This window comes from Bombyx mandarina, chromosome 21 (assembly GCF_030267445.1).
Source record: "Bombyx mandarina strain Sakado chromosome 21, ASM3026744v2".
Taxonomy (NCBI): domain Eukaryota; kingdom Metazoa; phylum Arthropoda; class Insecta; order Lepidoptera; family Bombycidae; genus Bombyx; species Bombyx mandarina.
In genome coordinates, this window is record NC_143227.1 from 2,067,532 (window position 1) to 2,345,899 (window position 278,368).

Below are 278,368 nucleotides of genomic sequence, written 5' to 3' on the forward strand. Positions count from 1 at the left end.
TATCAAAATTAGACCTTAAATAAGAGACTGTATTTACTGACACCGAATGAACTCAGCGGTTCCCGTTGCGTCATCAATACGAGTGCTGATTTACAACAAACACGCTTCTTATTCGTATTAAACGGTGCGACAATTATTATTATAGTTATGTAGGTTTTGCTACGGTAGTTCTTTTCCCTACCTATTCGCTGGTAGACTAAAGGGCTATGCCAACTACGCCCAGACGTGTGGGTGAGCTCACGGGCTCAACTTGGAAGGAATTGATAACACTAGCCCTAGTAGGGAGCAGTTTATGTCGATGCTTTTGTTTGAAAAGAGGTTAGGTTTTTTTTTCTACCTAAGCTGGTAGCCTTGGGAGTCTATGCCAGCGTAACCTAACGAGTAGGTGAGCTCACGGGGCTCGAACAGTGCGTCGCAGAATCTACCACAGGTACTGTACGGTAATGCCGCACGTGTGCTATGGGAGTTATTTTTGTTCTAATCACTCTTGTCACTCTTCTTCTTGTCTTTATCCCATATTATGTAGGTTCCACGCAGTATGTAGTCATTTTCCATTCAGGCCTTCCACACAGTCCGTCAAAGTCTTTTTATGACGCCCCCTCCTCATTAAGCTCACGTCAGAATTTGTGACCATCTTTTCTGATACACCTACTGGGATATGGCAATTTCGGATCTAGTAACAGAACACACAGCTATAGCTTTATGTTTTAATAATTTAAAATAGAACGTCGTGATTTTAAAATTTGAGAAGCGTTTACCTACTAAGATAGTAAAATAGTACAGAAATAGATGAGAGACGCGTCCTCGTCCAAATATAATATTATGATGTTTCGGTCGTCACGAACGTCCTCCTGGATTTACGATCGACTAAGGTGACCACGATATTTTATAATTGTTGGACAAATTACATTTTCATTAGTTTAAAGTTTAAGGATGAATCAAATTTACTGTTCTTCAATCCACTATGAACCTTCCATCACTTTCGGACTACCAATTTCTGTTATATCCTACCGTAAAAATCATAACTTATTTACTTTATATGGGCAATGCATAATGTCGGAGATATCTTATAATCTGAGCCGGCAAAGTCGGTACATAAGTGAGTTAGTTGGGTCGGCAGTATCGTTAATAATATTAATATGTAGTACATCCTTAATAAGCCCACCGCATGGTACTGGTGAGCACTTTCCAACTTTATTTTATTTTCATTGTTTAGATGGGTGGACGAGCTCACAGCTTTGATTTTTCTTTATTAAGTGGCACTTTATGGATACCCTAATGAGTACCGAACCACAAGACACCGAGAGCACAGAAGTCAAACTTCATACGAGCACATTCGGCCAACGCACACATAGACGTTGCTGACGTGACGTGTACATAATTTTGGAACGCGCTGGAATTGTAAAATGAACCAACGGAAAAATAAAAAAAAAAGGAGTATAGATTCAGTTTTAAATTCACTTGAGGAATTTTTTAGATCGGGTATCTGGCATGATTTAATAAGGCACAGAGCAATTTACGTTCTGTGTGCTTAGTGCGAGTTTTGTAACGCTCTCGATAGCGAGCCAGTTTGCTCAAATTTGTATGCAATTGGAACAGCGCCCCTACCGGCAAACGTACCCGGTGTTATTTTGTGAGTGCGAGTTCATATTAACGTTGTGATCTCGTAACCGAGTAATTTTACCGAAATGAGTACCACGAATGACATTTGTGCGAGTGCGTGTTACAAATTAGTGGGTTTTAACGTTTCGATCGAGTATTTCTTTAGTAGTTCTATTTTTCCAACTAGAGAGGCAAAAGTATCATGCCATAAAGCCTAATCTTTTTTTATGAAAAATGATAATATGGAGTGAAATGGATTTGATTAATTTGAAGCATTAATCAATTGGCATGGAATGAAATGAAATGAGATCAGATAATATGGGATAAAATATAATCTCTGCAAAATGCTGATTATATACTGAGATTTTTTTCAGTGGACCTTTTCGAAGACTTCGAGAAGCTACCTCCAGCGGTTTTGTTTAATTTTTTAAAATTTTCGCACTTTCACAGATACTAAACAGTTAATAAACCCACGTTACTTTGTTATTGCACAGATGGGTGGACGATCTCCCGGCCCACCTAATCTTAAGTGGTTACCGGAGCCCATAGACATCTACAACGCAAATGCCGCCTCCCACCTTGAGATATTAGTTCTAAGGTCTCAGTATAGTTACAACGGTTGTCCCACCCTTCAAACCGAAACGCATTACTGCTTCACGGCAAAAATAGGCAGGTTGGTGATACCTACCCGTGCGGACTCACAAGACGTCCTACCACCAGTAATTACAAAAATTAATTTTGCGGGTTTGATTTTTATTACATGATGCTATTCCTTTACAGTGAAAGTCAATCGTAAACATTTGATAAGTACGTATTTCATTAGAAAAATTTATACCCGCCGGCGGGATTAGAACACCGGAGCATTGCAAGATACGAATACACCGGACGCCTTAACCTTTAGGCCAGGACGGTCTCAAAATTACACTTATACACGAAGAAATATTAAATACGCATTAACTAAGAAACATTAAATAGACAAAATAAAACAATTCACACAATTTAGCTCCTCGCGGTCCCTCCAAAATGTCTTTTCATCTTTTTTTCCTAGTTGTTCAATTGTAAATGAATAAATCAAAATCAAATCGAGTTTACGTTCTATACGGTGAAAAATGAAGAATTGTGAGTGTGAGTTGAGATATGCTACTCGCTTCGCAGGGCGTTTATTCACCGAGAGCAGCAATAATATTATTTCTCGTATATTGGTAGCACGTGATGTTTTGGCATTAGACCGTCTAAATGAAATACAACGTATTTTAACAGCATTTTAATGGGAACCGACTACTTTCAAAATTATTCGGGTAATGTCACGTGTTCAATACTATTTTGTACCTTTAGAATTAAAGTGGCTCAACCCAAAATTCTTAGTTTCTGGTAAACTTCAATATTGTAATACAATAATTGTATTTTTTTAGTTTTTCGGTTTAAACACTATAAGGCATGCCATTTTATTTGAAAAAGACAGAAAGAGTACTTTGTCCTTTTCTAGACTAAAAGAGACTGTTTAATTTTATAAGCTGATAGAATAATATAGAAAAGAATAATAGGATACCCTCTAATCGTCACATTGGAAAAAGGTATGGCTTTATCATTTTATCATTTAAATTATTTTTTATTGCACTTATAAAACTAATTTAATTTACAATATGTAACTACATATATCTATAACTAATCCGTACTTGTCAAATTCCTCATAAATTGTCAATATTCTTAATAAAATTCCTATTAATAATATACAAGTGCAAATGTTGAGCTGCTTGCCAGAAATGTTATAATAGTGTTTTGTTTTTTTGTTGTTTCCTTGTAGGCTGCCTGTAATAATCTAAATCTGTGTGAAAGGCAATAAATGATTTTATTATTATCTACTAATGGTAGTCCAGTGGTCGAAATTTGACCATAATTTATTTAAATTTTAAGTTTGAACATTATTATAGTTCTATTGTCACCTTTCTATTATCATCATTTCTATAATAATCATTGCTCTATGTCGCCAAGGCTACATTATAGAAAAATAATATTAAAGACAAAAAATATTAATCTATTCTCAATTTGACCACAGATTGATAAATCAATAAACAAAAAAGTATAAATGCATGTGTGTGTGTGTGTGTCAAATACATGGTAATGTGTGTAAGGTTTTTTTATTCATTTAGTTTATTTTTTTATTGTTTATGCACAATTAAAAAAAAAAAAATAGCAATCTGCACTACTTCTCTATATTCTCTATGAGTGTGGGAAATATCATACTTCTCCGTCCGCGCAATTTTCGTAAAAAGGAGTCCAACATTTTTGCTGCACGTATTACCTACTTAAAATGTAGGTTCTTAATAATAATACATAAGTGTTTTGAAATATAAAACTAATCTTAAATTTTTTAGTTATACCACTTCCATTCTAAGGGTGCAATTTCGTAAACAAACTTTGCCGTAATGGCGTAACCTTTAAAATACACGAAAACTGCCCAGCATAAACATATTTTTTTAGTAACTTTAATAGAAGTATTAGAATTAGAAGTTTATTATAGAATTTATTTAATTGTAATTACATATTTAGACATACTTAACATAATTAATCTTGGAATAGGTAATTATTGCAGCTTTTTTTAATTAAAGAAATTATGTTTTACATAGGTTTAATCTTTTACCCGTTGAACGTTTATAAAATGATTGTATTTACGGTAATAGTGTTGATGATCTTCATTAGGTGGCCCAAATATACTAAAATTATTACGAGCATCCATCCTTATTTATAAATGTGTAAAGAAGCAAAATTATTATTACATTGTTCAAATTTCTATATAATTTATAAATATAAATCTGTACGTATGTATCTGTAAATATGTATATTGAGCGCGTGTGTGTGTGTGTGTGTGTGTGCGCGTATGTATGTGCGTGTGTGTATATATTTCTATAATAGATAGATACACAGTGTGCAATTCATTTCGAAATTATTCTTGCCCATCTAATGGTTGTCTGGAAGAGATCACTCTTAGCGATAAGACCAAGAAAAAATGTTTCACAATATTTATTCATTTTGTGTACAATAAAGAATACTCTTTCACTGGTGGTAGGACCTCTTGGGAGTCCACACGGGTAGGTACCACCACCCCGCCTATTTCCGCCGTGAAGCAATAATGCGTTTCGGTTCGAAGGGTGGGGTAGCCGTTGTAACTATACTGAGACCTTAGAACTTATATCTCGAGGTGGGTGGCGCATTTACGTTGTAGATGTCTATGGGCTCCAGTAACCACTTAACATCAGGTGGGCTGTGAGCTCGTCCATCCATCTAAGCAATAAAAAAAAGCAACTCTATCTCGCTCTCTCTCTCTCATCAAACAACTCTTTAAAAAAAAGCAATGATTTAATAAGAATTAAATGAAAAAGCAAAGAATTAATATGTATTTACAACTAGCTAGACGTCTATAAAATTTTCTAACCGAAAAAATATATGTGTATAAACCATTAGAATAGATAAAACCTTAAAAAACAACATTATTATTAAAAACGAAAGAAAAAATCTTGATATTGTATTGGTTTCACGGCAAAATTTTTAGTGACTACTTAACTTGCTTGAAAGTGAAGAAATACTCTCAAAATCCATTAATTTGCAACTCGCACTCGCGCATACAATAATCGAGAGCCTCACTTCGGTAAAGCTATTCGATACATGAGACAGCAACATAAACAAACCTTCTCTCTCCCACAAAATGAGATTCATAAGCTTACCACTAGGTGGCACTGATACAAACTCACACAAATTAAACATAACATTAACATCGACTGAGTAATTAAAAAAACTCGCACTAAGCACAGGTACATTACCCATTACCCGACTAATTATAAATATCGTTAGAAAGCTTGGCATTTCAATTAAACGCCTTAAAAAAAACCTTGCGTGCTACCAATATAAAAGAAAAAATTATTGCTTCTCAAGATGAATAAACGTCCTGCAAATCGAGTAACTCGCACTCAGAGCTCCGCATGTTTCACCGTGAAGAGCGTACACTCGATGCGAGTCATTCGATTCGATTTTTGAAACTCGCACTAAGCCTACTGATGACTCTTATGTCGTTTTAAAAGTAAAAATATTAGCCCTTTACAAGGCAAAAAAAGGCACATTTTATTTATAAAAGATTACAGATGGAATGATTGATTTCAGATGGTCACGATACCTGGACGACGACAAGATATCCACTATCGTTTTTTTTCTCATCTGTCCACAGAATTGTTAACCTATTTTAAGCTCAAAATTCTTGAAATGTTTCATAAAATTCGCTTTTAATTATTTTCAAATTGACAAGTCACTTTGTTTCATAGGAAAGTATTTGCTATAAAACACATTTAAGGCGCATATGTTTCAAAGCAAAATCGAAAGAAATTACAAATGGAATTTTCCTAATCGTTCGAATACAATTAATTGAGCGTATCCTTAAACAATGATATTGACATTGCCAATGTCCAAAGCCGAGGATAGCTACCTCAGTAACAATTATAACGGTAAATATAGTGTTCGACGATTGTGTTTAAAATGGATTAACTCAATTCTCAGATATAATGGTTAATGTAAACCAAAACTCCTAATAAATTCAGTGTTTAGTTAAAAATGGAAGGCAAAAAAATATATTGAGAGAATACCTAATAACGTGAATCTTATTAAACAAAGGATCAATATTAATCTAAGTTTTGTAAACAAATTTTTACGTTGAGTTTTTTGTTCAATTTAAATAATGCTTCATTGAGGCTCCGTCAATTTTGTAGAAAACACAGCGTTAGACAGTAGATAAAGTAGACAGAAAGAAAAACAATGGGATATTAAGGGCATATTAATATACAAACTAATGAATATTATTGTAAGTCTTAGAGAGAGAGAGAATACACTTTATTGCACACTAAAACACAATTTACATTTATAAACAGTCAACAAGCGGATACATTTGTACAATAGGCGGTCTTATCATTAACCGTTTAATTTACAGAAATTCTGGAAAAGACAAAGATATAGCGGGTATGTTGCGGTGTACTATTGGCAATACATTATTATAGAAAACATATACATACATACAATAAATAGATATAAGTCTTAAATATTTCATATCGGAAAGTCTTGAAGTTAGACCAGTGATAGTGAAAATAAAGATTGGAAGGTAATTTGTGTGCCCAAAAAGAACTGTATGAAAGTAGATGGTAATGTGGGGAGGAGGCGTTCGAAAAATACTTGGATTGACGGTGTAAAAGAAGATATGTGAGAGAAGAGTGTCAATGCAAAAATCACGTATTATAGGCCTAAATGGAAAACAGGACATGCTGACACCACATACGGACGAGATACGGACGGATAAGGACGAGAAGACTTATTATCCTTAGGGAATACGATTATGCACCAACATCCTGCCTATTTCTATCTAAATTGCTGTTATGCAATAGAATTGAGACTCTGCCTCGTGTTTCAACCAGGGTAGCGGCATTCGCGTTGTGATGTCTGTAGACTACGGTAACCAACTACAGATAGACAGTGCGATCGTGCAAATATGTACGAAAAAAAAATTAACCAATTCTATTGTGCAATGGATAAGCCTGCATGTGCGATGTTACAATTTTCTTGTCAATATCTGCGGCGAAAAATAACAAATCTTCTTGTTTGAAGGACTATAACTGTTATCACAATGAAACTGAGATTTACCGAAGACCCGTTTCATATAAGAGTTCTGTCGCAAATCTTTTTTTTAGATTTATTATTGCACAGACACCAACATCAACACCAATGCATATGCTGTTGCCTACTTTGAGAAACGAGTTCTAGATTCTCAGTTTGTACAATATCACAGCTGCCCCGCCCTTTAAAATGAAAAATAGGCAGGGCCACCTTTTCCATCGATGCGGACTCACAAAACTCACAAGAAGTTCTACATCACTAATTACGCAAATTATAATATGGCGGATTTAATTTATATTCTTCTTCTTTGTCGTTTCCTCATTACTGAGGGTCGTGCCCACCTTGGTCCAGTTTTTGCACCAGCGCGCCCGGGACGCTGGTGTTTGTGGCCTCCTTGACAATGTCCGTCCAACTGGTTGGCAATCTTCCTCGACTTCTCTTTCCTTCTACGTGACCTTTTTATATTAATTTATATTAGACGATGTTATTCCTTCACCCTCGAAAAATAGCTAACATCTGTTAAGTACGTATTTAATTAGAAAAAAATTGTGTCTGCCTGCGGGATTCGAACATCGGCTCAGTTGCATGTTTGATACTAAGGCGTCTTAAATTTTAGGCCACAGCGACTGCACTCCCTGAAAATAAAAACACATCACATATTTATTGCTAAATACATATTGTTAATGGCAGCGAGGTCATAAAAAGTGCACCAGATCTGCCGCGAGTTAACAAAAACAGGCACCCGGATGTTTTTGTAAACAAAAAAAACCCTAGAACGAAGCAACCATACTAAAACTAGTTTATAATTACTTACTTAATTGGTTACGCGCTTGTTTTGCGTTGATGATTTTAGAACCGTAATAATGCATATTTCGACTGATATGTTTTTATTTTTACTTCAAGAGTTTTTTTTTTTTTTTTTTTATTTATTGCCTTTGTAGGCAGACGAGCATACGGCCCACCTGATGGTGAGTGGTCACCGTCGCTCATGGACGTCAGCAATGCCAGGGGCAGAGCCAAGCCGCTGCCTACCATAAAGAACTCTCCGCAAGCCTCGTTTGAAGAAGGACATGTCATAGCGCTCGGAAAACACCGTGGAGGGGAGTTCATTCCAAAGCCGGATGGTACGTGGCAAAAAAGATCTTTGGAAACGCACTGTCGATGAACGCAGCGGTTCCAGATAATATGGATGAACTTTGCTCCGATGGCGGGAGGTGCGATGATAAAAAGGAGATGAGGGAATCATCTCGAATAATTCCTCAGAGCATTCCCCATGGACCATGCGGTATAAAACACAGAGAGAACCGAAGTCCCTCCGTAGACCCAGAGGTTCCAAGCGATCCGCGAGAGCAGGACTATCGACCATCCGAACAGCCCGTTTCTGTATGGAGTCAAATGGAAGTAGCTGGTATTTGGGAGCCCCGGCCCAGAGGTGAGAGCAGTACTCCACGCGAGGTCGGACCTGCGCTTTATAAAGCGCAAGTCTCTGTCCAGGCGTGAAATACCGCTTCGCTCTGTTGAGAACTCCCAACATTTTAGAGGCCAATTTGGCTTTACCTTCCAAATGACTCCGAAACTGGACATCGCTCGAAATATCGACCCCCAGAATCCCGATACTCGCGGAAAGCTGCAGGGATACTCCTTGAAATTCCGGCGCCATGACAAAAGGGTCCTTCTTCGCAGTGAACGCGCAAACCTGTGTCTTCAATGGGTTGAACTGAACTGAATTCAGTTCACCCCACTTGGAGACCCGCCCCAGAGAGTTCTCCACTTCAGACACAAGTTTTAATCGCCTCTCGTGTACAACGCTTCGAGAGAGACTCTGATGGCCGATATATCGCGCATCCCCCGTGCTGTCATCCGCATAGCAATGCATGCCATCAATAGATAGCATGTCATTGATATGCAGTATGAAAAGCGTGGGGGAGAGCACCGAACCTTGTGGAACACCAGCGTTGATGGTCATGGTATCGGAGCAGCAGCCGTCGACGACAACTGCGATGCTCCGCCCATCCAAAAAGCTAGCGATCCACTTGCAGAGTCCCTCAGGGATCCCGTATGCTGGAAGCTTCGATAGAAGTGCCCTATGCCAGACCCTGTCGAAGGCCTTCGCGATGTCAAGGCTCACAGCGAGAGCCTCGCCCCTGCTTTCCAAGGCTTCAGCCCATTTATGTGTGAGGTATACAAGAAGATCGCCAGCTGAGCGACCATGACGGAAACCGTACTGCCGGTCACTGATCAGCTGGCGATCCTCAAGATACTTAAGAAGTTGGATGTTAATGATTCGCTCCATCACCTTGGAAAGCAAGGAAGTTATCGCGATAGGTCTGTAATTCGAGGGGTCCGACCGGTCACCCTTCTTGGGGATAGGGTGGACATGAGCAGTCTTCCATGAAGACGGAACCCTGTTGGTATTGTACGAGAGGCGATATAGACGCGTTAGCGCGGGTGTCAATTCAGGGGCGCATGTTTTTAGAACCACTGCGGGGATGCAATCTGGCCCACTCGACTTATGAACATCAAGAAGCCGAAGCTCCTGCCTGACCGCACGCTGTGTGATGCGAATCTCAGGCATGGAGCTGTCACACCGGGAGATGTTGGGCGGCGTGGCTCCTCCGTCATCCAAAGTCGAGCATGAAGCAAAGAGCTTGACCAGAAGGTCAGCCTTCTCCTTCGCACTATGAGCCAGACTGTCATTGGACTTACGCAGTGGTGGAAGGCTAGACCTGCAGAAGTTACCTTCTGCAGCCTTAGCTAGCGACCAGAAAGCACGGCTCCCAGAGGGATAGCTATTCAGTCGCTCGCCAATTCTGGCAACGTGTTCCGACTTCGCCTTGGCAATAGCCCTCTTATAGGACCTAGAGGCGGCGTTAAATTTCCGCCTTTTCTCCGAGATATCAGGATCCCGGCATCTCCTAGCAACATTAAATGCGACGTATGCAGACCGCTTGAGGCGTGCAACATCCCTACTGGCTTTATTATACCAGGGTTTGCTGCGACCCCCAACGGGCACCTCAGAAGAAGGAATGAATAATTCCATTCCCTGAAGCACCACGTCTTTAAGTCGGTCCGCACAGACGTCAGGATCATCGGAGGAAAAGCAGAGCCGCCCCCATGGGTAGGATGCGTAAAATTCACGCAATCCATCCCAGTCTGCTGACCTGTACCGCCAAACTCTTCGAAACCCGGTCGTCGTTCGACGACTAGGACGAGAGAGTGGTATGGCAGCACGGATAAGGCAGTGATCAGACGATCCAAGTGGAGCGTCGACCACCACACTGTATCCAGCTGGGTGAGTGGTCAGCAGAAGGTCCAACAAAGAAGGCTCGTGCCCCTCAATGTCTGGGACACGGGTGGGCTGTGTCACCAGTTGTGAGAGGCCGTAGGACAAGGCGAAATCGTAGGCAGCCCGACCCGGGAGGTCAGTGGTTCTGGACCCCAACCACTCCTGGTGATGAGCGTTAAAGTCACCAAGGACCACCACCTCCGCAGATGGGTACTGCTCAAGCACGCGGTCAGTCCCCTCTTGTACATGCTCAAACAGAGCTGACCCCGCATCACTGCTGTGAGACCTGTACAGGCAAGCGTAGACTCTGGTACAGCCCCCATAGTCCACGCGTAGCCACAAGAGGGACAGGTCCCGTTGCTCGAGGCCCCGAAGCCGACGACAGCAGACATCCTCCCGGATAAACACGCACACCCCGGCTTTACGCAGGAAGGTGTGCTCCAATGCGTAGCCGGGGTATCCGAGGTACGACGTATCGTCCGGGGCAGATATCTGCGTCTCAGTCAGGAAAAAGAGGGCAGGCTGCGCCGTCTCAAGGTGGTGATGTACGGCGTCAAGGTTACTGTGTAGGCCCCTGACATTGCTGAAATCCACATTAAACGTGGAATGGGGATCCGCCGAAAAAACTCTTTTTCTTTTGTCGACTTTCATGATAATTTTAGTTGGAGAGTAAGGATTTGGAGAGATAGGATGCTAGAGGTGAGATCAAGGCAATACCTGAATAAAGCGCAGGGCACAATGAACACTCGATCCGGGGTTGCGCGAGAAGCTGACGCAGGGCATGGAAGGGCCCCCAGTCCACCCTGCATACGATCGCCGGGACCCACTCCGGTCTCCGACTCCGGCACGACGACCGCATGACAGGATTTTGCACCGGTTGGCGGGACAGCTTCCTGGGGCGGAGTTTAGTTGTGACACCCAGGTTCAGGTCCCCTACTGACCGGCGGGCGGCGGCAGGCATCGTTTCACTGGGTCTCCCTATACCCCCGTCAGCAACCCACGCCCCGCGGACTTGCGCGCACGTTTGCTCTGCATGTTCCAAGTATCACCAAGACTCACCCCCAACAAGGAGGAGGAAAGGAAAGGAATAGAACTGGCTCTCCAACCCACATGCCGGAACACAGCTAGGCTATTTGGCGGCAGACTCTAGTTGGAGGGTGGTCGCCAGCCAGTCGGACTAGGTCCTACCACCGATTGTGTTTTCGGCTCCCGTTTAGCACCACCCAGGGGTTACTTGTAGGGAATCGCGGGTTAAACCTACGGAAGCGGGAAGCATCAACCCCGTATACCCCCGAGTACATGGGACTGGTCTTTTTTTTTTCCTACCTAAGCTGAGAGCCTTGAGAGGCTATATCAGCGTAACCTTAACTAGTAAGTGAGCTCACGGGGCTCAAATCTGACGACATTGCTAACACGAACCCTAGCAAGAGCCGTGCTTCGCAGAATCTACCACCGGAAACGTGACCCCCTGAGAAGAACCGGCGAGAAACTCAGTGGGCTGTGTCTGAGGGTTGATTTAATTTTAAGTTAGTTAGTAAGTTAATTTACTCGTCGAACCCTTCGTCATCAACCCTGACGATTCTCAAAGTGGGAAGTAGACAAAATAAGTTTGGGAGCCCCTGTGTTAGACCCTACTGGTAGCAGCGACTAAAGCACTTAGGCGAAGCGAATTAGGTCAAGTGAAGCCCATAGCACCAGCTCGCTGAGTTTCCCGCCGAATATTCCCAGTGACTCGCCATTCTGACCCGGTGCTTTTAGGTACCACAACCACCGATCACCGTCCTCGTCGAACCCGTTGCTCGCGACGAAGGGCTCGACGAGCGAATTAACCCACAGACACAGCCCACTGAGTTTCTCGCCGGATCTTCTCAGTGGGTCGCGTTTCCGATCCGGTGGTAGATTCTGCTAAGCACTGCTTGCTAGGGTCAGTGTTAGCACCACTTCGGTTTGAGCCCCGTGAGCTCACCTACTAACTAAGGTTACGCTGAAATAGCCTCTCAAGGCTATCAGCTTAGGTAAGGGAAAAAAAAGTCCACTAGTTCCGGTCAAGTGATCATCTATATTAAGTGTATAATCTATGGATCATCTTTCCATCACAATAAAAATGAAATCTATTAGATAAGCAGGTTTTATGATCACAATAATGCTTTTAGAACAATGATGTCGAAAACGTCAATGAATCTGAATATTAATTAATTCAAATAATCCTGACAGCATGAGGCGGACGCGATGCTCTCTCAAAAGCCTACGCTGTTGCTACACTGTTTGCGTTCCGTCTGCCCTCGAAATTAGTCCTAAAATAGAACAAAACCAAATTCAAGAGTTCTATGATAAATAATGTAATTTTTTTTCTAATGAATATTCAAGTTATTCGGTAAGCCAGCCAAGTTTATTTTTTACTAATCGGTAATCAATATCTTTTTTTTCCTACCTAAGCTGATAGCCTTGAGAGGGTATTTCAGCGTAACCTTAGGTAGTAGGTGAGCTCATGGGGCTCAAACCGAAGTGATGCTAACACTGACCCACCTGAGAAACCACCAAAACTTACAAAATTGTGCACAAAGAGAGGACTACTACGCTCTCTAAATAAAATACCCTGAACTTTTATGTGAGAAATTACATGTAAGAGAGAGACCCCGTTCATTCATATACAGTTTAAAGACTGTTAGAAAGAGTAAGATCTATATTACTCGTTAAAACAAGTGACAGATATACCTATTAACCCCATCCAAATTTTGGACGTTTAACACTTAAGTTACGTCGTTTCTCTTCAACTTCTACCAGGAATACATGAAAGAAAGGAGAGTTGTTATTACACTATTTGGAAACTATTTGTTTTTCTCTTTACTTACCGTTTCGACACCTTTCTTGAATGCCTCCATCGCCAAATGACCAGGTCCTTCAACGATTCTTCCGTCGTCATTAGGTCCCCGTCCCCACGAGGCACTGTAAATATCGACCTTATCAACAGCATATCTTGTGAACAAAAAAATAAAAGTTTTGAAGTGATTTCAATGAACTTTTTTTTAAATCATATATTAAGCATAAGAAAAATCAAGGTCGGCTCACAAGTACATTTTAAGAAAAATGAAAAAAGCATAAATTGTAAAAATCGAAATAGGCGTAAACATTTTTTTACTTTTTTTCCATCTATTCGCTGATAGCATATGGAGCTATTCCAGCTACGCACAGACGGTTATTAGGTGAGTTCCCGGGCTCTACCTACGAGAATTTGCTAATACTTTCTTATTAAGAGCAGCAGTGCTTCGCAGAATCTACCACCGGATCGGAATCGCGACCCGCTCAGAAGATCCGAGGAGAAATTTAGCGGGTTGCCGTGATTACTTTGACCTTTTTTTTTTAAATAAAACTTTTTTTCTTAAACAACAGCTGTCAGCTTAACAAGCTATAGTCCACTAACTTTGAAACTACTAGGACTACATAGAATAGGAAGATCTCGCTGAAATACCAAATAACAAGTCTTTATTATTTACTATGCGAGAAACTCAGTAGGCTGTGAATCACTATCGATCGAGACCTTATGAATTGCAAAGACACCGCGTTCTTCTTCAGCACGTGCGTGCATGGAAGCCGCTGGGTGTCAAGAGAGCCATTGACCGAACATAGATGGAACATAGTCTTAATACTTTACGCTGACATGGCTACGGCTTGGAATCGGTGCAGAGGGAAGTTTTGTTACGTGTGGCGTCATTCAGGGTCACGTCGTTGAATTAAACGTCGCTGTAATGAAAGTATTGTAATGATAAGGTAAGCAACTTTAATATCGACACCTACCAGTTAAAAGGTTTTTACTCTCATATATTTATTTCTGTATTTGCAAAAATAATTTACCTGAAATTAGCATTCGAAATTGGACCATAATGTAATGAATTTTAAGTTTGAATGTCATTGAAGATCTACATTTTGAGTCTCTCGTGCGTAGTCATTGATTTAATTATATAGTTATATTTCAACTCTCTGTGCGTAGTATCGTAGAATGATGTCGATGGATTTCACGGTGATTTGGACAGTCTACTATTGTCGATCGATGGTTGATTGCGTAATCCACAGGCAAATTACGGAATATACACAATTATTAGCCACATTTTAACTGTAATAACATACCTTATATTCCAGTTCATTTCGTAAACAAATGGTACGTAGCAACAGCCCACTGAGTTTCTCACCGGATCTTCTCAGTGGATGGCGTTTCCGATCCGGTGGTAGATTTTTTTTTTATTGCTTATATGGGTGGACAGCCTACTTGGTGTTAAGTGATTACTGGAGCCCATAGACATTTATAACGCATTACTGCTTCACGGCAGAAACAGGCAGGGCGGTGGCACCTACCCGCGCGGACTCACAAGAGGTCCTACCACCAGTAAAGCATTCTGCGAAGCACTACTTTTGCTAGGACCAGTGTTAGCAACACTCCCGGTTTGAGCCTAGTGAGCTCACCTACACGTCAAGGAGAAGCTGAAATAGCCTCTCGAACCTATCAACATAGGAAGGAAAAAAAAGGTGAGTGCGTATACCATTTAGAGCCCTTCGTCGCAAGGGATGGGTTCGACGAGGACGGTGACCGGTACTTGTGGTACCTAAAAGCAGCGTTAATGGATCGGGAGGATCCGTAATTACGTGCTTAGGGCGACGTCGACTGTTTACCATTCGGTCTACAGGACCGGGTATGGCACTCAGCAAACCCATATTAACGTACGTAACTTTGGCTATTGAAAACAAAATTACAAATTACGAATAAAAATAAAATGAAGAGTTACAGGAAAAAAAAAACGATATCCACATTAGTAGACAACAATACAACACTTGAAACATTATACATATTGATAACTAGCCATTGTTAAATATCCTTTCGCATCTGACAAATTCCCTTAGTCTAGGTTCAAAGATATCAAGGTCACCGTGACATTTAGCCAAATCATTATCTAATATCTTAAAGTCGGCATAACGGCAACTTCGTTATAGTATAGTAATATAATAATATTCTCGGGTAGCCGCTTATCAAGTGAACTGTAAGCAGGTCCACCACTAAAAAGCTTTTCATTGGTAAAAATGAAATTAATCAGCATAATATCTCATAAGTGGATGCAGAGAAACTTTTATAACATAACTAGCTTTGGCATAACGCTAAATTTTACACCCCACTTCATTTACGTAGAAAGTGAAATTATTTTAAAAACATTTTTTATTGGTGCTCCACTTGTATCAGTCTTACCGTGATGTTATATAGCCTATAGCCTTCCTCAATAAATTGGCTATCTAACACTGAAATACTTTTTCAAATCGGACCAGTAGTTCCTGAGATTAGCGCGTTCAAACAAACAAACTCTTCAGCTTTATAATATTATTAGTATAAATTTATGTTTAGTAGTCAATTTCTTAATGTTTCAACTAAGTTTAAGTTTAGTTTTTCTTCTGTTTCTATGGGGGTCATCTATAAAACTGAACAGATTCCGGAGCATTGGTTATCAGTCGATCCGCCCGATGCCGCGATGCCGGTAAACGAACTCCACGCTGTCGGGGGAAAAAAAAAACTCGGGTTTCCTCTCATTTGTTTTCGGACCGGCCGTTAGTGTTTGTTTGGACACCGTCTGCTAAAGTACTCCCATTAAAACAATTAAACAAACTTTAGTTGCAAAAAAAGAAGAACAAACTTTTGTTTGAGCGTAACAATCGAAAAACAATTGTTTGAACAAAATGTTCTCGGAAGTAATGTTCTTAAATTTAATCGTTTTGGTCGTGTCGTGGTATCCGTATGAGAACGGTTTTATTGTACCAGGCGAGCATAGGTATCGTGGAGTTCACGATGGCTCGAAGCACGCGAAGAGCTACCTCAATGAGTGGACGGTCGAAGTGGACGGCGGTGAAGAGGTCGCGCAACTGGTGGCTTTGGAGCTTGGATACGTCTATGGTGGCCTGGTGAGAGAGACAGTTCTTACTTTTAGATTTAGACAGCACACGAATAATATATAGACCCGTGAGACATACTTTTTTTTTGCGTCAAACTAATTACCTTTTTAATAATGTAGGAAGTAAATTGCTTATCGCTGATTTTAAAAAAAACAACGTATAGATAATTCTTTGTTTGCGCTCAAGGATGAATTTGTCTTAGTTTTTAGAAACGCATTAATGATGTCTTCGCTTTATAATTCCGTGTAATGAAAAGAAACATAATGATAGGGTAAACCGCACTATTATTAGCACATACTAGTGCAACATGGGTGCTGACAACAAAAAACAAAAAATATTTGTCCCTATTTATTCCTAAAGTTGAAATTCGACCATAATGTCGCCAGGTTTGGCCCCGTGAGCTCACCTACTTGTTAGGGTTACGCTGAAATGGCCTCTCAAGACCTATCAAGACTCTCAAGATTAGGTAGGAAAAAAATATCGACCATAATTCGTTAAATTAACACGGTTTTATAGCTTCATACGTATCTTAGTGTGTAACAGAAACTTCGAATATGTATTTGACCCCCTTCAAAACATTTTTTTTTATTGCTTAGATGACGAGCTCACAGCCCACCTGGTGTTAAGTGGTTACTGAAGCCCCGAACATCAAATTAACTCGAAATTTGGCATACCCACTTATTAAGGACCGATTATAATAGCTAACTCTAAATATTTATAATATATTTTTTAATTTAATGTTTAGGATGCGTATTTTAAATCTGTTGTGCATATTTTTAAAGTAGGTGCCTACAACGCTTGGGAAATGCATACTTAACTACGTCAAAGACCAAACTCGTGCATGAAAGAATTACAAATATTTGTTTTCACATGTAAATACTCGTATATAATATAATTATTATCATTTTGCAAGTTTATATAAAGCTTAACAAAATTAAATTCCAAGCTCCTTTGTTCCTGGGATCAACTCATTGAGTTTCTCAGCGGATCTTGTTAGCTCTCCGGGATTTCGATCTGGTATTTACTGCAGAAAACAACAAAAAAGGCTAAAAGACGACTTGTACTGACTTGTAAGAATGAGTTAGACAGGAAATTACTTAGCGCGCTAATTAATACACAAAATTTTAATTACTAATGGTTATTTTGCTTGTAATAGGACGTATTACATACGCATGTATAAGCACCTTCACCGCTATCATCTTCATTCATTCTCTTCATACCTGCCGCGGCGCTATCACGCGCTTCGATTTAAAGGGTAACACAACTGTTCAATAATAAAATATAATTGATATACACAAAAAAATTAAAATTTCGAACGCTCAAGTGTCAATAATCGTACAGTTGAACCTAACTTTGTCGTCAGCAAAATATATCTAGGTATTCCTAACCTAAGCATCAGCTCCAATTCCTCAGAGTACATTCCGTGGTGCATATGGTACAAGCAACGGAGAAAATATACTGTTGATCTAGAGGTTCCATACGATCTGTGAGGTATAGCGGCCACTATATTATTGGAGATTATAGACCACAATATTGATGTTCCCTGATCTCTAACCTCCTCCAGGTTAGAGATTGTAAACAATGGAGGTCGCTCTAAACACGTCATTTCGGATCCTTCCGATCCACTAACCGTGATTTTAGGTACCACAAGCACCGGTAATCGTTCTCGTCGAACCCTTTGCTTGCGACGAAGGGTTTGACGAGTAAATTAATCCATAGACACAGCCCACTGAGTTTCTCGCTCGTTTCTGATCCGGTGGTAGATTCTGCGACGCACTGTTCTTGCTAGGACTAGTGTTAGCAACGTCCTCTAGTTAGAGTTCCGTGGGCCCACCTACTCGTTAGCTTACGCTGCCATAGCCTTTTAAGGCTTAGGTAGGAAAAAAGAAACTAGCCTCCCTTAAAACAAAAGCTTCTTCATAAATAATATAGACAATTAAGTTTCAATTTAAATTACCCAGCCAGAGCTGGCCAGGGATTAATGTGAAATGAAAATTTTAATTGGTTCGGGAACGTATAACGCTGGCGCCGCACCTAATTTCGTGAAACTTGGCATAAACCGCTCCGGTAATTTGGTATTTTGTTTATTTAAAACAAAATAGACTTTCTAAATAGAGCTCTGGGCTGCTTTTTGAGCGTATCGTGAATCCGCACGGGTATAGACGTCCATCCTACCTATTACTGCTGAGAGGCAGTCGTGAGCTCCGGTTGGAAGGGTAGGATAGGCGTTCCACATTGGAAGACATCAATGGATGAAGGGGTTAAGTACTATTTTTAAGATTTTTGAGTTTTTACATTGAATGAAGGTGTTATGTAAACCATATTAGACTTTAAAACTCCGGGTTTTATCCTATTACCAGTAATTACGCAAATACTACGCAAATATATGGATCAATTATAACATGCATTCATATGGAGGGGCTTTTTCTGTGCCTTCATTTGGTGTTTCTTTTAGTTCATGCATTTTTTAGTCCTCTGATCTGCATTTTATCATTATAAACATTTACACTAAAATTTAGATTTTCAGTCGCGGGTTCGAATCCCGCCAAGGGAAGATATTTGTATGATAAATATAAAATGTATTTTCCAGGGTGCTATGAATGTATATTAAATATATGTATACACATATATATAATAAAAATCTTACATTTATTTCCGTTATCTGGTACCTGTAACACAAGCTTTTTACGAACTTAAGACGGGACTAGTTAACGTGGCGTGATTGTTTGAAAAAAAAAAAACGTTTCTCTGTATTTTCATAAATTCCCAACCTTGATTATAAAAGTTAATAAAACACCGCATTCAAATAAATCTTATCAATATTATCGGGCCGATAAAACCTTAAACAAAATGAACTCAGGCTCGAATCAAAGCGATGACGCGAGCGATATCTCAAGTGGCCACTTATGATAGAACGACCAGTTTATTGGACGAGATATTAGAGGTATGCGACAGTATTGTGGACAGGGATATGTTATTAATTTTTTGGTTTCAATCACAGAAACAACGAATACATATTTGGATAGTACAGATTGTAGAGTTATGGATAGCCCACTGAGTTTTTTGCTAGATCTTCTCAGTGGGTCCGATCCGGTGGTAGATTCAGCGAAGCACTGCTCTTGCTAGGGCTAGTGTTTGTAAATTCGTCAGGCTGAGCCCTGTGAGCGCGCCTACACGTTCGGCGAATCTATAACGCCTTGAGGTTACAGGAATAGGTAAAAAAACACGCGTGGCACTCGGGGACTGCCGCGGTAAAGCTATTGCATACCATTTTTTATCAACTTATGCAATTATAATTAGACAATGATAATTTAATATTAAAACAATAATAACAAAATAAGACCACGCTATGTTTATAAACATTAACAAAAGCAAAACATTCACTGTCCCCTCCACACTCATAAGCTAGACCGGGTGAAAGAGAGATGGGCAGACTTTTCATGATGCACATGCAGAGCGACGTCACGCCGCGCACTTATTCACAAACGCTACACAAGCGCAACGTGTGAATGTGTTGAATGCGAGCTACACGGTAGGCGGAGTGAGGGGTGTTAGGTTTTATTTTCGTTACGGAATTTCATAATTCGGTCGCTGCGCTCAAAGCCCGCGATAAAAGCTATGCAAATACGCTTAGACAAATAAATAAATTTACATCAGTGGAGCTAAATAAAACAAATTGATAATCTAAATGATATATGCAGTTGTAATAGCTTAAAAAGAAACACAAATCTAAATACGAGTCATTAATTTTACCCCTTTTTGTCCTTTTGTTACCGGTCAGGAAATTAGAGTGAAGTTATAAAATTACTGTAGGTATTATCATAAGTCCTTGATGCGCGTGCAAATTTTTAAGTGTATCCGACGTTTTGAAGTCATCGAGAATGACCTTCAAATTCATTTACGTACGAACAAACATACACACATAGCAAGCTAATAACATTAAAAGCGCGTTAAAAAAGATTACATGTGTTGTCTAACAAACAATTAGTCTCGCAAACTGAGATAAACGACGTGCGTTAATTCCTGACTATTTGTCACTGTTAGCGACCGACAACAGTGGACGGCCCGTGTGTCGTACAATAGGTACTGATTTTTTTTTTCCTGCCTTGCTGAGAGCCTTGAGAGGCTATGTCAGCGTAACCTTAACTAGTAGGTGAGCTCACGGGGCCAGCGAGAAACTTAGTGGGCTGTGTCTGAGGGTTAATTTAGAACGATGACCGATGCTTGAGGTACCTAAAAGCACCGTTAGTGGATCGGGAGGATCCGAAATGACGTGTTTGGGGCGACGTCGACTGCTTTCCATTCTGTTCGCAGGATCGGGAATGACAATACTGAACGTTATTTCTATGCACAAGTAGTGCACGAGCGACATAGAGAAAACACAAGCCCATTGAGTTTCTCGCCGGACCTTCTCAGTGGGTCGCGTTTCCGATCCGGTGGTAGATTCTGCGAAGCACGGCTATTCCTAGGGTCAGTGTTAGCACCACTCCGGTTTGAGCCCCGTGAGCTCACCTACTAATTAACGTTACGCTGAAATAGCCTCTCAAGGCTATCAGCTTAGGTAGGGAAAAAAATAGGGTTCGTGTTAGCAACGTCGTCAGGTTTGAGCCCCATGAACTCACCAACTAGTTCAGGTTATGCTGAAATAGCCTCTCAAGGCTATCTATCAGCTTAGGTAAAAATAATAATTGAGAAAACAGTTCTCAAGTTTTCTTTGAGGATTTACTGTTGGCCCGAAGGCCTTTCCAGTTTCACAAGGACAGGTAGGCGAGCAAAGGCTCAGCCAGAAGGGGCGGTATTTGCTAACAGCTGCCCGAGCGCCTCCAAGAGAGACCTAACAACTCAAGAGTAGCTGCTTCGCGATTGAATCTGCCACCGCATCGGAGCTCTCAAGTCTCGGTCCAATATTACTGTGTGCTTAGTGCGAGTCTTTTTAACGTTCTCGATAGCGTAAAAGTTAACTCAATTTTCTATGGAGTTGGAACAGCGCCCTTAGCGGCAAACGTAGGCAAACGATCCCGTTCCACAAAAATATGAGTTAACTTTTACGCTATCGAGAACGTTAAAAAACTTGCACTAAGCACACTGTTCTGTTTTGGGCGAATAACTCTCATATTTCAAAATTCCCACGCTAACGAAACTCTACTATGACGCGATTTGTAGCCCAATCAAAGGAAGAGCTAGTCACTAGATAAAAGAAGTTATAATATGTGTTTTTTTTTATTGCTTAGATGGATGGACGAGCTCACAGCCCACCTGGTGTTAAGTGGTTACTGGAGCCCATAGACATTAGACATCTACAACGTAAATGCGCCACCCACCTCGAGATATACCTAAGTTCTAAGGTCTCAGTATAGTTACAACGGCTACCCCACCCTTCGAACCGAAACGCATTACTGCTTCACGGCGGAAATAGGCGGAGTGGTGGTACCTACCCGTGCGGACTCACAAGAGGTCCTACCACCAGTGATTACGCAAATTATAATTTCTTCTATAATTTTTCTTCATTGCTTTTCATAGACAGACGAGAGCATACATTCCACTTAATAGTGAGTGGTCATAGTCGCTTATAAACAAACCTCAGTAATGCCAGTGGTATAGCCAGGCCATTGCTTACCGAAATTATTTTTATAGATCGAATGATAAAAATGATGTATATTAATTATCATATTTCACGATTTAGAAACGTTAACCAATTAATTAGTGAGATTTTCTATCCATGTCCATTTTTAAGAAAAATATCGTACATTTTCTAAATTTGAAGTCTAAACATGTCTGACCTTGCAAAATTATTTACGGGTTAAATCAATAAAACGCTCTGCAATGTGAAAATTAAATAAAAGGATAATTATAGCGTGAAAACTTTAATGGACGTTTCGGTTTTTCGTTTCCGTCACAAAGAGTCCACGAAGTCGGCCATTACGTGATGTATAATCGATTAGAACTATGACTACACTAAACAAATGTTTTTCTTTTAAATATTGCTAATATGTTTTTTGTTTTTTGTTCCGTATGTAGTGTAGTAATATTAGAAGGAGTACGCAGTAAAACTTTATGTCCTTAAATAGTGCTTTTATTTTTCACCGTTTCCCGCCTCGCTATCCTGCCAAAAGGTCAACACTTTTGTCTATTGTCCATTTTTTTTTCTAACGGTCGGAATCAGTTTACTTGTAGGTACTTATTAACTCCATGGTTTACGCATACCCGGTTGAGCTGGGGCATAGAGTTATAAATTTAAAAGAATAAAACCACTGCGTGTAGAAATGCGTTGTCAAAGTTTCACATCCCAAACACTGCCATCTATCGCGTAATGAAGAAACCACAATAAACAATCTAGTTTATACAATTGTTAACAAAATTAAAAGAACGTACGGTATATTTTAAATTGCGTTTACATAGACAATTGGAAAATGTGTTCAGATATTATTGAAGCATACGTGACTTTGACAATCGATGGACATATTCAATTTTATTGTGTTTATTTTACGATCATGATGGCATTTAAACGATATGGTGGAATCAAGTGGAAATGTCTACTTAGTTTTAAACATTATCGCTAGATGGCGCTGTCAACGTAATACTAAAATTATTGCTGAAAACAATATTTTCAGGTGGGCACGACGACGCTGACTACTGTTTCAGCGTCGCTATTACCAGGCGAACAGAAATAAAAGGAAATGTTATTACAGCGTTTCAGAATTTCACGCTTCAGAATGAAGGAATGACTAGATAACGGAACATTTCTATTTGAAGTTGAATTAATGCAGAAATTAATATTGAACCTTCGTCGGTGATTGCGTAAACTGTAAATAATTCGACACGTCGCAACTAATAAATGCTTAATTAAACAGAAAAGTACTATCTTAAATAACAGTCGAAAGAAAGATAGAAAAAGTTACATTTGATAGTGTAATTAATTCATAACGTGTAATATTCATATCGGACAACTTATCGTGATAGGTATGTGACAATCGGGAAATTTGAAAATCACGTACATACATAAAAACGATTATTCCAGAAGTACGTATTGTGAGATTTGGCTAGACTTGGATAGACTTTTACTGGTTGTAAAACTTGTGGTAGGACCTCTTGTGAGTCCGCACGGGTAGGTACCACCACCCTGCCTATTTCTGCCGTGAAAGTTGTCGAAACGGTAATTAAAAAGAAAAAAAAATAGTTATCAAATAGTGTAATAACAACTCTCCTTTCTTTCATGTATTCCTGGTAGAAATTGAAGAGAAACGACGTAGCTTAAGTGTTAAACGTCCAAATTTTGGCTGGGGTGAATAGGTATATCTGTCACTTGTTTTATATAACGAGTAATATAGATCTTATTCTTTCTAACATATGTTAAACCGTATAAGAATGAACGGGTTCTCTCTCTCACATGTAATTTCTCACAAAAAAGTTGAAGGTTTTTATTTAGGGAGCGTATTAGTCCTCTGTTTGTGCACAATTTTGGAAGTTTTGGTAGTTTCTCAAAAAATCATGAAATAATGAGTAATATTTGATTTTATTTACTAACACGGATACCTACCTATATTCTTTACATTTTAAGTCAAAAACAACCTTTGAAGAAGCAACAGCCTAGTTAGTAGACCCTGCCTATTTCTGACGTGAAGCAGTAATGCGTTTCGGTTTGAAGGGTGGGGCAGCCGTTGTAACTATACTCGAGACTTTAGAACTTATATCTCAAGGTGGGTGGCGCATTTTCGTTGTAGATTTCTATGGGCTCCAGTAACCACTTAACATCAGGTGGGCTGTGAGGTCGTCCAGCCACATAAGAAAGAAAAAAAACTTTGGTTTTTATGTTCACTATCTAATATTTCGATTTTTAAAATATTATAATATGTATAATAATTAGTAAAAGTTATTTCGCTCGATTCAAGGTCAGTGGAGAACGAGAAAATAACAAAGGATATAATTTCCAAATATAACTCTACGGCTGTACCCGTCCGCTTCGCTGGGCATTTAAAATTAACATTATTGTTTCTCACCCCCACAAAGATTCTCATCATTAACGCCCCCGCAACTGGTGTAGGGAGTCCAACACTCATATAAATATTAGCCTATCCATTAAGTACATGTATTTTCTACATGGATACCAAGTTTCGATTCAATCGGATGCATGGTTCAGTAGTTATAACCGAACATCCGTAAAAACCACTGTAGATTTATATATTAGTATAGATATAGATTATTATTTATGTATTTAATTTTGTTATAAAATAAATCTGATGCCTTCGTTTGCGTTGGATCAAGCTTTTTTTCCTACTTAAGCTGGTAGCCTTAGAGGGGTATGCCAGCATAGCCAAATGAGTAGATGAGCTCACGGGGCTCTAACCTGAGGACGTTGATAACACTAGTCTTAGCAAGAGCAGTGCTTCGCAGAATCTACCACCGGATCGAAAACGCGACTCACTGAGAAGATCTTTCGAGAAACTCAGTGTGCTGTGCCTGTGGGTTAATTTACTCGCCGAGCCCTTCGTCGCAAACAAAGGGTTCGACGAGAATGATGACCGATGCTTGAGGTTCCCAGAAGCACCGTTAGTGGATCGGGAGGATCCGAAATAACGTGCTTAGGGCGACCTCGCTGTTTACCATTCGGTCCGCAGGATCAGGAATGATTGATCAACCGTGAGACTGTAGCCGTTTTTGCAAAAATTTTAAGTAGCATTTTTACTGACGCCCTGCAAATGCGAAGCGTTCCAGTTTGAAGAGGCGGTTGATATATAAAATATAATTGAGACAATTTCATGTTTCAAGGTTAGTGAAGGCATCTTGTTAACCTATTGTCTCTGGTATCCACTTAACTCCAGGTCAGGTATGATCTCGGTCCGTTAGTAAGTATACTTAAGAAATGGTTCAAAAATGGAATGGAACAAATTCAATGAAAAAAATTAACATAAATGAGTTGTCTAAAATATTCGTAGCAAATCTTCAAATTAATGAATATTGTTTTAATGAAGCATTCAGGCGTTTTATCCACATTTGTGACAATTTTGTGGCGAATTATTAAATATATAATTAAGATTTTAATAATAATAAAATATTTTAAAAACACAAAAATTCCAATAAAAACGCTGCAAGTATTAGGTTGACATAAACGTTGAGGGGTTAATCGAAGTCAGACGCCACGAGGTCGCACGCGATGTTATGTAACTCATTCGTATTCGGACCTGAAATATTAGCATGTCCATTGATAACGCGACATCTGCATATTATTTTAACATACTAATAGGTACGCCATGAAACTGTGCGTCTGTTATAAAAAACTCTAGTGACACTGTTGTCTAAACATGCTCGTGATTCTGAGCGCCTGTTACACCGTGAGAGAACTGACCCAGAATATTCTGTTTTTTTTCTTTCCTATCTATGCTGATAGCCTTGAGAGGCTATTTCAGCTTCACTCTAACGTTTGTAGGTGAGCTCACGGGGCTCAAACTTGATGACGTTGCTAACACGAACCCTAGCAAGAGCCGTGCTTCGCAGAATCTACCACCGGATCGGAAACGCGACCCACTGAGAAGATCCGGCGAGAAACTCAGTGGGCTGTGTCTGAGAGTTAATTTACTCGTCGAGCCCTTCGTCGCAAGCGACGGGTTCGACGAGGACGGTGACCGGTGCTTGAAGTACCTGGAACACCGTTAGTGGATCGGGAGGATCCGAGATGACGTGTAATATTCTGTGCAAATACGGGAGGAAAAAATAGATAATTAAATAATTAGGAAGGAGAAGAAGGATCCTGGAATCGAAACTGTATTAAAAAACTACAAAGTAAAAACTTTTTTTGCTGTTTCATTGCGCGGTGTGTCTCTATATTATATACTAGCGACCCGCCCTCGCTTCGCTTCGGAAACATTAAAACACACATGAAGCCAAAAAAAATAAAAAAAAAAATAAAAAAAGTAGCCTATGTTCATCAGGGACAATGTCGGCTTCTAATGGAAAAAGAATTTTTCAAATCGGTCCAGTAGTTTCGGAGCCTATTCGAAACAAACAAACAAACAAATCATTCCTCTTTATAATATTAGTATAGAAAAATGAATTGCTGTTCGTTAGTCTCGCTAAAACTCGAGAACGGCTGGACCGATTTGGCTAATTTTTGTCTTGAATTATTCGTGGAAGTCCAGGGAAGGTTTAAAAGGTGAGAAAATATAAAAAAGCTCGGAATTATATAAAAACAAACAATGTTGTTTTTCCTTTGATGTGTCCCCTTGATGTGTCTTTTATTTATCGATTGAGGCACTACGAAGTCTGCCGGGTCAGCTAGTATGCAATAAATATTATTGTAAGAAGGACACCTTTATTAAGATTTTTTATAAATGTAGGTACTTCAAGCATCTCTTTACTGACAGACGAACATACGACTCTGATTGTGAGCGGTCACTGCCGTTTTGGGACGTCAGCGGATGACCACAGCAGTTCCGTTGCCTAACCCTGAAGATCCACCTCAAAGTTCGTTGAATTATAAATATGACCGGAGAAATACCCCTACGTTCTCTAGAAAACGTTAAATTCCATTTCATGTTTGTTTTTAAGCTTAATATTTTGTGTTTGTATTCGGCACCAGTAATACGTCAATATAAGTACATATACATATACATAAATATATACCTATTATACAAATATTATTTGAAATGAATTTATTTTTACTTAAATAAAAAGGTGATTAACATTATAATATATTACTTCACAAGCCAACAAATTAGGTATTCAAATTCAAATAGTCAAACATCTCTTAAAGCTTTTATTATTTTTAATAAAATATTATTTCCGATATCTCCAATACTTTATGAATAGTTTTCGTCAGTATAAATTATATTATATTAACATCTATCTATACTAATATTATAAAGAGGAATGATTTGTTTGTTTGTTTGTTTCGAATAGGCTCCGAAACTACTGGACCGATTTGAAAAATTATTTTTCCATTAGAAGCCGACATTGTCCCTGATGAACATAGGCTACTTTTTTTTATTTATTTTTTATTTTATTTTTTTGGTTTCATGTGTGTTTTAATGTTTCCGAAGCGAAGCGAGGGCGGGTCGCTAGTTATCTATATATTAATACGTGAAGCAAAAACTTTGTATCCCTTTTTACGAAAATTGCGCGGACGGAGGAGTATGAAATTTTCCACACTTATAGAGAATATAGAGAAGAAGTGCACAATGCTAATATTTTTTTTAAAATAATGCATAAAAGATACATTAAATCAATAAAGAAAACATTACACACACTACATACCGTGTATTTGACGCACACACGCATGCATACTATTTATTGTTAAACTTTTTTTCTTGACGTCTGTTGTCAAATTGAGAATAGATTAAATATTGTTTGTCTTTGTTAATATTTTTTATAGTGTAGTCTTGGCGAAATTTGTGATTATAGAAGTATAAAATACAATCATAATAGTGTACAAACTTACAATTCCAATTAATTATAGTCGAATTTCGACTACTGCGGGACCTCTAGTAATAATAAAATGACAATTAAAAAAAGCCCGTAAAAGTAATTTTAAATTGATATATATTATTATGATAAACGTATATTTTTATAATATACATTTCGCGAAAACCAATGAAAATAACTGTGAGATGTATTCATCTTTGTGATTAAATTAATTAGTTAATTATTAATTAATTGCTACCTTCTTAAGAGATGACCATTTATATATTTGCGACAGAAGTTTTAATACTACAGAGTATGGGCAAACACACTTTCTTTAAACAAATTTCATTTCCTAGTTGAAAATTGTCATAACTGTGAATAATGGGAATAATGGTATGGTCAGTTTTAGATTAACGTATAGTTTCTAATAAACGTGAATGTAATATTCGTAATGCATCGCGGCAGAAATGGGATAGTAGTTCGCGAATACATCCACAAAAAACTGGAAGAATCATCTCCAAACTAATTTATATATATATTTACTTTTAGCCATTCTTAACTATAATACTAAATTGTGTATTTTCATGTGTATTTATATATTATTACTTTACATGTATATTATTGTGTGTAATTATGTGTATGTATGTATTTTACTATTTTATACATAGGTATATTAAATTGTAGTATCTGTATTCTATAATACTGAGATGTTATTTTAAGGAAGATTTTTGTTTTGAGTTTGTTCTTTTTTTTTGTTTTGTTGTTGTTTGTTATCTCTGCACCACCTTATGGTCGACTGGAAGAGAATACCCGTGGCATTAAGTCCGCCTGTGTACAAGTTTTGTTTTGTGCATAAAGTATAAATAAATAAATAAATACTATCGAGTACTATTATCCGTACGTGCTTAATCCACCCAAAGACCAGTTCGGTTAGGTTTAATGTAAAAGCTACATCAATCTGTTCATTTTACACAACCCTTCCTACTAAGGCCCGCCTATCACGAGTTCACCCTCGTTCCCAACATACACATCTATTATAGCCATATGTGCGTTCGATCTCCTCGTCGGTTCTAAAGTCCTGGTACACATGTGACTCGGGAAACTCACATGTCCGCACAGATTGACACGTGCTGAGCTAGTGTGGTGTCCATATTACGTGTCCATACATTCCTCGTCGCTTGTGTCGACTATGTACTACTACTACTACTATGTTTCGTCTTGTATTTTCTTTCTATATGTGTGAATATTTCACGTAAACATATTATGAAAGTTGTGGACGTGTTGAGATGTACAAGATTGTGTGCGATAGTAACCAACAAAACAACGGTGATAAAAATTTAAGCATTGTAAAATGAACATGCACAATCATCAAATTAAAAAAATATATGTATTAATGTGTTATCTAAATAAAATGAAAGCGACTCAATATCTGATTTTGAAATTCACTTAGTTGTTTCAACTATTATTTTAATAACATTTCACTGTAAACATTGTGGTTTAGTTATTTAAACGCACACGAATCTAAATTTGAAACAGATGTGGCCAAGCCTACACACGCGCTGCGCATGCGTGATCATGTACACACGTGTTAACGAAACAACTCTTTCGTTTTATACCGCCCTGGTACATATGTGTGTTTGAGACACCGTATGACGGCATCATTTACTAAATTGACACATGTGTGACATTCGTGATAACGTTCCGCAATATATGCTATGCGGTCGTCGACTCGGAACGTCAACTCCGAGCCATTTTATCAGCAGGGTTTTACGATAACAGCATTAACTAATATGACGTGTTGTTGTTTATGTTTAAATATTATTTTGTTGTACGTGTGTGCTTACATTTAATTACAATTGTTTATTCAAATAAAATATTTTCAAATGAATGAAGGAAATGTTTGAGAAAGCTTACGATTGGAAGAACGGAACGTCACACACGCACACAAATGTACCGTTTCCTTCACAAAATATTTTAATCAGTGGGATTTCAAGAATTAAGACTAGAGATTTGGCCTAGGTTGCTCTTCACTTAGCAATTTGGAACATCCATAACAAAATCGTTGGCTTAACGGCTGTGATAGAAACCCGTACTGTCGGACATCTGGTACAATCCAAGATATGTAAAGAGGTGAGCGCTGAGGTAACTAAGAGTAGCACACATTACGGCAGTTTTGAGCATACCCGAATGGAAGAGGTGGAATAGATTTTTCTTGATTGACAGCAACGAGCTATGCTACCTGACTCTGCAAATCCGCCAGTGTTGGTTTGGGGTCAGATGGTAATTTTTTTCCTATCTCTTCCCTTCTCTATCCCCAGATTGTACGAATTACCTTCGAATTATAAAGTGATGACACACTAGCCGAATATTTAGTTCTGACTTGGCGAGGTGTAGCGGATATATGAATATATAGTAGTGACGCATATAAGGACTTCGCTTCGGAAGTTTGTTGAAGACGTTCAGACGAATTTCTCACAAATTAAAATAGAGAATGAGTAAAATACTAAAAGTGAAGAATGGTTTTATAAGATTACTCGTAATCCCCTTGGTGACATATGAATACGTCATATTATCACAATGTAAACAATAGGAGATTATTCTAGATTTGTGTGATTTTGTTTGATAAAGCGTGAAAATGTACTTCTGAACTAAACTTCAAGTCGTCCATTTTAAGATTTGCACACGTATCAACGAAATGGAATATGGATACAATAAATTTGTTAATTCGGATTAATATGAAATAAGAAAAAACACATAAATAAGTTTGATTTCGATCTGTGATCTTACGCAAGATTTTTTTCGTTTAAAAACCACATTACTAACTTTATACTACTTAGTAATTTATTTTTAATAATTTTATTCAGACAGTATTTAAATCAATGATTTTATTGCAATTTTTGGGTACACATGCCCACGGCGCGGCGCGGCGTCGTGGCCTGTGGTCATCAAAACTAATAAAATAATAATGACGGAGCTATATTTTTATTTACATTTGAGTTGTTTGTTTCGGATAAGTTAAAAAAATCACAGTTATCTTCTACTTTGTGAATGTTACACACACTATTGAAGTTAATTTTTATATTCATACTCCATATTCATCCTTAAATCGACATTATTGAAATGAATAGAATTTTCTCGTCGACGGACGATTATGACGAAGAATTCGACGAGCGAACTAATCCATAGATACAGAGTTTTTCGCCGGAATTACCCAGTGGGTTGCGATTCCGATCTAGTGATAGATTCTCCCAGGTTAAGTTTGTGACCGTAGATTGAATAGCCCTTATATTCTACCAGCGAATAGCTAGGGGAAAACAAAGAATGGAATTTCTCTTATTTCACTTACATGAGGGTTTGAAATATCTGCCAGCTTCAGCCATCTTAAGACCATCAAATCTAAAATCATAATACTATAGTAATTGCTACGGAGAAACATGCACAACCGTGTACCCTATCATTAACAATGCTACGGACCTCGGAATGAGTCTATAAAACGAGAAGAAAAAACGTTTTTGGGCGCCGCCTACATCCCATTGTTTCAGGCGTCATGTACCAGGGCTTAATAAGGGAGCAGAAGTTAATTTTGACAAGCAAAGGGCTCTCTGGTTTACAGAGTATTGTTAATCTGCCGTCTAGGTTCTCAATTTGACAATAAATTTTTTAACAATTTTTCACAAATTAAAAATTATTATTAAATAAGTAAAATACATTAAGATCTAATTAAATTTCGTTATTGTCTATAAAGAAGTATAAATATGATTATACTTTAATAGTTCTAAATAAATAAGTTGAATTTTCATTGTCTACTTGCGCTTTCAGTTCAACCTACCTACACGTAATTATTATATTTAGATATTCTCACAAACAGGTACAGGGTTTCCCGAACACATACGTATTTTTGAAATACGAACACGTGAAGCAACGCCGTACCCCTAGCTCGCATCACACGTCGACGCTAGTACAAGATCGAAGGGTGGGTAAGCTAAACTTTCATTCACCTATGTTTGCCTGGTAGCTTCGTACTGAGAATACACGTGGTCGGCGAATTTGCAAGGTTTTTTATTTTTTGGCCAAAGATGAGTGAGAAAAACTAGGTCAATAAACTCACTGAAATAAATTATTCCACTTGTATTTTATTGTGATTTGCCACATGCATAAATAAATCATAATCAACATAAATTGCTCATCAAAAAAGTTACATCATATATTATCATTTTAACAAAAATATATTTTATTTAATTTAAAAAATTAATAATTTATCATAAAAATAACAATCGATTTCCGGAATAGTGCTAGAGCCATTAGACAAATTAAAAGATTTTTTCTTAATAAGGCATATATTTTACAGGTACGATGGGCCGAACAATTGTTTAGTAAGTCTCGTGTCAAAAGGCTCGCTTCACCCGGACCTGATCAAACTCTACACAGAGTCAAGAGAATTCAAAAGAATAACAACAAACTTATGGAGAAGAGAAATGGCCCATATTCATATTCTAAATATGAGTTCAATGACGAACTATGGAGTAATCAGTGGTATTTGGTAAGAAACTTTAAAATAATCACTTTTAAGTTTATTTTTAATTGCTATTGAAAATATTAAACGTTCTAGCAAGATACCCGCACGTCGTCTAAACTGCCTCGTTTAGATTTAAATGTGTTGCCAGTCTACAAATCGGGATTCAATGGAAAAGGTGTTCGTGTTTCTGTACTTGATGATGGCATTGAACACAATCACACGGATCTCCGAGCCAACTACGTGAGTTTATGTTATCCTAATAAAACCAGTCTCTTGTTTGAAACGAAAGAGATACACAAACCTAGATTCCGTCTTTCTGAACTAGAACTCTCTCTCTCTCTCTCTCTCTCAATCACTCACAGAATGATCAGTGTATAATTAAAACTTCTTGCACGATCTGCCTCCTTGGTAGATTCCAAGAACAATTTGACTTACAGAAGTAAAAAATCGTATCTGCTAAAAAGTATGTTGTTTTTTTAGCAGATACGATTTTAGTCTAGCTTAGTTTAAAAATTTTAATTTAAAATACAGTTTCTGTTTGGAACTTTCAGGTTGGTTTATTGATTATATTGTATAATAAGTAAGTAGCACTGAGTTCAACGGAAAACCTAAAAATCAAAGTTCTCAAGGATTAAAAAAATTACGACTAATTAAAACTAAAAATAAATTGTTTTTCCACAAAACCTACATAATGCTATTGAAAGTATTGAAAAAATTATCCCGCACGGGTCTATTGAATTATTATCATAAATAAAGTTTGTTTACCACATTAGGGAACAAAGCAAAAATTTTAATAGAAACAAGTAACTATAAATCATGTAACTTTTATTTTTCTAACCGCTATTTTGCAAAATTTAAATTCAAGTTATTACCAGTGTTTTATTGTTCACATATCCGTATTATTAATTAATACGTGAAGCAAAAACTTTACGCCTTTTTACAAAAATTACACGGACGGCGCGGCGGAGTATGAAATTTCCCACAATTAAAGAGAATATAAATAAATAGAAGTGCAGAATGCTAATTTAGTTTTTTAATTATGCATAAAAAATAAATTAAATCATGTGTTTGACACACACACGCATATATACTCTTTTGTATCAAACTTTTGTTAATGTTTAAAGTCTATGGTCAAATTGAGATTAAATTAATATTGTTTGTCTTTAATATTAAATAACTACAGTGTAAGTCTCGGCGAAATCTGTGATTATAGAAATAAAGCCTTTGACAATAGAATCATAATAATGTTTAAACTTATAATTTAAATTAATAATTATGGTAGAATTTCGACCGCTGGCTGACCACTAGTTTCGATAAAAATGTCGGAAATTATATCACATTAACCACATACATAATAAGCCAATCTACAATCTAATCTGCTCTACAGCAGCCGTTGGCAACTCCTGTTGTTTATGAGATCCTAGTAACTTCGCGGCCGATATGACGCACATCTTTATAATGCGTCTGAAGACTTGCTGCAAAAGTAGTTAGTTAGTAGGTGTAGGTAGTTAGTTAATTTAGTTAGTAAGATGTTAGTTAAGTTAGCTTATGTGAATTAACTTGTTTACATTTTTAATTATTTTCTAGGATCCAGAAATAAGTTGGGACTGCAATGATAGAGATTCGGACCCTTTCCCGAGGTACCAGAAAGTTATGAAAAATTCTCACGGCACACGTTGCGCTGGCGAAGTATGTTCTTGTCACATTGAGATTCTGTTATCCATTTTTGATCATATTATATGTATAATGAATGACTATAGACAATAATTTAGATAATGCTAAATTAAACAACGATATTGTTTTCTCTTCATTCGTCAGATAGCAATGACCGCGAACAATGTGAAATGTGGAGTGGGCGTGGCGTGGGGGGCGAAAGTGGGCGGTGTACGTATGCTCGATGGAGCTATCACCGACCGGATTGAGGGGGAGGCAATAGGTAAGTATAACTCTATGGGTTTATGCGTTCCTGGTATTTACGGTCGCCATGTTGAGCTTAAAATGTCGCGGTTTTATTTCTCAAATCTATGAGCTTTTTACTTCTAGTCTCTAAAGATGGCGCTGGCAGAAGATGCCAAAGATTCAAGATAATATTATTATTAGTATTAAATACATACATATGCATAAGTACACGTATTTAGAGTACCTATAGTAGATTTGATATTTATATACAATTCAATATAAGAATACAAATCCTCATTTTTATTTATTGTCAATAAAAACCATTATTTTTGATAAATGTTTTGTAATACATATTACAGATTGTACAATTCACACCAATACAAAGCCGCTTAAAATTTATAACAGCGCCATCTATAGTAAATAATAAAACTTTTTATTTGGTGTTTCAGCGAGATCTTCCTATTCTATGTAGTCCTAGTGGTTTCAAAGTTAATGGACTATAGCTTGTTAAACTGACAGCTGTTGTTTAAGAAAAAGCGTTTTGATTTATTTGTCTATCTTATCCTAAGGTTAAAAAATGGTCAAAGTCACGGCAACCCGCTAAATTTCTGCCGGGATCTTCTCGCGGATCGCGATTCCGATCCGGTGATAGATTCTGCAAAGCACTGCTCTTACTAAGACTAGTATTAGCAAATTCTCGTAGGTAGAGCCCGTGAACTCACTCACTTACTGTCCGCGCGTGGCTGGAATAGCTTCATAAATAGTCTATAATAAATATGCTTGCTATCAGCGAATAGATGGGGAAAAAAAGTAAAAAAAATTGTTTACGCCTATTTCGATTTTTTCATTTTTCTTAAAATGTACTTGTGAGCCGACCTTGATTTTTCTTATGCTTAGTATGTTTTTAAAAAAAAGTTCATTGAAATCACTTCAAAACTTTTATTTTTTTCTTCACAGGATATGCTGTTGATAAGGTCGATATTTACAGTGCCTCGTGGGGACCTAATGACGACGGAAGAACCGTTGAAGGACCTGGTCATTTGGCGATGGAGGCATTCAAGAAAGGTGTCGAAACGGTAAGTAAAGAGAAAAAAACAAATAGTTTCCAAATAGTGTAATAACAACTCTCCTTTCTTTCATGTAGTCCTGGTAGAAATTGAAGAGAAACGACGTAACTTAAGTCCAAAATTTGGATGGGGTTAATAGGTATATCTGTCACTTGTTTTAATATAGATCTTACTCTTTCTAACAGTCTTTAAAGTGTATAACAAAGAACAGGTTCTCTCTCTCATATGTAATTTCTCACAAAAAAAATGATTGTATTTTATTTAGGGAGTGTATTAGTCCTCTGTTTGTGCACAATTTTGAAAGTTTTGGTGGTTTCTCGAAAAATCATGGAAATAGTAAGTAATATTTGATTTTATTTACTAACACGGATACCTATATTCTTTACATTTTAAGTCAAAAACAAGCTTTGAAGAAGCAACGGCCTAGTTATTCATTCTATATTTGTAAGTGGATTTTGGTTTTTTAATGTTTTTTTAATAATTTCTTATTTGTTGTTTTAGTTATTTGATTTTTATAGCAGTGATTGAATTATTTGCATAAGCCAATGTCTACGTTGAACTAATTTATATATATTTAAAAAAAACGATATAGGACATATTTAGTTAGATTTTTTAATGTTTCCTCAAATATTATTTTTTGTCTCTTCAAGCACAAAATCAGTAAAACGATTGTTTATTTGACTTATAAATAGTTAAAAAAAATAGGTGTCAAAAAAAGACAAAGGATTTTTAATTAAATAAGTCGCATCCATACTTACTTGTATTTTTTTTATGCTTAGAAGGATGGACGAACTCACGACCCACCTGGTGTTAAGTAGTTATCGGAGCCCATGGACATCACGGCTGGCCCCACCCTTCAAACCGAAACGCATTACTGCTTCACGACAGAAATAGGCAGGGTGGTGGTACCTACTCGCGCGGACTCACAAGACGTCTTACTACCGGTAGCATGGAGCATACGTGTTCATTTATGAATATCGTTTTCGATATTTTTCTTCCAAATATCTAACTTTTTTTTATTGGAACGAATGCCTAGTTCCTTCTAAAATTACAACACTTCCGAGTACATATTCTGTAAAATCTTAGTTAAACATAATTTTTTGTACCAATTTCGAGCCTCATATTTGATACATTCATACTAAAGATCTGTAGAATAAAACAACGTGCCAATGCTTAAACTAGCTTGGAGATATGCTTAAATTATTGTAAGCAATCAATTCAATTACTTATGACACATAAGACTTAAGAGGGAGGGGGTCGTTTTTTTTAAAAAACACGTGCAATATATATTTTTTATATTACATTATAATTTTATTGTATTTTATATTTGGATATATTGATAAATCTAATTGGAGTTTTACATATTTATAATTAAGTAGATTTACAGAAAATCAGGTTTAAAATCAAAATTTATATTATAACTAGCTGACCCGGCAAACGTTGTATGAAAAATATGCATGTGTATGCATGTATGCTAGGAGTATAAAAAATAAATAGTAGCCGATTCTCAGACCTACTTAACACGCATATAAAATTTCATAAAAATCGGTCAAACCGTTTCAGAGGAGTATGGTAACTAACATTGTGACACGAGAATTTTATATAGAAGATAATCAAAAAAATATTTAAAATACTTACAGTAGCCTGAGTTAGTTGAGAAAAAAAACAACATTTTAACGACATTACGCACGAGTTTCACATAGCAAAATCGTATCAACAGCGTTGAATGTGTAATGTATGTAGGCGTTTGTAGCGACCGCGGTTGTTTGGTTCGCGATATTATCACTTCCATGCGCCTATGTTGTCCTGTAGGCTTAGTGCGAGTTTCAAAAATCGAATCGAATGACTCGCATCGAGTGTACGCTCTTCACGGTGAAACGTGCGGAGCTCTGAGTGCGAGTTAGTCGATTTGCAGGACGTTTATTCATCTTGAAAAGCGATATTTTTTTCTTTTATATTGGTAGCACGCAAGGTTTGTTTTTAAGGCGTTTAATTGAAATGCCAAGCTTTCTAACGATATTTATAATTAGTCGGGTAATGGGTAATGTACCTGTACTTAGTGAGAGTTTTTTTAATTACTCAATCGATGTTAATGTTATGTTTAATTTGTGTGAGGTTGTATCAGTGCCACCTAGTGGTAAACTTATGAATCCCATTTTGTGGGAGAGAGAAAGTTTGTTTATGTTGCTGTCTCATGTATCGAATAGCTTTACCAAAGTGAGCCTCTCGATTATTGTATGTGCGAGTGCGAGTTACAAATTAATGGATTTTGAGAGTATTTCTTCACTTTCAAGCAAGTTAAGTAGTCACTAAAAATTTTGCCGTGAAACCAATACAATATCAAGATTTTTTCTTTCGTTTTTAATAATAATGTTGTTTTTTAAGGTTTTATCTATTCTAATCGTTTATACACATATATTTTTTCGGTTACAAAATTTTATAGACGTCTAGCTAGTTGTAAATACATATTAATTCTTTGCTTTTTCATTTAATTCTTATTAAATCATTGCTTTTTTTTAAAGAGTTCTTTGATGAGAGAGAGAGAGCGAGATAGAGTTGTTTTTTTTTTATTGCTTAGATGGATGGACGAGCTCACAGCCCACCTGATGTTAAGTGGTTACTGGAGCCCATAGACATCTACAACGTAAATGCGCCACCCACCTCGAGATATAAGTTCTAAGGTCTCAGTATAGTTACAACGGCTACCCCACCCTTCGAACCGAAACGCATTATTGCTTCACGGCGGAAATAGGCGGGGTGGTGGTACCTACCCGTGTGGACTCCCAAGAGGTCCTACCACCAGTGAAAGAGTATTCTTTATTGTACACAAAATGAATAAATATTTTGAAACATTTTTTCTTGGTCTTATCGCTAAGAGTGATCTCTTCCAGACAACCATTAGATGGGCAAGAATAATTTCGAAATGAATTGCACACTGTGTATCTATCTATTATAGAAATATATACACACACGCACATACACACGCGTACACACACACACACACACGCGCGCGCAATATACATATTTACAGGTACATACGTACAGATTTATATTTATAAATTATATAGAAATTTGAACAATGTAATAATAATTTTGCTTCTTTACACATTTATAAATAAGGATGGATGCTCGTAATAATTTTAGTATATTTGGGCCACCTAATGAAGATCATCAACACTATTACCGTAAATACAATCATTTTATAAACGTTCAACGGGTAAAAGATTAAACCTATGTAAAACATAATTTCTTTAATTAAAAAAAGCTGAAATAATTACCTATTCCAAGATTAATTATGTTAAGTATGTCTAAATATGTAATTACAATTAAATAAATTCTATAATAAACTTCTAATTCTAATACTTCTATTAAAGTTACTAAAAAAATATGTTTATGCTGGGCAGTTTTCGTGTATTTTAAAGGTTACGCCATTACGGCAAAGTTTGTTTACGAAATTGCACCCTTAGAATGGAAGTGGTATAACTAAAAAATTTAAGATTAGTTTTATATTTCAAAACACTTATGTATTATTATTAAGAACCTACATTTTAAGTAGGTAATACGTGCAGCAAAAATGTTGGACTCCTTTTCACGAAAATTGCGCGGACGGAGAAGTATGAAATTTCCCACACTCATAGAGAATATAGAGAAGTAGTGCAGATTGCTATTTTTTTTTTTATTGTGCATAAACAATATAAAAATAAACTAAATGAATAAAAAAACCTTACACACATTACCATGTATTTGACACACACACACGCACACACACATGCATTTATACTTTTTTTGTTTATTGATTTATCAATCTGTGGTCAAATTGAGAATAGATTAATATTTTTTGTCTTTAATATTATTTTTCTATAATGTAGCCTTGGCGACATAGAGCAATGATTATTATAGAAATGATGATAATAGAAAGGTGACAATAGAACTATAATAATGTTCAAACTTAAAAATTTAAATAAATTATGGTCAAATTTCGACCACTGGACTACCATTAGTAGATAATAATAAAATCATTTATTGCCTTTCACACAGATTTAGATTATTACAGGCAGCCTACAAGGAAACAACAAAAAAACAAAACACTATTATATCATTTCTGGCAAGCAGCTCAACATTTGCACTTGTATATTATTAATAGGAATTTTATTAAGAATATTGACAATTTATGAGGAATTTGACAAGTACGGATTAGTTATAGATATATGTAGTTACATATTGTAAATTAAATTAGTTTTATAAGTGCAATAAAAAATAATTTAAATGATAAAGCCATACCTTTTTCCAATGTGACGATTAGAGGGTATCCTATTATTCTTTTCTATATTATTCTATCAGCTTATAAAATTAAACAGTCTCTTTTAGTCTAGAAAAGGACAAAGTACTCTTTCTGTCTTTTTCAAATAAAATGGCATGCCTTAAAGTGTTTAAACCGAAAAACTAAAAAAATACAATTATTGTATTACAATATTGAAGTTTACCAGAAACTACGAATTTTAGGTTGAGCCGCTTTAATTCTAAAGGTACAAAATAGTATTGAACACGTGACATTACCCGAATAATTTTGAAAGTAGTGGTTCCCATTAAAATGCTGTTAAAATGCGTTGTATTTCATTTAGACGGTCTAATGCCAAAACATCACGTGCTACCAATATACGAGAAATGATATTATTGCTGCTCTCGGTGAATAAACGCCCTGCGAAGCGAGTAGCATATCTCAACTCACACTCACAATTCTTCATTTTTCACCGTATAGAACGTAAACTCGATTTGATTTTGATTTATTCATTTACAATTGAACAACTAGGAAAAAAAGATGAAAAGACATTTTGGAGGGACCGCGAGGAGCTAAATTGTGTGAATTGTTTTATTTTGTCTATTTAATGTTTCTTAGTTAATGCGTATTTAATATTTCTTCGTGTATAAGTGTAATTTTGAGACCGTCCTGGCCTAAAGGTTAAGGCGTCCGGTGTATTCGTATCTTGCAATGCACCGGTGTTCTAATCCCGCCGGCGGGTATCAATTTTTCTAATGAAATACGTACTTATCAAATGTTTACGATTGACTTTCACTGTAAAGGAATAGCATCATGTAAAAAAAATCAAACCCGCAAAATTAATTTGCGTAATTACTGGTGGTAGGACGTCTTGTGAGTCCGCACGGGTAGGTATCACCACCCTGCCTATTTTTGCCGTGAAGCAGTAATGCGTTTCGGTTTGAAGGGTGGGACAACCGTTGTAACTATACTGAGACCTTAGAACTAATATTTCAAGGTGGGAGGCGGCATTTGCGTTGTAGATGTCTATGGGCTCCGGTAACCACTTAAGATTAGGTGGGCCGGGAGCTCGTCCACCCATCTATACAATAACAAAGTAACGTGGGTTTATTAACTGTTTAGTATCTGCGAAAGTGCGAAAATTTAAAAAATTAAACAAAACCGCTGGACGTAGCTTCTCGAAGTCTTCGAAAAGGTCCACTGAAAAAAATCTCAGTATATAATCAGCATTTTGCAGAGATTATATTTTATCCCATATTATCTGATCTCATTTCATTTCATTCCATGCCAATTGATTAATACTTCAAATTAATCAAATCCATTTCACTCCATATTATCATTTTTCATAAAAAAAGATTAGGCTTTATGGCATGATACTTTTGCCTCTCTAGTTGGAAAAATAGAACTACTAAAGAAATACTCGATCGAAACGTTAAAACCCACTAATTTGTAACACGCACTCGCACAAATGTCATTCGTGGTACTAATTTCGGTAAAATTACTCGGTTACGAGATCACAACGTTAATATGAACTCGCACTCACAAAATAACACCGGGTACGTTTGCCGGTAGGGGCGCTGTTCCAATTGCATACAAATTTGAGCAAACTGGCTCGCTATCGAGAGCGTTACAAAACTCGCACTAAGCACACTGGTAGCATTGGGAAACTATGACGTAAGACGTAACGTGGACAGACACCGGGACGGCCGGATATGAGGCAAAGCAAACAAATTCAAATGAGGAGAACGAAATGTTTGCCGTCACCAAAATAAATTCTCATCATCCGCTATTTTTGTGTGATTAAATATTTAATTGATTATGTCCGATCGCTATAAAATTTATTCGTCTGATGAATTGTAGGGTATATAACATAGATAATACACATAAATTAGGTGTATAATTCTAAAATATTCGTCATTTTTGCAGGGTCGAGGCGGCAAAGGCGCCATCTATGTTTGGGCGAACGGTAATGGCGGCGGACATAGCGATAATTGCAACTGCGACGGGTATTCAAAGAATTTATGTAGATGACAGTTAATTATGTCGTTGAGAAACTAAAATAGCGTTTTAGATAGCAATCTAAGATCAAATATTATATTATTACAGTTATTCATCCAGTATTTATACCGTATCAATTGGAAGCGCCTCCCAGCACGGACTATTTCCCTGGTACGGGGAGATCTGTTCTTCTACTCTCGCTGCCGCTTATTCGTCTGGTGCATACAAAGATCAGAAAATCGTAAGAGTTTTATTTGATTTTTATTGTGAGTAATAACGTAGTAGATAAATCAGTGTTTTTAAAATACTTTTAGGTTGCAATCTCGTGTTTGCATTCATTATAATTAATAAATGTAGAGTATGTGATTCAAAGGTTATAATCATAAATCTTAATTAATTTTGTTATAGGCCACTACGGACACAGGAGACTCATGCACGCTTAGTCACACCGGGACATCCGCAGCTGCACCTTTAGCGGCTGGTATTATCGCACTCGCCCTAGAAGCTAAGTATGAAACTCTTCATTATTTATGCGAGCCTAGTACTTCGAAAAACGGAATTCCGTGGTTTTCAGATTCCTCGGAAACAAAAAACATCTTCTTTGGACAATTAATTGAACACAAAACGCTTTTATCGTGGCCAAAGAATCGGATTGAATTTGAAAATGTTACAACAATGCACATATTTTTAATTTAATTGTTAATTTCACAGTCCAAATCTCACGTGGCGAGACGTTCAGCACTTGATAGTCTGGACCTCGGAATATGCACCGTTGTCAGCGAATCCTGGATGGCAATTGAATCGGTAAAAATAAATTCATCTATTTATGCAGAAAAGCTAACAGAAAAAAACGTTGTAAGTTTGAGCATCCCCATAGTCTAAACAATATCCGTTTCGGGAGCCCATAGATAATAAAATGTGAATATGTATGGCAGATTGTGGCAAATAGGAATGTATTATGAGATAAGAGCACATTAATGTTTCGGATTGTTATATGCCCTTTCACCAATTTACAAAACGGTAATAGGGCGATAACTTTTTTTTCCTACCTAAGCTGAGAGCCTTGAGAGGCTATGTCAGCGTAACCCTAACTTTAGTAGGTGAGCTCACGGGGCTCAACCTGACGATGTTGCTAACACGAACCCTAGCAAGAGCCGTGCTTCGCAGAATCTACCACCGGATCGGAAACGCGACCCACTGAGAAGATCCGGCGAGAAACTCATTGGGCTGTGTCTGAGAGTTAATTTACTCGTCGAGCCCTTCGTCGCAAGCGACGGGTTCGATGAGAACGGTGACCGGTGCTTGAAGTACCTAAAAGCACCGTTAGTGGATCGGGAGGATCCGAGATGACGTGTTTTGGGCGACGTCGACTGCTTTCCATTCTGTCCGCAGGATCGGGAATGAGGGCGATAACAAACAATATTGATTTATAGAGAACGGTCCGTTCGTCTTTTTCATGTAGATATTATTATTTCTCCTAAGCGGAGCAATGAATATTGATTACATTTGAATAACAATTTTGTGTTTATAAAATCTTAAGTCAAGTAGGTATATGTTTATTTCCTTCTTTGCTTTAGAGTTGGACTTCGTTTTGATATTCGATTTGGATTTGGATTAATGAATGCAGGAGGACTTGTCAAAGCAGCTTTGAATTGGACTAATGTCCCAGAAAAATCGATTTGTCGAGTGAAAGCATCTCCGTGAGTTTTTTTTTTTCAGAATTTTTGTAGAGTATTTTTCTCTTTTATTAAAGAATCACAGCAGATTTAATACGTCGTTTTAGTCTATTTCCGTTTGCTCGGAAAACAGTCTAGGCGTTGCTTTGAAAATAAATTTGAGCGCAGACGATTCCGACCAAGCTCTACCGTGTGTATGTTTACCTGGTAAAAAATTCGTTAAGTTTTGCTAAACGGAATGAACTTTATGAGAATGCACTAACCTTACTATGTATTTATTTTATTGACCAGAAGACCATCCATATTTCTACAATTCTGTTCTTTTGTTAAATAGGTACCTTATTATTTAATCATAATATGATATTAAGTTGAAATTTTTAGTTCGGAGTACGAAAATAAATTGACCACAGGGGAAGGCGTTGATATTTTGTTGGACGTCAAAAATTGCGTTGTTAACTATTTGGAACATGTTGAAGTTATTTCAAATATAAAATATACTCGTCGTGGGGCGTTACAAATTTCATTGATTTCACCGCAAGGTAGGTAATGTTTTCTCTCTGTTCTGCTTATCTACTTTTGGTATGATCAAGTGAAATCGCTATATATCCGTTCTTTCGTGTAAGCATTTGACACACTTTTTATGTGACAAACGCTTTTGAGTTATGCCAGCCTAGTACAAATTTGTAAGATTTTCTGCCTGCTACGGAAAACTTTTTGTTACCCATCAAAGTTTTTTGTATTTTTTTGGGCATTTGGGATAAAAAAACACACACGATTTGTAATTTTTATAGGAACCAAAATACAGCTTTTGAGCCCACGTCCTCTTGATATATCCAATGAAGGTTTTTTCAATTGGCCACTAATGTCTGTGGGTACTTGGGGTGAAAACCCTAATGGAATTTGGAAAATTGTCATAGAAGATAAGGTAAAATATATTTTTATTTATATTTATGTAATTTATTTCATTTAATCTTTATAAACTAATGAGAAATTTCACGTTTTTATTTTTCTCATTTCACAGACAAACGAACGTAATTCCGGGGAAATTGGTACATTCAGTTTGATAGTACACGGAACTAATGAAATGCCAGAGCACATGAGAAACGGTCCAAGGAAATACAATAAAGAGTACAACAACAACAGCTACGGGGACGTATTCGAATACTTCGATAGCGTGCGTAACAGCGATTTGAACACGGTTACGGACGATATTGCAGCTGCCGTACCAGGGTCGCATGAGGCCGAGGAGTTTGACGCAAATGAAATCGACCCAGAAGTACTCGCGGCAGTTGAAAAAGAATTACAAAGAATTCATCACCGAAAAAACTATCTGCCTAGTTTCGGACTTTAAATAAAAAATTATTTTTTACTCCACAATGATCTCGAAAAAAAAGCGTACCTAATGTTATCTCGTGCTGTATGTAAATTTTATGACATATCATAATTATTGTCGATGATAAAAATAATTTAAGTTACATATTTATTATTATATATAAATAAAGTATGATTGTAGCTTGTTGTATTATGTTTTTTATTGTATACTTTTGGACGAATCTTTAAGAATTAGCACAATTTATTGCCAGTACTCTTTCTGTGATCAAAGCAGTCGTGGGATCCGTAGCTTATGTCCAAAAACGTTTGCGATTAGATCGTAAAAAATCGATGGTTTAATCGGTTTTCAACAAATAACCGATTCAGCGAAGGTCGCTCAGATAGTAGAAAATTGAGATTCGATTTTTTCTCTTACGCTAAGGACGCAATTTTTGCAAAAAAGAAATTCCTATTTTTCGTCGTGCATCAGGTTATAAATTTCTAGGTACATTTTAATTTTATTAAAAAAAATGATCGCTTATATATATCTATAATGAAGTGATTACAATTTCTCACGTTCAATTCGAAGTTTAAATAGTAAATCGATATCTTTATTCAACCGATAACATTAAATAATATATTAAGTCAGTCTCTAATATCTAGAGTAGGCGCAAAGACGGAAGTACCTACATAATAATATATTTTAAAATGAATATTTGTCGAGATATCAAAGTGGTACATTAGTCGAATTCTTACTTGTGTACATACCTATCTTATCTCAAAGATAGTAAATAAAAGACTTGTTATAAATACAATTATGAACAAACCAAAATAACCAATCTATATTTTATAGAAAATTACAAATTCAGTCTTTAAGAGATGCTTAAAAAGATTTTTTACATGTTTAATAAAATCTATTCTATATAACGTAAAAACTTAAATCTCTTAATTCTTCTATCAGGAAATCATCTTTGTATGTATAGATCTTAGCGATCCATTCTTCAGTCGAGATGATGTGTCTGCAACTGCCCCCATACTCGGGTGGCAAGTACTGGGGCTGTATGAACTTGTGGAGTGATTCCATGTTCGAGCCGTGAAAATGCAGACGGCTCCATACTGCAGCCGGTATGAATTGTTTAAACAAATAAAACACAGAATTCAAGATCCAGTTGTAGTTTATGATGTGGAGGCCGTGCATCGCCAACGGGAATGAAACCTTAAAAAGAAATGCATCTGTCTCAAAATGTTTTGATAGTTTTAAAATTTGCAAATGAAACACTCGCAATTGGAACGCAATCGGTTGCACATTAATCGATACTACTAATCACATGTGTAATTGACAATCTTGCAATTAATCACTTCCGGGGCACTTCTCAACTTGGTCAATTGATATAGAGACCATGGATACTAGGATAGTAGGACTTGCTTAATGCAAAGAGGTATTTACATATTGTATAAAATTCTGTTTTGAATATTTTATACTAACTCCCATAAGACTGACAATCTGGTACGCAACTGTCGGGGTCAGATGCCTCACGTGTCTGATGCTCAACCCATCGAGGTCTACGATGATGGTCACGCCCAGGATCTGTAGTTTTGGCTGCATCACAGCAATTTCATCCATGAACAGGGCGCAACGAACCACGTCTTCGATCGGCACAGCACTGGGATCCCAGCGTCCTGAGGAGGTTACACATATAAACACAATTATTACTAATACAATTCATCTGACCTATCCCTTTACGGGTACTAATCAATATAGTCTTTATGTTTCAATAAATTGGACTGTAAATATAATATGCAATGTTTAAATGTTTTACCTACCGAACCTCATAAGAACTATTCTTCCATTTTCCGGACTTTCGGGTAAAGTTGCTCCGTAGACATTTTTAACTCGTTGTAGTCCAAATGGGTCACAGTTGTACAGGTACGCGTTGTTTTGGCGAAAGTCTTCGTAACGCACCATCTGATACAATTATTTTTTTAAGTGTGATGTGGTAAGTAAGCTACAGTAACGTTTATACACCTCAGTTCTTTAATTCACAGGGAATTTATGAAATGAACATAAGTCAGTTAATGTAAACTAAATGGCGTTGGTAGTTATCTCATGTCAATTTCATAATGCAATAATTTATTGATGCACAATCACATGCCAACAAACGCTTCTGCAGTATCTGCAGTCCACTGTGCATCTTTATCGAATCAAAACTTAAATTCGTCTTTGCAATAAGTCTTACTTGGTTAGTCGGCTCGCTTAGTGATAACTGGCTACCGCTACCATAGACGACACACATTTGTGTAATCATAATTTTTCATACTAATTAAGAAGATAGCTCAACGTGAATGTTAAATTTTCTCATTATTTGTGTTTTATCAATAATTTTCGTGACATAGCCGGCAGACGCAACAGCAAAAACAGCATGTTTTCAAACAATTATTTTTAATGATATAAAATTATCTAGAAAGGAAATCGTTTATTTAGTTCGACAATGTTTGAACGTGATCCATTAAAATCTATAAATAGACTGAATGTAATATCTTGCTTACACTTTCAAGTGATTTTGCTTACAAACTGGTTCAGAGCGGTAATGAGATCATTGACCTTGTGAATAAGCCCGCGAATTTTGCTTCGAAGGAAAAGTAACGGAAATCTTTGGTAAACAAGTAAACAAAAAACATTGGCCCGAAAAAATTTACGGCGCTGCGGTTTTGAAAGTTTTATTGGTATTATTATTTTCAAACGTCGCGCTAGGTACCTATAATAAAATAGTTAAATTCACTAAGCGCGTGAAGTGTTCACTTGGTCACGGTCATAAACGAAATGAATTTCTTGTATTGTATTAAATATCAAAGAAATTTATTTTAGAAGGCTATAGCGATATCTATTGCCGACTACGAGCGAATAATTGAAACCTTGTTTTAGCAAAGCGGCGTTTATCGACCAGTCCGAACCCAAAAATGCACTAGCCATTTTTTTAAGCAATCCCCGACAGATACGTAATGCCACCCGGACTATTTCTGCCGTAAACAAATTTGACCTTCCCTGATCCTTTTTTAAATTTATTTAGTAAATCTTTGCCGGTCTTGTAAGCCCTTACGGGTCGGTACCAACACCCTGCCCATTTTGGCTGCGAAGCATTAAAGCGTAATGGTTTGAAGGGTGAGACAGTCGTTATATAACACAAATAAGACTTTATTTGTCATATAGTTCATACCTCAAAGTGAGCGGTGGCATTCACCTAAGATGTTTATGGGTTCCATAAATGATGATGATGATGATGATTATAATACAGAACAGCCGTGAGTTTGTTCACCTATCTATGCAAGAAAAAGTGCCTTTTCGCACCTGCCATACCGACTTATACATTTCAGACGTGCAACGCTTTTTGTTTGAGACATGAGCTGTTAAAATATGTAGCCTAATTCGGATATCTATGTTTTTAACCAACTGATTAGTATACTAACCAATTTGTGAGCTAACGCAGGAATAAATCGCCGACACCGAAGAAATCTGAGACAGTATGCGTCGTCCACGCGCCGAGGGATACATTCACCTCGTTCTGTGAAATTTCGATGGAAATACGAAATTTACAAAACCATATTTAATTTTATATATTCTCAGAAATACTACTTTTATGCAAAAAAAAAACATCGTCTCTTTTAAATCCAAGTCTATACACATGAATCATTGATTCACGTGCATTTTCTATAGTTGTAACAAAATAACAAACATTAGGGGGGGGGGGGGGGGGGGGGCGACAAACAAAACAATATTTTTGTTCGATGTCATCCAATTTTCATCAAATATGGCGTTATAACAAATTGTTACGTCACATTACAACAATGTACCAGGTTTGCATAAAAGCAAAGAGGTTGGAAGTACCTCTCTATGTAACGTCTCAAAACTTACCTTGTCGATTGTATTACGTTTCTGTTTTGTCGTTACATCGAGCTACTAGGCGCTTATGAATGTAAAGAAGTTAATGTGTTACAAACCGCGGACCATGCGGCGTAGCTCCTCGATTACTTTATGCCTAGTGTCAGGGAATTCGTTACAATTCCTCTTGGCGTACTCTTCAAAGTCCGGGTCTTCGTATCGGCTCAGTTCGGCTTGGAAGGCGATGTCAATGAACGGCATGGCCGCTTCAGTACACTGATCGCTATATTCCTATAGAATGAATAACAATTTGAAATGTTCAATTATGTTGAAGTTTTGGTGCCTGACTTTATTCGCATTAAATTTGCATAATAACGTTTATGGACGAGATTTATGAAGATAACGATCAATTATACTCCATTCCACATGTAAAACTTCACTAGAAATCACAGAAGAAAGTATGCACCTATGTGTATTGAATTAGTATCTTAAAAAGGTCAGCTTATATTTATTTAAATTTTAATTAAAATCCCGTAGAAAAGAAAAATAGCCTCTTGCCGTCTCATGAATTCCTAGTTGTTACTAGCTTTTTTCGATGGTCGTTCATTCATCGTTTATTGTTTCGGCGGTATTTGGTGTGATTTGGCTATGTCCCTGGCATTGCTGGTGTCCATGACTAACAGTGACCACTTACCATCAGCTGGGCCATATGGTAAAAACAAGGTAACCCAAATTCTGTGTTACATTTGGAGTGACGTGGAATCTGTAGTTGAATAAAATATAGAAAAGCATCTACAATTTTTATTACGAAAATAAAAATAAAAACTTCAATAATTATCACGTGCTTCGTTTGTCGTAGTAAGTTTGAGCCTAAGCCAAATCTTAATTTATATTATTCAGCTAAATAACATCTCAACGCTACAAGTGTTGATGTATTTGACTTTACTAGGCGGCACTGAAAATTTCGGGAATTAACGAAGTGATACAAAATTACTATTTCAAATGTATTTATTGCTTTTCGAAGTATTCTCCGCGAAATTTGACACATTTTCCATACGATGGAACCAATCATTGAAGCAACCATTCCATTCGGAAGTTGGGGTCTCCAAAATGGCCGTTTTGTAGGCGTCCACAGCTTCTTCAGGTGATGAAAATCTCTGTCCACGCAATTTATTCTTTATTTTAGGGAAAGTATAGAAATCATTAGGGCTTAGGTCGGGGCTGTACGGCGGATGGTCTAATAATTCTATGTTTTCTTGCTCTAAAAACTCTTTTGTTCTGTGCGCGGTGTGAGAACTCGCATTGTCGTGAAGGAAGATGATGCGGCGGTTGCAGTTCTCTTTACGGAGTTCAGAAACGACCTGTGGCAAACAAATGCTAGCATACCATTCTGCATTAACCATTCTTTGTCCCTCAAGAGGAATAGTCGTAACATGGCCGGTTTTGGAGACAAACGTAGCCACCATTTTTTTTGCAACACTCCGTGAACGAACAATTTTTGTTGGCTTTAACTCATTTTCGAACACCCAAACTCGTGACTGGTTTTTTGTTTCGGGTTCGTACGCGTATATCCAGGATTCGTCACCTGATACAATGTTGTATACAGCATTTGAGGATCCTGCGTGGAATCTTTCGAGAGTTCTGACGCACCAAGTAACGCGAGCCGCTTTTTGCTCTTCACAGAGCGAATGCGGTATCCATCGGGAAAACAACTTTTTTACACCTAATTGTTCATGCAAGATTATTTGTATTTGACTCATGCCAATGTCTAAAGTTGCCTGAATTTCGCGGTATGTCACATGTCAATCAGCTTACGCACAGCATCAACGTTTTCTTGGGTGACTGCAGTTTTTGGACGACCTTGACGGGGATCATCACTGAGCTTGACACGTCCACGTTGAAACTCAGCAAACCAGCGATAAATTGTGGTTTTGGATGGGGCTTCATCACCAAATGCAGAAATCATCCGGTCAGCACACTGTTTTTGGGTTAAACCACTTCGAAAGTCATAATAAATCATCGCTCTTGAATTTTCTCGAGTCAATTCCATTTTCTCAACGACTAAACAAGTTTGACAAAACCTCGTGACAAGACCGATAATATTTTTTTAATAAATAAATGGTATTCGATTTTTAAAACCAAGGAGTTTTCAATTAAAAAGATTTTAATATGACAGGAACAGTGGAAATATCCCATTCCCGATACTTTTAGTGCAGCCCTGGTATATATTTCTATTTAGAAGTTGGTTGTTATGGTAACAGCGAAGGTTGAATAAAGATAAAAAGTTTAATCTTGGTGGAACGCGAGAACAAAGTTGCGTTAATTAATTTATTTTGTAAATTTAGAGCTACTTCAAGCTTAAACTTGTAACAACAGTGGTTTATTAACTGTAGATAAGCATCGGTGAAAGTGCACAAATGTCCGAAAATGAAACTAAGCCGCTAGTCGTGGCTTCTCCAATTCTTTGCAAAAAATATCACGGAAATTTCAACCATAAACCGTATTTCAACCGTAAACAACCATAATCTTATTATACTTAGTCTGACCATAAATACTGTTACAAAGGAAAACAAAAAAAAAACTATGGCAAATAACATTTATTACTTTTACAGGGTGTTAGTTTAATACATAAACATAAAACAATTTAAAGTATAAAAAGCTCATTCGAAGTGGTCTCCATTGGCTGCAATACAGTCCTTTAAACGTTGAGGTCAGATATCAATAGAAGCACGCACTCTTGCCATGGGAAAATTTTTCACTGCCAATCGTACGGATTGTTTTAGGGACTCCAAATTATCATGGCGTTTAGAGCAAGCCGTACTCTCTAAAACTGACCATAAATCATAATCCAGCAGATTAAGATCGGGACTAGACGACGGCCAGTCTTCAGCTCTGATGAAGTCCGAAACGTTCGTTTCCAACCAAGACTGCGTAGACTGAACTTTATGACCTGGCGCCGAGTCTTGCTGGAAGGACCATTCTTGATTATTGAACATGGTGTTGTTAAGGGGCTTCACTACCTTCTCAAGAATGGTATCTTGATACACTTGTGCCGATATTTTGATACCTTTTTCACAAAAGTAAGGCCCAGTCACTCCTTCATAGCTAATACCCCACCAACCAATCACTGAAGTCGGATAGTGCCCACGTTGCACTCTATCGACTAATTGGGAAGCTTCCTTAGAGCTTTGAACATAAATACGGTCATTTTGATTGTTAAAATGTTGCTCAATTGTAAAAAATATCTCATCCGTAAACAAAATTTTTCTATGACCTCCCTTTGCGTACCGCTTCAGTAGTTGTTTCGATTTTACCACCCTATTCTCTTTTAAATTATCAGTTAAAAAATGACCAGTACGTCTCTTATAGGCTGCAAGTCCTAAGTCATCTTTTAAAATACGCGACATGGTTCTAGGTGCCATCTTCATCTCCCGAGATAAAATCTTTTGCTTTCGGACAGGATTTCTTCGAATTCTTTCCCTTATGTACTGCTTTGACCACCTTTTTCGTACGAACATTACGTGGACGGCCAGATCTTTTTCTGTCACAAACAGAGGAGGTCTCATTGCAACTATTAATAGCCCGGTACACAAACATTTTACTAATACTAAGCGTATGGAGAGTTTTAAAAATTGCATTTGGCTCCATACCTACTTTGTGTAATGCAAACACAGCGATTCTATTCTCTTTATCACCCCACTCCATTTTAATATCGCAAAATATTGTACAATGTATTGGCGCCAAAATGAGAAAACTCAATGAACAATCATATAAAAATGACAGATTCCAAATTCAAATGTAATATTTTGTTTATTTTTAATTGTAACAGTATTTATGGCCAGACCCTAGTCAGGTCATAAATTCTGTCACATGTTTAATTTAAATAATTGAAACAAGTTTATTCATTATGCAACCATTCATATACCAAAATGAACTTAACAAAACATAGATTCTTATGACACTAAAGTTTATTCAAAATGACCTCCGTGATTTTGAATACAGGCCTTCAATCTGCGCGGCCAGTCGTCTATCGCAGCACGAACGAGGTCCATGTCAATATCGGCGGCTACCTTAATCAAGGATGTCTTGAGTGACTCCAAATTGGGATGAGGCTTTGAGCACGCCTTTTCCTCCAAGTGTTGCCATATCTTGTAATCTAACGGATTCAAATCTGGACTGGAGGAGGGCCAGTCTTCGTGCCGGATGAAGTCGATTTCACGCGCCGCCAGCCAGTCTTGTGTGCTCTTCGCTCTATGAGCTGGCGCCGAATCTTGTTGGAATACCCAGTGCCTGTTATTGAACATAGTATGAGAAACAGGTTCCACAAGGTTCGTCAGGACTGTATTTTGATACACAACTGCATTCGTTTTTACACCTTTCTCACAAAATTGTACCTCTGTTAAGCCCCAATAAGAAACTCCCAACCATACCATGAGCGAGTATGGAAAATGACCTCGTTTGACACGCAGAATATGGTTGCTCGCTTCTTCACTAATGTGTACGTACACCTTATCATTTTGTTTGTTGTAGCTCTCTTCTACGGTAAAAATTTTTTCATCCGAAAAAAGTATTTCCCGATATTTTTTTCCCGCGTACCGCTTCAACAAAGCGCGGCATCTCTTCAGTCTCAGGTCCATTAGACGAGCATTCAAACGATGTCCTGTTTTTCTTCGATATGCCCGAAGCCCTAAGTCTTCATTTAACACCCTTTTCACCGTGGTTCTGCTTAACCCCATCTGAAGGGCCAACAGTTTCTGCTTACGTTTGGGATTTCTTTGAATTCGCGCCTTCACAGCTTTTATCACTGCTGGAGTCCTAACAGACCGAGGGCGACCACTTCTTGACCTGTTATCTACACTAGAGTCTTCATTGTATCGTTTGATGGTACGATAAACGAATCTTTTGGTTATATTCAAATTTTTCAGTATGTTAAAAATTTGAATTGGCGCGTAACCGCAACGATGCAACGCAATAACTGCAACACGGTCTTCTTTAAGCGTCCACTCTATATTTAAAAATGAGTAAAATTCTAAAAGTATACATTTTTATTTCCATGAACAATTCGAAATTCGAATTCAATAAACTTTATTGTGGCCAGCATTCTAAAAGAAAAGTTTTTACTGTGTGACACTACTTATGACCTGACTAGTTATCGACAACAAGATGCTAGTGCACATTTACTGGACTGAGAACGGAAATGAGTACAAATTTCACTCACCTTAAAATGGATAACCTATAACGTATCGAAATTAATCGTTTTATTTATGTATTGTTTTATGCAATTTACTTTCACTGAATTCGCGGCGCGTGCGCTCTGGACGCTTACACAAACAGACTACCCGTAACCGTAACTCGTGAATACTCGTGATTGCGGTAGCTAATCATAAATCACTGTAGCTTATAGATGTGTGGGGAATTAATGTAATTTTTCGAACCGGGACGATTAATCTCCCGAGTATGCCTACCCACGCATCGAAGATATGGGATACCATGTGTTAATCGAACCAAATAGTCCTAGTTGCAGCCAAGGGTCCAATTGCCGACACAGACTGTCGGGTCGGCGGGATTGGCAACTAGACCGTTTTTGTTTACCTATCTGCTAGTAGCCAGTCTATTCTGGCCTCACTTTGACTTTGCCAAACATTTGCTCCAACAAGCGTTTAATTGAATCTATATACGCATGGAAAACGTGACCCTTTGAGAAGATCCCGCGAGAAACTCAGTGGATTGTGTCTATGGGAAGACTATCGGTTCGTTGATGGTCGGGTTGTAGGAAGTCTTGTGTCACATTTATCCCCTAAACACCCCACTGGATCCTTACTTATGTGGTACATTATCGGACATTGGTACAGAGCGACCACCAGAGCCCAAATACGAGACCCCAGCTTTATTTTTTACTGGTCGTAGGATCTCTTGTGAGTCCACACGGGTAGGTACCACCACCCTGCCTATTTCTGCCGTGAAGCAGTAATGCGTTTCGGTTTGAAGGGTGGGGCAGCCATTGTAACTAAACTTGAGACCTTAAAACTGATATCTCAAGATGGGTGGCGCCATTTACGTTATAGATGTCTATGGGCTCAGGTAACCACTTAACACCAGGTGGGCTGTGAGCTCGTGCGCCCATCTACGCAATAAAAAGAAAATAAATCTACACTAACAATTATTATTGTGTATGAGCGATTAATCTAGCCAACTGAACGTCTTGAGTTTTCTTCTAATTGATTGGTCTAGTGGACAGCGAGCGTATCCCTGTTTGATCCCTGGGGTACTAGACAAGCTACATTTAGACTTTGGATAACTTTGCGATAGCTTTTTTTGGGTTTTTTCCCTACCTATGCTGATAGCCTTGAGAGGCTCTTTCAGCTTCGCCTTGACGTGTAAGTGAACTCACGGGGCTGAAACTGGGAGTGTTGCTAAAACGAACCCTAGCAAGAGCAGTGCTTCGTTGAATCTACCACCGGATCGAAAACGCGACCCACTGAGAAGATCCGGCGAGAAACTCAGTGGGCTGTGTCTGTGGGTTAATTTACTCGTCGAGGGTTCGAGGGTTCGACGAGAACGTTGACCGGTGCTTGGGGTACCTAAAAGCACCGTTAGTGGATCGGGAGGATCCGAAATGACATGCTCAGGGCGACTTCGACTGTTTACCATCGTATCAACGAATGTTATTAGTGGATTTTATAAAAAAAAAACATTAGGCCAAGAGCTAATTTTTACATTATCTTACGTTGAGTCTTTCATTGAGTCCTGTTTAATCGTGAATTTATCGTAAGTCAGTGCGCGCAAACCACTTTCCAAGTGAAAACTGTGCAAGTGAACTCGCGTTCGACGAATTATGTGACCTTTAATAATTTTTTTACTTACACATGTCCACGCGACCATTCCGACTGTGTCACTGTGTGTGTGTGTGCATCGTAGGTCGTAATCACTTTAACATATCGTATTAAAACAATACGTGAAGCAAAAACTTTGTACCCCCTTTTAAGAAAATTGCGCGACGGAGAAGTAAGTTTCCCACACTTATAATCTATATATAGGTGTGTAGAATGCTATTTTTTTTTTCAAATTATGGATATAAAAAATTAAATCAATAAAAAAACACGACACACACTACCATGTATTTGACACACATACGCATAAATACTCTTTTGTTTATTGTTAAACTCTGTAGTCAAATTCAGAAATATATTAATATTGTTTGTCTTTAATATTATACGTCTAAAGTATAGTCTGGGCGAAAACTGTGATTATAGAAGTATAGTCTTTGACAATAGAATCATAATAATGTTTAAAATTATAATTTAAATTAATTAAGGTCGAATTTCGACCGCTGGGCGACCTTTTTTTTTCCTACCTAAGCTGGTAGCCTTGAGAGGCTATTCCAGCGTAATCTTAACTAGTAGGTGAGCTCAAGGGGCTCAAACCTGACGACGTTGCTAACACGAACCCTAGCGCGAGAAACTCACTGGGCTGTGTGTGTGGGTTAATTTACTCGTTGAGCCCTTCGTCGCAAGCGACGATTCCGACGTGTATGATGACCGGGGGGCGACCACTAGTTATTGGAATTTAGCCGATAGGGTTACGTCTAACTGGCACTAGATGACGCTGTTCAGTTTCCATAGCAATCGCGTCTGACAGACACCAATATGTACAGCTCTTTCCAAAACAAATGTCCGAAGAGAAAAGGCATTGCCAATGGCAAATTAGCGTGTACTCTTTATTCTAGGACATTTACAACGTAGCCACATGCTATTTACAAGGTATAATTATAAAGCAGTCGCCGAGCCAAGATTGACTGTTTAGAATCGTACAAGAACACAGCTTGTTTTTTATAAGGATGGGGAAAAAGTTGCTTCGCATTTTTGAAGAATTTTTTTTAATATAATTTATGTACATTTAACTAAAGTATGTAGGTACCATTTTGTTCGTTAATTTTTGCCATCTTGTAGGTAGGGACATGATCCCATTGCCATAGAAATTTTGGGGCTTTTGATCAAAATACTGCGACAATTGGTTTTGGCAGTCCTATCGTGATGTTAACTTGGCACTGCCAAAGGAATTCTGAAGAGACCGAAACAGGTGGAAATCTGAAGGTGCAAGGTCAGGACTATACGGCGGTTGCATTAACACCTCCCAGCCAAGCTCTCTTAATTTTTGCTGAATGGCTAAAGATGTGTGAGGTCTAGCGTTATCATTATGAAAAACCACACTCCTTCTGTTCTGATTAATTCCGACTGCTTTCTCTCAACTTCTTGCTTTAAGAGTAGAGTTGTGAAGTTTGTGCTTGTAGAGTTCAGAATCGATGGTCTTGCCTGGTGGTAACAGCTCATAATGAATAATGCCCTTCCAATCCTACCACACGCACAGCATCACCTTGTTGCGAGTTAACCCGGGTTTCGCCACAGTCTGTGAAGCCTGACCACGGCCTTTTTCGCACGTTCTTGTCGTACGTGATCCACTTTTCATCACCAGTTATCAGCTTCTTCAAAAATAGTTCGGTTTCATTACGTAATAAAGAATCACAAATGAGTACACGATTCATTAGGTTTGTTTCAGTGAGCTCATGAGATACCCAAATATCGAGCTTTTTTGTGTACCCAGTTTTTTTCAAATGCACCAAAACTGTTTTATGGTCAATTTCCAGTTCTTTAGCTACGTCGCGTCGTAGCTACCGATGCCGATCTTGCTCCACTTTTTCAAAAATGGCATCCATTTTATCTGTAATAGGGCGACCAGAGCGACGTGCATCTTTGACATCAAAATTTCCGGATTGAGAACGCTTAAACATAATTTGTGCTACTCTTACAGACACTGCACTAGATCCATAAACATCGCCAATTTTTTTCGCGGCTTGCGTTGCTTTTTTACCTTTTTTGTAGAAAATTTTTAAAATGTATCGAATTTCTTCATTAGATTTACTCATCTTGACAGTACGAAAAATAATTAAAAATCACACATTTTCCTAATTTGAATTTGGAATTATCTTCTTTAAAATTTAAACTTTTAATGACACCAAAACCAACCAGATACAAATAGTATAGCCAAAGAGATTTTATTACAAGTTCATACATACTATAATGCGAAAAGACTTTTTCCCCAACTTACTATGTATAAAATGGTATAAAATACCTGGTCATTTGGCGATGAAGGCATTCAAGAAAGGTGTCGAAACGGTAAGTAAAGAGAAAAAAACAAATAGTTACCAAATAGTGTAATAACAACTCTCCTTTCTTTCATGTATTCCTGGTAGAAATTGAAGAGAAACGACGTAACTTAAGTGTTAAACGTCCAAAATTTGGATGGGGTTAATAGGTATATCTGTCACTTGTTTTGACGATTAATATAGATCTTACTCTTTCTAACAGACTTTAAACTGTATATGAATGAGCGCGTTCTCTCTCTCACATGTACCATAAGGCTTTGCGAGGCACGCTGTCAAAAGCCTTCTCCAGGTCAACAAAACAGAGGTACAACTGGCGACCTTGTTCTCTGCTCTTTTCTTGAAGTTAACGCACTGAGAAGATCGCTTCGCATGTACCTCGATCCGGTCGGAAGCCAAACTGGGTTTCGGGCAAGATCTTTTCAGATAAGTCCTTTAGACGGTTTAGGAGTACCCTAGCAAAGACCTTTCCGGGGGCCGATAGGAGCGAAATATCGCGGTAGGAGCTGCAGTCAGATCGGTCGCCCTTGTTCTTATAGAGAGCAGTTATGCGCGATACTTTAAAGCTTAAAACAGTTCCCACACCAACGTGTGCAACTTCTCTCCACCGTACTTAATCAGCTCTTCTGGTATAAGGTCAGTGCCAGCTGCCCTTTTATTTTGTTACTGTCTTTTTTTTTTTTTTATTGCTGAGGTGGGTGGACGAGCTCACAGCCCACCTGGTGTTAAGGGGTTACTGGAGCCCATAGACATCTACAACGTAAATGCGCCACCCACCTTGAGATACGAGTTCTAAGGTCTCAAGTATAGTTAAAACGGCTGCCCCACCCTTCAAACCGAAACGCATTACTGCTTCACGGCAGAAATAGGCAGGGTGGTGGTACCTACCCGAGCGGACTCACAAGAGGTCCTACCACCAGTAAAAATGTCTGATGGCAGTAACAACCTCGTCACGCAATAGAGGCTCGTCCAGCTCAAGGGCAAGAGGCAAGGAGTTGAGGCATTAAACCGATGCTTTGCAGATTGCTGATCGATCCACATTCAGCAGAGTATTGAAGTGCTCTGCCCAGCGCTGTAGTACATCCTCCTTGTTTGTTAAGAGGTGCCTACTATCTAGAGACCTTAAAGGAACCTTTGCATGGTAGGATGTACCCATCAGCTTACGCACCTCGCTGTAGAACTGACCGAGCTGGTTTGTGTCAGTGAGCCATTGCATATGACTACCGTTTTTTTTTTCTAAATATATATAAATTAGTTCAGCCTAGAAATTGGCTACTGCAAAGAATTTAATCACTGGTATATCAAATCTAAAAACAACAAATCAGAAATCATTAAAAAACATTAAAAAAACAAAATCCACCTACAAATATAGAATGACTAACTATGTAGGCTGTTGCATCAAAGGTTGTTTTTGACTTAAAATGTAAAGAATATAGGTATCCAAGTTAGTAAATAAAATCAAATATTACTTACTCTATACCATGATTTTTCGAGAAACCACCAAAACTTACAAAATTGTGCACAGAGGACTAATACACTCCCTAAATAAAATACAATCAAATTTTTTGTGAGAAATTACATGTGAGAGAGAGAACGCGCTCATTCATATACAGTTTAAAGACTGTTAGAAAGAGTAAGATCTATAATACTCGTTAAACAAGTGACAGATATACCTATTAACCCCATCCAAATTTTGGACGTTTAACACTTAAGTTACGTCGTTTCTCTTCAATTTCTACCAGGAATACATGAAAGAAAGGAGAGTTGTTATTACACTATTTGGAAACTATTTGTTTTTTTCTCTTTACTTACCGTTTCGACACCTTTCTTGAATGCCTCCATCGCCAAATGACCAGGTATATTATACCATTATATACATAATAAGTTGGGGAAAAAGTCTTTTCGCATTATAGTATGTATGAACTTGTAATAAAATCTCTTTGGCTATACTATTTGTATCTGGTTGGTTTTGGTGTCATTAAAAGTTTAAATTTTAAAGAAGATAATTCCAAATTCAAATTAGGAAAATGTGTGATTTTTAATTATTTTTCGTACTGTCAAGATGAGTAAATCTAATGAAGAAATTCGATACATTTTAAAAAATTTCTACAAAAAAGGTAAAACAGCAACGCAAGCCGCGAAAAAAATTGGCGATGTTTATGGATCTAGTGCAGTGTCTGTAAGAGTAGCACAAATTATGTTTAAGCGTTCTCAATCCGGAAATTTTGATGTCAAAGATGCACGTCGCTCTGGTCGCCCTATTACAGATAAAATGGATGCCATTTTTGAAAAAGTGGAGCAAGATCGGCGTATTGGTAATTACGACGTAGCTAAAGAACTGGAAATTGACCACAAAACAGTTTTGGCGCATTTGAAAAAAAACTGGGTACACAAAAAAGATCAATATTTGGGTACCTCACGAGCTCACTGAAAGAAACCTAATGAACCGTGTACTCATTTGATTCTTTATTATGACGTAATGAAACCGAACTATTTTTGAAGAAGCTGATAACTGGTGATGAAAAGTGGATCACGTACGACAAGAACGTGCGAAAAAGGCCGTGGTCAAAGGCCGGTCAGGCTTCACAGACTGTGGCGAAACCCGGGTTAACTCGCAACAAGGTGATGCTGTGCGTGTGGTGGGATTGGAAGGGCATTATTCATTATGAGCTGTTACCACCAGGCAAGACCATTGATTCTGAACTCTACAAGCACAAACTTCACAACTCTACTCTTAAAGCAAGAAGTTGAGAGAAAGCAGTCGGAATTAATCAACAGAAGGAGTGTGGTTTTTCATAATGATAACGCTAGACTAGACCTCACACATCTTTAGCCACTCAGCAAAAATTAAGAGAGCTTGTCTGGGAGGTGTTCATGCATCCGCCGTATAGTCCTGACCTTGCACCTTCAGATTTCCACCTGTTTCGGTCTCTTCAGAATTTTGTAGGTAATGTCAGGCTAACATAACGAGAGGACTGCTAAAACCAATTGTCGCGGTATTTTGATCAGAAGCCCCAAAATTTCTATAGCAATAGGATCATGTCCCTACCTTCAAGATTGCAAAAAGTTATCGAACAAAATGGTACCGATATACTTTAGTTAAATGTAAATAAACTATTATAAAAATGTTGTGAATTTTCTTAAAAAATGCGAAGAATTTTTTTCCTCCCTACCTAAGCTGATAGCCCTAGCGGCTATGTCAGCGTAACCCTAACTTTAGTAGGTGAGCTCACGGGGCTCAAACCTGACGATGTTGCTAACACGAACCCTAGCAAGAGTCGTGCTTCGCAGAATCTACCACCGGATCGGAAACGCGACCCACTGAGAAGATCCGGCGAGAAACTCAGTGGGCTGTGTCTGAGAGTTAATTTACTCGTCGAGCCCTTCGTCGCAAGCGACGGGTTCGACGAGAACGGTGACCGGTGCTTGAAGTACCTAAAAGCACCGTTAGTGGATCGGGAGGATCCGAGATGACGTGTTTTGGGCGACGTCGACTGCTTTCCATTCTGTCCGCAGGATCGGGAATGTAGTTACCGGCGGCCACGATGAGAGGGTTCTCGTGTCGTGCCGCTTTATCGAAGTGGCGCATGGATGCCGACTGCAGATACTTACTGATGGACTCTAAGTCCAGGTCGTCATGGAGGTCGACGTTCCTGACGAACCACGGGGCTCCGACGGCTATCCTGCAAAAACGGGATTGAATAATTTGGAAGGATTTTAAGTGTATGCGGGCCGCGTGAGCGAACACTACACTTGCATAAGTCATAACGGGGCGTATGCAAGTTTTGTAGAGTGTCACCTTATTTCTAAGGGACATTTTACTTCGCCTACATATCATCGGGTAGAGACGTCCTAGAATGAAGGCGGCACGGTCGCGTACCGTCTTAATGTGGGGGCGGAATGTCATCCTGCTGTCGAGGGTGACGCCTAAGTATTTGACCTTCGGGGCCCACGGTATGGGCTGGTCGAACATCGTGATCGGGCGAACGGCGGGGGCGGGGGTATTGACGCGCCTAGTCGGGAGAGGGATGCTCAGCGTGGTGTTCGGAGGGCGACCCCTTTTGAAGAGCACCGCTGTGCTTTTCGTGGGGTTAATGTCGATGCGCCACTTCCGGAACCACTGTCCCATGGTGGTAGCTGCGGTCTGAAGTCGTCGATGAAGCAACGCCTTCTTCCTACACGAGTAGTAGATGGCGGTGTCATCGGCGAAGAGCGCCAGATGGGTCTCCGGAGACCGGGGTATATCATTAATATACAAACTAAATAGTAACGGGGAGAGGGCGGAGCCTTGCGGGACTCCGGCTGTGACGTGACGGGGCCGGGAACGCGTTCCCTCGACTCGATATCGGAACGAATGCGAAGAATTTTTTTTTTTTTTTTTTTTTTTTAAGTAACCTAAGCTGAGAGCCTTGAGAGGCTATGTCAGCGTAACCCTAACTTTTGTAGGTGAGCTCACGGGGCTCTAACCTGATGACGTTGCTAACACGAACCCTAGCAAGAGTCGTGCTTCGCAGAATCTACCACCGGATCGGAAACGCGACCCACTGAGAAGATCCGGCGAGAAACTCAGTGGGCTGTGTCTGAGAGTTAATTTACTCGTCGAGCCCTTCGTCGCAAGCGACGGGTTCGACGAGAACGGTGACCGGTGCTTGAAGTACCTAGAAGCACCGTTAGTGGATCGGGCGGATCCGAGATGACGTGTTTTGGGCGACGTCGACTGCTTTCCATTCTGTCCGCAGGATCGGGAATGTAGTTACCGGCGGCCACGATGAGAGGGTTCTCGTGTCGTGCCGCTTTATCGAAGTGGCGCATGGACGCCGACTGCAGATACTTACTGATGGACTCTAAGTCCAGGTCGTCATGGAGGTCGACGTTCCTGACGAACCACGGGGCTCCGACGGCTATCCTGCAAAAACGGGATTGAATAATTTGGAATGATTTCAAGTGTATGCGGGCCGCGTGAGCGAACACTACACTTGCATAGGTCATGACGGGGCGTATGCAAGTTTTGTAGAGTGTCACCTTATTTCTAAGGGACATTTTACTTCGCCTACATATCATCGGGTAGAGACGTCCTAGAATGAAGGCGGCACGATCGCGTACCGTCTTGATGTGGGGGCGGAATGTCATCCTACTGTCGAGGGTGACGCCTAAATATTTGACCTTCGGGGCCCACGGTATGGGCTGGTCGAACATCGTGATCGGGCGAACGGCGGGGGCGGGGGTATTGACGCGCCTAGTCGGGAGGGGGATGCTCAGCGTGGTGTTCGGAGGGCGACCCCTTTTGAAGAGCACCGCTGTGCTTTTCGTGGGGTTAATGTCGATGCGCCACTTCCGGAACCACTGTCCCATGGTGGTAGCTGCGGTCTGAAGTCGTCGATGAAGCAACGCCTTCTTCCTACACGAGTAGTAGATGGCGGTGTCATCGGCGAAGAGCGCCAGATGGGTCTCCGGAGACCGGGGTATATCGTTGATATACAAACTGAATAGTAACGGGGAGAGGGCGGAGCCTTGCGGGACTCCGGCTGTGACGCGTGCGAAGAAACTTTTTCCCCAACCTTATATATACTAGCGGACCCGTCAGACGTTGTCCTGTGAATGCACACACAAAAATTCATTCAAGTCGATCCAGCCGTTTAGTTGTAGTATAGATAAGTAATCTATACCCACTGCAGCGCCATCTGCCGGGCTGATTTGTGAATCTAAACTATCCACGTCGCCACCCAAACGCATACAAAAAAAAATCATTCAAATCGGTCCAGCCGTTTAGGATTTCAGTGACATACCCACGTACAGTAGAATAATATAAAAATAAAGTGGTTACTGGAGCCTATGGACATAGCTTACTGCTTTTCCTACCTATGCCAATAGCCTTTAGAGGCTATTTCAGCTTCGCCCTAACATTATTGTTTCTTTTCTAACACAATGCAATCACCCGTATAAGCCCATCTAAATGGCGCTACCAATAAAATTTTAATAAAAATCAAGTACATAATTATTGCATTTAGCATATTTTTTAGATTTTATTTATTAATCTTCGCAAAATCGTTACTAGATGTTTTATAAAGACGGTTCAAATGAGGCGAATAAAATTGTTCTCTCAAAAATTTATTAAGTATTTCATTTATTGATCACTTGTTTATAACATTAATTCGTCAAAACTTTATTCCGAATACAGCCATAAAATACAGTGTTAGAAATTTTATTCGTATAAATCGTTAATCTTAGAAATACTTCATGTTTTACTTTATTTAATCAAAGATGTTTTACATGATTTTATTAGACTTTACGCAAAGCTACTTAAACTATATCTCAAGATTAAATTATTTGTCAAGCCTTAAGCAAGACTGTAAGGACGTTAAAACATAACTTGAACTTGTTACTTTGAACCATAGAGTAAAATTATATATAACCTCTTGGAACTTGTTATTTTAAATAATTAAGAAAACACTTAAAATCGAGATCATTGAAACACTGATCGGTACGTATTGTAACCAAAACCTAAATACTTACACAGATCATTTCAAACGATTAGGTAATTAACTAATAATTGTTTTTGTATCCGAGATTCTTCATTTCGTTATCGAATTCCGTGCTTCCGTATTGTTTAATCTTGGTCAGCCATAATTCCAAAGAAACGGGGTCGCGATATCCGCCATATTTCTTTGGCAAGCATTCTGGGTCCACGTGTCTTGAAAAAAAAAAAAACAAGTAATGTAGAAACGTGTAGTCAGCCACCTTAAATAGATTTTGCCCCTTTTGTACTTTTTAGATTAGTTATTCATGCTCACGATGGAGATCCAAGAGTTATCTACGTTAAAATATAATGTAACTAAAATAAAAATATTTCAATAACGTTTTGTATTTTTTCTCAAACTTGATACTTAACTCTTACGATAGATGTCGTCTAAAATTCCAGAAATTAGTGTATGCTGCTGTCAACAGATGGCACTATTAGCAATTTGCCCAAATAATTATAAATTTTACAATAAGTTAGCAAATCACAAATATGCCAAAATGCTTACATCATCGATTTACGTAGATTAAATAGGTGTTGTCTACATCACACATTGATTTTCCTTGAAAGGTATTTACATAAATTTTAAATTTATTATTATTTTTTTATTTTCACACACCTGTGTAATGAGCTAATATCATATCCGTGCATGTACACTTTCTGCCATAGGTCGTCGGCCGGTGCGAACCGTCGGAACAAGGGAAATATTGTCTCGAAGAACCTCGAGCAGTTGACGATGTGGATCCCACGTTGATGGAGGGGGAAAGAATACTGAAAATTTTATTTTAGGATTAAGAATTTTTTTCCCCCTAATTGTTCACTGGTAGCCTAAGGGGCTACTCAATTTACGCGCGGACGGTTAGGTGATCTCACGGGCTCAACCTGTGTTAATTTGTAAACAATAGCCCTAGCGAGAGCAGTACTTCGAGAATCTACCACCAGATCGGAATCGTAGCCCACTGAGAAGATCCGGCGAGAAACTCGGAGGGTTAGTTAGTTCGCTCGACGAAATCTCGTCGGATCGACGACCAGTGTGCTTAGTGCGAGTTTTTAACGTTCACGATAGCGTAAAAGTTAACTCAAATTTGTTTGGAGTTGGAATGTTTGCCTACGTTTGCCGCTAGGGGCGCTGTTCCAACTGCATACAAATTAGAGTTAACTTTTAGGCTATCGAGAACATTAAAAAACTCGCACTAAGCACACAGTGCTTCAGGAGCCTAAAACCGAGACTGGATCCGCGGTATCCGAAAAACATATTTCGGGCGAAGGCGGCTTTGCGTTGCCCCGTCGCGGTAGGATATGTTACCGGCGGCCATGATAAGAGGGTTGCATTATGAGGTTACTTAAGCTATACATCACAATATTATTGTTCTTTTTCAATCGTTTCACTCCTGAAAGAGTGGTCGTTATCGTCAATCGCAAGAAAAAAATGGGGAAGAAAATTTTAGATGATTTTTTTAAGCCATTAGTTCTTTGAAAATCAACTAAGTATGTTAGCGCCATCTATTAGTAACTATAGAAAACTAACGCAGCAGCTCACTGCTGTTACAGTTGTGGTAACAGGAGGATAGCGGTGCTAACCCGCACGGTCTCACAATACACCACAACGTAGGTACTCACGACCATAATATTCATAATCTGCATGGCGACTGAAGGCGAGAATTGCCGCATGTGCTTCATAGTGAGCCCCTCGCAGTCCAGGAGTCCCGTGCCACCCACTATCTGTAGCTTAGGTTGCATGATGCCAATCTCCAAGAGCAGCAGACAGGCGCGGACTAGGTCTTCCACAGGTATCTCGTCTGGGTCCCAGAGACCTTCCAAATAGCAGCAATATAAGCCCAACATTAGGCAGGTAAACACAGCCCAGCCTATCTAGTGTTAAGTGATTACCGGAACCCAAAAATATAATGGTGATACGGCGCGTCAAAAAACCCGCACGAGCAGTGATGCGTTCCGGCTTGAAAGATATATGGCTATCGTTTCTCCAATGTAACTTCAGTCTTGTTTCTCAAGAACAATACTCTGAATTCACATGGCGGTTTCAATGGGCTCATATGACGTTTTTGCACAAAATTTGTCACTAGGCCACCTGCCTATTTCGTAAAATAAATAAAGCCTAAAGTATTTAAAAATAATCGTTCCCTTCGATTATGAAATACATTTGTCATCTTGTGGGGACGGTTAGCGTGGAATGTGCATGTTATGCGAAGATAATTATGTGCCAAAAAGACCATGTGTGTGTGTTTTTTTTATTGCTTAGATTGATGGATGAGCTCACAGCCCCCCTGGTGTTAAATGGTTACTGGAGCCCATAGACATCTACGACGTAAATGCGCCACCCACCGTGAGATATAAGTTCTAAGGTTCCAAGTATAGTTACAAATAGTGTGTTAAAGAAGGCAGTAAGGTGAGGAAGAGGCGTCCTAAGAAGACTTAGATGGACTGTGTCAAAGAGGATATGTGAAAGAAGAGAGACGACGTATGATAGGCCTGAATTGAAAAAGGACATGTTGCGCCGATACCACAGTGTGGGAGGAGAACAAAGAGTAGAAGTAGATCTGTCATATTATGTACTTAGGGTCTTACCCATCCTACAGATGATGAGTCTGCCCACGTCAGGCCGGTCGTACAACACTCCTTCGAAGATGTGGCCGAGCTTCCTCAGACTAAACCAGTCCAAGTCACGCCATAAATGTGGATTCTGCTCCCGGAAATCACAGTACCGTGTTAACTGAAAAATTTAACTCTTCCTTAGTTTTCTTCTCAAGAAAACATAAAATATGTACATGTTCTTTTTTTTTTTATTGCTTAGGTGGGTGGAGGAGCTCACAGCCCACCTGATGTTAAGTGGTTACTGGAGCTCATAGACATCTACAATGTAAATGCGCCACCCACCTTGAGATAGAAGTTCTAAGGTCTCAAGTATAGTTACAACGGCTGCCCCACCCTTCAAACCGAAACGCATTACTGCTTCACGGTGGAAATAGGCAGGGTGGTGGTACCTACCCGCGCGGACTCACAAGAGGTCATACCACCAGTAAAGAATATCCGTGGAGATTATTGTTTGGGTAATGTAAATAGATACCTAGAATTTGTGTTCAGACATGAAGGTGTACCATCATTTACTATCTAATGAAATCAATGAAATAAATATGTATCTGAAATAATAAAGCTAAAAACTATGATTTCAGTTTTTATGCTGCGCATCAAGTGTACTTACTGCCTTCAATAATGACGTCATTGTTTATAAGCGTTATACAGATTCTACATCACAAAAACTGTGACTGCCTCCGGGATTCGAACACTGTTATACCTATAATTGCATCTGGTTACTGAGCGTCTTATCTTTTAGGCCACAACAACTTTACTTGGTTAATGTCGAATTTTTATGAAATTTTTTCTTTTTGAATAAGCTTGATGTACCCTAATCGTAGTCGTAATTAAAAAATAATTATTAATATCATTAAAAACAAACAAAAGTTGTTTTATGACGAACCACCACCCTGCTTATTTCTGCCGTGAAGCAGTAATGCGTTTCGGTTTGAAGGGTGGGGCAGCCGTTGTAACTATACTGAGACCTTAGAACTTATATCTCAAGGTGGTTGGCGCATTTACGTCGTCTATGGGCTCCAGTAACCACTTAATACCAGGTGGCCTTGAAGTGTGCATACTTATATATTATAGCATAGCATAGTATTAGCATAGGATTTAGTATATAACATAATTAATAGGTGTAATCTCGTATGCCCCCTAATAAGGCGGACCACCCAGAAACATAGGCTTCTTCATAATTGTAAACTAAGGTACAACATTACAGCCTGTGAGAGTTCGTTCACCAATCTAAGCAATGAAAAAAAGAATCAAAGGTACGTAAACGCACTGAAGCTACAACTATTGTAACCCGGACTATTTGATAGCATATATGTACTTCATTTCTAAATTCTAATAATAATATATAATAGGTACTGACCAATCGATGAGCTCGTGCTGGAATTGACTGCCTTGCTCTAAGGAATCGCAGCAGATAGGCGTCGTCTGTTCGGTGGGGATGGGCCTCTCCCCTTTCTGTAAAATACGAAGGTAAATTACAGTAGGTCATTCACTAATCACTTTTGGTGAACATTATAATACACGAACAGTGTACCTTCTAGTTCTGTGCTCCATCTTTGGTGCACTCTGTAATTTCAATAGTATTATAAGCCTGCGCAAGGTACCAACGTACACCCGACTCTGCGGACCTAATGGTAAAACACGTCATTTCGGATTCTCCCGATCCATTATCGGTGCTCTTAGGTACCTTAAGCACCGGTCACCGTCCTCGTCAAACCCATCGCTTGCGACGAAGGGTTCGGCAAGCAAATTAACCCTCAGACTCAGCCTACTGAGTTTCTCGTCAGATCTTCAGGTCGCGTTTCCGATCCGGTGGTAGATTCTGTGAAGCACTGCTCTTGCTAGGGCTAGTGTTAGCAGCGTCCTCAGGTTTGAGCCCCGTGAGCTTTTTATGCTTTTTTTAAAAGTGGAGGATACTTTAATGCGACATTCGACCAATTGTTTCATTCACAAAAGATAAAAATAGTTAATTTAATACTAAATTCTTAATATACACACAAAAGTACGCAAGACAGAATTCACAAAAGTGCGTTAAAATGTAAAATTAACAAAGTTAATAATAATAATTTTGTGTGTGTGTGTGTGTGTTTGTTTGTTTTATTGGTTAATTTTATGTTTCCATATGTCACGGACTCGTGTGAGTACCAGGTAAACATAAAGTACAGAAGTTTGTTTTGTGTTCCGCGCAAACTTGTAAGCGACCTTCAGTTATTTATATTTGCCTAGTATTTTAGAAGACGTTGTTGTTCAAATTCAAGACGAAATTTAGGAGGAGCATTTTTTGTCGTTTCTTCCTTCCGTTATTTATTTACGAAACATCGGAAAAAAATTAACGGAAATAATAAACTGTAAAAGTAGTTTTAGTTAGAGAAAACAAATATATTATTATCACTATCAACTATAAATAAGTCTAAAGAAAAAAACATATAATGTGTCAATATTGTTCTCCTCTGTTTCTCAACCGATTTACATATTTTTCGTTAGTAAATAATGTTATCGTTTACTCAGTATAAATGAAAGTTGTCAATTTTTTCCATAAAATGATAAGAACAAAATAAAAGAGAAAATATAATAGGTACTTAGATGAATTTAAATCTTGAGGTATCCGTTGATCAAATTCGTATTTCAATTATCCGTCACTACTTCATATTTTTACCAGTTTCCACCAACGTGTGACATGGTATTTGAAAATGTTAGTCGGCGTAGCATCGTGAGGCGCATAACACCTGCCCACCGCATGACGACCACAACCGCAATAGTGATACGACAAAAGAAAAAAATCGGCAAATATTCAACAATTTTTTTATTGCCCTTGTAGACAGTCGAGCATACGACACCTGATGATGAGTGGTTACCGTCGTTCATGGACGTCAGGAATACCAGGGGCAGAGCCAAACCAATTTTTACTTTTCATATTAAGCATCTCTCATATTGCATTCAGAGCTGCTACAATTGGTTTTTTTTTATTTTTTTTTATTGCTTAGATGTGTGGACGAGCTCACAGCCCACCTGGTGTTAAGTGATTACTGGAGCCCATAGACATCTGCAACGTAAATGCGCCACCCAACTTGAGATATAAGTTCTAAAATCTCAGTATACTTACAACGGCTGCTCTAACCTTCAGACCGAAACGCATTACTGCTTCATGGCAGAAATAGGCAGGGCGGTGGTACTTACCTGCGCGGACTCACAAGAGGTCCTACCGTCAGTAATATTTTCACGCTATATCTTTAATCAAACTTGCAAACATGATAAAAGCAATTTGTCTTACTAGTTAAGTTGTGCAAACTTTAGGAAATAAATGTTTATTTTTGTTTAGTTTTAACGTAGGTATGTGATGAATTTTTTAAACGACAGGTAGCGTCCGTCTTATGCGGTTCGATTCGATACCATAGGTGGTTCATTGTACTGAATCATTAGGACAAAAATATATGTATATAGGACTGGGCAAAACAAGCACTGTTTGTGAATGTATTTAGCACGCGACAAAAAACTTTGTCCGGTCTTTCAGTTGACGAAGGATTAAATGCGCAATACTTGAAATAAATATACAGGTCATCTATATTCCTAAATTGTATACCTTTAATCATATTCCTTAGCTCATCGATTCTCCTCTCTCTGGTGTCGGGGTCCTCACCGCACAGCAAGAATGCATCTTCCTCGGATTCTGAAGCGTCATCTCGGTTCAGCTCGGCTTGAAACGCGATCTCAGCGAAGGACCATATCTTTAAATCGCTCTGTGAATTAAAATGTTATTCGGTAATTATTATTTTACAATCGACAGAAACGTTTGCGAGTAATTACAAAGTAAATGATCAATTAAAAAACCTACACCGCAACACACGGCGCTTACTTGTTTATCTAAGACTAGCTAACCCGGCAGATTTCGTAGTGCCTCAATCGATAAATAAATGATCTAAGCTTTTGTATAAAATAAACTTAAAATAAACAAAAGGAATCCGTCCGACGGGGTACACATCAAAGGGAAAACAAAATTGTTATTTTTATTTAATTCCGAGTATTTTCATATTTATCTATCTCCCTTTTAAACCTCTGGACTTCCACAAATAATTCAAAACCAAAATTAGCCAAATCGGTCCAGCCGTTCTCGAGTTTTAGCGAGACTAACGAACAGCAATTCATTTTTATATATATAGATAGATAGATAGATAGATAAACAAATTCAATCACATTTAAATTTCTGTTTTCGTTAGCATCACATAGTTTCCACCTAGGACTATTAGCGTCTGCTCACCTTGAAATATATAATATACTTCCTTATTTTTTGTAAACAAAACAGATGATGTCAGAAGAATGACGTTAAAGTGTTCTTTTTTGTCTAATCAATTATCGGTAGCCTAAGGGACTATTCCAATTACGCCCGGTTTGGTAAGTGAGCTCACGGGGATCTACTTAGGAAGAGTTGCTAAGAGACTGGCTTTAGCTTTCCGCAAAATAATAAAAGGCTTCGTGTAATAAAAGTGAAACCCGCAAAATTATAATTTGCGTAATTACTGGTGGTAGGACCTGTTGTGAGTCCGCGCGGGTAGGTACCACCGCCCTGTCTACTTCTGCCGTGAAACAGTAATGCGTTTCGGTTTGAAGGGTGGGGCAGCCGTTGTAACTATACAGAGACCTTACAACTTATATCTCAAGGTGGGTGGCGCATTTACGTTGTAGATGTCTATGGGCTCCAGTAACCACTTAACATCAGGTGGGCTGTGAGCTCGTCCACCCATTTAAGCAATAAAAAAAAAAGCAGCGCTTTGTTGAATCTACCACCAGGTCGAAATCGCGACCCACTGCGAATATCCGCTGAGAAACTCAGTGGATTGCGTCTATGGGAGAGTGTTTTCACAAGTGGAGCGCTATTGACTCGCTACCCGTAAGTTCACGTAACCGCGTGCCGCTAATTACCGTAATCACAGCGACGTTTTCCTCAGAGTTTGAATAGTAGGAATTGAGATGTTTAAATGTGGCTGCGTAGTTATATCAATCAAGGCTGAATTGGGGCCGTTGAGGATTAGTCAAGGACATAGACATTGCATTATGGTTAATGTCGGGCTTGATTATTAAACTCGTTCCTTATAAAAGAAACATTATTCTAATGAACGGGGAATCGTCTATGAACCAATTTTTTTTCCCTACCTATTCTAGTAACCTTGAGGGGTTATACTAGATTCACCGAACTAGTAGGTAAGCTTACGGGAATCTAACCTGACGACGTTGCTAACACTAGCCCTAGCAAGAGCAGCCTAGTACCGGTTTGGAATCGCGACCCGCTGAGAAGGTCCGGCCAGAAATTCAGCGGGCTGATGCATGGGTTACTAGATTTATTCGCGAAGCAGCTGCTCTTGAGTTGTTAGGCCTTCTTCGGAGGCGCTCGGCCAGCAAATCCCACCCCTTCCAGCTGAGCCTTTGCTCGCCCACCTGTCCTGGTGAAACTGAAAACGCTTCCGAGCCACCAGTAAATCTTCAATCATAACAAAAGCCATTTGAAGGTCTCCGCCGATATCCGAGTAAGGAAAGTGTGAAACGACCAAGGCCATAACATTTACTGTGCAACGTTTCACTATTTCCCGTTCTAATATCTACATTACGTAAATAATAAAAGTAAGCGTACAGAGACAATGTTTGTCCTTCACGCAATGTTAAAATTATATTTTATGGTTCTGTTAAGACAAAGCGCCTATGTACCTTTAAGACTGCGCGTCGCTAATGATTCATTCGAGATCTTAGTTTATTACGTACAATTTTCGTTTTATACCTAAGCTGATAGCCTTGAGAGGCTATACGCACACTAGTTAGTTAACGGTAGGCAGCGACTTGGCTCTGCCCCTGGTATTGCTGACGTCCATGAGCGATGGTAACCACTCACCATCAGGTGGGTCGTATGTTCGTCTGCTTATACGGCAATAAAAAAAAAGATTTTCTCCGACCGCTCGGTTGCGCCTTGTTGTCGATCAGCGCGAGAAAGAAACTTCGGGATTTTTCTTAAGACCCTAAAACCTTGTAACATTGTGTTAAAGTCCACTTTACTGTGTAACGGCAGTCCCACTGCTAAAAACCCACTCATGACAGCGTTGCGGTAGAAATAAGCAGGATACTGGTAAGTATCCGTGCTGGATCATATTACGCTTTTCCAGCATAGTTTCAGAATAATGGAACTTGCGAAACAAACTAACATAAAGAGCCAAAGTCCCTCTGTTGTTTTTTTTTACCTTTTTCCCCATTTTTCCCTTCCCAGATCGGAATCGCAACTTACTGAGAAGATCCGGATAGAAACTCAGTGGGTTATGTCTATGGGCTAGTTCGCACGAGGGCCCCGGAAGTTCCAAACGATACGTCAGAACAGGATTACCGATAATAAATTTATATCATTTTCATCATTTATATTATAGGTACTAATAGGAAGTAAATTAGTAATCAAGTCGCATACTCGAAGTCACCTCATATATTCGAGTAGCACCATGTAAATATTTACTAGTTCACATCTTGTCAAGTCGTTTATTGTGTCAAGACTCGTTTGATAAAGTTTTAGAAAGCTCTACGAAGCGGGGTCGCGGCAGAAGCTAATAAAGCTCGTAAACTCTCATATAGACAACTTTACATTTCAAAATTCCACTATATCTGCGACTTATGATAATGTGTGAAAAGTTTCTATTTGATTTTGTTTTCTCTGTGTTTCTATCAATACCCTATATTTTATTAGCTTTGTTACGATTGTCTAATTTTTTATCGACTTCAAAAATATAAAAAAGTTGTTAGATTCGACTAGATTTTTTTTTTTGAAACCCGGTGCATCTCATGTATCTGACCAGTACTTTTGGAGTTAACCTTTATAATTAACTAGCGGCCCGCTCCGCTCAGGTTTTTAACAAAAATGGCAACGATATTTGACGTTGTTTTATTTTTTAAAATAAAAGAACACTTATTGCGGTATAACTATAATAGTTAGATATATGCTGTCGTAACACTTTTTGTAAATAATAATGTGTTCTACAAAGTCGTAGTACATTATTTTATTCTATCATCAATAGTTTTCGCAGGGCACGCGATATAAAGAATATTTTAGGTAATTTTTTTACGCCTTGGTTTACATTATTGGAGTTTTAGTAAGGGTCCCTAATTTTTTTCAAAAAAGACTATAGCCTATGTCACTCGGGAATAGTGAAGCTTTCAAACAGTGAAAAAAATTAATTAATTAAATAATTATTAAGTAATCTATATATATAAAAATGAATTGCTGTTCGTTAGTCTCGCTAAAACTCGAGAACGGCTGGACCGATTTGGCTAATTTTGGTCTTGAATTATTCGTGGAAGTCCAGGGAAGGTTTCAAAGGTGAGAAAATATAAAAAATAGCTCGGAATTATATAAAAACAAACAATTTTGTTTTTCCTTTGATGTGTCCCCTTTGATGTGTCTTTTATTTATCGATTGAGGCACTACGAAGTCTGCCGAGTCAGCTAGTAAATAATAAGTATAAGTACAGATTCGCTTCGACTACAATGATGATATACTTTTGTGTTAAAATTTCGTTATTTAATTGGCCAATATCGATGAAGTAAGGATTCGTCTACTGCATTAATCGCACAATATTCAAATGAATTTCGATGCAGCTGCAATTTCAAAACCGTGTTATAACCACGAGTCGAGGACAAGCTTGCGTTTTGACTAACGAAATACATGTCGAAAAGTAAACCGCGATTTGTAATTACCGAACTTGGGCGCGGATGAAGACACTTCAAGTATTATCGAGTACCGAGAGGTCTGGTGGTTGCGACGCCGACGATAGTGCGTGCGGGGTCCCGCGGGGGGCAGGCCGCGACTAGACATGTGCCTCGGACAGGGGCGGATTTAGGATTTACACTAGGGGCAGTCGGGGCAAGTGCCCAGGGCGGTAAAATTTTTTTTTTTTTTTATTCTTATCAAGATTGCTCAATCGAATTAATTAATTCTATCAATTAGTAATTTTCTGTTTAAATGTTAATTAAAGAAATTCAATTCATCCATTATTTGTGAATTCTTATTTTGGCATTTTTCGTTAAAAATTAATAATCAAAATTATTTAATCAATTTATTAGCTTGGAGGTTGAAAATGATAATCGATTTTTCTATTTTCTAGAATTAAAGAAATTTATAACGCGCACATCCCTATTTGTTCTCCTCGTGGTTGTTTGGGGGGCAGGCATGCGGGGAAGTGGCAGACACCGCCGGCCGACCATGAAGCGAGAAAGGAGTCAGCCCTACAGTCGATATAGCACCATCGAACTATACCTTACCATATTTCTGCCGTGAAGCAGTAATGCGTTTCGGTTTGAAGGGCGGGGCAGCCGTTCTAACTATACTGAGACCTTAGAACTTATGTCTCAAGGTGGGTGGCGCATTTACGTTGTAGATGTCTATGGGCTCCAGTAACCACTTAACACCAGGTGGGCTGTGAGCTCGTCCAACCATCTAAGCAATAAAATAAAAATAAAATAATTATTAATTATGGATAGCAGTAGCCTATTTAAGTAATATTCTGGCAAATAATCAAATGAGTTTGACGACAGTCTAATTTGGCTTCACGAATCCCACTTTCCAATCATTAGCGCCTGGTCTTTATCGGAATGATCCTTAAGTGGCACTAAGTTGTCTTTAGGAATCAAGAACAGAACAACATGATAAATTCAGAAAATAGACTGAGGCAAATAAAGATAAAATTAGAAGATAAAAAAAAAGATCTGTGAATTTCTCTTGGTGAATTGGAAAGTGGTACAATTCACGAGTGGTCACAGTTTGCTGTAGGCTATAGTTGCCGATGGCGATCGATGACAAGCAATTCGCTTGATAAACAGATTAATGAAGGTCAAACGAAATAAGTGGTGTAGAGTCGGAAAACGATGTTTCAATATTTAAAATAAAAAAAAAAAACATTACATATATTTGTAAATTTGTATTTGTCTACGGTAGGTAACGGCTTGGCTCTGCCTCTGACTTTGCTGAAGTCCATGGGCGACGCACTCACCATCAGGTGGGTCGTCTCTCTATAAAGGCAAAAAAAACGTATTTTTTGTCTAAAATACCTTAATTTTCTAAAAAGGATTTTTCTTAAATCTCATTCAGTGAAGTCTGTCATGCAGTAAAAAGAAAGTTTAATTTGTTTAAAATATTAATCTTATTATATCTATAAGGTCTTTAAATGTTTTATTTATTTTTATATATATATATTTTTTTTTTTTTATTACTTAGATGGGTGGACGAGCTCACAGCCCACCTGGTGTTAAGTGGTTACTGGAACCCATAGACATCTACAACGTAAATGCGCCACTCACCTTGAGAAATAAGTTGTAAGGTCTCAGTATAGTTACAGCGGCTGCCCCACCCTTCAAACCGAAACGCATTACTGCTTCACGGCAGTAATAGGCAGGTCGGTGGTACCTACCCGCGCGGACTCACAACAGGTCCTACCACCAGTAATACCAGTTTATATATTTTTTATATTTTACTTATTTTTCTTTAGTTTACCTACTTAATTGCATAGAATAAATAGATCAATTTTTCACCACAACCGACGCAGAATTGCTTCTTAATACGCGCTTTTGCAAAGATATTTTACCCCAATTAACTCTCATCTTCAATACTTGGCACTGATGATTTCCCGTTTATGAATGACGGTATCCACTCACTGTCGGAAAGGGCGTTCGCTCGTTTCCTTAAATAGGTAATGAAATTTACTAAAGCTATTTACATTAAGGGATATATAATACTAAAACAGCGAAAGACAGCGTTTTGATTATCCCATCGTAACATCAATGTCTATATGCGGCTTAAAGGAATTCCGAGGAATGTTTACGCCAAATACTAAAAAGCGCTTAAACAGCTAACAATTTAGTTTTGCGTATAGCATGTCAAAAATAATTAGCACTGTCGTAAATGACCCAATTTTACCCGATACCATATAACAATAGTTTTTCACACGACTCACTTTCATTGTAGATGCAACACTGCTTTTGATTATGCACTTCTGGTAGTGAAAGCGAACAAAAACCACTATATATTCCTCACGAAATACAACACATAATAAAACAATTTTTCAGATGGACACAAAATTAATACACAGTGTAAACAAATACACGTAATATTATCATACGATAAATAAAAAAATAAACATGGCTGTACGTACGCTACCGCGTCGCCATAAGAAATGGGAATGGAATAGACACGAAAATTCGTTCACAGCTTAGTTCACAAAGTTTAAATAAGGCTCCCCGCATACATCGTTGACCTCAAAATATTTACCTATAGACTCGTCTATTGGACTTTATTCAACCTGTTCCCAACTGTTATTTTTGAATGCTGCTACTGCTGCTGCGTTTCATTTGAAGAACTAGATAAATTCGGAATGTATTGATGTACATCGCGCCTAACGGTTAGGGTTCATCGACACTTGAATTTTTAGTGAGGTCCGAGATGCAAGCTGTAGCGATTCTTCGCTTATTTTTATTCCTGGCTGACATTTTAAAATCGTAAATAAAGCGGCAATGGGGCCATAAGTAGTACCCTCACCACCATTATCACTTCCGAATTCGTACACTTACGAACTATGTATCATTAAATAAATATATACAAAAAAAATCATAATATCAATACAAAAGCAAGTTTGTTTGTTACACTTTCACGACTTAACTATGCAGTCGATCATTGTGAGATTGCATAGTTGAGTCAGGGAGAAAAATCCATAGGGTGCCAGACATCCAAAAAATATATATTCCTAAATTCTACTAACTAGTACTAAGATAAAACGAATTAAATGAATTGAAAAAAAAACATGATCTTTATTTTAGTATTTTATTATCATTATTCATATTTCAATTAAAGATTACGTTGATACCAACCCTGGGCACGGTTTCTTAACCATAACATGCTCGCTCTCAGGCAAAGAAATAATCTACTTTGTCTAGCAAGAAACGCTAAAGATGTTCAATCTTACGTAATTGTTGCTACATCTAAAACTACTGACAAAACCAGGTCACACACAGACTTGAGCTATTGAAAATAAAAATAAAAACGACATTTATTTATCATCTGCAGTATTCACGCGGTACTTTCACTGCAAAATGTAAATGAGAATGTAGAGATATACGACAAAGGGAAGATTTTCCACCGAGCGGGTGATATTGCTCGGTAGACGGACGGCCCGAATGTTTTTGTTCGAAACTCAAGCAAGCCTATGTGCAAGCCTATCTTGAAAATGTCGTAAGCGCGATTCAGGCATCTGTCAAATATCTTGTGTTTGTATGATAGTTACCCGCTACAGAGAAAACAAAATTGACGATCAAATCGTTGTATTTCATAAATTAGGGCACAATAAAAGTTGAACTTTCAAGTCGCCAATACTTTAATCACGTTTTAATCAAATCGTATTTCCGTGATTTTTTTTTTATTGCTTAAATGGGTGGACGAGCTCACAGCCCACCTGGTGTTAAGTGGTTACTGAAGCTCATAGACATCTACAACGTAAATGCGCCACCTATCTTGAGATAACAGTTCTATAAGGTCTCAGTATAATTACAACGACTGCCCGCCCTTCAAACCGAAACGCATTACTGCTTCACGGCAGAAACAGGCAGGGTGGTGGTACCTACCCGCGCGGACTCACAAGAGGTCCTGCCACCAGTAATAGGCTAGATTAGTAGTAGTCGTTCATAAGGCTAGATGATTGGACGAGGTTACGGCCGATCCGATGTTAAGTGGTTATAGTTATTCATGTCTCGTATGGGCTCCCGTCGCCGTCACACAGGAGAAAACCTCCGCTGCATAGTGTTCGTATAGTTATTAAAAAAATAGCTTCTCAAGTAACGGAACAAGAAACGCTCGCCACAGGAGTAAAGTTCAGCCGTATTACCTGAAGCCAACAACCCAGACAACCTTGAAAAATTTACTGTGGTGGGCAAGGTAGAAAGGAAAAGACCCGTCGGCCGGCCACCAAACCGTTGGTCAGATCAGATAACTGCGCTCACTGGACTCTCTGTTGCGAACGCCCTGAGAGAAGCCGAAAACCGAAGGAAATGGAAGCTGATGGTACAAAGAGCCACGAAGGGCTTTCAGGGACACGACCTTCAGCAATGAAGTATGCGACTAAGAAGAAGACCTAAAGCCACTGCGTTCTTCCACAGTGCGTTTCCAGAGATCTTTTCTGCCACGTGCCATCCGGATTTGGAACGAGCTTCCCCTCCACGGTATTTCCCGAATGATATGTCTAGGCAGCGGCTTGGCTCTGCCCTGACATTGTTGAAGTCCATGGACGACGGTAACCACTCACCATCAGGTGGACTGTATGCTTGTCTGCTTACAAGGGCAATAAAAAGATGTGTGGTCTCGTGGGACACCAAATAGGAACGAAGTTCCTTATTATAAAAATATTAATTTTAAGTTCTATTAGAGGTATAAAGAAAATAATTATTCGGGTATACATTTTTTATTATGATTTTTTTATTGATAAAAACAAACAAAAAAACTACTTTACAAAGTTATTAACTTTATTTTATTCACAATGATTTATAAAAATATATAATAATAATATGCAAAGAAACAGCTATTTATATGAATAATAATAATAATCGTCATCACGTAGACTATACATTAGACTCTGTATAGCCATCATACTAAGACTATACATAAATAATAAAAATCTTACGTTACGGACGTTTTTCCCGGTTAGGGTACCCCTCCGCATGAGACCGACGTCGTTGGTCGTCGACTATCGCCTCGACGACCCGTCGGTCGGGCGTCCTCGGGGTGGCGCCGCGTGTCTGGTTGTAGTGTTGACCGCGGGAACCCCCCTACTCTGAACGGGTTCTGACCCCGGACGGAGATCGGACGTCGGGTGTAAGAGTGCAGGGGAGTCGTTTAGTGGGTGGGCCCTAAAATCCTTGGGCCCGCGATCTGCTCTCAACACCTGCAGATCGTTGAGTCTCACATACCCCGCGCGCCCCCTAGGCGCGGGGACCTCGTAGGAGGTTCGGCCCCCGGCCCGAAAAAAAAAAAAAAAAAAAAAAAAAAAACCCCTCCGCATAGTCCCATAAGGAACTTCTTTCCAAAAATAACGTAGCTAACGTACGACACGACTAGTTAACTCTCGCTGTGTTCATATCTAGTTTCAAACACTATCGAAGTACACATAACGCGTTTCTAACAAGTTTCACTGGTGGTAGGACCTCTTGGGAGTCCGCGCGGGTAGGTACCACCACCCCGCCTATTTCCGCCGTGAAGCAGTAATGCGTTTCGGTTCGAAGGGTGGGGTAGCCGTTGTAACTATACTGAGACCTTAGAACTTATATCTCGAGGTGGGTGGCGAATTTACGTGGTAGATGTCTATGGGCCCCAGTAACCACTTAACATCAGGTGGGCTGTGAGCTCGTCCATCCATCTAAGCAATAAATAAAAAAAGAACTATTATACTTTCACTGTACTTTTAACATGGCCATTCGTGTTTCCGTATCATGCAGGCATCCATCACCATGACGAACATTGTTTCCCTTCACAATGGCGGGAGGTGGAAATTTAATTAACAGTCATTGGCTCACAAGCAAAGAAATATTATGCTGACTTATGCTAAGTTGAACTTGCTTTTTTACCTATCGATTGGTGAAAAGTTATTTGGTTTAACCGACAGCTCCTCTTAATACGCGACATTTATCTTTGTAATCAAAGGTGCTTTTTATTTGGTACTAACTTTTGCCCGCGACTTCGTCGGCGTGGAATGGTTAGTTTGACATAACGCTAACTTGTACCCGCCTCTTCATTTACGTAGAATATCATCTTTATAATGCTTTATTTTAGAACAAATTTGGTTAGCATAAAAAAACGTTACAGAGAGCCAACCTTAACATATAGACATATGCTGTCGCGGACTTTTTTTGAGATCTTTTAAAGGGGAACAATTCTCTCATACAATATTTTAGCGAAACTTTAACGGTTTCGGCAGCGCACGCAGTGGAAGCTCTCAAAAGGGAAAAATACCCTGATTTTGAAACATTCTTTATTGGTGCTCCGCTTGCATTGGTCTTAGAGTGATGTTATATAGCCTCGATAAATGGGCTGAAAGAATTCTTCAAATCGGACCAGTAGTTCCTGAGATTAGCGTGTTCAAACAAAAAAACTCTTCAGCTTTATAATATTAGTATAGATTAGCAACAACAGTTCGATGTTTTTAATGGAACTTCAATTAAATTTTCTCCATTCAAACAGCTGAAGAAGGGTTTTTTGTTATAATATTTTTTCTACATTTTAAACTTTAAATGGCTCTCGGGTAAAGTTGCAAAAATGTCGCTTAAACCAAATAGGCTTTCATTGTTTAAATCTTGTTTTTTTTGGGATTGGTTTTGGGAGTGTTGATTTTGCGTAGACTTTTCCAGCTTCGAGGTGGACGAGCACGGACTCAGCCGGCAGTAGTGGGATTTGGTAGCAGCTGCACCACTGAGGGAGATCAGCTCAAAGGCAGCTGGTTCGTTAATCAATCTACTACTGGATCAGGTATTTAGATGAGCATATCATAGACGTACAGTAAGTAACAATTAATGTCGAAGTCGAAGTCGTCGTGGCCTAAGGGATATAAGACGTCGCATTCGTGTTGAGCGATGCACCGGTGTTCGAATCCCGCAGGCGGGTACCAATATTTCTAATGAAATACGTACTCAACAAATGTTCACGATTGACTTCCACTATGAAGGAATAACATCGTGTAATAAAAAATGAAACCCGCAAAACTATAATTTAAGTAATTACTGGTGGTAGGACCTCTTGTGAGTCCGCGCGGGTAGGTACCACCGCCCTGCCTGTTTCTGCCGTGAAGCAGTATTGCGTTTCGGTTTGAAGGATGGGCCAGCCATTGAGATCTTAGAACTTATATCTCAAGGTGGGTGTTTGCATGTGGGCGCATTTACGTTGTAGATGTCTATGGGCTCCAGTAACCACTTACACCAGGAGAGCTGTGAGCTCGTCCACCCATCTAAGCAATAAAAACAAAACAAAAAAAATGATTATTTTTAGGATTGTGGTTTGGGAGGCTTAAACGACGAAAGGAAAATCTTCCACCGAGCGGGTGATATTGCCCGGTAGACCGACGGTCCGAATGTTGTTGTTCGGAACTTGTATATATGCGCCTTATCTTGAAAAAGTCGTAAGCGAGATTCAGGCATCTGTCAGTTATCTTGCGTTATATGATGGCTACCCGCCACATCACTCCCCTCCGAGACCGGAGGTCGTGTCATTTTTTAGTTAGAGTTGTCCGTGCTGAAATTAGCTTGCAAGGGCCAGTGCTGCTCGAAGTTTGCGGTGAGTCGAAACTGAGCTTAAATGCTGCGTGATGAGGCAGTGTAGGTGCGTGCCGTAGGACCAGGAAGCGCGGTGAGTCGGCTGCGATGGTCCTGTTGAGACTGCGATGCTGGCTTGCTGTGGGACGACTGTCGATGACTTGCTTTTATCTGCGAGAATGCGGGGATTGTGGTAGCCGAAGTCCTTGATGCGCTGATGATGAATCAGAAGGTTGCGTGTTCACATCACGTCGGTTTCACCAGTTTCTAGGTATACGACAAAGGGAAGATCTTCCACTGAGCGGGTGATATTTGCTCGGTAGACCGACGGTCCAAATGTTGTTGTTCGGAACTTGTATATACATATTATGTGCTTTATCTTGAAAATGTCGTAAGCGAGATTCAGGCATCTGTCAATTATCTTGCGTTGTATGATGGCTACCCGCCACAGAGGCATTACTGTTGGCCCGGAGGCCTTTCCAGTTTCACAAGGACAGATGGGCGAGCAAAGGCTCAGCCAGGAGGGGCAGGATTTGCCAACAGCTACCTGAGCGCCTAACAGCTCAAGAGCATCTGCTTCGCGAATGAATCTACTACCGGATCGGAATCGCAATCCGTCGAGAAGATCCGGCGAGAAACTCAACGGGCTGGTGTTTAGGTTAGATTGCACGTCGAACTCTTTGCCGAGTTCGACGAGTACGGTTACCGGGGTCCCTACTCCTAGTGCTAGACCTGAAGGCGTCTAATGCAAGGGTAACTAATCTGATGGATCCGTAAGGACTTGTCTAGAACGACGACGGAGACTGGCTCCTGCGTGATCAGGATTCGGAATAATTAATGTATTGACTCTCCCGCCCTTCAAATCCGATAGCCTGAAGGCTTTACTTTCAAAAGGCAAGATTAAAGACCCTATCCGTTCGAGCCTACAAAGCCACCAGGAATTACACAAACTCATATTATTTTGTGGTTTTCATTGCACCCAAGGGCGGATTCAGCTTTGGCGCCAGGAGGGGGTCACTTAGTCGTGGTCAAGTCAAGAAGTATAAAACAAAGTCTTTCTCTGTCCCTATATCCCTATGTATGCTTAAATCTTTAAAACTACGCAACGGATTTTGATTCGGTTTTTTTTAATAGATAGAGTGATTGAAAAGGAAGTTTTATATGTATAATAACATCTATTAAATAGTGGAGAAATCAATAATAAATTACAGTTTCCGAAGCGAAGCGAGGGCCGGTCGCTAGTAATTTATATAAAACTAGCTGACCCGGCAGACTACGTAGTGCCTCAATCGATAAATAAAAGACCTAAACTTTTGTATAAAATAAACTTAAAACAAACAAAAGGAATCCGTCCGACGGGGGACACATCAAAGGAAAAACAAAGTTGTTATTTTTGAAGTGAAAACTTCTTTAGAATCGTTGTGATTTCAAACCGGATGCAACGGAAAAAACGACAGGTAAGAGACACAAATACAAAAATGTGTAGGATGAATGAGACAGAAATATACATACTATTTAATACAGCGCCATCTGTGAGATTTTTTAATACTAACGTGTGTATGAAAGCTCTTGTAGTGAATTTTAATTTAGGATTATACGTGAAATTAAAATATCAATTCACAGAGGGCGCTACCTTACAATTATTTACTAATGACAAAATTTTACATATACTTAAGACGTTTAGGATAATTGTATTTTAATTTTGGAAGGTTTCACTTCTACCACGTGTGAATTGCACACATGTTTTTTTTTTATTTAATTCCGAGCATTTTTATATTTATTTACCTTTTAAACCTTAACTGGACTTCCACAAATAATTCAAGACCAAAATCAGCCAAATCGGTCCAGCCGTTCTCGAGTTTTAGCGAGACTAACGAACAGCAATTCATTTTTATATATAAGAAGAAGAAGATAGAATATAGAAAGTAATTTTAGTTTTTTAACTTAGAACAATGTTATGATATATTATGTTGAAGCTTAGTCGTTCGGATTCCGATTGAGGTTACGTCTAGCCAGACGTTACGTAGGTATAATAGTCGACAAGCGCGCGCAAGTGTGGCGCGGTAAAATTCAAATTTTCGATGCGTTCGTTCCCAAACGTTTGCCATCATACAAAGTTATTATATTACATTAAATTAATTAAATATTGAAGGTAGTGTATGTAGTTACGTAAAATCTGTATAGTGACAAAATATATAAATAAAATTCTTATGTTCAATTAGTGGTATAATTAAAAAAAACCTAAAATAAAACGTATAATTTAAATTTCTATGTAGTAAAAGCAACATTATTAGTACGCAGTTATGCACCTACAAAGTTCGATTGTCTCCTGTTTCAAAATAATTAGCAAACATTACAAAAAGTTTAGCTTCTTACAATCAGGCGTTCAATTTTCTTTTTATATTGAATATTGTACTACACAGAGTGACCTTCTGAGGTACTTATGTCAACTAGCTGTGTGTATTTTCGTTTATTTTCTTCCGAATTACATTTTAAATATCAAATAAATTTTATTTAAAACTTAAGCGTTCTCTTAAAATGTTCGGATTCGTATTGTTGAGAGGTACTATGTATTTAGAAAAAAAAAAAAATTGGCCTACAGTTTTGTTCTTACATTTAAATAGTATAACATGCCATGGTTGACTATTGCAACTTAAGTTGTATGATAGGAGCTAATGAACTTCACAGATATATGACAATATGAATTTCAACATACCATAATCTTTATACAGAACTAGCGACCCGCCCTCGCTTCGCTTCGGAAACATTAAAACACACATGAAACAAACATAAAAAAAAAGTAGCCTATGTTCATCAGGGACAATGTCGGCTTCTAATGGAAAAAGAATTTTTCAAATCGGTCCAGTAGTTTCGGAGCCTATTCGAAACAAACAAACAAACAAATCTTTCCTCTTTATAATATTAGTATAGATTAATCGAAGAAATTAATATTAGCGAGACTTTAACTAATTTTTAACTTTAATTGATTAAACAGAATTACCATACTGTCTTCTATTGTTGTAAATCAATTTTATCATTACACATCATTACACTACGTCAACAACAAACACATTCGTCACTGCACTAAATTTGCCCTTATTCCAAGTTATTTAATAAGTCCATTTCAACGAGCTTAATGTGTCCAAGCCAACTCACCGACCTCGACCGGACCTAGTAATTGATACCGAGCTAATTATCAAGCCAACGCGTTCTAATCACATATCGATTTACGAAATATATGTATACAAGACATTATAATGAGATAAGAATTGAGTATTTTGAACTGTTTGTGCAGGAACTATATCAGAGGAAGTGTGAAAGTAGCCCCGGTAATTAACAAAGTAAAGAGCGGACGGTTAGCGTGGTATGGACATGTGTTGCGTAGAGAGGAAATGCATGTGACTAGGTGATGTATGAAAATGGTAGTGCAAGGTAGAGGGGGAAGAGGTCAACCGAAGAAGACATGGATGGAGTGTGTGAATGACGATATGAGAGAGAGAGAGGAGTGAGTATTGAGATGACAGCTGATAGAAGAGAATGGAATAGAAAAATTCGCTGTGCCAACCCACCTAGTGGAATAAGGTGGAGAAAAAGAAGAATCTTCCCCGTTGGTCCCGCAGTACTGCTCTTATTAGAGCAGATGTTAGCATAGTCTCTCAGGCTGAGCCCCGTCAATTCGCCTACCAGTGCTGTGAAGCTGAAATAGTCCAATGGGGCGACCGGCGATTAATTAGTGAAATAAAAAACAAACAGGAGAAGGACAGGAATTGTTTTTAATCTTTCGGTATTCGTATTCATTCCTCATACCATAAGGCTCATCTGTATATATCTAGTAAATAATGTAGTCAATTTTGGGCTTGATTTGGAGTACAGCTTGGTTGAGCCCGCACGGGTAGGTACACCACCCCCCCTAATTCGGCCGGAAAGCTGTAATGCGCTTAAAAAAGGGGGGCAGCCATTGGACTATAGAACGGACACTTAGAACTTATGTCTTAAGGTGGGTGACCATATTTACTCTATTGATGTCTGTCGGCTTTAGTAACAACCTACGAGTATAACAGGTGTACCGTGAGCTCGTTCACCCGTCTGAGCAATATAAAAAATCTTTACAACCGTCAGGGAATTGTGTTTGTGCAATTGAGAAATCTAATATAAGTTAGGATCAGGATAGAAATTACGCAAAAAGTGCCTTTAAATTGCAAGGTGCGCCAGTTTTGGATTTCAAAATTGGATATTTATAACTACTAAGGGTCGGTTGAGGAGCAGCACTAGTGATCCGTGGCGAGTTAAAGAGGACCGCACTGTTTCTCCCATTTTCAATCCGAATAGATTCTGGGTAAAAAAAAACATTTTAGCAGGAAGCTTTTTTTAATGGTCACTCTTCAAATTATCTTTATTGAATACGTACATATACAACATTTCTTAACTGTATTGCTAACGCAGTTTTGAATCCAACAAGTATATTATGGTGAACTTAAAAGCGACTATTATACTTAAATAGGCAACAAATTCGTATCTGTGCTGCTGCCCATTTAAGAGTTTCTTTATCAGAAGCTAATCCTAGATTCAGGTCCATCCATTCAGGTCACGTTTACAATAAAAATGGATCTCTCATTCAATTCCATATAACAAGAGGAATTGGAATATAGCTTAGAAGACTGGAGTAAGTAAACCCTGTATAAAACGTGGTACTTTTCAAAAAAAATTACATTACACTAACTATACCGAGTCCAGCCATAAGTTCTGTTACAAATGAAAATGCAATTTTTTTTAATGAAGTAAGGTAATATTATTAAAATTTAAACCTACATATTAATTAAAGTCTCAGCAAAAAATAAAAAAAATAATCTATTCGAAATGACCTTTGGCTTTTACACAGGCCTTTAATCTGTTTGGCCACGAATCTATAGTTTTTAAAAGGATTAGGTATATTCAAAATAATCAAGAAGTTGAAAAAAAAAGAAAAGTTTTTATATAGCAGTACATATTTGTGGCCTAGTTAGAATATGTGAAACTACACTAGTGTAAAACTATAATGGATTTCGTGGCTGGCCTTGAAGCGAGGTCCAAGTAAAAGGCAGCCGGCAATCAGTGACGCAAGTCGATCTGCAACTTCTGCGCTGACGGGCTAACACCGTGACCGGCTTGCGAACTTATGTTGCGTCTAAACGTGTATACTCTTTTTTTTTTCCACCTATTCTAGTATCCTCGAGGGGTTATTCTAGATTCACCGAGCTAGTAGGTGAGCTCACGGGAGTCAAACCGGGAGTGTTGCTAACACTGGCCCTAGCAAGAGCAGTGCTTCGCAGAATCTACTATCGGATCGGAAACGCAATCCACTGAGAAAATCCGGCGATAGTGGACTGGGTCTATGGATTAATTTACTCGTCGAGCCCTTCGTCGCAAGTGACGGGTTCGACGAGAACGATGACCGGTGCTTGAGGTACCTAAAAGCACCGTTAGTGGATCGGGAGGATCCGAAATGACGTGTTTGGGGCGACGTCGCCTGTTTTCCGATCGGGAATGATCAGTGATGGATTTAGGCTTGATGCCGCCCTAGGCCCTGTTTATCTGTTAATGTTAGAATAAATTTTAGTAATTTTGATCCAATATTTTTATTTTAAATTTAAAATTATTATGTAATATTTTTTTTAATAATCTGATCTCATTTTCAAAGGAGTCTTTACTATTTTTGCCACTGAAATTTTGGCATTTAATTTTTTTTGCCTAAAATCATGCCCCACTCACTAGAGGTCCTACCACCAGTAATTACGTGGAAGTCAATCGTGAACATTTGTTAAGTACGTATTTTATTAGAAAAAATGGTAGTTGCCTGTGGGATTAGAGCACCGGTGCATCGCTAGACGCGAATATACCGGACGTCTTATCCTTTAGGCCACGACGACCTCATACCTTCAGTAATAAGGTCGGAGACTAAATCGTATTCCTGGCCCACTCTTTAAACTAGAAAACATAAAAAAAAACGTATCTACCTGTGGGATTTGAACACTGGCATAGTAGCATCGATCGTCCGACTGTCTTATCGTTTAGGCCACGGCGATTGAGGTTTTTGTTTCTATTGAAAACTATGCCAACGTGATTTGTGTGGTGTTGTTTAATTGAGCATTTTAGACACAACAATAAGTTTGATAAAAATAAGGTCGATCAAATAAAAATATCTTGTTTTGTATTCTGTATAGTTAACCGCAATTACAAACATGAAAACATCAATATCTAATTAATTATTCAGTTACGTATTTCCAATCAATAACGCCAATATTCCCTGATATAAGTACTAGGCGCACATAAACTCGTGAAGGTATAATCGCGCCCAGAGGTCCGAGTCAAGGCGAAACAACGTGAACCTTGAAGCGAGACTGTTATAAAATGCATTGCACAACATCGGTCGATCGCTTTTACGAAGGCAATCCCGCTACGGTACTTCCAATCCGAAAATGTTTATTTTTAAAAGACACGTCATGCGTCATAGCAGTTTCAACAACCAAAATTCTTTGATAATGAACATTATTGTGGAGACTATTGTGCTTATCTGTTTAACATAGAATTACATAGAACTTCCTTATTTCTGAACAGATTTTAATTTTGTTTTCATTAACTTACACAGTTTATCAGGAAGTCTAATGATCGTTAGAAAGTGAATCTGTCAAATTTGACAATTTTGAGTATCATCTATACTAATATATAAATCTACAGTGGTTTTTACGGATGTTCCGTTATAACTACTGAACCATGCATCCGATTGACTTGAAACTTGGAATTCATGTAGAAAATACATATTATGGTAAATATATAGGCTAATATTTATATGAGTATGCGACTCCCTAATAATAATGACAATAAATAATAATGTTAATTTTAAACGCCCAGCGAAGCGGGTGAGTACGGCTAGTATTTTATACAAATACAATTCGGATGTACCGTATTGAGTGTTTGTATTTTTCATAAATCATAAACCGCGCGGGTGGGTACCGCCACCTTGCCTATTTCTGCCGTGAAGCAGTAATGCGTTTCGGTTTGAAGGGTGGGGCAGCCGTTGTAACTATACTGAGATCTTAGAACTTATATCTCAAGGTGGGTGGCGTATTTACGCTGTAGATGTCTATGGGCTCCAGTAACCACTTAACACCGGGTGGGTTGCGAGCTCGTTCACCCATTTAAGCAATAAAAAAAAAACAAACAGAATAGTTGTTACCGTCAAACAAGACTGCTAATTTACTTCAACAGCTTTGAATAATGTTGTTTTTTCTGCGTGCTTAGTGCGAGTTTCTTAACGTTCTCGATAGCGCAAAAGTTAAGCCATTTTTGTATGCAGTTGGAACAGCGCCCCTAGCGACAAACGTAGGCAAACCATCCCATTCCATACAAATATGAGCTAACTTTTACGCTATCGAGAACGTTAAAAAGCTCGCACTAAGCACACTGGTGTGTTCCTCGTGACGCATTCATCTATTAAAAATGCATTAACTTGCTATTAAAGGCTCGTTAAAATAGCTTTAACAAGAATTTAAACGGCCCACTGAATATTTTAAACAATTATTGGTTACCGCTCAAAAAATTTGTAATCTGTCTAAGCAGGCGTGAGATCAGTGGCGTTTGCTATCCGGGGCAAATGGTTAGGGTGTTGTAGAAATCATAATTTAATTTTAATAAATCACTAAAAGTAATTATAAAAAAGTATTACTAATATTTTGCGTATTTTAGTTAAATGGAAGCATTATAAAATGGAGTTTTTTCTATATTAATACTATTAAATTTAATAAGTATTACGATTTGTAATCGTATGTAACTTAACTTTAAATCCTTGTACAAAATCTATAATAACTAGTCAAATTTATTAAAAAAAATACATTAATTTGAGTTTGCGGCCTTCCATGCCCGGGGTTCCGTGGTATTTTGCCAGCCCTGCCAACCCACCGTTACGCCACTATCTGGGACAGCTGCTACAAAATAAAATTGAGTCTTCCAATTCATGTGTCAATATGGATGACAGCATTCACGTAGAGATCTCGTGGGTTTGGGTGTGGATTTCCGTAATCACAGAACACCAGGATGGTAAACCAGCTCTTTATTTACATCGCTAAAGTGACACTCCCGAAAGATGACAATGTTAAAGTCTGTTAAAGTGTTATCAGAATACATCACTACTAAGATACTAAAATTGAACATCAACATTGCATTTAAAGTAGGTACGTTTAAAATTGTATAAACCAGGAAAATAGTTTTTCCATTGAATGTAAGTTCATGCTGTAAGTATATGGTAAGTTTATTCAAGGCTGATTTAAGGTAAAATCAGTTTTATTGCTAACACGACAAAGTAGGATTGTAAAAGGCGATCCATGTGAATGTAATGTGCATGTAAATACTAGGTTTGCATCTGAGCTAAGTTCAAGGTGTCATAACAGAGATAATTTATTCTTTTGTTCAGAGCTAATGGTCCTTCAGACAGAATCGCTTTTGTCTGCAAAATGAATACGATTCATTACATGGTATCACTAAGCAGTTAATCAATTCTTTGCATTTTTCGAATGTTTTTGCAAAAATAAAAAGTCACGCGGGGCGCGTCTCCCAACTACCTACGCGTTGTACGTTTTGCCACTAATTATGAACTCACCGAAAGAACAAGAATATTTTGTGTAGTAGTACGTAGTTTTTTACGTACGTACGTAGTTACGTATTTTCAAAGTACGTAGCTAATTTTCCGTGTAGGGTAGTTTAATCGCCTAAGGTTAATTAAGGTTCGACACTGCATAAGGAAATAATTAAGGAGCGTGGGGCGTCCTCCAACCAGGTGGACTGACGACTTAGTGCGCACAGCGGGAAGTCGTTGGATGCGGAAGGCGGAGGACCGCATTATGTGGAAGGCATTGGAGAAGGCCTATGTGCAGCAGTGGGCAGATAAAGGCTGATGATGATGATGATGACTGCATAAACGGAGTAAATCTTCAATAACCTTCCTTTTCGAGAATACACCATGTGAAACTTTATCAAAAACTTTGTTCATGGGAGATATTTACTATAAAATATAGAATACTCTTTAAAAGAAAATTAGAATAACGTTTTTTAATCGCTTTTAATTGAGTAAAACTATAAACTAACTGATTAATGCGATAAATAAAGATATGAAGCATAGTTTTTTATAACTTCGTGTTACAGGCCAAGAAGACGAGTACCCATTTGTTTGATTGTGTGCCTACATGGTTGTATTTATCTTTGTGTAAGTATTGTTTTAAGTTAAGATAAATGTAAAATTCATTAGACGTAAATAACCTATTACTTATTCAATCATTTTTCACACATAATTTCAACAGATGGCGCTAGTTTCGTTGTTAGTATAAAGTGACCAAATGAACGATAACCGATGGAGGACGCTCGTTTCGAGGTATAATTACAAAATAGAACTGACAAATTTATTTAATTTTATTTATTTGTGCCCGCGCTCGTGGAGTGATGTGACGTGTGTAGTGGCGGAGTGTTGTTATTTGTTTCAAACAATGAAGTGATTGTGATTGTTCGCAGTTTTTTGTTTGATTTTGTTTTAGTTTTTTGTTTTTCAACGGTAAGCTGTCTTATGGTTCCTTTATATATTAAGTGTATAATCTATGGTTCCTTTGTTAATACTGTCATTATTTTCCTTGAATAACTTTAATGCGAATATTAATCTAAAAGCTGTTTTATTTTAAAATACGTCGTACGAAAAGGTCCTTGTTGGTGAATTTGTGATTCATGTGATGACATGTTTTAATTTTATGACAACGAACTCTAAACTAGATCTAGTATTTAATCAAATCGACATTCTCCGTAATCGTTTGCCCTTGATATATTTTTTAAAGCACTTATAACGTTACGACATTCGTGGCACACAGTGTTTTCTGTTTGTAGTTAGTTTAATCGCGATTGAAAAAGAGTTTGCACCCGCTTATCGGCGAACGAACTTAAGGTTGAAAATCGCATACCACGTTTCATTAGTGTAAAATTAAAAATAAATCTCGAAAAATTTGATTTAAATAATAATTGGTGGTAGGACCTCTTCACTGGTGGTAGGACTTCTTGTGAGTCCGCGCGGGTAGGTACCACCACCTTGCCTATTTCTGCCGTGAAGCGTTAATGCGTTTCGGTTTGAAGGGTAGGGCAGCCGTTGTTACTATACTGAGACCTCAGAACTTATGTCTCAAGGTGGGTGGGGCATTTAGGTTGTAGATGTCTATGAGCTCCAGGAATTGTAGTATGAGCTCCAGTATTGTCAATATTTTTAATTTAAATTTTTTTATTTTATTTTTTTATTGCTTAAACGGTTGGACGTGCTCACAGCCCACCCGGTGTTAAGTGGTTACTGGAGCCCATAGACGTCTGCAACGTAAATACAACCCACCTTGAGATATGAGTTCTAAGGTCTCAGTATAGCACAACAGCAGCTAGGGCCCTGTAACTGCGATACTTTGACATTTTTTAATGGAAACTAGCGACATCTTGTAGCTGATGTCCCTAAACTTATACATTGTTGAAGCTAAGGCGTTTAATTATTGTATAAAATCACACAGAAAATAAAAAAAATGTAAATCATACAAGTCTTTATTTGTTATAGACAAATTGATAAAATTTTATCAATTTATGGTTTCTGAAAATTTACAAAACCCTTCATTAAAAATAAAATAGAGAATAGGTAATACTGTACTGTACTGCAGTATTAGCAACACTCCGTTTTGAGCCCCGTGAGCTCACCTACACGTTAGGGTGAAGCTGAAATAGCCTCTCAAGGTTATCAGCATAGGTAGGCCAAAAAAAAAATTCATTTTCGTTTGCTGACGTCAAGAGAAGATTTCTGAATTGTTCTGGGACAACAAACGTGATTGGTGTACTCAATTTTTCTCTTAGCTCGATCACCCTATTCGCCCCTGCGATGTGTGACGGTGGTGTTAATACAATCCACACACGAGAACCCTCTCATCGTGGCCGCCGGCAACTACATTCCCGATGCTGCGGACAGAATGGAAAGCAGTCGACGTCGCCCAAAACACGTCATCTGGGATCCTCCCGATCCACTAACGGTGCTTTTAGGTACTTCAAGCACCGGTCACCGTTCTCGTCGAACCCGTCGCTTGTGACGAAGGGCTCGACGAGTAAATTAACTCTCAGACACAGCCCACTGAGTTTCTCGCCGGATCTTCTCAGTGGGTCGCGTTTCGGATCCGGTGGTAGATTCTGCGAGGCACGGCTCTTGCTAGGGTTCGTGGTAGCAACGTCATCAGGTTTGAGCCCCGTGAGCTCACCTACAAACGTTAGGGTTACGCTGAAATAGCCCCGAAGGCTATCAGCTTAGGAAGGAAAAAAAAAAAAAAAAGGTGTTAATAGTTGTGGCTTCTCCAAAATATATATGTACACGTCTCCTTTTCTTCCAGTCAGCCCAGGCTCGTCCTCATCTGAACGCAGGCCTCCCCCAGACTCGCCACAATAACCGGTCTTGTGCAGCCTTTACGAGTATTCGTTATAATTGTTGGTCATTTTTTCGTTTAAGTTCAAAGTTGAGTTGCGGGAGGCCGCTAAGTAAACGCACTTCACATTAAGTACAATTAGATTCTTCAAGCTGAAGCATCTTAATCTAAAACGCTTATAGTACTTCAGTTTGGTATAGGTACATATACCGAACGATTAATATATTTTCAAAGATAATACGTATATATTATAATCACACTTACATGTCTTTGAATATTGGGTACCTGAACAAATTATTTGTTAGTAGCAGTAATTATTTGTCGTTCAAATAGTATATAGCTATATATGAGAGGGGGTGAGGAGTGGTGATTAAATTAAAACTATCTCACAGCAATAATTTGTGATAAATTATTAAAATTTTAAATCTTTTTTGAAATCTATTAATTCCAAAAATTTATATCCGTATTTTCCTAATGTTGTTAATCGTGGTATATTAATGTATGCATATATATAATCTATGCTTAACACACACAAGTTGCTTTCAAATCATACAGTCGTGTTTAGTAAAGTTTGGGCTGCAATTAAAAAACATCTGTCTGATGTTTTCAATAGAGATATTCGCGAAATTCGCATAATGTAATCACATCATGCCTTAGATGATTTGACGATTGAGCCGTCCTTGGTCTAATAGGACGCGGCGTACTCAGAAAATGCGTTTAATCTGTGGTTTAATCTTGAGAATTTTTTTTAAAATTCTAAGCAATTAGGGGCCATCCATAAAGTACGTCACACGAATTTTAGGACTTTTGAACCCCTCCCCCCCTCCTTGTCACAGGTTGTCACATTTTTATAACCCCCACTCCTGATGTGACGTCACACATTTTTTAAATTTATGTATGTATTTAAAAATAATCGAGAGAAAACAGCTATTTTCATTTTTTACTTATTTTTATTAAATAATAATCTAATAAAATCAACATAAAGTCCAACATTTCATAAAACCGAAAAAACAAACGACTAGTTAGAAAATAATAAACGATTAATTATATTAATTAAAGATAAAAAACTTAATTATCGAGTGTCCATGGACTTTGGATCCACTCTTTTATATCAGCTATTACTGGTAAATCAGGCACTTCATTTTCGTTCTGAATTTGAACGTCAGGAACATCCTTAGTGTCGACATCATTCTCTTCCATCCATAAAGCATCGTCATCTTTCATTAAACAGAGAATTTCTCGGGCACGTCTAGCCGCAATTCTTTGAGGACGAATTTTCGCTAAATTATTAATAAATATAGATCAATAAATATATATCAAAAAATTATTAATAAATATAGATCAAGTTTGTAAATTTTTAAAATTTTTAATTCACATACAAACTTTGCGTTTTAGTATTTTAAATTTTAACATGTGACGTCACAAAAGTATTGCACCCCCCATGCCCCTTGTCACACGATGTCACACTTCGGTGATACCCCCCCTCCCCATTAACGTGTGACGTACTTTATGGATGGCCCCTTACGAGGTGAACGAACACGCCGATTCCAGAAAGAACTGTGTCCCGGTATCCTAATCCAATGGTAAAAATGAGATTACAAGATCAGTTCAGACAATCCCTTAACAGCTTCCCGTGGAAGGGACTTTAAATAAAAAACACAGAGTTCCAAAGTGCAAATCGACTTTGCAAGTCACTGGAAAACGCTTCAAAGATATTAGCCGAATCCATTATTACCAAAATATCACAGACTAGCGACCCGCCCTCGCTTCGCTTCGGAAACATTAAAACACACATGAAACCAAAAAAATAAAATAAAATAAAAAGTAAAAAAAAGTAGCCTATGTTCATCATGGACAATGTCGGCTTCTAATGGAAAAAGAATTTTTCAAATCGGTCCAGTAGTTTCGGAGCCTATTCGAAACAAACAAACAAACAAATCTTTCCTCTTTATAATATTAGTATTAGTATAGACCACGGTAATCTTGTTACGTTAACTATTAGTTCGAAGTACTGTGACGGCTTGTACGCAACATGGCTGTTACACAAAAGCTTTGTAAAAAAAAAAAAGCGTTGCGTTATTTACATTGCGACAGTAACACCCGTTTTTCGAGACACCGTATCGTAGAAAAGCTCGCTGGTCAAAGACCTCTTCGCTAATGAGCGGCTGATGGCGCAGCTTAGATCCATTGCTCTGCACGTTTGTAATCAGATTCGCCTGTACATTGTACAGAGCAACGTATATTGCACAAAATTAAACAAACACAAGCTTGATGTGCCGATGAGTAGGTTACATAAGATACGAAATTCATTCGGGTGTTTGTATGTGCGCCTGTACAACAAAATCCCACAAGATATTCAGAACCTACATATACGTAGGTTTAAGAAAACTATTAAAGAACATCTGTGCAATAAAGCTTAATATAAAGTCTATGATTAGCTAGAAGATTGCACAAAGTAGGAATGAGTTGCTCGCTCCGGGCATTTCAATATTGCAATAATTGTTACGTTATAATACCTCTTGTAAAAATGAATATTTAAAAAAAATCTAATATTTAAAAAAAAATACATGCCCGCTGAGTTTCTTGCCAGTTCTTCTCAAGACGGAGGCTAGTTTTTATGAATTGGCGGTAGTTCTTTTTGACGTTCAAAAAGTCTGTATTTTAATAAATGTTGAATAAAAAAAATATGATTTTATTTGATTTAAAAGAGACGTTAAGAAAAGGTATTGTTTTCTACTCCTTAAGACCTTCGAACTTGCCCAGAAGTATATTATTTTTAAAAGACAAATTCTCCTCGTTTCCATCTCCAAAAATAGAACGAAATTAATGTTAATTTAAAAAATTATATACAAAACTGTTCGCTATGCCTGTGCGTATTTTCTTTCTTTTCTCTTTCAATCATAAAATGCGCGGGGAAGTTATAAGGCTTTTAATTAAAATATGGCACACGAACAAGGCAGCAGATTAAAAATGAATTTGTTCTAGTGTTTAAAAAAAACTGATTACGTGTGAATAAGACGCAACCCGTGTCCTCTCTTAATTAAATCAATATACTTACATACTAAAGAATGTGAACTGATAAACATATAATTGTAGGAATGTTGGTTGCGTCTTTAAAAAAATTCGTTGTTTTCTAGTCCTTCTGGAATGTTTTTTGTTATAGGACTATAACCCTGGTACGTTATATGAGCTCGCGAGGGTAAAGCATTAATAAGTTATGGTTTGAAAGATTTTCCTGAGCTAATACACCGTATCAGCGGCTTGGCCGTGCTCCGGGCATTGCTGATGTCCATGGTCGACGGAGCCTAATAACCGGTGGCAGTAAGCTCGCCTACCTGCAAAGGCAATCTATCTATCTCTCAAACCACATACGTCCACTGCTGGTCATTAATTGCAAAGGCAATAAAAAAAATATTCAATTTTAATCGAGATTAAGAAAGTGTCAGCAATTTGAAAGAATGAAGAGTGATGATTTGGTAATGAAATACGAAAGGAAAATAAATGCCTAAGGATATTTTTCGACAGATTATGAAACAACGTGATGTTAAGGTTTATTGCTTATTTATTAGAAGACTAATTAAAGGCTATTAGAAATATGCATACTCTAAAATAAATTCAATCAGATGCCCTTGCTGATTACGATGAGGTCATTAAAGTTTTTGCATCCAATTAAAACTGAGCAACGAAATTAAATTGTAATTCTGTAAATTCATTTGCGTTTTTTTTCTATTTGAGAATTTTTTATTTGTCGTCACAATTCAGAAGTACTTAAATCGTGCAAATTATTATTTCAAAGTATAAGACGTCCGGTGCATTCGTATAGAGCGATACGACCATAGATTCGAATCCCGCAGGCAGCTACCAATTTTTCTGATGAAATATATACTTAGCATATGTTCACGAATGACTTCCACGTGTCTGATAAAAAATAAAACCGCAAAAAAAACGTATTTAATACACAATTGAGATATAATTTAGGTCGTGATATCTGTGATCTCCGGTAACCACTGAGAATCAGTGTGTTTAAATCCACAGACGCAGCCTAATGAATTTCTCACTGGATTTTTTCAGTGGGTCGCGTTTCCAATCCGGTGGTAGATTCTGGGAAGCACTGCTCTTGCTAGGGTTCGTGTTAGCAACGTCGTCAGGTTTGAGCCGCGTGAGCTCACCTACTACTTAGGTTACGCTGATATAGCCTCTCAAGGCTATCAGCTTAGGTAGAGGGTAAAAAAGTGTGTTAAGTGCGAGGTTTTGCCCGTGTTTGCCGCTAGGGGCGCTGTTCCAACTCCATATAAAATTGAGTTAACTTTTACGCTATCGAGAACGTTAAAACCTCGCACTTAGCACACTGACGGACCTCGAACTCGTTCACCAGTTTACGCCAACAAAAAAAACCGTTCAGATTTCAATAAATTTTGGTTTCCATATTACAAAGATTGATAAAAAAAAGGCGCTCATACGGCGAACCATCAACTTCAAGTACAAAAGTACTTTTCTACAATAGCATTATGTATTCAACGTGGGAATGTACATCTACTGTGACTAAGACTTGGCCACGAATAACAATTACTTCTTAAATTATTCATCAGTTGCAAGAGCTAAGGACAAATGCATACAATACTGTAGTACATTTGTACATACATACGTATGTCATCATTAACGTGACCATTTTTTTTTCGTGTCAAAGCGGGACGTCTACCGAGTTTCGTATATAAACAAATACACATACGTCACGTCAAACACACATAGGGTACGTCGGAGTAAGATGTTATATTTAAGTGCAAAATAAAAAATATGGTCTAAAAAATGACTTGAAATAATTTTATTATGGTATCTCACCCTCACTGACATCTTAATTATTCTTACACCAACTTGCCCTTAAAATAATATTTATAAATAATTTCGCAACAAAAAACTACTTTTCTACAGCAAAATTAGAGTTGCTTTAGTGGGTATTCTGTAATACAATAAGGATTTGGGATAAATAAGTATTCGGTAAGTTTCTAATGGACAACAGATAAATGAAAGCGGGACATTTTTGTTCTCGTTGGGGAAAAGGAAGCCTGAAAGCGGGACAATCCCACCCAAAGAAGGACGTATGGTCATGTTAGTCATCATAGTCATAGTTCCTTTTGGCAGAGCAGTCGTGGTCATGTGGAATACTTGTTTATTAAAGCCTTGACAGCTGTTCTCCATAGTTCGTGAACTGAGGCTTAGCGCACGCTCTCGTTAAGTGGGGCTTTAGCAAGGATTTTCATCTGATTAATCCAGCGAATAGGTTTCGTCTACCAGATCATTTACCAATGACCCTACCCTGAAGAAGTGTCTCGATAGATATGTATGTGTAAGGAATTCTCATGATTTTGAGTTTTTCTCAAAACGCCCGTGGCTAGAACATTAAGTGTACACTGGACTCGTATCATTTCTATTTTTTTTCCCCTATCATATCAGCGTAACCTTAACTAGTAGGTGAGCTCTCCGGGGCTCAAACCGGACGATGTTGCTAACACGAACCTTAGCAAGAGCCGTGCTTCTCAGGATCTACCACCGGATCGGAAACGCGACCCACTGAGAAGATCTGGCGAGAAACTCAGTGGGCTATGTCTGTGCGTTGCAATGCGAATGGCGAGGTTCAAATTCCGTATATTTTATTAAGAAATACCTATCTAACAGTCATTGACGACTTCCATAAGGAATCGTGTATTAATTCGCGTAATTAGTGGTAGGTCGTCTTTTGAGCCCGCACGGGAAGATACCACCGTTCTGCCTATTTCTGCAGTGGAAGTTTTAGAATACAATAGAGAGTTTGTCTTCAGGCCTTGTGTGGGTCAACTCGAAGGTACGCTGTGGTCAGCATGAGCTGTGTGGAGATTCCACTACCTTCGTTGTTCTGTATAGACTTTTTTATAGACTCTTTAAAATTATTAACTTAAAGTATATTAATTGTATTACTACTACTAATACTGGTTAAAATATTGAAAAATTAAAATTACAGACTGGAGCTACCAGGACATCATAATGTTCGAGTGCTTTCAAGAGATCGCCTTCGAGGCCGAGGTGAACACGGAAGAAAACCCCGAACTGCTGGAGATGGCTCGGGAGCTCTGCAACGAGAACCCAGCTACCAGGGCGACAGCGATCACGGAGCTACGACAGATGATATTCAGTAAGTATATTTTCTAAAAAATAAGTTTATTTTTTTATTTTTTTTTATTGCTTAGTTGGGTGGACGAGCTCACAGCCCACCTGGTGTTACGTAGTTACTGGAGCCCATAGACATCTACAACGTAAATGCGCTACCCACCTTGAGATATAAGTTCTAAGGTCTCAGTACAGTTACAACGGCTGTCCCACCCTTCAAACCGAAACGCATTACTGCTTCACGGCAAAAATAGGCGGGGCGGTGGTTAACTAAGGTCTTGCCTTTACATCTTTTTAACTAAGGACCTGGATCTCTTTGCACTGCCACTACTAATTCTCTGTCATCCATAAAAGCGATTTTTGTGATTTTATTTTTGTGTAAATTTCCGTTGTTTTTATATTGTTTAGCTATTAATTGCTATGCTATTTTAATTACAGCTTATCTACACTATAAAAAAATACCTTGAATTTAGTAGGACGGTGATAGTAACTGTCATTTCGCAAAAGTAGGTTTTCTAAACAAGTCCGTGGAGAAAATTTATATTGTTTCTTTAATAAATAAATAATAATGTGAGTCCCATTTATGAAAAGAGAAGGATGAAGGCGGAGTCTTTAAAAGTTTTTGTATATATTTTAGTGATAATTATTGGCATTAGATAGATTTGCCACGGCTTTTTTCCCTACCTATTCGCTGGTAGCCTAAGGGGCTGTTTCAGCTAAGCCTGGAAGGTTAGGCGAGCTCACGGGCTCAACCTGAGATAATTTACTAATACCAGCCCTAGCAAGAGCAGTGCTTTGCAGAATCTACCACCGGATCGGAATCTCGCCCCACTGAGAAGATCCGGCGAGAAACCTCTTAATGATTTTGTTAAGGATCAAATGTAATCTAAAAACTTTGTTCACTTAATATGAATACCACCAGTACACACGTAGTTACCATGTAATCGAATATATAGTTATAGTATTTTTTAAGTTTTTATATAAAGTATTTATAAAAAGTGACCAACCACAAAAAACCCAATTAGATTCGTTTGTACAGTTGTTTTGAAATTCAACCGGTTTTGTATGTATATATATATATGTATATATATATGCATTTTATTATAAAAACCGCACTGACTTGTTCTATACAATGTGTAACATCGATCATAGTTAATCATTAATTAGTAAAGACTTTGTAGTCGTCGTGGCCTAACGGATAAGACGTCCGGTGCATTCGTGTTGAAGCGATGCACCGGTGTTTCTTTTTATTTTTTATTGCCTTTGTAGGCAGACGAGCATACGGCCCACCTGATGATGAGTGGTTACCGTCGCCCATGGACTTCAGCAATGCCTAAGTCGCTGCCTACCGCTTAATACTCTCCACAAGCCTCGTTTGAAGAAGGACATGTCATAGCGCTCGGGAAACACCGTGGAGGGGAGCTCATTCCATAGCCGGATGGTACGTGGCAAAAAATATCTCTGGAAACGCACTGTGGATGACCGCAATGGCTCCAGGTAGTATGGATGAACTCTACTCCGGTGGCGGGCGGTGCGATGGTAAAAACGAGATGCCGGTATCATCTCGAACAATTCCTCAGAGCACTCCCCATGGAACATACGGTACAAAATACAGAGGGAACCGAAGTCCCTCCGCAGACCCAGAGGCTCCAAACGATACCAATTTTTCTAATGAAATACGTGCTCAACAAATGTTCACGATTGACTTCCACGGTGAAGGAATAACATCGAGTAATAAAAATGAAACCCGCAAAATTATAATTTGCGTAATTACTGGTGGTATGACCTCTTGTGAGTCCGCGCGGGTGGGTACCACCACCCTGCCTATTTCTGCCGTGAAGCAGTAATGCGTTTCGGCTTGAAGAGTGGGGTAGCCGTTGTAACTATACTTGAGATCTTAGAACTTGTATCTCAAGGTGGGTGGCGCATTTACGTTGTGGATGTCTATGGGCTCCAGTAACCACTTAACACCAGGTGGGCTGTGAGCTCGTCCACCCATCTAAGCAATAAAAAAAAAGACTACTCAGCTGATTACAGATTGAATATCTTTGATTAAAGTATAATAGTAAACAAATTTTAAGCGAATTTTATTTTGCACACTTATTTACGAAGCAATTTTGAATTTGAATATCATTTTTTTTATTTGTTTGACCAACAGTGTAATAATATTTCAAAAAACAGCTAAAACAATAACCAAACAAAATTTCCACCATCAAAATCACATATAGGTACAAAGTGAAGTTTGGTTGTGAAGTGAATGAAAGTTAGTTTCGTTTTATATTTTCAATAAACGGAAACAATGCTACTGTGTTGAATACGATTTGTTATTAAAAAAATAAAATTATAAAAAAAACACAATTCAGTAAACAGAATTAATTATCTGTAGTTTGTGAGCCGAGAAAAAAACCGCTATTTTTTTGAGATACCCACAAATGTAAGATTGGACACGATTCAAAATTACAACTTACTTAATCTATTTTGCATTACGTTATTAAGGTAACGGAACACAATACAGAACAATTAAGTTGAAAATCCTTCAGAAATTATTTTTGACACGATTTTATTAGCTTGGCATTTATGTATGTAACATGACATGTTTAAAAAAGTAACCCTGAAAAACGAAATAATATTCTAGTTAGCTTCAAAGCCTATTTTACAGAGCTAATATTTTCTAAGCGAAGGCAGTCAGATCGCTCCTCGCCTCAGACGAAACTCCGGAGATGGCACAAAAAATAGAAATTAGACAATATTTAATGAAATAGAATACTCGTACTCCAGAATGAATTAACAATCAAAGGCTTCTGTAATTTAACAGCTTTAAGTTTTAAGAAAACAGCATTTAAAGCCCTTAATCTCTTTTAAAATTAATATTTTAAGTAGCATTACAATCTATACTAATATATAAATCTACAGTGGTTTTTGCGGATGTTCCGTTATAACTACTGAACCATGCATCCGATTGACTTGAAACTTGGTATTCATGTGGAAAATACATGTACTTAATGGATAGGCTAATATTTATATGAGTGTTGGACTCTCTAATCATAATGACAATAATAATGTTAATTTTAAATGCCCAGCAAAGCGTGCGAGTACGGCCAGTAGAACTCTCTTTTCACTGAATGACAGACAGTTGAGTGATTCTGTCTAAGATTTTTCAATCTCGTTACGCGGAAAAACTGAACAGGACCTTATATCGGAACCGTTTTCAAAAACGAAGACTAATAATTTTGGCTTTAAGAGTTTTTTTTTAATTTGTAAAGAAGAAATATTTATTAAATAAATTAAATTAACATTGTACAGAACCCGTTTGCGTTCGACCCTTAAAGAGTGCTTTCAACAGGTCGCGGAGAGTGTCGCCCTCTAAGGACCGACGATGAGTACCTCCTGCGGTACCTTCGAGCGAGGAACTTTGTTGTACCCAGAGCACATAAACTGGTGAGTTGTTTTTTACCTCGTAAAAATTATAACATGCGTTATTACTGGTAGTAGGGCGTCGTGTGAGCCTGCCTGGGTAGGTGCCACCTGTTTCTGCCGTGAAGCAGTAATGCGTTTCGATTTGGAGGCTGTGGCAGCCGTTTTATTGAAAAACTGAGACTTAGATCTCGTCTCTAGAAGCATAGATAATACACAAAAATTAGTTATAGATAAGCAACTCAAGCACTCAACAAAAATGTTTAGGGGCGTCGGCCACTAGATGGCTTCGCTTCGATTAGTTTCTCATTGCTCCTGTAGATGGCAGTAACATTCCTTATCCTATATTTTATTCATAATGAAGGATTTTGTAAATTTTACGAAACACAAATTGATAAAATTTAATCTATTTCTCTATAACAAATAAAGACTTGTATGATTTATAATTTTTTTATTTTCTGTGTTTAGTTATACAATAATTAAATGTAACTCTTCACGTTTTGCATAATTTGAAATAATAATCATTTTTTGTTCATCATCGTAAACATCATTTAAAAAATACACAATCAATCTAAATTATTATACAATTAATTCACACACACAAAAAATATAATAATAACATCTGTCTCATGAGACTTTGTAATTGGAATAGAGTATAGTAACGCCATCTATCGATTAATTATAGTGTAACCATTGCTCTACTTATTTCTGCCGTGAAGCAGTAATGCGTTTTGGTTTGAAGGATGGGACAGCCGTTGTACTGTAAAACCGGGACACTTAGACCTTGTATCTCAAGGTGACTGATCACTTAACACCTGGTAGGCCATGACCTCATCTACCCATCTAAACAATAATAATTAAATTTACGAGTAAAATCTTGAGTCATAAAAAAATGTAGTCATTTTATCTTCACAGCTAGTCCGTTATTGCACTTTCCGCAAACAACAGAGGTCCTTGTATGAAGGCGTAGACCTATGGGGCTTGGTGAAAGTGCAAGACGCATACGAAGGCTCCATGTTTGACAGGCCTGATGTCGGAAGACTGTCTATATTTCGATTTGGTAAGCCATTTCCTTCCGGAGCCTTTGGGTTGTCTGGTAGTGGAGCGTCTTGTGAAGCCGCCGCACGGATAGGTACCACGACTCTGTCTATTTATGCCGCGAAGCACTAACGCGTTCCAGTTTAAAGGGTGGGGCAGCCGTTTTAGTACACAATTTATACTAAGACCTCATGTCTTAAAGAGGATGGTGGAATTCACGTTTTAAAGTCTATGGGCTTCGTTAATCATTTATTATTGGTATTCTTCTTAGGTTTGAAGATTACGTTATCTACCCTTTTTTTTCCGGGCCGGGGTCCAAACCTCCTCCGAGGTCCCCGCGCCTAGTAGGCCCGCGGGGTATGTGGGACTAGTCCGCGACTGCGAGACCGCGGGCCCAAGGATGTTTTCAGGGCCCTAACCACTAAACGACTCACGTTATCTACCCCTAGCTAAACCCATTTCAGTATTGGCAGACCAAATGAGGAACGGAATCTAAATAGTGCTGTAAGGTGTGCACGGCGTGATACTTGGAAAATTTCCCCCAGTGTCATAAGTGAGAGCAGCAGCGCGACCCACACAATCATGTTGCGTCTACAGACTAAAGGAAATTCAATTATAGACGTAATTAAAGCCCGGTTTTTAAGGTATAACTTTACATCATTCTGTTTGTTATTTTAGGTATGTGGGACCCAAACGAGTTCCCGGTGGAGGACTTGGTTCGGGCTGGGATGGCGATGGTTGAGATTGGGATACGACAGCCCAAGCTTCAAGTCCTCGGAGGGACGGTTATTGTCGATCTAGAAGGCATTACATTGCGACACGTGGCGACCTTGACGCCCACCGTTGCTTATCAGATTGTCTCTTTAATGGGGGTAAGTGCAAATAGTGCTTAAATATTTTTTATTGCCTAGATGGGTGAAAGAGCTCACGGCCGATCTGCTCTTAAGTGGTAACCGGAATCCATATGCATAGACAACGTAAATGTCGACACACTTTCTGAGACATAAGTTCTGTATCCCAATTTTATCAACAGCTACCCCACCCTTAAAACCGAAACGCATTACTGCTTCACGGCAGAAATAGGATAGGTGATACTACCCACCAAAAACTTCAATTTGCTTAGCTTTGAATATCTCGTTTACTTTTTTGTGACTAGCTTCATGGCACAAACAGTTTTTTTCTCTCATAGTTTTAATGTGTTATTATTTCATCTAGGAAGTCGTGCCTAAATACATTTTTTTTATTACCGTGGATACGTAAATGTACGTCTAATAAAAATCAAACCCGCAGAATTATAATTAATAATAACTATTAGTAGTCTTTCTTAGTAAATGGTAATGGTAAATTACCGGTGGTAGGACCTCTTGTGAGTCCGCACGGGTAGGTACCACCACCCCACCTATTGCTGCCGTGAAGCAGTAATGCGTTTCAATTTTAAAGGTGGGGCAGCCGTTGTAACTATACTGAGACCTTAGAACTTATATGTCAAGGTAGGTAGTGCATTTACGTTGCAGATGTCCATGGGCTCCAGTAACCTCTAAACACCAGGTGAGCTGTGGGCTCGTCCACCCGTCTAAGCTATAAAAAAAAACTAAATAACTGAAACATTAGTATATATAATAGTATTTATATGCGAATATCTTTTATCTATCTAAAGCAAATATCAATGTTTTCATTGTATTTTCAGCTCGCGAACCCGACTCGAGTGAAAGGAGCACACTTGATCAATTACTCATGGATATTGAACACGTTTTTTTACTTATTCAAAAAATTCATACCGCGTCGCGCCTGGGACACGATATACTTCCACGGAAACGACCTGAAGTCTTTACAGCAACATATACCTGTGGAGTGTCTGCCGGCGAGATATGGAGGCTCGTGCAGGAGCCATTGCTCGTTTGCCGTGTGGCTGAACAAAATCAAGAAATACCGCGACGATAAATTCGACAGAGAGATGAAGGAATTAGGTTATGTCATTAAAGAATAACTATAGTTGGCTGTTAAATATTTACTTGTCTCCTATTATGAGCTCCTGGTACCTCAATCGTAAATATGATTAAATTTTAAATTAAAATTCAATTTAATTATATTAAATAATAAATAGAATTGGTGTAATATTTTTTATATACAGTTAAACAAAAGAAAAACAATGATGCTCTCTATTCACAAATGACACACAATTTGAGCATACGTACATCTATCTATATATTAATACGTGAAGCAAAAACTTAGTATTCCTTTTTACGAAAATTGCGCGGACGGAGGAGTATGAAATTTTCCACACTTATAGAGAATATAGAGAAGAAGTGCACAATGCTAATATTTTTTAAAAGAATGCATAAAAGATAAATTAAATCAATAAAGAAAACATTACACACACTACATACCATGTATTTGACGTACACACGCATGCATACTATTTATTGTCAAACTTTTGTTCTTGACGTCTGTGGTCAAATTGAGAATAGATTAAATATTGTTTGTCTTTATTAATATTTCTTTATAGTGTAGTCTTGGCGAAATTTGTGATTATAGAAGTATAAAATACAATCATAATAATGTACAAACTTACAATTCCAATTAATTATAGTCGAATTTCGACTACTGCGGGACCTCTAGTATGTATTATTGAGAGTAGATCATTTTAAGCTATTGTTTAAGTACGAAACCATACACTGTGTTCCTACTAGAACAATAATTTTGATCTTATTAAATGTAATTTTAATTAAAAGCCATAACCAACTAATTCGGGCTGTAATCAAAACTGATTTTACGGGTAAATCACACCATTATTACTTTTGATTCACGAATCGCTCGTGACCAAGAAAACTAGTTACTATTTCAAACGTTTGAAACAATAAAAAGAAAGTAATGATCGCGAAATTTAATAGCAGACGTTGACTTAATTATTTTTAATTCACTGTTATATAATATACTGTTATTATTTTATACCATTATTACTATAATAATATGATAAATGCTATTAACTGTTCAAGCATTTTTGAGGTTCGTTGACCCCTGACAAAATTAGTATTTAATAAACTAAAAATAAGTTTTATTCTTTAATGTCTACTTGGTACTTCGTTTTAAATCTATAGATTAAGGATTAAAACGGAAAGGTGTCACATGAATCCTTTTGTTTTTGAAGCGTTACTAACACTACAGCAACATCTATCGTAGAAAAAAAGAAATCGACTGGTGACCGTAGTAGTTAGTTGATGTAGAAATAAGCACATATATTTCTCTAAACAATTTATAAAATAATATATTATTTAGTTTTAAAACTAAAAAAACTCACGCTTAGATATCAAACGGAACTAACAATTTATTTCATCTTTTTTTTAAATCCGGTTAATACCGCTCAGGACATGAGAGCGAAGTTATAAAATTATTGTAATATAATCGATCCTTGATGCGTATGGAAACGTTCAAATACTTGGTTACACAAAACATACATATCAAGCTAAAAAACAAAAGATATCTTTTAAAAAGTAGGTACCTATAATTACATGATAATACCTATTTTGTTCATTAAAACTAAATTCTATTTTTATAATTTCTAAAGTTTTGCAGACTTAGCCCGGATCTACAGACGGTAATATAACGTCAACCTAGCGCTCTCGGGACGCGTAACTTTATGATATAAGTACTGTGATTTTGTCTACATATAAATAATATACATTAGATATATACGTAGGTGATTATTCTAAATGTCTACGAATTATTTTGGAACTCAATAAAGCTATATTTGGTAACATGTTAAACTGTTTTATTTTGTTTTGACACCTCTACACACAACATCACTTATGTATATCACTGGGTGGACGAGCTCACAGCCCACCTGGTGTTAAGTGGTTACTGGAACCCAAAGACATATACGACGTTAATGCGCCACCCACCTTGAGATATAAGTTCTAAGGTCTTAAGTATAGTTACAACGGCTGCCCCACCCTTGAAACCGAAACGCATTACTGCTTCACGGCAAATTTATATATTAGTATAGATTTGTAAGATTCATTGACATTAATTTGTCCCCAATCGGAGGTATTCCACCAATCTCATAATAATTTAATTAAGCCATGTCAATGAACCCTTGCAAGAAATATTGTATGTATGGCTAAAATAAAAAATATAAATTTTTTTTTTTTTTTTTTTTTTTCTGGCTTATGTTATGATCCTCGGAGGATACGAGTGTTGGCAAGCAGCCAGCATAGGTGGGTTCTATTTTCGTAAATTGTCCGTTCAATGTTGACCCGACCTCGGTTGATCTAAATGCGGCATTAATGAACCTTAACACGCGATACACACGGTCTCTGTTCGTGACACACAGACGCGGCGGAAGGCGGGGTCGCCAGCAACTTTTACATTACGTTGGAAAGAAAACTTTTTTCATTACATTGATGGGTAAACTTAATGAGGATGAGTTACTAATGTTTATTTCAAAATGCAAACGCGTCACATTTTTTATTCGTCAGCCGCTGACTGTAAGTTCTAAGCCCGGAGAACAAGGACCGAGGTCACCGAACCCGTGTGTGTTTGCGCCGTACCGTATTTCTGAGCACCCACAAACAATATATTTATTTGAATTACCCCGCGGTATAGCTAGTTGTAAGGCTACCTAATGTTGAGCGATGCACCGGTTTTCGAATCCCAGGTGGGTATCAATTTTTCTAATGAAATACGTACTCAACATATGTTCACGATTGACTTCCACGGTGAAGGAATAACATCGTGTAATAAAAATCGAACCCGCAAAATTATAATTTGCGTAATTACTGGTGGTAGGACCTCTTGTGAGTCCGCACGGGTAGGCACCACCGCCCTGCCTATTTCTGCCGTGAAGCAGTAATGCGTTTCGGTTTGAAGGGTTGGGCAGCAGTCGTAAGTATACTGAGACCTTAGAACTAATATCTCAAGGTGGGTGGCACATTTACGTTGTAGATGTCTATGGGCTCCAGTAACCACCTAACACCGGGTGGGCTGTGAACTCGTCCACCAATCTAAGCAATAAAATCTATACTAATATTATAAAGAGGAAAGATTTGTTTGTTTGTTTGTTTCGAATAGGCTCCGAAACTACTGGACCGATTTGAAAAATTCTTTTTCCATTAGAAGCCGACATTGTCCCTGATGAACATAGGCTACTTTTTTTTATTATTTTTTTTATTTTATTTTTTTGGTTTCATGTGTGTTTTAATGTTTCCGAAGCGAAGCGAGGGCGGGTCGCTAGTAATAAAATAAAAAGATTAATTCCCTCTCTAAGGCACGTAGAAATTGATATATGGTGATATAACCCAAGGAGGATTGACAGGTAGGCCCAATCGAAAAACTCATGACAAATCCCTATGCAGCACAATAAGAAAACATTCAGCGCTGACCCCGCACCATGAGGGATAAGGGCAAGAGGAAGGCTGTCCCATCAGTTCTGAATTTATGTGTAAAGCAAAAAAGCAAAACACACAGCCGCTACAATATTTTTAAACTTAATTATGTGTTTTATACGGTCTAGCTTTGGACAAGGTAATGCGGCAATGCGACGCTACGTCGATTTCTAATTTTTTACAAAGGTATTTTCAGTCTAACTTTTCCAAAACCACTTTCATGAGTTCCTCAGGAAGGATTGCTAGAGAAGATAAATAAAGATGGAAAAGAGTTTGCACCCGCTTATCGGCGAACGAACTTAAGGTTGAAAATCGCATACCACGTTTCATTAGTGTAAAATTAAAAATAAATCTCGAAAAATTTGATTTAAATAATAATTGGGGGTAGGACCTCTTCACTGGTGGTAGGACTTCTTGTGAGTCCGCGCGGGTTGGTACCACCACCCTGCCTATTTCTGCCGTGAAGCGGTAATGCATTTCGGTTTGAAGAGTGGGGCAGCCGTCCTAACTATACTGAGACCTTAGAACTTATATCTCAATATGGATGGCGCATTTACGTTATAGATGTCTATGGGCTCAGGTAGCCACTTAACACCAGGTGGGCTGTGAGCTCGTCCACACATCTAAGAAACAAAAAAAAAACAAAAAATTGCAATCCGTTACCTTGTTTTGCCGATTATTATCCTCATTCTTGAAAGTTGGAAACGGAATTTCTAAATTTTATCTCTTTGGTAACCCCAAAAGCACGTCCCAAAATCAAGTCAATATAAACACAAACAAACAAACAAAATAATATGTAACAAAGAAAAACCGTTTGACAACAACAGAGGGGAACAAATATACTGAAATATTTTATCTCTTTATATTAAGCAAACAAAAATAACACGACGTTGTATATTGTGAATTACTTTGATCCGCCTTCACTATATTTACTTTGGTACACGTGTCGGATACACTTGAGACTATCGTTATACAATAAGGAACCAACCTAATATCCCCAGGTGGGTGGCGCCTTAGATGTGGGTATCAGTGTGCTTAGTGCGAGTTTTTTAACTTTCTCGATAGCGTAAAAGTTAACTCAAATTTGTATACAGTTGGAATAGCGTCCCTAGCGGAAAACGAAGGCAAACGTTCCAACGCCACACAAATTTGAGTTAACTTTTACGCTATCGAGAACGTTAAAAAACTCGCATAAGCATACTGTAACACCTCACAATGGGCTCTGAAATCGTCCACACAACTAGTGCAAAGAAAAAGATATAACATAAAAGGTAGATGACTGGTAGTAGGACGTCTTGTGTGTCCGTACGGGTAGGTACCACCAACCTTCCTATTTCTGCCGTGAAGCAGTAATGCGTATCGGTTTGAAGGTTGAGGCAACTGTTTTACTATAAAAATTTCGGACCTTAGAACCCATATCTCAAAGTGGGTGGCGGCATTTACGTTGTAGATGTCTATGGGCTCCGGTGACCATTTAACATCAGGCCGTGAGTTCGTCCACCCATCTAAGGAATAAAAACAAAAACCCAGTTTAAAAAAAAGTCGTTTTTTTGTTACCTAAGCTGATGGTCTTGAGAGACCATTTCAGCGTAGCCTTAACTAGTAGGTAAGCTCACGGGGCTCAAACCTGATAACGTTGCTAACACTAACCCTAGCGTAGTGTTTCGTAGAATTTACCATCAGATCGGAAGCGCGACCCTCTGAGAAGATCCGGCGAGAAACTCAGTGGGCCGTATCTATGGGTTAATTTACTCGCCGAGCCCTTCGTCGCAAGTCGACGAGTTCGACGAGAAGGGTGACCGGCTCGAAGTTTGTTAAAATAGGCAGCGGCTTGGCTCTGCCCCTGACATTGCTGACGTCGATGAGCAACGGTAACCACTTTCCATCGGGTGAGTCAATGATAGTTTGTTTAAAAAAAACATATTAAATAAGGCAGCACGCACTACGGTATGTATGATTGTGCTACGAAAATGTGTACTTCGCCTAATTCACTGGCGGTATGTACTGGTATGTAGCTCAGTGAGGAAGCGACGGATCTACAGGTTTTCAGTCTACGGGCGACTACGTGACCGGCTCGAAGTTTGTTAAAATAGGCAGCGGCTTGGCTCTGCCCCTGACATTGCTGACGTCCATGAGCAACGGTAACCACTTTCCATCAGGTGAGTCAATTATAGTTTGCCTAAAAAAAAACATAAGGCAGCATGCACTACAGTATGTATGATTGTGCTACGAAAATGTGTACTTCGCCTAATTGACTGGCGATATGTACTGGTATGTAGCTCGGTGAGGAAGCGGCAGATCTACAGGTTTTCAGTCTGCGGGCGACTACGGCGTAGAGCGCGCGTTTAGTTCGCATCTCAGTTAACAGCGCTTTTGTTTTTATTTGACATTCGATTTGTTTGCGGTGTTGTTTTTTTGTTTAAATATCCGTACAGGAAACCCGATCGTATCGATTCGTTTTTCGGTAAAATTTACACAGTAAGGGTGAGTTCAATTTGATTTTTTATTAGTGTCTGTTCTTTTAAAAACAAGTTAAAACGAATTCCACAAAGTCGCAAAAATAACACGGTAGGTACGGCTCGTGTTTAAAAAGAAAATTATATATCTCATCGTCTTCTATAGCCTTTTCTTTTGCAATGTATTATCCTTACTAAATTTATTATACCACAGATCAAAATATTTTCATTCATAAAATTTTAATAATAATAAAATATTTCAATAATTTAATAGAAGTGAGATTTTCCTCATCCAGTTTCTGGCAACCAGCTTAGTTACTTTTTGTATCATTTAATTATCAGAATTGAGAAAATTTAATTTTATTCAGTCGAATTATCTCGAATAACTAAAAGATGATACGCTTGTAAAAACAATTTAACCTAAACATCAGCCCGTTGAGTTTTTCGCAGGATCTTCTCAGCGGGTCGCAATACCGATCCGGTAGTAAATTTATTTGCGAAGCAGCTGCCCTTGAGTTGTTAGGTCTCCTTCGAAGGCGCTCAGGCAGTTGTTAGCAAATCCCACTCCTCCTGGCTGAGCCTCTGCTTGCCCACCTGTCCTGGTGAAACTAGAGCAGCCTCCAGGCCACCTGTAACTCCTCATTCATAAAAAAAACATTAAGTAAACATCCGTGACCGATTCACTAACAGAACTTCAAATCCTTGAGGTACCAAGTTTTATAACACGGGTGCATGAGGAGCTTTCACAATGAAAGTAGAACACCGAGCTATGACATTGAAACCGTGGATTATCAAATCAAATCAAATCAAATCAAAAAAAGTTTTATTCAACATAAATGAAAGTACATACTTGTTGAACGTCAAAAGAACTACCGCCAATTCACAAGAACTAGCCTCCGTCCTGAGAAGAATTGGCAAGAAACTCAGCGGGCATGTCTTTTTTTTTTTTTTAAATATTAGATAATTTTTTTTAATATTAGATTTTTTTAAATATTCATTTTTACAATAAGTAATTATAACATAACAATTATTACAATATTGAAATGCCCGGAGCGAGCAACTCATTCCCACTTTGTGCAATCTTCTAGATAATCATTGACTTTATAGTAAGCTTTATTGCACAGATGTTCTTTAATAGTTTTCTTAAACCTATGTGTATGTAGGTTCTGAACATCTTGTGGGATTTTGTTGTACAGGCGCACAGACAAACACCCGAATGAATTTCGTATCTTATGTAACCTACTCATTGGCATAACAAGCTTGTGTTTGTTCCTAGTATTTCTAATAAGTATGTCCGACATTTTAGGAAACTCCTCAATATGTTTACGAACATACATCAAATTTTCAAAGATATACTGGGATGGCATAGTGAGAACTTTAATTTCTTTAAATTTTTCCCTCAGGGATTCCCTTGAGTGCATGTTATAAATAGCACGTATAGCTCTTTTCTGCAGAATAAATATCATTTCTACATCGGCCGCATTTCCCCATAGCAAAATGCCATAGGACATGACACTGTGGAAGTAACTAAAGTAAACTAAACGAGCCGTGTCCGCATTTGTTAACATTCTAATTTTTTTTACTGTGTATGCTGCAGAGCTGAGCTTACTCGCCAATTTATGAATATGAGGTCCCCACTGCAGTTTGGAGTCCACTGTTATACCAAGAAATACGGTTGACTCAACAAGCTCTAATGATTCCTCAGAAACGATTACATTACTATCTAGTTGTCTCACATTTAAAGATGATTTAATACATTTTAAAGTAAAAATACATTTAGTTTTCTTACTATTCAATAATAGGTTATTGATACGGAACCAATGAACCACACACGAGATCGCATCATTCACTTCGTCATAGACTTTACGACCTCGTGTCGGGACTCAATAAAACTAGGCAAATCGTTTACATATATTAGAAATAAAAAGGACCCAAAATGGAACCTTGAGGTACACCCATTTTCAACGTGGTGCCTGAAGATCTATTACCTTTCACATCTACTGTTTGTATCCTTCCTGATAAATAGGAAGTAATAAGTTCCAATGCACCATCCCTAATACCATAGTGATGTAGTTTCCTCACCAATGTTTCATGTTCAACACAGTCAAATGCTTTGGATAAGTCACAGAAAATTCCAAGACAATCATGCGATTCCTCCCAAGATTGAAAGATATTTCTGATTAGATAAGCACCTGCATCAGTTGTAGAGATTACATTTATGTTATTGTCTGATTGCCCCTAAATCCTAAATCTTGCAGTAGAGTAGGACACCGGCATGATGATACTATAGTAATTACTACTGTTAAGAGGTAATCATGTATTCGTATTCAAAAGTGGGACGGTGGACAACACACTGGAACGAAGACTGTAGAGACTTTAAAATAAGTATGAGCTATGGTATATTATAGCTCTGGACATCTTTTTTTTTTCGTTTCTTTTGGTCAGACGAAAATTGTAGGTCTTTTGCTTACGTGTTGGACGCAATGTTAAACCGACTATGAGCACTTGAGGTTCAATAACTCGCGTCCAAATCTCGAATCAGATAGGACTCAACCGAGACACGCGCTCGTCAGCGACGTGTTTATGATATTCTAGTTAGGAGCTACCAGTCGGCGGAGATAAGGAGGCGATCTCTATATCACGGAACAGGTCGTGACCACGACTGCCTCCTCAGAAGCCGCAGTGCTCCTGCAACGTAGTCGGAATAACTTCGAAATGTAGGATTTTGTTTCATTGTTGTGACATGATGTTTTAGTTCCAATTATGTTAGGAAAATTAAATCACATCATAAATAAAAAAAAAAAAAATCCGCACTAAAAAAAAAAACAACGATGTTTCCCAAGAAATTTCCGCAAATTACTCCCGCCTCGCGCTGGAAAGCTGCGAAGTTGGAAAACAAAAAGTTTAATTTTTCAAAGCTCTCAAAGACAGCGAAGCCGGGATCCCTTCATAGCAGCTCTGTGTGTTCACGTCTCTGTAAAGTTGCTCCATTTTCCACTTTTCCTACTTGCGAACTCATCGTAGTGCTTATGTGTCCTACATAAGTATTTCGTTAATCGATTATGACAGATTGGTATCGATGTATTTCTTGTACGAAACCTTTTTAGAATGTAATTTACTGGTGGTAGGACCTCTTGTGAGTTCGCGCAGGTAGGTACCAACACCCTGTCTATTTCTGCCGTGAAGCAGTAACTGTAACTATACTAAGACCTTGGAACTTATATCTCAGGGTAGGTGGCGCATTTACGTTGTGGATGTCTATGGGCTCCAGTAACCACTTAACACCGGGTGGGCTGTGGGTTCGTCCATCCATTTAAGCAATAAAATAAAAAAGTAACCGTTTAATATTTGAAATTCCCTTACCATCTAAACCTCAAGTGAAACTGTCAGACCTCATAATACTTTTAGCTCTTTCTGAGTGCAAAGAAACGTAAATGACAATAAATATTTTATAAAATCCGGTAATTAGTACCTGTATTCCAATCTACACTGTTACAATCTAATATCGATCGACCTTAGTCGTCCATTACCACGAAAACTATAGAAACGTTCGGAAATAATAAGTTTTTTAAATTTTATTTCCTACCTTTTCGCTTGCACCATATGGGGCTATTTTATCTGCGCCCTAACGGGAAAAATAATAAGATGAAAACAATTAAAACAAGACTCGAAGAATTAAATCTAGCAAATGCGGAAGTGAAAAAAAGTGGCCTAACTTGTTCTGAAGAGAACGAATTTACATCTTCAATTCTCAAGTCTCATTCCCGGGACTAAAACGAAGAACTACAATTTTTTATTGTCTTTATAGGCAAACGAGCATACGGCTCACCCGACGGTAAGTGGTTACGTCGCTCATGGACGTCAGCAATGCCAGGAGCAGAGCCATACCGCTGTCTACCGTTAAGTAATCTCCACAAGCCTCGTTCGAAGAAGGATATGTCATGATAAGTAAAAGTAATAATTACACACAGTGACAAATTTGATATAGTAAGCAAACCTTAAATAGGATTAGCTATTCTGTTGTGTGTGTGAGAAACACACATTCGATCAGTGATAACAAAAATATCCGATAAAGGAGCTATAAAGGAGGATACCTCCGTCTGGCGATCAATGTTGGACCACGAGAATTACGGTGACTAACTAATCTGATTTTCTTTGTTATTGATTTATTAATTCAATTGAAACGTTGTATAGTTTTTATTGGCATTCGCTGTTAGTACCGCCATCGTACGATGACGAATTAGGATTTTCTAAAAATCTTCGCGTACAGTACCCGACAATAAACATTGCACATCGACATGAAGAATGAGATAGTCCACTAATTTCGCCTGTCGCATACTACCGCATACTACCTGTGTGATCTTTGTCAGTCGTTGTTCAAGTACGGCCCTCATACATAACAAACTGGTAGTGTCTTGTTTTTTTTCTTATTGGAACGAAGTTCCTTATTTTTTATTTATTGCTTAGGTGGGTGGACGAGCTCACAGCCCACCTGGTGTTAAGTGATTACTGGAGCCCATAGACATCTACAACGTAAATGCGCCACCCGCCTTGAGATATACGTTCTATGATTTCAGTATAGTTACCACGGCTGCCCCACCCTTCAAACCGAAACGCATTACTGCTTCACGGCAGAAAGAGGCAGTGTGGTGGTACCCATCCGCGCGGACTCACAAGAGGTCCTACCACTAGTAAAAATGTTCTAAAAATCTGCGTACAGTACCCGGCAATAAACATTGCACATCGACATATAGAATGAGAGAGTCGACTGATTTCGTAGAGCATTATACGCTTGTCGCATACTACCGTATATTACCTATGTGATGTTTGTCAGTCGTTGTTCAAGTACGGCCCTCATACATAACAAACTGCTAGTGTCATGTCAAATCGATGTGTATTATTTATTGTCAGGTACTGTAACATAGAGGCGAAATCTAGCTACGTTAATAATAATATAAAATCACCTTTCAAACAACACCGACCTCGAATTACGGTACAGGGCCCTTCGTTGCGAACTCGAAACGATTCGAACGTCTCCCACTAGACGGTAAGTGGGCCCCTTGTTATTGTGCGGCTAATGACACCTCGTTATTCGGACCGCCCTTTTACCGCGTAATGGGGTCAGAGTAATGATTTTTTTTATTGTTTCACATTCATTTCGGAGACGTCCGTCGTCTGGGTTCGGAATTCGGAATTTGGTCATTAAAAATATAAGGTTGTTCAATTGTGAAGGAAACAATGAACACAGGGATTAATTAATTGAAAACAGTCGTCATACTAAACAATGAATGCTTCTACTCTCTTATGAGTGAAGTCGTCGTGGCCTAAAGGATAAGACGTCCGGTGCATTCGTGTTGAGCGATGCACCGGTGTTCGAATCTGAGGCGGGTACCAATTTTTCTAATGAAATACGTACTCAACAATTGTTCACGATTGACTTCCACGGTAATAAAAATAATAAAAATCAAACCCGCAAAATTATGATTTGCGTAATTACTGGTGGTAGGACCTCTTGTGAGTCCGCGCGGGTAGGTAGCACCACCCTGCCTATTTCTGCCGACAAGCAGTAATGCGTTTCGATTTGAAGGGCGGGGCAGCCGTTGTAACTATACTGAGACTTTAGAACTTATATCTCAAGGTGGGTGGCGCATTTACGTCGTAGATGTTTATGGGCTCCAGTAACCACTTCACACCAGGTGGGCTGTGAGCTCGTCCATCCATCTAAGCAATAAAATATAAAATCTACGTTGTAAAGTTTGTGGGTTCTCAATAGCTATCAAATAAAATATCAGAATCGGCTCACCTTGAAAACAATTCTGGGGTAAAAAGCATAAAAAATACCGTCGAATTGAAAATTTCCTTTTTCAAAGTCGCTTAAAAATGAGTCAAAATGTCAGATTGAACGTAATACTCGTAAACACAGTTCATGTGTCATCGTAGCATTGAGGAACGCACTGCTCTGATCAATAAAATCTTATTGAACCAATGCAATTGCATTGTTAAAACCGATTTTAATTTTTAGTGTATTAGTTTATTGTGCCGATGTAGAATAACAATTTCCTTTGTCAGATTTTACTAAATGACAGAAATATTTAGCTTAAATAAATGTGTTTCCAAATTAATTCGCTTATGTATGTTTTCATACAGTTCAAACTCTAAGCTATTCACCGTAAGATCTAATTTATTTATGTTTATATTCACTTTGATCATTTCAAAGTTCAAAGTAAGTAAATTAGATATTCGACATCTCCGCAATCTCCGGTACGCGCGGAAGAAAAATATGTTTTGTTATAAAAAAAATTTTTTTTACTTTATAAATAAATAAGTGCTTCTGTCTTCATTGAATTGTATGCGGCAGTTATCGCATCGATATAGAAAAAAAAGTAGCCACATCTAGATGCCCTAAAAATAGTGTCAGTCATTCCCACCGATCTTTATCTAAATTACACCTAAAGATTTTAGATATTGTTTGAGATCACGGGTGGTCATTTTTACAATCACACCACCCGTCGGTGGTTAGTGAGCAATGACGTGTCTGATATTGTCGATGTCCATAATCTGTAATATCTGCCTTAGACACACAAGCACTGGTAGCTTTTAACAAATTTCACAAGGTACAAAGTTATAAAAGACCCTACCTAATAAAACAATACGACTGAGTCATAACACAGCCTGATGTACCAGGTCACCATAAATATGTAGGCATCTGTAACCGCAAGCCCACTTCGCATCAAAGGATTCACTTATACGACTAGCAATGTCTGCTAAGTATTTTGAAAAACGTTTTATTTTTGTTTCGTTCTTAAACAGATTTTATTATGAGTTACATAATTGAGCACAAAATATAATGGTAATAGTAATTTAAGATTACGGATTTAGTTTGTTAATAGGCAAATTCTTATGAGATTGGTGGAATACCTCCGATTTGGGACGAATTAATGTCAATGAATCTTACAAATCTCTATATATAAAAATGAATTGCTGTTCGTTAGTCTCGCTAAAACTCGAGAACGACTGAACCGATTTGGCTAATTTTGGTCTAGAATTATTTGTGGAAGTCCAGAGAAGGTTTAAAAGGTAGATAAATATGAAATTGTTTGGAATTAAATAAAAATAACAATTTTGTTTTTCCTTTGATGTGCCCCCCGTCGGACGGATTCCTTTTGTTTGTTTTAAGTTTATTTATACAAAAGCTTAGGTCTTTTATTTATCGATTGACGCACTTCGAAGTCTGCCGGGTCAGCTAGTGATATTATAATAATTGCAACTCAGTCACAATATAATAAGTCTCGTGGGCTGGCTATTATTATATTTTACTTTGTTTGTTTTATGTTTGTAAATGATAGCCCACGTAGTGATGATCGGGTGATCGGCTTATTATAATACGAGGTCAAAATGCCAACTGTAATATGCATATTAAATAGGCAGGGTGGTGATACAAGATTAATTTGCTACTTGTACAAAATACCTACAATTAAAACTCTTTACAAGTCGGTATTCAAGTCGCTTATCAAGTATCAAAAATGTTCATTGAATTTATTTTGTGAATTCAGCCGTTCAAAGAAGAAAATTGAAAAGTCCTTGAAGCGCGCTTTGAGTGAAAATTTCGAATTTTAATAATAACTATAGGTACGATAAAGAAGTGCCTTTCATTTTCATAATAGAAATTGTTTTTTATACTCAGCAAGACGGCAACTCGTTCGTAACATAAAAAAATAATTACTACACTTTTTTAATTTATTTGTGGGTTTATCTATTAACTTCGCGGTCCACCTAGTGGTTGCCGGAGTCCATAGACATCACGACTCATGACCCACCTTGTGACATGAGGTCAAACTCTCGATTGAAACATGCGAGCTTAAAATACGCCATATTTCGGTAATTTACGGGTACGAGTACGCTGGGCGTCTTATCCTTTATGCCACGATGACCTTAGAGAATTTTGAATTTTTACCCCATAACAATACTCAAAACGAACTTTTGTCTTTTGGTAGGGTAATCAAAAAGAATGAAAACTCTTCGCTTCTGGCTTCAATGTGAAGAGCATTCGCGTTCTGGTGTTCACTATTCTCAGTGGGTCGCGTTTCCGGCCCGGTGGTAGATTCTGCGAAGCACTGCTCTTGCTAGGGCCAGTGTTAGCAACACTCCCGGTTTGAGCCCCGTGAGCACACCTACACGTCAAGGAGAAGCTGAAATAGCCTCTCAAAGCTAGCAGCATAGGTAGGAAAAAAGAAAAAGAAAAAAAAAGTTATTCATTCGCACTAAGCAATATCTGTGTTAAACTTGTATGGAGTTGGAACCTTTGCCGCTAGGGGCGTTGTTCCAACTGCACACAAATTTGAGTTAACTTTTACGCTATCGAGAACGTTAAAAAAACTCGCACTAAGCACACTGAACACAGTGCCACTCATCTCTCCATCTTATACAAATTATAATAATACAAAAAAATATATCTATTCTATTCTATTTCTTCTTCTATTCTATATTCTATACTATTTCTGCAAAACTCCACAAATATTGTTTTTCAATGCGGATCCAATTATTTTCGGAATAGTTGTACGTGGAACCAAATTGAATTTTCGTTTAGATCGGCAAATGATATCAAACTAATCGGATATTCATGGGAAAATGTTTCACATTTATAATAACATTGTTCGAGCTTCTTACTGAAGTGATATTTCGCGGGCCTCTTAACACCCACAGACTACGCCGGATCTTCTCAGTGGCTCGCGATTCCGATACGATGGTAGATTCAGCGAAACATTGCTCTTGCTACGACATATGTTGGCTAATTCTCTCAGGCTGATCTTCGTGAGCTCGCCCGCCTAACGATGTGAAATCAGAATAGCCCCTTGAAGCTAAAAAAGGTGCTTTTAGGTACCACGAGCACCGGTCACCGTGCTCGTCAAACCCGTCGCTTGCGACGAAGGGCTCGACGAGCGAATTAGCCCACAGACACAGCCCACTGAGTGTCACACCAGATTTTCTCAGTGAGTCGCGTTTCCGATCCGGTGGTAGATTCTGCAAATCACTGCTCTTGCTAGGAACAGTGTTAGCATCACTCCCGGTTTGAACCCCGTGCGCTCACCTACTAGCTAAGGTTACGCTGAAATAGCCTTTCAAGGCTATCAGCTTAGATAGGACAAAAAAAAATCCACCTGAAAAGTCGAATTCTCAATTGTATTGTTTAATTAATTACTTAACCTTCGAACCGGAACGTATGATCCCATGACATTAATAGTACTCACCTGTGGGAGCTCGACCATTCCAACAGTAATTACGTAAAGTTTTTGAACAATTCTTAGAATAAGCTTCTCTCATGGATAAAAATCAGGAATGAGGTTAAATGACAGAAAACTAAATTCGACGACATACCTCAGAGAGTCGGCAAACTGAAGTGGCAGTGAGTTGGATATAAATGCTATAGAACCAACGATCATCAAAGCAGACTGTTTCTTTATCGGCAAACGTAACGTGGGATGCAGCCTGACTAGGTGGTGCGATGACCTTCGATGGATGGCCGGCTGGAAATGGATGGGGACAGTGGAAGACCGGCCTCAATGGAGTAGACAGGCCTTTCTTTAGCAGTGGATGACTGTAGGCTGATGATGATGGCGAAACTTTCTCCGGCACAGTTCCCCTTTCTAACCCGACTGTAAGAGGAAGTTCTCAATTCCATTTGTTTTTACAAGAAGCTAACTACATTTGGATACAGTAATCTAATCCTCTTCGTCCATTAAATATTTAATGGGAACCACTGACGCGGGTACGGACCAGTCAACAAATTGTTGTACGATTAGGGATCCGTGAGCTGAATATTCAAGTATGACAGCGAATCACTTCGAATTATTAACTAGGCTTAACCGACTTCAAAAAAGGAGGAGATTCTCAATTCGACTGTATGTTGTTTTTTTTATGTTTGTTACCTCATAACTTTTGACTGGGTGAATCGATTTTGATGATTATATTTTTATTAGAAAGCTGACGCTTCCCGTGTGGTCCCATTTCAATAGTCTAGTTCTCATAATGGCATCCATGAGAAAACCATATGAGTCTTAAATTTGCATTAAGTACGGGTGCGACAAATAGTTGAATAACTCAATATCACGCCAACCCATTTCGATGATCATTGTTTGTAGTGTATTAAATTTAATTTATTAAGTATTCAAGTATTAAATTAAATTAATATTAAATTTGTTTTGGAATATCTTTTTTTTTCTATTTAAAGTCGGTTTTTGTTGAAGCAAGTCTATTTACAATTATACTATTTATTTTTATCCTTAATAGAGAAGATGGATTTGAACATCTCATCTTCGTATTGTAAAAGGAGACGGAAAATCGTGGGCCAAAAATATAATAGCTTGGAATGTAGTCTAAAAAATTTGTCATATTTTTTTATATAAGAATATAAAAAATCACCTCAATCCTCTTTCTGCGACCGAAGAAAAATGAGAAAGTTAGTTTATGTCGGTATAAAGGTGTGATCGATTTAATTAATCGATTACAGGATTATAAAAAGAAAAACATTGCACTAGGTAATTAATGCAAAGTAATTAAATGAGCGATTTATACTTGTTGTATACAAGTGCGGTATAAGCCGGATTTAATTGCGATTATATACATAAATGAAGAAAAAGTCTATTATTACTTAACAAAGTAATATGATTATAGATTTCAAATCGATTAAAATCGATTGTATTTTTGATGGCAGCTTTGACAATAAGCTGACATGACGTTTATTCATAGATTATACAATTATTTTTTGGCGCTTGTTGGTTTTTTCTGCTCTACTACTCGTTTTGTATCTTCGACGCATTTTGAGTGTGTATCTATCGGGCTGTTTTTAGGGGTAGGCAGCGGCTTGGCTCTGCCCCTGGCATTGCTGAAGTCCATGGGCGACGGTAACCACTCACCATCAGGTGGACCGTATGCTCGTCTGCCTACAGAGGCAATAAAAAAAAAAAAAAAAAAAAATTTCAACGATCACTGCTTTATTATTATGGATTCCAACTCTGCCAGCCTTGTACGACAATTGCTTCTACACTGGACACCGAAGATCGCTCACACGTTTGACTTGAAATTGTTGCATTGGATACTGTTGAAATTATGGATCGCTGTGTGAATTGTGGGATAGCAATTCCATATTCCATACCTGATATATATCATTGATATTCATTCATAATATGACATTTAAAAGATTATCCAATGGATATAATAAACATTTACTTATGCTTAAATAAGTTATTATTCAGCTCTTTTAAAGAGATTGTAACATAACCTAACTTTTACTAAATCTTTATTAACTCGTCTCTCAGATTGAGAAAACTTTTATAATTTTCAGCAAGGTTTCAGCATTCATAAATCTGAATCTATTAATTCATATTAGTTTCATCACGTTACATTCGGGCCCAAAAATGTATGTAATCGTTTCAGTCTCCTTTCAGCATTCGGCTTTTAGTTCCTTAGCTTTTAGTTTGGGTTTCCTCTCCCCTCTCCCTTGCGTCAATAATCCTCAATGCTGAGGATCGTCGCGTCCTTTAATAACTTTATCCTGGATTATCATGCGTCAGCTCTACATTTTTTGTTTTTTTTATTGCTTAGATGGGTGAACGATTTCAGAACCCACCTGGTGTTAAGTGGTTACTGGAGCCCATAGACATCTACAACGTAAATGCGCCAACCACCATAAGTTCTAAGGTCTCAGTATAGTTACTACGGCTGCCCCAGCCTTCAAACCGAAACGCATTACTGCTTCACGGCAGAAATAGGCAGGGTGGTGGTACCTACCCGTGCGGACTCACAAGAGGTTCTACCGCCAGTAGAAGTAAGAAGAGTCTTCTTCTGCATACCTTGCCTTTTACCAGCAGCTTTTCTAAATTGTCACCTCTCTTTCTAGCAATATGGCCAAAGAACTCGAAATTCCTCCGCGCGTGGGTTCCTCTCATGGCAAGATAAAGCTCAAGACAAACAAGCGGTCATAAACGAAATTGATAGATACTGTTAGCTTTTCGGTGTATCAAGAACACCTTAGTCATGCGGTCATCAAGAAAACTGTCAAATATTCAAAATATCGGAAATAATATAATGATAACATTATTAAACCCAAGATTAGACCGTAAAAGTGGGTAGGTAATTATATCTGCGACTCGAGAAAGCCGTAGAGAATACTATCGAATAATAAATGTTTAACTACATTATCGCTAATGAGGTTATGCTAAAGTTAACAAAATAAAGATAGTCTATGAATTCGTTTATAATGTTTCCCGTACATGTCCTTCTTCAAAAAAGATATGGAAGGAGTCTTATGGAGGAGGAGCGGTAAAACGGTTTGGCCATATTCTTTTCATCACCACTGGCATTGACCAACACAAATTCACACATGTTTAATCAATTGGAAACACTCCGATAAAGCGGCACGACACGAGAACCCTCTCATCGTGGCCGCCGGTAACTACATACCCGATCCTGCGGACAGAATGGAAAGCAGTCGACGTCGCCCCAAACACGGAGCTACATTTCGGATCCTCCAGATCTACTAACGGTGCTTTTAGGTACCTCAAGCACCCGTCATCGTACTCGTCGAAACCGTCGCTTGCGACGAAGGGTTGATTGATGACGGGTAAATTAACCCACAGACACAGCCCACTGAGTTTCTCGTCTCTCGTAGATTCTGCGAAGCACGGCTCTTGCTAGGGTTCGTGTTAGCAACGTCGTCAGGTTTGAGCCCCGTGAGCTCACCTCAGCAGCCCGGCCTCGGTAAACTATTAGTAGTATTTCTTAGTAAGTGCTAATGGTAAATTATTGGTGGTAGGTGTGAGTCCGCGCGGGTAGGTACCACCACCTAGGTATTTCTACTGCGAAGCAGTGATGCGTTTCGGTTTGAAGGATTGCCGTTGTAACTATATTGAGACCTTACAACTTATATCTTTTTTTTTTTTATTGCCGTTGTAGGCATACGGGCATACGGCCCACCTGATGGTGAGTGGTTACCGTCGCCCATGGACTTCAGCAATGCCAGGGGCAGAGCCAAGCCGCTGCCTACCGCTTAATACTCTCCACAAGCCTCGTGGTATTGTATATCCATATCTCAAGGTAAGTAGCGGAATATACGTTGTAGATGTCTATGGGCTCCAGTAACCACTTAATACCAGGTGGGCCGTGAGCTCGTCCACCCATCTAAGCAATAAAAAATAAAAATAAATGGTTCAGTAGACTTTAGGCTGTTAGTTAAATTTCGTTTCGGCACTGGGAACGGTCTCTTTAAGTCCTGTTGGAAGTACCTAATACAGCCATTACCAGTGCTTATTGTGAACCACACGCCAAAAATAAGAAATAACTCATTAATCACTGGATTAGATACATACTTTTTTGAACGCAGATCTGTGGAACCTTTGAACAAATTTACAAAATTGCTAACCTTATACTTAATTAAGAACAAAACAAGATAAATTTCAGTCCAACGTTAATAATACAGTGTTCTGTTTGGCCTCGTGCGTATGTCAAAGGTTCAAAAGGGGTCGGCTTATGTAAATACAGCCTCTGGGCTCGGAAAGCCACCCTCTCAATGTAAGACGGCCTCCTTCGAGCCCCTCAACTTCGCAAAGCTACGACGAATTACATCTCTAAAATTATGATTGCCTAGTAGGATTTTTGTGTTGAAACTAAAAAAAAATATTTTTTGAGTTTGTTACACATAAATGCTTTATACATTGTTTAAATATAAACATAAATCACCGAGAATACTTTTTAGTATTTAAATTTCAATCGAATTCCATTTTCACTTAAAAAACATGTTAATGAATACTCCTACAATATCATGTAGCCCTGGTATCAGACAATCCGAACAGATGTATCGGCCAGCTTGTGCATTTCAAATCTTTTTTGTTCTGCTTTCCTGGTACTTAAAATGCCTTCTACAGGCTCAGTTCTCTTTCAAATTATTTTACCGTCAGGGTTCTGTTTGTTTGCTAAAAAACCTATTATTCTAGAGTTCCAGTTAAGGGTTATTCCAAAACAACTTCAACTAAATAAATCAGCAAAAAAAGGAAGGTTTTCCAGTAAAAAGGTCATGAACTCCATCTCTAATATGAACACAAATGTAGATGAAATTACCAAGAGTTCATAGCTTGTTGGGGAAATCTTAATAATTATCCCGTACAATAGATACAGAACAATGAATAATGGAACAATAACATCGACGGACTCGGGTCTCCCCTGTTTCCGACAATAGGCAGATTAGAACACTGACAGGGCTGACAACTTAGAATATCTCCAACGGCAACAATTGAACGCAATTGTGTTATATATAAGATTTGAAAAAAAAAAAAAACAATTTAATTGTTCTGTAGTATGTGCGCTTTATAGTTTCAGACCAAAGTAAACAATTCCATAATATGTGGAAATGTGTAATTGTTTTTAAATATATCAACGTTACATGAACATAAAACAGTCTAGAGAATAATATTAAAAAGTGAACTATTTACAATTTAACCATGGCATAATGTAACAATATCTACCTTTGCTATCTCTGGAAGAAAAATAAGCAAAAACATTTAGCGGGAAATTTTGTAAAAACATAACCTATTTTCACGGATTGTGAACTTGGATTTGAAATTAATTTCTATGATAGAATATAAATTTAATTTCATATATTTTCAACTTTACATTGTGAATATAAATGAACGATGAGTGAATAAGTGCTTCAGGGATGCGATTTAAATAATGGCAATGCTATTGTGATACAATTGTAACGCCCAGTCCGAAGTCAATTGTTGGTAGAAATGATTATATATATGCACTAGCGACCCGCCCTCGCTTCGCTTCGGAAACATTAAAACACACATGAAACCAAAAAATAAAATAAAAATAAAATAAAAAAGTAGCCTATGTTCATCAGGGACAATGTCGGCTTCTAATGAAAAAGAATTTTTCAAATCGGTCCAGTAGTTTCGGAGCCTATTCGAAACAAACAAACAAACAAATCTTTCCTCTTTATAATATTAGTATAGATATAATGATATTGGGTACTCCAGAATAAATAAACAATAAAAGACTTAATTGCGTTTTCCGTTATGTGTATGATGAGAAAACAACATTTAAAGCCCTTAATCTAATAAAATTAATATTTTTAAACAAATTAAACTTTCATTTTACTGAATATAATATTTACTGACATACCTATTATAAGAAAAATCCTTTTTATAAAACTAAAAGAGTCTTAGACTATGAAGGTTTTTCTTTACATGTATGTATGTATTCTTTCGATATCTGTAAGCGTGTAGTTGTTCACGTGTGTTATCTACACACATAACATCAGGGAAACCCTTAGCTTGAGGCCAATGAACCCGGAGCGCTTAACATAACATTAACATTTTAGACAATTTCGTGTACCATTTAATTTTCTTTATTTAAATTTTCAAGTTATCTTTGACTAATAAAGACGCAAGTACTTCTTTTTGTTGTTGAAATTTTGCGTTTCACCGGCTTTCTGATTACATATTAGCTTTAGATACAAAATAACTTATATAATAACTTAGTATTTTAATTTAAAAAAATACAATATTTTGATCGGTTTTCTTAGACAACATTAATAGTATTTTATGGTTTGATCTTGAGTTTTTTATTATCGTTCTATTATTTCCACCGTTAATAATTTTCTGATAGAAGAGAATGAGATAGAAAGATAAATTGGAGAAAAAGAAGAAGATATTATTCCCACTGTTTCGAATACTGCAGGATGGTCGTGGTCTACCTACGGACGACTAAAGTGTTATTCGTCGACATTTGAATATTGTTCTAACTACCGTCTACTTTTCTATAAAAAATATTGCTAAATTTTTATGTTTCGTTTCACACAGAACGGAAAGAGTACCTTGAAGTTTGGCTGTTTGCTTGATTTGGGTTTTCATCTTCACGATAAGAAGATTCCAAGCGTTAGGAAAGAGCAAACCGTCTACTTTATTAAATTTAGGGTGATTTTTTTAATTCATTGCTTATATTAGAAAATCTCTTTTAACATATTTTTAATGACTCTCTTAATTCTTTATTATCTGTTCAGGTGGAATATTGTAATTGATTTTACTAGCTTCCGGATATATAGCTGATAGACATTAAATTTCAATGTAAGAAAATGCAGATTCTCGAGTTGACCTCATCTATTACAAATATTCTGAACATTAAGGACTAACAACACGCTAAATTCGAAAATCCGCGAAATATATTAAATTGCTGCTAGTCGCGAAGAAATAAAGGCAAATGCATGCTCGTAGCGCATTACTCTCCTTTGAGTAAGTCGGTTAAAAAGGTAAAGTTCACACGCGCAACGTATGAATAAAAGATTAGTGAAGCGAAGAAAATAGGACACACGTTCGAAACGATACACGCTACGGAGGATCGTAATATTAGAAAAGCTTAATGATAGATATATATTGAGAAATATAGTGTAAGCAACCGGGCTAAGAATATACAGCCTTTAAACTTTTGTTTTTGTTTTTTATTAGATGGGTGGACGAGCTCACATCCTACCTGGTGTTAAGTGGTTACTGAAGCCCATAGACATCGAGAACGTAAATGCGCCACCCACATTGAGATTTTTTTTTATTGCCTATTAGTTTTAAGGTCTCAAGTATAGTTACAATGGCTGCTCCACCCTTCAAACCGAAACGCATTACTGCTTCATGGCAGAAACAGGCAGGGTGGTGATACCTCCCCGGGCGGACTCACAAGAGGTCCTACCACCAGTAAAAAATCTTAGCAAAAATATGTTATGTAAATTGTCCATAACGACTATATGATTGAATAGAGTAGAGCAGAAGGTCTTAAAACTGTTCAAATCCATCTACTGCTGGTGGCTCGCTTCCTTTTTTGATCCAGGTCTATGTGAAATACAAGACGTAAATTCATTTAATTTGAATTAGCTCAATATAATTTGTAACCACAGGTCATTATGACCCTGAAAGGCTTTTTTTTTTGTTTTTTTGTATTAGGGTGCGCGGGATATATGGGTTTTGTCGGTCCGCTGACAAACCCGAGTAGGGGGGTCCCCGCGGTCAATTATCAATTCGACTTTTTTTAAGTGAAATAATTTTGATGATTATTTTTATTTGAAAGGTGGAGCTTCTCATGAGGTTCAATTTCAATTTTATCATAATCTCACCATTAGTTATCCTCGATAATCCATAATAAACTTCGACTACATATAATATGATATTCTCATTTTATTTAGTCGAAGTCGGTTTTCTGTTTTGTTAAAATGTATTCTTATTATATTGCAGGACGCATACCGCGAATTTGGTGAAGCAGACTGAAGCAGTACTGCTAATCCGACCGCAAATTAAGCCATAGACACAGCCCACTGAGTTTCTCGCCGGATCTTCTCAGTGGGTCGCGATTCCGATCCGGTGGTAGATTCTGCGACTCTTGCTAGGGCTAGTGTTAGTGCAAGTGCAGTGCTAATTCTCTCAGGTTGAGTCCGTGAGCTCATCTACCCGTCCGGGCATATCTGGAATAGCCTACCAGCGAATAGGTAGGATAAAAAAAAAACAGTACCTACTAAAAGCGCTTCACTACATAGTATAAAACAAAGTCGCTTTCTCTGTCCCTATATCTGTCTGTCCCTATGTTTGCTTAAATCTTTCAAACTACGCAGCGGATTTTGATGCGGTTTTATTTAATAGATAGAGTGATCGAAGAGGAAGCTTTATATGTATAATAACATCCATTAAATAGTGGAGAAATCAATAACAAATTACAGTTTTCGAAGCGAAGCGAGGGCGGGTCGCTAAAACTGTATATAGTTTTACCAAACACGACCCTACGTACAATTACGTTCTGAACCTCAAAAATTACAAGAAATATCCTTCCTCAGTATAAATATCGAGTAGGATTTCAAGCTTATTTATTTTTCTCGCAGCAGAAACAGTTATTAACTCGAGCTGCCGCACGGTCGCAGTCAATTGTAGAACTAATTGCAAAACATTCCAGCCTCTATACAACTCGTATGTTTCTGTACATTCCAATTTAGTCGGTATCCCGGGCGGCTAGGAGCAAATTTGCAATTAAAAACACCGTTGTCTAGTCTAGCCTTTGTTTTATTAATTTCATTACTAGTTCTCTTATTTGTATGAATCACTATATATTTTCGCCTATCTAATTATTATGTTGCTTTTTTAATTTATGAAAATGAAGAGATTAATTAATTAAAATTAATGATTAGGATTTCATTTCTTAACAGTATAAAAAAGTTCAGAATACGCTGAAATTCGTACTTTGTACTATTTGAATAATTGAGTATCCGACATAATGTTGTCGTCGTCGTGGCCTAACGGATAAGACGTCCGGTGCATTCGTGTTGAAGCGATGCACCGGTGTTCGAATCCCGCAGGCGGGTACCAATTTTTCTAATGAAATACGTACTCAACAAATGTTCACGATTGACTTCCACGGTGAAGGAATAACATCGTGTAATAAAAATGAAACCCGCAAAATTATAATTTGCGTAATTACTGGTGGTAGGACCTCTTGTGAGTCCGCGCGGGTGGGTACCACCACCCTGCCTATTTCTGCCGTGAAGCAGTAATGCGTTTCGGTTTGAAGGGTGGGGCAGCCGTTGTAACTATACTCGAGACCTTAGAACTTATATCTCAAAGATGGGTGGCGCATTTCCGTTGTGGATGTCTATGGGCTCCAGTAACCACTTAACACCAGGTGGGCTGTGAGCTCGTTCACCCATCTAAGCAATAAAAAAAAAACAAAAAAAAGTTCTTATTATCTGTCTCTCTTGTCTTTCAGATGTCTTCGGAAACCAGAACCCGTGTGCAACAAAACGATTTGCTTCTTCACGAAGCCGTGATCAAGAATGAGCCGACGGCTGTGAGAGAAGCGCTGAAGAGACCGACGGACGTCAACTGTAGGAACAACGTGAGTCCGGTGTGCTTAGTGAGAGTTTTTTAACCTTCTCGATAGCGTAAAAGTTAACCCAAATTTGTATGCAGTTGGAACAGCGCCCCTAGCGGCAAACGTAGTGAAACTTTCCAACTCAAGTTTGAGTTAACTTTTACGTTACCGAGAACGTTAAAAAACTCGCACTAAGCACACTGATTTACAAAATGGAAATAATGTTTGTTAACAAATGGGAATTAGATTTGCCAATTGAACAGAATTAAAAAGCTTTATGTGAACTTAGCGATCCTCTTCCACGACATGTAAACTCTGATATTAACTCCGAAAATCACAATAATAGCAGCTATAGGTGCGAGCGTCGCTCTGCTGATATCTACAGATCGATAAGTTTTTCATAAGGTTGCAACGAAAAAAATCTTAAATAAATAATATTTGACGCAGCAGTAGGCGTCTCCACATATTGTTCCCGATGTAATAGGCTTTCGATGAACCGAATTGATTACAAAGGCTTATTGACTGAATAAAACTCAAAATTGTTTTCTCTTGAATGCCGTCTACAATGCTAACACGCATGGTTGTACACTCCGCTTCTGTACACACTGGAAACAACAAACTAGTTTTGTCCGTAACCGTAACGTTTAATATTGTACCACGTTTAGCAGTTTATAAACCAAACTTAATTTCACAATAGCGCGCCTAGTTTACCAACAAACTGCATATTTACACGGGAAGGTAAATTAATTTTGCAAAAGCCTTTGTTTATAGGCTTTTGTTCATATAAAGGTGTTTTCTTCTCTTAGTTCTCTTATTTCTTCTTTATTTGACCAATTTAATTGCTATGCCGGTAAAAGAATGCATGAAAAATATTTTAATCGTCCTCTTAGAATCGACCGCGCAATGTAAAACAAACAATTGTCACGAGGTCAGCGCTCTCGTAAGACGCGGGGGCCGGGAGGCGGGCAACATGTATGAATATGTCTAAAATGAAGTCAGGTGAAGTCAATGATTTAAAAAAAAACACAAAACCGTTGTTGACCTTATTCTGGTCTTCGATTCTGCTGTAGCTTACAAGCCTTACAATGTCGTCTTTTTTTTTTCCTACTTAAGCTGATAGCCTTAGAGGCTATTTCAGCGTAACCGTGGCTAGTAGGTGAGCTCACGGGGCTCAAACCTGATGACGTTGCTAACACGAACCCTAGCAAGAGCCGTGCTTCGCAGAATCTACCACCGGATCGGAAACGCGACCCAATGAGAAGATCCGGCGAAAAACTCAGTGGGCTGTGTCTGAGAGTTAATTTACTCGTCGAGCCCTTCGTCGCAAGCGACGGGTTCGACGAGAACGGTGACCGGTGCTTGAAGTACCTAGAAGCACCGTTAGTGGATCGGGAGGATCCGAGATGACGTGTTTTGGGCGACGTCGACTGCTTTCCATTCTGTCCGCAGGATCGGGAATGCAATGTCGTCAATTATACCACAAAGCGAACTCTAAGAGTGTATTCATTTTTAAACTGAGAAACTTGGCAAAATGAAAGCAATAAAACAGAACAGTAATCACTTTTTAATTTTTAAACGACCAACCATGGTTGTTACGGATGTTCCGTTATAACTATTGAACCATGCATCCGATTGACTTGAAACTTGGCATCCACGTAGAAGATACATGTACTTAATGGATAGGCTAATATTTATATGAGTGTTGGACTTTCTACACCAGTTGCGGGGGCGTGAATGATGAGAATTTTTGTGGGGGTGAGAAATAATAATGTTAACTTTAAATGCCCAGCGAAGCGGACGGGTACAGCTAGTTACTTATATTTATTTCGCCGAAAATCGGTAGCTAAAAGTGCTCCGTGCTCGAGTTACGCCTTTTAAAATGTTTGTTCGCCACACCGAGGGCAAATGTCAACCAACAAAAGCACTTTACCACAGATTAATCAGATGACGGTAGGATTACAAATTTTTAAATAAATTATAAGTACCAATGTTGAAAAAACCTGTTTTATAAGTCTAATCCTAATTAAGTCTAAGACTCGGGTAAATCACAATAAGAATTAAAACTATTGATCAATAATAATAATTAGTCATGTCTGAATGAACTAGTACCGCGGCGATATATATACTCGCAAATAAAATTATTAGTTACCTAATTTCGTTAAGTTAGTTAACAAACTCACAAATATACATTAATATTATTATTGTCTATAATGTTAACTTAATGTATGTATGTCTTGTAAATCAAAAACTATTGTTACGCCGATAAGAGTAACGCCATCTATTGTCGAATATTCAAACGAATATAGAAGGATCTAGTAGCGCTTAGAACGCTCGAGAAGTAGAACGCTATCTATTGTCAGATAGCGGAAACACAATACTCGAAATGTGTGGAATATTCTCGATAATTCTAGGGATGTGATATCGGCTATAAAAGCGTTGCAGAGATGACACGCAGTCAATTAGTAATCGGAACTACTCGAAGCGAAACAGCGAACGGATCACCTGAAGCGAAGTGGAAGAAACGAATTTAGAATTTTAAAGTGTTTGTGAAGTGTTTTAAGTGTTGAATACAGTGTTAACTTGTAATTCGGTAGAATTTTATTTATCCCAAATCCCAGCGCGCAACACTATGACAGCTACAGAAATGTGAGTGAGACAGAAATAAAGAGATTGGAACGTTGATTCGTATCATGAATTAAAAAAGAAATACATATACTTAGTACATAACTCTACTTAGTTCATTTTCGCTCTATGGAAACTATATAGGTAATTTTTCGATGTATATTCCCTATATGTATAGGCTCTGAAATGACTGGACCATTTTCGGTAAAATTTTCGAACTATTTTCTAGCGGGTGATTCTGTGAAGCGATCGAACTAAAGTCAAATCAATTCGACCAACAAAGTGAGCTAGCTGGGTTTGACTAGTACTTACTAAATCAACAACCATTCATGTTTAGGTTAATATAATAATGTTATCCCTTCATATTAGCGTAGAGATTTTCCCCTTTCGGCTTTAGGATCTGTGCCTTAATTTCGTTTCCAATGCTAGTAATGCGGGTCCCAAAAGGATATAGGAGTGACGAGCCCTAAATGAGAATGAAACGATGCGGCTTATAGAAGCTTACAATGTTTTACGTTTCCTATTTTTTATTTCTTATGCATGATTGAGTTCGCGAACCTAGATTGCAAAGTGCAAATAACTGCGGTAGAAATAGGCAATGTGAACCCGCAAAATTATAATTTGCGTAATTACTGGTGGTAGGTCTTCTTGTGAGTCCGCACCGGTAGGTACCACCGCCCTGCCTATTTTTCAGCCGTAAGGCAGTAATGCGTTTCGGTTTAAAGGGTGGGGGCAGCCATTGTAACTATACTTGAGACCTTAGAACTCATGTTTCAAGGTAGGTGGCGGCATTTACTTTGTAGATGTTTATGGACTCCGGAAACCACTTAACATCAGATGGGCCGTGAGCTCGTCCACCAAGCTAAGCAATAAAAAAAATTTTAAAAATCGCCTTGTATTTTGATTTATGACACATTCGATATTAGCTGGAGTTAAATTCATTTATGCTGCCCAGATCCACTGCGTTCATCCGCAGTGCGTTTCCAGAGGTCTTTTTGTCTGCTTTAGATTGAACTCTTCTCCACGGTGTTTTCCGAGCGCAACGACAGGCTCTTCAAACTAGACTAGTGGAGAGTACTGAGAGGTAGACAGCGACTTGACTATCCCCTGGCATTGCATATGTCCATTAGCAACGATAACCACTCACCATCAGGTGGGCCGTATGCTCGTCTGCCTACAAGGGCAATAAGAAAACCGAATATATATTTAATTAGGCCATATTTTACAAAAGTTGTTCTAGAAAAACTATTGTGGAAATATTTAAGTAGATAAACCTTAATTTGCTCAAAATATAGTTAAAATGAAATTGAAAATAACTCACAAATCTAAGAGATTATGCAAATCTTTGTTTCATAAAAATAATTCTAAATTAAAATGTAAGCGAAGGTTTTTCGTCATTAAACGAAAAATGTTTATACTTGTCTGTTGTTAGTACGGGAGGGCGCCAATACACTGGGCCGCCAGCCGTGGGAACGTTGAAATAATCAACTTACTTATCGAAGCCAAGTGCGATATAGAAGCTGCTGATAAGGTAACAAACAACATTTTACACCGTAATTACCTTCCGAAAGCTTTCTGTTGTCGCTGATTTTCCTTGTTTACTCTCTGAAATTTACTTTGTTATTTTTGTTATAAAAAAAAAACTTCTAAACTAAAAAAAAAGTACCAGGGCGACATAAACGAATGGAGGTAACGATACTTGTTTTGTTCTTCAGTTCGGGATGCGCCCGTTGCTGATGGCGGCTTGGCATGGCCATCTAGACGCCGTGAAATCTCTAGTCAAGGCAGGCGCCTGTCTCGCAGCTACTAACAAAGTATGTTATCCTAGTACCATGAACCCAAAACAGACCGTGTGTATTTCAAATTAACAAAACAAAAATTATATTTGCAAATTAATAAACAAAATTATGTATAGTTAAGTAAAACAGTAAATAAATTTAGCTTCCATTATGTTTGAGAACAAATAAACAAAATTACGTATGCCCTTTACACACAGACGCCTTCCTCGAAAGTAAGAGATGAAATATTCACATACAATTCAAACGGGGGAGGAGTCTTATTACTGTTCTTCTGTTTTCCTAATCACCGTGTGAATTCGTTAAATTAACCTTTGCTTGGATTTTCGGAAATATCGTTAACTGGAATTTTAATTAAACTTTATTCCAGAAATTCCGTATTAAAATAGACTCGAATTTCTCAAAGGCTTCTTAATAACACAGTTCTAAGCTTATCTCCTCACAATATATCGTCCAATTATTTCCATGGATGTATGACTTGACTTGATATATTTATGAAACGATAGGCGGCGGCTTGGCTCTGCCCCTAGCATTGCTGACATCCATGGGCGACGGTAACCACTCACCATCAGGTGAGCCGTATGCTCGTCTGCATACAAGGGCATTTTTTTAACCCTCAAATTGATCTAAGAGTCAAATTAGACCAGATTCAACACGGTAGCGATCATGCTTTTAGGTCAGAAGGGTACCACACTCAATTCCTTTAAAAATATATGTGTTTAGTAATATTTCGTCTAGGCTCCTAGTAATGACATAGATCAGATAAGATCTAGAGAGGGTAACGACAAAAGGAAGATCTTCCAAAGAGCGATTGAAATATTTTGGTAGACTGACAGTCCAAGTGTTAATGTTCTGAACTTGTTTATTTACAAGCTTATCTTGAAAATGTCGTATCTATCAAATGAAGACTTGAGTGGATGAATTGGATATGATACAATTTGTTAACTCTGGGAAATTGGAAAACGAAACTTTTGTTCCTTGTACTTTTCTTCGCAAAAAACTCCATCATATGCAATTTTAAAAAATAGCCTTTAAAATCGAAGTTTTAAGGTCTAATATGGTTTATAGGCACATAGCACCTTCATTCAATGTAAAAACTCAAAAATCATAAAAATGGTACTTAACCGGATGGTCCACTCATGTCTTCAAATATCTCCTATTATATAATAGCTACTCCTTACAGATCTTAGCTATATTTCGTGACATTAATATAAATATTATGAGACTTTTTGGCGGGAACGCGAGGAGTAAAGTTGTGTGATTTTGTTTTATTTTGTCTATTTAGTGTTTCTTGGGGTTTAAATGTGTAATAACGGTGGTTTATTAACTGCTTAATATCTGTGAAAGTGCACAATTGTGGGAAAATGTAACAAAGCCGCTGGACGTAACTTCTCGGGATCCTCCAAAAAGTCCACTGAAAAAATCCCCAGTAAATGACCACAATTTTACTGAGATTATATATTTCATCCCATATCATCTCATCTCATTTTATTTTATTTAATCCCAGTTGATTAATGTCCCAAATTAATCATTTTCATTTCATTTCATTTCACTCCATATTAACATTTTTCATAAAATTAATAATTATATTAAAATAAGACATGACTTAAAGGTCTTAGTTACCAGGTCATAAAATCCCTAATTTTACGAAAGACGAGGCTGTAAGGACTCAGTCAATTGCCTGATTGCAAGAGCAAAACATTAAAAAAAAAAAAAAGAAAAATAATATATTATTACTAAGCTTCTAATGTGATCAAAAGTGACAAAACAAGATAAGGTATCTGTCACAGCGCGGTATTTGGTTCTATTCTCTTCTTCTTCGTTCTTCTTCTGTACCCAGAAGCACAATGATCTCCTGCAATGTGCGTGTGCTCGCGGCGCCCGCGATGTGGCGGAATACGCCCTGTCCCTCGGAGCGCGCGTGCAGACTGCAGACGTCGCTGGAGACGCCCCCCTCGCACAAGCTGCAAGAGCTGGACACGCGGCTGTCGTAGAACTACTCCTGGACAAGGGGGCTGATATCGATGCAGTCAATAAGGTAACCGATTTTATTATTAAGTAGCTATACCCGGCCGCTTCGCTGGGCATTTAAAATTAACATTATTATTTCTCACCTCGCACAAAGATTCTCATCATTAACGCCCCCGCAACTGGTGTAGGGAGTCCAACACTCATAAAAATATTAGCCTATCCATTAAGTACATGTATTTTCTGTTCAGTAGTTATAACGATACATCCGTAAAAACCACTGTAGATTTATATATTAGTATAGATATAATTTCACCAGGACGGATGAGCGAGCAAAGGCTCAGCCAGGAGGGGTGGGATTAGCTAACGGCTCAAGAGCAATCTGCTTTGCGAATGAATCCGGCGAGAATCTCAGCGCACATTGGTTTACTGGTGGTAGGTCCTCTTGTGAGTCCGCACGGGTAGATACCACCACCACACCTATTTCTGCCATAAAGGAGTAATGCGTTTCGGTTTGAAGGGTGGGGCAGCCGTTGTAACTATACTGAGACCTTAGAACTTATATCTCAAGGTGGGTGGCGCATTTACGTTGTAGACGTCTATGGGCTCCAGTAACCACTTAACACCAGGTGGGCTGTGAGCTCGTCCACCCATCAAAACAACAAAAAAAACTTTTATAATACCGTTGCTTAAATGTTGTGAAAAATAGTTATGATTCGAAAAATTATGCCGCATTCGCCTTGCATTATAGATGTGTGCGAATGTACTCTCTTTGAAATATTTATTACCACATTAATTTACATATCACAAATCATTTTTTCAAATCATTCGTAACTCAGTTTCACTATTACGACCTTTGGAACAGAACGAGAGAAATTCAATCACGTAATGACTATTATTTCTACCTTTTTGGGAAATTTTATAACATTTCCGTGGAATGTGTTAGCTATCGGACACAGGGTCGCTTAGGAATGTAACGAGATTGTTTTTGACAATTGGGTTCAACTATCTACAAGTGTGTGTCCGATAAAATAAAGTCTTAAGGACATATCTGTAAGGTATGAATTCGCTCGTCGAGCTCACATTGAATATACGAAATGGTCGTTGGATGTAGTTTCATTACGAGGAAGGAAGAACTTGTCTGTGTATGATGTTATACAAAATGAATTTTATTTATAATATTCACGAAACACATTATATTATTTGTTCTTTTTGAATATGACATTATTTTAAATATAGCTTATAGAGTTGCAGAGTAAATTCAGAACTGTTGAAACTCATATAGGATCTACTTATTTCGTGATTTATTGAAACTAAAAGTCAACCAGTCCCTTTGTTCAATGATAGATTTTCTTCTTGTCTTAAATATATTAGCACAAGACCCTGCTACAGAAAACACCATGAAAACCACAGCTATACTATTACCGACCGTAGATTTTGTGAATGACTATACCTTTAAAGTAATTAGTCTTTCCATAAATATTGTTAGAGGAAACCTCTTTTTTTGTTGCTTAATTAAAACATGTTGCGCATCCCTTGGACGGCTTTCCGGACGAACGCTTCCATCCTCAATGAGCTGAAAGTTGACCAGAGGCTATCCACCAAATGTCTATATAGAGTGCTCCAATACTTTGGTCATATAGCAAGAAAACCCTCTGACAGCCTAGAGAGGCTCATAGTGACAGGTAAAGTGGATGAAAACGATCCAGAGGTCGGAGCCTCGTGGCGAAGGACGTCTCACCTTTCGTCTGGTGCAGGTGCTGACCGGGCACGGATGCTTCGGGAAGTACCTGCGCCGGATAGGGGCTGAGCCGACGACGAGGTGTCACCATTGTGGACACGACCTGGACACGGCGAAGCATACGCTCGCTGTCTGCCCCGCTTGGGAGGTGCAGCGCCGTGTCCTGGTCGCAAAGATAGGACCTGACTTGTCGCTGCCTGGCGTCGTGGCGTCGATGCTTGGCAGCGATGAGTCATGGAAGGCTATGCTCGACTTCTGCGAGTGCACCATCTCGCAGAAGGAGGCGGCGGGGCGAGTGAGGGAAAGCTCTCCTCACTACGCAGAAACCCGCCGCCGCCGAGCAGGGGGTCGGGACCGGGGTCGTATCCGTGACCTGGCCCCCTAAGAGCTAGGGGTCCCACCCGTTTTGTGCGGGGAGAGACCCAGACGTGGGGTGGCGTGCTTTGCACGCTCACCCGCAATAGGAAGCCGGGTGATGGTGGACCGCGTTCCCCCGACCGCTCTGGGGGAAGGTGTAACGCGGCGCCATCAAAGCGGGCTCTCGGCCCGCTGAACGAGGGAACCGGTGGTCGTGTCGCTGGCGGCCACCTGTCCGGCGTCCGTGGGACGGTGGGATGGATGTAATGTGCTCTGCGTCAACCCTGTCCCGCCGTTTCAATAGCCCCGACTGGGCTCCGGCCCCGTCCGAGGTAGGGCGCCGGTTGTGAGCGGCAGGAGTTTTTAGTGAGGTTCAACTCCCACATACCCCACCTGTCGCGCGGGTGGGGATCCGGCGATTTTCTCCTGTGGAGAAAAAAAAAAAAAAAAAAGAGGTCGGAGCCGAAAAAGATGGAGTGACTAAGTGTCCGAATATCTGGACATTTCTATGGGCTCCAATAACCACTTAACAACCAGGTAAGCTGTGAGATCGTCCACCAATCTAAGCAATAAAAAAATAATTAAAAATAAACATAAGAATGAATCGCGAGTCCAAAACCAATCTACCGCTTTCATGAAATCTGAGAAGTTCCATTCCGACCATACTTGTGTGGACTAAGCCCTACGAACCGACCCGAGTTTTGCTAAAAGGAACATTCTTGATTACCAAACACAAGGCTGTTAAAACCTTAATCATCTTCATAGGTATCTTCTTCTTCATATTTTGAAGCCGGCCCGATATTTATACGATACATTTATCATCAAAATATAGTTAACACCCCACCAAACAACCACTAAAGCCGGATAACACCTACGTTATACTGTACAGACTAATCGAAAACTTCTTGTTTGGCTTTAAGCATATTTTGTTTATCAAAATGTAGCTTCATACTAAAAAAATCTTATTAGTAAATCAAAGTTGTCAGTCAGCCCTTTTGCATGGATTATTAAAAAATTGCTTTAAATTTACCACCCTATTGAATTTTATTTGTAGCTCAAGTCGTATATGTACATTTTTTATTGCTTAGACGCGTGAACGAGTTCACGGGCCACCTGGTGTTAAGTGGTTACTGGAGCCCATAGACATCTACAACGTAAATGCCGCCGCCCTCCTTGAGAAATGAGTTCTAAAGTCTCAGTACAGTTATAGTTTGGTAGGCAGCGGCTTGGCTCTGCCCCTGGCATTGCTGACGTCCATGAGCGACGGTGACCACTTACCATCAGGTGGGCCGTACGCTCGTCTGCCTACAATGGCAATAAAAAAAAAAACAACGGCTTGCCCCACCCTTCAAACCGAAACGCATTGCTGCTTCACGGCAGAAACAGGCAGGGTGTTGGTACTGACTCGTACGGACTCACAAGAGGTCTTACCGCCAGTAATTAAGCAAATTATAATTTTGCGGGTTTGATTTTTATTACACGATGCTATTCCTTCATTGTGGAAGTCAATCGTGAGTATTTGCTAAGTACGTATTTCATTAGAAAAATTACATTAATATGCTACAAGCCTTAAGTCATCTTTTAAAATACGCGACACACTCAATTCCCAAGATAACCATACAATTTGCTTTCGTATAAGATTCTTTCTTTCACTGCTTTAGTAGGCTTTTTAGTAGGAGTACTACGTGACCCACCAGATATTTATATGTCAGGAACAGAGGACGTTTCACCTCGCCCGTTGAATCTTGTATAACCCCTCGAGACAACTAGAATAGGCAGAAAAAAAAAAAAAAAAAGACGTTTCACTGTCTTTAACCTATAGCGCGGTACAGAGACATTCGACTAAGACCAAGCGGATGAAAAATTTTAAATATTGCATTTCGATCCGTATTTTCTTTGTGTAATGCATCGATTCAGTTCTCTTCATCACTCCACCGTATTTTTTAATATTATAACAATGTCAAGAATTCAAAAAATACTATCGTAAGAATAGGCATTACATTTTCCAAATTGAAACATAGTGTACCTTATTTATGGATAGACTGTTATATTAACAAAAACAAACACAATATATTTTCAATATGTATATTAATACGTGAAGCAAAAACTTTGTATTTTGTATTTTTACGAAAATTTCGCAGACGCAGTACTTAATACGAAATTTCCTACACTTGTAGAAAATAAAGAGAAGGAGTGCAGAATATTAATAATATATATAATAAAATAATATTAATTTTTTTAAATTATGCATAAAAATACATTAAATCAGTAAATAAAAAACATAACACACATATTTGACACACAGACGAATTTATACTCTTTTGCTTAATGTTACTGTCCTGTGGTCAAATTGAGAATATATTAATATTGTTTGTCTTTAATATTATTTGTCTATAGTGTAGTCTTGACGAACTCTGTGATTATATAAGTATTATAGTCTTTAACTATAGAACCTTAATAATGTTCAAACTTATAGTTTCAATTAATTATAGTCGAATTTTGATTACTGGTTGCCACTGCTTATTACAAATATGGGGTGTATCATAGTATTTGTAGTTTGTCCCGAGAAGCCAAAAAAGATATAAGACCATTAAAAATTATAAAACTACTAATTTTAAAAGTTTATCATTGAAGTCATAATTCTACTGAGACTTTACTGAGATATTTTGGTGCGGCCCTAGGGGAAAATATGCCGTGGACGCATGGTGTCTTCATAGCGTTCAACGTGTTAAGGAAAGCATCTAAAACCTTTACGTATTTAATATCCATAATAATACATTTGCTTACTGGTGGTAGGACCTCTTGTGAGTCCCCGCGGGTAGGTACCACCACCCTGCCTATTTCTGCCGTGAAGCAGTAATGCGTCTCAGTTTCAAGGGGCAGCCGTTGTAACTATACTGAGATCTTAGAACTTATATCTCAAGGTGGATGGCGCATTTACGTTGTAGATGTCCATGGGCTCCAGTAACCACTTTACACCATGGGCTATGAGCTCGTTAACCCATCTAAGCAATAAAAAAAAAATTAAAAAAAAAATATTTTCTTAAACATAACAACTAAACAATGCATGGCAGCGTGGACACAATTTACTCTTTACCTGATCGTCAGATAAGTTTAAACATGAAACGGTAACCACAAAATGTTCACGTAATTAGATATTAATAACAAACCGACCACAACGATTCATTCCAGTGTCATTAGCAAATTCATTATGAAACGCTTTGATATGAATTCAAAGAGAAACGTGCCAAAGACAATTCGTTCCAAATGATCAAATTTTCCAACAAATAGAAAAATACATAAACTTTTAATTATTTAATACTAAAATAGTACAGAAAAGAAACTACAAGTGACAATTGTTTTTTTTTATTTTTTTTATTGCTTAAATGAGTAGACGAGCTCACAGCCCACCTGGTGTTAAGTGGCTACTGGAGCTCATAGACATCTACAACGTAAATGACGCCACCCACCTTGATATAAGAGTTCTAAGGTCTCAGTATAGTTACTACGGCTGCCCCACCCTTCAAGCCGAAACGCATTACTGCTTCACAGCAGAAATAGGCAACGTGGTGGTACCTACCCGTGTGGACTGACAAGAGGTCCTACCACCAGTTCATTCACCATATTTCTATAAAACTATAACCCTACGTTACTATAAAAAACGTGACCTATTTGGCAATGAGCATTATTGTCACGAATTCCACTCTGGTTCTTTCTAATGATATGTTAAATGTTTTATATGTTTCTACAAAAGCTAATATTTATTTACAATTATTGGTCTCTCTATTTTATACCTTGTCTGTCAGGTCTAAGCAATGGTTAAATACGAATATGCTCGATTAAAATTATTACCCACAACAAATATAACGATTCTGTTAATTTTCCCGATATTTGTGAGAACATAGCCTATTTGCGTGTTAGTGACATTTGCGGAGGTCGCTACTGGGAGGTTAAACGCTCACACTGAATAATATAAACTAGTGGTCCCGCAGTAGTCGAAATTCGACTATAATTAATTGGAATTGTAAGTTTGTACACTATTATGATTGTATTTTATACTTCTATAATCACAAATTTCGCCAAAACTACACTATAAAAAATATTAACAAAGACAAACAATATTTAATCTATTCTCAATTTGACAACAGACGTCAAGAACAAAAGTTTGACAATAAATAGTATGCATGCATGTGTGCGTCAAATACATGGTATGTAGTGTATGTAACGTTTTCTTTATTGATTTAATGTGTCTTTTATGCATTATTTAAAAAAAATATTAGCATTGTGCACTTCTACTCTATATTCTCTATAAGTGTGGAAAATTTCATACTCCTCCGTCCGCGCAATATTCGTAAAAAGGGATACAAAGTTTTTGCTTCACGTATTAATATATAGATAATTTCATTTTATGGAAAATATAATTTCTATCGCTGAGAAATGAAGTCATCGTGGTCTGCGGGATAAGACGCCCGGTGCATTCGTATCTCTAGCGATGCGACTGGGTCGGTGTTCGAATCCCGTAGACAGGTACCAATTTTTCTAATGAAACACATACTTAATACATGTTCACGAAGTACTTTCACTGTAAAGGAATAACATTGTGTAATAAAAATGAAACTCGCAAAAATTATAATTTGCGTAATTACTGGTGGTAGGACGTCTTGTGCACACGCACGGGTAAGTTCCACCAGCCTGCATATTGAAGAATGGGGCAACCCTTGTACTGTAAAAGCCCACGTCATTTCGGATCCTCCCGATCCACTAACGGTGCTTTTAGATACCCCAAGTACCGGTCATCGTTCTCGTCGAACCCGTCGCTTACGACGAAGGGCTCGGCGAGTAATATAACCCACAGACACAGCCCACTGAGTTTCTCGCTGGATCTTCTCAGTGGGTCGCGTTTCCGATCTGGTGGTAGATTCTGCGAAGCACGGCTTTTGCTAGGATTCGTGTTAGCAACATCTTCAGGTTTGAGCTCCGTGAGCTCACCTACTAGTTAAGCTTACGCTGATATGGTCTCTGTAGACCATCAGCTTAGGTAGGAAAAAAAACTAATTATGTGGTGTCGTGGGACACCAGGTAGGAACGAAGTTCCTTCGGCTAATGTAGAATCGACACAAATTGCAAACAAAATCGTGCTCAATTTTATGTAGGTTTTCTTGATTTTTCTCTTAAAATTTGCTGATTAGTTTTTATTTAAGTACAAGAAAGTATTTAGGAATTTCAGTATTTTAGGAAATAATAAATTACTTAAAATAAAAAAACATCGTAATTCAAATTATCAACTAAAATAACAAAATATGTCTGAGAGAACGAAAAGAAAGAGGGAGAAAGAGAAAGGTATTATACACTACTCGCTTGTGTATGCAACTGTCGCGCCTGCGCACGTCTCATTTAACGGTTTTATTCCACGCACTTTTTTCCACGGATTTTTTCTTACGGTTTTACTATCACATTTTTTTCAGTTCGGTCGCGCAGCAAAATCCCTATCCCCTCCAAGCCTGCCGTAAGGAACTTCGTTCGAAAAATATCTGTAAAAACTGAGATATAGAACTCATGTTTCAGGGTGGGTGGCTGCATTTAAGTTGTTAATGTCTATGGGCACCAGTGATACACAAAACGCTGCTCCCACCGATGTTTTCTGTTGAGAAGAATACCTCTTGCTTGTCATGGATTAAATTATTGACGGGTTCGTGAATAATCAAAACGATATTATGGGCTTGTTTCTTTACTATCTTCTACTAAATAGAGTTGTGAATATTTTTGATGTGTGATCTAATGGAACACAAAGGAAAGTGTCGCTAGTTATTTACATACCTAATTACTTCACGCATCTCATTCAAGCTATGGTATAAAATAAATCGAACAATTCTTTGTTCTTGGTACAGCTCTATCCAACACTGATGTCTTCATCTTGGTACCGCGAGGGCTGATAGTGATGGTAGGACGAATTATATGCCCGCACGAGTTATCTCCTCAGTCCTGTCTATAGCAGCCGTGAAGCAATCGTGCGCTCTAAATCAATAAAGCCAAGGTTTAATATTCCAATTATATTTACGAAGCTTTTCCCGTATTTATATTATTCTTTCCTCAGCCCTGTCATCTGGGTCGCGGAGCAAATGCAATATTCTCGCGTTATTGAGTTATTCGCGAGGATATGATCGCCTTTATTCAATTCGTTCCGTAATTTCATCACTTGTACAGGATTTACAAGGTTTTTTTCTGTAAAGTACGCATAAGTTACTCTAGTCTTTATTACCAAAAGTTTAAACAAGCAGCGTGAAGGTATCGATATTTTTTACAATAGACGCAAGAAGACGACGATGTCACTCGGATAGACCTTCCATTATTGTGGTCTTTTAGTTTCGCCTATCTTGCCAAATACGAAACCACCGTGTTACGTAAAATTCGAGTAGAATATACTTTATTGTATACCAATATAAATACAAAGGTACTTACAATGGGCGGTCGTCTTACTTAGAGCGAACCACGGTAAGATGGTCTTAAATAACGTGAATTTAGTTGAACCTCTTATATTTGGTTCGTCTAAAGTTAAAGCAAATTAACGTGAGTAATTGAATACGCCTTTATGGATTCATATCGTGTTTGGTATATTAATATCAAACCTTATTAGCAACCCGAGCGCTACAAATAGACATAAAAGAGCCAGGAAAGAAATTTGAAGATATTTTCGTTAATACAAAATCATCAATCGTTCCTTTGTTGGAATATTCACGATTTAAATTTTAAATCACACAAATAATGTACGTCCTAACAATTTTAACTGGTGTTAGGGCGATTTGAAGCCAGGTAGGGACCATCTGCCTGGTTCTGCCGCGAAGTACTCGATATACTCTCGTTTTACGACTCGACCTCATTTTTTTTTCTATTGCTTAGACGGGTCGACGAGCTCACTGCCCACCTGGTGTTAAGTGGTTAGTGGAGCCCATAGACATCTACGACGTAAGTGCGCCACCCACCTTGAAGGTCTCAAGTATATGGACGGGCAGGGCCTCAAAGTGGGCGCAGTCCACTTTATGACCGTCTGTGGGCTCCGGTGGCCAGTCCAACATCAGATGTTGACGCGAGCAACGTAAGCTCGTTCATCTTAATGTAAACTTGCTCTCAGGTGATTCCATCATCTCATTTTTACCATCGCACCGCCCGCCACCGGAATAGAGTTCATCCACACAATCTGGAGCCTCTGCATTCATCCACAGAGGATTTCCAAAGATATTTTTGCCACGTACCAACCGGCTTTAGAACGAGCTCCCCTCCACGGTTTTCCAGAGCGCTATGACATGTCCTTCTTCAAACGAGGCTTTTGGAGAGTACTTAATTGCTAAAGTCCATGGGCGACGGTAACCACTCACCATCAGGTGGGCCCTATGCTCGACTGCCTACAAGAGCAATAAAAAAACCAAATAATTAAAATAAATAATTATTTGATAAGGATCATAAGGCTAATGAATTAATAATGAATTTCCCTTATTTTTATTTTCATTGTCCACTACGCATTCAATGTGCCGAAGCTAAATTACACCGCTCTCTATCTGAGAGAGAGAGAGAGAGAGAGAATACACTTTATTGCACACCAAAACACAATTTACATTCAAAAAACAATCAAAAAAAGCAGATACATTCGTACAATAGGCGGTCTTATCGCTAAAAGCGATCTCTTCCAGACAACCGTTTAATTTATAGAAATTCTGGAAAATATAAAAAAATATAGCAGGTATGTTGCGGTGTACTATAGATAATACATTATAGAAAATACCTAGTCAGGTCATAAATTCTGTCACATGTTTAATGTAAAATAATTGAATCAAGTTTATTCATTATGTAACCATTCATATACCAAAATGAACTTAACAAAACATAGATTCTTATGACACTAAAGCTTATTCAAAATGACCTCCGTGATTTTGAATACAGGCCTTCAATCTGCGCGGCCAGTCGTCTATCGCAGCACGAACGAGGTCCATGTCAATATCGGCGGCTGCCTTAATCAAGGATGTCTTGAGTGACTCCAAATTGGGATGAGGCTTTGAGCACGCCTTTTTCCTCCAAGTGTTGCCATATCTTGTAATCTAACGGATTCAAATCTGGACTGGAGGAGGGCCAGTCTTCGTGCCGGATGAAGTCGATTTCACGCGCCGCCAGCCAGTCTTGTGTGCTCTTCGCTCTATGAGCTGGCGCCGAATCTTGTTGGAATACCCAGTGCCTGTTATTGAACATGATATGAGAAACAGGTTCCACAAGGTTCGTCAGGACTGTATTTTGATACACAGCTACATTCGTTTTTACACCTTTCTCACAAAAATGTACCTCTGTTAAGCCCCAATAAGAAAATCCCAACCATACCATGAGCGAGGATGGAAAATTACCTCGTTGGACACGCGGAATACGGTTGCTCGCTTCTTCACTACTGTGTGCGTACACCTTATGATTTTGTTTGTTGTAGCTCTCTTCTACGGTAAAAATTTTTTCATCCGAAAAAAGAATTTCTCGATATTTTTTTCCCGCGTACCACTTCAACAAAGCGCGGCATCTCTTCAGTCTCAGGTCCATTAGGCGAGCATTCAAACGATGTCCTGTTTTTCTTCGATATGCCCGAAGCCCTAAGTCTTCATTTAACACCCTTTTCACCGTGGTTCTGCTTAAACCCATCTGAAGGGCCAACAGTTTCTGCTTACGTTTGGGATTTCTTTGAATTCGCGCCTTCACAGCTTTTATCACTGCTGGAGTCCTAACAGACCGAGGGCGACCACTTCTTGACCTGTCATCTACACTAGAGTCTTCATTGTATCGTTTGATGGTACGATAAACGAATCTTTTGGCTATATTCAAAATTTTCAGTATGTTAAAAATTTGAATTGGCGCGTAACCGCAACGATGCAACGCAATAACTGCAACACAGTCTTCTTTAAGCGTCCACTCCATATTTAAAAATGAGTAAAATTCTAAAAGTATACATTTTTATTATCATGAACAATTCGAAATTCGAATTCAATAAACTTTTTTGTGGCCAGCATTCTAAAAGAAAAGTTTTTACTGTGTGACAATACTTATGACCTGACTAGTTATATACATACAATAAACAAAATATATACCGTTTACATATAATATGAAATATATACCAATATTTATATACCAATATACATACTAATTTACTTACATACACATAATACATCAACAGTATGGAAATAATAAATGATGATGCAAACAAACAGCACTAAGAAGATAAGTAGTGTTCCTTCACCATTCTTTTAAAACAGTTTAAAGTTTGAGCACTTCTCACTGCATCCGGCAGAGCATTCCACAATCGAACCGCCTGGACGGTGAATGAATGATCAAATAATGATGATGAATGCGCCGGCATTTTCAGTCTCAGACTATCCGATGATCTCAGGGAAAAATTATGCGTATCACGTAGGAACTCGAAACGTTCCTTGAGATATGTGGGGGCATGGGGGTTAAAGAGAGTACAGTATAGTAATGAAAGGACTTGAGTATTGCGGCAAAGGCGCAAGTCTGACCCAGGCGACGGGGCAATGCAACGCTGCCGTTGCGGGAAACATGTCTTCAGATCCAATCTCCGTGCTTTAAGCTCTTCATGCACCGATCAGTGCCCTCGTTGAACTAACCCATACAACCCACTGAGTTTCTGACCGGATATACTCAGTGGGTCGCGATTCCAATACGATTTTGGATTCTGTGAAGCACTGCTCTTGTTACTGCTAGTGTTAGTAAGTTCTTTCATGTTGAGCTTGTGAGCTACGACCGTCCGGGCGAAGTTGAAATAGTCCCCTAAGTTACTAGCGAATAGATAGAGGAAAACAAAACACCGCTTAACTTGTGTTCCGAACTAAGAGTGATCGAGCAATATAGAATTAAAGATCAGTGACTGATTAATAATGTGTTTGCGGAGAGAGTGATAAATAGGGATGGGGCCTTTTCGACTAAATCTAACTTTTGTTGCCATATTTTTATTTAATACTAGCTGACCCGGCAGACCTCGTAGTGCCTCAATCGACAAATAAAAGACCTAAACTTTTGTATAAAACATACTTAAAACAAACAAAGGAACCCGTCCAACGGGGGACACATCAAATCAAAAACAAAACTGTTATTTTTATTTAATTCCGAGGATTTTCATATTTATCTACCTTTTAAACCTTCTCTGGACTTCGACAAATAATTCAAGGCCAAAATTAGCCAAATCGGTCCAGCCGTTCTCGAGTTTTAGCGAGTTTTTTTTTTTCCTACCTATGCTGATAGCCTTGAGAGGCTATTTCAGCTTCACCCTAACGTGTGTAGGTGAGCTCACGGGGCTCAAACCGGAGAGTTGCTAACACTGACCCTAGCAAGAGCAGTGCTTCGCAGAATCTACCACCGGATCGGAAACGCGACCCACTGAGAAGATCCGGCGAGAAACTCAGTGGGCTGTGTCTAGGGGTTAATTCGCTCGTCGAGCCCTTCGTCGCAAGCGACGGGTTCGACGAGGACGGTGACCGGTGCTTGTGGTGCCTAAAAGCACCGTTAATGGATCGGGAGGATCCGTAATGACGTGCTTTGGGCGACGTCGACTGTTTACCATTCGGTCTACAGGATCGGGTATGTAGTTTCCAGCGGCCACGACAAGAGGGTTCTCATGTCGTGCCGCCTTCTCGAAATGGCGCAATGATGCCGACTGTAGATACTTACTGACAGAGTCGAGCTCCAGGTCATCGTGGAGATCCACGTTCCTCAGGAACCATGGTGCTCCGACGGCTATCCTGCAGAATCGGGATTGAATAACCTGAAGGGGCTTCAAGTTGGTGCGGGCTGCGTGAGCGAACACTACGCTTGCATACGTCATAACGGGGCGTATGCAAGTTTTGTAGAGAGTTACCTTATTACGGAGGGACAGTTTGCTTCGCTTGCAAAGCATAGGGTAGAGACGTCCTAATATGAAGGCGGCACGGTCGCGTACCGTTTTAATATGGGGACGGAATGTCATCCCTCTGTCGAGGGTGACGCCTAGGTATTTGACCTGCGAGGCCCACGGTATGGGCTGGCCAAAGAGAGTGACGGGGCTAACGGCGGAGGTGTTTGCGCGCCTATTAGGGAGTGGGATGCTCGAAGTGGTATTCGGAGGGCGACCCCTTTTGAAGAGCACCGCTGTGCTTTTCGTGGGGTTGATGTCGATGCGCCACTTCCGGAACCACTGTCCCATGGTGGCTACTGCGATCTGGAGTCGCCGATGAAGCAGCGACATCTTCCTACACGAGTAGTAGATAGCCGTGTCATTGGCGAAGAGCGCTAGATGGGTCTCCGGAGACCGGGGTATATCATTACCCTCCGGAGACCGGGGGATATACAAACTAAATAATAACGGGGAGAGCGCGGAGCCTTGCGGGACTCCGGCAGTCAGATGACGGGGGCGAGAGCGAGTTCCCTCTACTCGATATCGAAACAAACGGTTCGACAAGAAGTCTCGTATGATGAGCACGAGTCTGTCTGGCACTCCCATGTTGTACAGTTTGTAGATCAAACCGTTATGCCAGACTTTGTCGAACGCCTTCGCGATATCGAAGAAGAGGGCGCCGGTCGGGATTTGTTTACGCCTATTTAGCCCTATTAAGATGTGCTCCGTGAGGCGGTGCACTTGTTGTACGCACGAGTGCTTAGCGCGGAATCCAAACTGCTCGTCTATTAGAATTTTATTCGCGGTAACGAAGTCCCAGAGGCGTTTCCGAAGGAGCCGTTCGTAAATTTTGCCTATAATCGGGAGGAGACTAATCGGACGGTAACTAGCGGTTTCGTTTTTCGGTTTGCCTGGCTTATGTATACCGATAACGTCCGCTTCCTTCCACACCGCGGGAAAGATGCAGTGCGTCATAGCGGCATTTAAAATGGTAGCCAACATTGCTATCAGTTGGACTGGTAAGAGTTTAAGCGCGCGGTTACGGATGCCGTCGGAGCCGGGTGCCTTCTTAGGTTGGAAGTTGTGGATCGCTTCTCTAACTTCGTCAGTGGTAATGGGGGGTAACGCGTCCGAGGGCGGTAGGAATGCTCTGCGCTCGACCTCCCTGTCGACTAACTCGGTGTGTTCGGGGTCCGCGTATTGAGCGCTGGTGGTGCACTGCTCTTGCAGTGCATCGACCAGCAGCTCAGCCTTGTCATCGTCATCGAAAGCCGGTGGTTGGCCTGAAGGGCGTACGAGGGGAGGCATAGTAGCGGTAGTTTCGGATTTGAGAGTCCTAGCTAGTCGCCAGTATGCTTGGTGGGAGGGCGCGAGTTGTTCTAAATAACTATGCCAATTTTCGTTACGAGCGTCGCTTAGGCGGGAGTGGACTTCGCGTTGTAGACGACGCATCCGAATCCGGTTTGAATGCGTGGGAAGACGATCGTAGGCCCGGATTGCCGCGTTCCTAACTCTTAAGAGGTTCCTAAGTTCGGGGGACAGTCTGATGCGGTGGAAGCTATCCTCCACATCGACTTCTTTAGTAGATCTAATGATCGCGGAAGAGATGTGATCGGTAATGATGTTTATGGATTCGACGGTGTCCTCGGGGGATAGATTCGAATCCGGGGCGTAAGGGAGGATTGGCGGAGCGGCTTCGGCTAAGCACGTGCCCAGCTTATTCCAATCCACCATGGTCCTCGTAACAGTGACTGGGTTGTGAGGGCGACCGAGCTGCATAACGACAGGTCGGTGGTCTGAGTCGAGCTCTGACAGTGCTTCGATGGAATGCAAGCGCAGAGTTATGTTCCTAAGCAATGCCAGGTCTATAGTGCTCGGACGGAGCGCGATGTTATACGGATAACATGTTGGAGTTGGGGGGCCGACTGCTTCGAAGGTGAGGTCGTCTATAAACGCGTCGAGACGCCTACCGTTGACGTTAGTACGATGGCAGTTCCACCTAGTGTGGTGGCAATTTAAATCGCCTGCCAGGATGACAGAGTCTCCCATGCCGAACAGTGACTCGATGTCACTGCTCAGGAGGGGCTTGTCCGGGGGGAGATAAACGGATGCGATGACGATCGGCTGGTGTCCCGTCAGCGAGATACGGCACACTGACGCCTCGATATGTAAGAGCGAGGGAGTATCGAGAAGGACAACGTGCAGGGCCCGCCTATAGTAAATGGCAGTCCCGCCTTTGGAGGCGGTGAGTCTGTCATTCCTAACCATGACGTAATTCGCGACTTTCGGGTCACGACGCGAAGGCTTCAGGCAGGTCTCCTGCACTAAAAGAATATCTATTAGGTTGTCGCGGAGGAATTTGTATATTTGATCGCGTTGCCGCGCGAGTCCGTTAGCATTGTAGAATGCCAACTTAAGGGAATAAAGTTTTTCTCTACCGTTTCGCGCCATTGATAACCGGTAAAGATTTAAAGCGTACGGGATACGGACTCATAGACGTCCATGTGATCGAAAGCGGCCGCAAGCCGCTGTTCGGGGGTTACCGACCTACGAATAGCATCTGCGAACGATCGCAGACGGTCAAAGTTTACCGCGGTGACGAAGTCGCGCACGAGCGCGAAGTCGTTGACGGCTGAGGGTTGCGGGGGGCGGTACGCGGGCGCGGGGCGAGGTGCGAGCAGGGGCTGAGGCGCGGGACGTGTCACAGGCGGGGGCTGGGGTACGTTTTGTGTTCCCTCCTTCGTATACGGCAGCGGTTTTTTCCACGCCGAGACGGTGGGAACCGCAGCCGGTACGAAGGCTGGTTTCGGCACTGAAGACGCCGAAGTCTTTGGGTCGACGGTTCGGGGGGCTGGATGGTTCGGGCGTTTACGCGGAGCCCTAGGACATCCGCGGTAGTTTGCCGGGTGCCCTTGCTTAAGGCATAGGACACAGCTTGGGGGTTCCGTCGCGGTTTCCCTAACACGCGAACATTCTGTGGTTGCGTGATCGCCGAGGCATTTCACGCAGCGGGGGCGTGCGTGGCAATTACGCGCTGAGTGGCCATAGAGCTGGCACCTGTGGCACTGCCCGGGAGTACCACGTTTATGGGGAGCTTCGATGGTGACCCCGGAGAGGCCGCATATCGTTTTGAGACATGAGATTCTTTTCTTTGCCTCCGGGGTTGATTCTAGCGCGACGAGAATCATATTGTACGGCTGTCTGCCGCGTCTGCTGTGCATCCGGTGCACACTAACTATTGGGAGGGACTGACCGATCAGATCCTCCTTTACGTAATCTATGTCGAGTTCCTTGGGGACTCCGCGTATCACTACGCGGAGTTCGCGGTCCTCCTGAAGAGCATAGGTGTGATAACCTATGTTCTCCTTTCGGAGGTAAGCAGAGAGGGCCCTATGGTCGCCCGGCGTTGCGACCTTAATCTGAATCCCATGCGCGACGTTACGCGCATGGGTATAATTAATTTTGTTGGCCTGAAGGGCCTGGGATACGCGATTCCACGCTGACTTCTCCCGGAGTATCAGCGGGGGCGGGACAACTGTTTTAGGCGCGGGCGCGGTTTTTGGGCGCGGCGGTGGGGTTACGCGGCGGGCGGAGTCCGACTCCGGCGTCACGACTACCTGCGGTCGGGAGGTGGTCGCGGACTTGGTTTGCTTCGTCATGGAGCTCCGGGACTCCACGACGCGAGTACGCTTTTTACCGCGCGTTACAGTTTGGAACCCATCCGAGGTTCCGGGTTGAGGGCTAGTCGCGGACTCGAAGTCCATCTCCGATTCGGTATCGGAGCCTGAACTAGACGCTATTGAGGTCGCAACGGACGAAACTAACGTGATTGACGCGGGCGCGGGGGTAGCGGGGGCGGGGGCGTTAGACGCTACGGCGGCGGCGTGCGTACGTGCGCTTGAACACGGACCGGCGGCGGGGCACGCGAGGCATGCCTGCGAGGCATGTTTGGCGACGGCGGCGAGAGATGCAGGGGGAGAATATTTAACAAATGAGGCCCTATAGGCTTCGAATTCGGGCGCGATTGACGGATATTTTTCCTGAATGAAGTCGATGAAAATTTTTTCGTCCATCTTCACGTGATTTTCGCCCGAGGGGGGCGGCCCCGGGACTTTTGTTCAACTCGCCGAAAGGCGAGTCCCCTGGTTTGGGAGAACCCCCCTGTGCTGTAAAGACAGCAAGGAGCAGGGGGGGGGAGTGCCTATGCCGTGAAAACGGCAGTCAGCGGGGGTAAGAGAGGGTTTGGGAAGATCGCTAGCCTGTGAGAGTGCCACAGAAAGCCTGATCGTAGCGATCCATTTTGCCTTGAAAAAGACAGTTGGTATGGGGTATTCACGGTCACTACACTGTCGCGCACAACTATGAGTTCCGAGACGTAGATTACAAGCGAGCAACGGATCGGAAAGCACGTCCGCACACGACCGAGTCGTGAGCGAGAATGTTTTAGCGAGACTAACGAACAGCAATTCATTTTTATATATAGACTAGCGACCCGCCCTCGCTTCGCTTCGGAAACATTAAAACACACATGAAACCAAAAAAATAAAATAATTTTTTTTTTTTAAAAAGTAGCCTATGTTCATCAGGGACAATGTCGGCTTCTAATGGAAAAAGAATTTTTCAAATCGGTCCAGTAGTTTCGGAGCCTATTCGAAACAAACAAACAAACAAATCTTTCCTCTTTATAATTCATTTTTATATATAGATAATTCTTTGTTTTTTTTTTTTTTTTTGTGAGACATTTGAGCTATTTTTCAGTTTAATCCCCTTTTTTTAATAACTCGAAACCATTAAAACGTTGAAACGGTCCAATTTGTTCTGATTGAATTTATATGTCGGCATTTTCTTGAGACACATATGTAAACGGCCTTTTATATAAAAGTATATTGTTGTGTTTATAATATCTATATTTCATAATTGATTTAGCTTGTTGTGTCTCCAGAGCTGTTCTGGGTGGGTGTCACAATTTGCCACTAAGAGATCTTTAGTTCCCCGTTCAAGAGACTTAAGCTTGTGAGAATCAGCCCACTGAGTTTCTCGCCGGATCTTCGCAGTGGGTCGCGTTTTCGATCCGGTGGTAGATTCTGTGAAGCACTGCTCTTGCTAGGGTCGGTGTTAGCATCACTCCGGTTTGAGCCCCTTGAGCTCACCTACTAGCTAAGGTGACGCGGAAATAGCCTCTCAAGGCTATCAGCTTAGGTAGGAAAAAAAAGTGAGAATCTCGATTTTTACGCTCTAACTGTCCAAAATGTTTTCAACCTACATGCAGAGTCGCTCCTTTTTAAGAGAGATTTCCAATGATGTTTGCTGTTCACCTCCTTGCTCTGGACCTTCGTTGGACTGGACAAGATACACAGACTCCTTTCACATCCCATAGTACCTTGCTCGGTTTTATTAAATGTAAATGAGGAAACCATGAGCCCTGCCGGTGCCAAGCCAATGCGCCCTTAAAAGAGTGACTAGTCAATTAGAACTATGTAAATATGAATTTAATGTATCGAAATACGGAAACCGATTATCACGGTAGAGCTGACATTGATTCGGACACGCATTGAAATTCGTTGAACTGTATATTTTGATTAGGATGATCGATCGCTACACCCGGACTTGAAAAGGTTTGTTCATTTCAAGCTGGAACATCCATGTCAGCCTGAGGGTCACCGCCTATCAAGTCGACAGATATGTGTCTTAATTGAATTATTTATTAAGAATGATTGAATGTTAGTTGAGTATTATAATAGTTTGTTACTTCGAACCTCAATCATTTTATATCGGGTTCTATCGATCTTATAAAAACACATATTAATAAACTGTTTTAGCACCAATTAGGTATAACCGATGAGTATTTTCTAAAGTTTTTATTTTTCGCATAGTTAAAAAACGACATAACAACGTGTTCAATGATCAAGACGCTTGTGCGATTTATTCTCATGTTTGTTATATTCATTACGATCATCATTATCATTATTACGATCTTCATTGTCGGTACCATCGTTATCATTATCATCATTCAGATAATCAGACTGCCATCGTGTATTCAAAGCGAGTCATAAAATCAGCATGTTATTGTTTTTCATTCCTTCAATAAATGAGAGATAAAGAAAGAGAGGCTCTGTTAGCAAACTTAAGCAATTCATTACGCACTAACAAAGTACCTAATAAGCCTTTTACGTCTGATGAAGAAAAAAAAGGAAATACAAGTCAATAAAAGTTGACGTCGTCTTGTGTACACGTAAAAGTGATATCATAATAAACACAAATGAGAGGACTCGTTCGCCGACAGGACCGTCGTCAACAAACATTGTCCGAATTGGGTCAACACACGACGCAACCCCGTAATATTTAGACTGCTGTTTCACTACGCCATGAACGAATTCAATTATAACGGCCGTCTGGTGTAGTGGTATGTGACATGGTCACTACACAAGGGGGTCGCGGGTTCGAATCCCGCCAAGGGAAGATATTTGTATGATAAACATAAAATGTCTTTTCCAGAGTTATGGATGTATATTATCTAAATGTATGTGTATAATAAAAATCTTACATTTATTTCCGTTATCTGGTACCTGTAACACAAGTTCTTTACGAACTTAGCACGGGACCAGTTAACGTAGCTTGATCTTTAGTAAATATATATTTATTTAATTATTTACAAAAAAAAAATTTTAATCGATATTATCTCATTATTGTGATTCGCATGGCCAATTTAAACCACTAATCATGGTTAATGAGGTCAACGGTAAATTACAAACGTCTTATTTACTTTTATCATCTTGGATGACAGATACAGACAAAATTCTTTATAGCAATAATCAATGGACTTTAGGCCTCTCCCAAGCTTAGAAAGAAGTTGTTAGTCTGCATGCGATTTCAGCTAAATTCTACTTGATTTTTTCATAAAAATATAGTCATTAAAATATCCCACAGCAATATAAATACAGAAATATTATTACAACATACTGGTGGTAGGACTCTTGTGAGTCCGCACGGGTAGGTACCACCAACTCGCCTATTTCTGTCGTGAAGCAGTAATGCGTTTCGGTTTCAAGGGTGGGGCCGGCGTTGTAACTATACTTGAGACTTTAGAACTTATATCTCAAGGTGGGTGGCGCATTTACGTTGAGGATGCCTATAGGCTCCAGTAAGCACTTAACACCAGGTGGGCTGTGAGCTCGTCCACCCATCTAATCAATAAAAAAAAACAGTAAAATACGAATAGGCAGGGTCATAACACTTTATTCCCATTGTAACCGTAATACATAATATGTATTATACTTTGTAGCACAAACTTCAACAACGTTTTTTTTAAATATATGGACGGAAATAAACTGAAAACTCTTATGAAAAGTTTAATACAAGCCTTGAAAGAATCGCAAGATGTTTTCCCGGTAACCGTACTCGTCGAACTCGACAAAGAGGTCGGCGTGCAACTTAACCCATGCATCAGCCTGCTGAGCTTCTCGCCGCATATTCTCAGCGGGTCGCGATTCCGATCCGGTAGTAGATTCATTCACGAAGCAGTTGCTCCTGAGTTGTTAGGTCTCCTTCCGAGGCGCTCGGGCAGCTGTTAGCAAATCCCACCCCTCCTTGCTCGCCCACCTGTTCTGGTAAAACTGGAAAGGCCTCCGGGCCACCAGTAATCTTTGAATCATAGCAAAATATATATGTTTTCTTAATTCGTGATTAAATTAACTTGCTATATGCAAGTTAATTGCATTGTGGTAAATGAGAGTGGACTGTATTTATTGGTTTTGATATATTTATTAGTCCTTATGTGACAAATTAAAGATATATGAATATATGAAATCAGTGCGTCGCCCTTGGCGGTTGGAATTGAAAGGGGATAAAGTGTTATAGCGGACGTCGCTCGTTGACACTTTTGACGTTCCGAAATCCAACATAACTGGCTCATATGGACCTCTTGCAGCGAGTGTATCTATATATTAATACGTGAAGCAAAAACTTTGTATCCCTTTTTACGAAAATTTCGCGGACGGAGGAGTATGAAATTTTCCACACTTATAGAGAATATAGAAAAGAAGTGCACAATGCTAATTTTTTTTTTAAAATAATGCATAAAAGATACATAAAATCAATAAAGAAAACATTACACATACTACATACCATGTATTTGACGCACACACGCATGCATACTATTTATTGTCAAACTTTTGATCTTGACGTCTGTTGTCAAATTGAGAATAGATTAAATATTGTTTGTCTTTATTAATATTTTTCTATAGTGTAGTCTTGGCGAAATTTGTGATTATAGAAGTATAAAATACAATCATAATAGTGTACAAACTTACAATTCCAATTAATTATAGTCGAATGAATAGCACGACTCATACATATCGAAACGTAAACACCGCTTCCCGCTTTGAGATATGAGATCGAAGAAAATTGTAGCGCAATGTACTGCCTCTGCTTCGATCTGTCCCTTTGATGCCTTTGTCCTTGTTCTTTATTCAACACGTGGGTGATAGTTCAATACTTATATACCTACTCGCGGTTTCAAATATATTTTTTCAATATAGTACCGAATATAGCTCCGAATTTGAATATAGTAATGTACCTTTTGTTATTTTAGTGAAAACAGGGCTTAAGGTACGAAATGAAATATGAACGACCATTTTCAAATGACCATTAAAACATATTTCGTGACCAAATTCCAAGGAGTTTTTCTTGAAAAGCCTCCTTACTATGACCAAAACAATGTGTACATTTAAGTCTATTTATTTTGGAAACAAAATTGAAAAATTCATACGTATATTGAAACTTCAATCACGCACTTTTAACATTCTTGACGCATAGATTACATAACCGTATTAACATTTTTGACGTCGCGTTGCGTTTTTAATTTAATTAAAATCACTTTACTTTTTACTTAGCTACGAGTATGTATGTACTATGTATGTCGTTAAATATCGACTTAGGCCGTAATCCATCTCTCTATTCGATACCCAATTAAATTACGAAAATTCTGGAATGATGATTGTAGCACAATTTGAGCAGTGCATGCGGTTGTACGTCTCGTCGCAATCGCAATATACTTAGTAAAATAGGAACTAGCTACACATCGTCAGATTACAGATATAGAGTTATTAGCAACATGCTTCGTCAAAAAGTAAAATACTTACTTTCAGATACAAGCGTCGTCATAAGTAACTTAAGTTAAATTACCTCCGACTGTAATATCTTTTTATTTTTCTATAATCTACAATGTAAATGCCGCCACCTACATGAGATATGAGTTCTAAGTATAGTTCTCAGTATAGTTACAACAGCTGTCCCACCCTTCAAGCCGAAACGTATTATTGCTTCACGGCAGAAATAGGCAGGGTGGTGGTACCTACCCGTGCTGACTCACAAGAGGTCCTACCACCAGTAAAGTTGTTAAAAAAGATTTTTTTTAAGTAAGCCTGGTCCACAGAACGGTCGTACGGCTCTACACATGGCTTGCGAAGGCGGATACTCCTCAACTGCTAGTCTCCTGGTATCACGAGGTGCGTCTAAGGAAGCCAGGGACAACTCCGGCAGGACTCCAATACACATAGCTGCAGTTCACAGACACACGGAGCTCGTTAGGGTCCTTTTGCAGGCGGAATGCTTCGTCGATGCGGTTGATGATGTAAGTATTTAACTAAAAGTATCAGTTACAGTACTTTGTGATTAAGTATTATCTACGTGTCACTTCTTCGAATTCATGATGCCCTGTTAGATATGTAGGCGAGCTCATGGGGCTGAGCATGAGACTTTGCTAACATTTGACCTAGCAAGAGCAGTGCTTCTCAGAATCTACCATCGGATCGGAATCGCGATCCCCTGAGAATAGATTCGACAAGAATCTCTGCGTCTGTGGTTTAAGTTGCATGACGAACCTTCGTCGCCTTTCAAAGAGTTTGACGAGAATAGTGACCGGTACTTGGAATGCCTAGAAGCACCAAGAGTGGACCGGTAGGATCCGAAATGACGTGTTTGAACGTGCTTATGGATGTGACCTACCCGTGCGCGCTCATAAAATGCCCTCATTGCGTTGAAAGATAGAAAAAAAAATATTAAGAAAGGTAGTTTTCCAATTACAGCACAAGAGCGCATTATGCGGCATAATGCTCAACGTGGAATGTTCCAACTACAGCAACTCTTCGCACAATCGAGCACTCTCAAAAGTAACTGCTCTCGCGTGATACTCGCAATCGATATCGACTCAGTGACAGAAAATTGACAAGTGTTTTTTCTTTAAGTTGGCATTAATCCAAATTTTGTTTATATTGATCGAAATTTTGTTTATATCGTTAGTAATATTATTTAATGTTAAAAAAAATTGTAAGGCTTTCGTTTCGTCGTAGTTTCTTAGAAATAATCAATGTTAATTAAAACTATGCTAACTTAGCGCACTCTGCTGATGCATTTGAAAACTAATTCACGTTCCAATTAAGCTTCAGCATAATTCGGCATTGTGCGTCACTGAGTCGCATTATGCTCTGTAATTGGAAAACTACCAAAGACTCCAACCTCCTAGTGTTTATATTAGCCTGCTAATTTACTCCTATATCTTGATCGTGTCTAAGATGTAGAAAATGATCCCCCTCGGTAAAAAAATATAATGAATCCTTATACGAACGTAATAAAAAGCCTGAAAAAGAAATTAAACAAAAAATCCTTAACCAGCCACATCATCTTGTCTGTTTGTTTGTTTGTTGTAGCCGAACTTGGAAATAGAAGATCAGTTTCTTAACAGACTTTCATTGTGTGTGTAGTGAAGAAATCCACAATTATTTACTATTAGGCTAGATGTATGCGAGAAAAATTTACGATTCTGACTTTGAAATTTGATAAACTATAAAACGCAAAACCAAAAGTCAGTCACCTCAATAAAATTTCGATGCGATAGCTTTGTTGTCATTACAGTGAGCAGTAAAATGGAATTGCAAATCACGATAAATATTTCAAACATATTAAACGACAAGCGTAATCGTAAACTGCACACTAAACAAATTATTTAAATTATTTTCTTTATATTATATTTTAAATTAATACTTCTATACATTTTTATTATATCTATCTTAACCCATCTAGTGCTAAACTTATTTTCACATATTTACCCATAATCATAATTACCCATAACTACAGATTAATACATTACTTATGCCTATAATCAAACTGCGCAACAGTCGGTGTTTCAACGCTTCGCACTGTGTACGCATTAATAGAGTCGATTTATCGACGGTTCACACTCTGAAGGTTAAGACCATAATTAAATCTACTTTTACACGAAAATCTGAAAGTATACGATGAAAAGCCGGAAAGAATGTGATGACAATAAAAAACACAAGATTAAATTGTAAAATTAGTTTTAGTTATGTCTGGATGCTTTATACATTAGTCAGAACAACGTATAGTCATTTAAATAGCAATTAAGTCAATGTATCAATCAATATTACTGACTTCTATTACTTAATATCTAATAATGGTTATCAACCACATATCTGGGTAAAGTTTTTTTTTTATCCCTTAGATGGGTGGACGAGCTTACAGCCCACCGGTATTAAGTGGTTACTGGAGCCCATAGACATCTACAACGTAAATGCGCCACCCACCTTGAGATATAAGTTCTAAGGTCTCAAGTATAGTAACAACGCCTGCCCCACCCTTCAAACCGAAATGCATTACTGCTTCACGGCAGAAATAGGCAGGGTGGTGGTACCTACCCGCGCGGACTCACAAGAGGTCACCACCAGTGAAAACGTAGATTCATAGTACGAAGTTCAAGTAAGGGATGGGTGAAGTAATGTTATAGTGCTGCATATCTTGCAGAGCGGTGTGACCGCGCTACAACTGGCATGTGCACAAGGCTGCCGGGGCATCGCGGAGCACCTGCTTGAGTTTGGGGCAAATGTTCACTTACAGAATAACGTGAGTTTTTTTCCCTACCTATTCGCTGACCTAAAGGGCTATACTAATTACGCGCGGACGAGTAGGTGTGCTCACGGGCTCAACCTACGAGAATTTTCTAACACTAACCTTAGCAAGAGCAGTGTTTCGCAGAATCTACCACCGAATCGGAATCGCGATCCAATGAGAAGATCCGGTGAGAAGTTCTGTGGGTTGTGTCGACAACAGGTTTCGACTTATTTCTGTATTATTGTTTTTGTATATTGACAATCTTAGAGAGAGAGGGAACATAGTTTATTGCACACTAAAACGCAATTAACATTAAAAAACAGTCTACAAGCCGATACGTTTGCACAATAGGCGCTCTTATCGCCAAAGGCGATCTCTTCCAGACTACCGTTTTAATTTACAGAAATTCTGGAAAAGATAAAGATATAGCAGGTATGTTCCGGTTTACTGTTAGAAATACATTATTTTAGAAAATATATACATACAATAAATAGATATATACTGTTTACATCTAATATAAAATAACTATTGGATTTATGTACTAATAGGCATATATACTTATATAAACATAATAAATCAACAATATAGAAATAAGTAGCAGAAGAAGAAAGAAATAAAATGCAGATAAGTAATGTTCCTTTACCATTCTTTTAAAGCAGTTTAAAGTTGTATCACCTCTCACTGCATCCGCCAGAGCATTCCATTCTCTTGCAGGCTTAATCGTATACGCTTTTTTGTTAGGTACATCGTATTCCAAATCACAACGGTGCCAAAGAAATTATCAATTTCAATTTTTTCGAAACAATATTTTCCCTTGAACATATTATATAACTACTAGCTGACCCGGCAAACGTTGTTTTGCCATCTATAAGATTTCTAGGAAATTTATAATGTAGAAAAAAAAACGAACTTATTATAAGTGTGTAAGGATGTGGTATATGAGTGAAAGAGGCATGTAGCGCTGTGAACGATGAGGGAATATAAAAATAACAAAACCTCAACAAAGTTTTCTTTGTTATGTTGAAACAGGTAGGTTCCTCGGCTTTGCACGCCGCGTGCGCCGCCGACGCAAATGACATTGTGGAGCTGCTATTAGCCAACGGAGCAGATCCCAGCCTCACCGACCAGGTAACTCCTCGTCAGCTATGTGCGCCTGGTACTCGATATTTGTGAGATTTCTTCCATACTTATTATTATACACATGTATTCATGTGGAATGTAGTGGGCGGAGTTTTAGAAGTTATCACATTATACTCCTCCCATCTATGCTGCCCTGGTAATTGAATATCATTTGTAAGACTTTCTTGTATCCAATCTCTAAAGGCTTTTTGTTTGTAGTGACATTTTGAATCGTATTAAGGCTTAATTTAAATATTTATATATAAAAAACAATGTGTGTGTGGGTAGGTTCACCTAAAACTCGAGAGGCGGTTGTCCGAATTGATATGAAGCTTTGCACACATTTAAATGATACTATGACCACTCGAAGCCACTCGACTAACATAGTTACTTACGCTAGTGCCGGATAGGTGGCGTTGGTGGCAGTAATTTTTATCTTTTGAACCATAAGTCGAATTGATACGAAATCTATAAATATAAAAGAGAATGTTTGTGTGTATGTAAATTCACCTAAAATTATCTTAGGTAGTAGTTAGCTTTCTAAATCGAATGGTTTTTATGTTTTAATATAATACTGTATTTTGTAGCGGGCGAAGCTGCGAGCACAGCTAGTTTATTATAAATATGTTTAATACGTACATTTGTAAATAAATAGGCAAACAGATAACACAGCTTAGTACAGTTTTCTCATCTCTTTATCAACTGATTGTCTTTCTTTGTTTGTTAAGTATCGGTTTTTATAAAAAAAAAAATTTCATTTTCTTAACGTCAATCATAAAATATATAATATTATAAAGAGGAAAGATTTGTTTGTTTGTTTGTTTCGAATAGGCTCCGAAACTACTGGACCGATTTGAAAAATTATTTTTCCATTAGAAGCCGACATTGTCCCTGATGAACATAGGCTACTTTTTTTATTTTTTTTTTATTTTTTTTTTTTGGTTTCATGTGTGTTTTAATGTTTCCGAAGCGAAGCGAGGGCGGGTCGCTAGTCATAAAATAAATGTGAAAATAATTCATGATAAAATAAATCTAAGTCAGTCATTATAGTTGAAAATTGATTACTGGACGAACAATACTATCATTAATGTTGTCATGTAATTTGTTTTTAATGAATGGAGAGGTTTATGGACAAAGCTACTTCTTTCCGTTTCTATTAGCCTGGTATACGAGCGTCATTCATTTGTACATTGTAAAAAAGCATTTGATGGGCGGCGGTGAGAAGTATATAAAGGACCTTTTTGAAGCCGTTCAGGCAGTTGATGGTAGACTAGATTGCTCTTAGATGAGCTCGTGATCCCCTAATGTATCTAAAAAGGCCTCGAGCAACCGGAAATCCTTCTTGCTTGTATTATTTAAAAATGAAAATTAAAAAAGAAATCTAGGGGACACCCGGGTTTGAACCGGGGACCTCTCGATCTGCAGTCGAATGCTCTACCACTGAGCTATATCCCCACAGTTTGATGGTTTCAAATTAGTAATTGTATCTTTTAAATAACAAGACTAATTTCAATTTAATGGTTTTTCGAAATCAATTCTTATGCACGCGACTTAAAAATCAAAACTGTCTTTCACACGCTCATCCTACACAGCCTATATTGCGTTGTGAAATAACTTAATCGCCCACTGAAAATGCAAATGGTTCGTGTGCATACATTTCAACTGTGGCTTATCTTTTATTACTTTAAATGTCGACGCTATTATCGTTTTGAATAAAAAAGGTTAGGAGTTTATGCAAATATGTTTATAGCCGTCGAAGTTAATCGCATTCATAATGGTAGGCATTTTTGGTAGGCGGCGGCTTGGCTCTGCCCCTGGCATTGCTGAAGTCCATGGGCGACGGTAACCACTCACCATCAGGTGGGCCGTATGCTCGTCTGCCTACAAGGGCAATAAAAAAAAAAAAATATAATTCTTCGAAAATAAATAAAAATTTATAGGGACGTTTGTGATTTCGAGCCCTTTAGCACGCTATTGTTAGCATGAGCCGTATCTATCTGTGTAAGGCAATCTTTCAACTGAATTAGAAGACGTCCGATTAACTTGAAAATTTGCGCGCGTATCATGGACAATACCTACAGTGATGTTATTATTTTTGATAAAAAAAAAAATATTACGCTCGGAGGATAATATCCGGGTTTGGATCACCCGAATGGGAAAAATAATTATATAAATTATATTTCAATCCGGTTTGCCTTTTTTATGTATAAAAAATGTTTTTTTTTTAAATGATTAACTTTTTAACTATCTCGCTCGGATGGTCTGGCGGTACTTCTACATAAATAATCAAGTTACAATCAAAACGTCGTTCAAGTAGGTAGTGTCCCAAAATTAGTTAGGCTCCTGGGGATGTTAAAGAGATCCGACAAAAACGTTACAGCTATTCAAAATATTTGTTTTCCTTGAATTCCCCTCAAAGGATCCTCAATTCCTTTCTTGGATTATGCCACGTATGGGAGACAGTTTTGATCTTCTCATATTACAACTTTATCAAGTTTTGTTCTCTATATTAATGCGAAGAAGCTACGCATGACTCCCAGTCGCTCTAAATATTTTGTAGGTCTTACTTCAATATTTCTTCTTATTCGGGAAATTCAAAACTGAATTGTATTTTAAAAAATGTATCTTGCGTGAACCAACACGACATTGTCTCAATAAGTCTGTTCTCTCAAGCTACCTTAAGTAATGAAGTAAAAACCTCACGTCATTCTTTCTTAGAACAAAATTACCGTGAAAATTAAATGTAATTTCGTACATACCCGGCTCCCAGAATCAGGCAGCAGGTTTTCGTTACTGAATTATTGAAACGGATCGACCTCCGTGCCAGCTCTGTGCTCCTGATACACAATCTGTTGCATAATACAACTTAGTATCGAAAATATGTTGTTTTTTTTCTGGAAAATTTCTGCACTTACGTGGTGATTCATAATTAGGTACATACCTAATTGATTTAAATAATTAATAGCTTTGATAAATATCGGGGATGTACAATTTAGGAGTCATCTCCGCCACTATTTGATACAGTCGGGATCACTGTCATCACAACGGACATGCCACCACCCAACTTTGTCTCGGCTTTAGTCTATAATGTCTGACTGACTCAGTGGTGCAGTAGTTGGCGACCATGTCAGTTGCGGCGAGAATCGTGGGTTCGATTCCCACATCGGACTAACATTTGTGTAGTGTAAACAATAGGTTTGTTCGTTCTTTGTCCAGGTGCTTATTACCTACGTATATTATTAAATGCATACCCATTGTCACGGATTGTTTCGAACCTCTGGATCTATGAAGAGACTTCGGATCTCTCTGGGCTTTGTACCTTATGTTCCATGGGGCACAACTGTTACCGGGACAGAGTTCATCTAAATTACGTAGAATCACTGCATTTACCCACAGAAGTTTCCAGATGCCTATTTCCTACTAACAATCCGATATTTTACGCCCGAGCGCTATGACATGCCGTTCTTCAAATGAGAGTTTGCGTACTTTTTGGTGGTAGGACCTCTTGTGAGTTCGTGCATGTAGGTACCACCACCCTGCCTATTTCTGCCGTGAAGCAGTAATGCGTTTCGGTGTGAAGGGTGGGGCTGCCGTTGTAACTATACTTGAGATCTTAGAGCTTATATCTCAAGGTGGGTGGCGCATTTACGTCGTAGCTGTCTATGGGCTCCAGTAACCACTTAACACCAGGTGGGCTGTGAGCTCGTCCACCCATCTAAGCAATAAAAAAAGACCTCCTCATCAGTAGACTGGCTGTGCCTCCGGCATTACTAACTTCTATAAGCGGCAGTTACCATAAGGTGTACCGTAAGCTTGCTGACAAAGGCAACAAATATACCTACCTGTCGTTAATGAAAACGGCTTCGCTCTGTGACACCTCCGATCTGTCCAGTGGGCCCGCTCCCCGCTGACCGTGGCTGGTGGGGCGGCGGCCGACTCGCCTCCGGAAGGGTTCCGACGCGCCGCGCGAGGTTCATTCTCCGCAATACTGGACCTCCTTACCGCCACCACCAATCTGGACCACCACAGCGTAAGTACCATTCATTTAATTTCCTACTCACCTGGCTGCCATAAACCATCATACATCTTCCTCAACCCGTGTCCATCCAATGCTGAGTTTAGGTCTCATACATCCGTTGTTGAAATCCAGCTATCTATATCTATACTAATATTATAAAGAGGAAAGATTTGTTTGTTTGTTTGTTTCGAATAGGCTCCGAAACTACTGGACCGATTTGAAAAATTCTTTTTCCATTAGAAGCCGACATTGTCCCTGATGAACATAGGCTACTTTTTTTTGATTTATTTTTTTATTTTTTATTTTTTGTTTCATGTGTGTTTTAATGTTTCCGAAGCGAAGCGAGGGCGGGTCGCTAGTGCTAAATAAACTTAGCTTACTATTAATATATAGAAATAGTCTTTGTTTGTTGTGAACCATGGGCGACCAAACTCCCAATAGTCCATAGACATCAAAATGCCAAATGGAGGTCACTTAGAGATTTCAGCTCGAAATGTTACCTGTTTCCTATACCTAAAGTCCGACAAGCAATACTGGTTCTTAGTAGTAATATTCTGGAAGTCAACACTTACCCGTTAGTAAGTTAGTAATGTTACGGCTCTTTTATAAATATATGGCATTTCTAATGAGCTGGTTAATTATTTGAACCTGGTATCCGAGGCCTGATAATAACTACTAGTAAAAATTTGCACCTTTAGAATTATAGAGACCCATTTCGAAATTTTTCGATTTCAACTTCAATTAAAAAATGGACATAGGACGACCATTTTCAGCGACTCGTAATAATCAAATGACCGAAAGTAGCTTAAAAAGGGACAAACTTATCCATCGGTCTCTTTCACACCGTCCCCTTCCTCTACGTCTATTCGATTTCAAAATTTTATTCGATTTTTTCCAAAAAACATTTCTTGGCTTGGGTCTGTATAATTCTAAAGGTGCAAAATGTTAAGTAGCTTCCGGACAACGGCGGATCCAGGGGGGGGGTCATGACCCCCCCCTGAGCTAGTTCCAGGACTTGAACTAACTTGGACTAATTGAAGAACATCATGATTTATTTATTATCTATTGTTATCAAAATTAAATTATAAGTTCTTAACTTGCCCACGACTGTGACCCCCTCCTGGCGCCAAAGCTGGATCCGCCCTTGCTTCCGGAGACCATAAGACATCAAAAGCGTAAATCCCGCCACTAACTTTAAATCTCAGTTCCATAGTATAACGGCTGTCTCGTCCTTGAAATAGATCCTATCAGTGCTTTGCGGCAGAAATAGGAACCCACCTAGATGCAAACCTACCCTCGAGGGTTCAGAGGGCGTCCTCCGAACCCTCCGTCCGTATCCCCCAAAGAAAAAAAAAACATATATGTAGAAACTTTCACTCAAGCACCAACTAGACGGCCAATGATTATTACAAATCACTTGGATCTAGCGTACGAAGGATAGGCGAAAAATGCTATTGTCGATCGAAGGAATGAACGAAAAAAAGATATATACCTATATGTAATAGTTTTGAACTTTTTTGGTTTTGAATCATGAAATGAGTTACAAGGGAAATACAGAAGGGGTCGCAATAACAAATGTGCTGTAACAAACTCGTGTTCCGATCCTCTTTTTGATTGTTTCGTGCGTAAATTATGAGACGGCTGGATGGTCCTTCAAACATTATCTTATTCGAACAAACCTATTTGGATTTATACATGTTTCGCTCTATAATTGGGTATCCAACCAACCCAAAATAATTAAATTATTTGATAGAGACGAAATAAAATTATTTTGGTTTTTTTTTAAATCTAAACATAACGTGAGCTCGGGGCTTCCTCTAATAACAATTAATTCAATTACAATTACAATTAATTCATCGCAAAATGTCGAAACGAAATTACCGGAGCCGCGCTCAGGGCTCACCGGGAAGGCTTACAATATGCGAATCGATTAATTGGAAACTAATCAAATTAATTAAAATCGCTACAGCCGAACGCAAACGTCGTACATGGGATAAAAACGTTTTATTACTTTGTTTGTTATTTGTGAACACTGTTTTTATTGCAACGGACGGGAAGCCGAGCCCACAGTCTAATTTTCTACCAAACGGTTGAAAGAGTATCCAAGTATCACGTGATATGATTACGATATAATATGATTATCGTCTCGTTGTTACCATCGCACCGCCCGCCACCGGAGTAGAGTTCATCCATACTGCCTGGAGCCACTACGTTCATCCACACTGTGGGTTTCCAAAGATCTTTTTTGCCACGTACAATCCGGGTTTGGAATGAGCTCCCCTCCACGGTGTTTCCCGAGCACTATGACATGTCCTTCTTCAAACGAGGTTTGTGGAGAGTATTAAACGGTAGGCAGCGGCTTGGCTCTGCCCCTGGCATTGCTGAAGCCAATGAGCGACGGTAACCACTCACCATCAGGTGGGCCGTATGCTCGTCTGCCTATACGGCAATAAAAATTAAAAAAAAAAAAACGTTTTTTTTGTTTTTTTTTGTTTGGAACTCGTAATTTTATTTTTATTTGTAACAAGCGACCCGCTCCGGCTCCGCTCGGGTCTTTAACAAAAATTACAACGATATTTGACGTAGTTTAATTTTTTTAAATAAAATAAAACTTATTGCGGCATAACTATTATAGTTATATATGCTGTCGCGACACTTTTTTTTAAATAATAATGTGTTCTACAAAGTCATAGTACATTATTTTATTCTATCATCAATAGTTTTCGCAGGGCACTTGATGAAAAGAATATTTTAGGTAATTTTTTTACACATTCCGAACAACAACATTCGGACAGTCCGTCTACCGAGCAATTTCACCCGGCTCGATGGAAGATCTTCTCTTTGACGCTACCTTCCAAAAGTTCAAAAAAGTAACAGCTGTTTTCCCTAAATAGCTTTTCAACGTATAGTCGACTAGTGACAAAAACTAAATTTAAAGCCAGACAACTCCATACAAAAACCATCTCAAATACAACACTGAACACGCTGGACTAATAAAATTAATTTACCTACGTAGGTAGCTACTTACCGTTACGAGATGAGAGCATATCAGTTACATTTATCTTATTCTTCATTACTGCTTTAACTAACTTCTCTTATTAAGCCGTGTGTTTTGTTTTTAATGACTTGTTGTTTTAAACTAAGAACGGTAATCAAATTATCAACCATTAAGTACAAATAATTAAAAAGAACTAGGAACAAAGTTGGTCTTCACAAGAAAAGGGTTGCAAAACAATCAATAAAAAATATATACACATCGGTTGCAGTACAGATATTAATAGACATTATTGTGTACATTACTTATTAAATCGCGATTTAAGGTAAAAAGTTATCATAATAATACCATGACATAATAAAAATAAATTTAAATTTTTACTCTCACGTTTTTATAGAATAATTTTGTAGCATTTTTATTGTTATTGTTCACGATAAGAGGATCCTAAATAACCAGCTAACTTATCTAGCACATGGGATCTTATTATCGTGAAGTTGAATACCCATGTCAAACAAGCTGTCAGATCTCAAGATACTGTTAGTTTGTTCTGTGTGAAATGAAATGGTAAAAGTCTGGAAACATTTTTATTGAAAAATAGAGGAGTGGAGTGTGTGATTTGTTTTATTTTGTCTACTTAGTGTTTCTTCAGGTTTAAATGTGTAATAACGGTGGTTAATTAACTGTTTAATATCTGTGAAAGTGCACAAATGTGGGAAAATGAAACAAAGCTGCTGGACGTAGCTTCTCGGGATCCTCCAAATAGTAAACTGAAAATCTCAGTAAATGACCACAATTTTACTGAGATTATATTTCATCCCATATCATCTCATCTCATCTCATTTCATTTAATTTCATCTCATTTCATTTAATTTCATCTCATTTCATCTCATTTCCTTTCACTCCATACTATTATTTTTCTTATGTAAAAATAAGAATATAAATTAAAATAAGACATGACCTTAAAGGTCTTAGTTACCAGGTCATAAAATCCCTTTAGAAATGTCGACAAACTGAACACCTGAATCGTCCGTGAAAACTTTAAAAAACTCGAAGCGTCGAAAATAATAATACTAATAACATACTAATAATAATACAATAAGGACAGAGTAATAAAGACGAAATTAAACCTTTAAAGTAGTTTTAATCAACTTTGTACGATGTTGAAGCTTTACATTCATTTCATTTTCGCATTATCAAGCTGCTTTCAGACTACGCTATAATAATATAGTGCCATATAGTATAGCAGCTTATAGTAAACCAATAATATATAGTATAGTGTGAAAGTGTCCATAACAATATATGGTGCACGATATTGTTGTGCTATGAGCTATAAACTATATGCTATTATTTTATAGCGTGGTCTGAAAGCAGTTTCATTTGCCACTTAGCGCCCTTTTAGTCCCGCCCCTAGTCACCTATAGATGACATTCGATTTCAAAGTAATTGATTGAACAGAAGTGTGCCTTAAAATCGTAATAAGCTGATTCACTTTGACATTTAAAATACTATTAAGGCCTGATGATACTAAGGGCTTAATATCGAAAGTTGAATTCTTGAATTCGTCTTTCATTCAACGTTTTGAGCTACTGAGAAAATTCCTTAGGATACCTAAAATCGAGTGACAAGAGCGAATTGAGATTCTTTAATGTTGTCATTAAAATACGTAGGATAGATTCCAAATTGAAAGTTTTACGATTAATCTCGGACTAGACATTGGAGGCTGCCGATTTAAGAGAGGACACGACTGGGAGCGATCACCTCTGGGCGATCTCAACTCGATCCGATCCAAACTTACGAATACTGTTTACTCTTTGATTTTGATTCAAGCGTTCGCAGCTATACACGTTATAAAAACTATTATTTAAAAGGTTCGTACCATAATTATAACTTGCTTTTTAGAACATTTATCTAAATACCTACCCACAGACACAGCCCACTGAGTTTCTCGCCAGATCTTCTCAGCGGGTCGCGTTTCCGATCCGTTGGTAGATTCTGCGAAGCACGGCTCTTGCTAGGGCCAGTGTTAGCAACACTCCTGTTTAAGCCCCGTGAGCTCACCTACATGTTAGGGCGAAGCTGAAATAGCCTCTCAAGGCTATCAGCATAGGTAAGAAAAATAATAATTAAATACTTGAGGATTACTGGATTGTTTTAAAAATTTGTTTAAAATGTTTGTAATAAGTCAGGCTATAGTAATGTTTATCAAAAAACAACAGTTATATTAAAAATTCATTGAAAAATTGATTAATTTCCGAAAACGACCAAAACCGAATTGATTAACTTAAGTCACGATCAGCCGATTCAGCTAGTTTCAAACAAATGAAAACTTTCTATTCTTATTTTTTTTAGCTCGTTCATTCTCGTTGGTACCGGAGTGGATATTCGATTCAGTCTAAAAAAGGATTTCCGTTACATTAGATGGGCCGTGAATCCGGCTGCTATCTTGTTGAAAAAACCTTGTGGACGCGGACTGAAAATCCTAAAATTTATTTTATCTTTTAAATTGGATTATAGTAGAGTATTGTACTCGATTTTCATGTGTCATAGACGTAATTATAAAAATCGTTCAAGACCACGAAAGCTATATAATAAATACATAATAATATAAAAATGTATGATGAACCTAGATTATACCGAAAATTTTCAATAATTTTGCATTATATCAATTGAAAGCTGTATTAAAAATTAAAATTAATTGCAGTACAGTAAAAGCTCCTTATTCGGGCTTCCTTCTTCCGCGTTTTCACTATTCGCGGATTAAAAAAATACGACCCAATTCCTATATTCGCGGCTGGATTTCCTTATTCGCGGATTTAATAGGTACATCAGTACATATAAAACGATCTGTAAGAAGGATATGTAGGTATCCAACCAAATATTTTAAGTAAACGAGTCCTCAAATTGACTAATAAAAAATAAAACAGACCTAAAGACCTAAAAAAACCATGCCTTAAGTATGTTGTTAAATGATATCGCCTAAGAACGTATCCCCTATAATCCTATATGTATATGTAAATTACCATTCCATACTCACAATATTTGCATTCGCGCCATATTTGCGGAACATCTCATCATCTGATGCATAGCACATTGTAGTGTTTTCATGTGTGTGATCCTAATACAGGCAACAACATCAACGTAGGTACATCGGTTCACAAAATGTTTAAAGTGTTCATGCTGTGCCGACTCCGAATTAGGATTTTCTCCTGTGTTATTGGTCCCGGTAAACATACTAAGTCGAGAATTGATAGCTACATCGGAACCTCGAATACCAAATATTATGGGTACCGGCTACGACCCCTGATGCAAGTAGCCAACGCCGCAACTCCCTTACTGAACAAAGAAAGATGCCAATATTTGTCATACATATATTTTTTTCCTACCTATTCTAGTAACCTCGAGGGGTTATTCTAGATTCGCCGAGCTTATGGGGCTCAAGCCTGACGACGTTGCTAACACGAACCCTAGCAAGAGCCTTGCTTCGCAGAATCTACCACCGGATCGGAAACGCGACCCACTGAGAAGATCCGGCGAGAAACTCAGTGGGCTGTGTCTGTGGGTTAATTTACCCGAAGGGCTCGACGAGAACGATGACCGGTGCTTGGGGTACCTAAAAGCACCGTTAGTGGATAGGGAGGATCCGAAATTACGTGTTTTGGGCGACGTTGACTGATTTCCATTCGGTCCGCAGGATCGGGAATGTACATATTTCTGGCAGCGTGAATATTGGAAAAAAACATATTGAATAAAACATATCCAGCCAAATAACAACGAACATAATCATATACAAACAAACAAAGCATATCCATTTCATCATACAATTCGTATCGTTCAATGAACGAACCGTGATTTTTCCGTAGCAATGAATTTCAATCAAATTCCTGTTCGAACGATGAGAAACAATAAATGTGAAGCATCCGCTATTTGCTTCGGAAATGTTTTCGAATTTGAAAAACGATTATTTAGAGAAATGCTTCAGAGAATGGTTATGATAAAAAATTTATGAGATACGAAAGATATTTAATGAATAAACAGCGTGGAACGAAACAAATGTATAAAGGTTTTTGAATAACAACACAGAGAAAGGTTTGTTGTTATTAAAATTATTATCTAAGCTGAATTCTAATGAACAGGAAGAATGTTTTGCAGAAATACCTATCTAATGAAATTTATTATCTAGAAGGCCGTTTTTAATTGTTTTTTTTATTGCGAAGATAAGTTGACCTAACGAGGCACATGTATGCGCGCGGAACGTTTTTTCAAAAAATTAATTTCGCAAAACATCACTTAGATAAAAAATGTAATGTTAATGAAAATATCCGTAATATTCATATCTGGAACTCATGATCAGACGAAGTTCGCCGTTCCAATATGTATGCTAACATTCGTCTTTTAAGTCAGATATTACACTGCTTTGGATGCTTGGGTAATGTATTTAAATACGTAACATTTTGAAATTTGGCCCAATTCTGTGGCTGACGATTGTTCGTTCACCACAATGACTCTTTTCTATGATACCACTCCACAATGGTACGTACAGTATTACGGCCTGGCCACGGGGATCGGCGGTGCGAACAGCGAAGCGGTGGGCGAGGCGACCATTCGCGCAGCACCGTTTGCAGGCCACGGGTACTCACGTTCGCCGCCGCGACTAGTAAGGAAGTCCGACAGCGAAATGTCTATATTGAAATTATCTCGATATTGCTTACAAATTAATAGTTTTTTGGTTCAGGACCTATTATTTGGAAAAGATTGTGAAGTACATGATTTGAATAAGAATCGGAGTATACCTATAGATGGAGAATTCCACAAGAAGTACGAGAAATACTTTGAGTGGCTAGACTTCCAAATAGCTGGTCTAGCTAGTATTTCAGCTATATATTTTTTTTATTGCTTAGATGTGTGGACGAGCTCACAGACCACCTTGTGTTAAGTGGTTACTGAAGCCCATAGACATCCACAACGTAAATGCGCCACCCACCTTGAGATATAAGTTCTAAGGTCTCAAGTATAGTTACAATGGCTGCCCCACCCTTCAAACCGAAACGCATTACTACTTCACGGCAGAAACAGGCAGGGTGGTGGTACCCACCCGCGCGGACTCACAAGAGGTCATACCCCCAGTAATTACGCAAATTATAATTTTGAGGGTTTCATTTTTATTACACGATGTTATTCCTTCACCGTGGAAATCAATCGTGAACATTAAAATTTGTTGAGTACGTATTTCATTACAAAAATTGGTACCCGCCTGATATTCGACTACCGGTGCATCGCTCAACACCGGACGTCTTATCCGTTCGGCCACGACGAGTTTAAAAATATAAAAAAAAAAATTAATAAAAAATATAAAATATAAAAATTTCGGCGTTCATTTTTCGCGGCGAAAACAACTAAACTCATTTAATCACTGCACTATTCGCCGCGACTACCGCTCGACTCCGTGGCTTGCGCCGTCCTTATTCATGCATTTGTTTTGATCGCCCGCCGCATCGTAAGTCGCCCGCGCGATTCGCTCGGTACATTCCGCCGGTCGCTTCGCCGGTCGCCGGTGCGCGTGGCTTGTTAGGTACATTTCTATGCGCTTGTTTTAGTCGCTAGACGCTTCGCCGTTCGCACCGCGCGAATATTCGTATCCGCGAATGTCCCGTGGCCAGGCTGTTAAAGTTAGGTATCTTGTTGATTAATTCCAGGATCAACATTCAGAGGGCGCCACCACTCCGCGCGCAGAAGACAAGTCCGGAGGACGCTCACCGGCCTCGCATGATGGTATCGTAAGAATTTTATAAGAGCACTCACTCAGACACTAACTCACCTTCATCAAAAACACCGTCCGAATGTATTATTCACGATATAGGGGTTAATTTTAGAAGCGGTATTATTGAGTTTTCGATCTCATGTACCAAGGTTACGTTACGTTACGTTGGTCTATGGGTCGTTCAGTGTGCTTAGTGCGAGCTTTTTAACGTTCTCGATAGCGTAAAAGTTAGCTCATATTTGTATGGAATGGGATGGTTTGCCTACGTTTGTCGCTAGGGGCGCTGTTCCAACTGCATACAAAAATGGCTTAACTTTTGCGCTATTATTAAGATATTAAGAAACTCGCACTAAGCACGCTGGTCTGTACCAAGTACTGAATAATCTTTGTTCTATAAACACACTAAGGGAGCTCATATAGAGTCCCTTCTTTATTTCGCCGTAGTCGTGTTTTATGTAATTAACACCACAGTTGAAACAATATAAATTTTATTGTTGTAGCGGCATAAACAATTCTAAGTAATTATATTACATTAGTTATTAAACACATTATAAATTATTTGTACCTTTTAAATATTTGGCCGTAAAAAGGTCTCGTGTCACAGACTATATTCTGTTTCCCCATAAACCTATATAGTAGGGACACGACATATTGTTCTATACGTACAATTGCTTATATAAATAGCACCCATTTTGAAGGCACACACATAAACATATATCTATCTCGTTCTTACTCAGCACTTTAACTCGCATGAAAACAATATAACAGTATTTCAGTGCGTACATAAAATGAAACATGAATATACGTAAATGTCTCCGTCTCCGTCTAATGAGGCCGAAAATCCGCCATGTTTAGCGTGCCAAATGTCATTGTCACGTCAGTTCGGCCGTCTGTTTTGGGCATAGACCTATATAGTAGGGACACGACATATTGTTCTATTTTTTTTTTTTTTTTTCCCACCTAAGCTGATAGCCCTAGCGGCTATGTCAGCGTAACCCTAACTTTAGTAGGTGAGCTCACGGGGCTCAAACCTGACGATGTTGCTAACACGAACCCTAGCAAGAGTCGTGCTTCGCAGAATCTACCACCGGATCGGAAACGCGACCCACTGAGAAGATCCGGCGAGAAACTCAGTGGGCTGTGTCTGAGAGTTAATTTACTCGTCGAGCCCTTCGTCGCAAGCGACGGGTTCGACGAGAACGGTGACCGGTGCTTGAAGTACCTAAAAGCACCGTTAGTGGATCGGGAGGATCCGAGATGACGTGTTTTGGGCGACGTCGACTGCTTTCCATTCTGTCCGCAGGGTCGGGAATGTAGTTACCGGCGGCCACGATGAGAGGGTTCTCGTGTCGTGCCGCTTTATCGAAGTGGCGCATGGACGCCGACTGCAGATACTTACTGATGGACTCTAAGTCGTCAACCTCGCCCTTATCGATAAAACCTACTAACATTAAAATCTTCTGGGCAGCACTAAAACCGCCATGTTTTGTGGCCAGATGACGTCACAGTGGCACGAATTTTTTGTTGACGTTTCATTTCCTACTTCAGTGGTTTTGGGTTGTACATTATTTATTGACTTTGATATCGATTTAATATGATTGCTTATATAAAATTTCTAATTTTATCATGCTTAAAACATACAAAAATAATAATTAAAACATATTTTATAGGATCTCAAGAAAGTCGATGCCCCAAAACTATTATCTATATATATTTAAATTCATTATGGAGCCCTCATCCGAAAGATAGATTATACACTTAATATATTTGAATCCGAAATATCAGACACCATTTTTCGGTCGGAATCTATTCATCATGACACTAATCATAAATACCTCTTTAAAATATGTCATCAAAACATATTTAGACATTCTGTTTAGATATTTCGGGAAAAAGGCTACTCTCACTTGAGTGATTCAAATTTTAAACTTATCAAGGGACCGCCTGATAAAAGAAACACCTACAGAACAATTATTCGTTAATAAAATTACAAACGTCATTCCTTGTGACTTCCTCTCTAAAATCACATATTTATTAATTATTTAACGAGTTGACAATAGTGTTATAAAACAATTATATTTAAATAGTTCCGACGACTTTCTTGAGATCCTATAAAATATGTTTTAATTATTATTTTTGTATGTTTTAAGCATGATAAAATAAGAAATTTTATATAAGCAATCATATTAAATCGATATCAAAGTCAATAAATAATGTACAACCCAAAACAGACGGCCGAACTGACGTGACAATGACATTTGGCGCGCTAAACATGGCGGATTTTCGGCCTCATTAGACGGAGACGGAGATATTTACGTATATTCATGTTTCATTTTATGTACGCACTGAAATACTGTTATATTGTTTTCCTGCGAGTTAAAGTGCTGAGTAAGAACGAGATAGATATATGTTTATGTGTGTGCCTTCAAAATGTGTGCTATTTATATAAGCAATTGTACGTATAGAACAATATGTCGTGTCCCTACTTTATAGGTCTATGGTTTCCCACATCTCGTGCGTTCCGGCTTACGCATCATAAAAATGTGCGTTCATAAACGCCACAACACATATGCGTGCAAGTAATCATTGCATAGCACTTCACTTATCGCATTCGTAATCTTAAAATATATATTTATGAGTTAACGCATTCCGACTGGCGCACAGACCATACGTTGTGACGTTGTTACTGAAAGATGTGTATGCCTAATAATTTGGATACGGGGCGTCCCAGCACAAGGCGGGTCTGGTAATGGTCGCGGGAGTCTACTATTTTTTATTTATTGCTTAGATGGGTGGACGAGCTCACAGCCCACCTGGTGTTAAGTGGTTACTGAAGCCCATAGACATCTACAACGTAAATGCGTTACCCAACTTGAGATGTAATTTCTAAGGTCTCAGTGTACCTTCCTACCACCATTCAAACCGAAACGCATTACTGCTTCACGGCAGAAATAGGCAGGTTGATGGTACCTACCCATGCGGACTCACAAGAGATCCTACCACCAGTAATTACGCAAATTATAATTTTGCGGGTTTGATTTTTATTACAAGATGTTATTCCTTCACCGTGGAAATCAATCGTGAACATTGGCCAAGTACGTATTTCATTAGAAAAATTGGTACCCGCCTGCGGGATTCGAACGCCGGTGCATCGCTACATACGAACTCACCGGACGTCTTAGGCCTCAGGGCCACCAGTAATCCTTCTATCATAACTTAAAAAAAAGTCACAATAGAAAGGTTAGAGGAAGCCGCAATAGTGTTGTGTATGTGTCATTCAGCCGCGGAGGTCGGCAGCGAGAGGTGATGGTCGGCCGCCGCGCTGCTGGAGCGTCTCGCGCAGAGGGGACTCGCCGCCGACCCCCGCCTCGCCCTGCCGCCCACAGGTACTTAGACGCTCGTCTCGCAAACAGTCCATTTGTTAACTTTTTCTTTTTTTATGGCCGTATAGGCAGACGAGCATACGGCCCACCTGATGGTGAGTGGTAACCGTCGCTCATGGACGTCAGCAATGCCAGGGGCAGAGCCAAGCTGCTGCCTACCGTTTAATACTCTCCACAAGCCTCGTTTGAAAAAGAACATGACATAGCGCTCGGGAAACACCGTGGAGGGAAGCTCATTCCATAGCCGGATGGTACGTGGCAAAAAAGATCTCTGGAAACGCACTGTGGATGAACGTAGTGGCTCCAGGCAGTATGGATAAACTCTACTCCGGTGGCAGGCGGTGCGATGGTAAAAACGAGACGATGGTATCATCTCGAACAATTCCTCAGACTAACTGTCTGAGTGTTCAATTACATAAGTACAACATAGTGATACACATTGTAATGTATGGCTGCTGTTCTTAATCAACCAGCATTGGAATCGATCCAATAACAATCAGGGGACAAAACCATTTGAATATTACATTTAAATCTAAGTGTGGTTGCTACATAGTCTTGTGTACCGCGCCGTCATTGCTTCACTCGCCTGCCGCTATACTATTTACCTAGTTATTATCCCAATTAATGTATGTATTATGTTTTCAAATTTGGTAAAACCCTTAGCCTAGTTTCGACGTGTCCGCTGCGCGTCGCAAAATCCCTACCTCGCAATCTAATTGCTAACTAAAGCGATCACACAAACACATGAACGCGTGAAACACTACACACAAACATTCCTAAAATTAAATAAATTTTATTTCTTTTATCAAATAAGAATAAGCCTGTACTAATGAACTTTCATTATGTATAATAGGCTTCGGTACGTACCTACGTTTTTTTTTTTTTATTGCCTTTGTAGGCAGACGGTCATACGGCCCACCTGATGGTGAGTGGTTACCGTCGCCCATGGACTTCAGCAATGCCAGGGGCAGAGCCAAGCCGCTGCCTACCGTTTTGTACGTTTTGTACATAGTCCTAACAACCACTACCACCATTTTAACGAGGGCTCGAAACTTCAACATCTCACGTTCGGCGTCTGCATTTATATTAACTTCTCTCAGCTTTTGTTAACTTGAGTCTGGAGTTCTGTCTTTTCCAAAAAGTACATAATTTATTATTACTCATACGAGTTGAAACCGTGGCCGAGATATACAGAAGAAAGGACTATCGATTTGTTGTCAACAAGCAGTAGGTACCTATACTCGTATAGTTGGCAAGACAAGTGACGTCACGATGTGGTCCAGGGTGCGCCCGATACCGCGAGCTGTGCTACCGCGCCGCGCACGCCGCGCCCGGGGCTCCGCTGGCTGTCCCCGGGGCGCCGCATGCCTGCGACTGCCGCAACTGCGCGGCCAGGCGGAACTCCACGCCGCCATAGCTCTCGCCGACCGCTACTCAGTTCCAGCCCTCAATACAGTACTTTACTATTACTGATGATACAGCATGTTAAAGTCTTAGGGTCTGTTCACACCGAGCGGATCTACACAGCTATTACAGAGCTTTAGTGGTATCAAAATCCAAGTAAATATCTTTATTAATGTACTAGCTGTACCCGCCCGTTTCACTGGGCATTTAAAATTAATTCTCACCCCCACAAAGATTCTCATCATTAACGCCCCCGCAACTAGTGTAGGAAGTCCAACACTTATATAAATATTAGCCTATCCGTTAAATACATGTATTTTCTACATGGATACCAAGTTTCAAGTCAATCGGATGCATGGTTCAGTAGTTATAACGCAACATCCGTAACAACCACTGTAGATTTATATATTAGTATAGATGTATTGTACACTATCAATGACGTCCACTTTGCACTATAGTCGGATTTTTTATTAGACGAAGTAAACTGACGTTTACTGTGTTGTCAGTTTTTGATGAAATAAAAATAGTGTTGTGACAAAGTGAACGATTGAAAAAACTCCTGAATTAATGAAATTGCCTCGATTGTCTAGTGAATAGTTAGTGTGCCGAACTGCCGATATCGGGCACGGGGTTCGAATTTTAGCCGTGCTTTGTACATACCAACGAGTTTTCGACGAAACATTATGTTCCTATGGTATCTACCTGTACTGAATACCGAGTGTTTTAAACATTAAGAAAAACATTGCGAGGAAGCTTGTAAGACTGTCCTATTTCCAACGCATCATATAGTTGAAACTATAGATGTATAAAATATAACAATTATAGGTACATAGGTAATGAAAATAAAAAAAACTGATTGTAGTTACATACTACTAGTAACATATTATTATATTGGATCACTTTAATACAATTTTATTGTAAAATATAAATAATATTCTTTTATAGTTTGAAATTAATGAGTAACTCTTCACACTCATTGTTCATTTATGTGATTGAACGAGAACTGAACGCATCACTATTACTTTAAATATAGCAACATTATTTCACAAAGTGACATTAGCTACTGTCAGCTGGCTTCGTCTAATTAAAAATCCGACTATAGGTAACCGTGCGCTCCTACAGTAACAGCGCCCTTAGCGGCAAACGTTCCAACTCCGTACTTGAGTTAACTTTTACGCTATCGAAGACGTTAAGCAGCTCGCACTAATCACACCGGACACGAGCGCAAGGCCGACGGTTGTAATCATTCGCCGACACCCATCAGAGGACCATTAGACGCCTGCCTCTCGCCCGATACCTTTAACTCCGACTGAAGACTGTCATAGGACTCGATTTTTTTATTAGACCGCTCTGCCCGCCTCATGTGATGTTAGTGGAGACCATAAACTTCAACTACTCAAATGCCGTCACCTACCTCGACAGTTTGTCTTATAGTACACAAGCGTACCGCTACGGCTCCGCTCGGGTCTTTAACAAAAACTTCAACGATATTTAAGTTGTTTTATTTTTTAAAATATAAGAACACTTATTGCGGCATAACTATAATAGACATAATATATGTTGTCCCGACACTTTTCTTAAATAATAATGTGTTCTACAAAGTCGTAGTACATTATTTTATTCTACCATTAGTAGTTTTCGCAGCGCACGCGCTGTAAACAATATTTTAGGTAATTTTTTTACGCCTTGGGTTACATTATTGGAGTTTTAGTAAGGATCTCTAATTTTTTTCAAAAAAGATTGTAGCGTATCTCACTCGGGATGCTTGTGTAGCTTCCAAACTGAAAGATTTTTCAAATCGGTTCAGTAGTTTCGGAGCCAATTCAATACAAACAAACAAATCTTTTCTCTTTATAATATTAGTATATAGTATAGAAGTATATATTTGCTGCACCTCCTTCAAACAGATTATTGCTTCAAGGCAGAAACAGGCAGTGGTGGTGGCGGCACCTTCCCATACGGACTTCCAAGACGTAAAAAAAGTAAATAAAGATTTAATGTATGTACTCTAAAGGTAATATTAAAAATAGTGCCTGATGACCACTCAACACTTGTGAAACCTAAAGGGCCAGTTTATAACTTTTGCGTTTTAACAAAATCACATTATCAATCTTCATATTATTATTTTTATTACTTAGAGGGGTTGAGGAGCTCACAGCCCACCTGGTGTTAAGTGATTACTGGAGTCCATAGACATCTACAACGTAAATGCCGCCACCCACCTTGAGATAAGCGTTCTAAGGTCCCGGTATAGTACAGCGGCTGCCCCACCCTTCAACTGCTTCACGGCAGAAATAGGCGGGGTGGTGGTACCTACCCGCGCGGACTCACAAGACGTCCTACCACCAGTAAAATATTATATTATCATAGATTAGTATTTCGAAGAGCTTACAAGTGATTTTGTATCTAGTGTGTGTACTTACCTACGTGCAGTAAGTTCATTGGTAATTCATTACATCATAACAAAAAATTATCCTCTGAAAATATCTTGAAAACTTGTCTAAATAAAATTGTAAAAATCTTATAATTTTTTTCTAAATAAAAACTTATTCTTTGATTTTCCAGTGCAAATGTCAATAAACTAAGTACTTGTATTTTAGTTTGTAAAATAAGCTTAAAATTCATTATATTGAATATTTTATTAATCGAACATTATGAATTTCTCGTAAAACTTATCAATTAAAACAGTGTTTTTTGATATATCTAAGCCAAATTATAATAACTTAGATTTAAATATAAGAAAAATTAATTAGAAAATATTATTAATTATTACGTGTTTCAGCGGTCCATTATAATTAATATGACGAATTGCTATTGAAGTATCTATTATAATTAATTTTATACTTCTTAAATTTAAGCTTTTAAAAATATTTAAATCTAAAAAGCTCGTAAAAATTCATTCAACGTAATTTTAACATTACATACTATTATTATACATCGTCACATAATTGTTTTTAAGCTTTAATATTATAGTATTTAAAATAAATTTATATATTTCGACCATTTTGTATTTTGCTTATCTCGTTTTTTTTTTAAATGTACATTAATTATTATAAGGCCTATCTAATATGCTTTAAGAATAAATTTATGTATTTTCAAAAATAAAAATAGATGTATATTCAAAAAAATAAATATTCAAAAATACAATCTCATCGTTTCATTTCCAACGTATAGTTATTATATTAATTCGATAAACGCGTTGCGAGGATACCCTAGGCCAGTCTTGTCAGTTTCAGTGGAAAATAAAATGTTTATTTATTAGTACGTTTATTTAGAAGTAAACAAAAAAAATACACAGTCAACAGAGGGATATCGAGCACAAAAATCAATTTAAAAGTTTGATAAACAAACTACTGTCCGTTCGCAATACATTCAGTCCGGGTTAAGAAGAGTTTCGTTCTAGAGATTAGTTACTTGGATGCAATTTTTATTATAATTAGTTACAACTAGCGCCTCCATGTTTCCTGATGTTGCAACAGTCACGCTATTTGTTCACTTGAATTTGTATAACTTACTTTTTAGTTATCCTAATTTAACATTTATAGAACAATATTGATACAAACATAAACACGGACAAGTCTATAAATTTTGACATGTAAATTTACTTTTTCCTAACATCAGCCAGCATCAAAATATGAGGTAATGTGGTATTTTTTTTATTTTATTAATATTAGCCAGTCGACACAGACACGACGGAATATGATATTCGTAACAGTTTAAAGTAATTCATTTCGACTTCACTAATATACAGATATGAGATAAAAGTGCACGTACTTAGCGATTTAAGAGACGTGGCACATTTTAATCTTAAAAACGGTCCCTACGTACCTAGAAATAAAAAAAATATATTGTTTTTTAAATAGTAACAACACGCGCAATGTACTGTTGTTTTTAATCAACCAGCATTGGAATCAATCCAATAACAATCAGGGGACAAAACCATTTGAATACTACATTTAAATCTAAGTGTGGTTGCACAAACGTCCTGTGTACGTGGGGACCGTGACGTCATTGCTTCACTCTCCTGCCGCTATACTATGCACTTATTATGCCAATACTTAAAACATTTATGTGATTCGGTGTTGATTTTCAAAGTGCAAACGGGCAATATGAATCTTAACACACTCATGAGTTTAATTTCGACTTTATTTACAAAAATTAACAGTACCGAGGGTACAGTCCATCTTTGTCGAGCGGGATCCACGCTCCTAAATTACAAAGACGATTGATTGCAGACGCCATCTATGGGGACAAGACTACACGTTCCAATTGTCGGCTCGATTGTACCGACCGCTCTACAAAACAGCGCGTTTGCATTTACAACTGACGAATTTCATTTACGTGTTTACGGATTGAAAAGTCAATCGGAACACGACAAACATTGTCCAGGATCAAAGAAAACTATTCTAACTTATGAAACGAAATAAACGTATAAGTCTGAGGGGACCCATGCACGTTTGCCTGATATATGTATAATTATTACATCTACTACACAATCATCGAAGACTTATTCCATTAATCGACAGACTACAGAAAACATAATGATATGTACGAAATGCATCATTACTTTGTTACAAAACAAACACCACAGGCTAGATTGGATTTAAAAAAAAAACATCATTTACAAATACAATGATTCAATGTATAGAAAAAAAAAATTATAATAATTATAGTACTATTATTTTACAGATAAAATACGCTAATTTGATTAGTTTATGGGACATGCGACATATAGATGGAAATCGGATTGTTTCTTTTTACTCTGGTCCTAAGATGATATTCTGTAGATGCAGACCTCAGCAAAGAACGCGAGGCAACACTAATATTAAGATACAAGTCATATAGAATGATTAAAAATCACATTTACTGTTTAATTTGGCTTTTACTTATTTTTTTGTCTAATTTCAGACTTCAGATCTGGCGGTTATAAACGACGACTGACGAAAAATATAATAAAAAGGAAACTCTGAAATTAGAAAAAAACGACGAAACATGCCAGATTGAACCATAAATGTTATTAGAATCCCCCATAAACTATCAAACCACGAACGCAATCAAGTACCAGGAGCCCATGAGTGGCTGAGAGTTGGGTCTCTCACAGGAGGTCGCTAGCGCCTGTAGGGATGGTAGGACGAGGCGGACGCGGACCCGGACGACGAGCCGTGGTAGCTGCGCTTCGACGCGCGCTGGTATCCATCACCAGAGCCTCCAGTGTACTCATAGTCGTCACCTAACGTACACTTGCATTACGAAACTTGTACACGAAAACAACACATCAAAACGTAGCAATTTTATCGACACTAGATTTACGGACGCGTTTAAAAATAAAACTGTTTCGTCTCCAACCTTAACATCCGCGTCTTTATTCACACAAATATTTAGTTATTTTTGGTTGGTAGATTTAATAATAAAAAAATTACTCCCAAAATATTTATTCTGATTTTGAAATGCGTCATTTAAATAAGTCATATTATTATTAAACTTTGTTGATTAATAATGTGAATAAAGATATAGACATTAAATAAATTAAATAAATTATTGCGCGTACTTAAAATTGAAGTCGAAGTAACCGTCTTAAAAAAAAGAAAAAGAAAAAAGTTACAACGAAATTTCATTAACTGAAAAAGGTCTTCAAATTTTCCAAATTGTTTTAAATTAACTTCCGTAAATCTAGTGTTTTAAAGCAGTACTTCATTTTGCACTTTTTAATTTAAAAAAATGCTAGTAATAAAATTAACTTACCCGCACCACGCGCACCACTATCCACTTGCCAGCAGTAAACGGAATTGGAAATACATATCAAGGCTAATAATTACGACCTAATCATCTCTACGAGTACAATGGACATACGCCTAATTCGCAATGCGTATTCGCATTCCCTAAATAGAAAAGTGTACGTGTAATGTCTATCTACTTGAGATACTTTCGCTAGACCTACGATTTTTTATTTTTTTTTTGTATTTTTACTCTTTGCTCTTTATGAATATTATCGAACCTGAGACGGACGCCATATCGGAGACATTACAGAACGACGGCTGGGGCGACATCACGCCGCCGCAGTACATTAGCTGCACCTGTTTTCATCAGTACAAGCAATGTGACTCTCCACACTCCACCAAATATGACAAAATTTCAAACTACCTCAATCTAAATTCTCATTAAATATACTTGTAATTAAAATCTCTAATCATACCATAGGAATTTGTTGGACACAAGTTTTTTTTTTTTGGTAAATTTAGAATTTACATAATCAGTGTGCTTAGTGCGAGTTTTTTAACGTACTCGATAGCGTAAAAGCTAGTTCATATTTGTATGGAATGGGGTCGTTTGCGTACGGGTGCCGCTAGGGGCGCTGTTCCAATTGCATACAAAAAACGGCTTAACTTTTACGCTATCGAGAACGTTAAAAAACTCGCACTAAGCACACGGTACAGTGGAAATGATAAAACCTGAGGTTGCGTTCCTACTGTGTCGGTCATTTGCACGTTCATGAACTTGGGGCTCCCGGCGTGGCCGCCGACACCGTCTCCCTCTGTCGTGCATTCCGTGTACCAGTTAATCGCAATCAATCGCTACAGACCGTTGCAACAAAAGCGTTCTTCGACACACGACTTTCATTGCACCCATGAATCCAAATTAAGGGAACACAAAACGTGAACGTTAGTGCGTAAATAAAAAATGAAGTTACTTTGTGTGATTATAGATTTATATTGCGGAAACGATGCTAATTATACATATATATATAATGAATATGTATATATTAAATATTATTATAAGATTACTAATAGAAATATATGATAGATTAAGTAAATATAATATAATAAATAAATGAGCAACATAATTAATTGGGAGGGCTCGACGTTCTGTTCGTCGTCACGCTGCGTCACGTTACGTCACGTTACATCGGAACTAAAATTATGATACAGTACACGTGGGGACGTCGGTCGCCGCGACTGAGGCTACGTAAGACTACGGGATTGGGATCACGTTGTTCAGTAAAAATGCATTCATATACTTTTTTAATATTTTTGATTTCTTTTAATTATCTACGTTTTATAATGTCCTTACGAGTAGATATATATATATATATATATATTTCATCATAAGATATATCAAATATTTGCAGTGGTATTAATTAAATATTCTTTTTAATTAATCAACCAGTAGTGTTACTTAATCCATTAAAATAGAAGAAGCTTAATAGTAAGAAACTACGACAAACTGCTTTATGTTTCCGTTACATTTACAAACTACCTTACTTAATGTTACCAGTTAAGTCTAACACTAAAATATACCCAAAATACCTAATATGAAATAATGCATAGTTACTACTTCAAAAGACCTCAGTGTTATTATATGTTGTAAGTTAGCAGTTTAATTTTATTACATCAAACAACTTTTCGCTTACATAAAAAAAAAGCTATTCTCGTCTTATTTATATAAGTGCTTCGGTTAAAATTAATAATTTATTAACCGTAATTAACTAATTATCATTAGGTAATCGTATTAATGAAATAACAAGGACGCTCGTGTATGTCTATCATAATTTTCAGCTTTAATATAACGAACATAAAGTAACTTATTCGTCGGCGGCGGGCGCGTCGCGGCGCCGCACGCGCCCGCCGCGGACCTCTAAAGGCTTCACGCGATCTGTACTCGTTAGGGCTAAGTAATTAGTTTTTTTTTTTACACATTATTAACAAATCTCTACTAGATAAATAGTCTTACAATCGTAACTTGCTTATGTGACTCGGTCGCGGTCGCCGCTTCCAATTAATTACATTTAAAAAAAAATTAATACAAAATATTGTTAAATACAATGGCGCGTCCGTGCCGGCGGCGCACAACTTATATACTGCCGTAATTAAACATTACTTTAATATTGTACATCAGTCAATAGCTCACCTAACAAATTTTGTATTCTAATTCAATCGAGAATTATGTACTTTAATCCACTATTAAAAAAATTATATAGATTAAAATTAATCAACATCAATTTTAATTAAAACAGAAATAAATAACAACTTGCCCTAGGTATTTTTTTTTTAATAATAATTAATGTTATAATTAACTGTAAAGCCCGTGCAATTAATTTTACGACACAATGGATATCAATAATTATATTTAATATTAAATTCTAGTATAAATATGAGGTTATTTATTTTATAATACCTGCATTGATTTTAAAAATAACTTTCGAAAAGACTACAAGTAAATTGACCGTGGGTCGTGTACACTTTTAAATGCAAAATATTTTAATTTTACAAGACGAGTAGTAGTAGTAGTAGTAGTAGTAGTAATATGATAGTAATAGTAGTAGTAGTAGTAAATATAGGGAACTTAAAGAGAATCCGACCGCTAGTCTAAATGTAACACTAAGGATCTTGTATAATTAGTCAATTACGATCGTAAATATATTAATGAAAGCAGCGCGCGTGCGGAGGCGGTTCTCGATCGCACCGCGGTACACAAACACGTTTACCATATTTTATAAATAGCTACTGAATAAACATACACATATAAAAACCGCGTACACTATTCCTAAGTATCATTTAGTGATTGATACACAAACAGGAGTCGAAAATGTTAACTACACAACATCACTACAGTTAAGCCATGATTTAAAAATATTATATTAATAAACTTTTTTTTTTTTCTTTACTTGATAAACATTAAAACTTTAAGATACAAGTAATATTTATCTTATGTCGACATTATATCCAAGGGCTGGGTGCCGGCTGCGCGGCGCTGGACACATTTGACAGACTAGCCTCTAAAGAGTCTTACCGTATTTTGTATTTTGCTAACTATGTTTAATTAATAAATTCATCGATATTTTAATTTTTTTTTTCATTAACGTTCTCTTCCTATATAATAATAATAATAATAATTAAAAACCCATATAAATAGTATCAATTGATTATTAAAATTTCTTCTTCACGATAATTTGCACTAAGTTAATCATTTGAGTAAATCTAAAAACTTCTAATACATATCTTTTATATCTTTATTTAAATAAATTATACTCTTTTATTTTAATTAGATTGATTGCCACATTTGTTAATTACAAACTAAGTTCTTAATTGTTCCGTAGTTGTGGTCGAAGGAACCCATTTCTGGCCCTAATACACCTTAGTGCTAATCATTATCACTGAAAATAACACAATTTATAAATCATCTATATATTCACTTAATTTTTTTTTTTTTGTAAGGCAACTTTTCCTAACATTAACAAACAGATTCGAACGGTTTCATTCGTTCGCTATCGGTGGTTGCACGTTAAACCTATGTTCGGCGAGTCGAATACTATTTAAACATAGAAATCGTAAACGAACCAAGGAAGGAGGTCGAGAGATTGCAGACTAAAGGAACGCGAGAGGAATGAATCGAGACAACCTAACCTAAGACGCGCCGACGTTATTAAGACGATCATTGTTACTTAAATGTACGAGTTTCAACTTCCTATATAACTGTACGCGCAATCCGAACTGTTACAAATATAACTATTAGAAATGTATCCAATTATCAGTTAACTATGAACATCACAATGTTAAAGGCATTCTCATTTTCACTATTTTTATCGTTAACACGGGACGCGGCACCCCTCGCCGCGGACCCCTTAAATAAAATTTGCTTACAGACTTCACTATGTTCCTCAATGGATACAACAAATTATAATTTACTTACGGAGCGATCTTAAATAATCCTAATCTAAACCGTTAATTATGCATTGAATGTAATCATCAATCAATTTTTCGTATGCAATGTAAGAACGTTTTATAACAATTATATCTAGCGCGCTTAAACCGGGCGCGTCCGCTGCAGCCTCGATCCCTCCCGCTGTCCGAGATTAATTACTTAGCTTAAACACTAAAATTTTAATCAGTCGATCGGTCAAACGATTGAGCGATATAGTACACAGTAAAGGACTAACATTAAATTTAATCTAACATTGTTATTTTAAATTATAACCTCACTTCGTATCGGACAGGTTGGGAGAGACGCGACGTACGCGCCCTCAAACTACACGCGATAGGGGGCAAATATTCCGACCTCTATAGTTACGATTATTTTTTTAACTTGAAACTAAAAACGCTAATTTAATTCCCTAAAATTGCCAGTGTATTTATCGCACACGTTTAAATGAGCGCGGCCAGGGAAGACTACGAGTCGCGGGAACCAAACAGACCCTTTAATTCTACCTGTGACGAGAGAATCATTAATATTATGACCTATTTACACGCGGTCCACGCGAGGGGTGCCCGAGCTGAGGATACGGCTCGGCCCTTCTATATCTAAATGCTTGAGCTTCTTTTAACGATATTATCGCTTACTCGTTAACAATTTGGCAGGTATATTTAATTTATAACGTATTAATTTTATTATCAACTTAAACAAACAAAAAATTATATATATATAAACTGCGATAAACTAAAAATGCGTATTAGAAAAAATTATTAAAATTACTATTTATACAGTACGTTCCCTTTTCTTTAAAAAACGGGACAAAATTAAAATTATTACAACACGATCAGTCATACTATGTTTCGTTAAATATTTATTATAACACAATTATTTCATTAAAAACCTACCGTTTTCCTAAGTCTAGTGGGTGGTAAACAACCAAAACTCTAATATTAAACATACATACCGATATATATACGAAATATTTATACAAGTCATTAGCTTAAGTTAAGTTCTTTAGGTGACTTCTTTCCCCTAAAATTGGCCTTGTTTAACATTGTCTGTCAAATGCGTCCGTCGCGGGGCGCCGGGGCGGGCCCGGGGCGCGGGCAGCCCGGCGTCATTAAAAGAAATCAATTCACAAACTAATCCTCCACTAGTGGAGAGAGAAAATAAAAACATTCGAAACATGAAAACTAAAGAAAAATATCTACGAAAAAAAAGCCCACATCCATATAAGAATAATAAAAGCAAAGTGAATAAAAAGAGAGTGTACGTTCGTTGTACACGAGCACGCGTCGTCCGGGCGGGCCGGGGGTCGCGACAGAGCCGAGTAATATCATTCTCCTGCGCCGATGTTCTCACGACGAGCTCAAATCCAAAACAACTATAATATCATTTACTTCGCCAGCGTTCAGAGAAGAGATAAATACATTATTTACTTATCGAATTAAGAGACGAACGAATTAACTTCTAAAAAAATTATTTAATTTAATTATTTTAATATGCTTACGATAAACGTTAACAGCGTGTGGGTTTGTGTCAATGCAGTCGGTCTTTACCACGCTCTCGAAGGGCAATATTTATATTTTTTGTAAGTCTATATTTTGTATGTCCATTTATTTTGCATCGTCATAAATGCGATCTTAAAATTAATATTTTCTTCAATTCTTTTAACTACGTTTCATGTACAAAACTGCGTTTTACAACATCAATACTTTTATATAAACACGAACATTTTAGCTAATATTTCTCGTATTGCTATGGGTGGGGGGGGGGCACGTCGGGGGGGCGCCCGGTCACGGCACACAGCTCTCCCTTACCTGTGCGGCTGTGTGCGGTGTGGGGCTAGTCGGTAGGGCGGGGGTAGGGCGGGGGCAGTGCGCGGGCACTGTGCGTGCGCGGGCGGTGTGTGCGGGCGTGTGATGTGTTTATGCGGCGGGCCACTCCTTGTTAAACTCGTTGTTGAAGTGTTTGGGCGCGTGATGCGGATGCGCGTGCACACCTGGCGGCTGCGCGGCGGGCTGCTGGTACTCGCCGCCGTAGCGGGACGCGCCGCCGCCGTACGACGACCCCTGACACCACACACCACACACCGTACACGGGGCCGAGCGACCGTGGCGACACGCGGGCGGCGATACTTTACGTCGTGTATTCACGGTCCACTCACTTGTTAGCGAGCGTACTTGACCGATATTATGTACCGTTTATTAAATAATGTATATAATGTTTATACGCGTTTCTCAGTGAATACATGGCGTCATTCGTAAATCAGCATCGCCGCCTACGCAGTGAAGACTAGCGGGCTTTTGCCGACCAAACAACACATTTAGTTACAGCGAGTGGTCGCGGTCACCCGAGGCGGGAGTTAACCAGTGACGGCCGCAAATGCCCGTCTAGTTAGTTGATCGGGATCGTCTCATCATTCTGTAGTGTAACATTATTGCTTTGTGTCGAAATAGACGCGCGGCTTAACTGATCAAACAAATGTTACAATACTAAGAGGTGATCTGTTCATGTACTTTCAAGTGCCCACCGCGAGGGTTCAGACGAGTCGACTTCGAGGTTCCAACAACAATGATACGAGTACTAGTTAAGGCATCTCTATGCTTCTAAATATAACGGGAGAAGCGTTCACAAAAACCCGACGGTTCTACGATATGGTTAAGGTCGGGCGTGCGGGATATAACATATAGTAATGCATATAAACTCTTAAAGCCAAACACTCGAAGTCAACGCGCCTGCAGGAACTAAATAGGGCTGCACTGAAGCGTGCACGGACTCACGTTCGGTGCGAACCCTCATTTGTTCCTCTCAACAATATTTAATTATAACACAATTTTGTAAATAATGTACTCTGGATTACATTCGAAGGAATAAATTTCATCTCTGAACACTTAAAGTACAGCTCTTAATTATATTTTTTTATAGATAAAGTTAACTATTATGAACCTGTAACAATATGAAAAATCCAAATTTTACTAATTTGTACTTTAAATGCCAATTTACACAAGTGCTCGAGATGAAACAATGCGAGCGGTTCATCTCTCGCGGCTACAACATGGCGCGACGCGAACTAAGGGTAAGCTTATATCTAGTGCGGTGCGATGCCTTTTTGATGAGCGCGCTCTATCGTCGCGACAATGGAACAGTCCATAGTGAGAAATCCCCAGCGTATCGCGACATCCCCTCATCCGATACCCGCCCTTATCTCTAATTGTCTTTCTGGAGGAGCCACTCTTGTGGGCCCTGATCGACCAACTGGAAAAGAAGAACAAGACATAAACTCCCGCTCGCCACAACAATTGGTTGTCACAGGTTTAATGTAACTAGCGGAGCGCGTGAAGATGGACCGGATGAAAGCGTGTGACTGTCCCAGAGAGGGAGAGAGATGAACATATACGCGACAGGGAGGGGAGAGGGAGCACCAAGGAGTGAGACTCGGCAGGCGATGAGAGAGAGACCTTCAGCGAAACCCGATAACAAAACGTTTTTGATCCTCATAGCGGTGCGAGTGCCGTGTGTGACCGCAGCACGGCTCGTTGTATCAAAAAGACATCGCACGTTTACTCTGGCCACTGAAAACATGCAGAGAAGGGGGGAGCTCGCCGCGGCCGCGCGACATCCACGCGAACAACCAAGCAGTCTGAACACAGCACACGGATGCAAGTGGAGGCACTACGCGGCTCTAGTCATGCTGGCCGGCGGCCGGAATCGTCTGTTCGAGGGCTTATTTCGCTGAACATCGCTCGCTCACCGGGTGCAGAACCACCACTCAATTGCTTCCGACCAAAAAATCGCAAACAAACAAGTACAATCAAATTAGGCGAGATGAGATTCTAACAGACGATTGAAACGGTTCGGGCAAGTCATGTGTGGATTCATGCGGGGATTCACAATTATCAAACGGAATGTCTTTGGTACGAAGGTGGGTGGAGACAAGCGGTGAAATGAAAAGCGGAACGATACCATCAACTTGGCTGTACTTTGGATTTTCTTTAATTGTTAGTACATTTTTTTATTAATACATTAATAATACATTTATAAATTTTTTCATGTGTTACTAAAATTTATCTAAAGTAAGAATCGAAGGTTTGTTTGCGATTTTAAGACATTAAACATAAATATGTGATTTGCATGACATTTAAGTTTAATTCTTCTCAACTATACAAATTAAGCACACGCTGTTGCTACTTTCAAAATAGAGAATATACTGCCAATTCACTTGATGGTGTTTAATCAGTAGTAGTTAAGTAGTAGTAGTATAGCATTACACTAAAAATTATTAAATTAAAATAAATTTACTGATCAACATCTGTTATCTAATTTTTGAAATTATTATTTTATATATAAAAAAAAGTAGTGACAGCGTGAATTAAATTAAAAGCAAACTAAACTTGTTAAAATATTGCCACCAAATGAGATAATTTCAATGATATTTGCACACGTTAAATGAATATGTCTTACATTTAACGGATGGTTAATATTATTGAAACACTACAGGGTACAGAATCCAGGGTTCACCATTTGTGATCATTATTTAGCGGTAAGCAGGTTAAAAGTACGTCAAGATTACGTTTCATACATTCTGTATGATACAAAAACCCAATATAGTAATAATTCAATTTCAAAAAAAAAACAATGACCTATAATAATATTCGATTTGCAGCAAAAATGTTACCCAACACCAGAACATGTTGATTATCCAAGAGCTTAAAATCCATGCGTATTTTAAAAAAACCAAAAGAATAAAAAAAAATCAATAATTATTTTTATTTTCCTTTGATTTTTTTTTTTAAGAGAATGTTAATTGTAGAAAGCTTGTTATGGTATTTTGAAAGTTCTCATCCAAGTTAACCATTCAGTTTATGGATTGATGAAAGAAGTTTCGTCTACTCAAACACTTTATAAGCAAATGATCTTATAGTTCATATAAAACTTCTTTCAAACAACTACTTTACATATTTACTTTCTCAGTTATGCTATTTCATACAAATAAGTCTAGACTCTGGGTACTTTCAGTAGGGGAGCTACAGTATTTTAAGTTAAAAAAATAAGCACATACATTCTGTAGCCCCACTGCGATTTGTTTTGTTTTAGTATCTGTTCTACTGTGGCTTTTCCTCGTGTATCGATTTTAAATTATTAAGCAAAAACCACAATAGAGTAAGTGTTAAGTCTTTAGACAACCTTCAAAGGTAAAATTTGATAAATTCAGTACATATTTGAGTTATTGTTTTATTTTTATTGAACCCCCCAATTAACTCATTCCAAAATTGAACGGGCTGAATTGATCAAACAAAACCTAAATATGTATTGTGTATCATGTTCGTGTTCAATTTTAAATTTTATTGTTATTTTTTGTTATTCACATGCAATTAGTATCTTTCGAGTATGTGCGCCACAAACAAACATTGTTTTAACAGGAATATATTTTCAAAACTAATATTCGAAAGTTAGCTAGTGAAAGGAAACATGGAATTCGAGCCACGGTATTAACGACCTGAACACAACGTGACAAGGCTCGATATCGCGCTGTTGCATACCCTTTTATATGACAAAATACTGTATAAGTAATAAAAATTGTATTTAGAGATTAGAATTTATAATTGAAAAGACAACACTCACGAGTAAAACAATCAGTTTGTCAGCGCGTTCACAAGTATTTTAGATTGTCTGATATTGTTGGTCAAATGTAGTATTTTATTTGTTGCTTGTGTTCCTGACAAAGCTCGTCTTGTATGTTCAACTTTAAAGTATCGTGGGCGTTGAAAGCCTTTATATAACAAATATCAAATTAAATAGAGAATATGTAATAGAAGTTTTTTCTTTTATTATCTGGCAAGAACTGTTTACAAATACTTTTTTTTATATATGGTAATTTTATAGTGGCTTTCAACAGTGAGCCACTTGTAACTTTAACCATAGATTTAAAAAAAAAACTAAAAAATAACCCAAGTTTTCGGAACCAAGCGCGTAACTGATATTAGGCGAGTTCCTATTTCAAGGGCATTTTTTAACATCTATATTGAATGCGATAGGAACCGCAGCAAGTGATACAATCGAGCTCATGTCGTGTGCGCGCACGTGTGTGGGTGCGTGTGTGGGTGCGTGTGTGGATGCGTGTGTTGGTGCGTGTGTGCGTGCGTGCGTACCTGGTCCTGCTGGTAGGCGGGCGGGTACTGCTGGTAGGCGGAGTAGTCGGCGGAGGAGGACTTGGAGAGCGCGGCCGAGGAGAGCGGCGTGGTGAGGGGCGCGCCTCCCGCCGCAGCACCGCCGCCGCGCCCGTACATCTCGCCGCCCTCAGACAGCGGCACGTACGACCCTGCGGCACACGAGACCAGACTTACTGCGGGTGTGGCCGAGAACAACAACGGAGCCGTCTGGGACTTGTCTAAGCCCAGCACTCGGTTTCATCCCATCAGTTTAGATATGGATAGAATTTCCAGCATAATTATAACAACACCGGAGCGTACGTTTCTTCCCTTAATAGTATCCCACAGCAATGCAGTTGACATGTACGTGTGCGAAATTCCACGTGAAGTTCGATGGTTTTCAGCAGCAGCATACATAGTCAGGAATACGTACTTTATAAAATTTTTAGCCTACATGAGTTGATATGTAGCGTTTAATACACACGCATTAATCACTACATGTTTCAAAATGTGCAGCGCCAATTTTGTGGAGTATTTCTGCATCAACCATCTCTCATCATACACTTAATACTAATAAATATATGAAATTTCAATTAAGATAAAAACTTTTTTTTTATTGCCTAGGCAAACGAGCATACGGCCCACCTGACGGTGATTGGTTACCGTCGCCCATGGACTTCAGCAATGCCAGGGGCAGAGTCAAGCCGCTGCCTATCGCTTAATACTCTCCACAAGCCTCTTTTGAAGAAGGACATGTCATAGCGCTCGGGAAACACAGTGAAGGAGAGCTCATTCCATAGCCGGACGGTAGATGGCAAAAAAGACCTCTGGAAACGCACTGTCGATGAATGCAGCGGTTCTAGATAATATGGATGATCTCTGCTCTGAGATGCAAAGAAAATGTTCACACTAATAGTAACTTAGATCTCTAATCAGTTTTAAATCTAGGCTTTTGACAGTTTATTTAAAAAGTACTTATATCATTGCACCGTTCTAAATACCGACATACAATAAATAAAAAATAACCACAGAACAAAAACAACACAAACTTGCTAAAACATTTTAGTCATCTTTTTGAGACTGTAAGAGATGCCAGCGTGGCTCACTGTGGGACGAGTATATACTAACCAGAACCAGTAGAGTTAGAGTTCTGGGGCATATTCCAGTTGGTCCAGCTGCCGCCAGCCGAGGCGCCCGCCGGCCCGGAGCTATAGTTCGCTGTGTAAACAAACGAAACGTTCCTTGAGTTTTTACTAACTCTTTTTTTTCTAGATTTCTATTTTGAAATAGTTTTTTTTTTTTTTATTTCCAAAATGTTGTTTTATGTCTCTATGGTTTTTAATTAATTTATTGTTGTCCGTGAAGTCGTTAGTGCGCGCGGTGCGTGCGTGGTGCGTGCGTGGTGCGTGCGCGGTGCGTGTGCGTGCGCTAGTTACCGTAGCTGCCGTAGGACTGCGCGGGCGGCTGCGCGTGCTGCGTGTAGTTGTTGGTGGCGGGCCAGGCGGGCGCGTGCGGCGGCGCCTGCGGGGCGGGCGGCGCGCCCCAGCCCTGGTAGTTGCCGGGCCCCGCGCCCGCGCCCGCCGCGCCGTACCCCGCGTACGACGTCTGCCCCGGCGACGTGCCCCAGCCCTGGTACCTGTGCCAATGCGACGCAACGTTGTAACACCTCCAAAATTCAGTAAGAGTTTTTTACACGAATTTCTGCATACTGCTATCTATATATTAATACGTGAAGCAAAAACTTTGTACCCCTTTTTACGAAAATTGCGCAGACGGAGAAGTATGAAATTTCCCACACTTATACAGAATATAAAGAAAGAGTGCAGAATGCTAATTAGATAAATAAAATATTTTTCACACTACCATGTATTTGACACACACATACTTTTTTTATTATTTAAAGTCTGCGGTAAAATTGAGGAAAGGTTAGTATTGTTTATCTTGAATATTATTAGTCTTATAGTGTAGTCTTGGCGAAATCTGTGATTATAAAAGTTTAATATTGACAATAGAATCATAACGGTGTACAAACTTATAATTTCAATTAATCATAGTCGAATTTCGACTACCGTGGGACCACTAGTACCATAAAATCTTCATATTGTAACTATGATAATATGAAACTGCTACAATATAAAAAATATTCATAATTACTAGATAATTTTATTATTCAAAATCGATATGCAAAATCGCTTCACTATTGGAATAAATAAAAGTTCAATACTTTAATTTAATGGATTGGGATCTATTCCACTAAGCCCTTCATGAGGCTAATAATCGGAGGTGCTGGACATTAAAAGAAGTAGTCTTGTCGAAATATGATGGTCACGATTCTCAGCTTGGGGAACCGACGCGAGGAGAGTTTAATTTAAAAATATCCGAAGTAATTTTGAAGTATCTGAATGTATTTATATATTAGATGTTAGATTAAAATTTACAACTTACCCTTGCATGATGTTAGGGCCTGCCATGGGCATGTTGATGGGCGGTCCTCCCATCTGCCCGTTGTGTCCCTGTATCATGTTCATGGGCGCGGCGGGCGGCCCCCACTGGCCGGCGGCGGGCGCGTCCCCGGGCGCGTTCATGGCGCCGCCGCCCATGCCGCCGCCTCCCGACCCGAGCTTGCCAGACCCGTCTCGAGGCTCAGCGCGCTTTATCTCCACCTGCGTTGTATTATTATTACATTAATTATAATGTGATGTCGCATTCTTCTAATATAGCTTCCAGTAGTAGGAATAGAGGTGTGCACAGCATATAAATGGCGTTGAGCTCTTACCATGGACACTATATTGAATGCTACTTGTTACTTATTATAGAAACAAGAGGAATGACCGAACTCAAGCACCTTTGGTCACAATTTATATGATACTTCAATATCACATCTCAAGGTGGTTTTATTTTACTGCCTTCAAATTGCCATCAAGTATAAGGTCTATCTGTTGACGAGCGGTTATTGTTGATGAACAGTAATCAAAGGAACAGAATCAAGCCCACCTCTCAAGACTACTTTTAACCTCATTAGCACAAGTGAAGCCTATGGTATCCAGAACCACTCAAAAGCAAGTGCTTTGTAAAGGCTTCGTCAAACAGAACACGTAATTAGCGCGCGTCAGAGCGCTAAACTAACGCCGCGCTATGACGCCGAGCTGCGTTGTACTACTACGGTATCATACCGTCAAACAGAGCGCCAGCGCTATAGACGCTGTATCGGCGTCATAGCGCGGCGTTAGTTTAGAGCTCTGACGCGCACTAATTACGCGTTGTTTGACGAAGCCTTAAGCTCCTCTAAAAATCTACAGCAAAACACAGATTGACATTTGTGTCAAATTTCGGAAGAATAAAGGTTGACCGAATCTAATTGAATTACTGAATTAATTTAGAATGCTGACTTTGGGATTAAAAATTTAGGTAGTCTGAATACTGTTATAAATAGTAGTCTAAGAAATTTATTATTATTCTTTACGAGTAGTCAAAAACTTTACTAGTTATTAAGTAATAAACTTGACTATGATCAGTAAAAAAAAACAATATCTCATTACTGAAAAGACTTCTTTACGTCTATGGCATTTTGTTTCTTATTATTTTAATAGCTGAGAATATATCGTGCTACATTTAGCAAAGCCATACTTTCACTGGCCCACAAAACTCAACAAACAAGATCAGTTTAATATTCTGATTAACATTTCATAAATTATCTTTTATTTGCTTTACAAATAGATTGAAAACAAAAAAAGACATCTTACCTGCTTCCCGTTGAGGTTAATGAAGTGTTCTTGGGTCACTCTCTCAACAGAAATTTCATCCTCGAAAGACAAGAATCCAAAACCTACAAAAAAATTACATTTTTTATTAAATACCATAACATCAAATTTGTCATTCAATTAATTATCAGCACTCTGAAACATCATTCTTCAAACACTGTAAGAATACCTACTATACGATGTCCATGAGCGACGGTAATCACTTACCATTGAATGGGCCGCCGCATCGTCCGTCTTCGTAAGCGTTAAAAAATACAAAATATTATTTTACAGCACGGGAGCGGGTTAATTTTCCGTTTATAAAAAGCTATAAACATTGTACAGCATGTTATTACTAACTTGATAGATATTATTAATGAAAGAAATTATGAAACATAATTTTTACAAACTCCATCAAATTGACTTGAATATTTGAGTGTGTATCAAGGACCAATGACAGTACAATAATTTTATTACATCAACCTAAAATTCTATAATGGAATAATAAAGATTTTTAAAAAATATGTTGAATTGATTTTCATATACTTTCATGTCAGTATGTTATTAAAGAATATTTTTTTTGTTTTCAAAACACATACATATTCGAGTGTAATAACATCATCCAGTCTTTTTTTACAAGATTCCATCATGCGATCAGGTTTCGACGTTAAGAAAGTTGTTAAAATGCAAAAGACATGTTAAGTGTATACTTTTCTATGGATTTGAAGAGCTCCATATTGTCAGAGGTCCGAGACACAGCTAAACCAGTAAAAGTAACAAAAACTTCTACTAGTAAAATATTCAACGTAACTCTCACATGCTCACATTACACATGACAATATGATGTTTAGGGTAAAAAAAATGTTTACTAAGCTAATGAGGGAGTCCTCTTTTTATTAGTCTATTATAAATCAAATATTTAGTATTAACTGAATACAGCCTGTAAATTCAACAAAAAGTTATTCCAAATAACTGTGCTGAATAAGAAGAATTTGGGATTTAATGAATTTACAGCCTGAAAGTCTTCACAATGATAACAAATCATATTGAAATTTAAGACAAATTTTTTACTAATTTTGGATTTGCAGCTATTAAACTATGTTTGTCACAGACATATTAGGCCTATAGTTCACATGAACAACAGGTATATGCTCGTCTGCATCTTAATGTTCCACAAACATCTGAACGTACCAACTACAGTTTAGCAGAGGGCACTGCCTGGATGTGGAATACCCAATTATGGTAATCGACAAATATTGTATTGAACATTGTGAATGATTACTTTATTAAAAAAAACATTTAATTGCTTAGTAAATAATTATTTTACACTGATTAGTAAAATAAGCAAATGATAAATACATACACTTGATAACACAATGTCAATTTTGAATTCTATCTGTCAAACAACTAAATTGCCCTGAATAATATCAGTTTGGTTAGTTTCTTACCCCTAGACTTTTTCTTCTCTTGATCATACATAATGACCACCTCCATGACCTTCCCATAGCGTCCGAAAAATACCCTGAGATCGGTTTCGGTAACGTTCGATGGCAGCCCGCCAAGGAACACCTTAGGGTATCCACCGCCACGTTTCGGTTTTTGAAGAGTGCGAGGATTGCACGGCTTAGGGTCGATGGTCCTGGTGACAATAGTACAAATAATTAACATTTTACGGTATAATCAAGAAAAACGTGTTTTTTGTGCATACACAGAACTCATTAGGTTATAGTATTTTTTATAAATGACTTTCAGAGTTTAACAGGTGAACTTTAATAAACCTTGCTCTTAATACATCCATTGACATTTACATTCCAGTTATTTTATCATTTATCAAGGCACAAAAAGTAAATAAAATAAGTTGTTTAATTCATACAGATTTGGCTATTCGCACGGAGTACTAGTCGTACGTTTTGAATAGAGACTGGGATACTGTATGCTTGAGTCTTAAGTCTCACATCTAAAAGTGGGTGGTAGTAGGCTTTATTCACGTTGAGTTGTCTATGGGACTGAGGTAGCCACTGAAGACAAGGTGGACCCTGGAGCTTTATTTTGTTTTAATTATTATTTCCATAGATGGGTAAACCACATAAGGAATGAGTATATCAGAGGAAGTGTGAAAGTAGCCGCGGTAATTAACAAATTAAAGAGCGGACGGTTAGCGTGGTAGGGACATGTGATGCGTAGAGAGAAGATGCATGTGACTAGGAGATGTATGGAAGCGTAGCGCAAGGAAGAGGGGGAAGAGGTCGACCGGAAGAAGACATGGATGCAGTGTGTGAATGTCGATATAAAAGAGAGGGGAGTGAGTGTTGAGATGACGGCTGATAGAAGAGTAAAATTAGCTGTGCTGACCCCACCAAGTGGGATAAGGTGGAGAAAAAGAGAGATGGGTAATCCACTAATCCACATCACGGGACCCCCTACACGCAATTAATAACCCTTAAGCATTAAGAATAACAATATTTCAAGACGGTTGAGTCTGTTTGTGCAATTGATAACTAAGATAGGCTACAATACTCTTTCTATACAGTAATTATGACGAACATGAATACATAAAACCCCGAATGTTCCATGATATTAATAAATTCAAACAGCATTTTGCAACTATTAAATCGTTGGAAAGAGACGATATTTCGTAACCAACTAGGCCGTGGAATTTTCCCAAAAAACATAACCCTTTTGGTGAACCAAAGCCACAATCTTCTATTAAATTCGAACAGTTCGAATTTGATGAAATTACGAATTTCAAGCCAGGAGACGATAGAACAAAAATTAGCACTTGCTGGTTATGTCTAAGTCGAGAATGATTTCCGTATGACAGCTATACAGCAAGATAATAATGTGTTCAAATTATAACTTTGTTAAACATGTCGTAAAGTAAATTTGTTATAAAATAAATATAGCAACCACAAGATAGTTTATTTGATAATTAAGTCTATTCGGTCTGGTAGATCGTTTTAGAGCTCAGGCTTCTATGTATCAGAGTCCTCTCTATTTCTGTCCCGAAAATTATCATGCCTTTTAATTTGTATGGTAGAAGTAGAAGCCGCTATTCTTTGATCAAGAATACGATCTCCCGTCTCAACGTGGACCGCACTCAGTAAGCACTGAATACTAAGTTCGCTGTTAAACTACACGAAGTCTAATACACCAAAAAATATTTGGTAGAAAATAAAAAAAATCCAAAAAACTTGTTGAAAACATACAAGTTTCACTGATTGCGTATCGCGTCCAAATCTACGGTTACGCGTGGGTGGAACGAGGATTAATTATTTTAATAAATACATTTTGAACAGTCTCTACGAAGCATCGTATCGGCGCCATAACAGTATTTTTACCGAGCGATAAAGATTGTGATAAGTTGCAAGTTATCAGATATTATTTTTAAATAAATACAGTAATTTTCGATAAGCGTGGTTTCCTACTGCGCGCGCGAGCTCGATTTTGAGAAGCTGTTTATTTAAAATTTAGCTATTACAGTATGTATGATTATACTTACATTTACGATATTAGCTCGACTTTTTTACTAAGGTTTTATTATTTCTAATGTTCTAATGCTTTACAATTTTCGTTGTCACGAACGACAAGTTTAGAAGAGTAAAAACGCCACAATATAAAGCGTAATAAGGAACTTCGTTCCAAAAGTAAGTTTAATTTTATCTAAGACTCGTGAACACAAAAAATAAAATCAATATGGTAGGTAGTCAGCATGTATACATCGAATAATCTTTTTTTTAATACGCGCCCTCACTACTAAACCTGAATTATTGATTGTTGTTAGAAATAGATCAGAATAGTAGACAGTAGAAAAACAATAAAAAGAGAGTGGTCACTCAAACATCAAGTATTTCTTTAGCAGCAAGAGAGAAGCCAACTTCGAAAAGTCTTGACTACAGAACGACGTCACAAAAAGCAACGTGATGAAGTAAAGACACAATAGAACTTCATCAGGCAAAAGGAACATGCTCCGAATGAATACTGGCGTTGGTCACGTTTTGTACACGTGTTCTTTTAAGAAAATAAACATGTGAGGAGTTGAACAGTTATAAAGATATTTGTTTTTTTTTTAATATTTTTTAAATTCACCATGGCTAGAGCAGTATTTTGGAATGATACAAAAACTACAATTATCCTTCAAGGTAATAAATAGGACTTCAACTAAGATACATATTGTGTACATTAATATTATACTACTTTTAATACAACAAAGGTCAGCTTATAAAACCGTGAAAAACATTTACGAACATTGAACACTGAACCTTCATCACAATGTTAATTTAATTATAAAAAAATCTAGTAACGAAATGGCAACGTACGACACAAAAAATCGTATTCTTTTTAGAATAGGAAAAATATATTTCAATAAATTAAATACACACTAACTACGTAATAACGTTTTTTTTCTTCGAAGTAAACATCATTGAGTAGACTATATAGCTGTATCATTCAACAACTAGCAGTTTATTACCCCCGTGTCACGTGACTATTACGTACTGAACGTTTGGCCAATGTTGGCACAAATTCAAACAATAGCGGTTTTGTGTCGAATCGCGCACAGCGGTTCTTATGAGTTATTCTAAATATCTAATGGATCGAGATGTATGACACAAGCGACGTCATTATTTTCCATCAGTTAAGTTGAACGAAAATAATTGTTGACTACTGTTTTGATAATCATATCAATCAAGTTCAGGTACTTAGCCTATAACAGACTACCCATTCTCTACTCAACACAATTCCCTACCGCGAAATCACTAGATAGATAATGGTTGATGTAAAATAGTTTTTAATTATTATTATTTATTGCTTAGATGGGTGGACGAACTCACAGCCCACCTGGTGTTAAGTGGTTACTGGAGCCTATAGCCATCTACAATGTAAACGCGCCACCCACCTTGAGATAGAAGTTCTAAGGTCTCAAGTATAGTGACAACGGCTGCCCCGCCCTTCAAATCGAAACGCATTACTGCTTCTCGGCAGAAATAGGCAGGGTGGTGATACCTACTCGGGCGGGCTCACAAGAGGTCCTACCACCAACTCCTATTATTAGTTTAGACCATTAGACTCGGAAAAACGATATATAATGAAGCACTAGCGATTAGGCTTTACAATAGCATTTAATGCAAGTTTTTGGGAACCTTCCTATGCGAAAAAATCTTAAAATTTTCATAGTGAAGATCATTTTATAGAAAGACATTATAAACAAACGGATAACTTAAAAGTTGTAGTTATGCACAGAAAAACTTAAATTGTAAATTTGTTTTATATTTAGCTTTTCAGTGCCCCTAGGAAATGTTATTATTGTCACGAATGAATCAACTATAGCAAAATTATCAGAAAAACTTATCTATCTGATGACGACAAACCATTTGAATAAACACAGATTAGAATTTTGTACTTCTCACGCACAAGAAACGCTTACTTAATATATTATATTTGGTACATGTCAATAAATACAATTTATGTAAAGTGTCATTTGAAATACACAGCAGGTTATTAATTTTATTTTTTTTAAGCTCAGTAATTTAACTCATATTTAACTGTCGCAGACATATTAGACTTGTAGCTCACAGGAATAACAAGCATATGCTCATCTGCATGTTAATGTACCACAAACATCTGAACGTACCAAATGCAATTCAGCATAGGGCACTGCCTGGATGTGGAATATCTTCTATTATTATTACTGGTCAACCTCTGGTTTCTTTGTACATTTTAGAGATATTAGGGAAAGTTTTTTAAGATGATTCACTTTTACAGGTTATCTTGAAGCGAACTCAAGTTTGTAATCTACGTTTTATATAAGAATCAGGCAAGTGTGCATCGAACCATATAACGTTTTTTTTTATTTGCTAAATGTAATTATTATAATAAGTAACCTAAATTTCAACTAATCTACATATCTTGTTTAAAAAAACAATCTTATTAAAGTGTTTATATTACTTTATGAAATTTATAACCGAAATTATCACAGCAGTTTCGTTCAAAAGTAGAGTACAGAGGCGGGATACTTAATTAGCCTAAAACGGCATAATTATCTAACCGCTAATGAATACACGATATTTAGAAACCGCATTCACGTTTGAGACATCTAATGACTTCCTTCCCGGGTTTCCGATAGCTTCTCTTTCACTTGTCATTTTCGAATTTTACGAATCTTCGAAATCTAGCCATTGAGTAACTAAAGCCGTTTACCACAAGTTAAGAAAATTATATCTACGCTCAGTCTGTTCGGACTTTGAAGCTTCAGTTACAAAACAATTCTATAGCACAGTTCCGTTCAATAACCGAATTGAATTACTTTGACAGAAAAAAAAACTTTACCTTCTTTCCTTCTCCTACCTTCCATGTATTACAATATACAAACAACAAGTATGAAATAGTACATATTCAAAATAATTAAGACTCACACAGCAGAATAAAAAATATTGAACCTTTGATAGTGCAATGGACAAAACTAGAGAAAGACATAATATGAAAGAAAAAGAAATCATGAAGTTTTGAGATCAGCAAAAATTCAGTAGCATTGGTTAAAAAATATTTCAATTTCAATAACTGGGTCAATCTAATAAAATTCTGCATTTCGATAATTTCTTTAGAAACATTTTTTTACTATAACAAAAACAGGAAATGACTTTTCAAATCTGTGTCAGTTGATGAAAGACAGATCCACTCATACATTTCATATTATTGAATTACACAGATTTACAAAAGGTTGTGATTGTTTCCCATGTATCTTGAGACTCAATATTCTTTATTCATTTATTGATGGGCAGATCACATCTCTAATACACTTGCAGTTATCAGAACCTCACAATATGAAGCCCAATGTTCTACCCTTCAAATTATTAGTATTAAATAAAAGTCAAATTAATTATAATAATATAAATATTAAATTATGAGATTTGTTTCACAAAATTATTGAAATATACTTTTTACACACCTGCCATCAAGTTGATGAGGTCCATTCTGGAGCACGAGGTTGACCAGTGAAGGATCGGCAAATGTCACGAAACCAAAGCCCCTCGAACGTCCTGACTCGCTATTCTTCATGACGACACAATCGATCACTTCGCCATAACGTGAGAAATAGCGTTGCAAGTTCTCTTGGGATGTTTCCCATGATAGTCCTCCAACAAATAGTTTTCTGTTTAACAAACATATACTTTTAGATTCACACTTTCCACTCATTTGTATTTGTTGAACATTATTACATTTATTATGAATGAAACTTTAATGATGATTTATTTTTTACCAATTAATTAATGTACTACTCAATTTAGGCACAAGTCCAACTGCCTTCTTAATGACATGTATTTACCAAATGTTACATTAATAACCACTAGTAATACAATTTGCTCTACTTCAAATCATCTCTTCAGTTGTGTAAAACTAATGAGTTTAGATGATTTTAGAATTCAGAAGTTGTTTGAAATTTTAGCAGTCTAAGAAACCTGCATGAGTTTCAAACTGGGACAGCTAATATATATTGGAATTAAGAGTTCAACTTCAGTGTCTTAAGACAAGACATATTATAATATCTAAACATGTAATACCAAAAGGACTAATCAACACAGGCTATCTATTTAGTATAAAGAAAATGCAATTTCTGACAAATGGAGGTGATCTCTTTAGAAGCCATAAGCCTGAGGAAAAGAAAAAATTAGTGCAGCCAAATTCTTATTCTTTCAATCTTTTTAATGATACATAAAATGTATGTATGCCCTAAAAACCTACATAGTCATTTGCTATCTGTAGAACATATTCAAGTATTATTTGCCAATGATAAGGAATTTTCGAAGGCCACCAAAGGTATTTAAATTCTGTTCTAGTGGAATTAAAGCTCTCGCCCAATACTTATTTTATAAGTAATACTCTTAGGTGTGAACACAAACTTATTTTAGTTTAAATTTAAGTTGAAACTATTTGTTTAAATTGTTTGTTAGTTGTCTTGTTTTATAATAGTTTGTCTGTAAATTTCAGTAAACTATATTTTTGTTCTGTACTATATTTTACTGATGCAAATTAATACAGTGAATATTTTTTTAAATGTCTAATGTCTAAAATTCAGAGTAAAGTGTTCATATTTTGGTTTAGAGTAATTTTAAAACGATCTTAATGCATCAGTAATTTATTTTATTTGTTTAAGTGGGTAACGAAATTACTCCCGAAAATCACGTATATCATAATATAATAATACATTAAGAGAGGGCTTAAAATATTAAAAAAGATGAAAAACATGATAATGGAAAATTTGCTTTTATTTCACTGTAAATTTATTTTTATATTGTAATTAAAGTAATATGTATATACTTGAATAGAATAGTTTTCGCAATTAACGTTCAAGCTGCTCCATGATTACTTTGCACATTTACAAAGTGAAAGTAACATTCACTTTGGCTGCAAATTTTCCATAGAATTAAATTACTTATTATAGCACTACTGCAAATAGTGACTTATCTCTAACAATGCTAATTATTAGCTATAAGGCATACTTTCGAAATAATTTATATACATTAAAATTCTTTAAACTGGCCTTTCCAAGAAAATATTTAAAATTTTGCACATTGCGTTATTTCAATGCGTGTGAATTTAACAATCCGCTCTTTTCGAAGCTGTCCGTAAAGCAAGGTACGAACGATTATCCTATTGACGTCCGCGTGAATGAATTTCCGTACACGTGAATTACTATTGTGAAGTTTCGGCAAGTTTAAGAGGCGCGAAAATGCCATGCATCAGGGTTGAAGGGAAAAATATTTATTAACCAAACTCGATCCGAATTACCATATGCAAATGAATCAGCACGTTTTGCTTGTTGTAGGTAACTGAGATTGGACTACGCGGCACTTCGATCATTGATCTAATAACCTCATTAGTTGATCGCATCACTGAAACACAGCCTCAAGACTCAAATTATCCCCATGGATCCGAAAAATGTCCGTTCACCGATAAGAGAAAGCATCCATTAGTCACAGAAGCGATTAAATTTACAGGAAAGTGACGCTTCCACATCATTTATTTGATGTGTTTCGTTTCACATAATTTTAGCAAACAAACGTGTTTTTGGATAGGTTTGTAAGTGTACATTTTCACGGGAAAGTAATAGCTGCCATGACCAAACCACGCAACACAGCAAGGCTTGGGGTCGGTGGCCGCAAGCCGGTATTAAGTAAAAGGATAAATGAAGCTTAACAGACAATAATTATATGTACATTGAAGTCGCCGGAGCAAGTACAGAAATCATAGCGATTTCAATTCCAGCTGACACTGAGAAGGGCACGTCACTTAGCCTAGCAAGCCTCGTTGGCTTTCCGTGAAATGCGACACACCAAGCGACATGCCTGTTTGACCTATTATAGTTGGCACTTTAAAACTTGCCGAAACTCCGATTTTAAATAATTGAAATACAAACTTACCCCTTCTCATCATCGTCCATGTCTGGATTCATACGCATACCTTACTACTAATTAAAAATAAAGGTTGGCACCGGTAAAGACACCCAAACCACACAAGCACAGACCCACACGAGTGATTATGATGGCGGACCAACCACTTCCGCTTTCTCAAAAAAGTAATGGAAAGAGGAAGTAGCTTGATACTCTCCTTTTTAAATTGTAGTTTATTTAATATGAAATATTGTTTTTATTTAGAAGAAAAACCAGATAAATTATTAGGTATTATGTTTTTTTTATTATATTAATATTCTTGTAACTTAAGGTGAATCAAATTATTTAAAATAAGATATTAATCGTTGATTGAAGTTTTCTATTGCCTTCGCCAGGTGCCTCTACATGCGTAACATGAATGTTGCCAGAAATTAGAAAACTTTAAGCAAATGTTTTTAAACAAGAGACAAAAAAGGGCGCAATGTCCGCATTTCTTCTTTAATTCATTGTAAACTTGAGTACATATAAGGTACATATAATGTAGTCATGTGGTCATGGTCGTGGGTTTTTTTTTCTACATTTTAATGATAACGATGTCGCAGTGGTTGAAGTACTTGCTTCTACTATATATATATATATATTTAAAAACACACATTTCTTTCATTCTTTATTAAAATAAATTACATTAGTACGGATTCTTTATATCAAAAATCATGGTGAATCACAGGCACTGTTGCCACTGTCACTGGTATGCTTCCAATCAAGGAAAAATGAAATCGAAATTTTACTTTTACCTGAAAATATTCAAAAGTTAAACTCTTATATTACGATTTTAGTATGATTAGCTTCTAAAAGAACTACTGTACTACTGTACTGTCGGTACTGATACTACATTTGTTAAATGTCCGTGCCTAGTACTTAAGTAAAATAAATATCACTTTAATATATTAAGTACCTATACCTAGCAATTAAGATTACTATGTTTTTCCTTACGTGCTGTATATACTTTTTATGATTCAGCAAATAGCATTACGGCTTAGTTTACAAAAAATATAAATGTGGTTTAACTGTCTGACAAAGTCCTAAATCCATAAGAAGAGGTAGGATGATATTATTCTGGACAAAGACACAATTCAATTGCTTGGTTATAATAATCAGTTAGGCCTATAAATTACATAACCAATATTGTCCCTGATTTATTATTACATTACATACATTTTGCACAATAAAAACACAATGACATTTAATTTATATAGTTTCAATTCGATGTGTTTTTGAGCAATTTTGGTCTAATTTCTGCATCCCGCGTATTTTATAAGTGATACAGGACTGTCGGAAAATCTTAATAGCTGTTCAAATCAATAATATTATTACCCTGAACTCATATGAAATGTTAACCATTGCACCAAGCGAGTGAATAGTAGAAGGGCATAATGATGGCATTTCTATTTTTAAGTTACAGATCTCGACTAAAGCATTCGCAAATTTCTTATTTTCCGCTTTACACATTGTCTTCTCCTCCTCCGCATATCCTGTCTGGACTTCGTACCTTAGTTTCTGAAATACGTTTTCATATAAAGCAACTAAGTAATTTATGAACGAATAAGTTTCTAATTTTATTTCTGAACGGCTTAGGTAGATCTATTAAAATTTTTGATAATTTGCTTTTGTATTTTATGAAATAGTTCATAATTACTGAATAACACCTGATTTACTTACTGAATTAATTACTGAACTACACAAATGACAAATTTTTTTTTTTTAGTTGAACACATTTTAGTTTGAACAATAAATACATCACTACAATAACAGATAGGTAATATTCCCTAAATTACTCAGCAAAATTTCCCGAAAAAATTGTTGGCATGTTGTCAGAAGTTTCCAATTATGATTGAAAGATGTCGCTGTACAATGTATGAATCAGTTTACTCACCGCCTATTTGACCTCTCGCTTTTGCAAATAATCCTTACATCATACAATGATGAATACGAGCGGTGCACATTTATTCGAGTTCCACAATGTTCGGATCTATTGCAAAGTATAAAATGCGTAGTGTCTACAGGCGCAATTCGTGTACATCCCGAAAATGTACGAAAGTCAAATAAATCCCATGATAAATTGGCCCCCATACGATACACTGTTACGGTACGGTAAAGCGTTATCGACCACTTGATAACCAATCTTTTTTGTTGAACATTTTCTCCAGAATTTAAACATCGGCGAATGCTCTAGATCGGTGTTTCCCAACGTGGGCCCCACGCCCCACAAGGGGGCAATTTGATTACTCACTATGTTTGACTGATACTGTCATTACTGTGTACTGATATTACTCACTGTGTTTTGATTACAATCTCATAATGATTTCTTCCTAAAGCGTATCATTTATATTTCTTAAATGAACAAACCAATTTTTTAATGTTGAAAATTATGTATGGGGGGATTAAAAATTTTAGAAATGTTACAGTGGGGCGGTGCCTAGAAAAGGTTGGGAAGCGCTGGTCTAGATTGTGACAGATTGTTTTAAAAATTTTAAATGTTGGTTTTACCTGTATTAATGCAACTGTTAATTTACTAATTTTTACTTTTCTACTATTGTTTAATATGATCTCAAATGGGACAGTCTGTTTGGATGCGAATGCCCTATAAGTTTTCACAGAAACCGAGAATTTTCCTGAAGTCCTAAATGCTTTTACGAAGTCGTGGATCGATGTTATCTGAAAAAGAAAATAGCGATTATCTTTATTTCTCAAACAAAAGGAATTAATTAATTTTAGGCTGTTCGGCTATTACTAATATTATTTTTTAGGGTGGAGGAATGCTGGTGGCCCAGAAGCTTCACTAGGACAGGGGGTGAGCACGGCTCCTGACTGCTACTACCCGGCTATTATTTTGATATTCTGTCCGAGCTTTGCTAAGGATCTTCTTCACAGGTGCATTAGAAAATTTGTTGAAACAAAATTATGAGTAACTACAATAATATTTCGATAAATAATTATAGTAGCGGTAGCCATCATAGAAATTCAGCAAAAACCTGAATCACGCTAACAACTTTTAAAGATAAGGTTACTCTTACTTTAAAAGTTCCGAACAGACCATATTTGGATCGTCGAAAAAAGGCTCGTTAGAAAAACACCCTCTTTCCTTTATATTACTACACACGAAGATTTTGAAATAAAGATCGGGGGTATTGTAATCGAATTATAACACTACCTACTCGTTGACCATATAACAGGTAATAAAAAAAACCATTTATTTCAATTGCGTCATTTTTAAATAGGAAACAGCTTTCCATCTTGCAGTTAACAGTGTAAAGCCCATAGTAATTAGGGATTACATTGTGAATTCTACCTTTAGCCGTAAAGATGGTTGTTTTTTTTCAAAACTGGAAAAAATGATGTACATATCTTTTCAGAAATAAGTAGAGCAGTGATTTGGATTTGTATCGATTTAAAATAAGCCGATCTTGGTGTAATTGAGATCGAATCCGGGTCAGAGCTAGGTAAAATTTGAAGAGCTGCTCTTACGGATAATTCGCAAATACCAATAGTAATAATCCTAATAGACAGTAAGTAGTATTCAACGCGAATACTTCTTTTGTTATTATACATTTAACCGGAGAGACTGTAGTCATTGCCACGAGTATAAAGTAATTGAAATGAAGCACAGAAAAGTAAAACAACTGTTTTTTTTTAATATAACATTATTGACAACTAATGTAACAAACAAACCCACCATCATTTCCTCCAAATGATTCAAGTTGACATTTTCCAGAATTCGCAGAGGAACGTTCTTTCTTACTTTGACCGCAGGTTTGCTTTTAATTTTAATACAATAGTGCACTTTAGCAATCTTGCTTTCGAAACTAGATGGTAAATCCAAGGGGAGGGCGAAGTGGAAAGGGTAAGTGTAGATACCCGATCTAATCTTTTTACCTGCGAAGTAAACACACAAGCTCAATTTAAGACAGAGATAATTTATAAGTTAATGTTTTCCAGCCAATGAATTTGGAAATATGTATTATAATTTGATTCGACATATTCAACGTTGTGGAGAGATTTTTTTTATTTTTTAAAGAATGATAAGCTCAGAAATACAGTCGCTCATTAATATTAAAATATTTATAAAAGTGGGCTTTTCCCCAAGACTTCGAACCTGATGGAGATGCATTATTCGAACTATTGCATCTTGCCCGTTACGCCACAGACGTCTAATAATTCCTCACCTCGTTATCTTGATATTCTAGTTAGAAGGTACTAAAGTTTACTTTATCTGCTGTTTTATGCCAACATTTTAAAATTTTTTCCTATTATATTTCCAGTATCTAAAGCCGATTTGTTTATTTAATAATTAAGTCAAAATCATCTATTTGTGCTGCAAATAAAATTTATGAACGAATGCTAAATGTAATAATAATTTAAAAACCCACACTAAAGCAGTTATTTAAACTTAAATCGCAAGACTATATAAGTATTACTTACCACTAATTATTTCACTAAAAATGTCACAAATGCTAATGCTTAATAATTTTTTCTTTTCTGAGTAAATTTTAATATATGGCATAGTGGGCATGGATCTTGTCCATTGTGCTTTGCTTATACCTATAACATGTAAATCGATTCCTGAGAAAGAAAATAAAAAATATTTAAAGTTTACGTGTTGTATAAATTAAATTCTATTTCAAGGTCAAGCGTAAAAACGTCTATAGGTAATTCAATTCGTTTAATAGGAAAATAAAATTAAGGCCTACTTTCAATTTTTTGTTCTTGGTCAAATTCTAATATCACGGTTCCGGTAACTATGTCACCAGTATAAAAACTTCCCGTAGAATCACTGTTTAATCGTACTATACAATTATCCCAAGTCATTTCAATGTTATGAAAGCAGCTAGCTTAGTCATTAAGAACTGACTAAACGTCTACCATTGCTATCTTGGTTCATTTGATAAGCTTCGATAAACCTCAAGATAATGACTTCCAAATTTTTTATTATTTGTGGAATAATAAGTAGTTTTAATAAACAGCATTTGAAAATCAAACAACTACAATTTGAGAAAATCTGATGATACTAAAAAACAAATCAAACCCCTCTGTAATAAATTAATAAATTAGATTATGTACTGGATCTCCCCCTTTCTGTTGTGTCGACCAATAAAATTACGTAGGTACTTACCTACATAGACCAGTTTAAATTATTTTGAACGAATTCATTTTTATTGACATTTGACAACCTGAATTACTCCGGTGACACTGACAGACAACAATGCTGACATTCAAAAATCGGTATTCCGATGGAGTTTCGCGATTTTTTTACTTAACGTTAATTTCGATATGTTTCGTTTGTTAAAACATTCGGAGTTATTCCTTTAGCGAATAAAATTATTCTATCCATTTTGTTACAATTCATTTGTAATTGGGCTACTTCGCTTCTTATATTCCAATAATTCGGAGGTAGTTAGGTTATGTTATGTCCTATGTCGGAGGGTGAAAAGTAAGTTAGTAAATTCATTTCCGAATTAAAATTTTGTGTAATGCATTCCTCTGATTTTCTCTTTCATTCTACAGAGCGCTAATAATAAAATATATAACGCTTTAGAATTTATATAATCCGTCGACTATGTAGACATTTAAAACTTATAAACATACTATTTGCTATTAATTTTATATCTTCTAGTAGACTCCTGTTGAACTGCATTTTGTGGTTCTGTTCTAAAGGATTTTTCTATAAGATATTTTTAAAACCCAACCGCCTAAATTCGTATTGTAATATAAATATTTTGCTGATTATTTAATTTAATTCATGACCAGAAAATACAACTATGTAGTTAAGTAAAATCAATTTATAAAATGATAATAGTCACCATTAAATCCAAAACATAAGTAGTGACTCAACAGTAAGGACATGTGTAGAGTAGATCAAATCATTACTGGTCAGTCTTCAAACTAAATGTTAAAACATTAAAATTTAATTATCAATAATTGTTGATACATTATACATATTGTCATATTAATTTCGGAATTTTTATTGCAATCTTCAAATTCTACTACAGCTGATCATGGATCCGAATATCTACGCACTAGTGTTAGATACCCTAAACAAGGCCACTAGCCAAGACACAGAAGTTCTAAAACCAGCTGAGAAAAAACTGCAGGAATGGGAAATAGAACCAGGATATTATTCTGTCTTATTGGTAATTACTTGTTATATAATATATATATGGGATATATAATATATTTAGTATATATATATATATATATATAGTAATGGCTTTTTAAAATAATATTCTGCAGAAAAAAGTATTTGCAAATATTTTATATGAATGTGATATAAGAAATACAAATTATTTTATGAGGCAATTGTATTAGACTCACACATAAACTAGTTAATGAAATTGTTGTTTGATTGTTGATTTAATTGGTGGTTTGATTCAACTTCCGATAAAAAATTTGAATTAATAACTGAACATCAATACTCATTTAAGTACATTGAGTATAGTAAAAATGTGAACTATTAAAAATTATTGAAACTAATGAAAACATGTATTGCTATAAATTACAAAGATAATTCTTATTAATTATCTATAAGTATTGTAGTTGTATTCCTTAGTGATAATTCTAGTTTCTAATTATTTTATAATGTCTCAGAATGTGCTCACTAACCACTCAATCGATGTGAATGTAAGATGGCTTGCTGTCATGTGCTTCAAGAATGGAGTGGACAGGTACTGGAGGAGGAATGCTCCTAATGCCATTTCAGAGGAAGAAAAACAGAAACTAAAACAGGGCTTGCTAACAACAAGTATTTTAAGTGAACCTGTCTCCCAGATAGCAACACAACAAGCAGTTTTGATATCAAAAATCGCTAGGTGAGTTTTTTTTTGTTGCTTTGGTTCCATATGACACAGTGTCTCTGGGCTGATACTGAAGGCACTGTATTGAATTTATTATAGGAAATAAATAGCCAGTCCAAGTAGCCAAATAGCTAGTAGTAGTGTTGATGATTTTGAACACAATAGCACCATATCATACTTGAATACATCAACTCAAAATTTTATACCCTCACTGTTCCATTTATAATCAGCTGTTTGTTGCTGTTGCAAAAAAAAAGCATAACTAGATCAGTTTGAGTTTAATCACTAATTTGATCAAGTTCATTTCGTCTTCTAGGTTTGACTGTCCAGCTAACTGGCCAGATTTAGTTCCAGAGCTAATGGGTGCCATGAAAACTACACAACCTTTGATCCAGCACAGATCTTTGTTAATCTTTCATCATGTAGTCAAGGCTTTGGCTTCTAAAAGATTAGTTGGTGACAGGAAGACATTTCAGGTGAGCTAATATGATAAATAGGAAAACATATTTATTATCAAATATCTTTCATTTAATTATATTTTCTCAAACATTTGTTCTATTTATTAAACAAAAAATACAATGATATTCATTTACTGAACAATTAATGGTTATTTTGTAAATTTATAACTGTAGTATTACTGAAAAATCACTTAATAAGTTTCACATTCAGCAACCTGAAGCTAATAATATACCTTATAATTGGGATGCCACTAATACATGCATACAAGAATAAGTACACTTTCCCAATGACATTAAAGGTATAAATGAGCCAAACTGATATTATCCTATCATATCTTGGCATATGAAACATATGGAAAAAAATACATTTTGCTTTAGAGGTTTTATTTAGTCAGATGGGTGAGGTGGTGTTCGAGAGCCATTTTTGAATTGCAATGGTTTAAACATTTATCCTTGAAGCTTAATTCTCATTGATTCCAATTTTTGTTATAAAATCGCCTTGTTTGTGCCTACATATGCCTTTCGACCAATGAGGTCGTATTAACGTGTAGAACATTGGTTGAATTTTGGCTATTGGAAATCCACATTGTTTACCCTTTAGTCTCCTTATTCCGTTTTTCAATGAAATACACATTCTCAGAGTATTTATCTAATACTAGCTGACCCGGCACACTTCGTAGTGCTTCAATCGATCAATAAAAGACCTAAACTTTTGTATAAAATAAACTTAAAACAAACAAAATGAATCCGTCCAACGGGGGACACATCAAAGGAAAAATAAAATTGTTATTTTTATTTCATTCCGAGCATTTTCATATTTATCTACCTTTTAAACTTTCTCTGGACTTCCACAAATAATTCAAGACCAAAATTAGCCAAATCGGTCCAGCCGTTCTCGAGTTTTAGCGAGACTAACGAACAGCAATTCATTTTTATATTTATCTAATATCTATTATTCATGTTAACCTCTATAACATTTTGTGTTGAAAGAAAGAATAGGTATTAGGGATGATGGTATAACAAGAAATAATATGTTTGCCAAAATGTATTCAAGTTTCTTAATTTCTGCCCAAAATTTACCCAAAATGTATGATTCCAGGAATTAACCAACTCAGTGTATTCATTCATATTAAGTCTATGGCACGAGAACACGGAGATATTTTTACGTCAGATCCAAGAAGGGGCCGCCACCGAAATAATTACCGAACATCTAGAGAAAGCCCTCCTGTGTCTTAGGATATTGCGAAAGTTGACAGTGTTCGGTTTCAAAAAGGCGCACGAGAGCCAAGATGCTGTTGCTTTTTTAAATGTAGTATTCGATCGGGCTAAGTCCAGCTTGGAATGTCGTAAGTAGTAATATGAATTTAACATTAAAAAACCACAAACTCATTAGGGTCGGTCTATACAGAAATAGATGCTACTGAAGCCTACAGACACCACAATGAGTAGTATTTCTCTTGCACTCAATCGCATTGGATTGCTTACTGATTTATCCCTCAACATATAGATTTATACAGGATGGTGTTGCCACATCTATGTTGCTACGAAATTCACTAAAATCTGTAACTATGCAAAATGACTTAAATGTTAATATTGATTATGGATGTAAAATCTAGACATTTGGAAGAAATTGTTATAAATTGACCGGCGTCTTAGCAGTTTTTGTAGTTGAGTGCTTTAAAAATGTCTCACATTGTTCACTGCTCGATATAACAAGTTAAAATCATTACAACCAACCCTTAAACATGTTAGGAAGACTCTTAAATACGTTTTTTTTTTTTTTATTGCCTTTGTAGGCAGACGAGCATACGGCCCACCTGATGGTGAGTGGTTACCGTCGCCCATGGACTTCAGCAATGCCAAGGGCAGAGCCAAGCTGCTGCCTACCGCTACCGTACCGTACATACGTTACTGTTTTAGTCTTATCACACCTGAAATAACTATTATGTTATACTTTCAGGTAAACTTCTAAAGGGTCGTGGGATCTACTTATTAGAGTTATGCGAAAAATTCATAATACATTTAACCAAAGTAGCGTTAGGAGTATTATTTTTCCACCCGTTTTCATACGTGCCTTTGATCCGACCGTCTTTAGAATTCGCTTTGTATTATTGCTTCACCGAGCCTGGAATGGCTCTCATATACGAAAGATTCACGATACAGTGTCTTAATATAGTAAAAGGTATATTGCAGTGCATCGAATATAAAGTGCCAAAGGGAACGGAACAGATCAAGGAACCTAGTGAGTAATTTTTCTTATTGTATATTAGTTATTTGATTAAGTAAAGACGCTATGCAAAGAAAATTTTAGCAAAATAAAAACTCGGGTATTTGAGAGATATCAATATCGATCAGTGAGATGATGGGATGACGATTAAAGTTTTGCTCCTGAACCTTGAATTAATGATTTAGTTGAATGTAAAGAATTAGTCGTGTCGACTAATGCTGCGAACACACATTATTTTTAACAAGTTTATTATACGAATATATTGCAATTATTGAATTAGTTGTCTAAGAAGTATCATTTTTTAAAAATCTGGCACCTTAATGCGTGGTCACCATTATGTAATAAACTTACTGAATAGATTTATTGGTTTTTTTCAGTGACATTACAAGCGCATCAAACTAAGATGGAAGTGTTGGACGCTAACACCCTCTGTCACATGTGTAGGCACTTAGTGACTCACTATTTCCTGCTCAGCAGTGACGATCTAGCTTTATGGGACGCCGAGCCTGAGAGCTTCGCTATCGATGAAGCCGGTGAATCCTGGAAATACAGTCTGAGGGTATGTCCATGTAAATATACACTTTCGACATTGAGACATAAGGTTCGGTATCTAAAGTTTCAACATACCCGATCCTGTAGACCGAATGGTAAACAGTCGACGTCGCCCAAAACACGTCATTACGGATCCTCCCGATCCATTAACGGTGCTTTTAGGTACCACAAGCACCGGTCATCGTCCTCGCCGAACCCGCCGCTCGCGACGAAGGGTTCGACGAGTAAATTAACCTACAGACACAGCCCACTGAGTTTCTCGCCGGATCTTCTCAGTGGGTCGCGATTTCGATCCGGTGGTAGATTCTGTGTAGCACTGCTCTTGCTAGGGTCAGTGTTAGCATCACTCCAGTTTGACCCCCGTGAGAAATAATCGTTATGGTAATGTTGACTGTCTCTGTCTCCCACCCAGCCGTGCACCGAAGCATTATTCATGGAGCTGTTTCAATTCCGCGAGGTGCTGTCGCCGGAGCTGGTGCGGCTGCTGGCGTCGCTGCAGCACCGGCAGGTGTCACCCGACGACCTGCCCGCCATACTCAACAAGGACGCCATCTACAACGCTGTCAGGTTGGCCGCCTTCGACTTGTACGATGATGTGAGTTTTCTTCTAATCACGATGTAAATTACATAATTCTTTTTTTTGACGTGACTACGTCTTATATTTCGATGGAGCCGGCTGCACGCATGAAAAAATATGATTCATGCCGCGTTACCTCGCTCTAAGGCGTTCCATTTAAGGCTTAAAGTGCAAGCGAGAGCGCGCAACGAGCGACAAAGAGGCACAATCGGCCTCCGCGTCCGGCAGCGTTCGACGTCTGTCTCTCTCCTACTTGAGTGAGCGATGCATCCGCGTGGACAGCTGCTTTACATTATTACATTTACATGTTTTCGTCAAGTATGAAGTTCAGTGAAAAGTGAAAGTGGTGTCAATTGTCCATACAAAATATCTATCAAACAAATAAAATCAAAACCTTCTTTTGAAAAATGAAACCATTCCATCAGTATTTTCTTATGACGTTGTCACGTTCAACTATCGTCAGTAAACCCACTTTACAGAACCGATTTTTTTTCTACCCATGCTGATAGCCTTGAGAGGATACTTCAGCTTCACCCTAACGTGTGTAGGTGAGCTCACGGGGCTCAAACCAGAGTGTTGCTAACACTGGCCCTAGCAAGAGTCGTGCTTCGCAGAATCTACCACCGGATCGGAAACGCGACCCACTGAGAAGATCCCGCGAGAAACTCAGTGGGCTATGACATAATATGCTTAGCACCTGTAGTACAGTATTATGACTGGCTTGTTGTTAGAATACACAGTGCACATGTTGCACTGACCTTTTTACAAAGATTTTATATTGAAAATCATATTAGCACTGTGCTGCTTTGTTCTAAGGTTTCAAGTATAATATAGTTACAACGGCAGCCCCACCCTTCAAACCGGCAGAAATAGGCAGGGCGGTGGTACCTACCCGTGCGGACTCACAAGAGGTCCTACCACTAGTAAAAAATGTAGTATTCGAGATCTGGATATACTGTCTTAATCTTGTGCGTATGTGTGCCTGTGTTTATACCACATACAACAGGATTCTCTACTAGCTTGGGGCTGATGTGGAATAATTAAAGTGGCAGAATAAGCAAAATAATTGTTTTTTTAATGGAAATAATGTGGAATGTTCAACAGAATATTTTTATTTTCTAGGTCGATTTCGATGAGTGGTTCACGAACGTTTTAAGTCAAGAATTGAAAATCAAAGATAATAATTTCAGAATAATAAGAAGGCGGGTCTGTCAGCTCATAGGTGAGTGTCGAATATTTGTGAAAATGGTGCATCTGTTTTTTTTTTATTCCTACCTAATCTGATAGTCTTGAGAGGCTATATCAGCATCGCCTTAACTAGTAGGTGAGCTCACGGGGCTCAAACCTCGAGTGTTGCTAACACTGGCCTTAGTAAAAGCAATGCTTCGCAGAATCTACCGCCGGATCGGAAACGCGACCCACTGAGAAGATCCGGCGAGTAACTCAGTGGGTTTGTTTTAGACCCGACCGTTTTGCAAGCTGTTTATTGTGCGTGCACGTCCATTGCAGGTCAGTGGTGCGGCGTGCGCGCGTCCCAGTGCCTGCGGCCCGCGATGTACGAGGCGCTGCTGGCGCCGCTCGCGAGCCGCGACGAGGACGCCGCCGTCAAGCTCGCCGCGGCCGAGGCCCTCCGGAGCACCATAGACGACTTCAACTTTGACGTGGAGCAGTTCGCGCCCTACGCGCCCCACGCCATTGCCGCGCTTTACGAGCTCCTGGTATGTTTTGAAATTATTAATTGTATGAAATTATTAGAGATGAAACGGATATCCGGTAACTATCCGGTATCCGGTCTTTCCGGCCATGTTTTCACTATCCGGCTGGATACCGGATAGTAAATCAGTATACGGCCGGATTTCGTATAGTAAAATAAAAAAAAAATGTATGGTTATACAAAAGGCAAATAATACCACAATAGGTTATGGACAACTTTTATTTTTGTAATCGCAAGTCAAAAGTGATTGTTTGATTAATTCATTTGTTTAATACCTTCGATCAACAATATTATGATCGAAGTTTAATACTCAAAATTAACAAGTGGCAAATTGTGGTGAATGAATACCAAATCGTCGTCGTACCGAGTCGTCGCGATCTCCGCTCACGTGCGACAACACTCGAACGCGCACGAATATTTTTGAAAGGGCCGAATATCCGGCGCTCCGGCCTCGCAGCTTGCCGAATATTCGGTATTCGGCTAAACCACTATCAATTTCATCTCTAGAAATTATGCATGGTATCAGTAGTTAAGGGTTATTTTGATAATATCCTGAAAAGCACGCCACGCTTTTTTTTTTTTACAATAAAATAATTTTTCTTACTCTATTTTTAATTCAAATTTATTAAAATTTATTTTCTATTTTTTAGTTGGATTTTCTATAAAAGCGTATTTTGTTAGTTTTTTAAACTATTATTTATTTTTCATTTTTTTTATATTGAATTGTCATTTTTCCTTAACCCGGCGTCATGGGGGTGGAAAATGACTACACGGACGTAGGGGTGGGTCATATCTACCCGATATTTTGACTTAAGATATTTCAATAATATTAAAATAAATAATTAATTTTTTTGTAGTAATGACTTTATTGTCTTATGGTTTAGTAAATAAAACAAGAATTTGTATTGCAGAATATCGTAATTAAATCTTTAAACCTTCCAAAACATAAACACGTATAAATCAACAAAAATGGCGTTCCTTAGCCTAATCTCATATTTATTTGCACTAATTGATAGTCTTTAATTATTTATAGCACTTTTATAAACTTAACTACGATATTATTAGATAAAACTTACTTAAAACTAATCAGAATCATCGTTGTGAATACAATCACTGCAGAAAAGTACGACATGTTCAGGTCAAATATATTTGTTTGCCACCATAACATGTATGGGTTGTTTTGCAGTGTTTTTTCGCAGGACATACCTACAATCTCTTATGAGTATTGGGTCTCTTAGCTGGAGACTCCTCCGAATCTTCACTAACAAATAATCCTATTTTTTTCGCATTTCTTGAGGCAAACGTGTCACATTCTGGCGGACTCTTAGATGCTCACTCACAGGGGCAAGGCCTAGTTTCTTCAGATATTGACATCGCTTTTGGTTCCACTCATTATTGATTCCATGTATGTATGTAAGTCCGTTGATAGCAAACATGTTCAAAAAGACGTAGCTTTTTGAATTGCGACACACGTCATATTATTATGTAGCGTACAACTCATCAGCCAGATCCACTCCATATTTTATTGAATTGTAGTACGTATTGATTTCCGACTTTTGATTTTCTCCAGTTGAATTATCAATACTGTTGTTATGGTGCAGACTTGACATCAGCAGACTCCTGATCCGAGGACATGACATCCGAGTCATATGCTTCAAGAATTGATGAAATACTTTCTCGTCCTCCTTCCTCTCGATCCATTTTTTTCGATATATTAATAAAAAGATAGCAAAATAGTAAGAAACGATAGTTCAAACATAAAATGTAAAATAACAACACTTAAAACAATGAAAAAACATAAAAGCCATATTGGAAACAATGGCGCAAAACTGTTACACCTAGTACGGGGATGGGTCATATTTACCTTTTTTTAACTTTGATCACAGTTAGCTCCAAGCACGGTCGCAGCATAACTATATAATTGTAAACAATGCTTAGAGGAAGTCATAAACTCCAGCTATTGAGAGGTACGGCATCGTCACTTGCGTAATTATGAATCTGTAAGCTAACAAAAACGTCTCGGGTCATTTTGACCCAACCCCCATGACGCCGGGTTAATAAGTATCCCAAATTTCGAGTTAATCCGACGTTTTGAAGGGGGTCAACGTTCCATCCCGTTACATACTAACATACATACGTCTGAAGCTAATAAAAGCGTATTGAAAAAAGTTAATTTGCAAGCAAATTCTTATCAAAGTTAGGGCCGATCTTATTCTTCTTTGTCGTTTCCTCATTACTGAGGGTCGTGACCACCTTGGTCCAGTTTTTGCACCAGCTTCCTCTAATGCTGCCTGCATTCGGCCTGCTTAATGGCGCCCGGGACGCTGGTGTTTGTGGCTTCCTTGACAATGTCCGTCCACCTGGTTGGCAATCTTCCTTGACTTCTCTTTCCTTCCACGTGAAAAAAAGAAAGATTAGAATTAAGGTTAAATAGAGAATTCCACTACAATACAAACGCGCGGCGCGTGTGCAGGTGGAGTCGGAGGAGTGCGACACCAAGATGCACGTGCTGCACGTGGTGTCGTGCGTGACGGAGCGCTGCGGGGCGGGCGTGGCGCGGGGCGGGGGCGCGGGGTCGCTCACCGCCTACCTGCCGCAGCTGTGGCACCACGCCGCCGCGCACCAGCACAACATGCTGCGGGCCGCCGCGCTGTCCGCCCTCGTGCACCTGCTCAAGGTACGTCCCCTCTACCGTCGGCTAAAATTATACCTAGTCAGGTCATAAATTCTGTCACATGTTTAATGTAAAATAATTGAAACAAGTTTATTCATTATGTAACCGTTCATATACCAAAATGAACTTAATAAAACGTAGATTCTTATGACACTAAAGTTTATTCAAAATGACCTCCGTGATTTTGAATACAGGCCTTCAATCTGCGCGGCCAGTCGTCTATCGCAGCACGAACGAGGTCCATGTCAATATCGACGGCTGCCTTAATCAAGGATGTCTGGAGTGACTCCAAATTGGGATGAGGCTTTGAGCACGCCTTTTCCTCCAAGTGTTGCCATATCTTGTAATCTAGCGGATTCAAATCTGGACTGGAGGAGGGCCAGTCTTCGTGCCGGATGAAGTCGATTTCACGCGCCGCCAGCCAGTCTTGTGTGCTCTTCGCTCTATGAGCTGGCGCCGAATCTTGTTGGAATACCCAGTGCCTGATATTGAACATGGTATGAGAAACAGGTTCCACAAGGTTCGTCAGGACTGTATTTTGATACACAACTGCATTCGTTTTTACACCTTTCTCACAAAAATGTACCTCTGTTAAGCCCCAATAAGAAACTCCCAACCATACCATGAGCGAGGATGGAAAATGACCTCGTTGGACACGCGGAATACGGTTGCTCGCTTCTTCACTACTGTGTGCGTACACCTTATCATTTTGTTTGTTGTAGCTCTCTTCTACGGTAAAAACTTTTTCATCCGAAAAAAGAATTTCCCGATATTTTTTTCCCGCGTACCGCTTCAACAAAGAGCGGCATCTCTTCAGTCTCAGGTCCATTAGACGAGCATTAAACGATGTCTTGTTTTTCTTCGATATGCCCGAAGCCCTAAGCCCTAAGTCTTCATTTAACACCCTTTTCACCGTGGTTCTGCTTAACCCCATCCGAAGGGCCAACAGTTTCTGCTTACGTTTGGGATTTCTTTGAATTCGCGCCTTCACAGCTTTTATCACTGCTGGAGTCCTAACAGACCGAGGGCGACCACTTCTTGACCTGTCATCTATACTAGAGTCTTCATTGTATCGTTTGATGGTACGATAAACGAATCTTTTGGTTATATTCAAAATTTTCAGTATGTTAAAAATTTTAATTGGCGCGTAACCGCAACGATGCAACGCAATAACTGCAACACGGTCTTCTTTAAGCGTCCACTCCATATTTAAAAATGAGTAAAATTCTAAAAGTGTCCATTTTTATTTTCATGAACAATTCGAAATTCGAATTCAATAAACTTTTTTGTGGCCAGAGTTCTAAAAGAAAAGTTTTTACAGTGTGACAATACTTATGACCTGACTAGTTATATATATGTATTTTACGGTAGACAGCGGCTTGGCTCTGCCCCTGGCATTGCTGAAGTCCATGGGCGACGGTAACCAATCACCATCAGGTGGGCCGTATGATGTAGGCAGACGTACAAGGGCAATAAAAAAAAAAAAAATGAAATGTGATCTAGTACAATTTTCATAAAAAAAAGTGTGCAATTCACACGCGGTAGAAGTGAAACCTTCAAAAATTTAAATACAATTGTCCTAAATGTCTAAGTATATGTAAAATTTTGTCATTAGAAGTAAATAATTGCGAATCATTTCTTACAGTATGAGCTAGCGCCCTCTGTGAATTGATATTTTAACTTGACGTATAACCCTAAATTAAAATTCACCTCAAGAGGTTTCATACACACGTTAGTATTAAAAAAATCTCATAGATGGCGCTGTATTAAAAACTCTTTATGGACTTATTTTTTCGTTTCATCGAGTTTGAAATCGCAATGATTCTAAAGAACTTCAAAAATTCAACTTGACACGTGAGATTGAGTGAGTTAAGTTGAAGTTACTTGTGGCCCTTACTGCTGCTGCACAAAAAAGGCACATCCCGTTTCCTACTTGACCAAAGCGGCCTCGGTAACTAAGTGTTTACTTAAAAAAAATATGTTATTGTCCAGGCGCTAGGCGATTGCACACTGACGATTAGACCGTGGATCCTGAGCGTCGTCAACGAGTCCACGCGGCTGTCGGAGCCTGCGCACGTGTACTTGTTGGAGGACGCCCTGGAACTGTGGCTCGCCGTCCTGGAGACGTCCACCAGCGCCGACGCCGCCACGATACAGCTCGCTGAGAACTTGTACCCCATCATAGGTACGTGCCACGTCGACGGACTGCTCCCACCAAGGGGACCGCACCTGCTGTCCATTTTAACTTGTGACGTCGAGATACATGGTGGTAGGACCTCTTGTGAGTCCCCACGGGTAGGTACTACCACCCTGCCTATTTCTGCCGTGAAGCAGTAATACGTTTCGGTTTGAAAGGTGGGGCAGCCGTTGTAACTATACTGAGACCTTAGAACTCATATCTCAAGGGGGGTTGTGAGCTCGTCCACCCAACTATGCAATGAGCTCACCTACTAGTTAAGGTGAAATAGCCTCCCAAGGCTATCAGGAAGGAAAAAAAACCGATGTTTGTTAACAAAGTTACTACCTACAAAGTTAAGTTGTAGGATGCCGTCGAACAATTGTGCCCCAGCCAGTCCGATGTCCGTCGTTACAGAGCAATCGACGGAGCACCACCGCATCGTGGTGTACATAATGCAGGCGTACTCGCTGCTGTGCCCCGAGGAGTTCCTGCTGGGCGCCGGCGGCCGCTGCCTGTCGCTGCTGGACGACATGATGGCCGACATGAGGTCCGACGGCGTGCTCTCCGTGCTCAAGATGGCCGAGATATGCCTCAGCGTCACGCTACCGGAGAGGAACACGTTCCTAGGGGTCAAGGTCGTCTGGCCCATACTCATCAGAGTCATTCAGTGAGTTTTTATTTTTTATTGCTTAGATGGTTACTAGTAACCCTAAGACATCTACAACGTTAATGCGCCACCCACTTTGAGATATAAGTTCTAAGGTCTCAAGTATAGTTACAACGGCTGTCCCGCCCTTTAAACCGAAACGAATTACTGCTTCACGTTAGAAATAGGCGGGGTGGTGGTACCATCAGTGATTACGCAAATTATAATTTTGCGGGTTTGATTTTTATTACACGATGTTATTACTTCACCGTGGAAGTCAACCGTGAACATTTGTTGAGTACGTATTTAATTAGAAAAATTGGTACCCGCCTGAGATTCGAACACCGGTGCATCGCTCAACATGAATGCACCGGACGTCTTATCCTTTAGGCCACGGCGACTTCAACCGTGTTTACCTTATTAACCAACGAATCCAAAAACCTATTATATCTTCTCTATATAAAGGCAAGTCACGATCCACATACTTAGAATAGGGTTTCAGGAAATTTGCATCGCGATTTTTGTGATAATCGTAAAGTCATTCAAATCTAAATATTAACGTTTGCCGAATAATAGTGATTGTTATAAACATGTAAAGGAAAACCTTTAGACTTTTATTATTTAAAACTCTATAGTTTTTTAAAAGAATTTTTCTTCAGTGTTGTTCAGTGTCATGGAGTGAAGTCTGTCTGTCATTCAGTAAAAAGAGACTTCAGTTTTGCATAGTCTATGAATACTGTTCAATTTCCAATATTCATTTTAAAAGAGCTTAAGGGCTTTAAATGTTTTTTCTTATTATATCACAGAAAACAAAATAAATTCTTTTATTGTTTATTCATTCTGAATTACTCCATATCATTATAAACAAATAAAAAAAAAACTAGCTTGGAAAGGGAAGCTCTTTGTCTATAATTGGTTATACGGTTACCGGCGCTGGTAGTCGCCGTGACGCCACCAGATCTAGCACTTGTGGTCGTGTGTTGTAACAGTAGCTATCAGACATCTGAGCTTTTAAACTGTGGGTAGCTTTGATAAATAAGTATCCTTTTTGCGTCGTTCTCCTCATTACTGAGGGTTGTAACTCCCCCGCTGCATTTATCTCTATTGTACGATTGTTCTCCATCTGTTGCGATCATTGGCCTCGTGGAGTGCATTGTGGAGCTTGATTTCCAGACATGACCGCATTTGGTCCGACCATCTCGAGGGACTGCGTCCTCTGGGACGTTTGCCCTCTATCTTGCCCGTTAAATAAGTATAACAATTACTTATTGATTTATGACAAAATGGCGTGCAAAACAAGATGGCGGAATATCTATAGTCGATAGCTTACTTTTGAAGTGTCCGTCTTGTAATGTGATGATTCTTTGGTTTACTTTGGTCGGCACTACGTGATATAAAATTGTTTCTTTAAAAACAAGCTTATTATTTTGCATTTTTTTAATATTATCTTTAGGTTCTCAACCTCTACAACAATATTAAATAAATTTCCATTATGTATTAAAATTGGCAAATGTCTAAAGTTATGGTTTGAATAACATTATTTCAGTTGTCTGATGGAGTGCGACGACCTGCCCATGGTGCTGTCCGTGCGCCTGTGCCTGGTCTCCCGCGTCATACTGCGGTCCACGGACCTGTTCTACAAGGCGGTGCAGGAGGCGTCCAACGGCTACGTGGAATACGATTCGGACCCGGACAAAGTGCTGAACAGACTGCTACACGTCTGGACGGAAAAAATGAATCTGGTCACTCAAGTCGAGAGGTGGAAGGTGGTTGGTGAGTTGGTCGTATATTGTTTAGCATCACCATCAGCCCACTGGACTCCTCCAAGGTTGAAGTCGCCGTGGCCTAAAGGATAAGACGTCCGGTGCATTCGTGTTGAGCGATGCACCGGCGTTCGAATCTCAGGCGGGTACCATTTTTTCTAATGAAATACGTACTCAACAAATGTTTACGATTGACTTCCACGGTGAAGTAATAACATCGTGAAATAAAAATCAAATCCGCAAAATTACAATTTGCGTAATTACTGGTGGTAGGACCTCTTGTGAGTCCGCGCGGGTAGGTACCACCGCCCCGCCTATTTCTGCCGTGAAGCAGTAATGGGTTTCGGTTTGAAGGGCGGGACAGCCGTTGTACTGTAAAAATTGAGACCTTAGAACTTATATTTCAGGGTGAGTGTGGCATTTACGTTGTAGATGTCTATGGGCTTCAATAACCACTTAACACTAGGTAGGCTGTTAGATTGTCCACCCCACCTAAGCAATAAAATAAAATAAAAAACCTGGCTGCGGGATTTGAACATCGACACGGTCGCTTCGTTGGATAGGAGTACAGCAGGCGTCTTATCCTTCAGGCCACGACGGCTTCAACCTAATCACCATTGTACATAATTGGAGCGTTGAAAGGCTATTTAGGTTAAGCGACATTACGCTTAATACGCGACAAGTATTTATGTAATTAAAGGTGCATTTTATTTGGTATTAGTAACAGCAGTTTGATATTTTTAATTGATAGTCTAGTCGACAAGTTTAAAATGGTACAAAATAGAGATACTGCTCTTAAAATTATGTGCGATAGCTCTTTGGATCCGGAATGAAAAATGTACTAAAAGTGTGTATTAGCACATAAAAAATTGCAAAAGCTTTAATCAATTAAAGATGAAAAAAAAAGATCATTTTTCATGATTTTAAGAGCAGTATCTCTATTTTTGTACCATTTTCAACTTGTCGACTAGACTATGAATTTAATTAAGTTTACTCCATTCAAATGGTTGAAGAAGTTTTTTTTGTTATGAAGTTTTGTTCCAAATTATAAACTTTGAATGGCTCTCATGTAAAGTTGCAAAAATGTCGTTTAAACCATATGGGGCCGTCAGCACCAAAGTGACCTAACCCACAAATTTTCATCATCGTGCTTAGATAATGCAATTTATTTAAAACATAATCAATTCTGATGCAAAACCGGCCTATCCCTAGTTAGACCCATACATAACAGATGTCTTTGTAAAAACTTATTTTGGGGCGTATTATTTTTGCCAACGAAGCAGTGTAAAAGTAAATTCAAACCTCATTATTTCTATACTAACTATGATAGGCTGCTTTTGCGCTGACGGCCTCATATAGCCGTTCACCTCTCGATATGTTGTACAATATAACTTGATGTATCATCGTAGACCAATATCTGTTAAAACAATTATAGGTATAGTATTTCATTTTTATTCAAGGTCTGGGTCTGGCAGCTTTGTTGACAACGCAGAACGCAGTCGTCCTGCAGTGGTTCCCAGCGATCCTGCTGAACCTGACCGAAGTACTCAATGACGTCATGAAAACCGAGAACAACACTTACGTGGAGTGAGTCACTATTGTTTATGCGAATTAAAAAAAAAAAACATTCAATCGAGAGAGATTTTTTTTTTAGGGGATTTTATGACCTGGTATCTAAGACCTTTAAGTCATGTCTTATTTTAATTTATGTTCTTATTTTTATGAAAAATGATGAAATGAAATAAAGATGATTAATTTGAGACATTAATCAACTGGGATGAAATGAGATGATATGGGATGAAATATAATCTCAGTAAAATGGTGGTCATTTACTGAGACTGGACTTTTTGGCGGGAACGCGAGGAGTGAAATTGTGTGATTTGTTTTATTTTGTCTATTTAGTGTTTCTTCGGGTTTAAATGTGTAATAACGGTGGTTAATTAACTGTTTAATATATGTGAGGGATAGATGTGGGATCAAGGATTAGTGAACTAGAGTTAGTGGGAGTTAAAGAGGTGCGAGTCACACTCTTGTGACTCAATGGTATTACCAATAGTGTCTATTCAACTAATATTGTATTTTGTAAAGGTTTTAGGCATAAAAGCAAGCATCTAAAATTATCGGTGACCCTTCCTCGTCCCTCGCATTTATGTGAAGACTTTCCCGCTTTCAGTTCATCATCATTACATAGTATAAAACAAAGTCGCTTTTTCTGTCCCTATATCCCTACGTAAATGTATGCTTAAATCTTTAAAACTATGCAACGGATTTTAATGCGGTTTTTTTTATTTTAATAGATAGAGTGATTGAAGAGGAAGGTTTATATGTATAATAACATCCATTAAATAGTGGAGAAATCAATAATAAATTACAGATTCCGAAGCGAAGCGAGGGCGGGTCGCTAGTATTTGAACAAATTCTGATTTATGTATTCGAAAAAAATGATTTTAACACGTGTTGTTTGTTTATTGCAGTAGCCTGCTGGCCCCGCCCGGGTCGCGGCCGGCGTCGCCGCTGGAGGGCCGCGGGGGCGCGGGGCGGTGGGGCGCGGGCGGCGCGGGGGCGGCGGGCGGCGCGCCGTGCCCGCACGACGTGCGTCGCCGCGCGCTGGCGGACGCGCACCCCGCGCACGTGCTGGACCTCAGGGCCGTCACGCACCACCAGGTGAGACACTTTGAGAACGCGGCACGACATGAGAACCCTCTTGCCGCTAGAAACTACATACCCGATCCTGTAGACCGAATGGTAAACAGTCGACGTCGCCCAAAACACGTCATTACGGATCCTCCCGATCCATTAACAGAGCTTTTAGGTACCACAAGCACCGGCCACCGTCCTCGACGAGCGAATTAACCCACAGACACAGCCCACTGAGTTTCTCGCCGGATCTTCTCAGTGGGTCTCGTTTCCGATCCGGTGGTAGATTCTGCGAAGCACTGCTCTTGCTGGGATCAGTGTTAGCAACACTTCGGTTTGAGTCCCGTGAGCTCACTTGCACACGTTAGGGCGAAGCTGAAATATCCCCTCAAAGCTATCAGCATAGGCAGGGAAAAAAACCAGGTGAGCGAGCCGCGCCACTGCTTACTGACTTGCACTTTTTTTTCTACCTAAGCTGATGGTCTTAAGAGACAATATCGACGATATAGGGCAAGTAGGTGAGCTCACGAGGCTCAAACCTGACTATGTTATTAACACGAACCCTAGCAAGAGCCGTGCTTCGCAGAATCTACCAGCGTGATTTACGTCAATGAGGCACTATTACTATATGAGCTTTTTATTATTATTGCTTAGATGAGTGGACGAGCTCACGGCCCACCAGACAACGTAAATATGGCCACTTATACACAACAGGTCCATAGTTTCAGTTTTTGCGCTACAACAGCTGCTCGACCCTTCAAACCGCCATTACCGTGCCACTAGGCTCCAGTTCTAAAGGTGCGATATACTGTGAATATTTCCAGCTGGAGACGCTGAAGAGTCAGGTCGGTGCGGAGACGTTCCAGCGGCTGCTGCAGTCGGCGGACCCGGAGACGCTGCAGCAGCTCCGCGAGTACGTGCCGCTGTGAGCGCCGCCACACTACTGGACGACCGCTGAAAGGATATTCGGTTTAAGCGACTTTGTTTTAATGGCTTAGATGGGTTGACGAGCTCACAGTCCACCTGGCGTTAAGTGGTTACTGGAGCCCATGGACATCCATAAAATAAGTGCCGCAACCTACCTTGAGATATGAGTTCTAAGGTCTCAGTATAGTTACAATAAAAATGAAACCTGCAAAATTATAATTTGCGTAATTACTGGTGGTAGAATCTTTTGTGAGTCCGCGCGGGTGGGTACCACCACCCTGCCTGTTTCTGCTGTGAAGCAGTAATACGTTTCGGTTTGAACGGTGGGACGCATTTACGTTGTGGTTGTCTTGTGTTGTTAACATCAGGTGGGCTGTGAGCTCGTCCACCCATCTAAGCAATTAAAAAAAAACAACGGCTGCCCCGCCCTTCAAACCCAAACGCATTACTGCTTCGCGACAGAAATAGGCAGGGTGGCGGTACCTACCCACGCGGACTCACAAAACGTCCTAACACTCCATTACTAAACTCCATTTAACACTTATTACGCCACATTTATCTTTGTAATTAAAGGTCCATTTTATTTGGTAGTTTAAGTTAATTAAGTTTATCTCATTCAGATAGCTTAATTTTTTTTTTATTATGGTTTTTTTTTTCCAAATTTGAAACTTTAAATGGCTCTCCTGTAAAGTTGCAGAAATGTCGCTTGAACTAAATAGCCTTTAACTCCTCGAAGTATAAACGAAGTAATTGAAGAGATAATTTTTTTGTTGAGGGTTCGAGGGGGTAACGCACTGTCTCTTTCCCGCAAAGCTAGTGCTCGTAACGTGTGACGTCATACCTTGCTATAGCGCGTTGTCCGTGTTACATACACATGTCTGACATTTATCACTATATTTGAATAGTTTGTTTTTTTAATTTTGTTTGTAGAAAAGATTAACCAGTCGACTTGCCTAATATAAGTAATGGAATTTTTTCTGTTGTTAAAACTTGTATTTATTTGTTGTTTATCAACGACGAACGCACCGATCGGCCCATAGACACCAGCGATACATGCAGCACAGTTATGCGACTATAAAGTAAACGGTTGAATTTGACGGAGAATGGATTTTGAACTTTGAGTGAATTGTCGATATGGCCGATAGTTGTACGAATTGCATCCAATTTGAATAGCGCAGCTGAGCTCGCGGTGTGTTGTTGTCGTTGCTGGAGCTCACGGGCAGCACTACGTTACGTCGCCCGTTTTCCCGCCACGCGAGGTGTCCTTGTAGCCGTAGGTTGCTATAATAATGACCGACCGATCGACTGACCACACATTGGCGGTCTCATTGCGCGCGGACTGTTGCCGGCCTGTGCTAAGGGTCCGTTCACACCGACCGGCTCGGAGAGCATCGTCCCGATTTTTTTCTTTTCACACAGACCGGATCCTATACGTTTGGAATTGACCGGAGCGGAGCCGCCAACTATTTCACATAGACCGGCTGGAAGAGATCTGAAAGCCCATCGGCTCCTCATATTAGTTAACATGCAGCGCGTTAAAGCATTCTTAATGATAAAAAAGTGCACATGTAAAAATAAACTTTACTACAATTATTCAAAACTCTGTTTCCAACGTGATAAAAATCTGCCCTCCTCTCAGAGCCGGTCTTTGTGAACGGACCCTAATGCTCGCGTTAGAAAGAGATAAAACACACCGGACCGGCGCATGCTTCTTGTTTTGACACGAATTTGGAACGCGTTTCTTGACGTAGTCTCTCGGATTCTTCGAATAAGATGACTAAAAAAGCCGAAACAACCACCATTTTACTCAGACTATATTTCATCCCAATTGATTAAAAGTCTCAAATAAATCAGCTTCATCTTATGCCACTTAACAATTGAAGATCTTGTTAATAAACTTGATACTGGCAACAATGACGTCGCAAGAAGCCGATTGCCATACTTCAAAAAAAAAGCAGAGGAATAATTCGTAACGCATGCTTTGATCGCGATTCGTATTTTGCGGTCGGCCATATTGCGTGACTTATTAAGCTTTGTTGCTTTATTTGATTTTACATCGAATGAATTTAAGTCTTTTATGTTCAAGTTGTCGTTATGTTAATGACGTGATTAGGTTTAAAAATAATACAGCCTAATGATAAACGTTTTTTTTTTTTAATTAACGGCTTATACTAAATATAATTCTCAACTAAACGAGACTTTTTAAGTTCTGCCTAAATATCGTAAAATGTATATTTGAAATGGAATTTTGTGTTTTGAGATTTTTCCATGGACGAGTTAATACATTAAATCTAAAAGATTAATTTTTTTTTTTTTTTTTGTTTAATTAAATTGACGACCTTATACTTCCGTTGTTTGGAAATATATCTAATTATACTATGGTAATAATATCGATAGACTAATGTATATAAGTCGAAGAAAAATAAGAACGCCCTAAACACTTATGGTAATGTAAAGAGCGTTAGCATCTTATGTCTTTTACCAATCTTTATACGACAAAAATAAGCTAACCTAAGCTTTATGTCTAATGTTAAAACTAATATGACCAAATTTCATTCTTCAAACGAGGCTTGTGGAGAGTATTAAGCGGTAGGCACGGGCTTAGCTCTGCCCCTGGCATTGGCTGAAGTCCATGGGCGACGGTAATCACTCACCATCAGGTGGGCCGTGTGCTCGTCTGCCTACAAGACCAATAAAAAAAACATCTGGCATAATAATTGTAAAATTTTATTTTATTATCCACCAACATGCATTAGGGTAACGTGCGTGGATTAAGGCCTAAATCCCTCTCAGTTCTCTTGTTAGAAGAGAGGAGATGCGCAGTATTGGGACATAAATGGGTTGCTATAATAATGTTGAGTCTGTGCTTATATATAGAGCGTGTGTGATATTATGTAGGGTGATAATTATTAACAAGACACGACAGTTTGCAACCTGTTTATAGTGTCGACGACTTGACACAGACTGAACTAAACTAAGCCCGCCACGATAATATTTTTCGTTTTTTTTTAATGCGTAGATGGGTGGACGAGCTCACAGCCCACCTGGTGTTAAGTGGTTACTGGAGCCCATAGACATCTACGACGTAGACGCGCCACCCACCTTGAGATACAAGTTCTAAGGTCTCAAGTATAGTTACAACGCCTACCCAACCCTTCAAACCAAAACGCATTACTGCTTCACGGCAGAAATAGGCAGGGCGGTGGTACCTATCCGCGCGGACTCACAAGTGGTCCTACCACCAGTAAAAACTGTAAATGTTAAGTGTTAAATAAAATGTTATTTGAGGTTTTTACAAATAATCATTGTCATTGGTTGTCAAGTGTTGACATCGAAGAAAACCCTCACATTCTAGAGTGACGTCACTTACGTTGTGTTAACTTTTAGCTTCCGTAGGGACTTAATAATGGTCGTGAGCTAGTCACCATAAAAATAGGGTTATAATAATAGAAATGAAAAACCAGAGCAAGCTGATGTTTTTCATGCACAAGGCTACGGAACCTTCAATGCTAACAGTCTTTATCCGATGATGAAGATACCGCACATAAATAGATTTCAATAATAAATGATTTACTGCGATCATAAGAGCGATTCGGAAATTCTCATTGTGCATGTCAGAAAAACAAACTTAACTCTGCAGACGAAATAATTTATCCCTTATACGTTAAATACGTAAAGGTCGGTGCGTCACCTGTAAATGTAAGTTTGTAAATTACAAAAGTTTTTTTTTGACCGACGCGGCGGCATTGAGAAAATGTGATTAATCTGACTCTTAAGTTTATTGTAAAATTAAAAAAATTATCTCAAATTAACAATTAACATTAAGATTTATTTCTCAATTATAATCAATCATTCGTAATAGTTCAAATAAATAATCTACGCAATTTCAATACCACGTCACCGTGAAGGATTATTCCTTATCCACGATGTTATCATCGTGTTTACTGGTGGTAGGACCTCTTGTGAGTCCGCGCGGGTGGGTACCACCACCCCGCCTATTTCTGCCGTGAAGCAGTAATGCGTTTCGGTTTGAAGAGTGGGGCAGCTGTTGTACTGTAAAAACGGAGACCTTAGAACTGATGTCTTAAGATAGGTGGATAAACTCGGGTAACAATTTAATATCAGGTGGGCCGTGAATCCGTCGACCAATTTAACGGTAGGTAGCGGCTTGGCTCTACCTCTGGTATTGCTGAGGTCCATGGGCGACGGTAACTACTCACTATTAGGTGGGCCGTATGCTCGTCTGCCTACAAGGGCATAAAAAAAAGTCTGTCCCACCACTTTGCACCAAAAAGGATAACTGTATTACTCTAAAAATTCACAAGACAGCCACACATTTTCCACAACATGCTCCACTACCAGAAATAAAGCCCCTTCGGCTACGAATGAATGCGTAGGGAAAGAAAGAATGGCACAGGTCGGTCATCGCCAATTGAATTTTATTTCCCAAATATTTATCATTCGCTTTCTCGCTCGACTGTACCTTCGCCTGTTTTGATTAAGTCGAAAGAAAATTACGATCGAGAATAAATTGAATAGAAGTTCGTAGACGTTTATTTATTTTTAATTGTACATAAGACGGCTTCTAATAAAATAATAGACCTTTGTGCTTAGCGCGAGTTTTTTAACTTCTCGATCGCGTAAAAGTTAACTTGGATATGTATGGAGTTGAAACAGCGCCCCTAGCGGCAAACGTAGTGTTACGAAGTTGAAAAACTCGCACTAAGCACACTGTGAAGACATCGACGATTAATGTTCTACCGATTAACACAGTGACTGCCGTGTAGGTTACCGGTGTCCTACGCGGCGCACTAAAGTAATTATGTGGATTTCTGTTACTAAGCGCCTCGATTGTCTAACTTCGCCTTCTTTTGTTTGTTAATGTACGTTTTAGACACTTAGGTCTCTTAGAAATAGATTTATTCTCAGTATCTTCGGACTGTCTATTGAATATACCGGCTCCCTTAGTAAGAAGATCGAAGAGAGAAATCGACATAATTACTTCAGTGCGCCGTGTAGGACACCAGTGACTTACACGGCAGTCAAAGGGTTAATCACGACGGAAACGTACCCGAGTACGAATGTTAATGAAAAATAATGTATTAATGTTTATTTTGTAAATTTTGTGGTCCTCTATGAAAAATGTAAGAAATATGTAATTAAAAAAAAAAATTATATAGATAATAATAACCTTATTTAATTAAAGTATATTTAAAAATAACGTTAAAACGCGTTATGAACTTTTGCCATGATCGCACTATATGTGTTAAGTTATAAAATAAATACATTTTTGATTTATTTCGCCACTGGATACCTTTTAAGGAGAATGCCATGTATCACAACATTTCATCTCTGACCGATGCACTGAATGAAGACGTATCGATTTATTTTAACAAGTTTAAATTTTGTTTATTACAAATACGAATAATAAATTTTGTTTATTACAAAAATAATTTTGTTAAAATTTTGTTTATTACAAGTAAATACGGAATTCGAGAAAGGTATAATGATATAAGAAGGACGCGGGTGGTTTTGAATTGGAACTAAATTTCGTAATAAAACTTATTGTAATACGTTAATAATTGTAATATTGCGGCTTCGGACGGAGCTCTGAGTACTCTTGCTTGTGGCAATAAAGTATTGAAAGCGAAGATCGCTATAGAGGAAAGTATATGTTTTATGTGTATGTAATTTTTTTCAATAAAATTACATTTCTCATTTATGTGTATTCGATATAAATTATATTAACAAAAAAAAAAAAGATATATGTTTTGATGAATTGCAGAGAAAATTTGTCTATTGTTTGATTAAAAAAAAAGCAATACATAATTAATGTAATTCGATTTGTTATAAAAACGCTTGAGACATTCTATGAATTGATTCGTAATGTTGTATGTAACCGAAACAGGATATTGTGTCCTATACTTATGAAAAATTAAAACATCTTTTATCTTCATAATAAAGATGCCTAATAAATAAATGTATCAAGACATTTTCATTTCCTTGTCCTCCTAAATATAGCTAACATAGTCTTGGTATCGATTTTTTGTTAAATTTATTGAATTATTTACGGGTTCACAGCCCGACATACCCATGAGATTGTCGTCAACCGTTTTAATCACCGACGAGCAAACCCGATCCTGAGGTCCGAACGGTAAACAGCCGACGTCGCCCTAAACACGTCATTACGGATCCTCCCGATCCATTAACGGTGCTTTTAGGTACCACAAGCACCGATCACCTTCCTCGTCGAACCCGTCGCTTGCGACGAAGGGCTCGACAAGTAAATTAACCCATAGACACAGCCCACTAAGTTTCTAGCTGGATCTTCTCAGTGGGTCGCGTTACCGATCCGGTGCTAAATTCTGCGAAGCACTGCTCTTGCTTGGGCTAGTGTTAGCAACACTCCCGGTTTGAGCCCCGAGAGCTCACTTACACGCTAAGGTAACGCTGATATAGCCTCTCAAGGCTATCAGCATAGGTAGGAAAAGAATCGACGAGATGGGAGATAAGATTGCATTCAGTGTAACAAAATGACCGGGGCCTTTCAAACCGGAACAGTTTGCGACACTAATAAATAATATTTGAATAGTTTTTAAAGCAATTTTAACCCTTTGACTGACGTATAGGTTATCGGGCCCTGCGTGGCGCACTGAAGTAATTATGTCGATTTCTATTTATTTATTCATTCATTTACACATTACAAGCTACAAAGATACATAAAAAACACAAGTAAAAAGAAACAAAATAAAAAGGCGCCGGAATATCTAGTAGACTCTGGGAAAGACGAATCTGAAAATAGTGGTAATCAGGCGCTTAGTAACAGAACAGGCGGTAGGCAGCGGCTTGGCTCTGCCCCTGGCATTGCTGAAGTCCATGGGCGACGGTAACCACTCACTATCAGGTGGGCCGTATGCTCGTCTGCCTACAAGGGCAATAAAAAAAAAATCGACATAATCGATTCAGTGCGCCGCGTAGGGCACCGGTGATCTACATTGCAGTCAAAGGGTTAAAGGTAAAAACATTACAATCTCGCTCCTCCGACCACAGATGCATGTGGCCCGCGAACATGGTACGTGCGATTATTTGTCGTTTAAACCCAATCGTATATTTTCATAGTAGAAGCTGTACGAATGGATTCAGGTAAATGTCACCACACCAAAAAAAATATGTTAGTATATCCGTATTTAACTTCAGCACTATCGAATCACTCGACAAGACTATACTGGGTGTTGTTTTATCCACTTAAACACGAGCGCTTCAAGAGAATCCAACAGCTTAACAATAATTTATAAGTAATTTAAAGTTTAAGCAAATACGGAAATTCATTGATAGATAAAATATTGCCGCGCTGCAAAAACATACATAAATTAACATATTGTAACGTAAACTGATGCGACAACCGTCAATGTGAACTGCTAGGAAAAGACAGCTCTCCAAAATATTGAAAAAAAAAAGAAGAAATACTTGGGTTTCTTTAAAAAAATGTCAATTCTTCAAATCACTTTGTTTTTATTTATATTACACTACTTAGATAACTTGGTTAAAAAAGAGAGATAAGTGAATTTGCAACTGAGGCTTTTTTAAACATTCTCGGAAAATAAACAAGGAAAACTGACAACAACGCACTTCACATAAGTTTTGGCTTAATTTATTTATTTTTATTGCAACGACGAGTGATGGACTCAGCTATCAGATGGTTGCGTGTTCAGAACACGTCGGGGTCACCAGTTTTGGGTCACTTCTGTAGATGTTGTTACCGATTGTGACGTCAGTAATAAAGAACATAATGAAAAAATACCTTTTATTCCGTAAGATGCTACATGTGTTTACATAAAGACAGGCGCCGGGAAACTGGCTTAGCGTAATGCAATAATTGCATGCGCTTACGTGTCTCTACACCAGTGATGTGTCAAAAATATTTGGTTCGTTAAGGTCTTGATAAAATTTGGGGCTCTCATCATTCTCATGTTTGGCTCCTCCGAGTTACAAAAATACACTGTACTACGTAGTTTTTCGATGACTGATCAAATTGTCTATGATTTGTGATTTGCAGAATGTTACTTAATTTTGTCTTTCCATCCATTACGCAAATCCAAACTTGGGATAGTTGAATGGGGAACCATTTCTTAATCGGTCACATGTATATCGAAAATATAAGAGCGTTAGCTGACTGGGTGATGTAGTAGTTAATGGTCCTGACAGTTGCGCCATGGGTCGTGGGCTCGATTCTCACATCGGGAAAACTTTGTGTGATGAACAGATTTGTTTGCTCTTTGTCTGGGTATTTATTATCTATATATGTACATATTTAAACATTTCAGTATATTTATATATTTTAACATTTAACATTTTCACTGGTGGTAGGAACTCTTGTGACCTCTCACGGGTAGGTACCACCACCCTACCTATTTCTGCTATGAAGAAGAAATGCGTTTCGGCTTGAAGGGTGGGGCAGCCGTTCTAACTATACTGAGACCTTAGAACTCATATCTCAAGGTGGCGGCATTTACGCTGTAGATGTCTGGGCTCCGGTAACCACTTAACACCAAGGAGACTGTGAGCTCGTCCACTCATCTATGCAAAAAAAAAAGAAAAAATTAAGTATGATTATGATTGTCTGGTACCCATAAAACAGGGAATCCTGAGTTGGGGTCGCAGGACCGTGCGTGATTTGTTCCGAGTTGTTTTTATTATTATTGTATACACATTATATTTGGACGATTGCAAGTTCACTTACAGGCACGTACACCGGAGCATATATAAAATTCAATTCCCTAAAAATCTAAACAAGCTTCATTTACACGGTTCGCGTGCTCTCTCGTTTCGTCTGCCTAATGGGAGTGCATTTTACAAGTTCGAGACTTGGAATCTTGCCAGCAGATGTGCAGTTAACGTGAATTGATTTGTGGGCCCCAAGGATTCAGATTTAAGCCCGCTTCCACGATTCACCATTTTCTCAATTATACTTGGAGCAGTCTGAAAGATGCTTAGAATACGACTGTTGTGTAGTGCAATGGTTTAGATTTTGAAGGATGACACGGATTCTTTATAACTTTGGTTTTGTGTAGATTGTACATATAGGATACACTAGATACTTGAGACCTTAGAACTTATATCTCAAGGTGGTTGGCGCATTTACGTCATAGATGTCTATGGGCTCTAGTAACCACTCAACACCAGGTGTTTTGTGAGCTCGTCCACCCATCTAAGTAATAAAAAAACACGTATTTTTTCTACGTTTGTCTCATTGCTGAATTAATTACAATCAAGGGTGATTTACGGTTACCTTATAAGTACCGAGTCTAAGTCGTGTAATAAGGTGGTTGCAGATATCGTCCAACCCTAAGTAAAGAGATTGCATACCTAATGCGATCATGGTCGCTGGCGGTGGAGAAATGAGAAATACATTTATACGCTTCCGTGCGTGTTCGCGATGTACCTACATATGTATCTACGAGGTTTTAAGAGAATCATGACTTAATTTAATTTACATTATTTCTGTTATTGTTTCAGTAGACATGATACTTAGGTCTGATGATAGCCACTTATCGAAAGTAGCGATGTCACGAACAACTGCGCCGCTATTTGTCATACAGTCTCTTCAACTACGGGCAAACTTTTATATTCGAAATGTTAATTTTTATAATATCGGCAGGGCTGCGTCCATAATGTTTAGTATTCAAACAGTGGGCGTTGTTGGGCAATGTCGGAGAAACGTAACACAGAAGTAGTTTACTCGGTTTACATTAAAAGGCTTAATGATTACACAAGACACGCTATACAACTTTTAGGTAGGTAGGTACGTATATAGGATCACGCGACGGCGCTTGCGTCCCATATCACGTATTGGCTGCACAATCACGTGTTGATTGCGACATGTATATATTCTCTCTACAAGCTATACAATAGGAAGAAGGATCCGTTAAATTTCGGTTAGTTTGCTGAGTTTCTTCTCGTGCACATCGGGAACTTGCAACATGGGCGGATAATCTCAAACGTTAACTAGACGTTAGCCTGTCCTGTTGAAATATTTGTAGAGCTCATGATGTTCAAAATCGTGACAATATTTAGACCATAATAGTTTGTGTCTGTGTATCACTATACATGTTTTCTTCGCTAAATTCTTCCTAAATCGTTGGACTGATTTTGACTTCTACATCTGTTTGGTGGGTTACGAGAATAATTTAGAATTATATCGGATAGGTCACGGCATCGTGTAAGCCACGGTATTCTGTTTCCAGGTTTTTAGATGATAACAGCTGGTGGAGTCTGGAGAGATATACTGGACCAGAGTAAGGCCCAGTTTGGGCTGTAAAGCCCAAGCTGATTACGACAACGTCTGCCGAGCCCACTAGTAGATATGTAAATAAAGATAAAAACATGCGAGAGTAAATTAAACGTTAAAATTCAATTACCACGTTTAAAACGTCAATATAAAATGAATAATAAGTTCATATTTATCAGAATATCGCATTAATCAGGGAATTATATTTATTTGAAGCGTTCGTTACGCGACGGCTAATTGCCGCGTCCCCGTCCAGGCTTGCTTCCATAAATTATATTGCGGTTTAAGTTAAATGAAATGGCGTGTTTGTGATAGTACTGTTTACTTACTGTACTCTATTGTCATACCCGATCCTGGAGACCGAACGGTAAACAGTCGACGACGCCCAAAACACGTCATTACGGATCCTCCCGATCCATTAACGGTGCTTTTAGGTACCACAAGCACCGGTCACCGTCCTCGTCGAATCCGTCGCTGGCGACGAAGGGTTCGACGAGCGAATTAACCCAGAGACACAGCCCACTGAGTTTCTCGCTGGATCTTTTTTTATTTTTATTTTTTATTGCCCTTGTAGGCAGACGAGCATACGGCCCACCTGATGGTGAGTGGTTACCGTCGCCCATTGACTTCAGCAATGCCAGGGGTAGAGCCAAGCCGCTGCCTACCGCTTAATACTCTCCACAAGCCTCGTTTGAAGAAGGACATGTCATAGCGCTCGGGAAACACTGTGGAGGGGAGCTCATTCCATAGCCGGATGGTACGTGGCAAAAAAAGATCTCTGGAAACGCACTGTGGATGACCGCAGTGGCTCCAGGTAGTATGGATGAACTCTACTCAGGTGGCGAGCGGTGCTATGGTAAAAACGAGATGCCGGTATCATCTCGAACAATTCCTCAGAGCACTCCCCTTGGAACATACGGTACAAAATACAGAGGGAGCCGAAGTCCCTCCGCAGACCCAGAGGTTCCAAACGATCCGTGAGAATGGGATTATCGACAATCCGAACGGCCCTCTTCTGTATGGAGTCAAATGGAAGAAACTGGTATTTTCTCACTGGGTCGCGTTTCCGATTCGGTAGATTCTGCGACGCACTGCTCTTGCTAGGGCCAGTGTTAGCAACACTCCGGTTTAAGCCCCGTGAGCTCACCTACACAGTGCAAAGCTGATATAGCCTCTCAAGGCTATCAGCATAGGTAGGAAGAAAAAGTACTCTATTCATGTACACTTTGTTTATTGTCGCTCATAAAGACAAAAAAAATGTCAAGATCACGCTCGGGTCAGGTCTAATACAAAGCAAGCGATCCTCGAATTCTGCTAGTGCACCATCTCGCAGAAGCAGGCGGCGGAATGGGTGAGGGAGTGCTTTTCCCTTTCTTGATCGATCCTTCGCTGCTGAGGCGTGGAATCCCTCCTACCTATCCGAGTCCGTCGGGAAAGAGTGATCGATGGGGTAGTTTGGAGTAGAACATAACCTGGCGATGTATCCTGGTGCGATTCCCCATCAGTAACGTATCCGTTAATTGGATTACCCAAAGTAACAAAAGGCCTACTGCAAAGTTTTTTTCTTACAAGAAACATGGCTTTTTAAGCTTCTTCTCGATTTATTATTACTTGGCAGATGATGTAGTTTAGGTTCTAAGAATGTGCTGGTCAGCGTTTAGACACGTGTGATTACAGTAATAATTATTTAAGAATACAATCATGTTTTTTGTAACATGGACGTTTACGGCAGATTCAAGCTCTCGTGTTGCCAGCGTCATTAGTTTTGTTTCTTGCAGACTAACCGGATAACCGGGAACTCCTCACGAATAAATTAGTTAGTGGACCGGCGTAATGTAACGCTGACACTCCACGATTTGATAAAGATCGTAAGGTATAATATAGCTGCGGTGGTGGGAAGGGTGTTAAATCGAATTATAATATTCTTTCTCTGTAGAGTTGCACGGAAAATAATTTTTCAAATGCCTTCCGTTTGTTGAGAAATGTTTTACTAGTTTATTTATGGTTACGAGCTGTGTTTTAAAATAAGTTTTTTTATTTTTATTGCTTAGATGGGTGGAGAAGTTCACAGCCCACCTGATGTTAAGTGGTTACCGGAGCCCATAGACATCTACAATGTAAATGCGCCACTCACCTTCAGATATAAGTTTTAAGATCTCAGTATAGTTACAACAATTGCTCCACCCTTCAAACCGAAACGCATTACTGCTTGACGGCAGAAGTAGGCGGGGCGGTGGTACCGGACCCACAAGACGTCCTACCACCAGAATAAAGACGTCCTACCACCAGAAGTTGCTTACCTATGAAATTTATGTAAACAAAAATTTATACTAATTACGGGTGTTTACTGGGTTAATATTATAAATAATAAATCTACAGAAATGTAAGTAGACAAACATAAAATAGTTAAATAAGTACCTTTGTATCTTTTGTTCGTGAACCGGTGTTCGTTTTTTTTGTTCAGTTTCTACTGACGAGCTTTAATTAGAACCGGTGCTTTTAATTTCAAAATTTGAATAACACGACTAACGAGAAAGCGTAACACATAGTTAATTAATATAAATGATTAATATGAATATTAGCTGTTAATGAATAAAAATTATATTTGTGTGTGTAATTATATTAGTTTGTGTTCGAGCAAAGCTGATTTCAATAACATATAGGTATTATTTTAATGGGCACCTTAAAATATAAAACAGATTCAGGCAATAGTATTTTTTCCCACCTAATCGTTGGTAGTTCCTTAGGCTATTCCAGCTGAGAGAATAGCTAACACTAGCCCTAGTAAGAGCAATGGCGGATCCAGGGGGGGGGGTCATGGGGGTCATGACCACTCCCTGAGCTGGTTCCAGGACTTAGGTGGACCACTAATTGAATATAATGATTTTATTTATATATTTTGTCACCATACAGATTTTATGTAACTACATACCTTCAATATTTAATTAATTTAATATAATATAATAACTTTGTATAATGGCAAACGTCTGGGAACGAACGCATCTAAATTTGACTATGTGACCCCCTCCTGGCGCCAAAGCTGGATCCGGCCTTGAGTAAGAGCAGGGCTCCGCTGAATCTACCACCAGATCGGGAATGTGACCAACTGAGAAGATCCGGCGAGAAACTCAGTGGATTACCCAATGGCGATTATGTACTTTGTATTTCGGCGGGACGAGTATGATGAGCATAGTTATACAAAAATACCATTAAATAAATTCGACAAAAATAGTGTTTGCATTTTCGTCATAATTTTTCTAGTTGCTCATTATTGGGTCGCGATAATAAGCGTGCGTTTTGAAAAGCAGAACACAAGCTCTGAGTTAACTATTGATAATTCAAAGAAAACAAGAAATTTTTATCTTCGGTTCTCGCGTGTTCATAGACATAGCTAAAACTACTTTTACCATGATTTAATTTCGCGTTTTTTTTCCCAGTCATTACATTAGTTTCAAACTCTTCAATACTTTATACTCTGTGACCACGAAAACGGAGAGGTACCTATATTGAAACTTTGGAAAATATGATTTAATGATAAAAAAAATCCAGATGAAACCGTAAAATTAGTTTTAATTTGATATCCGACCTGCGAATGTATAATTTAACGAAGAAAAACACATCTGTAAGAACGACAGAGGATATATTTGGAATATCTCATGTTTACGTATCTAAAAGTCTCCGTAAACAAACCGTGACTGTAATGACATTTCACGTCTCCTCTGAAAACACACGGGGGACACATTGAGATCTAAGCACGCCCAAAGCAGTGCTAGCTGCCGGCTAATGTACTGTGTAGTCTTATTTCTACCCTGCTATATTGTTTCAGTCATTATCATACGAGTTTTGTGATAGGATATTTTTTTATTATCTATAGTTTTTTTTATTGCATAGTGGGATGAGCCTGGTAGTGGATTCCGAAGTAAACAGACCCAACCATAGCATCTCACATTTTTTTTATTATAGGTTATAGTCAGAAGCGATCGTTGTCTAACTGATATAAGTGTATCTGTGTTCAAATTTGGAGGTTTCTGGAAGGATATACGTACTTAGGCCGACTTAAAAACTATGAAGGCAAAAATATCGTGTAGTGAAATGCAACCAGCAAAAAATACAGGCCAACAATAACAGAATCTATATATTAATACGTGAAGCAAAAACTTTGTACCCCTTTTTACGAAAATTGCGCGGACGGAGGACGGTCTAGTAATAGAGAATATAGAGAAGAAGTGCACAATGCTAATATTTTTTTAAAATAATGCATAAAAGATACATTAAATCAATAAAGAAAACATTACACACACTACATACCATATATTTGACGCACACACGCATGGATACTATTTATTGTCAAACTTTTGTTCTTGACGTCTGTGGTCAAGGTCAAATTGTGAATAGATTAAATATTGTTTGTCTTTATTAATATTTTTTTATAGTGTAGCATTGGCGAAATTTGTAATTAAAGAAGTATAAAAATCGGTAAAAAAACTTTTAAGTTAAACGGTTTTATTTTATGTGCATTGAAAACTACATAAAAATCGGTAAAAAAACTTTTAAGTTAAACGGTTTTATGTGCACTGAAAACTACAAAATAAATAAATAGTTACTTACCTATCAACCTACGTAAGTGATCTCGGTCATTAATATCTCTGATGGTAGTGGTTGTTATAACATGAACCATGTCAGCGGCCGAAAGGCAGTTCATGAAAGAACACTAACACCAGGGTTTGCTTGGTAGGTAAACTAAGCAGCCCACACTATAACAAGTAGGTATTTAGACCTTCTAGTTCAGAAATATTTTAGTACTAGGCAGAATAGCTTTTAGGCATATTAGACTAAAATAAAAACGTGGGGCCCATTATTATTTCTATATTACTTTCTACTATACTAAGTGTGGATTGTATCGACTTATTATAATCGTCATCATCATCATCCTAGCGGTTTATCCCGGTCGCATCCGAAACCTCATAGCTCCGGAGTCCAGGGTCCGCTGAATCGACTTACTATAATCGTAACTGGAGGTTTTGACCATCAATAACCAGCCGTGGCGGCTTCACCAGCGAGCGCCGAGCTCATGATCTACCAAAGTATAAGATATGCTCTGCCATAGGTATGATTTCAGAGGGGCCCCACGTTTTTATTTTATTCTAATATGCCTAAAAGCTATTCTGCCTAGTACTAAAATATTTCTGAACTAGAAGGTCTAAATACCTACTTGTTATAGTGTGGGCTGCTTAGTTTACCTACCAAGCAAACCCTGGTGTTAGTGTTCTTTCATGAACTGCCTTTCGGCCGCTGACATGGTTCATGTTATAACAACCACTACCATCAGAGATATTAATGACCGAGATCACTTACGTAGGTTGATAGGTAAGTAACTATTTATTTATTTTGTAGTTTTCAGTGCACATAAAACCGTTTAACTTAAAAGTTTTTTTACCGATTTTTATTTTCTTGTTTTTAGTATTTAGTGAAATTGTCTACCAAATATTCCTCATTCTATTTAATTCATTCAGTGCATCATTATTACATGGTTTCTTACCTGATAATTTAGTACAATCTAATTCCTCAATTCATAGCCCTTCCAGAGACTTGACTCGACTTAGAGCCACGTATGCTTGTCCTTCCTCAAACAATTTTGAGCCCAAATATACTACTGCATGGTCGACGGTGCTGCCCTGAATTTTATGGACGGTGAATGCCCATGACAAAACTAAGGGCAACGTCCTTCTTTCAGCCGTACCATAATTGAATTTTGCTGGAAACTGTATGGCTTTAGGGTAAATAACGTGCATGCCGTTACATTGCACGCCGGCAAATCCCGAAGTGAAAACGCTGTGGTCACCTTGATGCCATGAAGCCCGAATAATTCTAGCAACGTCATTAATACTAATGAATACATTTGGAATTTCAATTCTTTCAGGTTCACCGTTTTCAGGTATATCTGGCACACTAAGTCGTATTAATTCTTGTTCACTAATCTGGACATTTTCGTCAATGCGTACATCTCTATAAAGCGGGTTATTTCTAGTTAACCATCTTAAAGCGCTGTAGACTTTTTCGCGAGATATTGTGAATTCTCTTGTGATGTTCAAATTCTCCAAACGTTCTGTAACTACAACGATACCCACCTGGCTGGAAGATCTTGGAAGCATATTAGATAATCTTTCACTGACCTCAAAGATATCTTGGGCAACAACACTGCTTGTCCGCGGAAACCGTACTGCCCGTATAGCCCAGTAAATTTTACGATTTTAACAAACGGGATGATTCTACACAGCAAGCGCTGCTCTGCTTGCGTCAGCGTTTGAATCTCATCTGGTATTGAACCTGGATCCAGATTATTCCAATACGCCTTTGATTGTGTTATTGTTTTATTACTGGTCACATGTGTTTGGCAGCGCAAACATAAAAGTAATGTTGTTTTTGAAGACAGTTCTGCAGGTAGATATCCTAATGCAGCTGTGTTGTAACGTACAGTATGAATTTGGTTAGGATAACAATGCTTCGTGCAAATGTCACAAACGTGTATACACGATGTGTTAATAGCATTTTCAAACGCTTGTACATGATTTTCAGCTCTGCGTTGCTGTGCACGCTCACGTTGGTTATTTCACCTGTCGTGGCGTTGCTCTGTGTGGGCGTGTTTCTGAAGCTTCTAACTCCTTTCGTCTCTCACGCCGTCCTGTTAGCCTGGCCTCGTGTTGCTCAGATGTTTCTGACGCTAATAGCTCTCTTTGTCTGTTACGTTGTAATCTTAGCCTGGAGTCATGACGCTCAAGTGTTTCTGACGCTATAAGCTCTCTTCGTCTGTCACGTTGTGATGCTAGCCTAGACTCATGACGCTCAGATGTTTCTGATGCTAACAACTCTCTTTGTCTGCCACGTTGTGATGCTAGCCTGGACTCATGACGCTCGGGTGTTTCTGATGCTATTAGCTCTCTTCGTCTGTCACGTTGTGATGCTAGCCTGCACTCATGACGCTCAGGTGTTTCTGACTCTACCAGCTGCCTTTGTCTCTCACGTTGTGCCATTAACCTGGTATCATGTTGCTCAGGTGTTTCTGTTGCTAACCGTTCTCTTCGTTTCTTGTTCTCTTCGTTCTTTTTCGTTGTGTAGCAGTTTCGTTTTTATTTTTGTTTGCTTTTTTATTTATTGTTACCATGTTGTTCCCACGATTAAGGGGAATTTTGACGGTCGACCCCCCCAGAGGTCCAGTAAAGGGGCAAGGCTTAATATACAACAAGATGCGCCCAATCTTGAGGGGGAAGCGGTTACGACATTACATTTTTATCCACCCTAATGCCATACAGTCCTCGGCACGTTTTAACCTATTATTTTCATCGCCGGATCATCATGCCATCGTCTTTAGTGACTGTGGTCGTAATCATAATGGATTGGATCGGAAGACCCCCGAGATTCCCACCCTCCCGATCGTGGCCGTACGCCGGCGAAATTGGATCAGTAGATGTTTAATGTCTGTTTCTGATGTTAAATAATAAGGGAAGCCCAGGGAGCGGGCTCCGGGGGAGAAACAGACGGGCCTGATCTACACCCTCTCCGCTGGACTACTGTGCGAAGCTCAACCAACGCCGCCCCCCATGACGGACGTCATCTGATTGAACCTGGTCCAGTTCATATGCGATCCTCTCAACACTAAGATTGTAACAGTCTGCAGTGTCGGTTCCCGAAGCCCGATTATGGTCCTCAACTCGTTAAAAGAAGCCAGGCTCCATACTCCCCTCCAAGATATCGTGCACGAAGTGGCTCGCACGCACTCAGCTTTCGGAAGTCCTAGTCTACCTGCGACCAACTCAACCAGCTCCCCGTGATTCCCGTATTTATTACGTTTCTCACGGTGGAGCTCATCAAGCGACCGCTGGCCCGAGACGACCTGCACGTCCACGATCATTCCGACACCATCCCTGGAGGCGATAATATCCGGCTTACGGAGACCCACCGATGCTCGTAGCCTAGGCTCCAGCTCAACCGTCCACTTGTTCTCTTCCATAGCTTTCGCCACGAAAGAGACAATCTTGTTATGTCGTAGAATCCGGCCGCCGTGTGTTCTGTGACACTGCTGTAGGATGTGAGCCGTCGTCTCCCTGACCCTGCAACCAGCACGGCAGGTCAACGCCGACTCACTCCCACCTCTACGCCCTCTCGATCCGCGAATGCGGGATGGGAGGGCGTTGATGTGCGTGTGCACGAACTGCACGAAGTCCCGTCCGGTTATCTGCGCGCATCGCTCCCTCATCCATTTAACTTGGGTGGTATAGCTACCGCTTACTAACGAGGTATCTAATTACCTAATTTTTTTTATCTGCCTCTCTAACGTCACACAATCTTGGACGCAATCTGTTCAATCTGTTCTCGACACGACTAATCATGCCCCCACCTAATACGCCATTTTGTAACAGCGTCCATCTTGAGTTTGAAATTTTGACATAATGACAGTATTCTGCTAGTGTAGTCCTATTATTTGATACCCATATTGTGGTGGTTGTGGAAAAATATGTACCTAGTCCGCCATATTGGAACGGCGTCCATCTTGAATTTTAAATTTTGACATAATCATCGTGTTTTACTAGTGTAGCCCTTTCATTTGATGCCCATATTAAGGGGGTTAAAGTAAAATATGTAATCCGCCATTTTGTATCGGCGGCCATCTTAGATTTATAATGTTACTGATTTTATTATATTATATTGTCATCTAAATTACATGTGTGTACCAAATTTCAGATCAATCTGACAACGGGAAGGTGCTTAAATTTCAATTTCTAATTTTGACCCAAATAAATAAAAAACAAATTCCGTACGGGTCGAGCTAAATAAAACCGTTTAAAAATAAATAAATAGTTACTTACCTATCAACCTACGTAGGTCACCTCGGTCATTAATATCTCTGATGGTAGTGGTTGTCATAACATGAACCATGTCAGCGGCCGAAAGGCAGTTCATGAAAGAACACTAACACCAGGGTTTGCTTGGTAGGTAAACTAAGCAGCCCACACTATAACAAGTAGGTATTTTGACCTTCTAGTTCAGAAATATTTTAGTACTAGGCCGAATAGCTTTTAGGCATATTAGACTAAAATAAAAACGTGGGGCCCATTATTATTTCTGTATTACTTTCTACTATACTAAGTGTGGATTGTATCGACTTATTATAATCGTCATCATCATCATCCTAGCGGCTTATCCCGGTCGCATCCAAAACCTCATAGCTCCTGACTCCAGCGTCCGCTGAATCGACTTACTATAATCGTAACTGGAGGTTTTGACCATCAATAACCAGCCGTGGCGGCTGCACCAGCGAACGCCGAGCTCATGAGCTACCAAAGTATAAGATATGCTCTGCCATAGGTATGATTTCAGAGGGGCCCCACGTTTTTATTTTAGTCTAATATGCCTAAAAGCTATTCTGCCTAGTACTAAATATTTCTGAACTAGAAGGTCAAAATACCTACTTGTTATAGTGTGGGCTGCTTAGTTTACCTACCAAGCAAACCCTGGTGTTAGTGTTCTTTCATGAACTGCCTTTCGGCCGCTGACATGGTTCATGTTATGACAACCACTACCATCAGAGATATTAATGACCGAGGTGACCTACGTAGGTTGATAGGTAAGTAACTATTTATTTATTTTGTAGTTTTCAATGCACATAAAATAAAACCGTTTAACTTAAAAGTTTTTTTACCGATTTTTATTTTCTTGTTTTTAGTATTTAGTGAAATTGTCTACCGAATATTCCTCATTCTATTTAATTCATTCAGTGCATCATTATTACATGGTTTCTTACCTGATAATTTAGTACAATCTAATTCCTCAAGACATAGATAGCCTTTCCAGAGACTTTACTCGACTTAGAGCCACGTATGCTTGTCCTTCCTCAAACAATTTTGAGCCTAAATATACTACTGCATGGTCGACGGTGCTGCCCTGCATTTTATGGACGGTGGATGCCCATGACAAAACTAAGGGCAACATCCTTCTTTCAGCCGTACCATAACTGAATTTTGCTGGAAACTGTATGGCTTTAGGGTAAATAACGTGCATGCCGTTACATTGCACGCCGGCAAATCCCGAAGTGAAAACGCTGTGGTCACCTTGATGCCATTAAGCCCGAATAATTCTAGCAACGTCATTAATACTAATGAATACATTTTGAATTTCAATTCTTTCAGGTTCACCGTTTTCAGGTATATCTAGCACACTAAGTCGTATTAAGTCTTGTTCACTAATCTGGACATTTTCGTCAATGCGTACATCTCTATAAAGTGGGTTATTTCTAGTTAACCATCTTAAAGCGCTGTAGAATTTTTCGCGAGATATTGTGAACTCTCTTGTGATGTTCAAATTCTCCAAACGTTCTGTAACTACAACGATACCCACCTAGCTGGAAGATCTTGGAAGCATATTAGGTAATCTTTCACTGACCTCAAAGATATCTTGGGCAAACAACACTGCTTGTCCGCGGAAACCGTACTGCCCGTATAGCCCAGTAAATTTTACGATTTTAACAAGCGGGATGATTCTACACAGCAATCGCTGCTCTGCTTGCGTCAGCGCTTGAATCTCATCTGGTATTGAACCTGGATCCAGATTATTCCAGTACGCCTTTGATGGTGCTATTGTTTTATTACTGGTCACATGTGTTTGGCAGCGCGAACATAAAAGTAATGTTGTTTTTGAAGACAGTTCTGCAGGTAGATATCCTAATGCAGCTGTGTTGTAACGTACAGTATGAATTTGGTTAGGATATCAATGCTTCGTGCAAATGTCACAAACGTGTATACACGATGTGTTAATGGCATTTTCAAACGCTTGTACATGATTTTCAGCTCTGCGTTGCTGTGCACGCTCACGTTGGTTATTTAACCTGTCGTGGCGTTGCTCGGGTGTTTCTGAAGCTTCTAACTCATTTCGTCTCTCACGCCGTCCTGTTAACCTGGCCTCATGTTGCTCAGGTGTTTCTGACGCTAATAGCTCTATTTGTCTGTTACGTTGTAATCTTAGCCTGGACTCATGACGCTCAAGTGTTTCTGACGCTATTAGCTCTCTTCGTCTGTCACGTTGTGATGCTAGCCTAGACTCATGACGCTCAGATGTTTCTGATGCTAACAACTCTCTTTGTCTGTCACGTTGTGATGCTAGCCTGGACTCATGACGCTCGGGTGTTTCGGACGCTATTAGCTCTCTTCGTCTGTCACGTTGTGATGCTAGCCTGCACTCATATATAAGTCGTCGTGGCCTAAAGGATAAGACGTCCGGTGCATTCGTTGTTGCGATGCACCGGTGTTCGAATCTCGCAGGCGGGTACCAATTTTTCGAATGAAATACGTACTTAACAAATGTTCACGATTGACTTCCACGGTGAAGGAATAACATCGTGTAATAAAAATCAAACCCGCAAAATTATAATTTGCGTAATCACTGGTGGTAGGACCTATTGTGAGTCCGCACGGGTAGGTACCACCGCCCTGCCTATTTCTGCCGTGAAGCAGTAATGCGTTTCGGTTTGAAGGGTGGGGTAGCCGTTGTAACTATACTGAGACCTTAGAACTTATATCTCAAGGTGGGTGGCGCATTTACGTTGTAGATGTCTATGGGCTCCAGTAACCACTTAACACCAGGTGGGCTGTGAGCTCGTCCACCAATCTAAGCAATAAAAAAAAAAAAAAAAAAACTCATGACGCTCAGGTGTTTCTGACTCTACCAGCTGCCTTTGTCTCTCACGTTGTGCTATTAACCTGGTATCATGTTGCTCAGGTGTTTCTGTTGCTAACCGTTCTCTTCGTTTCTGTAGTCAACTGTGGGTTTCATTTTCACTCTCCTTTGCACGTTTCGTTCTATACTTTTCTTTTGCCTTTTCGAGCCTTCTTTTTCGTTGTGTAGCAGTTTCGTTTTTATTTTTGTTTGCTTTTTTATTTATTGTTACCATGTTGTTCCCACGATTAAGGGGCATTTTGACGGTCGACCCCGCCAGAAGTCCAGCAAAGGGGCAAGGCTTAATATACAACAAGATGTGCCCAATCTTGAGGGGGAAACGTTGACGACATTACATTTTTACCCACCCTAATGCCATACAGTCCTCGGCACGTTTTAACCTATTATTTTCATCGCCGGATCATCATGCCATCGTCTTTAGTGACTGAGGTCGTAATCATCATGGATTAGGATCGGAAGACCCCCGAGATTCCCACCCTCCCGATCGTGGCCGTACGCCGGCGAAATTGGATCAGTAATTAATTAATTAATTAGTAAGTAATTAATTAGATTAATGTCTGTTTCTGATGTTAAATATAAGGGAAGCCAAGGGAGCGAGCTCCGGGGGAGAAACAGACGGGCCTGATCTACACCCTTACCGCTGGACTACTGTGCAAGGCTCAACCAACGCCGCCCCCCATGACGGACGTCATCTGATTGAACCTGGTCCAGTTCATGTGCGATCCTCTCAACGCCAATATCGGAACGATTTGTAGTGTCGGTTCCCGAAGCCCGATTATGGACCCTAACTCCTTATAAGAAGTCAGGCTCCAAACTCCCCTCCAAGATACAGTACACGAAGTGGCTCGCACGCACTCAGCTTTCGGAAGTCTTAGTCTACCTGCGACCAACTCAACGAGCTCCCCGTGATTCCCGTATTTATTACGTTTCTCACGGTGGAGCTCGTCAAGCGATCACTGGCCCGAGACCACCTGCACGTCCACGATCACTCCGACACCATCCCTGGAGGCGATAATATCCGGCTTACGGAGACCAACCGATGTTCGTAGCCTCGGCTCCAGCTCAACCGTCCACTTGTTCTCTTCCATGGCTTTCGCCACGAAAGATACAATCTTGTTGTGTCGTAGAATCCGGCCGCCGTGTGTTCTGTGACACTGTTGTAGGATGTGAGCCGTCGTCTCCCTAACCTTGCAACCAGCACGGCAGGTCAACAAAGACTCACCCCCACCTCTACGCCCTCTCGATCCGCGAATGCGGGATGGAAGGGCGTTGATATGAGTGTGCACGAACTGCACGAAGTCCCGTCCGGTTATCTGCGCGCATCGCTCCCTAATCCACTTTGTGGATGTCGGGGTGCGTGTGGATTCGCGAAGTTCGCGTCCATCAACAGATGCGTGCAGATTTTCTCGCCAAAACAAGCGCACAGATGGTCGTTGCGTTGTGGAGTCAACACGGCTGAACCTGCGGAGCTGTTTCCAGGCCCACCGCAGTTTCTTACGAATCTTATCAGATTTGGCGGCGGCTCTTGCCACTGACCATGGTGACGAGTCGAGCCCCCCGAAACGCCTCACAATGAGGTCCAGGATGGTCGTTCGCACCGATGGGATCGCTAAGCCGCCGTCCTGAACTGCGGCGTGATAGTATGCCTTGGGCACATCCGCCGGTAGCCTAAGCCACTGTCCGACTGCTTTCCGGATTTGGATTGAGAGGTGCCCTTGAGATGTTATTCAGAGCACTACTGATACTATGCTCTAATGTCACGCATCCAGAGGCCTCAAAATCGACACCAAGATATCGCCACCGCTCAACACAACTCACCTGCCTGAGCGGCTTACCTCCAATATTGAAGGTTCGCTCAGTCAGGTAGTGATGCTTCTTGCGGTGGCCATCCGGTATCATAGACAGAACCGCGCTCTTCCTGCAATTCAGGCGTAGGCCCATCTGCCTACCAACACAGTCCACAGCAGAGATGGACTCCTGCATCCCTACCTTCGACCCCGCAAGCAGGACTAGGTCGTCAGCATAGGCCAGAGCGGACACGAGTTCCATCTCCAACCTATACCCGACCCTCTCCGGCAGGGAAGCTAGGATGAGGTCCATCACCACGTTGAAGAGTATTGGCGACAGAGGGTCCCCTTGACGAACCCCTCGTCCCACTTTCACAGGGCTGCTCATTTCATTGTTCACGGCTAAGGTGGTGGACGCCGTATCGTATAGGTGAGCAATGTAGCCGCAGAAATGTTCGGGCATGCCCCTCAACCTCAGCAATTCGACAAGTGCCTCGTGAGACACAGTGTCAAATGCCACGTGACATTCCCGCAGCTTCTTCCTGCTATCCCCAAGCACCGCGTTAACTTGGGTGGTATAGCTACCGCTTACTAACGAGGTATCTAATTACCTATTTTTTTTTATCTGCCCTTCTAACGTCACACAATCTTGGACGCAACTGTTCTCGACACGACTAATCATGCCCCCACCAAATACGCCATTTTGTAACTTGTAACACCTAATACGAAATTTTGACATAATGACAGTATTCTGCTAGTGTAGTCCTATTATTTGATACCCATATTGTGGTGGTTGTGGAAAAATATGTACCTAGTCCGCCATATTGGAACGGCGTCCATCTTGAATTTTAAATTTTGACATAATCATCGTGTTTTACTAGTATAGCCCTTTCATTTGATTCCCATATTGAGGGGTTTAAGGAAAAATATGTAATCCGCCATTTTGTATCGGCGGCCATCTTAGATTTATAATGTCATTGATTTTATTATATTGTATTGTCATCTAAATTAAATGTGTGTACCAAATTTCAGATCAATCTGACAACGGGAAGGTGCTTAAATTTCAATTTCTAATTTTGACCCAAATAAATAAAAAACAAATTCCGTACAGGTCGAGCTAAATAAAACCGTTTAATAAAATACAATCACAATGGTGTACAAATTAACAATTTCAATTAATTATAGTCGAATTTCGACTACTGGGGGACCACTAGTATAAGAAAATATATGACTTTAGAACAAATTATCCATTGGGAATTTACGAAATACGAACTAGCACGTTGGCATCACGAAACAGCGATATGCAAACGCGGAAATGGCCTAAGAACAAAAACGGACAACATTATTCCAATTACGTTACAATCCGCATATACTCGGCCGTGCTCAGCTAAATAATAGAAATGAAAACGTGTTTTTGTTGCCTACACAATACGACGCACGTGCTATAAGAGGATAGTTTGGCCTTTGATCCCACCTATACTTTTATTATAAGAGTTTTATTCTGTACGATTCGACTTTTTTAATAAATCGAACTGAATGAATTTTACCGGTGGTAGGACGTCTCGTGAGTCTGCACGGGGAGGCACAGCCACCCTGCCTGTTTCTACTGTGAAGCAGTAATGCGTTTCAGTTTGAAGAGCGGGACTAAAAAAACTGAGAATTACAACTCATGCCTCAAGATGAGCGGTGGCATTAACGTGGTTGGTGTCTATGGGCTCGGGTGACCACTTAACACCAGGTGGGCCGTGAGCTCGTGCGCCCATCTCAGCAATAAAAAAAAACAGGTATTTTTTCTACACGGCTTCGAAAGAACGTCCTCACATTTCCGGAGTTTTAAATTCTCGTCTATGATGACAAAGATGTAAAGTTTCAGAACTCTCAGAAGTTTTAGAAGAGAATGTAACTGAAAATAATATATTATATAAGTTTTTATGTCATTTCCACTACGCACTAATTCATCAGTAACTGTGTGAGTTCATTTTAAATATCATTCGTTGCTTTGGTTTCTAAAAAGTTACATATTTTATTTATTTATTAGAAACGTTGCTATTTAGTGACACATATATGAATATCATACTTTCATTTGATATTAAATGATTTGCGATAAATCGTGTCGTATCGCAATATGTAAAAGCAAGCTCGTGTCCTCGGTGATTCGCGTCACGATTGTCAATTTATCCCCATGTATCACAGTATCACTATGTGTTAGGAATATCATAGGACCGACCACACGTACATATAAAGGGACGCTATTTTCGGACTGTCCAAATTATCTGATCAAAATTCCCGTCAATGGTTCTCAAAGAATACAAATACGGTTTGGGAAAATAAAAAAAAGTGTGTGTGTCCGCTCCGACGCACGACTGGAGTTTACTCCTCAAGAACGATTATAAAATAAATAAATAGATAAGGGAATACGGGTATAAATGAATGCATTTTTGATGATACTTAGATTATGCACGGTAGATTTTTATTCTATTAATTATACAATAAATTTTTTGACATACATAAGGAAGCCATGAAAAATAATGAGAGAAACGCGCGATCAGTACGAGGCTTTGTGGCGGACTGCCGGCGCAGCAGCCCGGCGTCACCTGCGATAACGCGGCCGCGCGTTGGCTCCTGATTGGCGCGCGCACGCATCACGCAATCAGGAGCCAATCAGGCGCATAACGCATTTCGTGTGACATGCTAGTACGATTTTGATTGGCGCGCGCACGCATCACGCAATCAGGAGCCAATCAGGCGCATAACGCATTTCGTGTGACATGATAGTACGATTTTGATTGGCGCGCGCACGCATCACGCAATCAGGAGCCAATCAGGCGCATAACGCATTTCGTGTGACATGCTAGTACGATTTTGGTCCCCATAATTTTCATACCCCGGGCCTATATATGTAAATCGATTCTAAAGGAGTAAACTCCAATATAAATATAGTTCACAATAATTTTGTAGGTCAATGCCAAATACACTTTACAAATACTTTTATTGGTGGTAGGACGTCTTTCTTGTGAGTCCGCACGGGTAGGTATCACCGCCCTGCCTATTTCTGCCGTGAAGCAGTAATGCGTTTCGGTTTGAAGGGTGGCCAGCCGTTGTACTGTTAACTTACAACTCATGTCTTAAGGTGGGTGGCGGCATTTGCGTCGTAGTTGTCTATGGGCTCCGGTAACCACTTAACACCAGACAGGTCCAACGCGAGTCCATCCATCTAAGCAATAAATAAATAAATAAACTCGAATCGAATATCTAAGTTCATATTAATAAAATTCTGAGATACTCTTTGACAGCGGAGAGTACTTTATTACATACCAGAAACTATTAGTGATCTAATTCACAATAAGTTATCGGAACTTTATTAACCCGTTACAAGAAGACTGTCAAAAGGCTTAATTTAAAATATGGTCTTATTCATTTTTATTATGAACTAGCTGACCCGGCAGACTTCGTAGTGCCTCAATCGATAAATAAAAGACCTAAGCTTTTGTATAAAATAAACTTAAAACAAACAAAAGGAATCCGTCCGATGGGGGACACATCAAAGGGAAAACAAAATTGTTATTTTTATTTAATTTCGAGCACTTTCATATTTATCTACATTTTAAACCTTCTCTGGACTTCACACAAATAATTCAAGACCAAAATTAGCCAAATCGGTCAAGCCGTTTTCATGTTATGTCGTGACAACGGAAAACGGGTTTCATTTTTATATATATAGATAGTACTTTAATAGACTTGACGTGGTATGGACATGTGATGTGTAGGGAGAAGATGCATGTAACTAGGAGATGTATGGAAATGGTAGTGCAAGGTAGAGGGGGAAGAGGTCGACCAAAGAAGACATGGTTGGAGTGTGTGAATGACGATATGAAAGAGAGGAGTGAGTGTTGAGATGACGGCTGATAGACGGGAATGGAAGAGAAAAATTACCTGTGCCGACCCCACCTAGTGGGATAAGGTGGTGAAAAAGAAAAAGAAGACTTTAATAGACTTGAATAGCATTTTTATAACCGTAAGAATATAAGAGACGGATATCTTGAGCACAGAATCAAATATACGAGTACTATAAGCGGTAAAATTAAAAATAAACGTTACAATTACAATAATTAGCTTGGATGAACAAGTGCTATGAATTTTTAAGCGTAGAATTGACAGCATTTCCTCAAATATCACATGTACTGCCGTAGCAGTCTGAAGGGTAAGGAGTAGGAAGTACTTATAACATACACCGCCCACAATAGGACGGAATGTGAATTTCTCTGGTAATTTATATTCCGTCATCTTCACATAAAGCTTACCAGGTACAGCGTTTACATTCTTCCTCCATATTCCCAGCCATCGTCTTAGCACGCACATATTTTACTCAAATTCCTATGTAAATAATTCAGCTATAAATTCATCATACAGGAATCGCAATCGAACAATGAAAAGAGTTTCACTACAGAACATTTTAAGGAACCAAAAAAGCAAAGCTATGTATCATACCAGTATTGAGAGCACATAATCAGATATATATTTCGAATATTTAAACTAGTTATTTGAAATACGCATGTGTCGAGGCCGAGATTGGAGGCACGAGCCAAGGATTCCTTGTTTAGTTGTAACAAGAATGTTCTGGACTTTGTATCCAAAGGAACTGGCCAGATTCCAATTGTTTTATCGGAACGTTAAATTTTGAATGCTAGTGCTGTGAACTTTAGTTATCTCGTACCGAATGTAATGCCTTGCAATGATAAGTTGTATCTAGTTTAAGGTACTATGTATTTATGAGAAGTATTAAATGCGTTTTTAGCGAACATCTAACGGATTATAATTGAATACGTGAATTAATTACGACATTAACGAACTTCGGAAAGTTCGTAACGTTATGTGTAGTGCCGGTACTGTGGTTTCTCGAATTTAATTTACATAAACGTGAGATTAGAATCGAGTTGCGTGTTACCAACGGGCGATATGAGAGACGCGTAGTTTTATCTGTGGCTCGACCAGTATTATATTTTAAGAGTTCGTCATCTCTTCAATACTAAAAAGTCACCATTATGTTTCAACATTGGCTACTTACAACTTATTTAAGAATTTTAATTCTACCGTCACCTGATCAATCTGTAGTAAAGTATTTTTATTGGTTGACGTGTGGCGAACAAACATTTTAAAAGGGGTAGCTGGAGCACGGTGTTCTGTTTACTGCCGATTTTCGAAGAGATCAAAATATAAGTAGAAATTCTGTTTGTTTAATTATTAAAAAGTGATTACTGCTCTGTTTTATTCCATTTGTGTTGCTAAACTTCCCATGTTAAAAATAAGTACGTAATAAGTCCTAGAGTTCGCTTCGTAGCACTATGACGTTGTAAAACTTTGTAAGATATAGGAACAAAATACCAGATTAAGGTCATTTTTTTAAAATTGCCTTGTCTCATTTCCGACATATAAAATCGAAATTTTAGTATTAATGTCTATAATAAAGTAAAAGAGTTAACAAAAGAAGAAACAGAAAAAGACCCTCCCCCTTATGGCGCATTGCAATGGCTATACTACTGGAGATATAACCCAAGGACATTTGACATCAGGTATAGGGCCAGAAGACATGCGGCGCTTGCATGCTTAATGTAGGAAGAAGAAGAAGATTTATATCACGATGGTCTGTTGTTAAAGTATTAGTAGTATATTCGTAGTATTATAAGTATATTAGCCACAGACACAGCCTTCTGAGTTTCTCGCCGGATCGTCTCAGTGGGTTGCGTTTCCGATCCGGTGGTAGATTCTGCGAAACAGTGCTCTTTCTAGGGCCAGTGTTAGCAACACCTCCGGTTTGATCCCCGAGAGCTCACCTACACGCTAGCGTAACGCTGATATAGCCTCTCAAGTCTATCAGCATAGGCAGGACAAAAGTATATTATTTTAATATTACTATTACTAGTAAATTTTTAGTTGCAGCAAATTATATCATTGTATTTATTGATTTATTATGGCTAGTATTTTATGGCTGTTTTTCAATATTTACTTGTGTTGTTGTGTTTTTAAATATAATAGAGTCCAATTTCGTCTCAATGTAAGTGCTGGGGAATTGAAGTCGTGAAGTCTCCGACGATACCAGGACCTTTCGAGGCTGGATATGAGAGTAAAGACTAGTTGAATTGGGCGTATTACACTTACATGTCAATCACAGAGTAAGTTACATTTAAAATCAAATCGAATAGCAATATTTATCATATACCTTTAAACGAGCAATTCTTGTATATATATAATCTGAATCTCGGAAACGGCTCCAACGATTTTCATAAAATTTAGTACACAGCGGATTTCGGGGGCGATAAATCGATCTAGCTACGATTTATTTTCAGAAAAGGTTGTTTTAATCGTGTTTTCAATAATCAATTTTGTCGATAATCAACTTTATGACTCTTCTCGACATCTATTGGCGAATAATAGTACTATTTTTCTTAATTGAGGGCAACTAAGCGCTTTAAAGACACAACAAGATGGCGTTTTCAAAAAAAAACCAAGCAAAGCTCGGTCATCATCTAGTTTACACTTATAAGCACAAGCGAAACGATTGACAGCCTCAATCGTTTATGCCTAATTATTTTTTCTCAATCGAGAACGTACTGTTTCGGTCAGCGATTGTGTTTAAATAATGAATGTACCGGAGTCGAGTCTCGACTTTATGTCGTTAAAGCCTCTCGTATGTGCTGGCGTGACGTGTCGCACACATGAATTATGTCGCGTGTAACGAATAACGTAGGTATTGTTGTGTGTTGATGTGTTTCGGGCGTATGCTAGTGTTTATATATCTATATATATAAAAATGAATTGCTGTTCGTTGGTCTCGCTAAAACTCGAGAACGGCTTAACCGATCTGACTAATTTTGGTCTTGAATTATTTGTGGAAATCCAGAGAAGGTTTAAAAGGTAAATAAATATGAAAATACTCAGAATTAAATAAAAATAGCAATTTTGTTTTCCCTTTGATGTGTCCCCCGTCGGACGGATTCCTTTTGTTTATTTTAAGTTTATTTTTATTTATCCATTGAGGCACTACGAAGTCTGCCGGGTCAGCTAGTAATATTATAAAATTGTGAAAGTTTGTAAGAATGTATGGATTTTATGTTTCTTGCTCTTTCACGCAAAAACTATTGGATGGATTTTGATTAAACTTTACAATAATATAGGTTACAACATCAAAATAATACATAGGTTATAATTTATAAAATTATAGTGGGAATTACCCAAAATATAACGATACGTGTCAAGTAACAAGGAAAAAATCTTCCATCTGCGAGCTATTCTGGCGTGCGTCGCAAAAACCCTTTAATTTACACGTGTATAATGTAAAATGGAAATGGCTATCTCAAATAGTACTACAAAAAAGCCAGTGACAGCATATATCTTTCTTTTACTTGTAAAAGAATTATCGCCAAAATAGTGAACCATGAATAAGAAACTGAAAGATTAGATTTTTTGTTTATTGCGTTCATTTTTATTGTGCTTGTTACTGACAGGACCAGATTATATTAAACAAATTTCAATAAGATCAATAATAGATTACAGCTCTCAAAGAAAAGCGAAGGCGGGTCGCTAATAAATAATAAAACTATTATGTATCTAGAGCACATTCGAGGAATTTTCAAATGAGTGTAGTTGAATCTGGATTTTTTTTCACGTGTGATCATCGCCAACATACACACAGGCGCATTAACTATCAATATGTTTCAGCTATTTTACCCTTAAAACAAGAACGTGTGAATGTTCCACAAAAATCAAATGTGTTTGCAATACCCGATCCATACATATATTTTTTGTTCAACCTTCTTTAACGTAGAACTTGTCATGGAAATTTTTCAAATGCTTTATGGGACATGACTAAAATGATTTTTCGAAAATAATTTCTCTGAAATGATAGAAGTTTGCTACAAGACATTGGCAACACTCGGCTCTAATAAATTTCTTAATTAACTATACGTTTCAGTTCAAACTTTGATCAGCAATCGTATCTCAAGTGCTGAGTTATTTCCGATTATTCGAGTCATCAAATGAGGTCGTTAGCTACATTTTAAGATACACGAGAAGGCCGACGCTGTAATTACATTGACACAAAACGCCGGCTTCGAAACGCTGAAAGGAAAGCGGAAGTGACGGTCGGTTCCTTCCGGCGCGCGTAGTTTACAAGTCATGTAGCAGTAATTTGCTTTCTTATTTCGTTATTGTTGCCGAAAGTAATTGTCTAATAATGTGGTCCAATGTTTGTCAAATGTTCGAAGGCTTAAAATGCTATGCTTAGAAGGCTAAAAATGTTCTAAGAATTTACGGCATATAAAAGTCGTCCTCGTATAAAAGTTGAAGTCGTCGTGGCCTTAAGGATAAGACGTCCGGTGCATTAGATCTAGCGATGCACTGGTGTTAAAATCCCGCAGGCGGGTACTAATTTCTCTAATGAAATACGTACTTAACAAATGTTCACGATTGAATGTGAAGGAATTATAAAAAACCTGCAAAATTATAATTTCCGTAATTACTGGTGGTAGGACGTCTTGTGTACCCGTACGGGTAAGTACCACCACCCTGCCTATTTCTGCCGTGAAGCAGTAATGCGTTTCAGTTTGAAGGGCGGGGCAGCCGTTGTAACTATACTTGAGACCTTAGAACTTATATCTCAAGGTGGTTGGCGCATTTACGTTGTAGATATCTATGGGCTCCAGTAACCACTTAACACCAGGTGGGCTGTGAGCTCGTCCACGCATCTAAGCAATAAAAAAAAATTGGGTTCCCCCCGATAGTAAGAAATCCTTGCGGAGAATTTGGTGAAACAAGTTATCGATTGGGGCTAAGTGTGGCCTATTTCGAAAATAGTGTATAGTTTCAAACTTTAGGTTTAGAGGGTACTTAATTTTAGATCTTCTGATGTTAAAACGGTTTGTCTTGCAATGTTTGCCTCACAATGCTGTGTAACAATGGCAAATAATAATCGATCAGTTTTAGTTGTTTCTGTGAGAGTATTGCCATCTCAATTAGGAGTTTTTCATGAGATAAATCTGATGTTACTCATGCACGAAATTTCAAAGAACCCATAATGAATCATGTCATTTCATAGCCTTTGAACAGTTACTGACATTTTGATGAGAAGATGTTGAGGCTAACTTGGGTGGTGCATTTACGTTGTAGATGTCTATGGGCCAGTAACCACTTAACACCAGGTGGGCTGTGAGCTCGTCCGCCCATCTCAAAATAGTCAAGATAGTTTACGCAACGAGCAGTAGCGAAATCAAAGCATTCATTGACATATCCTTCTTCAAACGAGGCTTGTGGAGAGTACTAAACGGTAGGCAGCGGCTTGGCTCTGCCCCTGGCATTGCTAAAGTCCATGGGCGACGGTAACCACTCACCATCAGGTGGGCCGTTTGCTCTTACAAGGTCAATAAAAAAAGATGCGTGGTGTCGTGGGACACCGGATAGGAACGAAGTTCCTTATTATAAAAATATTAATTTTAATTTCTATTCGAGGTATAAAGAAAATAATTATTCGGGTATACATTTTTTATTATGATTTTTTTATTGATAAAAATAAAATAAAACTACTTTACAAAATTATCAAATTTATTTTATTCACAATTATTTATAAAAAATATATAATAAAAATATGTTATTTTTTTTACGTTATTACAAAGTTATGTCGTACACTGTGTGCATTATTACTAAAAATCTTACGTTACGGACGTTTTTTCCCGGTTAGGGTACCCCTCCGCATTGCCCCATAAGGAACTTCGTTCCAAAAAAAAACTTAACCAAACTAAATCCCACACAATATTCAAGCGTATAAAGCCGCGGCCAAAACTTACTATAAATAATATACGCGGCGGAATAACGTGAATTCCAGTTACAGCGTCGAGCTTTAGACTAGAATTCCTGGCGTTAAGACACAGGGCGGGCTTCAGGCATCCGTTGTAAATCTCGCCGGCGTTCGTCGGAATGCGGACCTGCTCCGACAACGCGCCACGCCGCATGCAATTAAGTGTAACGCAAAATTGAGGACGATGAAAATTGCACATTTAATAATAAATGCTATTTAGATTTTAACGAACGCTTTCGCGGAGGCGACAGAACGCTCTGAGGTTTTAGTTTCCGCTATGTTTATGCAGTGAATTTGATATGAACACACACACAGACAAAATTTAAACACTTATATATATTTTGATATATAACATCGTGTAGCAGTTTGGTACCGTTTCGGTGTCGGGAGACATGCAATTTAAATTACTAGATTCACACTATTTTCACCATAATTGCTATTTCACTGCACCGTCTGTTTTGGTGCAATGCAGTCACTCGTTCTAATTTTTAGCTAGGATAGCTTGATTTTCGTGAAATTGTGTTTTTTAACGGTAGACCCGGACGATGCGGGCGGTGACGAATCACTTTACCATCTTATCCACCTCGTTCAGCAATGGGGTGGTACTCTACATGCGAGTCCGTGGAGCTTCCCTCCTTACTTTCGAAGCAGTGGAAGACTCTGCCAGTCTTCCACTGCTTCGAAAGCCGTTCTGACTTGAAGCAGGCTTCGAAGAGTCGCACGAGCCGGCCCACCCAGTATTCAAGGTTAAATTCCAGACAGGGCCGCGTCTTTCCTCCTCTTCCTCGACACGGTCGTATGGGTCTCCATCCTCGTAATGTGCGGAGTAGGCAGACGGTCCACCACACTCTGGGAAGTCCACATCGCGAAGGCGACGGTGGTGGTAGCGGGCGCCAGCACGCTCTGCCAGGAGTTGCGCACCTCGAGAACCCAGTGACCGGTGGACACGTTGGCGCAACGCAAACGTCGTCATCAACTCGGGACAATATTATCTAATGGCTGTCATCCTATAAAACCGTGTGTATGGCGGCTTCGTGACAGAAAACACGTCATTTCGGATCCTCTCGATCCACTAACGGTGTTTTTAGGTACCTCAAGCCATCGTTCTTGCCGAACCCGTCGCTAGCGACGAAGGGCTCGACGCGTAAATTAACCCACAGACAGATACAGCCCACTGAGTTTCTCGTCGGATTTTCTTAGTGGGTCGCGTTTCCGATCCGTTGGTAGATTCTGCGAAGCACGGCTCTTGCTAGGGTTCGTGTTAGCAACGTCGTCAGGTTTGAGCCCCGTGAGCTCACCTACATGTTAGGGCGAAGCTGAAATAGCCTCTCAAGGCTATCAGCACAGGTAAGAAAAAAAAGTGGCAAAAATGAACAGTCGTACACAGGTACAACAGGTCGTACCTATATGTGTTCATAATTTTTGGAAATCGATCGAGTTGCAGTTCAGTGGTAATGTCTGGTTTTCGAGACTAATGGAATTAACCGAGATACAGTTCGCGACGTGTTCGTCAAACGTGTATTCGTTACCGAGAAAGAGCACGAGATTGGAGCACTAATTTTACGAAGCCAATATGTACTTTACACGTGTTTACAAACGATTTGAATCATTAAGTTACAGGATACTTTTTTACTGGTGGTAGTACCTCTTGTGAGTCCGCACGGGTAGGTACCACCACCCTGCCTATTTCTGCCGTGAAGCAGAAATGCGTTTCGGTTTGAAGGGTGGGGCAGCCGTTGTAACCCTACTGAGACCTTAGAACTTATATCTCAAGGTGGGTGGCGCATTTACGTAGTAGATGTCTATGGGCTCCAGTAACTACTCATACACCAGGTGGGCTGTGAGCTCATCCACCCATCAAAGCAATAAAAAATATAAAAAAGGATACGATAAATATTGAATATTTTGTCTAATTATTGATAACGAGGGGGCGATGGGATGGGGCTGGTGGGTGACGTAAATCAGTAAATATAATAGATATGTAATGTTTATTTGTTTTTCGAAATATATAAATTAAAACATATATTTTTTAAGCTCAACAGAAACTGTGATAGTGAATTCTTTTATAATAACTTGTTTTATCGTAATCTTCTCTTCAAGGAATTCTCGCAACGTCTAATGGCCTTAAAGTGTAAGCAAATAGTGAATACATCGAGCTTTTAACGTATTTGAATAAGAACCTTCTGGAAGCAGAGCTTCGGGTACAAACGGCTGTGTACTTTTGTCTCCCTAAATGTTTAAAGAATTTATAAAATTTGTTTGCGAAAATTTTTGAATTAAATAATGGTTCTCTTCGTTGGAATATTATTTGTGTTCTTTTCTTATTCTTCTCAACAACTGGCTTTAATATTTACTTTAATTTACAGATACATTGGCAGAATAGAAATAAAAATAATTCCAAGAATTCAGATTTAGACTGAAACCAAAAGTTTATTAGTTTGTATTATCAGTCTTATTTACCTGGTATTATTATACATATATTATCTATTGGGTATGAAGTGTGATTCCCGGATACTATAAAATCACAATCTGAATGCCGTCACTCATTTGGTGACATGAGGTCTAATTCTTCGTTATCTATTTTGTCCTAAATTTATTCTTCTAAATGAATTTCTAAATTCTAATCTGTATGCAGTTTGTACAGCGCCCCTAGCGGCAAAATTTGAGTTAACTTTTACGCTAACGAGAACGTTAAGAAACCCACAACAGGCACAATAAAACCACTGCGTGCATCCACAGTGCGTTTCCAGATATCTTTTTCGCCACGTACTATCCGGCTTTGGAATGAGCTCCCCCCACGGTGTTTCCCGAGTGCTATGACATGTTCTTCTTCAGGCGAGGCTTGCGGAACTATTAAACGGTAGGGAACTCACGGTAACTACTCACCATGAGGTGGGCCGTATGCTCGTCTGCCTACACGGCCAATAAAAAAAAGGTATCGTGATGGGCAAGAAATAAATAACAGCGGTTGTTTTTAATGGTATAAATTAAATCAAGGGTGATCTTTCAAAAGGGTAAATCTTGGTATTTGGCTATTGCGAGTCGTAGTCATAGTTGACGCTACTTTTACGGAACAATAAAATAAAAATAAGATATGCCAGATCAAATAGTAAAATTAATATGTAATGGGGTAAATCTGACTCAAAATATTTAATAAAAATGACTGGCAGCCCTATTCGTAAATCCATATTGGACACACAAGTTTTGTATTTTCCACGACATTTTCCAAACTGAATGCAAATCAACCGGATGTAGTGACAATGCATTTTGATTTTGTATAGTACAGTTTCGAATGAATGATTCTGTTACAGTTCTCGAAAATTTATAGTGCGGTATCTACTAAGCGGTATATTATATGGTTTTAGATTTTTTAAATAGTGAATACAACTTTCGCATTCAATTCGTTTTATATGTAAGAAAAATACCACTAAATAAGATATGGGAACGACTTTTTAAACTATCAATAAGATACACAGACATGATCAATTTGTAAAGTTTCGGTTTTATTGACGCGTCACTCTAAAACATTTATCCCTTTTTTTTTTGACAGGACGGTTGGGCGAGCATGGACTCAGCCGGGAGGGATGGGATTTGCTAACAGCTGCCCGAGCGCCTTCGATGGAGACTTAACAACTCAAGGGTAGCTGCTTCGCGAAACGACCGGGTCGGAATCGCGACCCGCTGGGAAGATCCGGTGAGAAACTCAGCTGGCTGACGTATGAATTAGGTTGCACGTCGAACTCTTTGCCGAGTTCGACGAGTACGGTTATCAGAGTCTCAAAGACTGTTCCTAGTGTTGGAGCTAAAGGCATCTAATGCAAGAGTTATTGGATCTAGTGGATCCGTAAGGACGTGTTACCACGTGTTAAAGTAACTAAGTAATTTGCGTATTTCACAATTGTTTGTTTCTTATTGCTTTGTTAATATTGATTACGTTTGTTTCATCTACGCTGATTTCTAAAAAAAATATTGAATCGATTCTCTAGTAGCGCAGTTTCGAGACAGTTCGGTGTAGATAGATTTCGTTAAACTATTTGCGGTTCGAGCCAAACTTAAACCAGTAAAACTCTGCAACGGCTCAAATTACAGGCTCAAGCGTTTTAAATGTTTGTATACATTATTTTTACAGAACAGAACTAATTTTAGTCACCCATGAAGCAATAAAATGAACACAAGAAATCGGAGTAGGATTTTAGTGGATAGTGGTTGCTGTGAAAATAATGTTTATTTAAAAATTTACTTCAAAAATGACTTCGGGAATAATAAGACGACATCGATAAATAAAAAAATTTTTTTTTTTTTTAATATTATATTTTCTTTGATTCTTTTTCAACTTGGACCAAATGCTGACATTTGTCACCTGCACGGCGCCACCATTTGAAGCACTCCACTCGTAATGAGGTTTGCCGCAGAACTCACTACACTGCTTGCAGCCAAAGTTAAACTATTTTAGCAATTTGTTTAGAAGCTTTTCTTTGTAAGGAAAAGACGCCAGTTGTAACAAAAAGGCGATGTGTCTCATTGTTGTTTTGATTTGATATTTTCTCGTCACTACGAGTATGTCGTTGTCTTTGGAGACGAATAAAATCTTTGCCGGAGATCGAATCAAATAAATCGAGGCGCATTTTGATTATTATTTTGACTTCGAAATAAGTAACGCAATACAAACACAATATTTTGTGATTTGCTACTATTAGTTATTAAGGGTAGACAAGTTTAGGTCTTGCTTGACATTAAACGCTCATCGGAGCTTTGAGATACAAGTTTGAGGGGTAGGAACGGATAAGGTTCTTTTTTTTTATTGCCCTTGTAGGCAGAAGAGCATACGGCCCACCTGATGGTGAGTCTTTACCGTCGCCCATGGACTTCTGCAATGCCAGGGGCAGAGCCTAGCCGCAGCCTACAGCAACGGTGTCTATCTGGTGTTAAGTCGTTGCCGGGGCCGGCAGAGCTGTTGACACCAATCATGAGGAATCAGTTCGGCGTTTCATATCTATAACAATTTTCTGTATGCAGCGATGTAACGCGATTTATAAATCTGCGAAAGACAATATGTTCTCTCACAGTCTCAAGTATAATCCTCCGAATTTGTAACGGTCCTTCCTAACAAATACTAGCTTCAGTGACCGCGCTTTATGCTAAGGGTCTTAAATAAAATTTCTCGAGTTTTCCTTTGAATACGAAATGAGTTCGGGTTATAAAATAGATCGTTATACACAGAATTGTCTAAACAAGACCCCGGCTTTGCGTGCAGGATAAAACACACGAGCTGTCACGGATATTGATTGTCTAAAATTTGGATGTGGTATTCATTTATATTTCGAACTATTTACGGCTATGCTGTTCTCATGTTACTGGTTAATTTGATTGATTCCAATTAAGTTTATTGGTGGTAGGACGTCTTGTGAGTGCGCACGGGTAGGTACCAACCACCACCTGCCCATTTCTCCCGTGAAGCAGTAATGCGTTTCGGTTTTAAGGGCGGGGTAAGCGTTGTACTGTAAAAACTGAGACCTTGGAACTTATATCCCAAAGTGGGTGTCGGCATTTACGTTGTAGATTTCTATGGCCCGTTAACCACTTAACACCAGGTGGGCCGTGAGCTCCTCTAGCCATCTAAGCAATAAACAACTTATAAAAAAAAGGTGAATATGAAAGCTTCATTTGTTTATATATTTATATAATTAAATATCTTATAACTATTTTATTGTGATCCCTAAATTCGAAGTATTCGCGGTCTAAAAGCGTAGATGGCCTAATAATCTCGCTTACTATAATTGTTGTTATTGAATACGTATCTAATGATTGCTCATAAGGAGCTTGCAGCACATAAAGCATACTTATGAACGCGGAATCGCCTTATCGCCGCCGCTGACTGCTCCTCGAATCCTGATCATGCAGGAGCTAGTTGCCCTCGACGCCTTAGGCATGTCCTTACGGATCCATCAGATCCAATAACCTTTGCATTAGACGTCTTCAGCTCTAACACTAGGAGCAGGCTTAGGGACCCCGGTAACCGTGGTAATCATACTCGTCGAACTCGACAAAGAGTTCGTCATGCAACCCAATTCATGCATCAGCCCGCTGAGTTTCTCGCCGGATCTTCTCAGCGGGTCGCGATTCCGATCCGGTAGTAAATTCATTCGCGAAGCAGTTGCTTTTGAGTTGTCAGGTCTCCTTCGGAGCCGCTCGGGCAGCTGTTAGCAAATCCCACCCCTCCTGGCTGAGCCTTTGCTCGCCCACCTTTCCTGGTGAAACTGGAAAGGTCTCAGGGCCACCAGTAATGCTTAAAACATGAAAAAACTTATTAACGCGCATTTACTAGTGATAGGGCAAATTTTGGGAACGTACAGGTAACTCTATTCTGTTTATTTTGGGCATGAAGCAGACGGGAAACCGTTATCCTGTACAATAGAAATGGTTAACCAAGGTACGAAACATTCATATCATGATGAATGATAAGCACTAATTCTTTGATAATTCATTCACCGTCCTGACGGTTTGATTGTGGAATGCTCTGCCGGATGCAGTGAGAAGTGCTCCAATTTTAAATTGTTTTAAAAGAATGGTGAAGGAACATTACTTATCTGATTAGTGCTGTTTGCTTGCATCATTATCATTTATCATTTCCATACTGTTGATTTATTATGTGTATGTAAGTATAATAGTATGTATTGTATGTAAGTATGTATATTGGTATATAAATCAGTTAGCTATATATTTCATATTATATATAAACGGTATACATATATCTGTTTATTGTATGTATATATTTTCTACAATAATGTATTGTCTTTAGTACACAGCAACATACCTGCTATATTTTCATATTTTCCAGAATTTCGGTAAATTAAACCGTTGTCTGGAAGAGATCGCTTAATAAGACCGCCTATTGTACAAATGTATCTGCTTTTTGACTGTTTTTTGAATGTAAATTGTGTTTTGGTGTGCAATAAAGTGTATTCTCTCTCTCTCTCTCTCATACTAAGCACTAGTGAGACTGCAAATTCATTGGCCTGTCAAGTACCCAAAAATTCCCATTCCCAGCATATCCATTAGAAAAGGTTTCGCTGATCTGAAGACTGAAGTAAGACACGTATTGACCGTTTATTCTCATACGCAGCCCACTGTTTAAGCCCGCCCGAAAATGTCGACCCGTGCCCCGCATGTCACACTAATTCCTACCCGCGAATTCTCTTGAATATAAAAAAATATATATCAGTGAAATCTTGTAGCTTGTTTTCCATTGACTTATGTCAGTGTGATGCGTTTGAACACAAAAAATACGTCACGTACATTTGCAAAAGATAAGTAAGTGAAAAGTCAGCGGTAGGCAGCGGCTTGGCTCTGCCCCTGGCTTTGCTGAAGTCCATGGGCGACGGTAACCACTCACCATCAGGTGGGCCGTATGCTCGTCTGACTACAAGGGCAATAAAAAAAATAAAAAAAAGCCGAAGGATTGTGGCTTAACGGATGTGAAGATGATGTATTCTATTATAATTATTATTAACTAGTGTTATGAAAGTCATCATCTGCTGACAGTTCATATGTCGATATTATTATATTCTGTTGGATCTGGAAGAGCTTAACTATAAAATACGTATTAACAAATAAAACCGTTGCACAATGCGGTTACGGTGATTTATGTGTGTGACTTATTTATATGATAATGTGTGTGAGTGTATTTTATTTTCATTGATAGACGAATAGGTAGTTCAAAAGGTACCAATCTTATTAACAATATCAATTGCCAATTGGCCTCCAAAGTTAGCAACGGCCTTAATAAATGAATTCTGTTTTAGAATTAATCAGAATATATCAGAGGAAGTGTGAACTCACAGCCCACCTGATGTTAAGTGGTTGCTGAAGCCCATAGACATCTGCAAAGTAAATGCGCCACCCACCTTGAGATATGAGTCTTAAGGTCTCAGTATAGTTAAAACGGCTGCCCCACCCTTCAAACCGAAACGCATTACTGCTTCACGGCAAAAATAGGCAGGGTGGTGGTACCTACCCGCGCGGACTCACAAAAGGTCCTACCACCAGTAAAGTATGATGTTTCTAGAGCGCTATGACGTGTCTTTCCTCAAACGAGATTTAGGGACAGTATTCAAAGACAGACAGCTGACATAGCATTGCTGACATCTATTAACAACGGTAACCACTAGCCATTACGTGGACCGTATGCTCATCTGCCTTGCTTTAAAGCACCAATTAGAAAGTGCCAACTCAACCGCATAAGCGACACACGGATGTATAGCATACAAACAAATAAGACTACAAACATTGCCCACTGAGTTTCTCGCCGGATCTTCTCAGTGGGTCGCGTTTCCGATCCGGCGGTAGATTCTGCGAAGCACTGCTCTTGCTAGCGCCAGTGTTAGCAACGCTTCGGTTTGAGCCCCGTGAGCTCACCTACACGTCAAGGCGAAGCTGAAATAGCCTCTCATAGCTATCAGCATAGGTAGGTAAAAAAAACATTCATGAAATTAGTTAAAAGATGTCTGGTATTGGTTGTACAGCTACGACAACTGATGCTACTACAGCTGACTGTAAGTTATATTTTTCGTATTTTGACGAATATGAGATGCGAGAAAAAGGCAAAAGTTTGCATATTCCATAACTATCCTAAACAAACAAACAGATAAACGATTTCAGAGCGTGGGTACGTCGTGAAAATCTTTCTTCAAAAAATACGTTTAGTACGTTATATTTTTAACCGTATGAAATGGGCTCACTGTGATATAAATGTGTTTTATTTTTTATACATATGTGTGTTGTAATTGTTTATTATTTCGTATATTGTAATATCTAAGTCCAATGATGGAAATTCGGCTACAGCCGTTGAAACCACAAGATTTCGATTAATTTTACATTTTACACTTACTCTTTGATTTTGTTATAATATTTATATATATGTCGGCACACGTCAGGGATGGCTGAGCGGTAGTTTCGTCATCACTCGCATTCGATTGAACGATTGAACTCAGTTTAGTCAATAAAACTTTTCAATAATAATTATTGAAACTCAACGCACACAACTTTCACAATGACAGGGTAAACCGACAGTTTCGTTGCACATACCGACAGACCGACTGACTGACTGACTGACTGTCAGAGACTCACTGCTGAGACGGTCGGAATCACTGTCTGACACGAATGCCACGACTCTGTCCACGTACCGCCATTTTATAACTGTGGCGTTACGGAGTCTACCCTTCATTTTGTGATATTTATCAAAACAACATTTCATCATTTCAAATAATAATCAAAACCACCGTCTTAATATTACTAAAAGTCGTCAACCACGACACGGCCATTCTGTCACTTTGACGTTTGTGTATCGTTGATATTCCGAACTATTGACCCGGACGCGACATATATATATATAAATGAATTGATGTTCGTTAGTCTCGCTAAAACTCGAGAGCGGCTGGACCGATTGGACTAATTATGGTCTTAAATTATTTGTGGAAGTCCAGAGAAGGTTTAAAAGGTAGATAAAAATATGAAAATAGAAATATGAAAATGCTCGGAATTCAATAAAAATAACAATTTTGTTTTTCCTTTTATGTGTCCCCCGTCGGACGGATTCCTTTTGTTTGTTTTAAGTTTATTTTATAACTAGTCAGGTCATAAGTATTGTCACACAGTAAAAACTTTTCTTTTAGAATGCTGGCCACAAAAAAGTTTATTGAATTCGAATCTCGAATTGTTCATGAAAATAAAAATGTATACTTTTAGAATTTTACTCATTTTTAAATATGGAGTGGACGCTTAAAGAAGACCGTGTTGCAGTTATTGCGTTGCATCGTAGCGGTTACGCGCCAATTCAAATTTTTAACATACTGAAAATTTTGAATATAACCAAAAGATTCGTTTATCGTACCATCAAACGATACAATGAAGACTCTAGTGTAGATGACAGGTCAAGAAGTGGTCGCCCTCGGTCTGTTAGGACTCCAGCAGTGATAAAAGCTGTGAAGGCGCGAATTCAAAGAAATCCCAAACGTAAGCAGAAACTGTTGGCCCTTCAGATGGGGTTAAGCAGAACCACGGTGAAAAGGGTGTTAAATGAAGACTTAGGGCTTCGGGCATATCGAAGAAAAACAGGACATCGTTTGAATGCTCGTCTAATGGACCTGAGACTGAAGAGATGCCGCGCTTTGTTGAAGCGGTACGCGGGAAAAAAATATCGGGAAATTATTTTTTCGGATGAAAAATTTTTTACCGTAGAAGAGAGCTACAACAAACAAAATGATAAGGTGTACGCACACAGTAGTGAAGAAGCGAGCAACCGTATTCCGCGTGTCCAACGAGGTCATTTTCCATCCACGCTCATGGTATGGTTGGGAGTTTCTTATTGGGGCTTAACAGAGGTACATTTTTGTGAGAAAGGTGTAAAAACGAATGCAGTTGTGTATCAAAATACAGTCCTGACGAACCTTGTGGAACCTGTTTCTCATACCATGTTCAATAACAGGCACTGGGTATTCCAACAAGATTCGGCGCCAGCTAATAGAGCGAAGAGCACACAAGACTGGCTGGCGGCGCGTGAAATCGACTTCATCCGGCACGAAGACTGGCCCTCCTCCAGTCCAGATTTGAATCCGTTAGATTACAAGATATGGCAATACTTGGAGGAAAAGGCGTGGTCAAAGCCTCATCCCAATTTGGAGTCACTCAAGACATCCTTGATTAAGGCAGCCGCCAATATTGACATGGACCTCGTCCGTGCTACAATAGACGACTGGCCGCGCAGATTGAAGGGCTGTATTCAAAATCACGGAGGTTATTTTGAATAAAATTTAGTGTCATAAGAATCTATGTTTTGTTAAGTTCACTTTAGTATATGAATGGTTACATAATGAATAAACTTGTTTCAATTATTTTACATTAAACATGTGACAGAATTTATGACCTGACTAGGTACAAAAGTTTAGGTCTTTTATTTATCGATTGAGGCACTACGAAGTCTGCCGGGTCAGCTAGTAAAATTATAAAATATTCCAAAAGCTGAAATAATAAATACGTAAAAATATCTTAATAAATTCGCAACTCAAGAAATCCGATTGAGAATACCAGCTACTTACAGTCTCTACAAGTTACTTCACTCGGGAGACAACAGTAAATTGCAATAACGCACTAAAGGCCTTACAGTCACAGCGAAGTTCAATATAGATTTGGTTCTTAAAAAAGGATTGGGAAGTGAGCTTCGATTGCTACGTGTGTCCATAAAGTCCCGGCCTCGCCACTGGCGCGGACAGCTGCTTGATTTAAAACCTCTCGTATAAAGGAAGCGCGCTGGTTTTATGGCCGCACTAACGTCCAAAAACTTCCTGTTTCTGCTTAAATTCTCGGTAAATAAGTTTTTAAAATAAATGCCTTTAGAGACTGCAGTCTGATTGTATAGTTGTGTGTTACTGTTTACCGTATTTTGGTACGGTGGTAACAAATTACTGCATTGTTGGTGACACACTAGTCCATGATCCTGGATCGATTCTTGTCCTGTATCAAATATAGTTTAAGGGATCACCGTACCCTTTTTTATTGCTTAGATGGATGGACGAGCTCACAGCCCACCTGGTGTTAAGTGGTTACTGGAGCCCATAGATATCTACAGCGTAAATCCCGCTACCCACCTTGAGATATGAGTTCTAAGGTCTCATTATAGTAACAACGGCTGCTCCACCTTTTAAATCGAAACGCATTACTGTTTCACGGCAGAAATAAGC

General features: G+C 38.6%; 8 protein-coding genes, 2 long non-coding RNA genes and 1 other non-coding gene across 15 annotated transcripts; 6 read left to right on the top strand and 5 right to left on the bottom strand.

Annotated features, from left to right (window-relative positions):
• Nucleotides 1-16,059: 16,059 nt before the first annotated feature.
• LOC114240289 (neuroendocrine convertase 1) lies at nt 16,060-44,951 on the top strand. The gene is made up of 15 exons (XM_028170764.2): nt 16,060-16,474; nt 31,728-31,832; nt 32,208-32,399; nt 32,469-32,615; nt 33,963-34,064; nt 34,194-34,311; nt 35,232-35,350; nt 41,547-41,626; nt 41,727-41,859; nt 42,027-42,127; nt 42,330-42,422; nt 43,196-43,318; nt 43,676-43,833; nt 44,086-44,219; nt 44,316-44,951. The coding sequence occupies exons 1-15, from the start codon at nt 16,253-16,255 to the stop codon at nt 44,643-44,645; spliced, it is 2,157 nt and encodes a 718-aa protein (XP_028026565.2). The 5' UTR covers nt 16,060-16,252; the 3' UTR covers nt 44,646-44,951.
• Nucleotides 44,952-45,055: 104 nt separating this feature from the next.
• LOC114240360 (clavesin-1) lies at nt 45,056-53,829 on the bottom strand. The gene is made up of 6 exons (XM_028170878.2): nt 53,701-53,829; nt 48,602-48,773; nt 48,071-48,165; nt 46,430-46,571; nt 46,092-46,285; nt 45,056-45,821 (listed from the first exon to the last, which is right to left on the bottom strand). Exons 2-6 carry the CDS (start codon nt 48,741-48,743, stop codon nt 45,525-45,527), a joined length of 870 nt encoding a protein of 289 aa, XP_028026679.2. The 5' UTR covers nt 48,744-48,773; nt 53,701-53,829; the 3' UTR covers nt 45,056-45,524.
• Nucleotides 53,830-63,729: 9,900 nt separating this feature from the next.
• Nucleotides 63,730-76,969, bottom strand: LOC114240377 (clavesin-1). Its single transcript, XM_089736171.1, has 7 exons — nt 76,741-76,969; nt 70,350-70,506; nt 68,130-68,224; nt 66,746-66,890; nt 65,780-65,973; nt 64,779-64,930; nt 63,730-64,333 (listed from the first exon to the last, which is right to left on the bottom strand). The coding sequence occupies exons 1-7, from the start codon at nt 76,744-76,746 to the stop codon at nt 64,186-64,188; spliced, it is 897 nt and encodes a 298-aa protein (XP_089592297.1). The 5' UTR covers nt 76,747-76,969; the 3' UTR covers nt 63,730-64,185.
• Nucleotides 76,970-91,439: 14,470 nt separating this feature from the next.
• On the top strand, nt 91,440-107,876 carry LOC114240346 (clavesin-2). Its single transcript, XM_028170864.2, has 6 exons — nt 91,440-91,646; nt 99,515-99,685; nt 103,004-103,098; nt 103,990-104,134; nt 104,791-104,984; nt 105,800-107,876. Exons 2-6 carry the CDS (start codon nt 99,538-99,540, stop codon nt 106,097-106,099), a joined length of 882 nt encoding a protein of 293 aa, XP_028026665.2. The 5' UTR covers nt 91,440-91,646; nt 99,515-99,537; the 3' UTR covers nt 106,100-107,876.
• Nucleotides 107,877-111,866: 3,990 nt separating this feature from the next.
• On the top strand, nt 111,867-186,049 carry LOC114240344 (uncharacterized). Its single transcript, XM_089736169.1, has 12 exons — nt 111,867-111,977; nt 130,739-130,867; nt 134,898-134,996; nt 135,181-135,279; nt 137,102-137,299; nt 159,670-159,867; nt 162,054-162,152; nt 163,170-163,268; nt 167,152-167,289; nt 175,966-176,041; nt 179,312-179,416; nt 180,697-186,049. The coding sequence occupies exons 2-11, from the start codon at nt 130,739-130,741 to the stop codon at nt 179,335-179,337; spliced, it is 1,161 nt and encodes a 386-aa protein (XP_089592295.1). The 5' UTR covers nt 111,867-111,977; the 3' UTR covers nt 179,338-179,416; nt 180,697-186,049.
• TRNAC-GCA (transfer RNA cysteine (anticodon GCA)) lies at nt 164,643-164,714 on the bottom strand. Its single transcript has one exon. It is a non-coding gene; the product is annotated as a tRNA-Cys (tRNA).
• Nucleotides 184,068-209,970, bottom strand: Hrb27C (Heterogeneous nuclear ribonucleoprotein at 27C). Of its 4 annotated transcripts, XM_089736166.1 has the most exons (12): nt 209,813-209,970; nt 207,340-207,543; nt 201,845-202,035; nt 200,400-200,482; nt 199,102-199,319; nt 198,093-198,292; nt 197,785-197,874; nt 196,657-196,826; nt 192,507-192,576; nt 187,267-187,349; nt 186,813-186,891; nt 184,068-186,047 (listed from the first exon to the last, which is right to left on the bottom strand). In XM_089736166.1, exons 1-12 carry the CDS (start codon nt 209,848-209,850, stop codon nt 185,926-185,928), a joined length of 1,548 nt encoding a protein of 515 aa, XP_089592292.1. In that variant the 5' UTR covers nt 209,851-209,970; the 3' UTR covers nt 184,068-185,925. The 4 variants fall into 4 exon arrangements, with proteins under 4 accessions (XP_089592292.1, XP_089592290.1, XP_028026539.1 ...); XM_089736164.1 differs by lacking the exons at nt 186,813-186,891; nt 187,267-187,349; XM_028170738.2 differs by lacking the exons at nt 186,813-186,891; nt 187,267-187,349; nt 197,785-197,874.
• On the top strand, nt 203,104-204,448 carry LOC149500423 (uncharacterized). The gene is made up of 2 exons (XR_016324853.1): nt 203,104-204,040; nt 204,253-204,448. It is a non-coding gene; the product is annotated as an uncharacterized LOC149500423 (long non-coding RNA).
• On the top strand, nt 207,517-211,025 carry LOC149500424 (uncharacterized). The gene is made up of 2 exons (XR_016324855.1): nt 207,517-208,429; nt 209,218-211,025. It is a non-coding gene; the product is annotated as an uncharacterized LOC149500424 (long non-coding RNA).
• On the bottom strand, nt 210,437-214,918 carry LOC114240341 (arrestin domain-containing protein 2). Of its 2 annotated transcripts, none has more exons than XM_089736170.1 (6): nt 214,741-214,918; nt 214,262-214,402; nt 213,516-213,715; nt 212,330-212,497; nt 211,157-211,339; nt 210,437-210,576 (listed from the first exon to the last, which is right to left on the bottom strand). In XM_089736170.1, the coding sequence occupies exons 2-6, from the start codon at nt 214,350-214,352 to the stop codon at nt 210,487-210,489; spliced, it is 732 nt and encodes a 243-aa protein (XP_089592296.1). In that variant the 5' UTR covers nt 214,353-214,402; nt 214,741-214,918; the 3' UTR covers nt 210,437-210,486. The 2 variants fall into 2 exon arrangements, with proteins under 2 accessions (XP_089592296.1, XP_028026659.2); XM_028170858.2 differs by lacking the exon at nt 214,741-214,918 and adding an exon at nt 214,531-214,716.
• Nucleotides 214,919-215,026: 108 nt separating this feature from the next.
• Impbeta11 (importin beta11) lies at nt 215,027-238,968 on the top strand. Its single transcript, XM_089736162.1, has 17 exons — nt 215,027-215,270; nt 215,830-215,970; nt 216,425-216,645; nt 216,947-217,106; nt 218,188-218,434; nt 219,049-219,330; nt 219,693-219,874; nt 220,280-220,462; nt 221,567-221,666; nt 221,954-222,162; nt 224,632-224,835; nt 226,825-227,017; nt 227,426-227,678; nt 229,204-229,430; nt 230,881-231,007; nt 231,895-232,084; nt 232,882-238,968. The coding sequence occupies exons 2-17, from the start codon at nt 215,836-215,838 to the stop codon at nt 232,984-232,986; spliced, it is 3,018 nt and encodes a 1,005-aa protein (XP_089592288.1). The 5' UTR covers nt 215,027-215,270; nt 215,830-215,835; the 3' UTR covers nt 232,987-238,968.
• The last annotated feature ends 39,400 nt before the right edge of the window (nt 238,969-278,368 follow it).

Coding starts and splice junctions, on each gene's coding strand:
- Hrb27C (XM_089736166.1), bottom strand. CDS start 209,850: ATGCGTATGAATCCAGACATGGACGATGATGAGAAGGG. Junction 202,036..207,339: donor CCTCATCAACTTGATGGCAG/GTGTGTAAAAAG, acceptor TATTGTCACCAG/GACCATCGACCCTAAGCCGT. Junction 199,320..200,399: donor TTAACCTCAACGGGAAGCAG/GTAAGATGTCTT, acceptor AATACAACGCAG/GTGGAGATAAAGCGCGCTGA.
- LOC114240377 (XM_089736171.1), bottom strand. Junction 65,974..66,745: donor ACTCATCATCTGTAGGATGG/GTAAGACCCTAA, acceptor GCTATTTGGAAG/GTCTCTGGGACCCAGACGAG. Junction 64,931..65,779: donor AGATTATGAATATTATGGTC/GTGAGTACCTAC, acceptor TAAAATTTTCAG/TATTCTTTCCCCCTCCATCA.
- LOC114240344 (XM_089736169.1), top strand. CDS start 130,739: ATGTCTTCGGAAACCAGAACCCGTGTGCAACAAAACGATTTGCTTCTT. Junction 134,997..135,180: donor ATATAGAAGCTGCTGATAAG/GTAACAAACAAC, acceptor TTTGTTCTTCAG/TTCGGGATGCGCCCGTTGCT. Junction 159,868..162,053: donor TCGTCGATGCGGTTGATGAT/GTAAGTATTTAA, acceptor CATATCTTGCAG/AGCGGTGTGACCGCGCTACA.
- LOC114240346 (XM_028170864.2), top strand. CDS start 99,538: ATGTTCGAGTGCTTTCAAGAGATCGCCTTCGAGGCCGAGGTGAACACG. Junction 99,686..103,003: donor GCTACGACAGATGATATTCA/GTAAGTATATTT, acceptor TGCTTTCAACAG/GTCGCGGAGAGTGTCGCCCT. Junction 103,099..103,989: donor TACCCAGAGCACATAAACTG/GTGAGTTGTTTT, acceptor TTATCTTCACAG/CTAGTCCGTTATTGCACTTT.
- LOC114240360 (XM_028170878.2), bottom strand. CDS start 48,743: ATGCCGTTCATTGACATCGCCTTCCAAGCCGAACTGAGCCGATACGAA. Junction 46,286..46,429: donor AATAGTTCTTATGAGGTTCG/GTAGGTAAAACA, acceptor TAACCTCCTCAG/GACGCTGGGATCCCAGTGCT. Junction 45,822..46,091: donor AGATTGTCAGTCTTATGGGA/GTTAGTATAAAA, acceptor TTTCTTTTTAAG/GTTTCATTCCCGTTGGCGAT.
- Impbeta11 (XM_089736162.1), top strand. CDS start 215,836: ATGGATCCGAATATCTACGCACTAGTGTTAGATACCCTAAACAAGGCC. Junction 217,107..218,187: donor GTGACAGGAAGACATTTCAG/GTGAGCTAATAT, acceptor GTATGATTCCAG/GAATTAACCAACTCAGTGTA. Junction 219,331..219,692: donor GGAACAGATCAAGGAACCTA/GTGAGTAATTTT, acceptor GGTTTTTTTCAG/TGACATTACAAGCGCATCAA.
- LOC114240289 (XM_028170764.2), top strand. CDS start 16,253: ATGTTCTCGGAAGTAATGTTCTTAAATTTAATCGTTTTGGTCGTGTCG. Junction 34,312..35,231: donor GATTGAGGGGGAGGCAATAG/GTAAGTATAACT, acceptor TTTTCTTCACAG/GATATGCTGTTGATAAGGTC. Junction 41,627..41,726: donor GATAATTGCAACTGCGACGG/GTATTCAAAGAA, acceptor ATATTATTACAG/TTATTCATCCAGTATTTATA.
- LOC114240341 (XM_028170858.2), bottom strand. CDS start 214,648: ATGACTTGGGATAATTGTATAGTACGATTAAACAGTGATTCTACGGGA. Junction 214,403..214,530: donor CCAAGAACAAAAAATTGAAA/GTAGGCCTTAAT, acceptor TTTCTTTCTCAG/GAATCGATTTACATGTTATA. Junction 210,577..211,156: donor ACATTTCATATGAGTTCAGG/GTAATAATATTA, acceptor GAATATTTTCAG/GTAAAAGTAAAATTTCGATT.